General features: G+C 41.2%; 1 protein-coding gene across 1 annotated transcript; it reads right to left on the reverse strand.

Moving 5' to 3' along the window:
- Nucleotides 1–18,914: 18,914 nt before the first annotated feature.
- LOC140212486 (cadherin-6-like) lies at nt 18,915–213,781 on the reverse strand. The gene is made up of 12 exons (XM_072283350.1): nt 213,387–213,781; nt 194,737–195,128; nt 113,623–113,917; nt 94,615–94,734; nt 87,613–87,780; nt 86,632–86,819; nt 86,279–86,532; nt 47,930–48,066; nt 44,896–45,023; nt 37,875–37,992; nt 33,122–33,373; nt 18,915–23,817 (listed from the first exon to the last, which is right to left on the reverse strand). Exons 2-12 carry the CDS (start codon nt 194,968–194,970, stop codon nt 23,327–23,329), a joined length of 2,385 nt encoding a protein of 794 aa, XP_072139451.1. The 5' UTR covers nt 194,971–195,128; nt 213,387–213,781; the 3' UTR covers nt 18,915–23,326.
- Nucleotides 213,782–268,496: the final 54,715 nt, after the last annotated feature.

Genomic DNA, 268,496 nt, shown 5'->3' on the forward strand with positions numbered 1-268,496 from the left:
GAGAAACACCAGGTGATAGGTGAAACCTGGAGAGGGGAGGATGAAGTAAAGAATTGGGGAGTAGGTGAAAGAGACAGAAGGCCATGGGAAAAAGAAAAGGAGAGGGGGGAGGAGCACCAGAGGGGAGGTGATGGGAGGGGGCAAGGAGATAAGGTGAGAGAGGGTAAAGGGGGTGGGAAATGGTGAGGGGGAGACATTACCGGAAGTTTGAGAAAGTGAAGTTCATGCCGTCAGGTTGGAGACTACCCAAACGGAATATAAGGTGATGTTCCTCTAACCTAAGTGTAATCTCATCACGATGTGGAGGAAGCCATAGATGGACATATCGAAATGGGAAGTTAAATTAAAATAGGTGGCCACTTGGAGATCACGCTTGTTCCGGCGGACAGATCGTAGGTGATCGACGAAGCGGTTTCCCGATCTACTTCAGGTCTCACCAATGTACAAGAGGACTCACCGGGAGCACCCAACACAGTAAATGACCCCAACACACTCACAGATGAAGTGTCGCCTCACCTGGAAGAGCTGTTTAGGGCCCTGAATGGTGTGAGGGAGGAGGGGTAGCAGATGTAGCATTTGTTCCGCTTGCAAGGGTAAGTGCCAGGAGGGAGGTCAGTGGGGAGGGACAAATGGACAAGGAAGCAATCCCCGCGGAAAGCAGAAACTGGGTGGGAGGGAAAGATGTACTTGGTGGTGGGATCCCGTTGGAGTCGGCGGAAGTTTCAGAGAATTATGTGCTGGACACGGAGGTTGGGGTGGTAGGTGAGGAGGACAAGAGGAACCTTGGCGGAAAGATGGGGTAAGAGCAGATGTGCATGAAATGGAAGAGATATGGTTGAGGGCAGCGTTGATGGTGGAGGGAGAGTAACCCCTTTCTTTGAAAAAGGAGGACCTCTCCTTCCTTCTAGAATGAAAAAACTCATCCTGAGAGCGGATGTGGTGGAGCCGGAGGAATTGAGAGAAGGGTTTGACGTTTTTACAAGTAACAGCGTGGGATGAGGTGTAGTCCAGGTAGCTGTGAGAGTCCGTGGGTTTGTAATAGACATAGGTGGATAAGCTGCCTCAGGAGATCGAGAAGGGGAAGGGAGGTGTCGGAAATGGACCAGGTGAATTTTAGGGCAGGGTGAAAGTTGGAGGCAAAGTGGATAAAGTCACCGAGTTCTGCACAGGTGCAGGAAGCAGCACCAATGCACTCATCTTTGTAGCGTGGGAAAAGTGTAAGATGGTCGCCAGTTTAGGCTTGGAAGACTGTTATACGTAGCAGACAAACAGACAGGCATAGGTGGGACCCATGCGAGTGCCCATGGCTACACCTTTTGTTTGAAGGAAGTGGGAAAAGCAAAAGGAAATATTATTTTGAGTGAGGACAAGTTCAGCTGGACGGGTGAGAGTGGTGGTGGAGGGGATCTGGTGTACAGAAAAACAACGGAGAGCTTTGAGGCCTTCCAGGTGGCAGGGTGGGGGTGTATAGGGACTGGACATCCATAGTAAAAATAGATGATGTGGGCCAGGGAACTTGAAATCCTTGAAAAGATCAAGAGCATGTGAGGTGTCACAGATGTAGGTGGGAAGGGACTAAACTAGAGGGGAATAAAACAGAGTCGAGGTATGTCTATCTGAGTTCAGTGGGGCAGGAATAAGCTGAAACAGTGGGTCTACCTGGACAAGTGGGGTGTCGATTTTTATGCCTGGACCGCATCTCTTCCATTTCACGCACGTCTGCTCTTAGCCCATCTTCCCATCACCCTAGCAGGATTAGGGTTCCTCTTGTTCTCACCTACCATCCCACCATGCCCTCCGCGTCTAGCACATAATTCTCTGAAACTTCGCCAACTCCAATGGGATCCCAGGATCCCACCACAAAGCACATTTTTCCCTACCCCCCCCCCCCCACAGTTTCTGCTTTCTGGGGGGATCGCTCTCTACACGACTCCCTTGCCCATTCATCCATCACCAGTGATCTCTCTCTCCTGACGCACAGCACAAATGCTACATTTGACCTTCACCTCCTCCCTCACTATTATTCAGGGTCCTAAACAGTCCTTGCAAGTGAGGTGATACTTCACCTGTGAGTCTGCTGCGGTCATTTATTGTGTTCGCTGCTCCTGGTGTGGCCTCCTGTATATCGGTGAGACCCAATGTAGATTGGTAGACTGCTTCGACGATCACTTATGCTCTGTCCACCAGAGCAATCAGGATCTCCCAGTGGCCACCCATTTTAATTCCACTTTCCATTTCCATTCCAATATGTCCATCCATGGCCTCCTCCACCATTGTGATAAGGCCACACTTAGATTGGAGGAACAACACCTTATATTCCGTTTGGGTAGCCTCCAACCTGATGGCATGAACATTGATTTCTCAACCTTCTGGTAATACCCCCCTCCTGCACCATTTCCCATCCCCTTTTCTCTCTGTCACCTTATCTCCTTGGCCGCCCATTGCCTCCCTCTGGTACACCTCCCCCTTTTTTCTTTCTTCCATGGCCTTCTGTCTCTTTCACCAATCAACTTCCCAGCTCTTCACTTCATCCCTTCCCCTCCAGGTTTCACTTATCACCTGGTGTTTCTCTCACCCCTTCCCACCTGCCTTTTAAATCTACTCCACAGCTTTTTTCCTCCAGACCTGCTGAAGGGTTTCGGCCTGAAACATCGACTGTACCTTTTTCCACAGATGCTGCCTGGCTTTCTGAGTTCCTCCAGCATTTTGTGTGTGTTGGTCAGAAGTTAGTGTAGTTACTATTACTAAGGAAAAGTTGCTTGGGAAGCTGAAAGGTCTGAAGGTAATCAATGTCACCTGGACCAAATGGACTACATCCCAAGGTTCTGAAAGAGGTATCTGAAGAGATTGTGGAGGCATTAGTAAAATGATTTTTCAGGAATCACTTTAAAAAGAGAGTGTGGCAGAAAAAAAGGAAATTTTAGGCCAATTAGCCTGACTTCAGTGGATGGGAAATGGTGGAGTCAATTATTAAGGATGAAGTTGCGGAGTACTTGTAGGCAGATAAATTAGGCCAAAGTTAGCATGGTTTTCTTAAGAAGAAATTTTGCCTCACAAATCTTCTGGAATTCTTTGAGGAAATAACAGGTAGAATAGACAAAGGAGACTCGGTGCATGTTGTTTACTTGGATTTTCAGAAGGCCTTTGACAAGGTACCCCATAAGATAAAAGCCCACAGTATTATAGGAAGGATATTAGCATGGATTGCCAATTGGCTGATTGGCAGAAGGCAAAGAATCAGAATAAAGGGGGCCTATTCTAATTGGCTGCCGTTGACAAGTTGTGTTCTGCAGGAGTTATTATTGGGGCCTCTTCAAATTGTACAGTACTGAGCAAAAGTCGTACATATATGTAGCTAGGGTGCCTAACACTTTTGCACAGTACTGTATTTGTCAATATAGAGTGGAGAGTGTGTTTGTAAGACTTGCAGAAGCAAAAGATGTTGGAAATGGTGCAGGTGGAGCACTGTGGGACAGGTGGCTGAGAAGGAGTGCCGGGCATGCGTTGACACGGGTGCACAGACACCCTACCCTGAGACACCATGCAAGGTTATTAGATTCCAAACAATTAGTTTCTTGATCATTACAGAATGTCCCAATGGTTCTCCCCTTTCACTTCTCCGCTTCCCAACCATGATTCCACAGTCCTTGACCCCTTCTCACTCCCAGTCCACAATAGAGACCCATAGCAGAATCATATTTATCATCACTCACATATGTCACAAAATATATTTTTCTTGTGTGGTGGCAGTACAAGTGCAGTACATAAAATTACTACAGTATTGTGCAAAAGGTTTAGGCACCCAAGCTATGTATATGTGCCTAAGACTTGTGCACAGTACTGTATGTCAACCATTTGAATGACAGGATCGATGGCTTTGTGGCCACGTTTGCAAAAGATACAAAGAGAGGTGGAGGGGCTGGTATTGTTGAAGTATGGAGCCTATAGAAGGACTTGGACAGATTGGGAGAATGAGCAAAGAAATTGCAGATGGAATATAGTGCAGGCAAGTGTAAGGAAATGCGCTCTGGTAGAAGGAATAAAGGCATAGATTATTTTCTAAATGGGGAGAAAACTCAAAACTTAGAGGTGCAGAGTGACTTTGGAGTCCTTGTGCAGGATTCCCTAAAGATTAACCTGCAGGCTGAGTCAGTGGTAAGGAAGGCAAATGCAATGTTAGCATTTATTACAAGAGGATTAGAATGTAAGAGCAAGGGTGTGATACTGGGGCATTGGTCAGACCACCCTTGGAGTATTATGAGCAGTTTTGGGTCCCTTATCGAAGAAAGGATGTGCTGGCATTGGAGAGGGTTCAGAGGAGTCAGTGAGAATAATTCCAGGAATGGAAGGATTAATGTATGAGGAGTCATGAATGGTTCTGGGTCTGTACTTGCTGAAATTCAGAAAAAATTAGGGGTCCCCATTGAAACCTATCAGATATTGAAAGGCCTAGACAGAGAGGATATGGAAAGAATGTTTCCTATTGTGGGACCAGAGTGCACAGCCTCAGGATAGAGGGATGTCCATTTCGATCAAAGGTGAGAAGGAATTTCTTAAGCCAGAGAGTGGTGAATCTGTGGAATTCATTGCCACGGATGGCTGTAGAGACCAAGTCTATATTTGAAGCAGAGGTTGAAAAGTTCTTGGATAGTCAAGGTGTCAAAGGTTACGGGGAGAAGGTAGGAGAATGGGTTGAGAGGGATAATAAATCAGCCATGATGGAATGGCTCAGCAGACTCGATGGACTAAGTGGCATAATTTTACTCCTGCGCTATATCTTATGGTTATTCTGTCAACAAATCAGCTACCAAAACTCAGCCCAACCGTGATTATATTTTGCAGTGTTACACTGATAACCTTAGTCTGTTGAAACTTGCTAATATGAACCTCCATATCACTCCACGGCTGCTCAATTAAGTCTGATCAAAGCATTTTCACACTGGGTTGAATATATTCTGCGATGTGTATCTTTGTATGTCAGGCATTTTTTGTCACACCGCATTTGTATATCTTCGTTAGAGATATTCCACTGTGAAATATTTGTTAAAGACCAAATGTAATATACTTATGTAACATATTTGGAGTTTTTCATCATAGTGCCTTTCACTGATGGTGTGATTTCTACCATGTCAATGTTCCTTTTAGCATATCCTTGACCTCTGTGTTGCAAAATATTGAGAGAGAAACCATGTTTTGAATAGGTTATTATTGATAATATTACTAATTGAAGTATGGAAGGTAATTTCTTGTTTGGGAGGATTTAAGGCCTTTTGCTGTTTTTTTTCTATCTATTTGGAATATGTCAGTGCGGTACTGTGTCAGCTGATGATTTGCATTGTAACCAAGCCAAAGGTTATGGGTCTAGGTCTCAACCCAGAGACTGGAGCACAAAAACCACACCTGGGACACCAGTGCTGAAGGAAAGCTGCACTGTGGGTTAAGCCCTTATTTAGATCAAGGTGACATCTCCTCTCTTGGGTTATGTGGTAATGTAGCAATTAAATTACTGAGCATGTATCGAGAGAACCAGCGGTGGGTCGTGTAGTTTGAACTCCCATGCCAATATGTCAGCTGGGCAATTTATATTCAGGTAAGCAAGTAATCTGAAATAAAAATAAGCTACTGTTAGTAATGGCGTCCATTGCAATATTTTAGGAATCCATCTGATTCACTCCCTTCCCAAAGGGGCAAAAATAACCTGCAGAGCTGGAAGTTCAATGAGTTTCACTGTAGTTTTGGATGCCTTCTTCTTAAAAATGATCTGTAGAGCAAAACCTGATATTAATATTTTCCTTTCACATCACTAGAGAAATTTGACTGGGCACTTCCAGCATTAATTGTCTGACCTTGGAGTTGCACAATATTATCTTTGGGCAATACCAAAGTTAACAGTCTATTACGTTAAGCCCATGTTTACTTTCTCTTCTTTGATCTGTCTGAAGCTTCAAACCACCATGCACACTCAGCTTATCTTTCCCTATGGTAGCATAGTGCTTAGTGCGACACTATTACAGCTTCGGGCTTTCTGGAGTTCAGAGTTCAATTCCGGCGCCATCTTTTAGGTGTCTGTATGACCTCTCCGTGGAATGTGTGTGTTTTCCCCGGGTGCTCCAGTTTCCGCCCACAGACGTATCGGGTAAATTAATTGGTGATTGTGTATTGTCCAGTGATTAGATTAAGGTTAATCAGGTTTGTCAAGGATTGCTAGGATGGCGTGGCTAAAAGGGCTGGAAAGATCTGCTGCGTGCTGTATCACTAAATAAAATAAATAAACTTCTTGAACCCTAGGTACCAGACCTCTAGAGACCTGAAATTCATTGCCTGTCCTCTCTAGGGTCGATGATGATCACAAATCACTGTTCCTGGTCCAGTAGTGATATCTGGCCTGACCCTCTGGTTACGGATCTGACCCCGCCCTGACACCACTGCTCCTCTGACTCAGGCTGGCTTCACCAATCTGACTGGCTCTTCACTTACATCTGGCAACCTTTCCCTTTGCTCATTTCTGCTCTGTTGCCAATTATATCAGTTACTGCAAATCACTTTGGAATGTCCTGTGTCATGCCTTATTCTTTAGAAAAATCTTTGTTATTACTTTTTTTTGTGTGGTGGACCAGTACTGCAATCCAGCAGTAAAACCTTTTACAATATTTTTGCTGAGTTAAGGAGGCAAATCTGTAAGAGTGCATTGAGTCATGATCCCTTAGTTTTCCTCTCCAGACTTATACTTGGCCAGTTCCTTGAGGCCTTGGCTTTGTTCAGCATGATTGCCAATGGTTGAACCTAACGATTACAAACTACTTTTTATCCAACCCGATCAGCACACCGTTTCATCTTTTTCTCCCTAGTGTGCTTGGCTGGCTTTCCCTTGAAGCCATCTATGCTAGTTATTCATGTGCTAGCAAGTTCTGCATTCTGACACCTCTGGGAAAAGAGTTTTCTCCTGAATTCCCTACTGGATTTATTGGTGACTAAATTATCTTGACTCCTAAGATCTGGAGTTTTGAAATATTTGCATTTTTTTTCTTGATGGCCTTTCAAAATCGGTATCGTTACTAAATTGTTCTGAGGCACCCCGTTCACAGTTTCCTTTTGTACCAGCAACCAAGATCAATATCAGTTGTTTTAGCTTTAAAAGCATAACTCTGAAGTAATAATCAAGTAACCAATTATGTTGAATTTTTAGATTTTGTTTTAGTTCACTTGCACATTTTCCTTTTGCACAGTAGTATTCATTTTGATTTTTTATTATTGCCTGAGTACAATCTGTCTGATTACAGACTTAGGTCACATTGCACAAGGGAAAGAGCTCGTAGCTTAATGTATCGATGGATGTATCAAATTTCTCTTATAAAAACTTCTTAACTTCACTGAAAACTAAAGCTGTTATTTTTCAGAATTTTATGGAACTGATTTAAAAAGGCATTTAGACACAGGAGCAGAATTAGGTCACTTGGCCTATCAACCCTGCTCCACCATCCCATCATAGCTGATTTATTATCCCTCTCAACCCCATTTCCCTGCCTCTCCCTGTAATCTTTAATTCTCTGACTAACCAAGAACCTATCAACCACTGCTTTGAATTTATTCAATAGCTTGTCCTCCACAGCTATCTAGAGATTTATCACCCTCTGGCTGAAGAAATTCTCCTCATCTCTGCTCTAAATGGACATCCCTTGCTTCTGAGGCAGAGTCCTCTGGTCTTAGACTCACCCACTCTGGGAAACATGCTCTCCACATCCTCTCTCTCCAGACCTTTCAATATTTGATAAGATCAGTGAGATCCCCGTTATTCGTCTACATTCTAGTGAGTACAGGCCCCGAGCCTTCAAATGCTCCTCGTACATTCTCCCCTTTATTTCCGGAATCAGTCTTGTCAACCTCCATTGGAACCTCCCTAATACCAGCACATCCTTTCCAGATAAGGGGCCCAAAACTGCTTATGATACTCCAAGTGTGGTCTGACCAGTTCCTTATAAAGTCTTGGCATCACATACTTGCTCTTATATTCTAGTCTCTCTTGAAATGAGGATATTCCGGCCTTCCTTACTGTGAACTCAACCTACAAATTAACCTTTGGAAATCCCACAAAAGATCTACCCACTCCCTCGGCACCTCTGATTTTTTAAATTTTCTCCCCATTTAAAAAGTGGTCCACGCCTTTATTCCTTCCACCAAAGTGCATGACCATACACTTCCCTACACTATATTATATCTGCAACTTCTTTGCCCATTCTCCCAATCTGTCAACTTCTGAAGTCTCCCTGTTTCCTCCACCTATCTTTGTATCATCTGCAAACTTCACCATGAAGCTATCAATTCTGTCATCCGAATCATTGGCATATAACTTGAAAAGAAGTGTTCCTAATACCAACCCCTGCAGGGCACCACTTGTCACCAGCAGCCATCTAGAATAGGCCTTCTTTATTCCAACTCTTTGCCTCTTGCCAGTCTGTCTTCTATCTACACTGGTATCTTTCCTCTAATACTATGGGCTCTTACCTTGTTAAGCAGACTCATGTGGCAACTTGTCAAAGGCCTCTGAAAATTCAATTTAACACCATCCACTGAATCTCCCTTGTCTATGCTGCCTGTTCATTCCTCAAAGAAGTCCAACTGATCTGTTAGGCAAGATTTCCCCTTAAGGAAGCCATGTTGACTTTGGCCTCCTTTATCATGCACCTCCAAAGTCCCCGAAACCTCATCTTTAATAACGAACTCCAACACCTTCCCAACCACAGGGGTCAGGCTAACTGGCCTATAATTTCCTTTCTTCTGCCTCCCTCCCTTCTTAAAGAGAGTGTGTCAATTGCAATTTTCCAGTCCTCTAGAATCATTCCAAAAGCTAGTGATTCTTGAAAGATCATTATTAATGCCTCCACAATTTCTTCAGTGACCTTTTTCAGAACATAGGGTGTAGTCCATCTGATCCAGATGACTTACCTACCCTCAGGTTTTTCAGTTTCCAAAGCACCTTATCCTTAGTGATAGCAACACATTCATTTCCACCCGCTGATACTCTTGAATTTCTGACAAACTGGTAGTGTCTTCAACAATGAAGACTGATGCAAAATACTTAATAAGTTTGTCCACCATTTCTTTGTCTCTCATTACTACCATTTCAGTGTCATTTTACAGCAGTCAAATATCCACTCTCATTCTCTTACACATTAAATATCTGAGAAAACTTTTGGTATCCTCTTTGATATTATTGGCTAGCTTACCTTCATATTTCATCTTTACTCTCCTTGTGTTTTTTTTAGTTGCCTTATTTTAAAGCTTCCCAATCCTCTAATTTCCTATTAATTTTTGCTATATTATGTGCCTTCTCTTTTGCATTTATGTTGGCTTTGACTTCCCTTGTCAGCCAAAGTTGTGTTGTCCTGCCTTTAGAATACTTCTTTATCTTTGGGATGTATCTATCTTGTGCCTTCCAAATTGCCCCTGAAACTGTTCTGCTGTCATCTCTCCTAGAGTCCCCTTACAATCAACTTTAGCCAGCTCCTTTCTCATGCCTCTGCAATTCCCTTTAATCTGCTGTATTACTGTTACATCTGGCTTTATCTTCTCCCTCTCAAACTGCAGGGAGAATTCTATCTTATTATATTCACTGCCTCACAAGGGTTCCTTTACCTCAAGCTCCCTAATCTAATCTGGTTCATTAGACTACACCCATTGCAAAATAGCCTTTTCCCTAGTGGATTCAACCACAAGCTGCTCTGAAAAAACATCTCGTAGGCATTCTACAAATTCCCTCTCTTGGGATACAGCACCAGCCTGATTTTCCCCACATATCTACATACTGAAATCCTCAATGACTATTGTAACATTGCCCTTATTACATGCCTTTTCTACTTCCTGTTGAAATTTATATCCCACATCCTGTCTACCGTTCTGGGGGGGGGGGGGTCTGTATATTGCTCCCATCAGGGTATTTTCACCCTTGCAGTTTCTTAACTCTACGTACAAGGATTCTACATTTTCCAATCCTATGTTACCACTTTCCAATGATTTGATTTCATTTTTTACTAAAAGGGCCACCCCAAGGTGTATCCTTGGATGTTCAGTTCCCAACTGTGATCTTCTTTTAGCCACATCTCTTAAGCCCACAACGTCATACCTGCCAATCTCTGACTGCAATACAAAATCACTTACTTTATTCTGTATACTGCATGCATTCAAATATAACATCTTCAGTCCTGTATTCATCAATTCATCACCCTTTTCGACTTTGCCTCCATGTTGCACTTAGCTCATCCCATTGACTGCAATTTTGCCTCATCATCTGCCTCTCCATCCTCACAATCTCATTACCCACTGCATCATCTTGATTACAAACTGCTCCATCCTCAGCCCTATCACTCCAGTCCCTATCCCCTCCAACTTAGTTTAAACCCTCCCCAACAGCTCTAGCAAACCTACCCACAAGGATACTCGGCTTCCTCAGGTTTAGGTGTAACCCGTCCTTTTTGTATAGGTCGTAGTACCTATCCCAGAAGAGATCCCAATGATCCAGAAATCTGAAAACATGTCCCCTGTACTACTTCCTAAACCACTCATTCATCTATACCATCATCCAGTTCCTGCCCCGACTGGCACGTGACACGGGGAGTAATCCAGAGATTACTACCTTCGAGTTACTGTTCTATGACCATTTCCCTAAGTCTCTATACTCACTTTTCTCCCTGTCTACCTATGTAATTGGTGTCATTGCGCGCCACAATCTCTGGCTGCTCACCCTCCCTCTTGGGAATCTTCTGCAGACCCTCAGACACATACTGGTCCCTAGCACCTGAGAGGCAACACACTATCCTGTATTCTCTTTCGAGCCATAGAATCTCCTGTCTTTCCCCCTGACTATTGAGACTTCAATCACTGCCGCTCTGCCTGACTTTCCACTTCCCTGCTGAGCCTCAGCGCCGGCCACAGTGCCCTTGGCCTGGCTGCTGCTGCTGTGCCCTGATAGGTCATACACACCAGCAGTGTCTAAAAGGGTATACTTGCTGCCAAGGGGGATGGCCACAGGAGAATCCTGCTCTTATTGCTTACTCCCCTTAAATGTAGTGGTCACCCATCTCCCATCTGAAGCCTGCACTCTGGGTGTGATCACCTCAGTAACAGACTCAACTGTGAAGTTTAAAGCCTCTTACATGGTCCTGAGTGCATCCAGTTCCAGCTCGAGTTCCTTGACCTTCTCAATCAGGAGCTGAAGTCACTTCCTGTAGATTTAGTCATCAGGGAGACCATTAAGTACCCTGAAATCCCACATCTCACAGGAGGTGCATTTCACTGCCTGAACTACCATCCTGCCTACACATGTTATACCTCTAACATTTCAAGCTTTAGCACTAGTCTTTGCCCGTTCTTGCCCAAGCTTGTTGAGCCAAAGCCTGACCGCTTTATAACTGTCCACTCACACAGTGGCCGCTCTGCTCAGACCCCATTTTTAAAAATTGGCTTGTGCTAATTAACCCTAGTTACTACTAACCCAATCAACCTCCTGCCCACAGACAAGTCCTGACAGGCCCTGCTCACTTTTTAAACCTGGCGCTTAAAGTCCACAGGGAACTGTCCACAACTCACTCCGTGATGCTCCACTCCGCAGACTTTTGCTTCCTGTCAACAGTGCAGAAAATTCCAAGGAGGAGTAGTAAGTTCTTAAAGGAATTCATTCTAAAGGGAACAGCTGGTTTGAACACAAACTTCACTTAATATATGAGTGTAATGTATATGAAGTGAAAATAAGAATTAGCAGGAAGCATTTAGTATAGAATTCAAATATGTACCAATGGAAATTCACCGTGTTTTGTTTATTAGCATATGAGATGTGACATTGTAAATCCAAGCTGCTGGTGTTGAGAAAGTGGTGATGTGGAACCACCTTGACCTGCTGCAATTTTTCTGGTGAAGTTACTCTCAAAGTTCTCTAAGGTAGAAGGTGCCAGGATTTAGACCGAGTGACAATGAAGAAGTGAAGATACATTTCCAAATCTGGATGGTGAATAAGGGGAAATCTACAGGTAAAATGTTGCCATGAACCTGTTACATTTCTCCATTGAAGAGAAGGTATGGAATTGTTAGAATACATAAATCTAATTACACATTCTATTGTTATCTGCATTCCACAGAAAGAGCATTTATAACATGCCAGAATCATTATTATCATTCATAATTGCCTTGAACCCCATTTAGCATGCTATTTCCATTTCAGAAAGCATTTAAGGTTGCTCACATTAGAGGGTCCAAAATCATGCAAGGCCAAATGAGCTAATTTTGCCAAATTTCTTTCCCTGAAGGATGTCAGTGAACTGGATGATCTTTAATGACAACCTAGTAATTTCATGATCATCATTACTAATAACTAGCTCCTTTTTAAATTTCAGATTATTAACAAACTCAAATAACATGCTGAATTTGAGCTTTGAACTCTGAATCATTAGGTGAGGAGACAGAGACTGCATTTTTATTTAAAAAGCTCTAGCATAATCCAAAACTGGTAAATGGAATTACCTAAATAATTTTATAGCATGAACAGTGTGGACTGACTTGGCCTTCAGCTAGGCAGTAACTTTGATTCCAATAGCAGAAAATTGACCATTGAACTCGGGCTGAACCCGGAATAAGCAAAGATCACACCGAATGCAGAAAAGAATGTTAAGCAGCTTGTCCGAATGAAAGCCCCATTGAAGGGCTACAGACCCATCACAGGAACAAGCCTCCCCTCATTGAGGACATCTTCAAAAGGCAGTGCCTCAAGAAGGTGAGTTCCATCATTAAGGACCTTCACCATCCAGTACAAGCCCTCTTCTTATCACTACCATCAGGGAAAAGGAATAGGAGTCTTTCCGTCCACCATCAGATTTCATGAACCTATGAATACTACATTACTATTCCCCTCTTTGGGACTGTATATTTATTTTATTTTTATTGTTACTTATGGTAATGTTTTATGTCTTCCATTGTAATGTTGCAACAAAGCAACACATTAAGTGGCATGTATCAGTGAAAACAAACCTGATTCTAATTCTATGGGGAAGAAAAGCATGGACTAAACAACAAGCCTTTTTGAACTCATCCTTCCTGAAGGTATAGGGGACCCCATGTCCCTATCGAGGATATCTTCAAGAGGTTGTGCCTTAAGAGTGTGGCGTCCAGCACAAAGGACCTTAACTCATTTGGGACATGCTCTTTTCTTGTTATTACCATCACGGAGGACATACAGGAGACTAAAGGCACACACTCAACAGTTAAAGAACAGCTTCTTCTCTTCTGTCATCAGATTTCTGAATGGTCAATGAACCGATGAATAGTAACTCATTATTCCTTTTAGTTGCACTATTTGATACTTTATAATTTATAGTAATAATGTCTTTATATTGTACTGCTGCCGCCAAACAACAAATGTCATGACAATAAATCTGATAAAGCTAATTCTGAATCAGTATAGATTGTAAAACTGGGAAGATTTGCTACAGATAAAGCCTACAATGGCTTGTCAGATTTGTTGTCCCAAGTGATTCAAGGTTAATGGAATGGAGGCAATTGTGCAGAGTTCCAGTCACCTGAATGAAAAGCATCTGGAAGCATTGGTGAAGGTACAAGAATAATGCATGAAAGGTGATTTAACTTTAGAACAAGTTTGAACTGACTACAGGAAAGATGTCAGTAATATTGATGGAGTGTAGAGAAAATTTACAAGGATGTTGCCAAGATTTGAGGATCTGAGTTATAGCGAAAGGTTGAAGAGGTTAGGCCTTCATTCCCTACAATGTAGGTGAATGGAGGGTGATTTGATAGAGGTATACAAAATTACAAGGTGTACAGATAAGACAAGCAGGATTTTTCCACTGAGGTTGGGTGAGACTAGAACGAAAGGTTATGGGTTAATGGTGAAAGGTGAAATGTTTCAAGGGAGCATCAGCGGGAACTTCACTCAGAGGATGGTGTGAGCATGGAACAAACTACCAGTGGAAGTCTTGGATTCGGGTTCGATTTCAACATTTAAGAGAAATTTGGATGTGTATGGAGGGCTGTAGTTTGGAAGCAGGTCAGTGGAACTAAGCAGGATTATAGTTAGGCATAGACTAAGTGGGATGAATGGCCTTTTCCTATGCTGTTGTGTTCTATGACACTGAGTGAAAGGCAGAGAGGTAACCAGAGAGTAGGTTTTAGAGGTTCTGATCAGTTTACACAGAAAAAAATGTTTCTGATTGTGGAGGTGAAAATTGGAGCCTTTAAGTATTATATGTATAGTTGCTAATAAAACCAATAGGGAATTCAGGGGAAATTTCTATATCTGAAGGGTGATAAGAATTGGAATTCAAGGAGTGGTGAAGAAAAATAACATTGTTTTAAAAGCAATCAATATACCAGCCTGTTTGTGGGAAAGAATTGTGAAACTGTTGTTCCGCATTAGCGTGGGGTGAAATCTTTTGTTTATATTCCTCTTCTGCACATGAACAGATGAGCAATTAATCGTCTGATGGGTGACGAAAGAGGAGAGTTTTAAAGATATGTAAAGTAACTGTATTACTTTGCGAGTTGTAAACTCAGTCTGCTCCATCCTGGGCACTAACTTTTGTAGTACCCAGGACATCTTCAAGGAGCGATACCTCAAAAATGTGACATCTATCATTAAGGACCCCCATCACCCATGTCATGCCATATTCTTATTGCTACCATCAGGAAGGAGGTACAGACATCTGAAGACACACACTCAATGATTGACGAACAGCTTCTTCCCTTCTACCATCTGATTTCTGAATGGACATTGTACCCATGAACACTACCTCACTACTTTTTAAATTTCTATTTTTGCACTTCTTACTTAATTTAACTATTTTATATATATAAATTATAAAATATCATGCAGAGGGTGGGTTTCTGTTTCATGTCATTCCAGCAAGAGCTGGGATTTTCTTCAGTTCTGGAAGTGGCAATTGTGACTACTTAACTATGACTGGTATGCTTATGTTGAATATTTTGTGGGTAAGTAGTGTGATCTGAGGTGACAACTTGTGACCAGATCATCTCCCTCAAGGCCCTCCATGCCCATCTTTACTCTCTGCACTAATCCATTGCTGTGTTCTTGGACCTCCTGTCCAAATCCTCAAAAGTACATTCCGGTAATCTGTCCTGAGCACAAAGCAAGGTACTAGTATATTCACATTAAAGCTATTGGGACTAATATACTGGTTTTCAGTATGATGCATCTTTTTGAAAGAAATAACTCCAAAATCAATGGCTTTTAAACACCAGCATGTTTTTCCTTCAAACACATTCTTTGCTTTAGATGTGGACTTCAGAAATAGTGAAATTTGGAATTCCCTCTGACAACTGAGAGACCCTGATCAAAACTGTTGCTAAAAGAGAAGCAAGATCTTGCAGTCATCAAAAAGAGCCAACAGAGGGCCTAGAATAAGGGCCCAGCAGGTCAGCCAGGACCCAAATGTCCTCTAATCTCAAAACGTATTGCTGAGTCAACCTGTAACTCTTTCCCGACAAGACTGCCAAGTAGTGCTGACTGATATTGTTGCATCTCCTTTTGTCTGCAGGATGTTGGAAGGCCTTCATTTTATATAGATTTCTTATCTGCTTTTATGCCGAACAGTCACAGCCATATCGTCCTTGAGAGCTTGCTATATTATTATTCCCTTTAGTACACTGAGGTAAGTAAAGCTCTTGCTGATGGACTGATCTATTGAGTGCAATTGACCTTTAGCCTTTTGTCACATGTGGCCCAGACTTTTCATCCTGACTCTTCTATGCAATTCAAGATCCCTTTGGCTATTTGAGTCTTAAACTCTGACAGTATTTTGCCCTCAAAGACACAAAGATAGGTGCTTGCATATCCAAATAAATACTACTCACCAGGTCACAGTATTAAGACATGTACAGAGCAAATGCATTAGATCATAACTGCTAGATTATTATCTAAGTGAATATTAATCCGTGTAAGATTAAGGTATGTGTAGTTTTTGATTTAATCATGTTTTCTCTCTGGAAGGTTGGTTCATATGAGGTCTCATGTTGTGACAGAATGCATATTGAAGAAGTTTGAAGATGGCGAAAAAATCAGCTGTGTGATGGCAGTGGGGCAGAAAGCCTAAAATTGGAGGCAGATTCAGTTGGTCCGATCAGCTGGGCTGAAAGGTGGCATCTTGAAATTCGAGTGTAGGAACCATGTATCTATTTTCTATCTGCATTGTATTACGTGTTACATGTTTATTGTGTTTACTATGGGAGTTAGTCACATGTGTTGGGGCATGGTAGAATTTAAGAGTTTAGTTAAATGTTCATGCTTTTTCTTTTTGGAGCCATTCTAGAGCTAGGGAGTGAGTTGAGGCGATACCCTTTTTGTTAACGGATTTAAATATGCTTAAGTTCACTTAATTCCACTTAAGTACACTTAATTTTGCTTAATTGCATTTAGTATTGCTAGTTTTAGTTTCATTAGTTTTATCGGTCTAAATTTGTTTGCTTTGCTAGTGGCTTAATGAAGGATCAAATACATTTCTTCAACTTTGAATATTATTATTGGATTGGATCTGAAGGTGCCTCATACAGGATAACTCCCCATGCTTGGTCTCTAACAGCGGAGTTTGGTTTGTTTGAGTGGCCTCTACTTGTGAGCTAAAGCATTTGGAAAGCAAGGGAATAAATGAGAGGATATGGAGAACAAGGTGACCTTGGAGTGTATTCTTCAGGGTACGAGGACAGTCAATTAGTTACATAAAAAGACATCAGGATGATTGCCTGTATTGGCAGAGGTATAGATTTATAAGGTGTGGGAGAGTTAGATGGAGGTTATACATTATACAACATAAATTTGGCCACAGCTTCTGTATAGGATATATCTCTAGTGGCCATATTGCATGAAAGTTGCGATTGGATTGAAGATAGTGCAGAGTGGATTTATTATAGAATCATAGAAAACAACTCAGGAGGAGGTTATTTTACATTTTGAGTCCATGCTGATTGCAAAAGAGCAATTCAGCCCAAATCACACTTCCCAGCATTCAGTCCTAGTCTTTCAGTTCATATCTTTACAAGTACATATCTAAATTCTTTTGAAGTATAATGATGTTGAAAACCTTTTGAACAGTGAATTTCAGACATCACCAACCATGGGGTGAAAATATATTTCCTCAACTCCTCTCTAACCTATCCATAGATCTGTGCTCTCTGTATAATAAATTATTTAATAGATGTGGACTGGGAGCAGGTAATTTGTTGTTTTCATTGAAACAGAATAGGCTAAAAGAAGAGCTGATTGAAGAATATGACGTGCCAATGTTGAGAAAAAAGGAAGGATCGATTACCTTAGCAGATAATAAAAAAACAGAGAACTATGATCGATTTGACTGCACTATGATAAAATAATTGGTATGGTAAACAGTGTAGAAGGTTACAAAAAAATTACTGGGGCACCTTGATTCACTAGGTATGTGGCCTAAGGATTAGCAATTGTGAGATATTGCATTTTGGGAGATCTAACCAGTGAATGACATGTACAGTGATTGGTAGGGCCCTGGGGAGTGTGCATAGTTCAGAGGGATCTTGGGGTGCAAATGCATGGTTCACTGAAAGTGGCACCTCAAGTAGAAAGGGTGGTGAGGAAGGTGTTTAGTATGCTGGCCCTCACTGGCAAGCTGAAGGGAAATTTTACTGCCCATGACACAGCTGGCGTTCAGGGCAGCAATGCAGGTTCTTGATCTCTGTCTGTCCTTGGTCCATTGCACACAGATGTAGGAGGATTCTTCATTGCTTTTTCCATAACAGATTTGTTTGACTAGTCAGGATTGTTAGTCCTCAACCGAACCCCCAAATCTGGAGGACTGGTGGACTACTCTTAGTCTGACTTCTACCCTTTGACCTGTTCGGCATGGGTGACCCTACCAAGAGCCAAAGCGTATGGCCCCAACTCCAGCCAGCATGCTGTAGCTCTTTGTGTCATTGAGGCCTGCAAGCCTCCAAACCATGACAAGATTGTGGAGATTTAATTGAGAGTTGCAGAGTATTATGAAGAGCTTAGGCAGAGTTTAGTTTGAAGGATTCTTATTGGAAGAAATAGAAATAGAACAATTTATCTGAACTGAAAACTGTTTTTATGCAGATTAAAGTTCCATCTATTCTAGCTGGAGGAGAATTCGCATGGCATTACAGTCGAACAAAACTGAAATGTGTTTATGCTTTGAACATTCTATTATATGTAGTATATAGAGGGAATATCAACAGGTTATGTTTCCTTTGCAAAATATCTCTAAGGTAATTGTCAGAGAAAACAATGCTGAGTCCTGTTTAGAAGTATCAGGATGGAGTGTCGGAATTAGGAGTTACGATGAAGGGAACAAAGTTTAAAGTGTTTAGAAGTTTGTAGCTGAAGGGCTGAAGGACAAGGCAGCTGAAGTCAGTCATTGCCATCCCAGTTCGATTCAATGGGCAGCCCTGTATATGATCTCTGTGTGTATTTTTTAGCTCGTTATCTATTTATTTGAAAAAATGTGCTCAAAAAGCATTTTATTTATTTAACTGTCAAACAGCCGGAGGAAAGATCTCCCATGAGCTCTATCTTTGACGTAATCCCGGCGGTGAGCAATAGAAATGTACACGCATTGAAGAAGGATTGACTGTCACTTCCGCACACTTCTAAGCTACTGTTATTCCTTTCAATCTCTCTGTGCTACTAAAACCTCATCTGAAGACTGTAGATGTTTAGAATCCATCTGCTACACCTTTTAACCACCTTTCTAATTAGCCTCCATTTGTGAGATAACAAAAATGGCTAATTACAACAGTGTAGCGTGAAAGTTAAACCTCACCCTAGGTAATGTGCAGTCTTCTAGTATGGAGATAAGATTAAAACCACATTTACAGTAAATTAATCAAAGATTTGCCAAGGCTGAATCCATACATAAAAACATTTTATTGAATAGTATCATATAAATAATCCTGGTACAAAATGTTACTTAGCAAAAGAAAATGACTGAGATTTTCTTCCATTTGCTAAACATACAGATGCTGCTAACAGTGACTATTTTTGCAGATCTTGAAATCATAAAAAAAGCAGGTATCAATCAGAAACGTAAGCAAGGATCCTTCATTGGCATTAGCTATTTTCAGTTGTACAAACTGGCCCAGCCACATTGAAATATTTCACATTAACGTAAGTGTTAATAGCCACAACGTTATTTAAACTGGCAGGTCAATACTATCAAAAGACATCTGACTGGGTTAGTGATAAAAAAAACTTGACTTTAAGATTTAAAACAGATAGGAGTTAATCATGCAAAAATGAATATATAGAAGATGAAGATGTAGCATATGAGAAGTTACTGTCATTTCCCCCCCCCCATTTATCTCCCATCCTGGGACACTGGGGTAGAGACTGTTCATCCATCACTTGCTCTAAATGCACATGATGTTATGATCCATGTGGGTAACCTGGTTTTGAATGGAAATCAATGGAACCAAATCTTGGAGACAGAATAAGAAAGGGACCACCTCTATTTTGTGTGCTTGAGGCAAAAGGCCAAGGATTTTTTTTTCTGCCCATCTGACATACTTTGCTATACAGATGTCCTTTGGTATTTCACTTTAACCTTAAGTTGAGTAATAGAAACAGAAAATGAAAACAGAAAATGCTGCAAATATTCAGCAGCACGGGTAGCATCCTTAGAGGGAGGAGTAGAGTTAATGTTACAGTCTGATAACTTTTCAAAAGAACCTTCCTCATTTCTATTACTCACTGGCCCATTTAGCCTCAAACCAGTTGGTGATTTGGATCTTACACCTGTGTTGTTTCTTAAGCAAGTTAGGTTATATAGATAAGTCTTTACATAGGTTAAGACCTTGAGTTTTATGGCACCTAAAGTGAGTGAAATCATATCATTACTACTTATTTGTTAGAATAACAAATTGATTGGTCAGGCATGAAGGGATATGGGGGAAAGGCAGCAGACTGGGGCTGAGAGAAATAATGGATCAGCCATGATAAAATAGTGGAGCAGACTTGATTGGTCAAATAGCCTAGTTCTGCTCCTTCTCTTTTAAGTTCTTGTGGTCTAATAACTTCCACAGCTGGACATCAACTTCTCTTCGCATAATCTTTCCATAGCCATCCAAATGGATGCTAAAATGATGGAAGAAATTTGATTTTTTTCAAGTGCCAGAAGAGGATTTAAAATACTCTTATTATTGGAGTGTTTGTTCTCTCTTTGACTGAACAGACTTAAAATATTCAGTGCCCAAGTGAAACAAAGAAGTCTCTCAAAATTCCGTGAGCCAAAATGTTAATTAATTGGTAAGATTGTCTAAGCCAATCCAAACTGGACAATGAGTATAGTTATGGATTTTAAAGTAATACTCAACTTAAGAAATGTTTCTTTATGTATGATTGAAATAGAACAAATGGATCCAGAATGTACTTAATCTCAATTAGCTCAGTTAGTTGATCAAAATGTTCATAGAATGTAATTGGTCAATGAATCCAATTTGAATATTTATGAAATATTTTAGCATAAAATATGTACTGGAAAGTTGGTAGATTTTTTTTTCCTGTTTTTTATTCCATCCACTACAATCTCCCACCTTGTGTAAGCATGGTTTCTTAATGGCTAACCCCTAATTATATCTCTCGATCCCCTGGGTAATTTTCCTTTGATAGACATGAAACATTTTGCCTTGGGAACTTGCTGACAGAGATTCTGTTGAGTGCTTGTGAGTCATGTTTGAGTCTCCTTCTCCTGGTTGGAGGTTGAGGATCTGGGCTTCTTCAGTAGAGCTGATATAATTCTCATACTGGACACCAGAAGTATTGGGTGCCCATTGTTCAACTCTGATTTCAATTATGGGATTTCTTGAAGCTGCTTTTTTTGTGTATCATTTCTGTCAAAGTAGACTCTGGATTCTTGTCCATTGGGTTTATCTTGCACAAAAGCCCGAAATGTTCAACCTAAGACTGAGTCAAAGAAGCTGGCAGTGATATTGCAGAAGAGAAGCCTTATCTTTCAGATTTACATAGATGAAGTAAAATGATAATATTGTAGGAATCCTTTCACAAAAGTGCAGTACATTAACAAGGTGTGTACCTTTAAATTCTAGTTACTAGAAATCTGGAACATTAAATTGAAACAATGTGAAAAGAAACAATGGATCTTTGGGTCCACATTGAAATGATATTTGAAATATGCCTAACATTTCCACATCCCATTAATAATCCCATCAAGTTCAATTTCCACAGTTATATTTTGTCTCCATGGGAAAAAAACCATCATTTTTTTCCTGCAGTAATTCCCTGTAATTCTATTATGTTTTGAATGCAGAATAATAAATCACTTTTTTGAATGTTCACTTCCAGAAAATCGTCACTTACATTTCCAAGTGGTTCCGACAGAACCATCTTATCATTTGCGCTGGCAAGGAAAACCTCCAGAACATGTTCACAGAATGTGAGCACTTGTGCACCTTAATGAAAACCTGGTGACATTTCAGTTTTGTTAAGTGCAAATCAGCCAGGAGATGTTGGTTTGGTTCCTTGATCAACATTTCGCAATTTAGGCATCAGGCTAATTCAAAGTGAAAAAGAGATTTTATAAATTTATATTGCATCCCTAAACGTTTGGTTAGATTGGGAGTCAGCGCTCCTGTGGACCTGCCCTTAAAGGTAATTGCAGTTCTTCCCTCTTTATATCCCTCAACCAAATGTCAATCTTTCACGGTGCAAAGGCAGGGCCAATGCAAAGCTGCAAGTTTGGCAAAGGCTCGGCAAATTTCCGAACTGTGAGTGGTCCATTCTGAGACAGCAAGCGGTCTGAAATGTATTCCATGGTCTGTCCATCACTGCAATCTCTGATTGCAAAAATATCTAAAGTTCAGCAAAGGGTCCCTTGGGCTTCTGCTCTCCTTGTATCAAAGATGTGATTTACATGATTATCCACTTATCTAATGGATGTTGCGAACAGGATAAATGGTTTTAAAGAATTTAAATTATATTTATTGAATCCCCTTTTGACAGAACTCCATTTAGCGATGCTTTGTAAACACCAGAGCGCTGCTTAGGTTTTGCAATAACAAAGATGGAGTGAATTTATTGGATAATTTTATTGGCCTTTGAGAAGATGCCGCTGTGACAATTTATGGTGACAAGGCCAACTAAAGGGCTCGTTCAGACTAACATTACATTGGCCATTAGGAGTGCAGCATTCAATGAAAGACGTCTCCTCCAGTCTACAGGTAAGAGTGCTCAAGTCGAATCGTTGGTGCTTTCTTGGGAATCTGCAATTCTGACCCAATTCTTAGTTTTGCAACAGGAGGTGAACGTTTTAGGTAGTAAACTAAATGGGAACCTTATGTCATTAGGTTAACTTTGCAGCTTAAATCTGCTGCACTTCAAATGTCAACTACATCCAGCCAATTAACTTAGTTTTAAGATGCACCTGTAGTGATTTACATCCACACTACATAATACAGCTCTGCATACAATATGTATACATCAGTGTATATTGAATCTAAATTACAGTACAGTACATTGTGAAAGAAAACAGTTGACTTGACCACACATTCAGCTCAAACATCTAATTCACTAAATTCACCAAAGGGATGTGCTGGCCAGCAGGCTTGCAGGTCTAAGACTGTGAACCTTGGATAGATCCCAGCCCTTTTATTAGACCAAGTCTTGTTGTTCAGTGGTACACAAATAATCTTTCATTTCTTAGCAAAGTGCTTGTTGGTTTGTTGCACATTTTATTGGGTTTCCCAATGGAGTTGATATTTTTTGCTTGCCTGCCACTCCTGTAAATGGTTTCCATGTAATTTGGGACCAGAGATGAGAGGCAAAAGTCAGTTTTGAACCCAGAAAACAAGAATCAATGATCATGTCTAATGCCTGCCTCCAACCTGAATCCTCCAAACCATCCAAATCTACCTCTGGCTGTTTTTTAAGATCTTGTTCTGTGCACATCCCTATTTTATTACATTTTCTATTCTTCTGTGTAGACAATAATACCTGTGAAGTATTTCTATTTTAGAAACAAAATGATCAATATAACATGTGTGTCCACTAGTGCAACAGTGGGTCGTGTAGGCATATAGTTAAAGTATAAATTCTCATAGAGTTGCCTTCTTGGGGATGCTCATTAAATGAAGCAAAAGTTACACACTTTTCACACTGGAACCATTCTGAAGCCATGAATATATGGAATAAAAGTCCAACAGTACACAATAAACGTTTTAGTGAGATAGATTTTGGAGAAAGTACTGGCCCGCATGTTTACACAGCAATACTCTGTTCTGTCGAAAGCTGAACTGAAGGGAATGATTTTTGTTGCTAAGAGTCCCTGTCACTGTCATCTCCGCCATACATGTCTGACAGTTTTTTGAACCTAGGTCCCCAGTCACTCAAGTAATCATAATCTTGGTCTGTCTCTGTGGTAACTGATTCCAAGGAGCTGAGCGACTCTGCTATGGAACCATTTCCTTCATAGGCGTACGTTGCTAGAGAATCATAAGGAGGGGCACTGGGATCTGTATCATTCTCCTTTAGCCTCTGATTGATGAAATCTCTGACATCAGTGTTGTCTGGTATTGGCGGGTTTGGCCGAGGTAGAAGGAAGTTCTCGGGTTTGATATCCCTCCGTAACTGTGTATCTTCGATAACCTCAGGATTCCGCAGTGTGCTAATGTCGAAAGCTTGGGTGTCCTCCTCACCACCACCCTCGTCATTGTAGCTGACAATGTTGTCTCGGATATCCTCTTTGGAAATGATAAGAGGTTCTTTTTTCCTCTGTTTTCGCATGGCGGCAAAGAGCACCACAATAACTGAAAATCAGAAAATAGGATTAGTTCCGTTTATAAAACCTGCACGTTGAAAAAGGCTGTGGAATAGGGATAATATGAGGGAGAGGGGGAGGAGAGAGAGGGAAGGAGGAGGGGAGTGAGGAAGAGGGGAAGGAGGATGGTGAGAGGAGGAGGAGGAAGGGGAAGGAGGATGATGGGGAGGGGAGTGTGGGAGAGGGGAAGGAGGAGGAATATTAAAACCAATGACGTAGGTAGAAAGTGAAAAGGCGTCCTGTGCAGTGAGTATAAGGAGTTAGGAAAGAAACCAAAGAGCAGGACCTGAAAGGTAGACCTTTCTGGAGTACTTCTGGTGTCACATGCTAGTCGGCGCAGGGACAGAAAGACAGAACAGGTGAATGAGTGGCTGAGCAACTTGGTTGGGTGCAGAGTTTCAGGTTCTTGGATCACTGGAACTTCTTCTGGGGTAGGGATGACTTATATGGGAGTGACATCAATTTCTTGACCAGGAAGCTCACTAGTTCTACTAGAGGGTTTAAAGTAGTTTGAGAGGGGATGGCAACCAGTGCACCAGGTCAGAAGGTGGAGGGATTGAAGGAAAATAGAGGTTGTGACCAGTAAGAGCAAGTAGGAGTAAGATAATGGGATAGACAGGTTGAAGCATGTGTGTAATTTAAAGTTAGGAGTATTATGGAAAAGGTTATGAACCTAGAACATAGTACATGGTACTATGATGTTTTTTAGATATAGACGAATTAGGCCATTCGGCCCATCTAGTCTGCTCCGTCATTTGATCATGGTTCGAGTACAAGAAAGATGAGACTGCGCAGGCGCGTGACATAGGACAGTGCGGAGAGTTTAAAAAGGAAGGAGACTTCGGACGGGTGTTTTTTGGATCGGGACAAGAAGAGCGGTGGAAGAGCTAAATTCTGAAGGAAGGCAGTTTTTTAAAAAAACTTCTTCGAGTACAAGAAGGACGAAACTCTGCAGGCACGTGACATAGACAGGACAGCGCGGAGAGTTTAAAAAGGAGACCACCCAATACAGCGGGCAGCGGAGTGAGTGGTAGCAGAGTGTAGGGCTTTGGCTCAACAGGCTTAGGCAGTAATCGGAAGAGGCGAGAGCGAGGCACCAACTCTTTTTTTTACCCCTTGGCGAATCGGCCCAGACAGACAGAGGAACTGCCGTGCTCACACAGCTAACAGTATGAGCTAACGGTTTAAAAAGTTTGTGTGTTTGGCAAGGTAAGTGGGTGAGTGACTTATTTTTCCTTGTTTCATTCCTGTAGAATTAGGTAGCATGTCTGCAGGGTTAGTGCTTTGTTCAGGGTGTCAGATGTGGGAACCCTGGGAAACCTCCAGCCTCCCTGATGGCTACATCTGCGCCAGGTGCACCGAGATGCAGCTCCTCAGAGACTGTGTTAGGGATCTGGAGCTGCAGCTTGATAACCTACTGCTTATTAGGGAAAGTGAAGAGGTGATACACGGGAGCTGCAGGGAGGTAGTCATCCCTAGGCTACAGGGGTCAGAAAACTGGGTGACTGTCAGGAGAGGGAAGGAAAATGCCCAGATAGTGGAGAGCACCCCTGTGGCTGCCCCCCTCAGCAACAAATATCTTGTTCTGGGTGCTGTTGAGGGGGATGACCTGACAGGGGATGGCCACTGTGACCGGGTCTCTGGCACTGAGCCTGGCGCTGTTGTGCAGGAGGGAAGGAGGGAGAAGAGGAATGCGGTAGTCATAGGGGATTCCATAGTCAGGGGAACAGACAGGAGATTCTGTGAGCCTGATAGAGATACCCGCATGGTGTGTTGCCTCCCAGGTGCCAGGGTACGGGATATCTCGGATCGGGTCCAGAATATTCTGAAGGGAGAGGGCGAGCAGCCAGTTGTCTTGGTACATGTTGGTACCAATGACATAGATAGGAAAAGGGAGGAGGTCCTGAAGAGAGATTTCCAGGAGTTAGGAGGGAAGCTGAGAATCAGGACCTCCAGGGTAGTAATTTCGGGATTGCTACCTGTGCCACGTGCTAGTGAGGGCAAGAATAGTAGGATCAGGCAGATGAATGCGTGGCTGAGAGACTGGTGCAGGGGGCAGGGCTTCAGATTCTTGGATCATTGGGATCTCTTCTGGGGGAAGTAGGACCTGTTCAAAATGGACAGGTTACACCTGAACTGAAGGGGACCAATATCCTGGCGGGAAGGCTCAATAGAGCTGTTAGGGAGGGTTTAAACTAATTTTGCAGGGGGATGCAACCAGAATGATAGAGCAGAGGAGGGGGAAAACAGAAATAAATCTAAGATAGTGAGCAGTAAAGATGTCAGGAAGGACAGGCAGGTGATGGGGCAAATTTTCAGCCATTGGGATGAGTTGCAGTGCAATAAAGTTGCAGTGCAATCAAAGCAAAATGTACCAAATACTGGATTTAAGGTGTTATACTTAAATGCACAAAGCATAAGGAATAAGGTGGATGATCTTGTTGTACAGCTGCAGATTGGCAGGTATGATATTCTGGCCATCACTGAGACATCCAAGGATACACTGTGTATCGGAAGGATAGGAAGGTAGGCAGAGGGGGTGGTGTGGCTTTATTGGTAAGAAATTATATTAAATCATTAGGAAGAGGTGACATAGGATCGGAAGGTGCAGAATCTTTATGGGTTGAGCTAGGAAATTGCAGGGGTAAAAGGACCCTGATGGCAGTTATTTATAGGCCTCCTAACAGCTGCAGGGATGTGGACTACAAATTACAACAGGAAATAGAAAAGGCTTGTCAGAAGGGCAGTGTTATGATAATTGTGGGGGATTTTAACATGGGAAAATTAAAATCACTAGATCTCAAGAGGGAATTTGTAGAATGTCTGCGAGATGGCTTTTTAGAACAGCTTATTGTTGAGCCCACTAGGGGATCGGCTGTACTGGTTTGAGTATTGTGTAATGAACCAGAGGTGATTAAAGAGATTGAGGTGAAGGAACCCTTAGGAGACAGTGATCATAACATGATTGAGTTCACTGTGAAATTTGAGAAAGAGAAGCTGAAATCCGATGTGTCGGTATTTCAGTGGAGTAAAGGAAATTACAGTGGCATGAGAGAGGAACTGGCCAAAGTTGACTGGAAAGGGACACTAGCAGGAAGGACGGCAGAGCAGCAGTGGCTGGAGTTTATGCGAGGAGTGAGGAAGGTGCAAGACAGATATATTCCAAAAAAGAATAAATTTTCGAATGGAAAAAGGATGCAACAGTGGCTGACAAAAGAAGTCAAAGTTAAAGCAAAGGAGAGTGCATACAAGGAAACAAAAATTAGTGGGAAGACAGTGGATTGGGAAGCTTTTAAAAGCTTACAAAAGGAAACTAAGAAGGTCATTAAGAGGGAAAAGATGAACTATGAAAGGAAGCTAGCAAATAATATCAAAGAGGATACCAAAAGCTTTTTCAAGTATATAAAAAATAAAAGATAGGTGATAGTAGCTATAGGACTGATATTAAATGATGCTGGAGAAATTGTAATGGGAGATAAGGTGATGGCGGAGGAACTGAACAAGTATTTTGCATCAGTCTTCACTGAGGAAGACCTCAGTAGTGTACCGGACACTCAAGGGTGTCAGGGAAGAGAAGTGTGCGCAATCAGAATTACGACAGAGAAAGTACTCAGGAAGCTGAATAGTCTAAAGGTAGATAAATCTCCCGGACCAGATGGAATGCACCCTCGTGTTCTGAAGGAAGTAGCTGTAGAGATTGCGGAGGCATTAGCAATGATCTTTCAGAAGTCAATAGATTCTGGCGTGGTTCTGGAGGACTGGAAGATTGCAAATGTCACTCCGCTATTTAAGAAGGGGGCAAGGAAGCAAAAAGGAAATTATAGACCTGTTAGCTTGACATCGGTGGTTGGGAAGTTGTTGGAGTCGATTGTCAAGGATGAGGTTACGGAGTACTTGGAGGCATATGACAAGATAGGCAGAACTCAGCATGGTTTCCTTAAAGGAAAATCCTGCCTGACAAACCTATGGCAATTTTTTTGAGGAAATTACAAGTAGGCTATACAAGGGAGATGCAGTGGATGTTGTGTATTTGGATTTTCAGAAGGCCTTTGACAAGGTGCCGCACATGAGGCTACTTAACAAGATAAGAGCCCATGGAATTACGGGAAACTTACATACGTGGATAGAGCATTGGCTGATTGGCAGGAAACAGAGAGTGGGAATAAAGGGATCCTATTCTGGTTGGCTGCCGGTTACCAGTGGTGTTCCACAGGGATCAGTGTTGGGGCCACTTCTTTTTACATTGTACATCAACGATTTGGATTATGGAACAGATGGCTTTGTGGCTAAGTTTGCTGACGATACAAAGATAGGTGGAGGGGCCGGTAGTGCTGAGGAAACAGAGAGTCTGCAGAGAGACTTGGATAGATTGGGAGAATGGGCAGAGAAGTGGCAAATGAAATACAATGTTGGAAAGTGAATGGTTATGCACTTTGGTAGAAGAAATAAACGGGCAGACTATTATTTAAATGGAGAGAGAATTCAAAGTTCTGAGATGCAACCAGACTTGGGAGTCCTCGTGCAGGATACCCTTAAGGTTAACCTCCAGGTTGAGTTGGTGGTGAGGAAGGCGAATGCAATGTTGGCATTCATTTCTAGAGGAATAGAGTATAGGAGCAGGGATGTGATGTTGAGGCTCTATAAGGCACTGGTAAGACCTCACTTGGAGTACTGTGTGTACAAACTTTGTAGTTTTGGGTTCCTTATTTAAGAAAGGATTTGCTGATGTTGGAGAGGGTTCAGAGAAGATTCACTAGAATGATTCTGGGAATGAGAGGTTTAACATATGAGGAATGTTTGATCCCTCTTGGACTGTATTCCTTGGAGCTTAGAAGAATGAGGGGGGACCTCATAGAAACATTTCGAATGTTGAAAGGCATGGACAGAGTGGATGTGGCAAAGTTGTTTCCCATGATGGGGGAGTCTAGTACGAGAGGGCATGACTTAAGGATTGAAGGGCGCCCATTCAGAAGAGAGATGCGAAGAAATTTTTTTTAGCCAGAGGGCGGTGAATCTGTGGAATTTGTTGCCACAGGCAGCAGTGGAGGCCAAGTCATTGGGTGTATTTAAGGCAGAGATTGATAGGTATCTGAGTAGCCAGGGCATCAAAGGTTATGGTGAGAAGGTGGGGGAGTGGGACTAAATGGGAGAATGGATCAGCTCATGATAAAATGGCGGAGCAGACTCGATGGGCCAAATGGCCGACTTCTGCTCCTTTGTCTTATGGATCCATTTCCCTCTCAACCCCATTCTCCTACCTTCATTTCCAGACCTTAGCAACCTCCTCCTTAAATACAGCCAATGATCTGGCCTCCACAACCTGCTGTGGCAATGAATTCCACAGATATACCACCCTCTGGTGGAAGAAATCCCTCTTCATTTCCTTTTTAAATAGATGTCTCTCTACTCTGAGGTTATACCTGCTGGTCCCAGACTCCCCAACTATAGGAAACATTCTATCCATATCCACTCTATCTAAGCCTTTCAACATTTGATAGGTTTCAATGAGATCCCTCTCATTCTTCTAAAATTCAGTGAGTGCAGACTCAGAACCATCAAATGCTCTCATATGATAAGCTTTTCATTCCTGAAATCATTTTTGTGAACCTTCTTTGAATCCTCTCCATTGTCAGCACAGCCTTTCTTCGATAAGGGGCACAAAATTCCTCACCAGTACCTTATAAAGCACCAGTGTGACATTCTTGCTTTTATATTCTAATCCTCCTGAAATGAATGCTAACATCGCATTTGCCTTGCACACCACTGACTCAACCTGAAAGATGACTTTTAAGATATCCTGCAAATGGATTCCAAGTTCCTTTACATCTCAGATTTTTTGAATTTTCTCCCCATTTAGAAAATAATTTATACTTCTTTTCCTTCTACCAAAGTGCATGACCATACACCTTCCGACACTCTATTCCATCTGCTATGTCTTTGCCCATTCTCCTAATCTGTGTAAGTCCTGCTGCAGCCTCACTACTTCCTCAACACTACTTGACCCTTCACCTATCTTCGTATTGTCTGCAAACTTGGCCACAAAGCCATCAATCCGTCATCCAAATCATTGACATACAACGTAATAAGAATCGGTTCCAACACCACTAATCACCAGCAGCTAATCGAAAAAGGCTCCCTCTATTCCCACTCTTTGCCCCCTGCCAATTAGCCAAAGCTCTATCCACGTTAGTATCTTTCCTGTAATACCATGGACTCTAATCTTGTTAAGCAGTCACATGTGTGACACCTTGTTAAAGGCCTTCTGAAAATCCAACTACACAACACCCACCAACTCTCCTTTGTCTATCCTACTTGTTATTTCCTCAAAGAATTCCAGCAGATTTGTCAGATGAGATTTTCCCTTAAGAAACCATGCTGATTTTGCCCTGGTCTTCCAAGTACTCCAACACCTCATCCTTAACAATTGACTCCAACATCTTTATAACCACTGAGGTCAGTTTAACTGATCTATAACTACCTTTCTTCCGCCTCCCTCCATTCTTGAAGAGTGACATTCGCAGTTTTGCAGTCCTCCAGCACTATTCCAGAATCTAGTGATTCTTGAAAAGTCATTACTAACATCCCCACAATCTCTTCAACCACCTCTTTTAGAATGCTGTGGTGTAGTCCTTCGGGTCCAGGCGACTTATCTATCTTCAGACTTTTCAACTTCCCAAGCACCTTCCCCAACTGCACTCACTTCTGCCCCCTGATACCCTCAAACTTCCAGCATACTGCTAGTGAAGACTGATGCAAAATACTTATTCAGTTTGTCCCCCATTTCCATGTCTCCCATTACTACCTCTACAATTGCCGATCCTATGTCACCTCCTTCTAATGATTTGATTTCAGTTTTTACCAACAGAGCCTCACCTCCCCCTCTGACTTCCTGTCTGTCCTTTTGATACAATCCGCATCATTGAGTGTTAAGCTCCCAACTAGACCTCTCTTTCAGCCACAACTCAGTGATGCCCACAATGTCATACCTTTTTCAAGGCATCCATTAGTCTTGCGAGTACGTGGATCTGCGCCTAGAAAGTCTTCACTCTCCGGGGCGCAGGCCTGGGCAAGGTTGTGTGGAAGACCGGCAGTTGCCCAGGCTGCAAGTCTCCCCTCTCCACGACAGTGATGTTGTCCAAGGGAAGGGCAAGGGCCGATACAGCTTGACACCAGTGTCGTCGCAGAGCAATGTGTGGTTAAATGCCTTGCTCAAGGACACAACACGCTGCCTCGGCTGGGGCTCGAACTCACGACCTTCCAATGCCTTAACCACTTGGCCATGTGTCATACCTGCCAATCTCTAATTGTGCTACAAGATCACCCACCTTATTCTGTATACTTCGTGCATTCAAATATAACACCTTCAGTTCTGTATTCGTCAACCTTTTCGATTTTGTCCCCTGTTACACTGCAACTCATCCCACTGACAGCAATTTTCCCACATCACCTGCCTGTCTGTCCTGACAGTATAACTACATACATGTATACTAACTGGCCCTATCACTCAGTTTCTCATCACCCCGCCAGATTAGTTTAAACCACCCACCCCCCCCACAATAGTTCCAGCAAAACTGCGCACAAGAATATTGTTCCCTACATGTGGCCATAACAGACCTAGTTGATATAGAGGGACAGGAAAGGAAGCTTAATGTTCCAAGATTTCAATGATTTAGAAAAGACTGAGAAGGAGGTGAGAGTGGGGGAGGTGGAAGGACAATATCACAGCTGCACTCAGAGGGGATAAAGTGAAGGGCTCACACACTGTGTCTAATGGTAGAACTTAATAAAAAGGTGTAAGCATTCTGATGGGATTATACCACAGCCCCTCCCCCCACCACCCACCAACAGCTTCCAGGACATTGAGGAACAGATACCCAGGAAGATTAGGGAAAGATGAGGGCAAACTCTAGTGGAGCATGTTGTATGGTGTATATGCTGTTGACCAGAAAGAACTACAAGTCTATAAATCAGTGAATTTGAATGAATCAAGGACAGTGGAAGCAGACAGATCAATTGCCTTTGTCTTTGCCATAAGGCAGGAGGTAGGGACTGCCATTTTATGAAGAGACTGTGTTCTCCATTTTGTGAGTTAAAGTCACTTGGCTTGATCAGTGTTTTAAATTACACACAATGATGCCTCAGGTAATCTTCCAGATTAAAGATCATTTGCAAATAACTTATTTGTGAGGTGTTCTTTGGTTGGATATAACATGCAGGGTTTTGACTGCTGGGGTCTGTGTCTGTTCTGCGTGATTCAAGCTGGTTGCTGACTGAGAACTAAGAGCCATAAATTACTGATTGTCATTTGCTGGGAAGAGGGCAACAAGCGGATGCTGGCCTCGAGCAGAGCCAATAAAAAGGTTTTAAAGGTCAGGCACATGGCCTACAGCCAGTGACACTGAAATGCAATATTTGAATTAGTAAGTACTGAGTATAAAAGCACAGGTTTTCACATACAAGACAACAATGACTCGGTAGGACGTTCACCACCGTGGATGTAAGGCGGCCCACGAACATATGGAGGTTCAAAATGGGACCATGAGGAACACGCAGCCAGCAGCCAAAACTTCTTTTTAACTGGTATTATATTTTCTATTGTTTGACTGTTCATGGAATGTCAGGAAAACTTAGTAGATGTACACACAGGTATTTGGTATATAAGTTTATGTGTTCCTCCGTTGAGCCAAAGGTACTTATCGGTAATTACAGGTTCTCTCTGTGCCTCCCTGATCATTATTACAAAGGATGATTCTGGTAACAAGCCATTCAGTTGTGTGCTCCATGGTGAAATGTGATGTGGCATTGGGTAATAAGTATAATCTAATTTTTCCTCATGACAGGAAAATGTTAAATTAAAAACTCAAAGTACCTTCTTGTTGCTATGCAGCAGCAGCATTTGAGGGAGATTTCCTACATTTATTTTCACTTCATTTCCTGGTTAGAAGAAAGCTTGTAACTACATTTACAATACTGTTCGTAAAATTAATAGCCAACCATTGCCCTCCCATAAACTTCTTGCTTCCAGTTAGTTAGGTGATGTTGAATGGAAAAATGCCTAGACATGGTTTGTCACATGTCAGCCTTTCTTTAATCTTTTCCTGACATTTTTAGCAGCACTCTGTATACCTCAGGTGGCCAAATAAATTCTGCTAAGTCGACTGCCCTTTGTCAGTTCAGACATTCAGCACTGTTCTTCAGTATTCTCTTGCAAATGTACCCTACTAGTTCATGATGATGGGCAGCAGCAGACAATAAATTGAAATGAAATTGTGACTGATTAAAAAATAACTCACCGAGCAGAATAATGATGCACAGCAGAATGGCGATGAGGGCTCCAGTGCTGAGCCCAGGAGGAAGGATTATAGCTTCAGTATTGCAGGACTGCATGGTGCCATCGCTATCACAGGCACACACTCGAATCAGAAGGGTATTGGTGCTGCTCTGAATAGGATGTTCCTTGTCAGAAATGAAAACTGGCAGAAGGTAGGTGTTCATTTCTTGACGGCTAAATCCTCCTCTCCTGGTGAGAATCCCTGCTGTGTTATCTGAGAAATAATATTGAATAGGAAAGAATCAAGCAGTTATTGTTGTCTCTTTCTCCCAGCCCCTTTCACAAGAGGGCAAAACAAACACTGAAAAGACAAATGATTAACAAGCTATCCCCATGAAACTTATATTTATTGTTTGGTATGCCTTTGTGCCTCAGGGATCATAGGAATGCTGTCTTATCTGCCATCTTTCAACCTTCCATCCAGTTAATGCAAGATAAATGGTCTGAGGTAAGGATAACAGCTTTATAGTGTGCAGAACTCAATAAATTTGATCCTGTTCAAAAAATTACATTTCTGTTAGAATAGACATGACAATAAACTATTAGAATCACAATGATGTTCCCTAATATTCTGTTTGTAAAATGAAGAAAAAAAGACTACAAACATTGAATCTGAATGTATAAGGACACGTTACCTGGTGAACAGAAGCATTTTCTTTGTGCAGAGTCATAATGGTGATATACTTCTCAATACAGGCAATTTGGCCTGGCAAGTATATACTTTCACACAATGGAATGGTCAGGCTGCTCTCTCCTTCCAGGAAATTACATGGACAGTCTGGCATATGTCTCTCAAGAGGGCCAGTTAAGAATCATAAAATCACAGAGTCATAGAGGACAGAAAAAGTAGCTTTGTCTCATTGCATCAATGCTAGCCATCTTGCCTATCTATATGAATTCCACTTGTCCGCATTAGTTACTTGTGTTCAGCTCACTCAGGTACCTGTCCAGATGCCTCTTAAATATTGTGACTGGTCTTGCCTCCAGCATCTCCTCTGACGCTCACTCCATTTACTGACAACTGGATAAGTGTTAAAATCAAATTTATCACCTGAAATACAAAGTGTATCACCCATGTCTGTTCTGTAGATTTGGAGATTTAGTCCTTCAAATTCCAGAGTAGTTTTCCCAACCTCCCAATGAAAATCATTGGAATTATCAAAAAAACTACATATATACTGTTTCCCATGGAGTTCTGGAGAGTGGGAAAACTGCAAAATTGTTGTCTTCCATTCTTAATAGAATGACGTGGTTTGTAGAATTCCTCTGAATCTACGAACATAATTCATTAGATATTTCTTGTACAAATTAACCCTCCAACCATTTTTGGAGATTTCATGTCCAAAATTGCTGAAAGGTGAATTTGTACAAGAACTCTTCCAATAATGAACAAGGTGGGTAACCCAGGATTTTGTCAGAATGATTAACGTCGTCCTAATTTTATATATTATATCTGGACATACTGAAAAACAGGATGGATCTCCACCGTGGCTTCGCTCTCTGCAGAGAACTGCTGAAACGTGCTTGACGTTCTCAGTTGAATTCCCAAGTTCTCTATTGGCATGCTGTTTATGAACTGCACTTTGCATATGCCAACGGAGTCAGATTTATATTTTAAAAGGAGTCACAGTGGTGAGAGTTCACATCAGACCAGCTGTTGCTCTTTGTGTGAAAGCTGGCATAAGACTGGTCTGGGAATTAATAAAGGGCACAACTGGAAGTTTCTTAAAGGCTGAAATTAATTATTCTGATGCCAAGAATAAACTCTGCCTCATTTCCATATGAATTATATTTTATCATACATGTCCCGATAATAAATAGCCCAATATTTACCTAGAATGTTTAAACCTGTTATATTTCCTGATCAATGAGCCTGCTGTTATAGCAAAACACTGTAATTTAAAACTCACTGACATAGTGTATTTTATAATAGGAAAGCCAAGAATGTTCTACATACAAATAGGTAAACTGAGATTTATGTACATCTAATCCAACGAAGTGTACTGCATATTAACATTTAGCCCTGCAAGGGGAAGGAGTGCTACACCTGTCCATTCACCTCCTCCCTCTTCTCCATTCAGGGCCCCAAACAGTCCTTCCAGGTGAAGCAACACTTCACCTGCAAAACTGTTGGGGTTGTCTGCTGTATCTGGTGCTCCCGATGTGGCCTCCCCTACACAGGTGAGACCCGACATAGATTGAGGGACTGCTTTGTTGAATATCTTCACTGCGTTCTCACAAAACAGGATTTCCTGGCGGCCAGTCATTTTAATTCCAATCCCCATTCCAATTCCGACTTGTCGATCCATGGTCTCCTATGCTGCTACTATGAGGCCACTCTCAGGTTGGAGGAGGAACACCTCATAGTCCATCTGGGTAGCCTCCAACCTGATGATATGAACATGAATTTCTCCAAATCCAATTAATTTTCCCCATCCCCCTTCTGTCATCTTCAATTCCCCACTCTAGCTCCCTTCCTACCTCTTCTCTTTTCCTTACCTGTCTATCACCTCCCCTCCCCTCCCAGTGCCCTTCCTCATTCCCTTCTCCCACGGTCCACACTCCTCTCCTATCAGGTTCTTTCTTCTGCCCTTTACCTTTTCCACATCACCTCCCAGCTTCTTAATTTATCTCTCCCCCACCACCCACCTGGCTTCACCTATCATATTTTAGCTTGTACTACTTCCCCTACCCTCACCATCTTTTTCTGGCTTCTTCCCCCTTCCTTTCTAGACCTGAAGAAGGGTCTCGGCCTGAAACGTCAACTATTTATTCATTTCCATAGATGCTGCCTGACCTTCTGTGTCCGTCCCTTCAGCATTGTGTGTGTATTGCTCTGGATTTTCAGCATCTGCAGAATCCCTTGTGTTTAGTATATATTAATATGGGATGAGCTAAGAGTAGTTAACCGAATATTATGTTCTTAAAGCTTGGAAGTTTATGAAGTCAGTGAGTATCTTCACCCAGTTATCTTGCCATCTTAATTTCTTTATCTTTTGTCTATTTGTTTCACAACTAACTTGAGTATCATGGAATAGAATAATTTATCATTGAGAAACTAAAGGTGATATCTCACCTCTGGTGATGTGCTTCGATATTATTTAATGATTTATTACAGATACTGACAATTAAATGAAATTGATTCTTCACATTCCTTGTACTTTTGCAGGATTTTATATACTGTCTCTCACCCACAGGTCCAGATGAGATTTTAGCTTCAATTCTGACTCTTGAGATAGGAACACTTAATATTTATATGCATGAGTGAGGGAGGGCCACAACGACTTTCAAAATAGATGTCAAACTGAGGATGCATCTGCTTTCTGTTGGAAGTAAAAGATCCAAAGGAACTACCATGAAGAGGAGGAAGGGAGATAATTTTGGCATGGAATTGTTCAAATAAAAACAAATTTTCAGTAATTATTTTGTCATTTTGTGGAATCCTGCTGTGTGTATATTGGCTGCTGAGTTTTTTTTACATTACAACAGGTACTACTCTCCAAATATACAGCAATAGCTTGGTGTACTCAAAGATACGAAGCATCCCAAATTAGTAAGAATTTTCCTCTTAGGAAATACGAATCTTAATAAGGATAATTTATGGTGGGTTCTTAACACTTTGCTTCCATTAATTAAAAAATAATAGAAAGTAAAACATTATTCATCACAAAAGGAAAACAAACTTGTTCTTCTGCATGCAATTTGTACTAAGGTCTTAACGTTATCATGTCAGTGGTGGATAGCTTTGCAGATGAAGGGGTAGCAGTTCCTCAGACATATGTTTCTATAGGTTTGAGTAATTATTTTGGATGTGGCTTTCAACAGAGTTGGCCCCGTTTGGGGTTTCAGAAAACGAACAACATGAACCAGTTGCATCAGTAAAGAATTCCCTTCCTTTCCTATTTTCTACATTGGATGAATAGTGGATGAGAATCAACCAAAACCAGGTCAGTGGTCTTGTGACTTTAATCTTGGGAATTTAATGAAACTGGTCAAAAGCCTGCAGCAGGTTGTACTTGGGGTACTGACAGCCAAACGGCAGATTGATGGTTGCCTGTTGAATGCTTTGCAAAAATCTGCTACTTTGGATGGTGGCTAACTCTTATCTACATTTGCCCTTCTGCTTGGAGGCCCCAATTAGAGCAGTGGTGTGTGAAGCTTTGCCATTGGCAGAACAGTAAAATACATTGAAGTGCAGCAGCCTCAGCTGTGGTGTGTGTTTAAAAGTCTGGCTTAAACACTTGCGAGCATCTCTGCACCGCATCCTTTCTGATTATGCAGAAAGCTGACAGACCCAGGTGAAGAAGTTTGAATAACCTGGAGCTTACAATCCTTTAACAGGCCCACTCAAATGCACCAAGCTCCTAAGCAAAAAAATTTCTCTTATTCCAAGGTTTCACAATAGTCACAGGTGGGCTTACTTTAAAAAGAACTCATTTTGTAAATAGTAGTCACTACTGAAGTTAGCAAATATGAAAATGGCCATTGTGATTTGCAGTGATACAAAAAAAACAGGTTACGATCCACCATCTTACTCCAACATTTCATCATTCTTAATTCCAGTTGTGATACATTAAATTGAACATAATTAGTTGGAATTCCCACTAAGTGTTTTGTTTCTAAGCTTTAAACCTTTCTGGCTGTTTTCAGACAGTTTGCAAGAAATATCAATGATGGTCCCGCTCTGACAGGTTTCAACTGAGCTAAATCCATACCTTCATTATCCTGGACTGTGAAATTAGGGTTATTAGCAGCTTCTGGAGTCAAGCTGAAGAAGAATCTGGACCCACTTGGTGGGGAGTCTTGATCCACAGCACTGATAGTTTGGATCAGCTGTGTGTTAAATAAATATAAAACTCAATGTAACCAGCATTCAGGTGGTATATATGTACAATATTGATTATGTACAAACAAAACCAGAACAGTAATCAAGTCATGTAAATAAAGTAAATGCCAATATTTTGCGATCTGCCTATCAGAAATTCTAAGTGATGATTGCTGCGATCCCTGTCCACTTCCTGGGATCCCAATTCCAATGTCTCCCATTTGTTCATCAGAGCTCTGGTGCCTATTTATTGGTGCCCCCATTTCTACCTTCCCCATTCATTCAGCAGTTCCCGTTCTCCCGTACACTCACCAGGAAACTTGGTTCTGTTTGCCGTGCTTCTGGAGCCTTTCCTGCACTCATTCCTTCTAAACCAACCAGGTTTATCGGTAAATGAATTATTCTAGTGTGTGACATCTTTGGAAAAGTGAATTAAAAGTTTGTTGGCTTATTAGTTACGTCTGTCAGTCCAGTAGATCTTCTGTTCCAGCACCAATAACAAACTGAACATGCAGGATTAACAGTTTTACTATGTCCTGGTTGCTGCTTCGCAATGTTTACTCCGCTAAGCACTGAACTGAGACTAAGGCTGTGGCCTGCATCGACTGTTCTGGGTTTCGTGTCTGAGGACTCACTTTTGTTCTAAATGCTGTTTGCTTACTTTTATTGTTTGCACAATTTGTGTTTTTTTTTCTCTTTTTCTGCACAGTGGGTATTTGTCAATCTTTTTTATGGGTTCTTTTGGGTTTTATTTTGTCGCTGCCTGTAATGTGACTAATCACAAGGTTAAATAATGTATAGATATTTTGATAATAAGTGCACTTTGAACTTTGAACTTTTGTGCTCCAGGTTGTAACAATTTCTTCCATATATGTAGATCTATTCATATTCATAGCATCGTAAAATAGCCCAAAGGTCTTTGTGTGATTGATAAGAAAAGTTAACAAATAGGGATATATTAGAATGGAGACTTCATTAAATTGATAGGTTTTAAGACCAGGAGACCAAAAGACATAGGAATAGGGTTAGGCCATTCAGTCCATCGAGTCTGATTTATTCTCAACCCCTTTCTCCTGCCACTTCCCCATAACTTCTTGACACCCTTGCTAATCAGGAACCTATCCACCGCCACTATAAATAAACGCAAGGTTTTATTAAATGAGGAATGAGATGTAGAAAACCAACGAGGTATAAGGAGGAGCTTCAGTAATTTATGAGCCAGGAGGCTGGAGGCATGGCTGCCAGTTATAGAATCCCGAAATGTACAAGAGGGCAGAGTGTTGTAGGTTCTGACGAGAATACAGGGATAGAACAGGCATGACCAAGAAAGCATTTGGAACAAAGGTGAGGAGTTTACAATGAAGGATTTGCTGGACCAGGTGTCAGTCACCTAGTAAGCTGATATAATTATTAGCAATGACTATACCCAAAGATATTTTAAATAAGATAGAAGAATTTAGTGGATTACTGTGCTGTTTTTAAGCTAGAAAGTCTTGTTATTCTCTTCCATAAGAGTGTGGGTGCAGAGTCTGATACATTTTAGTGGCCTGGCTATAGTATCCTCATATCAGATTAGAATTAGAGTTGTGGGGGAAGAAGTTAGACTGCCTGGAGTGGACTGGAGTGATAGCAAGATAGACAGAAATAATAAAATCAGTGGAATAGAATGTTTTTATAAATAATTCACAAGGCTCGTATATTAGCATGGCATATTAAAAATATTCATTTTTGGGTTGTTCAAATCTTAAGAAGCTCAGTAATGATATATCTGATATAAATTCATCCTCTGTCAACTGCCTTCAGTGGAGCCACATTTCAGAAGTCGAGCTCAACTTGCTACTGCTATCTCATTACAAATATAGTACATCCACTCAGTGGCTACTTTATCAGGTCCTCCTGTTATTAGATATCTCATGAGTCAACCTATAGCTGGGGAAGTGGTGACCCCTCCCATTAGACAGTTATTAACCTCTGTTTACCAGAACTCTGTTTAGCTCTGTTTACCATACCCTGCCAGCGCGGACACCCTGTGCAATACGGAGCAACACTACCATCACTTCTTACCTGGATGGTGTGATTGTGTACCCATTACTGTATAATATTACAGTAATTCTTGCATTCCACCTTATCAGTGTGAACTTGGAAATCTAATCATCCTTGACTTGGAAATCTTGTGCATCTTATTTTTAAGGTGACTCTTTTTATTCTTTTTAATAATATTATTCTCTAATATTTGTATGTCTGTGCACTTGTAATGCTACGGTGACACAGTAATTTCCTTTGGGATCAATAAGGTGTCTATCTATCTATCTAATAAGGTACCTACTGAGTGTATGATCATGGACTTCTGCTGCTGTAGCCCATCCACTTTAAGGTTCAATGTGTTGTGCATTCAGAGATGTTCTTCTGCACACCACTGTTGTAACATCTGGTTATTTAAGTTACTGTCACCTTCCTGTCAGCTTGAACCAGTCAGACCATTCCCCTCTGAATTCTCTCATTAATAAGGCATTTTCACTGACCTTAAGGCATGCCACACACTGGATGTCTTTTTTTTTTGTTTTTCATACTATTCTCTATAAATTCTAGAGACCATTGTGCGTGAAAATCCCTGGAGATCAGCAGTTTCTGAGATACTCAAGCCACCCCATCTGGCACCAACAATTATTTCATGGTCAAAGTCACTTAGATCACATTTCTTCCCCATTCTGAAGTTTGGTCTGCACAACTGAACCTCTTGACCATTTCGGCATATTTTTTATGCATTGAATTGCTGCCACATTGATTGGCTTATTGGATATAAAAGTGGTCATTACCATACCCTGCCAGCGCCTGTGTATTTAAGGTATTGAATTGGATCTTGGCCCATTCTACTAAGTGTCCTGAGGTCAGTTCCAGCTTATGGTAATATAAGGAGTAGAGTTTCTGAATAGTGGTTTACACACAGCGTGGATGAAAATCACACAATAATGGATCCCTAAAACATCAATAACAATCCTATAATCCCCTATAATAAAAAAATGAGATTTGTTGAACTATCATAAACCCATAGTAATAGTATCTATTTTCATCTGAGGCTGAGTGTGTACCCAGAAATACTGGTGAATACTGGAGTTTGAACTCACGGTCTTGGGTATCACTTTAGGCAGCACTGTTGCATTGTCAGGAAACTTCCGTTCAGATTTTTCCCAGGAGCTAGTCTGTTTGGTACAGCGATGCAGGTAGGGAGGAAATATCCCTTGGTATTCTTCCAATAGCTGCTGAGTTTCCCAGTAACACGTCTAGCAATCATTTGCTGGTGGAGTAGGATCTTACACGGACGTATTTGTCAACAGCATGACAGATTTCATGGAATTTTAGGACAACTTTAGAGAGTGATAATGTGATGTACACATTTTGGGGTAGTCGCATAGAATAGCTGTAACTTGTCAGTCAACATTGGTGCCCCAGGGAGATATGTGAATCAAGCACACAGGTATGCCACCAACATTTCAAAGTCAAACTCTGTCTTGACATGAGATTGTCATTGTTTATCATCCTGGGATCAATACACCAGGAGTACTATCTAATTGTACAAAATTATGAGAGGTATAGACAGAGTGAATGCATACAGGCTTTTACCTATCAGGTTAGGTGAGACTAAAACTAGACATCATAAACGCTGCCTGTGCAGGGCAAAAAGCATTATCAACGATGCATCTCACCCTAACCATGGACTTTTTACTCTCCTCCCATCTGGTAGGTGCTACAGGAGCCTCCGCTCCCGCACCAGCAGGCACAGGAAGAGCTTCTTCCCTGAGGCTGTGACCCTGCAGAACCTCACATCACAGCGTTAAGCAGTATTGCATCCATATTGTACTGTCTCAGTACTTTCATATTTGTGTGCTGTAGCACTTAATTTTTATTCAGTTATTTTGTATAAATAACACTATTCTTTGCATTTCTGGTTAGATGCTAATTGCATTTCATTGGCTTTGTATCTGTATTCGGCACAATGACAGTAAAGTTGAATCTAATCTAATCATAAATTTAGGATGAAAGATGAAATATTTAAGGGGATCTGAGGGGGAAATACTTCACTCTGAGGGTGGTGTGAGTATGAAATGAGCCAGCAGAAAATGGTAGATGCAGATTTAATGCAGGGTCAGTTTAAGACGTTCAATACAGATTGGCCATATCAGTGGATTATATACAATAAATAGATTTTTAAAATTTTGCAATGTTGCTTGTAACTATCCCACAATGGAAAATTTGGGAAAATGTTGAATTTCTGCTAACTTAGCTGATTTTATGAAATTCAATTTGAGGGCATTACACGCTGGGTTATAGTAGACTTGGCACTAACATGTAGTTATATGCAGAATTTCAACCATTTTGTACAGGTGAAGGAAAATGTATCTATACAGCCAATCATTCTGACCATCTGCTTTTATATTACAGAGATAAAACTGTTATTATCTCAGTGTTCACACACAAATCTGGTTGGATTATAGTTCCACTTAAATCTACTTAAAAACAAATGAACTTCTTTTAATGATGTGGTAAGATTAGACTGAGATATCTAACTGGGACCCATCTTCAGCTTCAGGAAGGAGTTCCCTACACTACAGGGCAGATTTTAAAAAGGATGTGAAATATGGAGTGTAGACTGAATGGTATGATAGTACAGCTAGGAAAAAATCTGCAGACGTTGGAAATCCAAAGCAACACACACAAGATGATGGAGGAGTTCAGCAGGTCAGCTGACTTCTATGGAAAAGAGTAAACAGCTGGTGTTTCAGGTCGAGGTCCATCATCAAGACTGGAAAGAAAGAGGAGAAGTCAGAGTAAGAAGGTTGGGGGGGGGAGGGGAACAAGAAGTACAAGGTGGCAGAAGATAGGTGAAACTGGGAGAGGGGGTGGGGGTGAAGTAAAGTGCTGAGAAGTTGATTGGTGCAAAGGATAAAGAGCTAGCAAAGGGGGAACCTGATAGAAAAATATGGACCGTGGAAGAAAGGGAAGTATAAGGAGCACCAGGGGGTGATTTCTCAAACTTCTAGTAATTGCCCCCTCTTCACCATTCCCCATTCCTGTTTCCCTCTCTCACCTTGTCTCTTTACCTGTCCATCACCTCCTCCTTCCCTTTCTTCCATCGTCTTCTATCCTCTCCTATCAGATCCCCCCTTCTCCAGCCCTTTATCCCTTTCACCAACTTCTCAGCTCTTTACTTCATCTTTCCCCCCTCCCAGTTTCACCAATCACCTGCCACCATGGATTTCTTCCTCCCTTCACCCCACCTTCTTACTAACTTCTCATCTTTTATTTCCAGTCCTGAAGAAAGGTCTCAGCCTGAAACCTCAACTGTTTACTCTTTTCCATAGATGCTGCCTGGCCTGTTGAGTTCCTCCAGCATTGTGTGTGTGTTGACAGGACAGCTAGATTGAAGTGTAGTGAATACTTCTGAGAACAGGCAGCTTGATGGATTGGCAAGAAATCTAGGACACCCACTTCTTCACTTCTGCTTTAGCTTATCAGCTGCTGAAACAATTGTGTATGCTGGTGTAACCCCCGGGATTTGACACCACCAAAGCAGTCCTGGTCAATTGCAAGTTTTCAAGAGGTGTGGATTGAGATGTTCTCCCCTCAAACTAGAGAACTCAGATCTTGGAATAATGGACCAAGGTGAGTAGAAATTTGTGCTTGTAGATGGTTGGAACTCTTTGGCTGGTTAGTCAGTGGGTACATTCAAAGCTGAGGCTGATGGAATCTTGGTCATGAGAAATAACAGAGAATACAGGGATGTGGCACAGAATTAGCCATGATCACACTGGATAGCAGAGCAGGTCCAAACAGGTAATATTGGCACACTCCTGTGGACTTGATCACTCAAAAATTAGTGGCCAAAATCCTCAATCCAAAGTTACTTCCTTAAATCTCCCTTTCTTCTTCTAGTATGCTCTTTGAAATTCACCTCTCTGGCCATTCTTTTAGTTATCTATCCAAATACCTGTGGCTTGGGGGTGTCAAGATATCTGACTACTTTCTTGTGAAGGCCATTTTTACTATGTCCATTACACTTTGTAAATAGTGTAACTGGGTCTTGGTTACACTGGCTGCTGAGGTGTCTAAAATGGCTTCTTTGTATGTTATATAAAATGGCTTTTCTGTAATAATAACTGCGATGTAAGGAGTTCTCTCTCTCCCTGCTTGTTTGGGTTATATTATTGTTAAGGGAAGGAACAAACCAATGAGTGTCCATGTTATTCTTTTTGTGGTTGATATTCTGTCTCATATGGCTGGGAACCGAGTGGTTTGGTGGGCTTTTCGGGAGGAGAACCGAAGAGGAAGGATGTGCTGGACGCGTTCTGGTCGACCACCGTGGTTGGTCCCAGGTGTTGGGTTGAGGGGGTCGGAGGAGATCTCATGGTGGAAAGAAGACCCCGTTCATTGAGCTCCAACAGTTGTACACGAGGGGTTGAACTTTGATAAGTTTGGCGTCTTTTACTTTCCTTTTGAATTGTATCTTTATTAATTACATAGTTCCAGTAAGATCTATAAAGTGTAATCTGTAAGTCATACATTGTGTGCTGTCTGATATTTGAGGTGTGAGTTTGAACCTGGGTGCATTACACAGCAACTACGCAAAACGTGAGACACAGTCTGGTGGGCGGATGGAGTTTCCCCTGGACAAACATGAGCCGATAGCCCTGAGTGTTACAATAGTTATTCTCAAATCAAGGAACTGAGGACTCAGGGAAAGTCAACGCAATGAAGAAGTTAAGGATTGGGCAGATTCCCCATGAAGACTTGAAAGGTGCAGCAGACTTGGCAAGGCTAAGTGACCTTCTCCTGCTCTTATTATATTGTATTCCTGTTCACCAGTTGTCAAATTGTGCAAATAAAATAAAATGTAAGTAATTAAAACAGCTTACCTGGCCAGCCTTTGCATTTTCACATACAAACGTTTCATAAACCTTTGGAAATTCTGGTGCATTGTCATTGACGTCCAAAACCTTGATTTGAACAGGTACACGGCTACTTTGTTTAGATTCTTCTGTAACTGTAAGCAGGTAAAAAAAATACAATAAATAAATATGATTCACCTTGCAGTTCAGTTGAAATTGGCAGGGCAAGTTTAAATCCTTATTAGTGCTTGTATTGTGTAACCATTGAAGCAAAACTACATTGGAGGCAACTGTCTTGAGAAGCAACATTCGAGACTCATTGTTTCCACGTTGATTAAAGACGGTTTGACCAGACCAAAACCACCTCTCAGCTTGTGTTCCATACACCTGCAGATAACATCCATCCAGATCAGACTACTAGAGAGCAAAACAGCCCAAAGGTGCTCCATCATGAGACCAAAAAGTCCAACTTATATTCAAACTAAAGCAACGTCTTCAGCCCCACTCCATTGAATAATTTTCCCTGCCCCAGTTGCTCATACCAGCACTTACAAGGAGACTGTTGAGATCTATGAAGGACGCTTGGTTTATAATAACCCGAAGACTCAGGAACTATCTCAGAAACCGTGCTCCGAGTTTGGGGGGGTGGGGGTTGGGGGGGTGGCGAGCTGAAGAATAGCACAGATCCCAATATTTGCATTTAAAAGAACAATTCCCAGTAAAACCAACATCTAACCCAGGACATAAAAAAGCTTTGTGCCTTCTCTGGTTAATGAAATTCAGCACTGCTTGGAGAATAACAGTAAGTCATGTGTAAACGCCAAAGTTTTTAATTTTTAACAATACTACATGCAAGCAAATCACTTCCTACTCCACTTTTTCCGAGTGAAAAAAGAATCAAGTGGATGTTCAGAAAATGCTCACAGTGATGAAACGTTCTTTAGTTAAGCCATTTTTTACACTGAAAATGAGACCAAACGTTGGGGTGGCATGGAAGCGGGGCAGTTAGCGTAACACTATTTACAGAGGCAGCGACCAGGTTCAGTTCCGTCACTGTCTCCAAGGAGATTGTAGGTTTTCCTTTGTGACCCTGTGGGTTTCTTCCCACTCGCTAAAGGGTTACTAGGTTAATTAGTCACAAGAGTGTAATTGGATGCTGCGGTCTTGTAGGGCTGGAAGGGCCAGTTACTGTGCTGTATCCCTAAATAAATATATAAATGTTATCTGTTTAGGGACTATGGTTCAAATTAGGAATTCAGTTTAGCTCCGGGCAAAGGAGACTTGGTCCAGATGTACTGTATGTGCTCCCACTGTGATTTCCAGCCGTGTTTGCAAGCTGTATCCTCAAACTGTGTCTGCTGGTGATTTCAGTGGAGGCAAAAGCTTAAACCAACAGCATTTGCCTCCGTCATCTGAGACTGCTGTTAATGGAATGACATTCCCTGTTGAAGTGTACAATCAGAGGCAAAAATCCCCTTCCTTCTTGGGGAATGAAGCTTGGAGGACTGTAGGGATCCTCAGTGCACTGAGCATTAGGTTTCATGACATTCTTAATTCTTCCTATCAAATGATCATATTGATGGATGCAACAACTATCTTTTTCCAAGTATCTCTCTAGTCAAGTGGCAAGACAGATTCTTCAGTAGTAAGTCTGGATGAGAAAATGTCACTATATTGTATTTCAGTTTAAATTCACCTAAAATAGCAGCTGTAACAGATGGCCACCAGTTATTCTCCCCTCCACTTTCGTTCCAGGTGGCAGCCAATACATGTGCATGCATTCACTGCCAGTCACCAAAGCTGAACACCCAGCCCACAAGCCTTGTGGGTAAAATGGATCTTTTTTTGTTATTAAGTACCCTGCAGTGATGCCAACCGAGAGTCATTCAGTAACACAGAAGAGAAACAGGTCCTTTGGTCTAACTGATCTGTGCAGCCATAGCGTTCTCCATGCTAGTCCCAATTGCCCATGTTTGGTCCGTATCCCTCCAAGCCCCTCCCCTCCATATACTGCCCAAATGTCTCTTAAATGTTGCAATTACTTCTACCTCAAACATTTCCTCTGGCAGCTCATTCCAGGTACTCACTACTCTCTGTGTAACAAAGTTACTTCTCAGGTCTCTTTTAAATCTCTTCCCTTTAATCTTGTATCTGCACCCTCTCGTTTTGGGCTCCCAACCCTGGGGAGAAGACTATGATCATCCACCTTATCTATACACCTTGTGATTTCATAAATTTCTATGAGATCTCCCCTCATTCTCCTATGCTCCAAGAAATAAAGACTCAACATCCTCTGCCCATAACTTAGATCCTCTAGTCCAGGTAGCATCTTTGTTACTTTCTTCTGTACTCTCTCCAGCTTGGCAATGTCCTTTCTATAACAGGGTGACTAAACTGTACACAATATGCCAAATGCTGCCTCAAAGGAGAGACATTGACTTGTATAACAACATAATGTCCCTACTCCTTGAGGCCCTGGCTGAAGGACAGCATGCTAAGTGTCTTCTTCAGCACCTTGTCTACTTGTGTGGCCATTTCAGTAAACAGTGTACTTGTAGTCCCAGCTCCCTTTATTCCGGAATACTTGTTAGTACCCTGCCATTCACCAGTTATCCTGATTTGAATGTCCAAATGCATAACCTTGCCATTTGCCATTCCTCTGTCCATCTCCCTAATTGACCAAGGTCTTTTTGCAATTTAGTGTAATCTAGTTCACTGTCATCAAGACTTCCAAAATCGTCAGCAAACAACAATATTCAATCTAATTGTAACCACAAACATATCAATTCAAAATTTGTGATTTTTCACCTTGTAGTCCTCAAAATGACCTCACTTGCATAATATTATAGTTTCTTCTGCAAAGGGTATAAGCCAACTAATTAGCCAGGCCTCACAGTTGTACATTTAAGCATAGAAACATTAATTTTGGGAAACTTTATAATTTTCTGCATAAAACATGGAACTCCCACCCATAATAAAGAGGACACAGTTTGGACAAGAAAATAACTAAAATAACTGTGTAAAACTACCTTTGATAAGTGAGAGTAAGGCACACACTTACTTGTCTCAGTTGCTATTACTGTGATGTTATGCCATGATGTTTCTTCCCGGTCAAGTGGTTTTAATGTAACAATTGATCCGTTCATAGAGTATATGTTGAAGTACCTGTCCAAATCAGTGTGGCGATCGATCGAATAACTGAAAAAAATCAAAGGTGGTAAAAAATCCTTACAACTTCTTAAAACTTTTCAAATTTCAAAAATGGACATATTTGACTACTGTTGCAGATTGAATTGTTCCATCACCACTTCATGTGTTTTTCTTGTTTCCTACTCAGGATAACTCTCCAACTATTGCCAAAACTTTAAGTGCAGAGCTAAGGGAGTGCTCTGGGAAGTACCACATTTCAGATGAGACATCAGACTGAGGCCAGCCAAAGTGCCATTGCATTATTCTGAAGAACAGCAGTGGAGTTATGCCAGTGTCTTGGCCAATCTTTATCCCTCATACAGCAACACTAAAACAGATCATGTGATAATTATTACAATATTGCTTGTTAGAGCTTGCCCTATGAAAACTGGCTGCTCCATTTCCCATATTACACCAACAATTACACTTCATAATTACCTTACTGATGTAAAGTACTTTACGATGTAAAGCACTTGGGTATCCTGAATTTATTTTTCATGCCTTTTTAGCTGCCCCTGGCACTGAAACTTAAGCATGGTCTTTAAATGGCCCCTAAGGTGTTTCTGAGCATAGACCATCTCTGGGATGAACTTTCTTTCTGTTTTCATGATTCTGCTTCCCAATATGTTAGATGCTTCTGCAGTGATGTGGGTATTGGTCAGATGTCCTGGTAGTACATGTAGTATTGATGCATTTGTAGTATTGTAGCCCATATCTCAGAAAGGATGTGCTCGAATTGGAGAGGGTAGAGAGAAGGTTAATGAGAATGATCCTGAGAATGAAAAGGATTACGTAGGAGGAGTATTTGATGGCTCTGGGTCTCTACTCACTGGAGTTTAGAAGAGTGATGCGGGAAACTCATTGAAACCTTTGAATATTGAAATGCCTAGATAAAGTGAACGTGAAGAGGATGTTTCCAATAGTGGGAGAGTTCAGGACCAGAGGGCACATACACTGAATAGAAGGCTGTTCCCTTAGAACAGAGATGAGGAGGAAGTTATTTAGCCAGAGGAATTCATTGACACAGCATGAAATGGAGGCCAGGTTATTTGGTATATTTAAACTGGAGGTTGATAGGTTCTTGATTAATAAGGATGCCAAAGGTTAGAGGGAGAAGGCAACAGAATGGGTTTATTTCTTTATTTAGTGATACAGCATGGAGTAGGCCTTTCCTACCGGAGACGCCCCAGCAACCCCATTTTAACGCTAACCCGATCATGGGATAATTTACAATCAGTAATGATCCCACCTCTTTGGACTGTGGGAGGAAACCCCTCGCATTCCATGGGGAGGGAGTAGAGACTCCTGATCGATCACAACAGAATTGATCTCTGAACTCCGCCGCCTCAAGCTGTAATGGGGTCATGGTCACCATGGCACCCGGTAGAGGGAAAGTAAATTGGCCACGATCATGTGGCCTAATTCTGCTCCTATGTCTATGGATTTAAATCAAGACTGTGGACTTATCACGTAAATAATTATGGTCCTGCAACTGTCTCAACGCAGTGCCCTCGGTACATGCGTACATGTAATAAAATGGATTAAAAGTGCAGTACCCTGCTCTACTGAACAAGGTATTTCCCCTGAAATTCTTTGTAATGCAAAAATTTCGTCAGATTTTTGCATCACCAAGAATTTCCAATATACTAATCCATACTGAGTTCGCCTGTCTCAGCTGGGATGGAGGTTTGGGTACTCATCAGCATTCGCACCAATGCATTAGTTAATGTTACATCAAACAAGTTCTGCTCCCAGTCACTATTCAGATGCATATGTATGTGGAAATTGAGTCAAGAAAAGACCATGTGTGGATTTTCTGCCTGTGTTATAATAAACCTTGAAGGGATTTCAAGGCTCACTTAAATAAATGAGTACTTGAGTTAGGAAGCTCCCCAGGAACTGCAGCACAGCAAGGAATCATCACTTTAAGTGCAAGGCATGAAGGAAGGGGAGAAAATCAGTAACAGAAATGATATGTTTTTCATCATAAAATAATAGGTGTTGAAACATACATTTATGAACGGCTGCAGTCCAGCGTGTGGTGACAAAGAGGGGGATGCAGCAAGTACCGAGAGTGAGCTGTGCTCTAGATATCTATAAATAATGAAGTGTTAAGCGTGGGAAAGATTATTTTTAGAAGCAATGAGGGAAAAATTAAGGGATGGGTGTTCTGGTCACACCATTCCCATGCACTGTCTTAATAGTTTCTTTGGCAAAGACATTTTCAGAAGTCAAAGGCAAACTACTACAAATGCTCCAGCAATCCAAGTTCAATCCTGACCCCAAATCCAGCTCTGTGTGGAGCTAGCAAATTCTCTTTGTGGCCATGTGGTTTATTCTGGGTGCCATCCCAAATGCTAAAGCTATGTGTTAGAAGGTTAATTAGCTGCTGTAAGTTGTCCCCAGTGTGTAGGTGAATGGGAGAATCTGACTGAACATTATGGTTATGTGGGGTGTAAAACTAAGTGGGATTAGTGTAGGGTTGATGGCCAGTGAGGCGTGATGGGTTAACTTGCTTGCTTCCATGTTGTATACTTCTCTATTTCTAATTAGACAGCAGGTCACTCAGCATCTGTGCAGAGAGATACAGGCTTAAGCCTCATATCAATGGATTGCATCAGAAAATTTCTATCCACAAGTGCTGCTCAACTTGCCAAATATTTCAAGCATTTTCTGCCTTTATGACGAATAGTAGTTATCCGAACTTTTCCAAATATCTGATGGGTAGTTGATCTGGTAAAATAAATTACACTGAAATCCCACAATTTTTCATGTTATGTTCTCCCCATAAAAATATTGAAATAAAACAAAACTTCTTGAGAAATAAGTTTGCTTTGCAGCCGATTTCAGGAAAACCAGCACAGGCCAAACATGAGGAGGCTTCAGTTCCACCAGCTCATGCAGACTGGTGGTTATTAAATAAATGCCTTCATGGTAGGATAGGACATGTTGAGGAACAGAAGGAAGACATGAATAACAAGGAGAATGGTGGAAGATTGACCAAAAAGCTCAAGGAACAAGGGACTGAGCAAGCATTAGAAAGGATCGACAGGGATTACTGTAGCACAGTGAAAGGGAGTTCAATTTTACGTCAGAATCTCAAGGCAAACATTAGGAACATAGCTGGTCTGTGATCAGATTAACTTGGGAAATCTGATTTATATGCCACCAAATGATGTTGCATGTAACGTATCATTAAGACAATGGGTATTTCGAAATTAGAATCTCTACTTGAAAGCCAGCAGAGGATTGTACAATGAAATAAGTGACCAATTTGAATGTATTATGGACATTATTCTGCAAAGATAAATGCAGAAAGTAGATTGCATGAAAAGCCATTTGTCACTTAATCTCATCTGCCAGCTACCTATCCCTTTTGTTTTAACATTTCCTCTTTCTGGGCTTAAGACCTTACATTTTTAACCTTTGATGGTTCACCGTGCAGTGCACTTGTTCTCATTTGTGATCTGAGGATGAAACCTCAGTTCTATGCCAGAACGATGTTATATAGTCCAAGCCGCTATCTTTAAAACTAAGACCCCCGCATGCTCTCTTCGGTAGGCTGCTCCGTCATGGACACTATCCTCTCCACCATCAAGGACATCTTCAGAAGGCAACACCTCAGAAAGGTGACATCCATTGTTAAGAACCTTCATCATCCAGGACATGCCCTCTTCTCATTACTACCATCAGGGAGGAGGTACACACACACACACACACAACATTTCTGAAACAACTTCTTCCCCTCCGCCATCAGATTTCTGAAAGGACCACTAAACCTTGAACACTACCTATTGTTTTGCTCTCTTTTTGCACTAGCTTTTAAATATATTTCTTATTGTCACTTAGTGTTGTCACGTGGCCAAGTGGTTAAGGCGACGGTCTAGTGATCTGAAGGTCACTAGTTCGAGCCTCAGCTGAGGCAGCGTGTTGTGCCCTTGAGCAAGGCACTTAACCACACATTGCTCTGCGACGACACCGGTGCCAAGCTGTATCGGCCCTCATGCCCTTCCCTTGGACAACATCGTGGCATGGAGAGGGGAGACTTGCAGCATGGGCAACTGCCGGTCTTCCATACGACCTTGCCCAGGCTTGAGCCCTGGAAACCTTCCAAGCCGCAAATCTCATGAGACTAACGGATGCCTATATATTGTAACTTATAGTTTTTTTAATGTATTGCTCTGTACTGCTGCTGCAAAGCATCAAATCTTGCAACATAATGTCAAGTGATAATAAACCTGATTCTGATATAAACAGTAAATGCCATAATTTTGAAGCAGAGGAACCTTTTGTTATCTCTGGTGTCAATACTTGTTCCTTGCTATCAAAAGCAGGTTAGCAGCAATGATTAAATTCTTGTTTTTGGATGCAAGACCGGCGTTGCTTGCACTGTAAGAGCTTTCTGCTAACCTCTACACAACTGTGCCACCCTTGTCCTGATGTCAGCCACGTATTCAGCAAAAATAAACATACAAGCAGAGTGTGCTCCCAGTCTCACAGTGGTCAGGATTTGGAGCTTTGAGTTCCAGTTTATGCCAGTGTGGGCTGATACCTGTCTATGCCTCCCCATCGAATATTGAAAGGCCTAAATAGAGTGGATGTGGAGGGGATGTTTCCTATAGTGGGGGAGTCCAGAACCAGAGGGACATCCCTTTAGAACAGAAATGAGGAAGAGTTTCTTTAGCCATAGGGTGATGAATCTGTGGAATTAATTGCCACCAACAGCTGTGGAGGCCAAGCCTTTTGTACATTTAAAGTGGAGGTCGGTAGGTTCTTGAGTAGTCAGGGCATCAACGGTTTTGTGGAGAAGGCAGGAGAGTGGGGTTGAGAGGGAAAATAAATCAGCCGTGATGGAATGGCGGAGTAGGATCTTTGGTCTGAATCCCCTAATTCTGCTTTTATGGTCGCATGGTATATATGACTCTATATAGTATGACCTGTTTCTTTCTGAACAAGAGTAACTATATAGCTGAAGAAATTTTCTGGCTAGAAATTACTTTGAGATAACATGAAAGGTTGTCAGCTGTTGTCCCTTACACCTATCCTCTGAGATAAGCCTAAATCTCTCCAGACAGGGTAAAACTAGACAAGACTCACAAGAGGAGTAAACCCAGAGTTTATTATAACAGAGGAGATAAATTAAGTGAAATAATATAGATATGTATATAGATAATAATGTGATATAGATATAACAATAATATAGATGTGATTACTATAAATAATATTACACAAGGAGTTAAATGAAATTACTGAAGACTAAATACAGCAAGCTAGCGTACATGAATGCTTTGTAGCCTACATGGTCCTAACCCTCAGCCATACCTATAACATTCTCATGAATATTTTTCTGTAACTCTATCCAGGCATTCAATTTTGTGCATCCTTCCCTTGCAAATTACCACTTCAAATTTAAATTTTCTGTAGTAATTAACTCTGGATAAGTTTGGATTCAATTTGCACCATCCATCACTGAAGCTGAAATGTTCTACACACAGCTCTCTGCAAGCTCCTAAACCATTCTCTAATCATTGTTCATTGAACGATCCAAAAATTCCATACACAAATATTTGGGTTGGCTGATGCAAACCCCACCCACCACCCCTCTTCTCTCCTCCAACCCTCCCGTTTCCATCTTTCATTGTACTACCTTCATCCTGTTTGCCTGCTACAAGACCATGAAATGTCCCAGAAAGGGAAGTTTAGTGTCCTATCATTAACTCAACAAAAAAAATCTTTCGTGGGAAAAGGATCGTTTCTAATCATCCTGAAAATCTGGGTGATAGATTTTATCGTGATGTTTACCACTTTCAAAATTCTTTTGAGGACAGGACTCACCAATCTGGCACCACCTTCATTATTTATGAGCTAACTTATAAATCTTTGGTGACATTGCCACATGGCGAGAGTCCAGAGAAAAGCATGTTTTTATATAAACACTTCCTTCAGTATTTTCTTTCTGCTTTAAACTCTTTGTAAAGTTCCGCAGTCCTGATGTCGTGCTTTGACCTTAAATATTTTCTGTATTTGTTGCTGCATGTATCTGACCACTGTTATTACCTAATATTTATTTACTTATTGAGATGCAGCGTGGAATTGGCCCTTCGAGGCATGCTGGCCAGCAATCCCTCGATTTAATCCTAGCCTAATCACGGCACAATTTACAATGAACAATTAATCTACCAACTGATACATCCAACGACTGTGGACTGTGGGAGGAACTCGGAGCACCCAGTTTTGTGCTCTCCCACACGGTCACGGGGAGAACATACAAACTCCTTACGGGCAGCAGTGGGAATTGAACCTGGGTCGCTGGTTCTGTAAAGCATTGTGCTATCCACTATGCTGCCTGCAAGTCACTTTCTTTCCAACTCCGACTACAGATCATCGATTTGCCTTGTCTTCTCTCTCCCTATGCTCCCTGACTGAAATTTCTTGGTTTTCTTGCGAGTTCCCAGCACCTGCGGAATCTTGCCTGAGCATCCTCCAACTAATTGCTTCCAGTGATTGTACCAGCCGCAATGTGTGAATCATACTTGTCAACATGTATAATTCCCACAGAAAGAGTGACGTTTGCAATCGTGGCAAGTTACTGATATAAACTTCAGTGACCACAATCTGGCCAGCCTGTTGGGAGTTGCTGCCGCAGATTTCAGAACAGGGAGCAAGATTGTTAAAGTACAAGGTGGTATTTTAAAAGTCAGCTGAAAAGGTCCTCCCCTCTCATGCTTTCAGTAAGCACAAAATAGAAGTTGCATCTGGCCCTGATTGTAGCACTTCATGTTGCAAAGCAATTTTCTATTATTATTCCGATCTTGATTCCTGTTTTATCCTGACAAGATATGCTGTGGAAATTGCACAGTTATGACACGTAGCTCCTTGGAGCTTGTGTTATAATGTAGGTATTTTTTTGCTACCACACTACTGGTGTTGTATGACTAAATGTCCATCACGATTCAGCCAACTCCTGTTACCTTGCAGTTGCCTGCATTAATAGTGTCACCCTATAGTTGCTTTTCATTTCTGATTCACCCATACTGCCAGATTGATGGATCAGAATGGTTTTGAACAGATATTTCTTCAAGGTGGTTAGATGAATATGTAGAATTGGATTGCTAAGGTGTGGAAACCATACAAAGGGTGCAGAGGAGGTTTACAAGGATGTTGCTTGGATTGGGAAGCACGCCTCATGAGAATAGATTGAGTGAACTCGGCCTTTTCTCTTTGGAGTGACGGAGGATGAGAGGTGACCTGATAGAAGCATATAAGATGATTGATCGTGTGGATAGTCAGAGGCTTTTTCCTAGGGCTGAAACGGCTAACACAAGAGGTCACGGTTTTAAGGTGCTTGGAAGGAGGTACAGAGGAGATGTCAGGGGTGAGTTTTTTTTATGCAGAGAGTGGTGAATGCATGGAATGGGCTGCCAGTGACAGTGGTGGAGGTGGATACAATAGGTTCTTCTAAGAGACTCCTGGATAGGTACATGGAGCTTAGAAAAATAGAGGGCTATAGGTAACCCTAGGGAATTTCTAAGTGTGAGGGGATCCAGGAGTGCCCCTATTAACTGTCTGGAGAGAGACATTTATCATTGATGGTTTGTTTGGAAAGGAGAGAGAGACAGAGTTATTTACCACCGATATGTTGCTTTTGAAAAGAGAGAGAGAGAGAGGAAGATTAACAGTTGGACTGTCACTTTAAGGTATTGGAAGTAACTTTGGATTTTTACTGAGTTTGGAGTTGGAGACAGCACCGAGCAGCTCGAAGGTTGCTGTGGTGACCGAAGGCGGTGTTAATTAATGGACACTCAATGTTATGATTTTCAGCAGGTTGTTGATGTTACTTCCAAGGACAGGTTGCCTGCTTGTGCACTCCTTTACAGACAAAGGAGGGAGGGGCTCTTTGAATGACAGGTGATGCTCAGCCTGGTGAAGTAAATGGGAGGTCAGATGATACAGACCTCAGGACACATGATCTGGACACTGAATGAGCATAGTTGTGCCTGCAGAGAAAGTGGGTTTCGGAGGATCGATCAGGCGGATTGATCCAAATTGCTATTCCATCGGTGAAGAAGGGGTTGACTGGTGGAGAGTTGTCTACGTGTCCACCCTCACCTGGGTGATAGCTCCACCACAGAAGACCGGTCCCCCTGGTTAAAGTCACAGTCGGTGACTTGTAAAGGATTTCGGAGGACGACGAGAAGATCGACGGCATCAGCTCACCTGAAGACTCAACTCTCACTCTCTCTCTCTCTCTCTCCATCACTATTCAACTAAATACCATGAACTGAACTGAACTGAACTTTACTCAACATCGGAAGACTCTATCTTTTTACCCCTAGACTTAAAGAAGCTTGGTTTTTTCATACATATATATATTCCACACTTACTTTTATGTATAATCATTGCTAACCTGTTTGATTTATTTACATTTATATTACTATATTGCGTAGTTACTAATAAATATCAGTAGTTTATAGCAATACGAGACTCCAAAGTGTTTTCCATCTCTGCTGGTTTCTTAACCCCGGTCACGGGGTATGTGACACTAAGGTAAGGACATCTTCAGCACAGTTTTGTGGGCCGAAGGGTCTGTATTGTGCTGTAGGTTTTCTATGTTTCTATGTTCACCCACCAGAGCCAAGTGCCAGCAGAGTAGATAGACCTGTTTCACATTGTGCTTTAGGCTGAGCGAAGCAGGACAACGACAGCTTACCTTTATATAGCACTTCCATCAAATTCAAAATATAGGCAGATCAGTCAAAAGCTCTTTACAGGAGATTATCAAAAAAAATCTGTCATAGTCACATAAACAGATATTAGTACTGATAGTAAAGCTTTAGGCCAAAGAGGCAGGTTTTAAAGAACAAGTTTTGGGAGAGAACTCCAGAGCTCAGGATCTTAGCTGAAGTGGATCACTTCAGTCTGCTGATGATGAAGAAGATCAGTAATGTGGGACAGGGATCTCTTAAACATACAAGGCTGACGTAGTTACAGGGAGGGAAATAAACAAGGAGAAAAACAATGAAAGTGATGATACAGCAGGTTACTGATGTTAATTTGTTTTGGCAGCAGAAATTTGCTGGAGCAGTTCACATGTGACGGGAGCTGGGGGCAACAAATATAAGTCTAACTCTGTTCACCAACATTTGGGCTTGTCTGCCAGTGTTCCACCCTGAATTCTACTTTCAGGTAAACTACTCAGCTTCCATGCAATAAGCCTCTAAGAAAGGTTTGCCAAGACCAGGATACAACACTCGGCTCAGTTCAAGTAATGATTAAGCCGCATTAACACTGATTCTCAAAGTTCAATGTAAAATTATTTTCATAGGACATTTATGATATTATGTCCTTCCTTCAGATTCATTTTCTTCTGGTCATTTAAAAGAAAATTAAGATGTACAATAGAATTTGTGAATAACTATACATAGAAAGGCTAAGAAGAGGGAATGCACACCAATCCTCTGAGAGGGTTCAGAATTGGAAAGAGTGAGCAATTTCAAGTTACTGGGTGAAAATATCTCAGAGCAACTAACCGGGACCTGATATATTGATGCAGCTACAGAGAAGGCATGACAGTGGCTATATCCTATTAGGAGTTTGAGGAGATTTGGTATATCACCAAAGACACTCGTAAATTTCTACAGATGTGCTGTGAAGAGCATTCTAACTGGCTGCATCACCATCTGGTATGAGGAACGGCTATTGCACAAGATCGAAATAATCTGCAGAGAGTTGTAAATTTTGTCAGCTCCATCATGGGCACTAGCTTCCATAGTATCCAGGACATCTTCGAGGAGCGATGCCTCAAAATGGCAGTGTCCATCATTAAGGACCCCCATCACCCAAGTCATGCTTTCTTCTCATTGCTACCATTAGGAAGGAGGTACAGAAGTCAGAAGGCACACACTCAATAATTCACAAACAGCTTCTTCCCCTCTGTCATCCGATTTCTGAAAGGACATTGAATCATAAAGACCTCACAACTTTTTTATTTATATTTTTGCACCATTTATTTAATTTAACTATTTTACATATATATATTATATACTTACAGTAATCCACAGGTTTTTGATATCATTATGTATTGCATTTACTGCTGCCACAAAGACAACAAATGCCAGTGATATTAAACCTGATTCTAATAACAAAGACTGACAAACATCCAATGTGCAAAAGAGGGCTAATTGTGCAAATAATAAATTTAAAAAAATAAATAAATAGTACTGAGACCGAGCTGTAGCGTCCTTGAGAGTGAGTCTATAGGTACTGAGGTCAGTTCAGCATTGAGGTGAGTGAAGTTATCCATGGTGGTTCAGGAGCCTGGTGGTTGCAGGGTAACTGAACCTGGTGCTGAGGGACCTAAGCCCCTTTGCCTCCTGCCCAGTGGTAGTACAGTAATGAGACGAGAGCATGACTCACAACACGCTGGAGGAACTCAGCAGGTCGGACAGCATCCATGGAAACGATGAGTCGATGTTTCGGGCCGGAATCCTTCGTCAGGACACGAACGAAGTCCTGACGAAGGGTTCCGGCCCAAAATGTCGAGTCGTCATTTCCATGGATGCTGCCCGACCTGCTGAGTTCCTCCAGCATGTTGTGAGTGTTGTTTTGATCCCAGCATCTACAGATTATTTTGTGTTGAGAAGAGAGCATGGCCTGGATGATGGGTGTCATCCCTGATGTGATCAGGCTAGACTATCAGTCCTCAAATTATGTGACTAATACATCATAATTCACATGTCAGGATCATGCTCCTTAATTTATACTTGATTTATTAATAGCTATCATGTAATTATGGTCTCCACCATCAGGTGGAAATTTCTTCCTTAGATCTACCCTGTCTAACCCTTACATCATTGTAAAAAATATCAAACCAAACATCCTCCTGACTTCTCATTTGTAGAAGAAAGGGTCCCTGTTTGCTTGACCAATACCTTACCATTTCCAAAGCCATTCCTAAAAATTTGTTGTACATATCCAAAGTTTCAATGCCCTGTTGGCATTACAAAGACTACAACTGTAGCTATTTCTACTCTGTGTTACTGTGGGATTACCTTCACAAGAAAGAAAGCAGCTCATCTAACATAATATGGGATGGACAATAAATGCTGGTTTTGTATGTATCCCAACAAATAATGAATTTAGTCAAATAATTTGCCTATATTCTGTACTCTGCTTTTGAAATTTTGAAAACAGAATTTGACATGCACATTTCTGCCCCACTAAGTATTTGGACTTCTTATCCCTTTAAATTAAAAATTCAAGAAACAATATTGAGTTCTATTATTATTACAAGATTTCAAATTTAGCAAAGCTGTCCCCTGAGGAAAGAAACGTTCATTGACAAGTAAGGAGCTGGCAGCTTGATAAATTTCCACCAAAGTACTTTTTGAGTGCTTGACTCAATGTAAGACTAAAGCACAATGTATTCAGAAAATCTGTAGCATTGATTAACATGCCATTTAATGTGAAATAATGTTTTAGTGAATTGTAAATAACATTTTTAAATTACCCTGTGACAAGATACAAAAGTTGTGTTTTAATTTCAATACATTATTAGCACATTGGTTTAAGACCGTGGTGTGAATTCTCCATTGCAGAGAAACACCGCAGAAGGAATTTAATATAATGTGTGAAACATCGTGGTGAAATAACACACCAGGGGAGCTTTACCCAATAAAAATGATCCATACAAAATCTGTTGAAGAAAAATGTCTTCATGATGAAGAATTTTAGTAGAGCTGGTGTGGCTCCAGTCAATGTGAATTGGACTCAATTCAGTTATTACATTCATGTTTGAGGTAATGTGCTATAAGTACATGATGTAATTTAAAGACACTTTCAGCTAAGTGTCAGCCACAACATAATAAGACAAGACTCACCTCTGGAACAGAAGATTATGGGTTTCGTTCCCACTCCAGAGATCTGAGATTTAAAATCTAAGTTGGAGCACCCTGTGTAGAAGTGGGGGAGGTACCATCATTTCATCAAGTCATCTTTTCTAGAAGGTTATATAAGAGCCCGAGGTAATACTTCAATCAGAACCTATGGAGTATTTCCAAATGTTCTAGCCAACCATTATTGCTCAAACAATAAAAAATAATTACCAAGTCATTTACTTCATTGCCATTGTGGAAGCCTTTTGTGCACAAGCTGGCCTCTGTACTTCTATATCACAACAGTGACTAAGCCTTAAAATGTACTTAACTGGCTGTAAGTTGTTTTAGAATGTCATTAACAGTGAAATGGAAGTCTATCATTTCTAGTACACTGGGCTGGTTTGAATGGAGAGGATTTTCCATTTCTTCATCAAATTAAAATTTGGGTTTAGCTTTGTAAACATTTGTGTTGCATCTGCCAAAATATCTTCAATGACACATTTCAAAATGTTTGTCATAGGTAAGCAGCAGTGTTTTATGGAAGCTCAAATGGATTTGGTACTTCTGGGTGCTCTGGACAGGTTTGACCACTAGATGGCTCTCAAAGACCAAACTGATTTCTGCTGCCTTAGTAATTAACCACAGACTGGGTCAAGACAAAACCCTCACAGAGCTAATATAGACTTCCCATCTCACACCTATGGAAAGAAGCCATTCAAATAAAGACTGCAGCACGTTCCTCAGAGATTCCTCATTTAAACATCTTTGCAGTTTCTCTGCTCTTTAGTACAGACCAAATCCACACTCTAACTGACAGAACATAACAGATCAGAAGCCAGCAAGTATCCTGAGCCAATTATCTAATCTTACTGCCATCCCTCTGGTCTAACTGATTCAGAGGATGCTCACACAGCTTTGGCTATTAGTGTCTGGGATGAGCAGTGCCGTCTACAAGGTGACTGTGAACTTCCTGCCTCTGCCTGTCACTTTAATTCCCCACCTCACTTTGCACTCTTGGCCCAGCCAAAGCCACGGTAAGCTGGTGGAACAACAACTCATTTTCCATCTCAGTATGCTGTAGTTCACGCGACTCAGCAATGGATTTGAGGAACACAGATGACCAGGTTACTCTAACCAGTTCTGACATAACCTGGTTTTATTCTCTCCACGGATGCTAGCTGATCAGTTGAACCTTTCCAGCAGTCTCTTTTCCTTCAGATCTCCAGCAGTTGCTTTACTCTGTACCTCAATGTCCAACAGATTTTATTCTCTGCCTCATCCTCCCTCTCCTTCACGTTCTCCACACAGATTAGTTGCTATCAGTAAGCCTCCACCACCCTCTTCTGGTCATTAACATTCCATGTGTTTGGTCTTCATAAAGTCATCCTGCACCAAAATAGGCCCTTCAGCCCATCTGGTCTTTCCAAGATTGCAATTTTTGCTAGTCCCATTCACCTGTATTTGGCGCTAAACCTTTCCGATCCATGTTCCTATTGAAGTATCTGTTAAATATTGTTAATGTACTTGCCTCAACTATTCCATATACTGACTACCCTCTAGGTGAAAAATTTGCCCATCAGTTTCCTTATTAAACGTCTTCCCTCTCACCTTAAATATATACTCTCTAGTTCTTGATTCTCCAACCTCGGGTAGAAAGATTGAGTGCTTTCACACTATTTATGTCCCTCATAATTTTATACACCTCTATATGACCATACCTCATTCTCCTAAACTCCAATGAAAAAAGTCTCAACCTGCTTAGTCTCTTTTCAAACTTAATCCCTCAAGTCCTATCAACATTCTCATAAATCTCCTCTGCACTCTTTCCACCTTAACAACATCTTTCCTATAACAGGTTGACCAAAACTAAACACAATGTTCCAAACGCAAACACGAGGAAATCTGCAGATGCTGGAATTTCAAGCAACACAGATAAAAATTGCTGGTGAACGCAGCAGGCCAGGCAGCATCTATAGGAAGAGGTACAGTCGACGTTTCTCAGCCCGAAACATCAACTGTACCTCTTCCTATAGATGCTGCCTGGCCTGCTGCGTTCACCAGCAATTACAGTGTTCCAAATGCAGCCTCACTAACATCTTGTGCAACGACAACATAACATCCCAACTTCTGAATTCAGTTCTCTTGTCAGGTGAGAACCAAAATTCTTCTTCACTACCCTGTCGACCTGCAAAGCACTTTCAGGGAATCATGTATTCGTTCTCCTAAGTCCCTCTGCTGGACCACACTCTACCGTGGGGGTCCTACCCTCATTAGTTTTCTCAAAATACAACATTTAACACTGGTCTAAATTAAACTCCATTTGCCATTCTTCAGACCAGTAACCCCGCTGATCAATCCTGAGAGACTCTGTTCTATCACCATCCATTCCTTTTGTTCTCTACATTTACAGACACTCCAGTTTTTCTATAAATTGCCCATTCCTGTTTCTCAATCCAAAACATAAACTGTTTCTTTCTCCACAGATATGATCCAAACTGCTGAGTATTGCCAGATTTTTTTTTATTTTAGCAGCTGGGGATAATTTTACCTGGATTCTCCAGATCCCTTTGCAGATTGGATTCATGTGACACAGAGCTGGAACAGAATAAATCAATTTGTTCATTCTGAGTAACATTTTCAGCTACCGGTTTAGTAGGATTGATTTTGACTTATTGAGAACTTCCCTATTTATACTGCCTGCTATCAGCTTCAAATGCATTTAAGGTCAAGCAGTGAATAGATACATTTCCAATATTATACCAATGCAAGTTCACCTGATGCATTATAAGCTGCTTTTTTTCTGAGAAACATACTTCTTCACATTAGCAAACAAAAGAACAATACAGTAATGTTCTCTGTATTATACCCACTGAAGTTAGAGAAAGCAGAAATGCCTGGAGAGAAGAGGTGCTGTCAAATCTACTTTCAGGTGTAATAGAGGGGAATTTCATGGAGGGTAGGGAACAATGGTGACTCTGTCACTACTCACCTTGTAATAAAAGAAACAGGGAGCAACTTCCGAAGACTGAATATTTGCATTTAAAAGCACTACTTCCAATGATGCCACCACTGCTAACCTACTCCTTCAAAGGCTGTGTTGTTGCAATCTTTATAACCGGAAATAGCAATCAAGGAACAAATGGGGTTATCAATATTTTTATAAGAAATTGTTCTCACAGTGTGGGCACGTGGCCAAGTGGTTAAGGCATCGGACTAGCTACCTGAAGGTCGTGAGTTCGAGCCGCAGCCGAGGGAACGAGTTGTGTCCTTGAGGAAGGACACTTAACCACACATTGCTCTGTGACGACACTGGTGCCAAGCCGTATGGGTCCTAATGCCCTTCCCTTGGACAACATTGGTGTCGTGGAGAAGGGAGACTTGCAGCATGGGCAACTGCTGGTCTTCCATACAACCTTTCCCGGGCCTGTGCCCTGGAGCGTGAAGACTTTCCAGGCGCAGATCCATGGTCTCGCGAGACTAACGGATGCCTTTACTGTTCTTACAGTAATTGAAAATTTTCTTTTTATCTTTTCAAAGTTTACTATGAGTCATCTACTATTCTAACCCCACATTTATATTGCAACCTTTGTAAATAATTTGTAATTTAGTTAAAATTCATGTGTGGTTATCTGTGACTATTTCACATTATGGTTGGTTGCTCAGGCTGTTTAATTTTGCTGGACATCGCTGATCTCCAATTTTTGATAATAAAATGGAATTGATGTTTGTAAACTAAAAATTCCTGTGACTACAAGATAATGCTTTCCCTCTTCATAGACACTGTCTGACCTGCTGGGTATTTCTAGCATTTCCTGAGATTGCATAAATATTGACTCCAAATTCAAATCATGAAGGCCTGACCATTAAGGAGTTTGGATTTTTTTTTTTTAGCGACAACATGACAACAGGCCGCTCTGGCCCAATGTGCTCGTGCCACCCAATTACACACATGTAAGCAATTAACCTACTAACCCATACATCTTCGGAATGTGGGTGGAAACCCATATGGTCACAGAGAGAATTTACAAATCCCTTACAGACAGTGGTGGGAATTGAACCCAGGCCTAAAGCGATGTGCTAACCACTTCTCAACACATTCTCTTGTTGCCAAGTTAATGGTTCAAAACTGACCAATATTTGCTATTCCAAGTAAAGAGAAAAATCCCATAAATATTGGTGAAATAGTTCTGTGAAACATGGTGAGAGAACAGGTCAGAGGGAGTGAGAGACAGATCAGGGGCAGGGGGTGGAGGGGAACAGCCAGAGGGAAACAGAGACAGAAATCAGCAACACAAAACATGAGCAGAACAACAGAAAGATCATGGAAATAGAAGAGAGGGAGAGACAGAGAGAAAAATCATGGGCTCAAAGGAAAATCAGAGAGAGGGCATGGGAATATGGGAGATCAGGGTCATGGGAAGAGGAGAGATCAAAGAGATCAGAGAGAGATTAGGGTCATGGGCATAGAAGAGAATTAAAGGGAAATCAGGAACCTGACAGACCAGGAGAGACAGAAAGGGAGATATTGGGAACATGGAACAGGTAGAGAGCAGGAAAGATAAAATCAGCCGCTCGAAAGCAATTGGAGCTGTCCAGATATCAAAAATTTTTGTTTAGTATGTAGTAAATCAGGCATGTAGATGATGTAATGTCACCATTAACATAGGTATTAGTTTTTATTTATTAGTCAATAAAAGAGTGTACACTCAAGCTCTGGTGTCTCCTGGAGATTATTATAAATAGAACCTAACAGGTCTGCAGACCACCTCCAGGTTTACTCTAAAGAAAGAGAAAGCCAGCGAGGTATCAGTAACATGGTAGGATCAGAAAAATAACACTGAATGTGTATGACTGGACCATCTGTGGCTCTTTTCATTTACCTTATGTCTGAAACATTAGCTCTCAGGTCTGCACTTCATCCTTACAGGCTCTAAGTTGTGTTATCACTTAAATAGTTCAATGGTTTCACATTTGCAACGACTTCAAGCTTAAGTTAAAAGCAATTGCATGTCATGTGGCCTGACTTGTGCTTCAGAAAAGGGATCTGGATGCTGTCAATGTTCTGCACTGTCTTCAGCCACACGACTGAAAAGGACGCGCGTGCAATACTAAATGGTTTTATAGTAGAACACACTGAGGTCTATGGCAGCCGAAAGGAGCTGACAAGTGCTTTACCTGCAGAATTTATCAGGTGACATGCAGTTCTTGATCAGATTGCAGGAGACACAATATATTAAAAATATTTAAGAGTCTGTCGGATTTTGCCTGAGAGTGCAGTCGCACTTTGATTTCCTCTCCAAGCCGAGGGCAAGTGCAGTGCTTCTGTATCCTGAGTACTGATTCACGTCATGTCTCGAAATAAATTTGAGAATGATTGATACCTGTGCAAGGTAGGAAGAAAACTGAGCATGCTGCAGTGGCATTTTAAAGTAAAAGCGAAGCTGAAGTTGATTACAACCGGCAGTTGTCAATCATGGCTCAGTGGCAACACATTTGTCTCTGACTCAGTAAATTCTGGGTTCAAGTCCCACTTCAAAGGCTTGAGCTTAAAAATATTGCCCACTGCTCCATTGCCACAGTGAGGGAATGCTGCACTCTGTATGAGTGTTAAACCACAGTCATTAAAGTAGAAGAATTATCCCTAGTTCCCAGTCCAACATTAATTCCTCACCCACTGTCACTGACCACAGAAAAGTCACGTTAACTATTTGTGGTCATTTGTTATGTGCAAATCAGTTCCCATGCCAATTAGCAGTATGTATCATCAAAGACCCCTACCATCCGAGCCACGGCTACCATCAGGTAGGTTGGAGAGACACCTGAAGTCATGCACCAGGTTCAAGAACGGCTACTTTTCTTCGACCATTCACCTCTTGAACCAAACCACACAAACATAATCATGACCCGGATATAGTAACATTATCACTACATTGACACTTAGCACTACAATGGGTATATTTTTCTTCCAATTACATTCTACTTCGTATAATTTATTTCAATTTTTCTTTATTTATATTTTTCTCCAATGTTATGTGCCTGTGATGCTTTTGCAAGTACTTTTTCATTCCACCTGTACATACTTTACTTCTGCATTGGATATAAACATGACTTGATGTATTTCATAATTCAGATTCAGATTCATTTTTGTAACGCCCTGGTTTAAGACCATGCTTTATTTTATTAACACAGTTATGCTGTGGGTATTTTATTTTCTGCAGATTTTCTTAAAATGCAATAAGTGTTCCTTGAGTATATCATTTTTGCTATTTAAAATAAAAATTCAGTTGATTGTTCAGTTAGGTTTGTTGAATTAGCTAAGAGGATTTGCCTTGTTAATGTATTTTTTGGAGAAAGTGTGGGAAAAGAACGGGGAGCCATTTTTGAGAGAGAGCGCAGGATTGAAGAAGGGGAAAGAAGCAGAATGGAAACAGACAATGAACATAGCAGAGGAACATGGTGAAGTGCTCACAGAACCCACTTGGAAGGACAAGTACTGAGGTGGAAAGATCCTCATGCAGATAATGGTCTCACAGAGAATGTGCAGATAACTTATAGTCAGTTACTTAGCACATGACATTGAAGAAAGTTTGATGCCTCTTTCCTTGGACATTGTGTGAGTATTTGTTTCCTGGGACAGGTTCTTCAGCGCAAAACGGTTTCAGTACCGTGAATAAACAAAGTGAAGCAAACTGGATTCTATGAGCTCAATAGTTATGTGCATTTATATTAATTCATATATTTATATAATGAATTTCTCTTTATTTTGTATTATATATTATTGTGTTTGTTATAGTTTAAAATATTTTATCAATACAATTTCGATCTAAGTTTATACTGGTGCAAGTTAAATTATTGCTTCATGGCCAAAGGTAAATTTGTATGTGTGTGTCTGATTTCATACAAGCAATTCCCTTTGTCTTCCATGAGAAGCAACATTCAAACTTTTATGTTTGTGCTTACCCAAGTCAAATTTACCCTGGACGTGTTTATTTATTGGAAATGTCCTTTTCATCATTATTCCCCATGCATAGTAGAGTTACGTTGCTGTTAGCTTGTATTTGCAGTAATAGCTAACTCGTTACGAGCCCACGTTGAGAGGGTTACATTCCTCATCACACGTACATTGAATCATACAGTAAAATGTGTCATTTGCGATAACTTAATAATCTGGAGGGAGGAGAAGATGGCGGCGTGACGCAGTGCACGCGACCGTTCTGAATGAATATCGTATGTGTTAACTAGGGGGCCGTGCGCAATCCGGATTTGATGGAGGCAGCCGTGAGAAGCACGGAGGAACACCTAGAGTAACTTCTGAAATGCCCGCTTCGCTGCTGCTGCTACTGTGCGATCGAGAATCTTCGGAGGGGAAGGCCCCAAATCCTCAACTTTACCTATTGCCGGGGCCGGGGTCAAAGCGCTTGGCAGAGATGGTGCTCGGTGCTCGGTGTCGGAGAGCTGGTCGAAGGCTCGGAGTTTTTGGACGGACTCGGAGTCGGACTGTGGTCGGATGCTTCCGGTATGCTGCATCAGCAAGTTGGGACTTTCGAGAGACTTTGAGACTTTTACCGTGCCATGGTCTGTTCTTATCAAATTACGGTATTGCTTTGCACTGTTGTAACTATATGTTATAATCATGTGGTTTTTGTTAGTTTTTAAGTCGGTTTGTCATGCGTTTCTGTGATATCATTCTGGAAAAACATTGTATCATTTCTTAATGCATGCATTACAAAATAACAATAAAAGAGGACTGTGTGTCATAATCTAATCTGATGGAGGCAGCCTGCAACTGTCGTCACACACCCTAGTAACAGCATAGCATGCTGCAATGTTTTCAGCAACAGAATCAGAATCAGGTTTAATATCACTGGCATATGTCATGAAATAGGTTGTTTTGAGGTGCAGTACGATGCAATAAATAATAAAAACCTTTAAGTTACATTAAGATATATATATATATGTTTATATTTCTTCTTGTAATTTAAAGTTTTTTAATATTTATTGCAATGTACTATATATATTTTTTTAACTAAAGTAATACAAAAAGACAAAAAAGAGGGAAAAAACAAGTAATGTACATTGGTTCGTTGTTCATTCATGAATCTGATGGTGGTGGGGAGGAAACAGAACAGCACAGAACACAACAAAACAATGAAAAATATTTATTAAAAAGTAGATACACTCTTTAAGCTCTTTGGAAGTTTGTAAAGTGATAAAATAAATTAACAATTGAACTGTGTGGGCTAAATATTCTCTTTGTTAGGGAACACTAGTGGCTCGCTACATTATCACGCACCCACACCATTCCCAAATATGCAGTTTTGTTGATCTCCTTTGAACTGAAAATCTGACCAGGTGTACGGGAGACAAAGGGGAAGCTCATTTAGTGCTTATACCTTTTACATTTATGTTCATCACAACTATTCCAAAGGTACAGTTAAATAGCAATAGCTGACTTGCATTTAAAAGGCTGTTCTGATTTCACAGCAAATATTGAGGCACCATTTTCAAATATAGCACGAGTGTTTCACAGAAATCTTGCCAACACTACAGGACCCACCACAGGAGGAAGTCTAGTGCAGAAGCCACATGAAAGGCGTATGTTTCAATTTTGCAACGGGTTCGAAACGCCTTGTGTGGAATTGTTAATGCTGCTCATGCTCCGCTAGTGTTGAGTTCTCCACCAGTTCTCTGAAGATGAAAGTTCGCTTAGTTCAATATTTTACTGCGTAGCGATCAGAAGCAGTAATGATAAATGTCAGGCTGTTTGCTCAGCAGTTTATGAGCAGCTACTGTACTCTGCACACTGAACCTTCCAATATTCCAGTCAAATTACACTCACCATTCCCCTAACCATCCATTTTCATTTTCACTCAAATCATTCATCGACAACAAAAGCCTCTATGTCTTTCTAACGCACTGTCATCTCACTATTGTTCCCACTGATACTCAGCAACGACCCCTTCCCTAATCTTCTCCAGCACTGGGCTCACTTTGCACCAAAAAATTAGCATTGTAACTTCAAACACTGTAAACTGCAGCAAGGCACATTTACAGGCCAGAAGAATGTTTAGATTTCAAAAGAGATCAACTTTAATCTTAAAGGAGAAGAAGAAGAGAGAAAGGGAGGAGGGTTTAATGTGGAAAATTGTGGACCACTAGTGGTAGAGCACAAAGATCTTAGAAGGCAGCCAATTTTGGGGTGATCAAAAGGAAGAAATGTGGCCAGGGAGAAATTTGAATAGAAAGGATGAACCTTTTTGTAGTGGGCCTAAGCCAAACTGGAAATAACTGCAGGTTAGCAAGCAAAAGAAACAAAAGCATCGGGTTTGGTCTGAGTTAGGATAGAGTTACTGAAAGTTTTGATAAACACAGGGTTACAGAGGGTACAAGTTAGGAGAGCATTGAAGTAGTTGTCCAGCCGTGATAGTGCCATTGCTGCTAATTTCAGCTCCTGGGTTATCTCCATACCATAACATGGCACCTCTCCCTCAAGACTACAACCCTCTCAAATGATAATATCTATACAAGCAACACACATAAAAGTTGCTGGTGAACGCAGCAGGCCAGGCAGCATCTCTAGGAAGAGGTACATTCAACGTTTCGGGCCGAGACCCTTCGTCAGGCTCTTGGCCTGAAACGTCGACTATGCCTCTTCCCAGAGATGCTGCCTGGCCTGCTGCGTTCAGCAGCAACTTTTATGTGAGTTGCTTGAATTTCCAGCATCTGCAGATTTCCTCGTGTTCGTGATAATATCTATACATTGATTAGATCACTCCGATTACTGCATTCCCCTTGCACTTTGTCTTTGCTTCTTCAAAAAGAGTTTACTTTAAACTATAATGGTCTAATGCTTTGTGTGATCCAACACAAGTGCTGAACATTACCACGTGAGTTTATTGATGATTACTTTTCTTTCCTACAAATTTCTTGGGATGTGTTTATCTACTATGAATCCACAGGAACAAGGAAATGTAGGAGCAAGAGAGGTAACTTAGCCCATCTGTCTGCAGTTCAGTGAAATCATGGCTAATCGGTGACTGTGCATCCATCTTTTAATAATGCTCTTTGCACTTTTGTAAATAAGAAACTCACCCAGACTCAATTTTAACAAAATGACCCAGCATCAAGCACAACTTGTAGAAGAGAGTTCTAAATCCCGATTACTCTCTGAGTGGAGCATATTTTACCTGAAAGGCCTGACTTTAATTTCTAAATAGAAGATAGACATTTCAACCAGAAGAAATAGTTTCTCTTTATTTGTATATGAGCACTCCCTTAAAGTCTTGAACATTGCAAAAATATCAGCCTTCATTCTCCTGCGTTATAGGCAATAAAAACCTCACTTGTGAAGTCTCTCTTCCTATTTTATCCACAAAGCCTATGCATCAATCTGGCAAGACTACACTGTACTACATCCCTAGCCAATGTACTCATTTTTAATTATTCACAGAACACACAAAGTGGTTTAGCCAGAATGAGACTTCTACCCTTCCATATTCCAGACCTGTAGATATATACACAGTGGCCACTTTTTTTTTAGGTATACTGTACCTGTACGCCCGCTCAGTAATGCAATTATCTAATCAGTCAATTATGTGGCAGCAACTCAATGCATAAAAGCATGCAGACATGGTCAAGAGGTTCAGCTGTTCTTCAAACCAAACAGCAGAATGGGGAAGAAACGTGATCTAAGTGACTTTGACCTTGGGGTGGTTGTTGGTGTCAGATTGCTCAGTGCATCGAGTAGCTCAGAAATAGCTGATCTCTTGGATTTTCATGTACAACAGTCTCTAGAGTTTATAGAGCATGGTGTAAAAGAACAACAAAACATCCAATGAGTAGCAGTTCTGTTGGTGAAAATGTCCTGTTGATGGGAGAGGTCATAGGAGAAGTCTATACTGGTTTAAGCTTTCAGGAAGGTTGATAATAACTCAGATAACTATGTGGTACAACGGTTGTGTGTAGAAGAGTCTCCAAATCCACAACATGCCGAAACTCGAAGTAGATGGGCTACAGCAGCAGAAGACCACAAGTATACACTCAGTGGCAACTTCATTAGGTACAGGAGGTATCTAATAAAGTGGCTACTGAGTATAAAATGACTATTCTGTGGATTGAAAAGCTGTTGCTTGAGATATCCAGCATATCAACTAGAATAAACGAACAAACAAATTTAAAACTTTGGGTCAATAAACTTTCATCAGTAGTGTACTGCAGAGTTCAAATGTAATGTCAAACTTCAACTGAAAATTTCAGTTTATCGATTAGCTCACCATTTCAAAGGTGGCTTTGGTGACTGTGTGAGACTCTGGTAAGGAAGGTTTGACTGTACATGCCAAAGCTACTTCAAATGTCAAACTGTTCCTGAAGTGATTTTCAATTATGAGCCTGGCAGTCTTATACGAAGTTGATCTTTGATTTGCTTGAGAATTGTATGAAAGAGACATGCAAGGGTTTCATCTGCAGGAATCTGCAGCCAGTGTCTTCCTGCCACTGAACATTGGTGCATCAGTTTAATATCTCACTTTAAAATATTGCAGAATTATGACTGCTTATCTAAATCAATTGCTAAAGGTAACATAGAAATAACATTGTGCAAAGTTTGCTTCGTGAATCGCTTTGTTAGAATGAAATAGTTAAACTAATTAACCTTAAATTTAGCAACACTTTATGCTTCTAAATTATGATTAATTATTTGTAGCAAACATTCCTTTAAGCAGTGAAGACAAATGCTCATCCTGGCTCAAAGTGCTTGCTGAGTGTGCACTGAGGCAGAATTAACGTCAGTAGAGATATAATCACAAAGACAAGAAAGTTTTGGCTTCATCTTTACATCTGCCAATTCAGCTGTCTCACAAGATCAAGCTCAAAGCCTCTTCTTGGGCAGTGCTTTCCACTGATGTCATCAGCACTCAATGTTTAAACATTATTTACAAAGATCAGCAAGTAGAGAAGAACTGAAGAGATGCGAAGATGTACAGCTGTTTAATTAAAAACAAATAAGATACTCAGCTCCTCACTTTCTTTAGGTTATCTTTTGGTTTTCACTGAGTGAAGCTTCTCTGCCTGCTATTAAGGAGGTATTGACAGATTTAAAATAAGCGAATTTCCATGTCCACATTGATTGTGGAATTTTGCATTTGGAATCATAAAAACTGATTTGGCCCAGAACCAAACAGAAGATACCTATACTAATTTCTATTTCTGGGTTCAAAGTTCAAAATAAAATTTATTATCAGAGTATATACATGTCGCCACATAAACCTTGAAATTCTTTTTCCTGCAGGCATACTCAGCAAATCTATAGAATTGTAACTGTAAGCAGGATCAATGAAAGATCAACAGCATAGAAGACAACAAATTGCAAATGCAAATATAAATAAATAGTATTAAGTAACCAGGGCATGAAACAAAGAGATAAAAAGCCCTGAAAGTGAGATCATTTTTTGTGGGAACATCTTAATAGACGAGTGTAGTTATCCACTTCTGTTCAAGAGCCTGATGGTTGAGGGGTAGTAACTGTTCCTGAACCTGGTGGTGCAATTTCGGCGGCACCTGTACCTCCTACCTGATGGCAGAACGAGAAAAGAGCATGGCCTGGGTGGTGAAGACCTTTGATGATGGATGCTGCTTTCCCATGATAGCACCACATGCAGATGTGCTTAATGTTTGGGAGGGCCCTACCTGTATGTTTTGTAGTATTTTGGTGTTCCCATACCAGGCCATAATGCAGCCAGTCATTACACTTTCCACTACACATCTATAGAAGCTTTTCAACATTTTTAATGCCATGCCGATGTAGGTAAAGGCTTGTTTAATGCGTATTCAACCACTTGTTTATGTTCTCAAGGTTTATGCTTTCGATTCTCCCGTTTACTTGTCTCTTTTGCAACTAAAATTCTCAATTCCCACTAATTCTTTGACCAATTACTTTAAATCCATGTTGCTGGTGGTAAAAGTGAGAGAGCATAGAAACAATCCCCATGGTTATTAATGAAAGAAATGTAAATAGACCCTTCCTATTGTCTCTTTCTGGAGCCCTCATTATTTGTAAACACCATTAATGCCCATCAGCTTTCACTGTTTCAAATAAATCAGCTCCAGCCTATTTTATATTTTCCTCTTGCTATGCTCTTCAAATCTGGCAACATCCTTGTAACTCTTGGTTTTATCTCAAGTGTTGAGATAAAACATATCCGTCCTATGATGATAACTACCTTCCCACAGGTTTGTCTATTTTTATGCATTCTAGCATTATCTCCCTGCTCTCATATTTCATGCCCACTAAAAAAAAATAAAAGGAACCTTTTAGTTCTTAACTTCTCATCACCTACCTGGACTGTATCATTGAAGGCTAATATTCAGAAACACTTGATATTTTAAAATTGCATTTCTCAACACAATGGATTCTGGTTTATTGGGACACATTGGGCCTAGTATATTTGGCCCAATTAAGTGGATGGGCCAATTATCTAAAGTTTAATGGAAATTGTTAAAAATGTATAACAAGGAAAAACAACCATTTAACTGAGTAACAAATTGCATACTGAACAAAGTAGAACATTACTAATTCTACTACAGCACCATAAGGCTGTGTATGCTTCTAATAGTTATCGATAGAGAAATTCATCCCGTGTACACCACCATGTTGTTCTGATTGACTGTAAGTGAACAAATCCAGCCAGGTACCTAGTGCAGATATTGGACTGCCTTAATACAATGCTTTTGGTGATTGCAAATCTTCATTTTCATTGTAAGATTCAAGATCATTGTCAATAACTTCAAATTCTTTGTAGTTTCTAATATGTTGAAGTAGTGAAATCATTTCATTTTCACTCACAGCCACTTCTAGCATCTCCAAGCCTGAATGCTTGAAACCACTGCAAGCAAAACAGTTCTGAATGGCCTTACTGTTTAGTTTTCACCAACTATCAGTGACAAAATTCACAGCTTTTTGGACATAAACACATGCAACTGATACTTTTGATGAAGTGCTCGCTCTAAGCATAGTGTAGGGTCTAACAGTCACACAAGTGCAGGAAACCGACGTTATTTAGAAACTGTTCAGCAACGGTCTCCTGTCCCAATTAAGTGGCATAGAGTCCCAAGTAAATGAAGAAAATCCCAGCAATTTTCTACATTACTTTTTGTTCTTTAAGAGTTGTCCTTAATAATTATTCATAAAAGTTGTAAAGTATGTAACACAGAAAATTTAAATCAACATTTTCATGCTACATTTTATGATCTTATAAAATGGTTTTGAAAAGGATAATAAATCAGCCATGATGGAAAGATGAAGCAGACTCAATGGGCCAAATAGTCTAATTCTGTTCTATGGCTTGTGGTCTAATGTCATGTTTTTCCATTTGCTTGACATTAGCACATTATCAATTTTCATCCTTTTACAGCCTTAAAGCAATGGTTCATGGGGTTTTAATAGACATTGCAATTAATTTATGTGCAGAGGGAAAAGTGCTGGAACTGTGGTCTGTCTTTGTAAAGTCTTAGCAATAACTTCCTCCAAAGGCGGGAGGAGAAGATGGCGGCACGACGCAGTGCGCGCAGCTCTCCGGTGAAATGATATCGTATTTGTTAAATAAGGGGCCACGCACAATTCTGATTTGATGGAGACAGACGTGAGAAGCACAGAAGAACATCTGGAGAAATTTCTGTAATGCCCGGTTCGCTGCCGCTGCTACTGTGCCACCGAGAATCTCCAGAGGGAAGGCCCCAAAATCTCCGACTTTGCCTGCTGCTGGCGACCGAGGCTGGGGTCGGAGCATTCGGCAGAGATGGTGCTCGGTACTCGGTGTCAGAGGGCTGATCGGAGCTCGAAGTTTTCGGATGACTCAGAGTCGGACTGTGGTCGGGTATGGCAGGGAGAGTTTTCTTCCTTCTCCCGTCTGCGTGAGATGTGGGACTTTCGAGAGACTTTGAACTTTTTTACTGTGCCCATGGCCTGTTCTTCATCAAGTTATGGTATTGTTGCACTTGTAATTATATGTTATAATTAAGTGGTTTTTGTTAGTTTTTCAGTCTTGGTCTGTCCTATGTTTCTGTGATATCGCACCGGAGGAATACTGTATCATTTCTTAATGCATGCATTACTAAATGACAATAAAAGAGGACTGCGTGTCCTCATAATCTAGTCTAATCTAATCCACCTCCAACATGGCCCTCAGCAAACGGTCTTGCACCTTAGACCAAGCCAGTTTGAAGCACTTGATCAGAAACATTTTTTTCCAGTGGAGATTGCCATTTGTTTCACTGTGTACCTCTGACAACAATTCATACAGCAGAGAATTCTGTTTCATATGGTTGTTTGGAATGACCCTCATCTCCTACTTCCAGTCTCCTTTCCTTCACCCTAGTGGTAAAGGCACGGTTAATATGTAGCTGCCAAATGATTTTATTTCCACCACCTTCATGAGGGCTGCACTCTGCGTGGACATGATGCAGATCAGATATGAAACAGACGATGGTAAGGGGCTTTTACAACTCCAACTATGCAAAGTCTTGTTGGTAGTTTGAAAGTTTTGATGAAGAGATATTCTGCCAGCTGGCATTGACAATTGGTCATAGAGCACTACTGCATTGAAACAGGCTTTTTGGCCCATCTTGTCTATGGCAACCTGACCTTCTGCCTAAGTCCCATCTACCTTCACTGAAACCATATCCCTCCAAGCCCCTCCCTGGACTTATCCAAACTTCTCTTAAGTGTTACAATTAAACCATATCCAACACTTCTACTGGTAGCTCGTTCCACAATCGCATCAACCTCTGAGTGAAGGGTTCCCTCTCAGGTTTCCCTTAAATATTTCACCTTTCACCTGAAACCTAAGGAACTTTCCTCACAGATCTATCATCTCCTTTTCTTGCAGGGGTCTGAGAACACCTCAAACGGACCACTGCCTAATGGATTGTGATCAGGTGTACACACTTGGAACAAGAGTTCACACAGGAGAGGTGATGTGGAGTACACCAACAGAAAATAACACCCTGAGGCAAAATGGCCAGAGCTACCCTTCACAAAATCTTGACATGCTGTGATCCTTGGTGTTCACTTTATCTAAATCTATGCATACAGTAGCCTGATTCAGCTGCGCACAAAGGTGATAATCAGAAGGAGGACCTTCTCCCCACTTTTTCTCGAGGTACTGCAAAATTGCACCATGATTGAGGTATAGATGATCTTGGGTGGTTGCAGCTATGAGGTTTGAGTAATACTTGCACTGAGTTGCAGTCTCTGGAGACCTCGGGTTTTTTTTCCCTGTTAATAGGCTAAAAGGCTCAATCTGAAGGATTTGGTGACATGATCTATTTCAAGTGCTTATTCTCCACTTTTGCTGTTAGTACACTGGTCAAGTGCCCTTTACCATTATGATTTAATTCTGGCTAATTTAGTTCTCCCATTAACTTTACATTTTCAGGGAAAAAAAAGACTGGTTTGAAAATGAGCATTCATCCCTGTTGTTTTGTCGATGCTGGTCACCTAGTTTTGATTGCAACCGAGCAGACTGAATCTTGGGGTGTTGGATGGATGACAAGAAAACTATTCCCTATTCACTCCTCCCTAACATCTATCCTCACTCTAGTTACATGCAGTAGTGCCTTCTACTGTCTTGCTTACTTACAGTCTGTTACACCGCTGGCGTTTATGGTAGCAACAAAGATCCTCCACCTCTGGTGATGTTCAAGGCTTCCTTCATCATGTCAGCAGCTTCCTCTCTGTTTTCACTACTGTCAATCATGCAAGTTCTGAGTTGAGACTCAGGAATACCATCGCACTCAGATGTAGAAGGATTCTTCATTGCTGTTTCTGTAACAATTTTGTTTTACCAGTCAGGGTTGTTAGCCCTGAGCTGAACCTCTGAACCTTTAGGACCAGTGGACAACTCTTAGCTTGTCCTCTACTCTTTGACCTGTTTGGCATGGGTGACGCTACCCATGCATAAAGCATAAAACCCCGACTCCTGCCAAATTAGCTCTCTGGGTCATTGAGGCACGCAAGCCTTCAAAGCACGACAAGGTTGTGGTCCTCCTGGGAGGCTTCTACTGTCTGATTCCCATCAAAGAATGTGCAGGTTTGACAGGAAGCGCGTGAATGCTCCCACCATGTTTTCTACCGCCGATTTGTCAGATTTGCTGATGAGTCAGCATGAGTAGGCCATTCTTCTCTTTGGGATTATTCTGTATTGATTCTTGAATAGTTTGCTCTCCCTTTCCAAAATATTTCCTTATGACACAGTTTCATGACCATGTTGTATATGGAGATTCCAGACTTCATTTTCTGGTACCTCCTACTGATGAGAACAGCGGCTCAGTAACTCACCTATTGCCTCATGTTATCATGTTAAAGATAACAATTGAGTCAAGTCTCAATCATCGAAGCAGTTTATAAAGCTGTCAAAGGATAACCATTGAAACAACGTCCAGCAGCAAGTGAAGGACACCATTCTTCAAGGAACAGATTGGAATTTAAGACAAATGGAAAATAATGAGTAGAGATTGTCCCAGGTTTCAATTGCTAACCCAAAATACAACTGTGGTCAGGGCATTAAAAATTTGGAAGTGGATCACCATGTGGTTGCTGTTGCATTGCAGGTTAAGAATGAAAGTCCACCCCTGTTATTCAAAACTTAGTAATCAGAACAGTAAAAAGTTGTTCACAACACAGCTCAGGGAATGTTCTGATGAAAGTTCACCAATATGAAATGTTAACTCTGTTTTGCTCTCTGAAGACTCAGTTTGGTCTGTTGACTGCTTCTAGTATTGTCTGCTTTAATTTCATTATCTTCCAACAGCAATTTTACAAGAAGGGTATGACATTTGTTTTTACAGCAGCCCTATGCAGATCTTAATGGTTGAGTGCGAAGGGGATTAAATCAGAAATGCCAGAGAGATCAGTTGGCATCATAAATGAACTGTCTGCGCTTGCCATATGGTTAAAAACTGCATTTGCAGGTGACTGTGACCTGCAAAGCAATTAGCGAGGGTAACAGACTCTGTGGGCTAGTGGCAGCTTAGAGATTTCTGCCATCTGCTCTGAGGGAAACAAGTATTCACGACATATAACAGGTACATAAATCTGTTCTCATCCAGGGCATTGGCAGGTATATTCAAACTCATATTAAATCCTTACCATTCATCTACAATGTCTCCACAGCATCTGAATTTTAAAATTCTCATCTTTATTTTCAAAACTCTTCACGCCCTCAGTCCTCCTGATCTTTGCAGCTCCTCTGGATTTGACAACGCTCTGAGAATTTTGTATTCAGATTTATTTATCGCATGTGCATTCGGACATACAGTGAAATGTGACATTTGTGTTAACAACTAGCATCATCAACATGTGCTGGGAGCTGCCCACAAGTGTCACCTCACACTCTGGCACCAACATCGCATGCCCAAAATGCTCCACCAAACAGCACAAGCAGCACCAACAACAACACAAAGCGAGACCACAGCAGCAGGATGACCGATCATGGCTTTGACCTTCTAGCCTCGTCTTCTGGACCCGCATGGACCCAGGCCCTCGTGACGTCTTCGGTCCTCCAGACGTTGTGGGTTTGACCTTTGGCCTCTACTTCCAAATTTGCATTGTCCTTGACTTCCAGGCTCAGATGGACGACTCCTGAACCTGGTAGTGTTGGGGGAGCTCACCAGCCTTGTGACCTCCATCTGCATCCAGGACTCACCGCTCGTATGGACTTCAAACCTGGAACCAGTCTCCGACTTGTGCATAACTGGTCTCCTCAGCATCTGCAATACAACTTACTTTAATTCCTTGGTCATCTCAGAATCTAATCACTCCACCATTTGATACCAAGCTTTCAGTGCCTGGGTTGTAAACCCAAATCCACTCAATCTTTCTATGTTCCTTCTTCTTTATGGCACTCCTTAAAAACCTAGTTACCTGAGCAGCCTTCTGTCTCAATTGCTCTTTCTGTGGTTTAGTATCAAAAGTCTATTTCATGCATTGGTATTATAGAAGTGCAAATTATTGCAAATACATAGCAAATGTACAGACCCTCTGGTTCATTCCAACACTCATATTACACTAAGCTTCCTGCCGTCTTGTCTCTTTTCATCTTGAACTCATATCTCTTAACAACCGCCGCTTCCCCCAACAACACCTCCTTTCACCTGGAACCATTTTCTGTCCAGCGATCTGCAAACGAGTAAGAAACAGAATGCACTGCTGCGTCTGTTTTTACCGTTACTTTCCCCATAAAATATTAATACCGACGGGCCTTAGCTGTCAAATGTTTTCCATGGCAAGATGTGAAAAGTTTGGGAAAATAACGCATGCCATTTACATGGACCCCAGGACTTCAGTTGAAAGGAAAGTGGTTTTACAGCTGAAACCCAGTCCTGGTGCAGGGTTTTGGCCAGAAATGTCAACTGTTTATTCCACTCCACAGATGCTGCCTGACTTGCTGAGTTCTTCCTGCAATTTGTGTGCGTTGCTCAAGCCACTTGCATAGATGCTCTTCCTATAGCCAAGATTCAAAAGAATTGCATTGCAACATCAGGCAAAGACAGCACCAGACAGAAGATGATACAAAGGACATCCTGTTGCTAGGGTCACTGCAGCAACTTGAAATAGACCTCCCGAATACCTCACGTTGTTCCAGCCATCACACTTCCAACTCTCCATCATCTAGACTAATACCTTTCTCTCTTTCTCACTTCCAACATAGGACCTTCAACCTGAAATTTTATTTGCTTCTCTTCCTATTTACGCCTCTCGATCTCCTGACTGTCACCAGCATTTTCTGCTTTTACTGCAGATAACTTGAGGATTGTTCCATTTTTGTCTCTGAGATCCTCAATGTTCTGCAGCACTCACTACCTTACAGCATGTGGGCTACCCACTAAAGAGGAGAAGGATGTGATCCCATCCACAACCGCAGAATGGTATAGGCTGCGGTCGTGTGAATTTTTACTGCAGAAATATCCACACAGCCAAGAAGATGACAAACAAGAAATATTCAATAGCTACACAAGTGTCTGCAGATACTGGAATCTGGAGTTCCAGATTCCAAGAAATATCCAAAAAGGTGTTCAATGATCTATTCTAATTCCAAGGCATACAAATCAATGCCCTCTGCTGTACTTCAGGGTCCTTTGAACAATAATAATGACAAATTAAAACAGTGCAAACTCTCATCAAGTGAAGTATCTTTAGACTTCAAACAATATCTCTGGTTCTCCTTTCGTGGATGCTTCCTGACCAGCTGAGTATTTTCCAACATTTGTTTTTGTTATGATTTCAGCTCCAGCTTTTGATTTCCTTTGAATACTGGTAAGTATTATCCCTCGATGCTGTCAGAGGATGGTGCCAAAGTTCTGGGTCTGCAGGTTGTGGATTGGACTGTAGTTCACGTTATGATGTGTTTTTTCTGGTTCCTGTTTGCTCCCTTTTCTGTTGCTATTTTGGGCAACTTTGAATCGGGTCAGATAATGAGCACTGAGCTGAAGTGAGTATGGACTCTTTCGATTTTGTGTTTTTTGCTCGTTCTTTTTTGTTGCTGTTTGTGTGACTTGTTTTTATGCGGGTGGGGGGAGGGGTTGACATTTTTCTTTGAACGGGTTCCCTGGTTTTCTTTGCTTCATGACTGTCTGTGAGGAGGGTGAATCTCGGGGTTGCATATTGCATACATACTTTGAATCTTCGAATATTTGAAATATTCTAGATAGATACTTTATTGATCTCAAAGGAAATTATAGTGTCACAGTTGCATTACAAGTGCACAGATATAAAAATTAGAAGAGAAGTAGATAGAATAAAAAATAAGTTACATCAAACAGTCTAATGGGGAGGAAGGGGGTGTCGTCACTTCCCTGCCTATAGGTTGACTCATTATAGACCTTAATGGCCAAGGATAAGAACGACCTCATAAAGCGCACTTTGGAGCACCGTAAATCAACATCAACATATAAAACTTCACTGGTCAAAGATCAGGTAAATCAAAACTGACACATTTGCCCATTTTCTGTTCAAATCTCACTGACCTGAAATGTTAACTGTTCTCCTCCACATATGCTGCTCGACCTGCTGAGTATCCTCACAGCATTTTCACTTCTCATTGCCTATTTTCTGCTCTGCAATGAAGTTTTGCAGTTTTTGTTTTGTCCAAATAATTACTGAATTGTATAATTAGTATACATAACAATTTAATATTAAACAGTTTCCACCCTCTCCTGTGGCAGCTGGCGGGTCCTCTTTATTTCCTGCTGCTTCTACCATTGTTTTCCCCGGGAAGGAGTGGATGTGCCATTGAGAGGTGGAAAGGCTTTCAGTGTTCCACATTGGATCAGGACTGATGCTGGAATTTCCCACAGGGTGAATCATTTATGGATTTGTGTGGGACCTGATTTATAAACACCATTGAAGCCCTCTCTCAATGCTGATTCCTTAAGCCTACTTTCTGATTCCTTGGGACTATTATAGCTAAGGCAGAGCTTGCAACAGATGGTACATATGACGCATTGCTCTGTGGGCTTGTGCTAACATTCTGTGGCTCTTGGGTGTTGTCTATAAAAGTGGAAGAAGGAATATGTGCTTAAAATGTAAACTATAACTGTCAATACCTTACATAACATTTGAGGGGAGAGAGAACGGGAGAGAGAGGGAAAGAGGGAGGGAGAGAGAGAAAAGAAGGAGGGAGGAGAGAAAAGAAGGAGAGAGAACAAGATACAGTGTCTGTATGTGACTGAATCATGTTATTTTCATATTCTTCTTTAATATTGCTTTGTTCCATCTCTCCCAGCTCTGAAATTCTCCAGAGTCTTCATTTTTCTACCTGCGGCTTTGAGAAAGTTCTGAATAGAAAAACTCCACCACTGGTGGCCATGCTCTAGGCTGTCAAGTCTTGAGGCTGTGCAATTTTCCCCCATATCCTCTTCAGTCCTTGGGCTTTACTTCCACCTTTAATCTGATCCTTAAAATGCATCTCTTTAAGCAACATCAAACAAGAGAAAATCTGCTGGTGCTGCAAATCCAAGCAACACACACAAAATGCCAAAGAAACTCAACAGGCCAGACAGCATCTATAGAAAAGAGTAAACAGTTGATGTTTCGGCCTGAGACCCTTTATCAGGACTCCTTTAAGTAACAGGGCTCTTCAGGCTTGGTCATTATTGTTTGATAATGCTATTCTGTCCTTCTCAGTGGTAGAGGTCATGGGTTTAGATGATTCTACTGACATCTTGGCTGGGTCTTGAACCTGACCAATAGCCACTTCACTAAATCACACAATGAAGCCTCAGCCTGTAGGACCATCCCCTTGCTTTATTCTTCCTTTGGCACCTCTTCACAACTACTCATTTTCTCTATAATCTCAGTCTTCTCCCTCCTTTCCACCATACCTTTAAACTCAATCTCCGACCTAGTCCTCTGTTCTCCAAATTGATCATCTTCCTGCTTGCCTTAATAAAGCAAGCAACAAAGCAACGTTTGCAATAACTTCTCCAGTTCCTGTGGTACCATGGCATCATAAAGCAACTCCAGTCACTTTAAATCCTTTACCACTCTGGAAGAAAACAAATTCCTAGATGGCATTGGGCTACCCCATGTGAAGTAAAATACAACAGAAGGCTCAAATTTGCTCTTATGATATTGCTCCTTTGAAGATGTTGCTTTGTATAGACTGACCACATTTTCTGCACTGCAATATGAACTATGCGTTAAAATAGCCTCTTTTGTTGTGAAACACTTTAGGACATCCTGCAATTGTGAAAGGCACTATACAAAGGTAAGCTTTTAGTCACATGTGCTAAATTTGCAACTTAGTTGTTGGACTACAACATTTCAGCTTGGAGATCCACTGAACTGAATAGAAATCATCTCTGGAAAAAGGAGACAAAGCACAACTGCTAATGAATATTGTGTATCTAATTCTTGTGCCTAAGGGTGAATTTTTAGCTCCTTTTTTCCCTCTCATTCAAAACCACGCCAAGTAATTGACTCTATTTGAATATTCATAACCAAGTTTTTATATTATTTTACTCGATTTCATTATTGACCAATCAAAGGTTTAAAATTCATTACAGAACAGTTTGATACAAAAGAATATTACCCTAAAACACTAATCTCTCTGTTCTCCTAGCAATGTTTACTGGGTGGTCCCCAATAAGAATTCAACACACATCCTGGTTTCTGAATAATTAACACTCATCATTCAGGGCCTTTCACAGAGTTCAGTCAGGTTCATAAGGGGAATTCTGTTTTCCAACGCTCTATTGATTTTCTTCCAGCACAAGTACCATTTCACCTAATTGAGGAATTACTTCTTTTTCTGGGGTTCCTGTACTTTTCTCCTGTGAACTGGTGGGGATCAATAGGAGTAACCTGCATTTTTGAATTCCATTATTGAACTGGGACACCTTATGGTCTGACATTAACTGGAAGGCATGAGGCTGCATTTTGAAAAGATATTACATCTGGATATTCAATGCTGTGGGCATGTTGAAGATCAACAATTAGAATTATTTGTGGCCTGACTCTCATACTTGGCATGTTTATGAAGGGAAATGCATCGTTTGTGGGTTAGGTGCTTCTCTATAAAATGGATTTCATTTCAGTTTTGTCCCAAGCATTATTTAGGCATGTGACCAAGACATTTTCCAACCAAGAAACGATTTATAAAATTTTAAGGAAAGCTAGGATTAAAAACAGAAATGGAAATATATAGCATAATTCAGGAAACAAATTGGAAATATATAGGATAAAGAAGGAAAATATACAGGTCATAACTTTCAGTCAGCTTTAGCTATCTTTCTCATTCTCATTGTCTTTTACAGTGCCATCAATCTTAACAAGAGTTCCCTCTAACTAAAACCTTCCACACAGAGAGTCTGGAAGAAAAATTTCTAAAGACCATAAGACAAAGGAGCAGAAGTCGGCCATTCAGCCCATCGAGTCTGCTCCACTATTTTATCATGAGCTGATCCATTCTCCCATTTAGTCCCATTCCTCCACCTTCTCACCATAACCTTTAATGCCCTGGCTACTCAGATACCTATCAATCTCTGCCTTAAATACACCCAATGACATGACCTCCACTGCTGCCCGTGGCAACAAATTCCATAGAATCACCACCCTCTGGCTAAAAAAATTTTTTTGCATCTCTGTTCTGAATGGGCGCCCTTTAATCCTTAAGTCATGCCCTCTCGTACTAGACTCCCCCATCATGGGAAACAACTTTGCCACAGCCACTCTGTCCATGCCTTTTAACATTCGAAATGTTTCTATGAGGTCTCCCCTCATTCTTCTAAACTCCAAGGAATACAGTCCAAGAGCGGACAAACGTTCCTCATATGTTAACCCTCTCATTCCCGGAATCATTCTAGTGAATCTTCTCTGAACCCTCTTCAACGTCAGCTCATCCTTTCTTAAATAAGGAGAGGATATCTAAATGCAATGGGAAACCAGAATGGGAAAAACAACAAGGAAGTGGAAATGGAACCTGCATATGATTGTGTGTGTGTGTGTGTGTGTGTGTGTGTGTGTGTGTGTGCATTCATTCAATGAAACTAAAAGATTGAAGTCTTTTCTAATTCTTGCAAGTCTATTGCATATAAAACGACTTTCCAGCATTCACACAAAACTTGACCTGCCAGTTAAACTGATGATAATCACTGATTAACTTTACTAATTGCACCATCCATTGGGAATGCTGATCTTATGTTCTTATGTTCCTGGTTGCATCAGCACTTCTGCTCATAAAGTAGGTCTAGATTTGATGTGCCAGGCTACGCTGTGAAATGTTGATTTAAGCAGATTAGTGAACCACGGAATACAGACATCAAGTTATTCAGATTTCTGAGCAATTATAGCATAATGTTTTCAGAAGGATTTTAATAACGTGGGACTAAAACAAAAACTGATGATGTGGAAACTATCTTAAAATGCAGGATTTAATTTGGCAGTGTTCCTACTGATCCAACTCAGATTTCAGGTGATCCAGCTTTAGTTTGGCTTGGAAATCTAAATTTATGGAATTTCACAACCTAAAGACCTACAAATTCCAGTTACTCCAAGAGTCTTGTTACTTGTGTAGAAAATAATGTGCTAATATAATTTATTTTAATGCCTTTTACCTTATTTTTCCCTTTATTGGGTTAGGCATTTATATTTTTATGTTAGATGACATGCTCTGAAGATGTACAAAGCTCCATGAGTGACAGGTTTAACTGACATGGCCCAGTGGAAGTTGTGTAATTGCATGTACAATACACAGTACCAGCCAAACACTATCCTAGATCTACACTTCCACACCAGATTATAGCATCACAGCAGCATGGTTCCTAACACTGGTCTTTCCCGAACTCACATCGGTGCACCACAGAAAAACTGTCACGCCCATGTGTTCCATTTTTGTGATTGGTTTTCACGACACACAAACAGTGCCCCATCATTAGTGCTAAACACGCAGTATCATAGTGGCTGTGCATTTTAACCGAGTTCCCAAGTTTTGATTCATTGTGCCAGATCAAGCTGACAGACTGCCAACAGCTCTGTAGCAAATTGCAGGCTCTCAGCCATTCAAGGCTTGGCTTACTTTGATCTTTGGTGCTTGCTTGGCCAAAAGCAAAAGCCTAAGGTGAGCCAGAGGCTAAATACCTGTTGACCTCTCAGTGAGTGGACTCAACATTAATGGACAGGCGAGTGAGGCTGGACCATTCTAGCCCACCAACTTTCTGCAAAGACTAGTTGGTGTTTGGAAGGCAACTCTGTTCTAATTAATTAATTTAAAAAATAGTTTAGGTATTTTTGATGTTATCATATAAATCTATTTAAATGGTTTTTAAAATTACCCTGATAAAAACAGTTTAAAAAAATACCCTGTAAAGACAGTTGAAAAGACTTTGACAGTAGAGCGACAAGAACAACTCACAGCCTGCTTCACTTTGGAGAAGCCTCTTAGCTTGTTCACATTTTTACAGACAGCCAAAAGACAACAGGCAGCAAATGGGGTGGTAGGTTGGGTCCAGCACAAACCGCAACATTACGTTCAACAGAATGATCTATATGAAACAGTATAATATGCATGGAGCCATAATATATTAAAGCTATGAGCATCAGAGGATATGTTTTAGAATCTGTTTTGCACATGCATTTACTTGGTTTAACAGTTGGAATCAAGAGATATAACTGCTAATCACAATAAAGAGGCTATGACCATAAGTTATACTTGATAACTTTCTGGAGAAAGAATCAGAATAAGACAGGGATTTTAAGTAATCTCTGTGCTAACAAATTAGACACAAGTGTTGGCAGGTGTGATAATACGTTACCCCGAAGACTTATTACACTCTGCCAAGGCAGTAAAGCTCACCTGATGAGGTTACGAGACGCGTCAGGATCCTGGGCAGTTACTGTGCCAATGATAGTCCCCACTTCAACGTCTTCATACACTTCCAGCATGTAAAAGGGTCTGCTGAACACTGGTGGCTCATTCACATCCTCAACTGTAATTCTTACTGTGGCCGTGTCTTTGTATGCACCCAGGTAGAGAAATCGAGCATCAAGGTGACTGTTCTGTGCTTCCACTTTCAAGGTGTAGCTTTTCTTGCTCTCATAGTCCAACATCTGAATTCAGAGGAACAAAGCCTTGATTAACGTGATGGAAAATAAATAAAATAAATGGAGAAACACTGCATGAGGTTAAGCCACTGAACTCATATCCACCTTTCGCACAAGAATGACCCCCTCTTGTGAAGCCTCATCTGTGATGATGTCAAACATGTTCATCCCGTCACCATCAATGATGCGATAATTAACCTCTGCATTCTCCCCAATATCTGCATCAAATGCTTTGATTCTGCCAACAGCAGCACCTTCTTGGGAAGACTCTTGCACACTCATTTGGTATACACCTGCAGAGATAAGAAAAGTCCTCAGCTGGTGTTGGACTACTTGTGTGTAATAAGACTTTAGAGCTCCTTTTATCAGCAAGGGCTTGACATGAAATAACTAATTTAATAGAGAAAAAAAAATCTAATCAAATATAAAAGCAACTTGAGAATACAATGGAAGTTTGACAGTAGAAAACAACTGACCCTTTTAACTAAGAATCTAAAAACTCTTCAGATGGTCAACTTCTCTAAGAAATATTAACCAAATGTGAGAAAATATGTCTTAGAACAAAGATTTTCTTACTCCAGCAGATCTGAAGGAAAGGATGTGCAGACCAATTCTGGTTCATGCCTAGCACAAGCTGAACTTTATCTGAAGAGGCTAAGTTATCCTCTGGTTGACATCACTGTCACATTTATGCATCATTGCTCTTCCTAGAAAGGTTTTTGATTATTTTGTCTGACTCTGCTTACAGATCTCAGTAAAAAAAGTAGGTCTGAGCAGAAATGCAGTTATAAAATTATGTACTTCATTTTATGATGTCAATTAATTCCAGTTATTTGGTTCTTTTTCTGTCTTCCATTTATTTGTTATTTATAGAGTGAAACACAAATAATTGGAAGAGTCAATCACTTGTAGAAAGAAATAGCACTGAAAAGGGCAATTACCTTTGTTCAAGTTAGCATAACTGGCTACTAATCGAGAACATGATATCCACATATTATTTTATTTCATATTGTGAACTCTTGAAAATACCAAATCAGATCATAAATGTGATAGGTACATATATAGAAAGCATTAAATTTTGCTTACTTTGTGGAAATCTTGGAGGATTGTCATTTACATCAGTGAGTGTGATGTTCACAGATGTTGTCCCTGATAATCCCCCCATCTGGCCTCCCATATCCTTTGCCTGGATGATCACTTGATACTGTTCCTTTGCCTCTCTGTCCATGTTTGGTAAAGCTGTTCGAATAATACCTAGATAAATCCACAAAGACAAAAACAAATCAGTCTGAGCATCAGGGTATTAGTAGAGCAGCAAGCATGCACCATATTCACGGCCAATTCCCAGCTCGGTCGATCAATGAAGTCTGTCAGCATCTCACTTTGCCTTTAAAACTGCTAAGAATTCTTAATTACCCACAGCAGGAAAAGACATCGCTAGGAAGAAACTAAATGTCAGAAGTTTAGTTGGTGAATACACATGATAGTATAAGAGCATAAGAAAAGAGGGTCAGGCATAGGCCACTTGGTCCCCTGAGCCGTTTCCTTGAGTTTTCAAAAATAAATTTATTTATTTATCTATCTAACTATCAATTTATTTATTTGTTTGCATACAACGTGGAATAAGCACTTCTGGCCCTTCGAGTCCTGCTGCCCAGCAGTCCCCTGATTTAGCCTAAACACGGGACAATTTACAATGACCAATAAACTTACTAACCGGTACGTCTTCGGACAGTTCGAGAAAACTGGAGAACTTGGAGGAAACCCAAGCGGTCACAGAAAGAAAGTACAAACTCCTTACAGGCAGCGGCAGGAAATGAACCCGGGTTGCTGGTACTGTAAAGCATCCTGCTATCCACTACGCTCCCCTGCCCTCCAATCTCTTTAAATACTCCTGTGATCTAGCCATGAAATCAACCTGGTATAAAACTGGATGGAGGGACGTCAGGTTTGACAATAATATGCATACTAGTTGATCTTGCTCAGGATATAGTGATTGATTTTAGGTGGGGAAGAGGGAAACAAAACTAGCCAAAGAGACTGTTCTACATTTTTTAAGAATTTATAATTAATAGAATATAGCCATTACTGGTATTGTTATTAATGGTCACTCACTTCCTGGATTTTGAGGCTACATGGAAAAGCATCTTTCGCTGATTTTGTCTCCTTCGGCCTCACCAATTATAAATTGTTCTATCCCTCAACCTTTCAATTGCACTCTTGAAACCTTCTTGTCATACTTTCCCCTCTGCCTACAAAACATTTCTATTTTTCTACAGTTGTCCAGTTGTCCACCCCCTCTCATCTTTCTTAATTGTTCCCTCCTCACTGCTCCACTCCTTAGATGTGACTCGGTGTCAAAGGCTACCTGTTTACAAGGAAACTCTTGATCTATTTGATGATGCGCAGGAACCATGAGACCAAATGTAAGTTAGGCTTCTTCCTTCCATTTGACAAGACCTTAGGAAGTAGTTTTGATTTGGCTACCTCAACAAATAGATCTACCTCACAGGGAAGGCTACTTGGCTTGTAAAGATTACTTAGAATCTCCATGGAGATGACTGGAATATTCTAGGAATTGTGGCATCTTTCTGTGCAAAGAGGTCACAGGGTCTAATTTAAAACAACATCTTGCTTTGACTGTTTTCCACTGGCTCATGATCACCCTAAAGACATACACAAATAGAAAAATTATTCATTTCTAACAATGATGACTTCTGTTTTTCCCCCTTCGGAATACTTCTTTCAGCATAACAAGCATCATATAAAAACTCTGACAAGCCTTATAGATGGGTGTATTTTTATATGAAAAATTATCAGAGTTTAGAATATTTCTCATCATTTTTAATGAAGCGATGATTCGATTTCTCTATCCCTGCTTGCATTAATAAGGCAATTTGACTAAGAGCAACTGTCATTTTTAATATGTTCTCAGTTTTATGATTGCACGACTCCTTCAATGCTCACCTTTTCATGCATTTACATGATTGAAACATTGGGTTGCACCATAACAGTACAGGTCAAACATCAAGAAATAGCTTTGCTTTATGAACAAATGTGGATTAGACTAGTTTATATTGGGTAGACAATTATATAACCAACTTATGCAGATGGTTGGGCATCTTCTCGGGAAAAATGTTGCTTCTCGCTATGTCTGTACCTATTTCACGTACTCTAGTTGTATAAGGCCCTGGTGAGATACTAGAGCTCCTCCAATTCTGGGCTCTTGTCTACCATCAGTTCAAAGCAGTGCATTATCAGTACCTTCAATTCATTTGGCCAAGTTCTGAAACTCCCTCCCAACTTCCCTTTGTTTTTAAGTTTTCTCACCTTCCTTAAGATGCTTCTTAAAACTTTTTTGACAGATGAACCATGTGGTCACCTCTTTAATACAATTTTCATGGTTTGGTGTCAGTCTTCAATGATGCTAGTGTAAAGTGACAACATCTCCTCCTCTCTGATCATTAATACAGGTCTACACAAAAGATGTGTGCTTAGCTCACTGCTCTATTCTCTTGACACCCACTACTGTGCGGCTATAATACCATTATAAATTTGCAGATGACGCAACGCGTGTGACTGGCACATTGTAGATGATACTGGGTCCTGAAACGTCAACTGCTCATTCCTCTCCATTAATGCCACCTGACCTGCTGATTTCTTCCAGCACTTTGTGTGTATTGTTCAACATTTCCAGCATCTGCAGAATCTCCTGTGTTTATGACACTATAGTTGCTGGCTGAGTCATGGACGGTGATGAATCAGAACACAGGAGTTATATAGATTATCTGGTCGATTGGTGCCACAGTTACAACCTTGTACTTAATGTCAACAAATCCAAGGAGGTCATTGTTGAAGGGGAAGTCAGGAGAACATGTGCTCCTTTTCACTGGTGGATCAGAGATGGATACAGAAACAACTGCAAGTTCCTAGGTGTTAGCATCTCAGATGACCTGTGCTGGGCCCAGCAGATAAATGCAATCATGAAGCAGATGTACCGCGGCTTCTACTTTCTCTGAAACCCAAAGAGATTTGGCATGTCTTCAAACACGCTCACAGACTTCTACAGTATCCTGGTTGATTGCATCTTGGCCTGATACGGCAATTTCATTTTACAGGAACACGAGAGGCTGCAGAGAGTAGTGAACACAGCCCAGTCCATCACAGACAAACAGCAGCCCTCTCCACCACCAACAGAATCCACAGGGGGCACTGCCACAAGACAGCTGTATCTATCGTCAAAGATCTCCACTGTCTAGGTTATACCCACTTCTTGCTGCTACCTTCAGGCATGAGTTACTAAAGCCTGAAGTCCCATACCAACAGCTTCAGGAACAGCTTCTCCCCTGCACACATCTGATTCTTGTACAGATCTTCTTCTTCTTAAGCTCATCACTCCTACTGGGGCAGAGGCTGCTGACAGTAGCTCCTTAGCTGCGGGGCCATTCTTTCATGATGTTTCCAGGGGTGTGGCCCATCTTCTTGGTGTATCCTTCCTCTCCCACGGATGAGGCCTCTGGAGCTTCAGCTGGCGTTCCTGCAGCTCTGGGTTTTTATGAGATAGGGTTGCTAGTCCTATGCCCAAACCTCCTCCTCTTGCAGCTGGGTGTGGGACCATCCATGGTGGAGTTCTTCTACAGATTTGCAGAACTCTAAACCTACCTCAGCAAGGGAAAATTATAGATCATCTCATGCACTACTATGGACTGGGCTCTGATACCGTCCCTTTTTTCTTTCTCTCTTCGCTGTCTAATATAATTATTGTGTATGTTATTACTAATACTGAAAGTATGTATTTATATTTTGTGTGTTGTCTGTACCTATATGCCTTTAATACTGCTGCAAGTTAAGTTTTTCATTGTACCTGTACTTCATCTTCCTTGTACACACGACAATAAATTCAACTTGACTTGAAGCGGATTGCTTTGGTTTACTGCATTAAAGGTGCATTTTAAATGTAACTTGTGCTATTGCGACAGTGCATGACAAATGTTATGTGTCAATGCATTTTAAATTAACCTAAAAGTGTTGCAAAGTTGCAAAATGTTGTTACTAAAATCAACTTTATAGCTAATAATGCTTCATGAAATCAAATGAACATATGGATGCATGGTTTTCACTTCACATAGAATACATTTAAACAAAGCATGAAAATATTTTGATTTTATCAAGTTAGGAAATTACATTTTAATCTTGTCACACATGCATACTGGTGAATTTTAACACAAATCAAATTTGCTATCCAATATACCACAGCTATAAAATAATTGTGGGCTGAGAGGAGAGTGCAGCAGGGCTTGAGGTCAGTATAGATGGATTAAGAGGATGGGTAAGGTAATGGCAGGTAGAGTATATGGTGAAGAAAACGAGGTCACCTACTTTGAAAGAAACAAATAGAAAGATTATATGTTTTTCAAACTGTCAGAGACTTAAATGTATTGGTGTTCAGAGGATCTGGGTGCCTTTGTACAGGAATCATTAAGTTAATCTGCAAACAGCAACAATTTAGGAAAGTATATTGACCTTTATTGCAAGAGGAAATCAGTATAAGAGTAGAGATGTATTGATTTAACTGTATAGAGTCACAGAAATGTACAGCACAGAAACAAGCCTTTCGTCCCACTGTCTCTGTGCTAATCATCATGCCCAGCGATACCATCTGGGACATGATCTCTTTTCAATATGAAAGCACAAATTTCACGACATATGTCAGTGACAATAAACCTGACTCTGATTCCCATCCCATTTGCTTGCATTAATTCCACGTCCTCAGTGCCTTGTTTTTTTTATCAAGTACATGTCCAGCTGCCCCTTAACTGCTGTTACCACCTCCTCTGGCAGCTGTTTGCAAATCTCAGCTACTCTTTGTACGCACATTTTCTCTAGAGGACGCTGGTGATACCTTATTTGGAATACTATGCACAGCTCTGATTTCTCTACCTAGGAAAGGATCTACTTGAAAAAGAGAGGGTGAAGAGAAGGTTCACTGGATTGTTTCCTAGAATAGCAGACTTGTTGTATGAGGGGAGAGTAAACACACTGGGTCTACATTTGCAAGAAAGCTGATTTCTTTGAAGCATACATCTCTTTGAAGAGGCTTAGCAGGAATAGTATGGATTTGAAGTTGTCTCGTTCTGGTGAGTCTCAACCTGGGTTGATAGTCTCAAATTAAAAAGTAAGTCATTCTGGACAGAAATTAAGAGAAATTACTTCACTCAGATGGCTCCAACATTTTGAGATTCTCTATCTAGATGGTCTGTGGAGGCTTGGTTTCTGAGCACAACCAAAAGGGAGATAGATAACTTCTGGTTATTAATGGAATCAGGAGTGGTGGAAAGTGACATAGAGGTAAATCTCAAACACAAGAAAATCTGCAGATGCTGGAAATCCATGTGTATCACCCTGAGAAAGGTTTCATTGCTAATGTAATGGTCTTTCTGTAGAAGCAGTGTTTGGGTTATGGTGAGAGATGATAGATGCTTCAGTATGGGAGCCATCCAATCAAGGGGTGATTTTTTTTGTGTGTGTCTGACACCAGTGTGAACTGGGGTTTTTGTTCGGTGGGACATGAAGAGAGAAGATGCTGGAGAGAACCGGTCATAAAATTCGACCTGGTGGGGGACCGTGATCCGATGTAGCAAGGTGCAGAGGTCTACTGAGAAGTGGCGAATATGACTTTCGGAAGAGTTGAGCTCCAACTTGTGAAAATTTGACTGTTTAATTATAATGGGCTCATTTTGTTTTATTCTTTCTTTTCTTTACTAACCCTTTAGTTAAGTTAAAATTCACAAATATATCCCTTTAATCACATGCAGGGTGCTGTCTGGTATTTCCTGGCACTGAGTTATAACAAGGTAGCATAGCATCCACACAAACCACAGTTCAGGTTGGGAGAGCTGTCCCAATGTCATGGATTTGATGGGATCAAAGTGTGTATTCCCTAGACTTACGTAGCCCAGGGAAACCGGGGTTTTCACAAGCAGCACACACAAAACACACACAAAACCAGCACTCAAATCAGTCCTGATGAAGGGTCTCGGCTCTTCAGTCCCGATGAAGGGTCTCAGCCTGAAATATCAACTGTTTACTCTTTTCCATAGATGTTGCTTGGCCTGCTGAGTTCCCCCAGTGTTTTGTGTAAAGATAAATCTTACTGAATGTTAGAACAAGCACAAGGAGACAATCAGGCTACCTTGGTCTCAAATACTTGTAAACTAACGGTCAAATGCAGTTGATTGGATTGGGTACTTTAGTCTTAAGACCAGTTATCTATATAGTGTTAGTACTGAGTTATCATTTTAGGTTTCAATTTTTGGTATATAACAATTAATAAAGCCTTGCACTGTTATTAGTGCTCATGTGGAAAATGCAGTCTTCAGCACTGTGGAAAATACATCTCTTTGTGACTAACACTTGCTGAAGCGAATGGTGTCTGAAGCTGTAAAGCAGCTCATCTAAATACAACCCAAATCACCTCAAGCAATCACATTATAGCTCTATAAATGTACCATTTCTCTGCCCATTTTAGACTAATCCAATGTAATTTTTTTTTGCATAAAATCCCATTAGTATTGGAACAGTTCAAGCCACGGAATTAATGAAAGATTAGAACAGCGAAAAGAGGCATTCCAGCTTTGTATTACAGAGATTCACATATATTATATTCTCAGCCATGTAACACTCTTAATACTTGAAAGGTATTGCTAGTTACAAAGATCATGCACACCTTGTGAGCTCCAACTTTTCAAATATGTAGCGTAGGTGGTGTAAAGGGTGACATTAGAGGTGATATATCCACCAAGAAGGCAGGGCCATTTGTGCAGAAGCATTTGACATTCACAGGGCTTATATATCCAGCTGAAATTCCTAACAGCTTCTTTCATCATCAAAATAGCTTGTCCTTTTTTTTCAGAAGCTATCATTTCCATCGTAACTGCAAAATTTCCTCCTCTTAAGGGAATAAAAATCCTTTTCACATCAATGCAAACTCTCTCCTTAGCTGTATGGAAATGAAGTTTTTAGCCCTGCATATGTTGTGACCTCAGCTAAGTTATTAAGAAAATAACTGAAGAAGGAAAAGTCTCTGACCTGTGTCTGACTCAACGGAAAAATAGGGCTGGCCTTGTAAAATACTGTAGACCACCCTGGCACTGTATCCGTAAGTGGGGTCATCAGCATCTGTAGCTATGACTTGAATTACAGATGTACCTGTAAAAAAAACAAATCAAATCACAAAACATTTCAGCAAGTCTTATTCCAATAAATTCCATAAGTATTCAACTAAACTCTGTATTTACATTCAAATACCTGCTTTCTGAGTGTTGTTGATAATTATAAGCATTTGTATAATTTAATGGATAGTATGGACAATGTTGGAAACTGTAAACATTTTAAGTTAGCTTTCTTTATCAAGCATTATGGAAATGGAAAGATCTAGGGAAAGTGGACGAGGAGACTGCAGGAGATTCATCTCTGTTAAATGTTATTAAATATACATGAGAGGGCCAGCTGCTTGCTGAACTCACACTGCACTTCTTCAATGAAAACATGAGTGAAGGTGGGTGTAATGGGTGACTCTGACATACAAAACATAAAATATTACAGCACAGTACAGACACTTCGGCCCACGATGTTGTGCCAACCTTTTAACCTACTCCAAGATGAATCTAACCATCCATCTATTTTTCTATTATTAATGTGCCTATCCGAGAATTTCTTAAATGCTTCTAATGGATTTGCCTCTGGCACACCCCTGGCAGGGCATTCCATTCTACTCTCTGTGTAAAGAACCTCCCTCTAACATGCTCACTATACTTTCTTCCGGTCACCTTAAAATTATGTCTCCTTGTATATTTAGTACACTGAGTGTACTATAGTACATTAATTGTACTATACTGCATATATTTAGTACACTTGACTAAAGACAATATTTTTCCTTTCTTTAATCTGACCATTTCTGGTAATGTAACCTTTTTTTTTCCACTTTGGTACCTTTGATAAGTGATTTTTGTTATTTTACAGATTAAAAGAATAAAAGAATATAGTTAATTATGAACAAACTCTTCTTGGGCTTCCAGCCAGGTACAGGTATCAATTTTAACTGACGTTTTGATGACAAACTCTACCGACTTCATCAGGGATGATGCCTGGGCGTGTCTAGTCCGGTGGTATTTATGCCCCCGTAGCTCATCCCTCCTGATTATAGCCCTTATCTAATCAGATTTCCACTGTCCCTCCTTACTTACAATTGAATTCCAGTTCTTACTTAGAACGAGATCTTTGTCTTTGTTAAAATTCTTTTCCTCTAGTTTTCTTTCAATGGCTTCCTTCACTAGGTGGTCCCAAAATCCATTGGCGTGGCACAGTAATTTTGTTCCGTCGAATTCAATCCTATGGCCATTGCAAATGCAATGTTCTGCTACCGCCGATCTCTTCAGGTAATCCCAGACTAATACACCTCCTGTGCTCCCTGATGCAGGTTTCCGCCATGAGTCCCGTCTGGCCAATACACACTGTTCTGCATTCACAGGGAAAGCTGTGAACGCCAGCCATCCTGAGTCACATTGCTGACACACATGAGCTATGATTTGAACTCCCTTATGGGTTTGTGGATGGTATTAATCCAGTATTTCTTCAGGATCCTGGTGATCCTTCCAGAAACCGAGTAAGTCCATGTGAGTACCTGCCTCCTGTTCCCGGGAGTGCAGTGTTATGTGTTTCACCGGAACGGGGCTGCACTAGGACATACCCGATCAAAACTTTTCCATGGACGGCTTCCAGACCATTCGGGCTGACCGGAAGTGCACTGAGAGCGGTAAGCGTAAAGGAGTTGGGTGCTTACTGTTCTGGTTAACAACAGATGGTGCAATCCGGGTCATATTACAATCGAGGAACGTGTTTGTAGACCGGATATTGAGATTTTTGCTGTTGGACTTCGGCCATATTCCACTGAGATACAACACTGGGTGGCACGGGAGGTTGCTCCTGCCAGTGGCCATCGAACTTTGTAGCTCCTCCCGTGGAAGGTCAGACACCTGAGCCAATAGGCTGGTCCTGGACTTATTTTCCATCTGGCATAGTTTGCATTTTGTTGTTTGATTGTTTGTGGATATTGTATTGTTATATTTATGCTCTATTCTTGGTTGGTGCGGCTGTAATGAAACCCAATTTCCCTCGGGATCAATGAAGTATATCTATCTATCTATATTCTAATATGATAGAAACTAAACGGTAGCCTTGGACATAATGTCTATCAGAAACCCACTCACATGGACTTATATCTCAACAATAACAGCCACCATCATGCTTCTCAACATAAAGCAGTTCTCTCTACTTTGATTAACCAGGCAAAAACCATTTTGAACCCAGAGATTCTCCATGAGGAGATAAGACAATGACGCATGACTTTCCTACAAAATGGTTACAAGTTGAAGGAAATCAATCAATTAAAAGGGCTGACAGAAAGACCAGGAAAGTTAACAACAAGGAGGAACGTCACTACCACCCAATATTTTCAAGGTTTCTCGAAGGATCATCAGGATCCTGAAGAAATACCAGATGAATACCATTCACAAACCCGTAAGGAAGCTCAGTCACAGCTTATGCGGATGTCCTGAGACTCAGGACGGCTGGCATGTACAGGATTCCCTGTGAATGCAGAGCAATGTTTATCGGCCAGAGTGGAAACCTGCATCAAAGAGCACAGGAGGTGTATCCATTTGGGTTACCTGGAGAAATTGGTAGTAGCAGAACATTGCATCCACAATGGCCATAGGATTGACTCCAATAGCACATACGTCATATACACCCAGAAAGCACTAGGTCTTTTTCTCAATAGGTTCATTATTCATATTTCAGAACTGATTTACACTTGATATCTCAAACCAATAATACCTATATATGATGAAATATTTGCATAGTTCTCTCTGGAACATGCAGAAGAATTCAAGGATTGGAATGACTTTCAACATGCAGAACTCATTCGGGCAACTAAATGTACATCTGTCTGCAAACCCCAACAAATGCAATGTTTGAAGTTCTCCATGCTGTTTTTCTTGCATTCGAAGTTCTGATGAACTTTTATTGACCTAAAATGTTAACTCTGATACTTCCTCCTTAGATGCTGCCTGAGTTGTTGAACATTTCCAGCATCTGCAATAAGTCAACTCAAGTCAAGTTTATTGTCATTTAGCTACATACATGCACACAATCAAACGAGACGTTTCTCTGAACCAGGGTGCAAAGCACTGTTGTACACATAACACACGTAACACACATTAACTTATGAAAGCAAGGATGAAATCTACAGATGGGCTACACATAAATATACAAACTAAGGTGCATAAATTAAATACTGTAAGGTACAGAACAGATTAACCAGTGACAGCTTGAATGTGATGAGGCAGGGAGTTCAGAAACCTAATGGCCTGAGGGAAGAAACTGTTTCCCATCCTGACCGTTCTTGTTTTTATGCATCGGAGTCTCCCGTCTGATGGCTGAAATTTAAAAAGCTTCTTAAAAATTCTTATATAAATGATTTTTTAAAAGTCAAATCATAATAGTTATAATGGTTTGTAAACTGAATTATTAATTTTTAGTCTTTCATATTTTAAATTATTTTCATAATAATGAACTTCCTTTCTAAACTTTACTAAATGTATCTGACCATCAGAGGGCCCATGGAGAGTGCCTTGGCTCCTCATACCTGCAGCTCAGGCACCTTCACCAGCCTGCTAAGCTTTTGTAGAAACCTGTAACAGTGCCCTCCACACAATGTGAAGAGCAGCACCATGCAAATCTTTAAATCAGCCACCACAAGCAACCACAAGCAAGGGATCCGCATCAAGGTACACTGTTCCTGGAAATGCTTCATGTGGTTCACTAATCATGGCTTGTGAACAAGTTCTTCTTAGGACGTAGTTCATAAAACAGTACACAAACTTGAGAAAGTCTGCAGATGCTGGAAATCCAAATAAGACACACAAAATGCTGGAGGAACTCGGCAGGGCAGGCAGCATCGATGGAAAAGTGTAAACAGTAAACAACAGGTCCTGATGAAGGGTCGCGGCCTGAAATATTGACTCTTAACTCTTCCATGGATGCTGCCTGGCCTGCTGAGTTCCTCTAGTGTTTTGTGTGTGTTGATAAAACAATACAGCACAGTACTGGCCCTTCGGCCCATGGTGTTAAACTGACCTTTTAACCTACTCCAAGATTAATCTAATCTCCGCTCCTACAGAGCCATGCATGTTTCTTTCATCTATGTGCCCATCTAAGAGTCTCTTAAATGTCCCCTTATCCATGTCTCTTGTCATCTTATCCACCTGTTTCAAGTCACCTCTCATCCTTCTTTGCTCCAAACAGAAAAGTCCTCGTCCAATTACAATTTCCTCATAAGACACCCTCTCTCATCCAGGCAGCGTCCTGGTAAATCTCCTCCACACCCTCTATAAAGCTCCTACATCACTCTATCTTGACCAGACTCTGCTGGGTTTCAGCTGCAACTGCGGAAGCGGATTCTTGCAGATTGAGAACACAATCAACCATTACATGCTTTACCTTTCGGTTAATCTTGCTGTTGCTGTGGTGAGATGCAGACAATTTCAATGTGGATAGAATTGTCCATAAGGCATAGAAGCAGAATTAGGCCATTCGGCCCATTGAGTCTCCTCCACCATTCCATTATTATCAATCTCAACCCCATTATCTATTGAGATACAGTACAGAATAGGCCTTTCCAGCCCAAAGGGACACACCTCCCAGCAACCCACCTGTTTTACACCAGCTCATTCACAGGTCAACTCACACTGACTTATTAACTCACTAACCGGTACGTCTTTGAACTCCAAAATCTGATGCCGCGAGCTGTAACAGCTTTGCGCTAACCGCTACACTACATCTCCTATCTTCTCCTCATAACCTTCGAGAACCTCACTAATCAAGACTCTGCCAGCCTCTGTATTAAATACACCCAATGATTTGGCCCCCTAAGTCACTTGTTCCACAGATTTACCACCCCACTAACTAAAGAAATTCTTCCTCGCCTTTGTTCTAAAGTTACATTCTTCTATTCTGAGGCTGTGTCCTCAGGTCGTAGATATCCTCACGAAAGGAAACATCCTCTGCACATCCACTCTATCTAGGCCTTTCAATATTGAATAATTTTCAATGAGATTCCCCCTGCCCCCATTCATCTGAATTCCAGCAAGTACAGACCCAGAGCCAAACACTCCTCATACATTAACCCTTTCATCCCCAGGAACATTCCTGTGAACCCCTTCTGGACTCTCTCCAGTGCCAGCACAACCTTTCTTAGATAAGGGGCGCAAAACTGCTCACAATACTCCAAGTGCAGTCCGATCAATGCCTCATATAGGAATTGTACCAGCAGGAAATGATGTGGCTGTTGTCAGGATGGGTATACTATGATAGCCTTAGAATGTTTGCTTGTACAGGAAGTGACAGCTCTTTAGCAAAGATGCAAAGTGGGCAGCCGAGAATTGATAGCCAGCTTTATTTCCCACTGACTTCTTACTGAAAGCAAATCAGTCTGGTTATTGAATATACACTCAGTTTCAAAATGAGCTATCTAGATTCATGAGCAGAAATCAAACAAGGAGGACACATTGAACAGCACAAACTCATGTGCAATGACAGCTAATAACTTATCAATTCGTAATCTGCTCCACTAGTAGCCAGTATGGAGAGGCTCTTTAACAACAGTACAACATGGTTCAGTGATTGCTTTCAATTCAATTTGGCTCAGAACCACCCTCATTCCCACGCTTCTTGTGATGATTCACATCCCTCTCTGCGTCTAAGGTCAGAGCTTATGCATGTCCCATTTGCTTTTGATTTGCCTGGAATGCATATTAATAGTTCTATCTTTTCTCTTAATGATCCCTTTTTTGTCTGAATGATCTGCAGATGGACACTGTATAATTTCTTGATGAAGTTTATCCAGCTCAGTTAATGCATTGACACTGTTGGAAGCAGATAATAAAAGACACCCCAAAAATACCAGAATTGAGTGGTCACATTAGATCCACCTCAGCTTTAACAGGTAATTATCTCCAGAAGATTATGTTTCCTTCTCTATTGCTGCAAAAGCTTGTTTTGCTTTTAATGCATACAGTAGCAGAGGGGTTAGCATAATGTTTTATACATCAGCAACAAGGTTCAATTCCTGCCACTGTCTTTAAAGAGTTTGTCTGTTCTCCCCATCACCATCTGGGATTCTTCTGGGTGCTTCAGTTTCCTCTCACATTCCAACAATGTACAGGTCAGAGTTAGCAAGTTGTGGGCACGCTATGCTGATGATGGAAGAGCGGCGACCTGTGCGGCTGCCTCCAGCACATCTCGGACTGCGTAGGTCGTTGATACCAGCAACGCATTTCACTCTATGTTCCGATTTACATTTGACAAATAAAGCTAATCATTACCTTTGTGAATAATGGACAACTAACCAGGTGTATGAATCAAATGTGTCCCTCTGATGAAACTATTAATTATTTTATCTACAGTTCTACTTCGAAATAGAAATTCGATAAACTTCTAAGTAAATTCAAAAGTTTATCAAATACGGTACAAATTCTGTATTTGCTAACAATATGCATATTCTATTCCAGCACATCCATTCTTTAAATTGTAGGGACACCTTGAAACAAATAAGTCATTACTAACTCCAACAAAGTTATAACTGTGTGAAAAATAAATTCCAATCTATTTCTTCCAAAGGATTCGAAACCACACATAACCTAGACTTCTGAATATTTTTACGCAGAAAGATCTTCACTTCTCTGCAATGATGTATGTTCCGCTTAAATTTTATCTTAGAGCAATAAAAAGACAGAAAACCACAAACTGCTGCTTATAAATAAATGATCCTTTTTTAGCGAAAAACTTTTCTTCCTCTTCATTTTGGCTTTATTCTAGATAAATATCATCATCGTCCGTACAGCTGAAATTGATTCGGTGGCAGCAGAGAGTTCAACTGAATGAGGTCTTCAGACAGGAATACATCAACAAGCAGAAAAGGAGTGGTAGTGAATTGAAAACCTATTATGCACCCTGCACTGTTTTACTGCCCATCGACTTCAATGAACAGGAAAAGTGTCCCCAGGAGTGCACAGCTGGAGAAAGTAAGAAACGTTGATTCTTTTGTGGCTTTGCTGACATCAGATTACACCAACACTCCTTACAGAAAATGAAGAATTTTTCAGGTTCACCCCTGTTGTAAAGTAGGGATACACAATAGCAAACGTGTGCACATCTCCTTCCCTTCTCTCATGCTTGAGGAAGATGTTTAGTTCTTCTCTAATTCTCTGGGTTTCTTCTTCTGCACTTGTCCTCCAAGCATCTCTGTTGTAAAGACTGATTTATGCTGTGCCTTACGAATGCACTCTCTTCATTTAATTGCCAAAGATTCCCTCTTTCCTCTAAGCAATGCTCTAAGAGTCTTGAATCTCTCCTTTCTCTTAATAATCTTTTGATGTGACTGATGAGAGTACTGAGTGCTGTTTCAGGGGTAGGGGGTGGAGATCTGATGTCAAACACTTGGCTGACCTAACCGGTCCAGTGTACCTGTGCACAGCCAGCGCCTCAGTGATGGGGACGTTAGCCCAGGATAGGATGCCGATATTGGCTTATCTATCTTTCTTCCCTCCCAGTCTGTTTAGAGGGTGTTGCTGAAACAGTGTTGGTAGTGTGTCTACAGGGCTTTGAAATGCCCACGGCAGCCTCTCCATGGTTATGAAGGATACTGGCGGGCGGGAGCACTGGTGACTGTGATCTTGTTGCAGGGTTTGAGAACCATTTCCCTGACCGGTTGGTACCGGTGCACTGGTGGTGATGGTAAGCTTTTCTCATGAAGGTCCCACCTTTGCTGGGTAATGGTGCTCAAGTTATGGAAAGTGATCACCGATCAATTATTAGGGGACAATATTGTGGGACGTGGAGAGGGCTGAAGGCCTTTGTCTGCCGGATGCTGAGTGCACACCTCATCCTCCTATAAGTTTTAATCAAGCCCAAAGAACTGAAAAACTGGAAGTCAAGGCCTGGTGAGAAATGGGAAGTCCAATGTCTGTGAGTGCAATGGAGGAAGGAGGCCCGGAGGCAGCGAGTCCTGGTGTTGGAGGACTCCATGTGTGTCAGAGTGAGTGGGTGGGTGAATGGGAGGGAGGAAAAGGGCTTGTTTTACTGCTGTGGTTTTGTTGCATTGTTCTGCTGAACATTGTGGGCATGCTGTATCAGCACCAGAGTGTGTGGCAACACTTACAAGCTATCTCCAACACATCCTTAAGTTGCGTTGATTGTTAACACAAATGACACCATATGTTTCAATGTACATGTGGTAGATAAATGAATCAGAATGTCAACAGTGACCTAAAACACAGCTTCTGACTTCTTCAGCACAGACTTCACCTGCATACTATAAACTAGTGTCTGAGATTGAGGAATCTTGGTTCTTGAGTGGAAATGGATAAAGGCTGAACAATTCCCTTGCAGTCACTGATGAGAAGCTTCTGGTGTTGAGCCGCAACATGATGGCATAGAAGGCCAAGGGGATTGGTATGATGATAAAGTTTCATTTCACTCCAGTCTCTGGTTGGGTCAATGATGCACTTACCGGCTAGGATCACCATCTTCTTGCCATGTTGCTGCAGAAGTCGAACGACTATTAATTTCTAAAGAGAACTAAATTTAAGAAAGATTCTCCATAATTGCTTACAGGTGAAAAAGTTGAATTTTGTAGTGAAATCATAAATACCATATTAGTGCTAATATCTACATTGTTCTTGTGGCCATAAAGGAATCAAAACATGGAAAAAACTCTCAATACCCACATAAGGCAACTTCCGTCAAGGGCAAGTTCATCCCGGCGATGGTAAAAATGGGGGAACTGGGAATTCTGCTGCATATTACATCCATTTTGTGTTGTAATGTAGATCGGTTAAAGTGTGGGCTCTTTTCTGGTTTCCCTTTGGATCATCTCTGCCATAATATGAAGACTTTTGATTTGCATTAGTGAGACCATGTCAAGAGGACTGTCCTCTTTCATAAATTTTTCAAATATTTCCTTTCCCAAGAGTAAATGGCACAATCCATTGTAATTTCCATGATTGGTTGTAATCAATCTTGTAACTATGTCCTGCAAGAAACAGAGCCCATCTCTGCATTTGTGTTGCTGCTGTTAGTGGAACACCCTTCTGCAGTTTGAAAATAGACACTAGTGATTGATGATCAGTAACAAGGGTAAACTCTCTCCCACACAAGTACTGGTTGAAAAGTTTTACACCCCAAACCAGACTCTCTGTCAAGCTGCATGTACTTTTTCTCTACAGCCGTAAGGGAATGTGATGCAAAACCTGTGGGGTGTTCACTTCCATCACTCATAACCTGTGACTTGACTGCACCTACACCATAAGGTGAGGTGTTCCAGGCAAGCTTCACTAGATGGTGTGGATCATAATGTGTGAGCACAGTACTGGATGTCACCATTTCCTTTACCTTTGGGAGAGCCATCTCACACTGCTTTGTCCATTGCCATTTCTTCTGGATCTGCAGTAAAGAGTTCAAGGGGTGGAACACAGTAGCCACGTTTAGCAGGAACCTGTTAAAGTAATTAACAAATCCTAAAAAAGGACTCCAACAGTATCATGTCCTTTGCTGGAATATTCTCAGCACACTTCTGTAATTCTTGTGCGTCAGTAGTGTGACCATCATAAGTGATGTTTTGTTTAAAGAATTCACACTTGTTAGGTCATGCTCTGTGTCCATAATCTTCTAGTCTTTTTACACTGTCTTCATATTTTGGAGGTACTCCTTGTCAGTAACAATGAAGTCATCCAGGTTACTCTGAGTGCCTGGGTAAGCTTGCAGTGCCTGGTCCATAGCTTTTTGCCAGAGTGCATGTGTGGATACTACTCCAAAAATAAACCTACTAAAGAACAAACGCCTTACTTAAGTGTTGATGGTGAATTTTCCTCTATCTTCCATCTGTAGATAGGCCTCAGCTGAGTCCACTTTGCTGAAGTGTCTTCCTCCAGAAAGGTTTGCAAAGATATCCTCTATCCCGGGCAGAGGGTATTGATCTACTTTCAGTACTGGGTTGACGGTGATCTTAAAATCACTACAGAGCCTGACAGACCTATTCTTCTTGGTTACTGGGACCACTTGCATTGCCCATGGGCTCCACTCAACTTTGGAAAGAATTCATCAGCCTCCGTGCAATCTGGCTCACTGGCTACTTTGCCATGAATTGTATAAGTATCTGGACGGGCTTTGCATTTTCAATGAACACTATTTTACCTTTGATATGCTTGAGTTTTTCCAGAGCCATCCTTGAACACTGCTGAGGTATCATCCAGTACCTTTCTTAATTCGTTCTCAGTTGACTCTATTGCAGTGGATGTGGTATGCAAATGGTGGATCGATCTCCAATTAAGTTGTAGTTGTCTCAGCCAATCACGACCCCCACAATGCTGGCCCTCTTGTTTTTACCACATACAAAGTGGCTTGTTGGTTGTTGCATTTCACTTTTATGTGTGGGTTGTTGCACTCCCACAGGTGCTATCTTTTCTCCAGTATAAGTTCTTAGTTGGATATTTGCAGGCTTCAGTTCAATTTCTCTGAAATGTTGTACAAACTCTTTTTGTGGAATGAATGAAACAGCTGAGTCAATCTGCCATTCATTTCTGGTGTAAGCCGCATTGCTTGTCTATTGCTATTTTTCACATTGTAAATCTTAAGGCTACTCAATTCCTGTCTCACTGTCACCATTATCAGATTTTTCAACAACGTCTTTTTGAAACTACAGCTTGACATTTATTTTTATTCTCTTCCCTGTGCAGTCCAGTTATTTTTGTCTGCCCAACATGCTCTTTGTATGTGTCCTTTCTGTTGCATTTTCTGCAAGTTTTGCCCTTAATCTGCATTAGTCTGTGTATGTGAGGCCTTGCCACAATGGTAACACGATTTATTTTGGCAGGCTGGTTTCTGTTTACACATTGCAATTTTATTCACACTTATTTTCATTCCTGGCTACAACTCAACTGCATCACTGTCTGCTTTTTCCACTGATACATGGAACTGCACTTTTTCAATTGCAACTGTACTTTGAAATGTAAGGTGTGTTTCAGGTAGGAGGTGTGTTTGAATGCTTACTTGTGAGATTCCTCAAACAAAACAATGTCTCAGTGCATCATTAAGTTCATTAATGTATGGACAATGCTCAGACAACCTCTTCAATTCAGCCGTGCACAATGAAATGGTCTCCCCTTCCTTTTGATTCCACTTATGAAACCTAAAGCATTTTGCAATCAACAATGGTTTTGCTTCTAAATGTTCCTGCATTATGTTCATGATATCAGCAAAGCTCATTTTGGCTGGTTTTGCTGGAGCAGTCAAACTTCTAAGCAAACTGTATGCCTTTAAACCCAATGCATTCAGCAAAACTGGCACTCATTTCTCATTGGCTATTTCACTTGCTTTAATATAGTTCTTAAGTTACTCAGTATACAACATCTAGTTAACTTTTGACCAAATAAATGCATTTATTTTTTCAATATGGCCAGCCATTTCTATTTTTTTAAATTTATGATTATTATCAATCGGTACTCTCTGTTTATGAACCCATGAATTCATCTGTTTGCTTGCCTTTTTCTCTCTCTCTTCTGAAGAGACACGTGCTACACTGCTTTTTTAAAATCTTGAACATCTTGCTGTGCTTCAACAGGTAGGTAGTCTTCTTGGGTTCGTTTTAAAAATACCATGTCGCCATTGTTATGTTTTGTAACTCCAAAACAAAATAACTATCCAAAATAAAAACACAGTAATAATGCATCTAACTTTTTTTAATTTTTCTAATTTTTGCTTCAAGTGAGGCACATGCATATGATGTGGTAGCATGATGACGTATGCCCTTCACGTACTTTTATATATAACCCATAATGAATTATTTTAATGAACAAGAATGCTTAATCAACAATATAGTTACAATATTACTCAAATATTACTGAAATATTGAATGTAAAATGGTCCTAGTCTTTTCAGAGGATGTGCTTTCTACTCTTAGACCACCCCTGCTATAGAAAACATTCAATCTCTATCTAGGTGGATATTCAATAGGTTTCAATGTGATCCCCCCTCATTCTTCTGAACTCCAGAGAGTACAGGCAATCTTGGATCAGCTCTTCACACACTGGGAGGAGGAATGTGACGATAACTTTCCCTGTGGCAGACTGTAGGCAAACATCTCTGCACTCCCTCCAACTGGACTTGTCACCCTCTTTGAAGATGGTCAGGGATTTAATGCATCTGAGATCGCCTGGCATGCCTTTTATTCCAGAAGTATTTCTGCATCATATTTTAACATCTTTGGCAGCATTTTAATTGCTCCAGAGATGTCATTATTTTCAACTTCTTGCCAGACTGTAATGACACTAAATTCATAGCAGGTTATTTGTTGCAGATGAGTTCAGGGACAGTCTGACCAAAGATCTTGCTTTAATTGATCAGATCTTTTTCCAGCTAACCCTGACCATTTCTTTGTGCTTGATAATCTCTCTTCTGTTCCTGGCTATCAGTGGGATGGGTTCTTTGGAGATTGGTCCGAGGAACTGATGCATGTCAAAACCATTGGCTGATTTACAGATCTCTTGCATTCTTGGTCTTACCATCTGTTTTTATGTCACACATTTTTTTTTGTTGGCTTTCAGATGCCAGTAGATTCCTTTAGTTCTTGAGACATGATGATATTTTCACATCAAGATAGCCTTGAATTTCCAATGACCTAGTTTCTGGATCTGGTTGTTCTCACCAAACCAGTTTCTTGTGTTTTCTGGGTGATTATCCATTGGTCGCACAGCAAGTGTTAATTGTGATGACCATCTGGGCAGCAGACTCTCTTGGTTCCTATTGACTAGGAATTGTAATAGTACATGTGGTGCACTGAGTGAATAGAGCTTTCCTTGAAGAGCTCTTCAATATTAATTTGCTGTGTCTGTGCCCTCATCACCATTTACAGGCCAGGTTAATGGAGATAATAATCTGAATGATGTGGTGGTTAGTCCAGATTTGGCATAGTAAAGCATAACAAGTTTTCACAAACAATATTGTCAAAATGGCAACGTAATCAGTGTGAAAACAGCAGAGAATATGATGTTGCTCTGCTTATTCCTGGACATCATCTTTGTATCCCATGCATGGTATGGTACTTCATACACTTGACCATCGTAATCCTGTTAGCCACCGCCGCCCCCCCCCCCGCCAGGTCCCCACACTCAGACCTCCACAGGCTCATTGTTCATATCAATGTTGTTCCTTTCATACTCTCAAGCTAAATGGGACTGTTTGTAACCTGCTGCCATGCTCAACCCTAAAATGAATTTACAAACATTCTGGTACTGCAAAACGACTAAAATGCCACTCTGCAACTTCATTCAATAGTACAGCATGTCAATCCACCACTCTCCCAAAATATTTAATCAGCTCTAGAGTGAATTATTCCAAAGACCTCAAGACCTGTGTTCCGATACGTAACCTCATTATTAACCTGCTTTAACTTCCGTTTTAGGATAGCACTGGTGAAGCACAGCGATGACTTGCAGGAAGCAAACAAATCTACTAACTACTTTATTAATCACAAGTTTTCTCAAAAATGGTCACTATAATCAATAGCCTGTAACCTCCCTTTTGGAGTGGAGCTTTTGAACTGCCTGTACACAGCTTGGCATTTTTGCAGCGTGAACTGAAGTTTCGAAGGTGCAGGATGGGTGCGGTGTGGTGTGTATGGGCCAAAGTAAGATTCCAGGTCCCGGGCCAGAGAGTGGGGAATGAGCCAATATTTGGTCTTTGCTGGAGCAGGCTTGGGGCCAATTTGAAGCAGCAGATCTGAGGCAAGGCAGAGTCGTGGCAGAAGGGCTTGGATCCTGGAGTGGCCGATTTTAGCGCCGGGCCAGATAGATAAGGTTAGGGTGTCGGGGCCAGAGACGAGGGACAGGTCAGTATTCAGCTCACTGCTCCGCGGGGTTTACTCATCTCTGTGATGAACTGAGGTTTCTAATTGAAACTGCAACTAATTGGCTTCTAGACCAGCTACAATGATGACTGGCTTTGTGGCTGTGGACTCATTTTCGTGAACTTTGGTTCTGAATGTTGCCTGCTTACTTTTATTGTTGGCACAATTCTTTTTTCAGCTTTCTGCACATTGGGTGTTTGATGGTCTTTTATTAATGGGTTCTATGGGGTTTCTTTGTTTTGTGGCTGCACGTAAGAAGACAAATGTCAGCACTGTATATAGTATAATAAATGTACTTTGAACTTTTTGCAGCTTCTTGGATAACCTAACAGTTATATTAGTTCATTATCCCTCTCTTTGTTGAACTTCATTGGCTCTTATTTCCCTTATAATATAAAATTAGAATTCTTGCCCTGCATTTAAGTCTCCCTATTGATGTCCCTGTAGTTATCAATTGTGGCTCAGCAGGGAGATATATTATCAAGAGGGATGAGCTTGCTTTGTTACATAAACACTGAAATATTGAAATATACAGTGAAATGCACTGGGCATCATCGTTTGTGATGTATTGCACGCAGCCAGCAAACGTCGCCATTTTTCAGGTGCCAACATAGCAATCCCACAGTTTACCAATCCCAACCTGTACGTCTTTTTGGAATGTGGGAGGAAACCGAAGCACCCAGAGGAATCCCACGCTGTTATGGGAAGTATGTGTGATCGCCGGCGCTGTAAAGCCTTACGCTATCCACTACGCTACCATTCCGCCCCAGAGCAGTCCGTTCAGGTTATGGTTTTCATAAGGCCATAAGACAAAGGAGCAGAAGTCGGCCATTTGGCCCATCGAGTCTGCTTCGCCATTTTATCATGAGCTGATCCATTCTCCCATTTAGTCCCACTCCCCCGAAACACTTTCCTCGTGTTTCCATTCAGGGAATTGTGTTTCCTCGTGTTTCCATTCAGGGAATTGTGGGTTTAAGCTCCACACCAGCTGTTTGAGTATAAAATTCTGGGCTGACAGCCCCAGAGCAGTACTGAAAGTGCTCTGCTCTGCTGTACATGTCTATCAGATGAAACTTTAAACCAATCAGAGTGCAGATGTTACAGCAATTTTCGGAGTAGAGCTCCCAAATAACTTGGACTACTAAAAGTACATTTCTACGGTGCTATTTTGTTGTTATTACATTGTATTACTACAGTACACATACTTCTGATGAAATTTACTGTAGAGATCTTTTGGACTCCCTAAAGATGTGGAAAGGTGCCTTCCCATGTTCTGATAATTCTTTCTGTCCCATTTCCAGTCCTATGTCTCACCTCCAGTGTTAAGAGTCTGTGGTACCTTCCTACTGCTTTGTCCACCAAAGTTGATGAGTACACCACTATTTGGATGCAATGCCCTCCATCTTCAGTAACTTCACAGGCCATGCATGTGCAATAGCAGAGCCAGCCGAATCATTAAGTTCCTCAGGGTAATAATTGGTATTAATGCTATAATCTTCTAAATACTGAAAATATACCATTTATTACTGAAGCAGTGAAACTCAGAACCAGAGTTTTGCCAAATCCACTTTGTTAATTTAAGAAATGTGAGAAGATTTTATTACCTCAAAAGAAACACGAGCTACAGCACTGACATGTAATTTCTGCTGTAGTAATTTCTATTTCAGCCTGCATGATTTATCTGTCTAGACTGATGATAATAGATGGTGAATAGTAAACTTATAATGGACTGAGGCAAAACTTTGAACCACTGGAGGGTGGTCCCTTGTGAGAGTGGCAGAAGTTTCATCCTCTTCCAAAGCAACAATGGCAAATATTTTCTTCTGCCAACACCGAGCTCACTCAGAGCCAAAGCTGATGAAGAGACACATCAATTATAAATAAAGCCTGATTTTTAACACTAACATTCTCAGACACAAGGCTGCAAATCAACAAAGCAAAGTGTTCACAGGCATGAAATTTATCATGACAGGACTTCCCTTTATTTTGGCACATTGGTGTAGTGTGTTTGTGTCAACTAGTGGCAGTCTGTCTGTAAATGGTTAATGTTACTATTTGAATCTCTCCTGATCTCATAGTTGACTTAAGTCCATACACCAACGTTCTGTTGGTGAGTTATTCTTTTTTTCTTTTTCTTTTTCTTTTTAGTTAGCAATACAGCGCAGAGTAGCCACATCTGGCCCTTCAAGCCACACTGATCCAGCATCCCCATAACCCCCATTTAACCCCAACCTAATCACAGGACAATTTACAATGACCGATTAACCTACCCGGTAGGTCTTTGGACTGTGGGAGGAAACTGGAGCTCTTGGGGGAAACCCACAGATTCTATGGAGGGAACGTACAGAGACTTCTTACAGAATGGGACCGGAATTTAATTCCAATCTCCGAAATGCTCTGAACTGCAATAGCTCAGCATACATTGGTCATCTGACGTTTGAAATCAACAGCACCAAATATACAGGAGATGATTGAATCAGATGGCCGATGCTCCTACGAGCATTCAGCTCCAGTGAGCGTAGATGAATTCTCCCTCTGTTTTAGCTTTGCCCTCTGCCGGGGGGAAATATTTGGCTATGAAGGACTCACAATTCTTTATAAAAGTCAGAAAGCGCTACCTAACATGGATCAGTTGAGCTGAAGGGCCTTTTTCCATGTTGTATAATTCTATGATACCCTTCTCTAGAACACATTTCTTTTAACTGAGCATAATCCATAAGAGCTAGGTATAATGCAGAATTGTCTTAGGTTGATAGGTGGAGACTATCCAATATTCAGTAAACTTCTTCCATCTTTGCACAATTGTTTACAGTTCATCTCAAAATGATAGGGCATGTGGCCAAGTGGTTAAGGTGTTCATCTAGTGATCTGAAGGTCGCTAGTTCGAGCCTCAGCTGTGGCAGCGTGTTTGTGTCCTTGAGCAAGGCATTTAACCAGGCATTGCTCTAGTGTCTGTGCAAGGAGTGGTGCCCCACACGGACTTCCAGTCTGCGCCTCGTAAGTCATGAAAATGCCCGACGCAGGCCTTTCATGGTCTGAGTCAACGTTCCCCTCCCTCAAAATGATGTGAAGGAAGTCTCCTCATGATTCAAAGTTCTGGAGCTGAGATTTTATTTTCAATCATTATTTTTATTTAGCGATACCCTGTGGAGTAGCCTCCTCTGGCCTTTCAATCCAGGTGACTCCAGGAAACCTACAATCCCAATGAACCCTTACCTCGAAGACCCTTGGCTCTGAGTTAGAGCCCAAGAGCATGAGCCCAAAAATCGCAATACTTCTGGGGATTGCTGAGGAAAACCGGTAAACTGGTTTGCTACTGTCACATGTACCAAGGTACAGTGAAAAACTTTGTTCTGCATGCCATTCATCAAATCAGTACATTCTTATCATACTGGAGGTCTATCCAATACTCTTATAATAGTGGGATAGAAGGGACAGTTGGAATGCTGCACTGTGAGAGGAGCTGCATTTCAAGTGAGAGATTAACATCAGGTTCTGCTTTTTCTTTGGAGAAAGTATAAAACCCCATGCCAGTAATTTGAAGAGAAACTAGTAATAATGCCAAAGTCCTGACCAATAGTCATCAATCAGATCAACATTGCTATGCCAGAATGCCACATGACTGTCATCTTAAACACTGGAGCTTGCTTTGCACGGGACCTTGGTTAGGACACACTCGAAGGAGCATGTACAGTTTTGCGGTCTCCATTATTAAGGAGTGATTTCCTTGTATTGGAGCATGTGCAGGGGTTGGTTGATTTCTAGAATGGAGAGGCTTGCTTCGAGAGCAAGCCTTGGTGGAGGACAAAGAGTAGCAAATCACAGAAATTCTGTATCTTAGAAAGCTGTGGGGTGAACTAATTGAATATTCACAGCTGAACAATAGGGAAGTCAGGCATTGTAGGGACTGGGCAGGGAAATGAAATTGAGGCCAAGATTAAATCAACCACAATCAACACAAATGAGGTATTGTACTCCTGGTCCTACTGTATTCCTCAAGCCTATTCCAATGTGTGCTGCTGACTTGTAGTCACATCCTAATATTACAACAGTGACCACAACTCAGATGTACCGTACCTCATTGATTAATTATTTTGGGACAGGCTGAGATTGTGAAAGGCTCTACATATTTACAAGTCTATCCTCTTTTTCTTTGTTCTCAAGATGTACATAGAATGTTCTAATTTGCCTAATTGTGGGTGTAACTGAATAATGTTCATCGATTGCCATGTATTTAAAAACAAACTAGAGTGACGAAACAAATTTTACAGTCCTGTCTGGGAGTTGCGGTAAAGTAACTTCAGGGCAGGATATAAAAAAACTTTATGCATCTTTACTTGACTTGACCTGGAAATGGCCATTATTAATCATTGATGTCAGAACTTTCTCCATTTGTCAGTGCTAGTATTTCTCACAAAAGCATTTTTACCATTGGAAACTATCACTCTCTACGATGTCTCCCTTGAACAAGCATTGATTGAAAGTGGGAGAACTTACACTTCCTTAGAGATCTAGCCCTTCCTGAACCATTTAAGAATGGGCAAGGGAAGATGCGGCTACCAACAACAGAACAGAAATGAGAAAACATCCTTGTCTCTAAAGCCATCGAGGAATATAACTCCAACTGTTTCCAATAGTAGGACAGCCTAGGACCAGTGGGCACAGCCTCAGAAAAGGACATCCCTTTAGAAAAGAGATGAGGAAGGATTTCTTTAGCCAGAGGGTAGTGAACCTGTGGAGTTTATTGCCTCAGACGGTTGTGGACACCAGGTCAATGGGTGTATTTAAAGCAGAGGTTGATAGGTTCATGAGTAGTCAGAACATCAAAGGTTACAAGAAGAAGGTAGAAGAATGGGGTTCAGAGGAATAATAAATCAGCCATGATGGAATGGTGGAGTAGACTCGATGGGCTGAATGGCATGATTCCGCTCTCACATCTTATGTCTTATGGTCTAACTTGCTGTTCACAAGCCAAAAAGAAAAGGCAAGTAATAGCAAATAGAAAAGCTGATATATTCCATTCAATAAATTTCTGTGCTAATCAGGTTATCTCTGTACCAAGATCTCCAAAAACTTACCAACATCAGACATTTCTGGAATAGTAGCCATGTACGTTTCCTTTGAAAACTTTGGTTCATTATCATTGATATCATGGATTTTAATGATAAACTCAGATTCTGGTTCCACAGGTCTGCCAGTCCGTCGTTCAATGGCTTGGGCTCGTAATGTGTAAAAAGATTTTTCTTCCCGGTCCATTTTCTTTAAGGCGTGAATATCCCCAGTGTTCTCGTCAATACTGAAAACTGTACCAGCTCCATCTCCAGACAAAATATATTTCAGTGTGCCATCTCCCTTGTCTACGTCAGAGTGCAGCTGTGGAAGTAAAAGAGAAAACAGGATTTACAAATTCTGAAGGTTAAACAGAGATCGCTGTCTTGTAACAGATAGGCAAGAGCAACATTATATAGTGGAGGACTACAGCATAATAAAGCATATCTCCCATAATGGAAATGGTCATAATATATAGAGAACCATGTCAGCATTAATTTTTTAAATCAGCCTCTCTCCGTCTCACCTTGGCTTCACCTTTTATTTCTGATTAACGGTTTTGGCCTGAAGCATCGACTCTTTATTCCTCTCCAAAGATGCTACCTGAGCTGGTCTTTCCTCCAGCATTTTGTGTGTGTTACCTTCTATTTCTTTACCTCTTAGGTGCTTATCTAGCTTCCTCATATGTAGCTTTGCTCTCTGTTTTCCTAAATAAAATTGTATGTAATCAAATAAAAGAGGATTTCATTTTATTAAGTTGTGAGCAGAGGCTGTACAATTTTCCAGTCTTTCATAATACAATAAGATTAGAACTCTTTTATTGATTTGGTTACTCATGTTTCAGGACAAAAATAAATAAAGAATAAATATTGAAGATGCTGGAAATCTAAAATAAAAAAAAATTATAAGATGCTGGAGGCAATGTCTGTGCAAAGACAGTCAGGTCCAGGTCCCTTCATCAGAGCTACCTGATCTGATGAATGTTTTCACCTGAATCAGCTTCAGGTTTATTATCACTGATGTACATCTTGACATTTGTTGTTTTGTAGCAGACATAAAAATTACTGTAAGTTACAAAATAAATAAATAGTGCAAAAGTTGTATAATGATGTAGTGTTCTTGAGCTGTCCAGAAGTCTGAGATGGAATTAATGGCATTTATTTCAGATTTCCTAATGTTTCATTTGCTGTTGATTTCACAGCCACTTGCCTTCCAGGAATGCCAGCCTTCCAGCCTTGAAGAAGTTCTGCCCTGCTCCCTGGCAGAATTTCTATGTTTCCCTTTTGAGATCTTCCTTGTTTTCTCTTCTAGTTTTCAGCCAGGCGCTGATTGAAGCTAGCTTCTGCCATATCTCTTTCCTCAATGTGTCTAATCGCACGTCATCCCACTCAAATATTTCAGTAAGATTGGCTCACTGTATCTACATTAACATGGCCAGTTGGCTGTATAGTTGAGTGGGCCTATGGTCTGCACATCAAGAAAATAGCCAAAAATTTAATGTGCCAGCAGACACTAAGACCAAGGGCTCCCTGAAGTCCAAGTTTGAGAACATGGGAGAGAGACACACAGAATATTTGTCCTTTTCCCTCTCACGTGTCTTATTTTCCTCTGACCCGTGATGTTTATCTACAAGTCCACAATTTTCACAATGAAGCCAGAAGCAGGTTGCAATGCCTGAATGCTGCACCCACAGTCTCTGGAAATGATAGTAGTCAAAAGCTCTTGAGCTGGAAAAATATCCATTATAAAAAAAAGTACTTCAGCTATGCAAACAAACAAAGGAGTACTGTGGATGAACACTGCTCATTGTTTGAAGGACTTGCTTGTTTACCTGTGGCATTTTACATCAATATGCTGTCACTGGTTTCAACAAGAGAGATGTGGGTGGGGAAGTCTTAGAGATTCTGATTTGTTGTACTGTCATATACACAAGGGTGAAATGGAATTCCTTGCTGGCATGAAGCTCAAAGAGTAAACAGTATGCATGTTAATAATAAATACAAACAATACAGCAATAAACTCACAATGGTGCCGGGAATAGTCGTGCAAACTGAAATAGTACAAAAGAAACGTTGAAGTGACAATAATGGAAGAGGTAGAATTAAGAGGTCGAGAATGTGTCAGCACCACTGGGAGGGGATGCAAAAGATGAAATTGGTCTGGAATTCAGTGGGGAAAAAAGCTGTTCTCAAGTCCGGTTGTCTGAGCTCCTGTGTCTTTTAGAAGGTAGAAGAAAGAAAAGGGAGTGCCCAGGGTGGCAGGCATACTGTCAGGTTTCCCCGATGCAATGCACCTGGAAGATAGACTGTTTGTTAGGAAGTGGGTTATGTTTACCACACACTGAACTTTGTATTAACACCATATGTAACTTTATTGAAAGCATTTTTTACCACCCACTTGAAATAAATTCGCAGTTAGTGTGCAACCCCATTGTAATAAACTTCTGTTTATTAATGTTAAATGTATCAAAACTAGATTTTACAAATTAAGATACCATCTGGAGAGTGATTTGGTTCTGTTTGCTGGGTGTGGAGGAGGAAATTGTAAAGATTTAACAGTTACCTTTATTTGTCAGACGTACATGGATACATATAGTGAAATGGTTCATATGTGTTAGTGACCAACACAGTCCAATGATGTGCTGGGGACAGCACACAGGTGTCACTATGCTTCCAGCGCCAACATAGAATGCCCACAACTTACTAACCCATACGTCTTTGGATTGTGGGAGGAGACCAGATCACCTGCAGGAAACCCACATGGTCACAGAGTGAACATATTAATCCTTTACAGACAGTGGCAGGAACTGAACACTAAGCACTAGCACTGTAAACTCCGTGTTAAGTCAAAATAGTAGCAGAAATTATAGTTGTTAATGGCTTTAACTTAAAAGAAAGATGTCTCAACTATGAGAGCTCTGCATTGGAGGAAGAGCCTGCTGACTGACCTGGACAACAACCTATCTTTGTGCCTCAGTGGAGTGTCTCTGAATTGATTGCTGGGACAATGGGAAGTAGCTGAGCATAGTTTACTGTCAGCTGTCACATTAAGGTTACTGCAATCTCTCAACCACAAACATATCACCACAAAACTTGTATTTATAGTCTCTTGTCATTTGTTAAATCACAGCCAGTGGCTATCCAATTATTGGCCCAATGTAAACACAGGTAGGCAGGTGATGAGCCCAGAATGGTAATGGTATTAAATGCTCAAAATAGTAACATTTGGACTTCCAAAATTCAGTCCATTCACTGCAGACCATACTGTGATTTGCATTTAATGAATACAACCGAGGATAAATTCCGACCCCATTCAATCACATGTCACATGGCAGGACGTTCAGCACTCCGCACTTGTGATAGTTCTTTGCAAGGTCAGTTTAATTTCGTTACCGTTTTTCCATGCCCCTGCCAATAATTTCTTTTGGAATAGAAAAGGCAGACAGGGAAAAGAAAAAGTTATAGTCACGGTCTCTCGATATTGCAACAGAACAAAGAAATGTGGTAGGATAGCAATCAGAAGTAGAAGTCATGACTATGTGGTTGAAAGTGGATTAGTTTCGATACTAGAGGAAGACTACAAACCATGGAAAGGGGGCCAGAGAAATTAGTAAAAAGAGTAAAAATATCCTGGGGGATTTCAAATACATAAGATGCGGATAAAAAGAGAAAGGATTAGAGCTTCTGCAATTTGTGTGAGTGGACAGTGTTAGTGGTTCAGCTTTGGCTCAACAGGCTTGGACAAACACAGATGCAGGCTGAGTAAGTAAGTTTTTTTTGTGCTGAGAATGGGTCCAGATTTAGTGGTAGTTTCATTCTGTGAGTTTTAAGAACTTTGGGAGACTGCCAGTCTCCCTGACAAATATGTCTGCATGAAATGCACTGAGCTGCAGCTTCTTAGAAACTGTGTTAAGGAACTGGAGCTGCAGCTCGATGACCTTCGACTCGTACGGGAGAATGAGGAGGCAACAGACAGGAGCAACAGGGAGGTAGTCACCCTTAAGTTGTAGGAAGCAGGTACCTGGGTGACTGTCAGGATAGGGACAGGGAATAGGCATCTAATGCAGAGTACCCCGTGGCCGTTCCTCTCAATAATAAGTATAATGTTTTGGATACCGTTTAGGGAAAATGACCTACTACGGAGAAGCCACAGTCTGGATCTGTGGCTCAGAAGAGAAGAGACGAGCTGTAGCAGAAGAGAAAGGAGGTTTTGTGGACAAGAACAAGATTTCCGGGTGGCTTGTTGCCTTCCGGCTGCCAGAGTCAGGGACATCTTGGATCAAATCCGTAGCATTCTTAAATGGGAGGGTGAGCAGCCAGGGGTCATGGTCCATATTGGTACCAATGACATGGGTAGAATGGGTGACAAGATCCTGCAAAGTGAATTCAAGGAATTAGATGCTAAGTTAGAGGATGGGAATGCCAGGGTTGTGATCTCAGGATTTCTACATGTGCCACATGCTAGTGAGGCCAGAAATAGGAAGGCCATACAGTTTAACATGTGTTTAAGGAGTTGGTGCAGGTGGGAGGGCTTCAGATTTTTGGATCATTGGGCTCTCTTCCAGGACAGGTGGACATGTACAGAAGGGACAGTTTGCACCAACTGGAGAGGGACTAATATCCTAGTGAGAAGGTTTGTTAGAGTTGCACGGGCAGGGTGAGGGTTTAGATTATGACGACACGCAGTCCCCTTTTATTGTCATTTAGTAATGCATGCATTAAGAAATGATACAATATTTCCTCCAGTGTGATATCACAAAATACAGGACAGACCAAGACTGAAAAAACTAACAAAACCACATAATTATAACATATAGTTACAACAGTGCAACAATACCATAACTTGATGAAGAAGTCCATGAGCACAGTAAAAGTTCAAAGTCTCTCAAATGTCCTACATCTCACGCAGACGAGAGAAGGAAGAAAAACTCTCCCTGCCATACCCGACCACGGTCTGACTCTGAGTCATCCGAAAACTTCGAGCTCTGATCAGCTCTCCGACACCGAGTACTGAGCGCCATCTCTATCCGAACAATTCGACCTCCATCTCGGTCGCCAACAGCAGGCAAAGCCGGGGATTTTGAGGCCTTCCCTCCGAAAGATTCCCGACCGCGCAGTAACGACAGCAGCGAACGAGCATTTCAGAAATTTTTCCAGCTGTTCCTCTGTGCTTTTACGTCCATCTCCATCAAATCAGAATTGTCCATGGCCCCTATTTAACAGATATGATATCATTTTTCACCGGAGGGCTGCGCATGCGCGGTGCACTGCTCTCTCTCCTCCCGCTGTTTAAACTTGATTTTCAGGGGGATGGGAACCAGAGCACCAGAACAAATAGTGGAATGGTTGTTGAGAAAGATATGGTGAAACCTAATTGCAAGGTCAGGAATTAAAAGGTTAAGCTTGGTATGACTCATGTTCTGCACTGCATATATTTCAATACAAGGAGTATTATAGGAAGGGCAGATGAGCTTAGGGCATGGATCAACACGTGAAATTATGACATTGTAGCGATTAGTGAGTCTTGGATGCAGGAGGGGCAGGACTGGCAGCTCAGTGTTTCGGGATTCCATTGTTTTAGATTTGACAGAGTGGGAGGGATTGTGGGGCTGGCTTTACTGGTCAGGGAAACTGTCAATGCAGGGCTCAGTCAGGACAACAGACTGAAGAGCTCATCTAGTGTGGCTTTATGGGTAGAACTGAGGAAGAAGAAAGGTATGACCATGTTAATGGGATTACATATATTATAGACCGTCCAATAGTTCACAGAATTTAGAGGAGCAAATTTGTAGAGAGATTGCAGACTGTTGTAAGAAACATAAGGTTGTGATAGTAGGTGATTTTAGCTTTCCACGTATTAACTGGAACTCTCATACTGTAAAAGAGCTGGAAGAGAAAGAATTTGTCAAGTGTGTTCAGGAAAGTTTCCTTAATCAGTACATAGAAATCCCAATTAATGAGAGTGTGATACTATCTCTTCTATTAGAGAATGAGACAGGGCAGGCGACGGAAGTTTGTGTAGAGGGCCACTTAGCAGCTTATGTTCATAATGGTAATTATGATTACCATTTCAAGGTTTCAAGGTAATTATGGAAAAGGATGGGTCTGGCCCTCAGATTGAGACACTAAATTGGAGAAAGGCCAATTTTGATGGTATCAGAAAGGGACTGGCAAGTGTGGTTTGGGATAGGTTCTTTTCTGCAAAGGTGTACTTGGTAAATGGGAGGCCTTCAAAAGTGATATCTTCAGACTACAGAGTTTGCATGTTCTGGTCAGAATACGTGTTAAAAAAACAAATGAGTTTGCTCGAACAGACAAGGTGAAGGAGAATCTGAAGGGTTTCTGCAGATATATTAAAAGCAAAAGGATAGCAAGGGACGAAATTAGTCCTCTGGAAGAGCAGAGTGGTGTCGCTGTGTGAAGCCAATAGAGATGGGGGAGATCTAAATGGAATTTTTGCATCTGTGTTCGTTTGGGAGATGGACACAGAGTCTGTTGCTGGGAGGAAACGCATCAGCAGGACCATGGACCATATACAGATTACAGAAGAGGAGGTATTTGCTGTCTTGAAGCAAATTAGGGTGGATAAATCCCTAGGATCGGACAAGGTGTTCCCTCGGACCCAGTGAGAGGCCAGTGCAGAAATTGCAGGGTAGTGAATGCACAGAATGCGCTATCAGGGTGCTGGTAGAGGCATGTGCATTGCAGACATTTAAGAGACTCTTTCATAGGCACATGGATGAAAGTAAGGTGAAGAGCTATGTGGGAGGAAATCATTAGTTTGATCTTGGCATAGGTTAAAAGGTCAACACAACATTGTGGACCGAAGGGCCTGTTCTGTATCATACTGTTCTACTAAATTCTACGTTCTATTACTTCCATAGAATGTATTGACCTGTGAATTAATTTAGCTGAGTAACAAGTTTAAAACATGAAGAGTTCTTTGGCTGGGCTATAGTGGGAAAGTCAGTAATTTAGTTAAACACCGATCAAAGAATCAATAGTAAAACAGCAAACAAGCACATTTGAGTAATTCTAGGATTCCCTCAGAGGTAATCAATGTTGCAGGAACCTGGAGACAATTGACAGGTTGAAATATTTATATTCTTGCCAAGGGTGAAGTGCTCACAGTAGCGTCTTTACAGCAAAATGCCAGATCTTTAAGAAGATGACTGAACACCCTTGAAAATATTTTCCATCAAGCATCTGATAAAGTGAAAACTGCTACAGAATGGCGCTTGGATAAAGGTCAGGATAAATATAATGGTTGTCAACATTGTAGCTGATCATTAACTTGAAGGGAGTAAGTGTGGTTGGGTTTCAGATTGCAGTTGCTTTATTCATGTAGGATGGGTCTGAATGAATCCGATTGACCATAGTTCGATGGGAGGACTATTGGCTGAAGAGAACGAGTAACAGCTGCCATTTCAAAATTCAATAGGTGGAAATATTTGCTTCAGCTGTTCTCTGAATGGAGAGTTTTCACAGCCACTGACACAGTTAGGGAATAGAATTTGTGCGCTATTGAACCTTAGCGGCAGCATGTAACAATTCTCAGGAAAGAAATGATATGGCTAAAAAGATGACTAAGATTCCAGTTAACCTTTATCCTTACATACAGCACAAAGCAGAGACTTCTGCCGTATTGGTAGAAACTCAATGGGGAAAAATTAGCCCATGTTTATAAGTTATAAGCATACTACAAGGATGTGTAAAAGCAAGCTGCAGATTTTAATCACCTCCTGCATGCTTGGTTCCATTGAAGTTCATGAGAGGTGAATGGAATGAGCAGCCAATATTTTTGCATGCCATGATGGGAAACAAAGATGGACTGATAACTTCTGCATGATGTATTTCTGAGTAAAATCGACTACTTGGCCCAATTTGCATGACAGTGCATTTGATGTACACTGATTGGGAATTGTCCCCAAGTTAGCTCAATTTCACAGGGGAAATTCTAAGAAACTGAAAGCTGACTTTGAATCTATGCTGAACTGAAATCCAGGCAGTACTGGTGGAAGACTGCAGTTTCTTCGGATGGAGTTCAGTCACAGATCAGCAATGAATGTCTCTGCATAGAAGAACACTTTTGGGGAGCTGAATGACCTTCTCCCAGCCAAATCAATTTCTTTTACACATGTCATCTCTAAAGTCACTTCTTAGTGACAACACTAATCTTCAGGTCAATTCCTATTGAATATACATAGCAGAGTGTCCTGATCCCTACGGATCACAATGTGAAGCTGATGTTCACGTTTATTCCTAGCACAAATATGTTTAAAAGAAAAAAAAAGTAAGCAAAGCCAAAGTAAGATAAATTAATATCTATTTCTTCCTCCAGTGAACAGTAACTACACCTCTCCATCCTCCTCTATTCCCCACTCTGACCTTTTACTTCTCACCTACCTATTACTTCCCTCTGGGTCCCATCCTTCTTCCCTTTCTCCTATTGCTCACTCTCCTCTCTTATCAGTTTCTTTCTTCTCCAGCCCTTGACCTTTCCCACCCATCTGTCTTCACCTATCATCTTCCAGCTAGCCTTCTTCCCCTCCCCCCACCTTTTAATTCAGGCATCTCACCCCTTCCCTCTCAGACCTAATGAAGGGTCTTGGCCTGAAATGTCAACTGTTTATTCTTTACTATAGATGCTCCTCCAGTATTTTGTGTGTGATGCTTTGAAATAACTACAGCCCTTTCTTTTAGAATAACTTTAGGAGAAATGCAGGAAAGATTTGATATTGTAGTATCTGTACATTGTACTCTGCTTCCAAAATTTGTCTCTATTGACCACCAAAATAGTTTCTATTGTCTCTCATCAAATTCCACAAGCACAGTTCAAATATAAAAACATTATAATACTGTATGTGCATAGCACTTCTATTCCTAGGGCATAAGATGAAAATACTGGGGCCACTTAACAATATTCATATCATTCAGGAAACAATTCATTGTCAAATATCAGTCTCAGGCCAGCCATCCTATGATACATACAATCAAATCAGAAACAACTATGAAAAGAAATCCCTTTGGAGTCATATTTACCTCTCAATCAACATTATCAAAACAAAACACATTATCTGCTCATTATTGTGTTGTTTGTGGGAATTTGCTGTGCAAATTAAATGTTGTACTTCCACGTACAGCTGCCTTGCTACATTAACATATTTCACTGGCTGCAATGTGTTTTGAGATGTTCTGAAGTCATTAAAAGTGCTATGGAAATGCAAGCCTTTCTTTTATTTCAGCTCAGAGGTTTCAGCTGCTAGGTACAAATTAAAGAACAGTTACTTGCCCCCTATAGAATTGATTAATATTCAAATCTGATAGCTCTGAGAACACTACTTAAAAAGGAATACTGTGAATCACTCTGCCCATTTAACTATATTAAATCTAATAAAGAAGCATGCAGTTATCTGACAAATCTGCTTCTGCAAAATGTCAGATTTCATGATGGATCAAGCTTTTAAAACTCTACTGGAGATTTTTTCATCAAAAGAGCGAAATTACCATGAATTGTTTCTGTCTCCGCTTAAAATCCATCAGATGTCAGGACAGTAGTAGTTTCTAAATGAATATTAAGCTCTGTATTGAAAATTATATTTGTTTACCAATTTATAATCTTCGTTTCATGAAATACATGGAAAATTAATCTGTAGGAATTCCAGCTATCTTAATTCAAAACTAACAATACTTACACGAGCTGAAAGTTCTATCCAGGTATGTACTATAAACCAATTGTGCTGGTGCAATGAGCAAATCTGAGTATTATAGTGCATGAGGAATCAGAGGAGTAGAGCAGATTGGCCCTGAACATGGTAAAAGTTCATCTTTGAACTTGTACAAACCCGAGACCATCCACAAGAGCAAGTCTACTAAATGGTCACTCCAAAAAACGATGCTTTAAGTGTTTTACTTACCAGTGGATGACTGAAGAGTTAAAGGACAGCATAAATCAACTGTATTGGTGCTGCTCAGCTTTTCAGGTGGATGACTGTCTTGTTTATCCACTTGATATATAGAACTGACCTAAAGCCTGACCTGCTCTCAAGTCACCGGCTGCTCTAGAAATCTGTACCGGATCTCCAGGATTTTGTTAATTACATATTAATGATTTGGATGAGAATGAGGTGCCAACGATTCGTAAGTCTGCGCACGGCACCCAGTTGCTGGTGTGGCTGAACTTGGAAAGTGGACACACGGCAGTTGGAATTTAACTTAATTAAATTATGAAGTGATCTATTTTGGGAAGTTAATCCAGATGAACGTTCACAGTGAAGAATACATCCCTGAGGAATGTTGTAGAACAGAGACCTCAGAATCCATATATATAATTCCTTGAAATTGTGTGATGAAAAAGATTCATAGCATGCTTGCCTTCATTGGTTGGGGCACTGAGTACGAGTCTGAGGATGTTATGTTACAGCTGTACGAGACATTGGTGAAACTGCACTTGCAGCACTGTGTATAGTCTAGTTACACAGTCGCTATGCTATATGATTACATAAGAGAGTTGCAAAAAAGAAGATTCACAAGGGTGTTGCCATAAGTGAAGAGGTTGAGCTAGAAGGAGAGACTGAATAGGCTGCGACTGTTTTCCCTGGAATAAAGGAGGCTGAGTTGGTGACCCTAAAGAGCATTATGAAATTATGAGGGGTTAGATAAGATGGATAGTCATAGTCTGCTTCCCAGGGTAGGGAAGTTCAAAGGTAGACAACAGAGGTGAAAAGGGAAAAGATGAAAAGGGAAAGATTAAAAAGCATAACATTAAGTTGATTGAAGAAAAGTGTGGGGGGAGGCATGTCAGAGATAATTTTCTTTACACGGAGAATGGTGCATGTGTGGAATGCTCTGCCAGGGTGGTGGTGGTGGCAGATAAACAAGGGACATTTAAGAAGTGCTTAGATAGGCACATTGATGATAGTAAAATGGAAGGTTATGTAGGAGAGAAGAGTTAGATTGATCTTAGAGGAGGTTAAAAGGTTGGCACGCCATTGTGCACCAAAGGGTCTACACTGTACTGTAATGTTCGATATTCCATGTTCTATGTTCACCCAGAAGATGGTTTGTGTATGGAATGGGTTTCCAGAGGAAGTGACAGAGGCAGGTACAATTACAGCATCTAAAAGGCATTTGGAGAGGTACATGGGAAGGATAGGGTTAATGTGAGATGAGACTAACAGAGGCAACTGGGGACATCTCAGGTAGGTACCCTGGCCAGCATGGATGAGTTGGACAGGAGGGTCTGCTCCACACTGTATGGCCCTACTTACAACATTTCACCGCAAACACATCAGCAAAATACTGATACTCTGCAGTGGGAGAACGGATTTTCATCCGTGCAGATCAAATCATCAAACATCTCCTGGATGACAGCATTTGTGATCCTATCACTGCCACCTCCTTCAGTGCCCCTGCTATGCCCTGGCGGATAGTTTGTCCGGATTACTGCTGCTCACTGTGAGGCTGTGCAGCCTGAGGCCTAACCATCCAGGCTCACGGCAATTTGAATGTGACTGAAAATTAGCTTGTGATTGTTATCAGGCTGCTTTTTACGGCATCTTGCTGCTTGCAAAGTGATGACAAAAGATTAAAACTATTCAATGCATTCAAAGTACATTTATTATCAAGAATGTAGAAATTATAGAGCCTTGAGATTTGTTTGCTTACAGGCAGTCACAAAACAAAGAATGCAATTAAAAAAAATAAAGACCAACTCCCAATACGTAGAGAGAGAGAGAGAGAGAGAGAGAGAGAGAGAGAGAGAAAGAGAGAGAGAGAGATATATATGTATATATATATATAATTATATATATAGAGAGAGAGAGAGAGAGAGAGAATATCATGCAAACAATAGAAATGAGCAACAACAGCTTTCTGAACTAAACTGAGTCCTTACATCCAAATCCCTGGAGATTTGTAGATCCACATCCTACATTAGATTGGAGACTGGAGCATCCTGGGGCACCAGCATAGGTGCACCTTAAGGATGCGTGCTTAACCCATTGTTCTACTCTCTCTACACTCATGACTATGTGGCTAGGCACAGCTCAAACTCATCTATAGATTTGTTAATGACACAAATTGTTATTGGCAGAATCTCCGATGGTGATGAGGAGGTGTGCACAAGCATGATAGATCAGTTGGCTGCGTGGTGTTGCAACAATAATCTTGCAAGACCAAGGATTGATTGTGGACTTTAGGAAGGGGAAATCGGGAGAACGTACGCCAGGAGTCAGCAGTGAAAAGGGTGAGCAGCTTTGAGTTCCTGGGCACCAACATCTCTGAGGATCCATCTTGCGCACAGCCTATTGGTGCAATTATGAAGAAGGCACACTAGCGGCTACATTTCATCAGGAGGTTGAGGAGATTTGGTATGTTGCCAAAGATTCCGACAAATTTCTACAAACGTACCATGGAGAGCATTCTGACGGGATGCGTCGCCGTCTGGTACGGAGCGGCCAGTGCGCCGAATCAGAAAAAGCTGCAGAAGGTTGTTAACTCAGTCAGCTCCGTCATGGGCACTAGCCTCCCCACCATTGAGGACATCTTTGAAAGTCGATGCCTCAAAAAGGCAGCATCCAGCATTAAGGATCCTCACCATCTGGGACATGCCCTCTTTTCATTACTGCCACCAGGAGGTACAAGAACCTGAAGACACATATTCATCATTTTAGGAACAGCTTCTTCCCCTTTGTCATCACGAACCATGAACCCATGACACCACTTACTACCTTGCTCTCTTCTTGCACTAATATATTTATTTTTATGTTTCTTATCCTAACATAGTAAATTTTATGAATTGGGCGGCACTGCTTCTGCTGCAAAACATCAAACTGCACAACATATGTCAGTGATTATAAAATTGATTCCAACATAACAGCTCGTCAGAAACATCTTTGACATTGCAGCATTCTCTAAGGACAAGGCACACCTCTGCAGCTTTCTGATCAAAGATGAGTGTACTGCCTACAAGATGGCCACATGGAATGGATTTTTGATTGATTCTGGGTAGGTGTTTCTCAATGCCACAGTCAGTTGCAAATCTGATTAGATGTCTCTATAAAACCATAAATTATAAGTGTAACCCCTTCACCGGGCTCATATGCAAATTTGGCTCATTAGCCAGCTCTGCTAACAGCCACTGGATTCAGCAGTGAGAACACCTTTCATAAACAGTAGACATCTAGGGTGAGTATGATTTGGGGTTCAGCCAAACAGGAACGTCATGATGTACCAATTAAAGAAACATCTATTTGAGCTAATGCTGTGTAAATACTGCCCATACACAATTGTCAATCTAGATGAAATAACAGATTATACACTGCATAAAATCATGAAGAAAGTACACTTACAAATTTCAGCTTTATGGAACAGTTAGTAGCTAAAAGAAAAAAAAATAAAAGGGCCCATTTCAATTAACCCAAGCCAACTGTACACATAAAGTTGGAGCTCATCTTGAAGTTGTCCTTTTGACTCACACTCTGGACCTACGGTCTGCATGAAAGCACACAATACATTCTGAATTTCGCTCAATGGGCCCTCTCTCTGGAGTATTGGCCCTACCTCCTTGGAGCCAATAATCTGCACAAAGCACCTTGTGCAATGGAGACACTCCTTACCATGGCACTTTCATCCATTTTCACACCTGTCCTCGCCACAACTCCTGCCAAAAAGACCACGAACTCCACCAGTGTCTGTTCCAAGTCTCTTTCTGCACAGCTCTCTCTAGAACCTTCTCCCAATTTCACCATCCTGATTGGCTGACACAACATTGCTAAGTTGAACATCATAGCCTCTTATCTTTAGCCAAAACCAAAGCATTCCATCAGCAAGACACCCTGGTTTTACAGAAAGCAACTAAATGAACTACTGCTAATTTTTATTAGCATTAAAAATATTAACCAGAGCAGCACATAAGAGCAGAATTAGACCATTTGGCCCATGAAATCTACTCTGCCATTTGACCATGGTTAATTTATTATCCTCCTCAACCCAATTCTCCTGGTTTCTCCCCATAGCCTTTGATGTCCTTACTAATTAATAACTTATCAACCCCCGCTTTAAATATAGCCAGTGACAGCCTCCACAGCCATCTGTGACAATAAATTCCACAGACTCATTACCCTTTGACTAGAGAAATTCCTCCTTAGTTCTGTTCTTTGAGGCTGTACCCACTGGCCCTAGACTCTCCCACTATAGGAAACATCCTCTCCATGTCCACTCTATCTAGGTCTTTCAATCTTCAGTAGGCTTCAGTGATATTACCACCCCCCCACCCCACACAACACCTCATTCTTCTAAACTCCAGTGAGTATAGTCCCAAAGACATCAAATGCTCCTCATATGCTAACCCTTTCATTGCTAGTATTATTCTCATAAACTTGCTTGGGACTGTCTATTGCAAGTGTACGGGGTTTCTTCTTTGTATGTTAAATTTAAAATGGCTTCTATGTTATGTTAAATGCTCAGAAAGTCTCCAGCTAGAAATTTGCTTTGGTTAATACAGACAGCAGAGGTACTGTTAGCCCTTGGGTGTCCATGTTATTCTTTCTTGGGGTGATATGCTGTCTCATATGGCTGGGAACCAGGGGCTTTTGGTGGGGAGTTGGAGGAGAGACCGTGAGGATGACAGACGTGCGGGGAAAGCTCAGGCTGATCACTCTGGGTGGTCCTGAGCCGTGAGTCGACGGGGTCTGGGTGGTCCCGAAGAGGGTCCTGAGCTCCAACGTGTGCATGAAGAAATTGAACTTTGATAAGTCTGGCACCTTTTCCATTCCTTTTTTCTGTATTGGACTTATATTAATTTAAATATAATATAAATATATTATATTTAATATATTTAATAAATATATTATATGTAATATCTATAAAGTGTACTTGGTAAAACGTATTGTGTGCGCTGGCTGTTGATTGACGTTTGAAACTGATTTCAGTGGCAGTGGTACAGCAACCGACACAACCGGGAGCATCCAGGCGGGCAGCGGACGGGATTTCCCCTAGATATATACGAGCCAATATAGCTGAGCGTTACACAAGTATATCCTTCCTTAGATAATGGAGCCCAAAACTGCTCAAAATACTCCAAATATCATTTGACAAATGCCTTATAAAGCCTCAGCTTATACTTACATATATATTCTTGTCTTCTCAAAATGAACGTTAACATTGCATTTGCCTTTCATACTGCCGACTCAGCCTGCAAGTTAACCTTTAGGAAACCTGCGCTCGGCCTCCCAAGTCCCACTACACCTCTGAATCCTGAGTTCACTCCATGTTTGGAAAATAGCCTACACCATAATTCCTTCTACTGAAGCGTACTTCCCTACACTGTGTTCCATCAGCTCCTTTTTGTGCATTCTCCAAATCTGTCTAAGCTCTTCTGCAAACTCACTGCCTCCTCAACACTATCTGCCCCTCCACTTTTCTTTGTATCATCTGCAAACTTGCCACAAGCCATTACAGTAATTCCATCACTTTGATCATTAACATATAATTTTAAAAGTAGTGGTCACAACACTGATTCCTACGAAACACTGGCACCCAAACCAGAAATGGTTCGCTTTATTCCCACTTTTCCACTCCTGTCGATCAGCCAATTTTCTGTCCATGCTCGTATCTTTCCCGTAATACCATGAGCTCTAATCTTGTTTAGCAACCTTATCTGCATCCTCGCGTCAAAGGCCTTCTGAAAATCCAAGTAAACAACATCTACTGACTCTCCTTTCTCTATACTGCCTGTTGCTTCTTAAAGATTTCCAACAGGTTTGTCAGGTAAGATTTCCATTCAGGAAATCATGCTGTCTTCAGTCTATTTTATTCTGTGCCTCCAAGTATCCCTAAACTTCGTCCTTAATAATGGACTCTAACATCTTGCCAACCAGTGAAGTCAGGCTAACTGCCCTAGAATTTCCTATCTTTTACCTCCTTCCCTTCCTGAAGACTGGAGTGGCATTTGCAATGTTCCAGTCTTCTAGACCCAATCCAGAATCTAGAGATTCTTGAAAGATCACTATCAATGCCTCCACAATCTCCTCAGCTATCTCTTTCAGAACACTTGGTGCAGTCCATCTGATCCAGGTGACTTACCTACCTTCAGACCTTTTAGCTTCCCAAGCACTTTCTCCTTAGTAATAGCGACTATACTCATTTTTGTCCCCGATGCTCCCATATTTCTAGCATCCTGCTGATGACTTTCACAGTGAAAAATGGCATAAAATACTTATTCAGTTAGTCCACCATTTCTTTGTTCCCATTGCTACATCTCTGCTTTTCTGACTTGTTTCTTACTCTGTTCTCCCTCTCCAGTAAGAATATTTTTATTAAGTGAACAATGGTTATTATGTCACGATCATCACAGGACATGACTAAGAGAAGATATTACGAGCGCAGGGGAGCTAAATTCACAACTAGAGATTAAAATTACATTCTATTTTTATACAAGTGGTTTGGTGCATTTGAATCTATTTCTTTCGCATATTTTTTTAACAATATCTTGCATTTATAAAGCACTAACTACTTGCATAAGATATTATGATGTCCCGTCTAACAAAGAATAGAAACCGAGGAGACTTAGTGAAGATGAGACAGAAAACTGTATCCACGCTTCACAAGAAGAACTTTAAAACTCTATTTGAAAAGTAGCTGACATGGGGCATAGGTTCTGGATAGAGGTTTTAAGGAAATTTAGTCATAGTCATAGTCATGCTTTGTTAATCCTGGGGAAATTGGTTTTCGTTACAGTTGCTCCATAAATAATAAATAGTAATAGAACCATAAATAGTTAAATAGTAATATGTAAATTATGCCAGTAAATTATGAAATATGTCCAGGACCAGCCTATTGGCTCAGGATGTCTGACCCTCCAAGGGAGGAGTTGTAAAGTTTGATGGCCACAGGCAGGAATGACTTCCTATGACGCTCAGTGTTGCATCTCGGTGTAATGAGTTTCTGGCTGAATGTACTCCTGTGCCCAACCAGTACATTATGTAGTAGACATTGACCAAGATGGCATGCAACTTGCACAGCATCCTCTTTTCAGACACCACCGTGAGAGAGTCCAGTTCCATCCCCACAACATCACTGGCCTTACGAATGAGTTTGTTGATTCTGTTGGTGTCTGCCACCCTCAGCCTGCTGCCCCAGCACACAACAGCAAACATGATCGCACTGGCCACCACAGACTCGTAGAACATCCTCAGCATCGTCCGGCAGATGTTAGAGAACCTCAGTCCCCTCAGGAAATAGAGACGGCTCTGACCCTTCTTGTAGACAGCCTCAGTGTTCTTTGACCAGTCCAGTTTATTGTCAATTCGTATCCCCAGGTATTTGTAATCCTCCACCATGTCCACACTGACCCCCTGGATGGAAACAGGGGTCACCGGTACCTTAGCTCTCCTCAGGTCTACCACCAGCTCCTTAGTCTTTATCACATTAAGCTGCAGATAATTCTGCTCACACCATGTGACAAAGTTTCCTACCGTAGCCCTGTACTCAGCCTCATCTCCCTTGCTGATGCATCCAACTATGGCAGAGTCATCCGAAAACTTCTGAAGATGACAAGACTCTGTGCAATAGTTGAAGTCCGAGGTGTAAATGGTGAAGAGAAAGGGAGACAAGACAGTCCCCTGCAGAGCCCCAGTGCTGCTGATCACTGTGTTGGACACACAGTGTTGCAAGCACACGTACTGTAACTATTGACACCAAAAAGGCAGATCTTCAAGAAGGTGACCTGAAAGAGGGGAGTTCATTGAGGAACAGTAGAGTTATGGCATGGAAAGATATGAAGTTGAGTTTGAAGTGGAATCACACATAAAACTTTTCAGCTTCCAAGGTCAAGCTCAAGCAGTAGGGAAATAATTATATCAAGACAGAGACACAGGAGTTGAAATGGCATTGTTTCCCTTGTTAACATTCAACTGGCAATTTTACTGGCTCATTTAAAGTTAATGAGTGTTGAAACAAAAACACTCAGGGATGTCATGGGTAACTTTGGTACACATCACAGGGCATGCATGAGGGATTTAAATACTTTTTCCTATTATAGATTTCAAACTACTGATATGAATAGATCTTGCTGTTCTGATGCAATGTTTATCTGCTAATAAGGCAAAGGAGCAAAGGACAGCTCTTTTCAAACCTCCTGACCTGAATAAAGATTCTGCTAATGTCCAGGGGGCAAGTGATACATCTTTCATGTTATCAGCAAAGCTGTCAAGTTGAAGTGAAGTATAGAAGGAAAAAGGAAAGCACACTGAAATAGTACAGACCATTCAGCACATACAGTGGCATACAAAAGTTTGGGCACCACTGGTCAAAATTTCTGTTACTGTGAATAGTTAAGTGAGTAGAAGATGAACTGATCTCCAAAAGTCATAAAGTTAAAGATGAAACATTCTTTTCAACATTTTAAGCAAGATTAGTGTATTATTTTTGTTTTGTACAATTTTAGAGTAATAAAAAGGAAAGGAGCACCCTGCAAAAGTTTGGGCACCCCAAGAGATTTGAGCTCTCAGATAACTTTTACCAAGGTCTCAGACTTTAATTAGCTTGTTAGGGCTATGGTTTGTTCACAATCATCGTTAGGAAAGGCCAGGTGATGCAAATTTCAAAGCTTTATAAATACCGACTCCTCAAACCTTGTCCCAACAATCAGCAGCTATGGAGTCCTCTAAGCAGCTGCCTAGCACTCTGAAAATTAAAATAAATGATGCCCACAAAGCAGGAGAAGGATATAAGAAGATAGCAATGCATTTTCAGGTAGCTGTTTCCTTAGTTTGTAATGTAATTAATAAGTGGCCATTAACAGGAATGGTGGAGGTCAAGTTGAGGTCTGGAACACCAAGAAAACTTTCTGAGAAACCATCCTGATGAAGGGCCTCAGCCTGAAACATTGACTGTTTGTTTCCACGGATGCTGCCGACCCGCTGAGTTCCTCCAGCGTGTTGTGCATGTTGCTTTGACACCACCATCTGTGGAGTATTTTGTGTTTCCGAGAGAACTGCTTGTAGGATTGCTGGAAAGGCAAATCAGAACCTTTGTTTGATTGCAAAAGACCTTCAGGAAGATTTAGCAGACTCTGCAGTGGTGGTGCACTGTTCTACTGTGCAGCGACACCTGCACAAATATGATCTTCATGGAAGAGTCATCAGAAGGAAACCTTTCTTGCGTCTTCACCACAAAATTCAGCATCGGAAGTTTGGAAAGGAACATCTAAACAAGCCTGATGCATTATGGAGGCAAGTCCTGTGGACAAATGAAGTTATAATAGAACTTTTTGGCTGCAAAGAGCAAAGGTATGTTTGGAGAAAAAAGAGTGCAGAATTTCATGAAAAGAACACCTCTCCAACTGTTAAGCATAGGGGTGGATCAATCATGCTTTGGGCTTGTGTTGCAGCCAGTGGCACAGGGAACATTTCACTGGTAGAGGAAAGAATGAATTCAATTAAATACCAGCAAATTCTGGAAGCAAACATCACACCATCTGTGAAAAAGCCGAAGATAAACAGAGGATGGCATCTACAACAGGATAATGATCCTAAACACACCGCAAAATCCACAATGGACTACCTCAAGAGGCGCAAGCTGACGGTTTTGTCATGGCCCTCACAGTCCCCCGACCTAAACATCATTGAGAATCTGTGGATAAACCTCAAAAGAGCAGTGCATGCAAGATGGCTGAAGAATCTCACAGAACTAGAAGCTTTTGCAAGGAAGAATGGGGAAAAATCCCCCTAACAAGAATTGAAAGACTCTTAGCTGACTGCAGAAAGCGTTTACAAGCTGTGATACTTGCCAAAGGGGGTGTTACTAAGTACTAACCATGCAGCGTCCCAAACTTTTGCTTCAGGCCCTTTTCCTTTTTTATTTTTAAACTGTAAAAGATGGAAATAAAAAAATAATCTTAAAATATTAAAGAAATGTGTCATCTTTAACTTTATGCCTTTTAGAAATCAGGTCATCTTTTACTTGCTTAGCTATTCACAGTAACAGAAATTTTGACTGAGGTGCCCAAATATTTGCATGCCACTATATCAAAAGGTATTTGCATGCTTGACAAATCATGCAAAATTCTGAAGAACTAATATTTACTGAATAGGAGGGAGATACAGTAATTGTGGAACATAAAGACTTCAGGAAAGATTTTGAGACAGCATAATATGGGGAATAACTAGAGAATCTTAAGAGGATGAGAACTGAAGGATAATGTTTTGGATTAAGAATTAGTGAGAACATAGAACAAAATGCTAAAAGAACTCAGCAGGTCAGGCAGCATCTATGGTGAGGAACAAAGGTCTGACATTTTGGACCGAGCCACTTCATCACACAGGTGATGAATCTTTGGTCTGGAATGTTAGCTCTGTATTTCTCTCCATCAATGCTGCCTAACCTTTGTTCCTTCTGCATTTTTTTTTGTGAGTTACTCTTGATTTCTAGCATCTGCACAATCTCTTGTGTTTCTGAACTAATTAAGCTCAAAATCAGAATAAGAATCAGAATTAGGTTTATTATGACTGGCACGTGTCATGAAATTTGTTAACTTAGCAGCAGCAGTTCAATGCAATGCATCATAGAAGAAGAAAAAATAATAAGTAAATTAATTACAGTATGTGTATATTGAATAGATTAAAAATAGTGCAAAAAGCAGAAATAATATATATTAAAAAAGTGAGGTAGTGTTCATGGGTTCAATGTCCATTTAGGAATCAGATGGCAGAGGGAAAGAAGTTGTTCCTGAATCGCTGAGTGTGTCCCTTCAGCTTCTATATCTCCTACCTGATGGTAACAATGAGAAAAGGGCATGTGCTGGGTGTCCTAAATAATGGACGCTGCCTTTCTGAGACATCACTCCTTGAAGATGTCCTGGGTACTTTGTAGGCTAGTACCCAAGATGGAGCTGACTAATTTACAACCCTCTGCAGCTTTTTTTTTTAAGTCCTGTGCAGTAGTCCCCCCACCCCCATACCAGACAGAGATGCAGCCTGTCAGAATGCTCTCCACAGTTCATCTATAGAAGTTTTTGAGTGTATTTGTTGACCTACCAAATCTCTTCAAACTCCTAATGAAGTACAAACGTTATCCTTCCTTCTTTATTACTGCATCAATATGTTGGGACCAGATTAGGTCCTCAGAGATTTTGACACCCAGGAACTTGAAGCTGCTCATTCTCTCCACTTCTGATCCCTCTCTGAAGATTGGTATGTGTTCCTTTGTCTTACCCTTCCCAAAGTCCACAATCCCCTCTTTTGTCTACTGTTCATGTGCCTGTCTAAGAGGCTCTTAAACAGCTGTATCATATCTCCCTCTATCACCAACCCTGCCAGTGTATTTCAGGGACCCAACACTCTGTGTAAAAATCTTAAGGCCCTTTTGAACTTTCTGTGTCTCAACTTAAGTGCATGCTTTCTGATATTAGACATGAGGTATAAGGGAGAGTTTAGTGCATTCAAGTTAATGTGCTTTCTCAGAGCAATTAGGAATGAGTAAATGTTTCAAAAGGTTTCATCCTGAGCCCAATACTCTTCGTTATGCAGGCTTATAATTTGGCTGTAGCCACAGAAGTGGTTCCCAAATATATTGACAATATCAAATTAGAAAATTTAGTTCATTCCTTGTGAGACAAATGAAGGTGCAGTGGGTTATTGATTGAGTGTGAATGAATGAGAAGAAAAAGAAATGCAGAGCTAATAGACATGGTGTGATGCCTTGTAAATTAAAATAGAAACCTCATTCTGCTCTGAATCTAAGTTGTTGTCAATTGATAGTAGAGAGAAGTTTTGTTTTAAGTTCATATGATACGAATGATTGCATCTCAGTTGGAATATACAGTGGATTCCAATTAATTGGGCCATTGGTTAATCGGGGAACACTTGGGCAACACTTCAAGAACAAAAACTAACTGAGAAAGTAGCTGGGATTTCCTTCATTTAATTGGGACATGATACGGCTTAACTGGAGCAGGAAGCCATTGTCTAACAGTTTCTAACTAGTATCAGCCGTGTGCACTTGTGTGGCCAGTAGACACGACACCATACTTGGAGCAAACAGATTTTAAATAGCATCAGCTGTGTGTGCTTGTGGTCAGAAAACGGTTATTTTTGTCACTGATAGTTGGTGAGAAATAAGCAACGAAACAATTTGGAACTGTTTTGCCTGCCACAGTTTCAAGCATTCAGGCTTGGAGAAACCAGAAATGCTCAGGATTGAAAATGAAATTATTTCACTACTTCAACAAGTGAGAAGCTATGAAGAATTTTAAGGTATCAACAGTCATTTTGAATGTTACAATGAAAATGAAAATTTGGAGGATGCAATTGCCGAAGTCATTGTATGAAGCCATCTATTATCTGCACGAGGTGTCTGCACTGATTTTGTTCACTGACAGTCAATCAAAGGAATGCAGCAGTGTGCACTGAATGAATTCATCTGTTGATAACTATTAGGAACTAATAGATAGTTTTATAGTACTGTTAGCTGTATTCTTCTGAGTTTCAATCAAATACATAATTTGTTACTCAGTTAAATGGTAGTTTGCCTTTCTTATACTTCTTAACTATTTGCATGAAACTTCGGCTAATTATGCTAATCGCTTAATTGTGCCAAGATGTACTGTCCCGATATGTCCCAATTGATTGGAATGCACAGCGTTATAAAAATACTATCAGTATTCCAGATCACATGTCAGGCAGAAATGTTGGCTATAAAAGTTAAGAGTTATAAAATCTTTATTCACGCAACACACACAAAATGCTGGAGAAATCAGCAGGCCAGGCAGCATCCATGGAAAGAGTACAGTTAACGTTTCAGGCCAAGATCCTTCCGTAGTACTGGAGGGGAAAAGCTGAGGGGTAGATTTAAAAGGTGAGGGAAGGGCAGAGAAAGAACACAAGGTAATAGATGAAACTTAAAGGAGGAGGGATTAAGTTAAGAACTGGGAAGTTGATTAGTGAAAGGGATACAGGGCTGGAGAATGGGGAGTCCGATAGAAGAGGACAGAAGGCCATGGAAGAAAGAAAAGGGGGGAGGAGCACCAGAGGGAGGTGATGGGCAGGCAAGGAGATAAGGTGAGAGAGGGAAAAGGGAATGGGGAATTGTGAAGGGGGTGCTGGCAATACCAGAAGTTCAAGAAATCAATGTTCATGCCATCTGGTTGGAGGCTACCCAGACAGAATATAAGGTTTTGTTTCTCCAACCTGAGCATGGCCTTATCATGACAGTGGAGGAGGCCATGGATAGACATATTGGAATGGGAATTGGAATTAAAATGGGTTGCCACTAGGAGATGTATAGTTACAGTTGCCTGAGCTAAAGGGAGAGGCAGGCCAGGCCAGGTCATTGTGATTTGGAATGTAGGAGAATGTTGGGTGACATTATGAATCCCTTCATTGGTCGAGGGTCAACCATGGATGTTGCTGCCTGCTGTCTACATGATACCCAAACCAGAGTAGTATGATATGGAGAGCAAGCTGTTCCTCCTGTACCAGGCTCCTCCCGTCCACACAGCTGTTGAGTCCAAAGGAGCAGCTGAGGCCAATACTAGCAGCATCACAGGATTTGCCAGTCAGTGTTGAATTCAACCTAAGACTGCCTTAGGGGCTCCAGCTCTGGAATTTTCCTTGGGATTTACTCCCTCGGCTATAACAACCTTAAGGACGCAAACACGAGGAAATCTGCAGATGCTGGAATTTCAAGCAACACATATAAATGTTGCTAGTGAACACAGCAGGCCAGGCAGCATCTCTAGGAAGAGGTACAGTCGACGTTTCGGGCCGAGACCCTTCGTCAGGACTAACTGAAAGAAGAGCTAGTAAGAGATTTGAAAGTGGGAGTGGGAGGGGGAGGGGGAGGGGGAGATCCAAAATGATAGGAGAAGACAGGAGGGGGAGGGATGGAGCCAAGAACTGGACAGTTGATTGGCAAAAGGGATATGAGAGGATCATGGGACAGGAGGCCTAGGGAGAAAGAAAGGGGAAGGGGGAAGCCCTGAGGATGGGCAATAACGGATTGGGTACGAGGGGGAGGTGGGGCAATAATGGAACCTTAAGGAATCGTGATGTTACAGAGGTGCTTAAAATTATGAGAGTCAGATAAGATGGACAGTAACATTCTTCCCCACCCCCAAACCCTCAGAGTAGGGGAATACAAAACTAGGGGGAAGAGGTTTAGGATGAAAGGAGAAATATTTGGAAGGGAGCCAAGGGGCAACTTTTTCATGCAGACAATGGTGAGTATATGGAAAGAACTGTCAGAGGACGGGTTTGAGGCAGGTACAATAGTGTTATTTAAGAAGTATTTGGATCATACAGTGATGTTGTGGTCTGGAGGGTTGGGGCCAAAAGGATATTGGGACTAGCATGGACAACATAGTGGCATAGAGTGGTTGGACTGAAAGGTATTTATAATGTTCTTTATTTCTATGACTCTATGACTCTAAGAGTATTGCATTGGGCAGCATCTCCTAGGAAGAATAGTGAAGCAGGGACAATATAGATTCAATAATACACTGCCCTGATTGGGAAATACAGATCTGCAACATTTTTCATTTTTATTTTTAGAATAAGACAGATTAAGTACCAACACAATAGAAAAATAGGAGAGTAAATTAAGCATGGAATGGTATGAAAGAGTCTCTTTTGAGGGCTGAAGGGATAAAAGGTTCAGAGCAAATGACAGTTAGAAATGTCATCATGGAAGTGGGTTGTGAAGTGGTAAAATTCATTTCCATGATTAATGGCTTAAATAGAAAGTTTATCAAAGTTAAAAATAAGAATACTTAAGTGGTTGAAAGAAGCAGATTCAAAGTGATATTGGAACAGTGTTGGTAACTGAATTCAAGACCGTTTTACTCAATTTGAATCTAAAATGCTGATTTCTGCTCCATGGGTTCAAGGACCTTTTATCACATTGTTGTTTTTTAACGTGCCTTGTGGCACATTGGCTGGAAAGCTTGGTGTTTCTTTAATATTTTTGTCTGTTTTTATGAGGCCGAGTTGCCAGCTCAATGCCCAATCCAACACGTATGGAAAGCAGGGAAGGAGCTGGCAGGATTTGAACCCCGGACCACTCGCCTTGAAGTCTGGTTCAGATGCTACTACACCACCAGCCAGCTTTATTATGTTGTAATGATCTTTTATTATGTATTGATATGAAACCTACACTCAAGCTGACTCTGAACTCCAGTCCAGAGTAACTACTAATCTTCCCGGAAGTGTAATGTGGAGTTAATTAAAATAGTGCACCTGGTCCTTGCAAGACATGTGAGGTCATCCAAAACTGCTGCCTGAATCCTAAGCGCATGTCCCATTCCCCCTGGGTTCACTTCCATTCACTTTCATTTAACATTCACTCCCTTGATTTCAATTCCCTCTGTGGTCTTGGCCCCTTCCTGTCTGTGATTCCATTTGGTTCCATTACCCTTCAAGATCATGTCACTCCTTCAATTCAGGCCTTGATCTGACTTTAATGTTGCACTGTGCCTTTCGTTGCCAAGATCACAAGTCCATGAATCCCTCCTTCTTGCTTCTAATCTTTAAAAGGGTCTGCAACACCTAGCTCTGGTAATTTGCCTAATATCTCCTTATCTGACATCTATTTTTGTTTATGTTCTTTTGAAACACTTTGGAATGCAAATGCTACATTCGAGATGCTACATAAATAGAAGTGGCTGCAGACATTTAGACATCAGACATTTAGGGGAACATAAGATTTCAAGTGAATATAGTAATCAATCTCAAACATTAATGAGCAACCAATCCTCTGCTCTTCATGCACAGGTCTAAGATTAGGTCAATAAAGGTCAAGGACTCTTTTATTTCTACACCTGCCATACCACCATAGATTTGAATGAAATGTCTGTCATGGTCCTAAGCGGTTTTTTCCCTGGTTCCCTTTAAATTTCGTTTGTGTCACGATCGGGACCGTTGACTCCTTGCTTTCCTTTAGTTCATTGTTTCCCTGAGTTTCTTGGGCTCTGTAATTAAAGGCACTTGATTCTCAGCTCAGCAAGCAGTATCTAGTGTCCGGCTTACAGCTACTCAGCGCTAGACCGTCCCCTGACGTCACCGAAGCAAGAGCGGGCAAGTCACCTTGCCGAAGCGAGCCAAGTCTTCTCCCCGAAACGAGTGCCAGTAAATCGCCTCTCCTCACTGGAGCGAGCCCGTCAAGTTACCGCGCCTGAGCGAGCCTGCTATACTACCTCGCCGGAGTGGGTCCGTCAAGTTAACCTGCCGGAGTGAGGTCAAGAGCTGCTGTCCGTAGTTCTGGGGCCGATTCGAGAGCTCGATGCTACTTGGAGCCACTTCGTGCCAAGATAAAAGAACTGTCTATGGTTGTGTGGTTTTGTTTCTTTGTGTCCTCATTTCCACTGGGTAGATCCGGCCGTTTTCCGCTACCCTGAGTGGGGAATTGTCTCTTCGTGTTCTGTGTTCTGTGTCCTGTGTCCGAGAAGAGTCCTGGTTCTGTGTTCTGCATCCAAGGAAGAGTCCCGGCTCTGTGACCTGTATCCAAGAAAGAGTCCCGGCTCTGTGACTTGTATCCAAGAAAGAGTCCCGGCTCTGTGACTTGTATCCAAGAAAGAGTCCCGGCTCTGTGACCTGTATCCAAGAAAGAGTCCCGGCTCTGTGACTTGTATCCAAGAGAGAGTCCCGGCTCAGTGTCCTGTGTCTAAGAAGAGTTCCAGCTCCGTGTTCCAATGTTCCGAGTTCCAAGTCCAGGCTCTGATGTTCCGAGATTCAAGTTCCAATACAAGTCCAAGTCTGGGTCCCTAGTTTCCCAGGCCAAGCCCAAGACCAAATCCAGGTCCTGAGTTCCGAGTTCCCAGGCCAACTTTATTTTTGTTAACGCTACAAAATGTGTTTGTGTCCTGCATTTGGATCCACCCGTGCTCTGCACCTGTAACAATGTCAGTCCTACAGATGTGATTAAAATTAAACAGTATGGGATCCAATCTACCATTTGTATGTTTTTAAGATTTGGCAACTGGATGGGGGTACACAGGTATGGTTTGGCACTTCTTGATCCTTCTCACCCTCCTTCCAGAAGATGTCCTCTTCTGGCTATTTCAGTTCCTTCATATTCTGTCAGGTCAATCTTTGCCTCTGAACTCACTTCACCAATTGGAGACAAAAGAGAGAATGAAGCTGCTAGAAATCTGCAGCAACACGTGCAAAATGTTGGAGAAACTCAGCAGGTCAGCTAGCGTCTATGGAGGGAAATGAACAGACAATGTTTTGGGCTGAGGCATCAGGACTGGACAAGAAGAGGGCAGAAGCTTGAAACTAGGAAGGTGTAAGGAGAGCAGCACAATCTGGCAGATGATAAGTGAATCCAGGTGAGGGATACAACTGATGGTCCTGGTGTGGCCTCCTCAATGTCATTGAGGCTTGATGCAGATTGGGGGATTACTTCATTGAGTACCTTTGCTTCATCTGGTGCAGCAGCTCGGATCTCCTGGTAGTCAGCCATTTTAATTCCACGTCTCATTCCCACACTGACATGTCTGTCTACAACCTTCTCTACTGACACATTGATGCCAGATACAGATTGGAAGAGCAACACCTCATATTCTATCTTGGTAATCTCAAACCTGACAGTATCAACATTGCTTTCTTTAACCACTAGTATCTACTCCTCTCTGTTCCTTGCCTTCTGATTTCTCTTATTTCTGTAGCTCCTTTACTCCTTCTCTTTTACCTCCCCCACCCACACAATCTACCTGTCACCATACCTTCTTCCTTTTGGTTCACCATCTCGTTCCCTTTGTTCTGAGATCTACTACACTCTCCAATCAGATTCCTTCATCATCAGTCTCGTGCTTCTTCCACCTATCACTTCTTAGCTTCTGGCATCATTCCAATTTCCCTCCTCTCACCACTTCCTACCTTTCCTCTCACCTGGATTCACCTATCACCTAACAACTTATGCTCCTCACCCTTTTATTCTGCCTTCTATCCTCTTCTTTTCCAGTCCTGATGGAGAGTGTTAGCCCAAAGTGTTGAACTTTCATTTCCCTCCATAGATGCTGCCTGACCCATTGAGTTCCTCCAGCATTTTGTACATGTTGTACCTCATTTCTCCAATTGACTCATTGGTCGTCGTTGTGGCTATCCCTTGAGGTAGAGGATGATGGTCTTCATTCTGTTAATCTACTTATGGGCTCTCAAATGGCTTATGAATCCAATCTTGGCTTTGATAGTTCTTCCGCATTCAGGACAGGTAGTTCCAGATGGCAGATCGGGCTTTGGTTGTTGCTGCCTCTCTTTCCATTTTCTTCTCTTTTCTTCTAATTCTGCACATCTGTTGGCTTTGAAAGTTGCTGTTCCTTCTTGGATAATGGCTTGCCAGAGTTTCCTGTCCTTGGGATTGGTTTCCTAATTGTTGATGTCGATGTTACATTTCTTCATGTTGGCTTTTAAGACATCTTTGAATCTCTTCTGTTGTCTGCCTCTTTTACGTTTGCCTTCTTTAAGCTGGGAGTAGAAGATTTGTTTCGGCAGACGTTCGTCTTTCATCCGAACAACATGACCGCGCCATCCTAGTTGGTTCTTGATGACGTAGGCTTCAATGTTTGTTGTTTTTGCTTCATTTAACACACTGACATTGGTTCTTCTATCTTCCCAGCTGATATTTAAGATGTTTCGAAGACAGCGTTGATGGAACTTTTCAAGTGCCTTCAGATGTCGTCGGTATGTTGTCCAGGTTTCTGATGCATACGGGAGCGTTGGGATTACCACTGCTTTGTACACTGACATTTTGGTGTCTGTTCGGACATCACGATCATGAAAGACTCTTGTTCGGAGACGTCCAAAAGCTGTTCCAGCGCATTTAAGACGATGTTGCACACATTGGTAACACTCACTTAAAAATTGTAAGACTGAATGCGATTCTACACAATATGAGATTCTTATGACTAATCTCTTAATTTGTATAAAGACAGAGCTGAAGGTGATGCAGATATTTAATAATAAAAGCTCCCATTTGACAGAATGACTTTGCTCTGGAGATTTGGACAGTTGGATCATTTGAGTTGAAGAATTCTGGCACCACACAGTCACAAACTTGAAAGACTTCCAGATGTGAAAGGAGTTTCCCTGCTGATTTATTATCTCCTTCTTCTGTCACATCAAAAGCAGAAACGTGTGCTTTCACATCTCATGGTTGAATACTTTCTCCAAGCATGATTCAGCAGGTATGTCACTGCTTATGCAAATTATGACTCTTCTTTAAAGCAGCAGTTTGTATTTTAAAAATGCTGATTAATGTTTGTTTGGGAACTGAATGCAAGTAATCAAGCAGTAAGAGCAGAAGTGGACCATTCCATCCTGGGTATGAATCTGATTCTTGGAGAGTACAGAACTTCAAAGATTCACCACCCTCCAATAAATTCCTTCTCACCTCCACATTAAGTGGTGACCTCTGGTTTCAAAATTATACTTCCAAGTTTGTTTTGCAGAGGCAAACTGAAAGTTCACACAGAGTTGGTGTTGGAAATAACGGGTGATTTAATAAAACCCGGTGCGCACCAGGAGACCAGTCATAGCTGATCTTCCTGAGCATGAATTTAGCAGAACTATTAGATTCTCAATTGACACGATTACCCGCAAATTCCGATAACATAATGGTAGCGATAGAAAAACCGAATTGTTCCTGATTACAGAATAAAATGATTATCCACAGATCAAAGAGTAAATTCAATTTTCTATTACAACAACGGCTGCATGCAACTCAGGTTCACCGCCCACTACTGCCTGTAAGGAGTTTGTACATTTTCCTCGTGATCGTGTGGTTTCCTCTGGGTGCTCTGGTTTCCTCCCACAGTCCAAAGACATACCAGTTGGTAGGTTAATTGGTGATTGTTAATTGTCCCTTGATTAGGCTAGGGTTAAATTGGAGGGATTGCTGGGTGGCGTGGCTTGAAAGGCCAGTAGGCCAATTCCATGCTGTGTTTCAATTTTTAAAAAAATAGGTAAATTGAAACATTGCTGTTGTTGTTGCTGCATTTCATGTCTTTACTTTTGTCTGCTATTTCCACATATGCACAATCCACATCACTACTTACCAGTTATTAGCTCTCACTATTTTATCCTCTGCAACAGTTCCAGTCAGGAACATCAGCTCCATTAAGTCCCATCAGAAGCTGAATAAATTTGAAGGGGATTGCACTCCTATAAGCATAGGTAAATTGCTCAGACTTTCCCGGTAAGACAATCCCTTCCAGCCAAAAAAATCAAGTAATCCTCCTCTAAGCTGCCTACAATATAAGTACATCCATAGATACGGAGATCAAAACTGCAGGTATTCCAGTTGTGATCCCATCAATCCTGTGTACATATATAGGAAGAGTTTCTTGCTTTAAAACTCCAGTGGCCTTCCAATCGCGGTCCCAATTCAATTAGCCTTCCCAACTGCTTTACTTGCACACCGACCTTTTTTGTTTCATGTTTGAAGACAGCCAAATCCCTCTGCACCACTGCATTGTACAGATATTAACTTACTCTTCCTACCAAAAGCAATAACATATCTCCACATTATCCTTTATCTATCCAATTTTTGTTCACTTAATCTATGTTCCTTTACCTTTCATCTAATTTGCTTTTGTAACTCGTCTGTATTATTAGCAAATTTGTCTGCAATATATCCCAATTCTTTATTAATACAGATTTTGACCATAGCATTGTTCTTTGGCTATCATGAAATTAAGAATGGTATCAAATTGAAAGAAAAGTCATACCATTGTATAATATTCTCCAACATTGAGATAAGTATTTTATGCAATACGGATAGAACCTTTTATGTTGTCTCTTCACTAATTTTTCTCACTTTGACCCTAGTTACAACTGTGTGAGTATGTTCATCCATTTTTATCCCTTCCTGCCATCGGCAGGTCAGAAGACAGAACACTTTGGAAACCAGCAAATGATGACTGGGAAACAAAGGGGGACAAATCAGGTAAACAAGCGAGGACTATATGAAAAGAGCAGACAGTAAGAGCTAATGCAAGAAAGGAGAAGCCACCTAAGTAAATGCCAAGATGAAATAGCCCATTTATCTCTATGGGTTATTGATTGACAGCCAGATCTCTATTTATGCTAATATATTATCTCCGGCATTCTGCAGCAATCTTTTATATGACAACTTATTGAATGCCTTCTGGAAATCAAATACACATTTCCTTTTATCCAACCTGTTCATTGCATCCTCAATGAATTGCAATAAATCCAGCAAGCATGCTACTGCTTTCATTAAACCATGTTGACTGTTTGATTGTATTATTATTTTTTTAAATGTCCTGTTTCTATTTCCTTGATAATAGTTTCTGACATTTTAACAAAACCAGATAGTCAACTAATTAATGTAAGCATCCTACTTCTGATTGCCTCCCCCCCCCACCCAAATAAAGCTGTTTCATTTTTGGTTTTATAATTTCCTAGGTCTTTTTCCAGAATTTAGATATTTTGGAAAATAATACCCAATATAGCAAATATTAGTGAGAAACGAGAAGATTGGGAAGCTTTTAAAAAATCAACAGAAGGCAACCAAAGAAGGAGTGAAAAGGTGAAATATGAAGCCAAAGGTGGCGCTGTAGTGTAGTGGTCAGCACAATGTTTTACTGTAGTAGTTACCCAGGTTCAATTCCCAGCACTGCCTATAAAGAGTTCATATGTTCTTCCTTTGACCACATAGGTTTCCTCTGGTTGTTCCAGTTTCCACCCACAGCCCAAAGACGTACGGGTTGGTAGGATAATTGGTCACCGTAAATTGTTCTGTTATTAGGGTAGGATTAAATCAGGGGATTACTGGGCAGTACTGCTCCAAGGGCCAGGAGGGTCTATTCTATGCTGCATCTTAATAAATTAAAAAAATAATAATTATATGTAAGAGAGTACCAGAAGTTTTTTTTTGGATATATAAAGAGTAATAGAGGGATAAGAGTGGACATCGGACCCCAGGAAAATAACACTGGAGAGGTAGTTATGAGGAACGAAGAAATAGTAGATGAGCCAATTAAATATCTTGTATCAGTCTTCACTGCAGAAGACAGTAGCAGCTTGCCAGAAATTAGAGTGTCGGCGGGGGGGGGGGCAGAAGTGAGTGTAGTTGCTATTACTAAAGAGAAGGTGCTTGGGAAGCTGAAAGGGCTGAAAGTAGATACGTAAGTCACTGGGATGGAGATGGATTATACACCAGGTTTCTAAAAGGGGAAGCTGAAGAGATTGTGGAGGCATCTTTCAAGAATCACTGGATTCTGAAATGAGAACTGGAAAATTGCAAATGTCACTCAACGCTTTAAGAAAGGAGAGAAGCAAAATGTAGGAGATTATAGCCAGTTAGCCTGATTTCAGTGGTTGGCAAGATATTAGAATTTATTATTAATGATGAGGTTTTGGGCCTTTTGGAGGAACATGAGATCTTTGAGGAAGTAACAGGCAGGATAGACAAAGAAAGTCAGTGGATGTTGTTTACTTGGAATTGCAGAAGGCCTTTGACAGTGTGCCACACATGAGGCTGCTAAAGATAAGAATGATGCTAGCATAGACAGAAGTTTGACTGGCTGAAGGCAATGAGAGGGAATAAAGGCGGCCTTTGCTAATGACTCTTAGTGCTCCTCAAGGGAAGGTGCTGGGTCCACTACTTTTTGGGTTATATGTTAATGATCTGGATGATGAAACTGATGGCTTTGTGGCCAAGTTTGTGGATGATACTAAAATAGGTGGAGGAGCAGGTCGTGTTGAGGAAGCAGTGAGTTGCAGAAGGACTTGGACAGATTAGAAGAATCTGCAAAGAAGTGGCAGATGGAATACAATGTATGGAAGTGTATAGTCATACATTGCTCTACTGTCTGTATACACATGGCTGTGTGGCTAGGCATAGCTCAAATATCATCTTTAAATTTGCTGACGATACAATCGTTGTTGGTAGAATCTCAGGTGGTGACGAGAGGCATGGACTAGAAAGGCTGAGATGGCCTGTTTCTGTGCTGTAATTTTTATACGGTTATATGGAGAGGGCATACAGGAGTGAGATACGCCAACTAGTGGAGTGGTGCTGCAGCAACAACCTGGCACTCAACATCAGTAAAATGAAAGAGTTGATTGTGGACTTTAGGAAAAGTAAGATGAAGGAGTACATATCAATAGTCATAGAGGGATCAGAAGTGGAGAGAGTGAGCAGCTTCAAGTTCCTGGGTGTCAAGATCTCTGAGGATCTAACCTGGTCCCAACATATAGATGTAGTCATAGAGAAGGCAAGACAGCAGCTATACTTTATTAGGGATTTAAAGAGGTTTGGCATGTCAACAAATATAATCAAAAACTTCTATAGTTGTACCGTGGAGAGCATCCTGACAGGCTGCACCACTGTCTGGTATGGAGGGGCTATTACACAGGACCAAAAAAAGCTGCAGAAGGTTGTAAATCTGGTCAGCTCCATCTTGGGCACTAGTCTACAAAGTACCCAGGACATCTTTAGGGAACGGTGTCTGAGAAAGGCAGCATCCATTATAAAGGACCTCCAGCATCCAGGGAATGCTCTTTTCTCACTGTTACCATCAGGTAGGAGGTAGAGCAGCCTGAAGGCACACACTCAGTGGTTCAGGAACAGCTTCTTCCCCTCTGCCATCCGATTCCTAAATGGACAATGAAGCTTTGGACACTACCTCACTTTTTTTTAATATACAGCATTTCTGTTTTTGCACATTTAAAAAAAATTATTCAATATATGTAATTGATTTACTTGTTTATTTATTATTATTTTTATTATTATTTTTCTTTCTCTCTCGCTCTCTCTCTGCTATATTATGTATCATATTGAACTGCTGCTGCTGTTAAGTTAACAAATTTCATGTCACATGCCGGTGCTGATAAACCCGATTCTGATTCTGATTTGGTAGAAGGAAAAACAGGCACAAACTATTCTATAAATGGAACAAATTTCGATACTGGAGGCACAAAGTGACTTGGGAGGCCTTGTGTAGGATTCCCTAATGGTTACCTTGCAAGCTGAGTCAGTGGCGATAATACAAATGCAATATTAGCATCCCCTTGGAGGACTAGAATATAAAAGCAAGGAGGTAAAGATGAGGCATTTTAAGACATTATTTAGACACATTATGGACTTTATAGCTAAGAAAGTATGTGTTGGCATTGGGGAGGTTGACAGAGTAAGTTTACAAGAATGATTCTGGGATTGAAAGAGTTAATGCATTAGGACCATTTGATGGCTTTGGGCCTGTGCTTGCTGATATTTAGAAGAATGAGTGGGGATCTCATTGAAACACACTGAATATTGAGAGGCCTAGAAAGAGTGCACGTGGAGAGGATGTTTCCATTATTGGGAAAGTCTAGGACCAGAAGGCAGAGCCTTAGAACAGAAGTACGTCCCTTTAGAATCAGAATCAGGTTTATTGTCACCGGCATGCGTTGTGAAATTTGTTAACAGAAATGAAGAGGAATTACTTTAGCCAGAGGGTGGCGAAACTGTGGAATTTATTGTCACGGATGGCTGTGGAGACCAAGTCATAGGGTATACTCGAAACAGAAGTTGATAGGTTCTTGAGTAGTTTAAGGGGTCATAGGCAGAAGAATGGAGTTGAGACTCAAAATAAATTGGCCATGATTGACTATTGGAGAAGACTAGATGGACTGAATGACCTAATTCTGCTCCTATGTCTTATGGCCAATACATCAGCTATTTTCACAGCCAATTTTTTAAACAGTCAAAGTTTTAAGCCACTAACTCATTAGGCACATAGATTGATCTGGCGATTTCTCTTATTGAGAATCATTGTTTTAAATTCGTCCCCAACATTTACCAGTTAAGAAGGAATTTCTGGTACATTTCTATCTCTGCCACATCTTCCCATTATTAATTATACTCCATGGAATTGACATTTGCTTAAGTAGTTTCTCCCTTCTGGGACACTTGTATAAATTTTTACTGAATGCTTTTTTTGCCTCAAAATTCTTACTTGTTTACTTGATTTTCTCTCCTTGTTTCCTAATCACCATTTGCTGTTTTCTGAAGTGTTCTCAGTCTTCTAGTCTACCATTGATTAGAGTATGGCAGGAGTGATAGAATGGACAAATGTATGAATGCAGCTGTACCTAGGATCAAAGTGTGGAAGAATAATGAAAAGACTACATGAAAGGCTTTATCTGAATGCAAAGAATATCCAACATAAGAAAGGAAAATTGTAACATTATACACCCAGTGACCACTTTATTAGGTACACCTGCACATCTGCTGGTTAGTACAAATATCCAATCACCCAATCATGTGGCAGCAACTCAATCCATTCAAATATGCAGACATGCTCAAGTGGTTCAGTTGTTGTTCAGAACAAATGTCAGAGTAAGGATGAAATGTGATCTAAGTGAGTTTGTTGCTGTAGCCGGGCAGGGTGATTTGAGTTGCTGATCTCCTGGGATTTTCACGCACAACAGTCTCTGGAGTTCACAGAGAATGGTGCAAGAAACAGTGAGCAGTAGTTCTGTGGGTGAAAGTGCCTTGCTAATGAGATAGTTCAGAGGAGAATGGCAAGACTGGATTAAGCTGACAGGAAGGCAACAGTAACTCAAATAACCAGACGTCACAACAATTGTTTGATAAAAGCATCTCTGAAGGTACAACACACCAAACCTTGAAGTGGATGGGCTACAGCAGCAGAAGACCATGAGCATACACTTAGTGGCCATTCTATTAGATACAGAAGGTGTCTAATAAAGTGGGCCCTGAGTGTACATCTTTTCTTTCAATTTGATATCATTTGTGATTTCATATTAGCATTGGATGTATTTCAGACTGGACTTCATCTTTAGAAGCATAGAAAACCTGCAGCACAATACAGGCCCTTCAGCCCACAAAGCTATGCTGAACATGTCCCTACCTTAGAACTACCTAGGCTTTACCCATAGCCCTTTATTTTTCTAAGCTCCATGTAGCCATCCAGGAGTCTCTTAGAAGACCCTATCATTTCCACCTCCACCACCGCCACTGGCAGCCCATTCCATGCACTCACCACTCTCTGTGTAAAGAACTTACCCCTGACATCTCCTCTGTACCTACTTCCAAGCACCTTAAAACTATGCCCTCTTGAGCTAGCCATTTCAGCCCTGGGGAAAAGCCTCTGACTATCCACACGATCGATGTCTGTCATCATCTTGTACACCTCTATCAGGTCACCTCTCACCCTCCGCTGCTTCAAGGAGAAAAGGCTGAGTTCGCTCAACCTACTCTCATAAGGCATGTTCCCCAATCCAGGCAACATCCTTGTAAATCTCCTCTGCACTCTTTCTATGGTTTCCACGTCCTTCCTGTAGTGAGACGACCAGAATTGAGCACAATTACCCCAAGTGGGGTCTGACCAGGGTCCTATATAGCTTCAACATTACCTCTCGGCTCTTAAACTCAGTCCCACGATTGATGAAGGCCAATGCACCATATGCCTTCTTAACCACAGAATCAACCTGCATGGCAGCTTTGAGTGTTCTATGGACTCGGACCCCAAGATCCCTCTGATCCTCCACACGGCCAAGCGTCTTACCATTAATACTATATTCTGCCATCATATTTGACCTACCAAAATGAACCACCTCACACTTATCTGGGTTGAACTCCATCTGCCACTTCTCAGCCCAGTTTTGCATCCTATCAATGTCCCGTTGTAACCTCTGACAGCCCTCCACACTATCCACAACACCCCCAACCTTTGTGTCACCAACAAATTTACTAAGTCATCCCTTCACTTCCTTATCCAGGTCAATTATGAAAATCACAAAGAGTAGAATTATGAAATATTCTTGAGAATTATGAAACATTTCATAACTTAAGACAATAGGTATTAAAAGTTTTAATCTATTTTCTCAAACACGAGGAAATCTGCAGGTGCTGGAAATTCAAGCCACACACATCAAAGTTGCTGGTGAACGCAGCAGGCCAGGCAGCATCTCTAGGAAGAGGTACAGTTGATGTTACAGTCAGGACGAAGGATCTCGGCCCGAAACGTTGACTGAACCTCTTCCTAGAGATGCTGCCTGGCCTGCTGCGTTCACCAGCAACTTTGATGTGTGTGGAATCTATTTTCTCAGGCCAGTTTAGCTATCTCTGCTTTTATTTCAATTTCCTACATTTCAGACTTGCTAACTGAATGCACATTTTTTCATGCTATGTTTACTCTTCCCCAGAGGTTCCTTTATGATGAGATCATTAATTAATCTAGCTTTTTTATACTTGGTTAGAACAAAAGAGTCTGTTCACTGCTTAGTTCCACAACTTACACATAAGGTAGTGACCCGAAGATACTCCATTGAGTTATCCTCTGGACAACTTGTGCATATTTGATTTGACTATTTCATATAAAGATTAAGTCAATATATTTGCTGTACCTTTGAAAAAATTCCATTATTTCTTAGTTTACAGCCTGCCCTACAATGTAGCTACAATTAGGAGGTTCTGGGGAGTTCCGCAGTGCTCTTGTTCCATCGAAAACCAATTCCACATCTTGATCCATTGAGTCAAGATTATTCTGCTCAACTATTCCAATATCACTCTTTTATAAGTAAAGCTTCCCCAATTTCATTTCTTTTCTGCCTGTTGTTCTCCCTTTAAGCTATCAAACATGACAGAATATGCAGATCCCAGCCCCGATCTCTGTAACGTCCATGAGATCATAATCACTAATATGTGGTTTTTATCAGTTTTTTTTAGTCTTGGTTTGTCTTGTGTTTCTGTGATGTCATTCTGGAGGAACATTGTATCATTTCTTAATGTATGCATTACTAAATGATAATAAAAGAGGACTGCCTGTCCTCATAATCTATAAAAAAAAATAAATTTGCTTATGTTCACTCATTCCACCTGGTAACAAAGGGTGGGTGGATTCAGACAACAATATTTAACCAATTATTCATAAACTGATTTACAAATTTAACTTTGGGTTTATTTCACCATCTACCCCTCTCTCACCATTCGTAGGTGCACCCTTTCTTCTATGTTCTCCCCCTTTTTATTATACTCCGGATATTGTTTCTTTCACCTATATTCTGCGCTATCACCTTGAACCTTCTCATGAGCTTTCTAACTTTCATCTCATCTGAGCACCCCACCCCAGTCCCCTTACAAGTTAGTTTGAAGTGGGAAGTGGATTGCTAATCTGCCATCTACTGGGGCTGCCACTTTGTCTTTCTTGCTCGTATGGGCCACAGAAAATCCGTTGCACTGATGGAAATTATATCAACAATACAATAAGTTAAAATATGCAAATAGCCAGTTATTGGTTCCACAAAAGTTTGGAAACTTCTGAAAGCCTCAAGAAAACAATATTTACTGTTTCCATAATCATTAATTCCAAAATTGAATTCAGGTGTCAACATGGTCTCTAAACCTGGATACCAGCTAATCATTGTGGCCATCCATTGCATTCTGCCCTCTCTCTGGAAATCCCTTTATGTGTCAGAACAAGAACATGCCCTATGGAAGAAATATTTTACTGGCATTTTAAACTGTATCCATAACTAAAGTTGATGCCATGGACCTAAACTGGCCCGCAAATTGGTTAACACACACAAAATGCTGAAGGAACTCAGCAGATCAAGCAGCATCTATGGAGAAGAATGAACAATCAACGTTTCAAGCTGAGGCCTTTCAGGAGTTCTGATGAAGGATCTCAGCCTGAAACACTAACTCTTCACTCCTTCCTACAGATGCTCCCTGACCTGTCGAGTTCCCTCAACTTTCTGTGAGTATTGCAATGGATTTCCAGCATCTGCAGAATCTCTGGTGTTCATGATTTTCTAATCGGTTGGAGTTTAATGTTTTTCCAACATTCACTAATGTATAAACAGAGTCAAAAAATTATTTGCATCAGGGAAGAATTTCAAACATTCTCTATTGTCAAACTTCAAAGTTCAAAGTTCGAAGTACATTTATTATCAAAGTATGTATACATTATACAGCCTTGAAATTTGTCTCCTTGCAGGCAGACTGCATAAGGAGTCCAATGTCTGAGTGCAGTCGTGATACTGCCAGTGCCTATCAAGAAGAAAGTTAGGGACCTACACTTTCACCTATATGTGTACACAAATTTTAAGCTTGCATACAGATAAGGAGGGAAATAACATGATAAACCTGGTATTTCTCTGGAAAATGAATGGTGTTATTTTCTAATAATTTTACTGAGGATTCATGGCAATACAGGATCATGTGACACAATAAATCTTTACAGATATTTGCAGCCTGGTATAGTTTGATTTATATGACTGTTATCATTAGGTGGTACACCTTTCAGTTTCACTGTTGAGGAGCCTTACTACAGCTCGGGTGAGGAAGCAAGCTGCAGTGTTTAATGAATTGATTGCCAGTCAATTTATTATGGGCTGTCTGCTGTAGTCCCTGGGCTACAGCAATGAAGTGGAAAAAAAAAACACTACAAATTGCCTAGAAAAGGCAAACTGGCATGGGATTCCTCTGCACTAACATCAAAACCTACTTAGTGTTCAGCACAAGAACATTAGACAGACAAATTGAAGTGTTTACAGCAAAACACAAGCTTCCTTCAGCATCCTGTCACGCAGCTCAGACTTTTCAATGAAATCAAATTTTTCCTTTCACTACCTCACTGCAAAAATGCCTTTCCAGGTTAACACAGTCATTAGCTGCCTCAGAGAGGGCAAAGGTTTGTTTTTATGTGATCAATTTGGAATGAGATGAGGCAAAATTTCTCTTCAGTCATTTGCACTAAATATGTGCTTGTAGAAGCAGACGTGCTTCTGAAAATCTGCCCCACAGATGACAATAGATCCTATTATCACAGTATCTCAGCAGAAGTGGCCAAGAATGAATTTCTCCTCCAACACGTGAAGCAACAGACAACATTGGACTTTGATGTTTGGAGAGCTTGAGAAACACGGAATCAAAAGTCCATATACTCCTATGAGTTTATTGATGGAGATTGGTGGGTCGGATTAGTCAGCAACTCTATTATTGTAAGAACATATAATTACCAGCATGAGAAAGGGTGAAGAAAATTGATTTTGGTCTTTTTCTGCCAATCTTTATGTTGCAGTTGTAATGCACAGTGCATCAGACCCCTGGGCTACATGTTTCATTCTTGCTTCAAAGACCAAAATACCATGCAGCAAAATTTCATGTAACTGTTAAATGCAGCACAATCAAATGAAATTAAATTCTTTGCTGAAAGTCCATGGACAGTTCACAATTGCCAGACATGACCTCAGATAAAGATCTCAGTTACTGTTCTTTTTGACCAAAATAGATTTCAAATTAAACTGTACTCTGATTTAATTTCACACATTTTTTCTTCCATTTACACCTTCAGTATGAGAAAATGTTACAAGTTATTTCTTCAAATGTGTTTCATCATTGGGCTGAGTCTTTCTGTGTGAATTATTCAACCCAAGTCATTAGGACATCAGATCTCCAGGTAATTCTGATCAACGCAAGTCATGAGGCCTTGGGTCTCCTGGTAAAACAGTCCTTTCAGAAATCAAGCTGGCTACAAGTTATGACAAAATTCCAGAAGTGTACTGCAATTGCTAATAGCTGATAAAGAAAGAAAGATTAGCTTCATTTGTCACATACATTGAAACACAGAGAAATGTGTCACTGGCATCGAATTTAATTAAATCAGCGAGGATTGTACTGGACAGCCTGCAAGTGTCACCATGCTTTGGGCCCACAACTTACTAACCTTAATGGTGCATCTTTACAATGTGGGAGGAAGGCGGAGCACCTGGAGGAAACCCATGCAGTCACTTGGAGACTGTCCAAACTCCTTGCAGACAGCGGCAGAAATTGAATCCGAATTTTGCAGCTGGTGCTGGAAGGCACTGCACTAACTGCTTTGCTAACATGTCGTCAGACTAAGCTGCATGTTTTTTGACGAGTTTTGACAGAAGCTGAGGGCCTCAGGAACTCTGAGCTGTTATGAAATCCAGGGTCTTTGCCTTGGTATTCACCACGTAATATTAAGTGAGATGAGGCATAGAGTCAACGTGTGTGGTGCTTTCTTGCAACTGTCAACAGCAGCTGCTCTAAATATGGTGCATTTATGAAAGTGATCCTTTGTTACATTAAAATAAACCCCCACAAAAGTGGCAGCTTCAGAACAAGTTGGTTATAAGTAGCTGTTTAGATTCTTGATCAGTCTTGCAATAGCTTATATTTTCTATGATAGATTAACTTTACAGTGGATTGCGTGTTTTCAAGTCATTCCATGATTTCTCCTTTTCCTGGATCATTAATCTTCTCTGACCATATTTCATCCAAGATGTTGTGCTCCTCTAATTCTGCTTTATTAATCATGATGAGTTTAACTAGTAAAAACAGGGTGAATCATACACACAGGAGATCCTGCAGATTCTGGAAATCCAAAGCAACACACACAAAATGCTGAAGGAACTCAGCAGGTCAGGCAGCACCTATGGAAATGAATATACAGTTGGCATTTTGGGCCAAGACCTTTCATCTGGACTGGAAAGGAAGGGGGAAGATGGCAGAATAAGAAGGGGGAGGGAATGGAGAACAAGCTAGAAGGTGAAGCCAGGTGAGTGGGAGAAGCAGGGGATGAAGTAAGAAGTTGGGCGGTAATAAGTGAAAAGGCAAAGGACTGGAGGTGAAGGAATCTGATAGGAGAGGAGAGTGATCATGGGAGAAAGGGAAGGAGAAGGGTCACCATGGGGAGGTGATAGGTGATGAGGAGAAGAGGTAAGAGGCCAGAGTGGTGAAATGAAGCAGAGGGAAGGGGGAGGGGAACATAATTACCGGAAGTGGAGTCATCGAAGTTCATACCATCAAGTTGGAGTTTACCTAGATGAAATATGAGGTGTTGCTCCTCCAACCTCTGAGTGGCCTCAGTGGCAGAAGCAGAGGAAATGGACTGACCTGTTGGAATGAGAATGGGGACAGGAATTGAAGTGGTTGGCCACCGTGTAATTCTGTTTTTTGTGGATGGAGCTGAGGCGCTTGACAAGGCAGTCCTACAATCTACATCGGGTATCACTAATGCAAAGGAGGCCACATCTGGAGCAGTACATACATAGCTGACCCTAACAGATTTGCAGCTGAAGTGTTGCCTCACCTAGAAGGACTGTTTGAGGCTCTGAATGGATGAGAGGAAGGAGGTGAATGGGCAGGCATAGGACTTCTGCTGCTTGCAGGGATAAGTGTCGGGAGGGAGATTAGTGGGGTTGGATGAATGGACAAGAGAATCACGGATGGAGCAATTCCTGCAGAAAGTGGAGAGTGGGTGGGAGGTAAAGATGTGTTTGGTGGTAGGATCGCACTGAAGATGGCAGAAGCTGCAGAGAATGGTGTGTTGGATGCAAATGCTCATGGAGTGGTAGGTGAACTCAATCCCTGTTGAGGTGTTTGGAAGATAGGGTGAGTGCGGATGTCCGGGAAAAGGAGAGATATAACGGTGGAGGATGGGAAACCCCATTTTTTGAAGGAGGAAGTCATCACTTATGTCCTGGATGGGAAAGCCACATACTGGGAATGATGTGGCAGTGATGAAGGAACTGAGAAAGAGGACTGGCCTTTTTACTGGAGACTCGGTGGGAAGAGGTACAGTCAAGATAGCTGTGGGTTTATGAAAGATACAGGTAGACAGTTTGTCTCCAGTGATGGAGATAGAGAGATTGAGAATGGGGACAAAGCTGAATCTAATCTGGAAACTTGGACAAAAGTCACGGAGAGGTGTGAAAGCTGCAGAGACCAGAATTCTGCAGACACCACTCAGTATTGTAGTAGCTGCCTGCAGAATTCAGACCCATAACACTATATTTGATACTTAATGGCCTTTGTAATGACCTGGCAACCAATTCAGATCAATGGCAATTAGTGATAGGTAACAGGTGCTGGTTTTACTAGAAATGCCCACATACGATAAATTAATAAAATCAATATCCATGCCATGTTTTTTACTATACTGGAACTCAGAATTATGTTTTGGAAAATGCATATTCATGGATGTAAATTATGATTACTCACTAATAAATAAAGTGTTCATGTGAATATACAATCAGATACAGAATTATCTTCAAAAGATCGAAGCATCCTAGTGTCCATCTTGTCCAGTCAGACTACAGGGGGCCAGTAGTTGCCATGATAACTTACTGAAGTACATAGCAACAACAGAACATGAAAATTCACCCCTCTGTGTCTGTACTGACACTGGGTTAGATTATGATTGAGCTGGAGCACAACTCCATTTATCTGCTTCTGGACCGTGCAGGTTAAGAAGAAGGTCAGCTGAGCCTCTTTGTTTCTGATTGTTATCCATAGTCCCCTGAGAGCAAGTACAAAAGTATGGAGGCTCAGTGAAACACATGATGAGGATAGGTTCTGACACTCTGACTGAACGTCTTGCCATTGCATATTATCTAAGCTCAAGCATGAACTCTGACCACTTGCACTAAGTACTGGAAAGTGATTGTATGCCTGAGGAATGCTACCCTCAGAAGAATCCAAACATGATAAAGCAAGGAAATAGGAACAAAAAAAAAAACACAAAACTATTCTAATCAGGCAGTCATTTGGAAATATCTGCACCATATATTGACTAACACTAGCACAAACGTCTGGGAGCTGTCTAAATATGAAGTGTAAGCTTTCCCCTAGCCACTTGGGATCCACATTCATCCTTTGTTGCATATATTTAATGCACAATGTGCTTTGATTACAACTTCCAAAATTTGGTTCTGTTGACTCCAATAAAACCGAATTTCAAAAGCAGAACATAACACACAGACACCACTAAATCATGCATTTACCTCAGGCTACTGACATGGTGAACACTAACATTATACAATGCTATTTTCCAGCAAACCTATAAACTTGTTTCATTAAATTGCATTTACATTTACAACAGCAATTGCAAATTTATGGAAATCTCACAGCTATATTTTAGGTGCCATATATTTACATCATTGCAAGGAATAATTTCATCCACGAGTTAATTTATCAAGAGTTGAGCATTTCCACAAACTACGTTTCCAATAAGAATCTTGCAATGTTACATTACTAAAGCTTACTAATCATTTGCAATAATGTTAGTCATTCTCCAAGCAGGCAAATGTTTGCCTCTTGGTCATAATGACCTTATTGTAGGAGTGCTTTCAGCCATAGCTCAGCTGCAAGCATTCATACCCACTAAGAATCAGAAGCAGGTACCTCTTCATTGACTTCAGGACAAGTATGAAATCTAGCACACCTGTATGACTTTGAAGGAATACTTCACTGTTGTGCTGTCGCCTTCTGGATAAGTAAAAAAAAAAAAAGTGGATGCAAGAGATCTCATGGAATTTACTTTGAAGACCAGTCAGAGGGTTACCCTAGCCGAAATGTCATTGTCACATGGAGCTTCCAGGGCACAAATTGGCTTCAGACTATCCATTATCGCATTGGTTGCTATACTTCAAAAGTAAATTATTTAGTGCAATGGCTTCTGGGAAAACTGGGTGTGTGAAAGGTGTTAGCCAATTGCAAGCCACTCTTAAGGTATGTCACTGCTCATATACCCATGTCAATTATGAGGGTGTTACATTCTCATTGTCTTCTAATATTTCAATACTGACTTGAACTTTGTATTCTTGAATAAACAAAGAACAAAGTAGCAGTGCACTAAGAAACCACTTAGCCCCCATTGTTCACTGCCTTGCTTGCTTTGCAATAGACTAGTATAAACCAAGAGCCATAATTCTCCTAGGAAACTTAAGCACTAGGATTTAGCAAGTGAGTTTAGAGCAACTATTCCAAAAAATTGACTTCAGTAATGGAAAAAAAAAGATATTTCCATAACATAGCCAATTTAAGTATAAAAATAAGTGGCAAGCAATCTTTCCAGACAATGATTGTTACCTGAATCTCATTTCCATTTTCATATTGTCAACCCTATCTTTGTGTGATAACAGAGATTGATAGTACTCTAAAGAATTGGGAGAAATTAATTAGATGAGCTGAGGAATGGCAAATGGAATCTAATGTGGATCAATGCAAGCTAATGCATATTGATACAGGAATGATAAAATATGTGCACACAAGGACTGTGTGTCAATTAGCAAAGGTGAAAAGGAAGATGGATATGGATGCATCTATTGATCATCCATTAAGCAAAAGCCAGTTGAACCAAGATTTAGGATGCACATTTTTTCAAAGTTTGAATGTATTACTTTAACCCTCTGAAACTTGCTAATCCAGAATGTGAATGGCTCTTTTGGTCATATTACCTGCAAAGGACATGAAAGAGGGTTCAAAGAAAAACTGCCAAGATTACTCTGAATTATAACATTCAGCGTGCAAGAAGAGGATATTAAAGCAGGAAGCTTCTATTAATTAGAAAAATGATCAAAAAGGCATGAAACAGGTTAGAAAACTGGAGTAGAAATTGGTCCATAGTCCTCCAGATCCACTCCGCCATTTAAAATCTTGCTCAATCTGAAAATATTTCCATCCAATTTCTTTCCTTGGTCTCTTCAGCTCCTGATGGCTTTGGTTACCAAAAATCTTTGTGTTTTCCTTTGAATTACTTTTTCAAGTCAAAATATAACAGAGGGAATGAAGGAACTTGATGAAAATTACCCATACACAGCCAAATAATGCTAAGTCTAACTGTAACATTACATTTTGTGTAGTGCAATACAAATCATCAGCAAAAATAGATGCCGTGCCATGACATAGTTTTTACTTAAGAATTTTGGGGACCATTAAAGAAAAATGGGATAATGGCTGACAAGTTACAAACTAATTCTTGGTATTAAGAATGGTCATGAGGTAATGCTGCAGCTCCATGAAACCCTGGTTAGACTGCACTTGGAATATGGCTTTCAGTTCTGAGTGCTTCATGATAAAAAGAATATGGGAGCTTTAGAGAGGAATCAGAGGAACTTTACCAGGATGCTGCCCAGATTAGAGAGCACATTTTATGAAGCTAGGTTGACAAAGCTAGGGCTTTTCATTTTGTAATGAAGGAGGATGAGAGGAGCCATGATACAGATATACAAGACAATAAGAGACATAGATTGAGTGGACAGACAGATACTTTTTTTTCCCCCCAGGATGGAAATGGCTAATAGGAGGGGCACAATTTTAAAGTGTTTGGAGAAAATATAGGGAGTATGTCAGAGAGAAGAATTTTTTTTACACATAGAGTGGTGGGTGCATGGAATGTGCTGCCAGGAGTGGTAGAGGCAGGTAGGTTAAGGACATTTAAGAAACTCTCAGAAATGCACATAGATGATAGAAAAATGGAGAGCTACAGCAGATGGAAGGTTAGATTGATCTTAGAGTGAGTTCAAAGGTTGGAACAACATTCTGGGCCATAGGGTCTGTACGGTGCTCTAATGTTCTATTGCTCTTGATCGTTCCAAGCTAGCTGTTCTCCTCCAATTCTGTTATTTTGATCATACTTGAAGCTAATGGCTCTACCACCAGCAGTCCCAGGTTCTGGAATTTAACGTCTCTAACCTTCTCCCATTTTTCATGCCTTAAGACCCATGTCTAGCTAGCCTAATACCTCCTGTTGCCCTGAAGTTTCAAATTCCTATAAGGTGGTTTGAAATTTTTTGCCAGGTTAAAGGTGCAGCATAAATGAATAGTTGTTGATAGGTGCCAATATCAATGGTTAATTAATCTAGCAAATGTTCTTGGGTGGCAGAGAGATTTGGGAGGGATGCTCAACTGATTTCAAGTGTCCTGGAATCTGGCAAAAGAGGGGTGGGGGGAGGTTGTGGAAGCACTCAGTGTATTTGTTACATCAGCAAACTCTGTGATAGCTGTGTGTCAGTCAGAGGGCAGGATCAGCTCTTCAGCTTTATTAAAGAGCCTCTTAATATTATTAGCAAGGCTCAAACATGTCACTCTGGTAAAGCACCTAGTATTTATAGAAATTTAGCACACAAAGGCCAAAGTCCTTTAGGAATTGAAGACAGAAAAAGAACCAGCAGAGAAACCATGGAAAGCTGAAAGAAAAAGTTACCTGATTTCATCCAAATTTAATTTGGTTTTCATTTTTGAACTGACTTGATTTTGAATTGAAAGGAGCAGACTGTAATTTCAAACATCTGCATGTTCCTTGACACAGAGTCTAAGAAACTTTTAGGAGTCATAGAGGTCTTCAGCATAGAAGCAGCCTTATCTAGTCCATGCTGAATCCTTCATCTTTATGCAAAAGAAAGCATAAATCATTAAGAATTAAGCACTTAGGTTGGCTAATTAATCAAGCAATTGTTCTTGGGTGTTGGGCACATGGCCAAGTGGTTAAGGCATTCGTCTAGTGATCTGAAGGTCGCTAGTTCGAGCCTCAGTTGTGGCAGCGCGCTTATGTCCTTGAGCAACGCACTTAATCACACATTGCTCTAGTGTCTGTGCGAGGAGTGGCACCCCACACAGACTTCCAATCTGCGCCTTGTATGGCATGAAAATGCCTGACGCAGGCCTCTCATGGTCTGAATCGATGTTCCCTCCCTCCCTGTTCTTGGGTGACAGGGGGATTTGGGAGGGATGCACAACTGACTTCAAGTGTCCCACGATGTGACAAAGTGGGGTGGAAACACTCAATGTATTTGCTAAATTACAGATCAATAGCCTTTGTGATAGCTATGTGTCGGTCGGAGGGCAGAATCAGCTCTTCTACTTCATTAAAAAGACAATATTATTAGCAAGATTCAAACACGAGTGGAGACAACCTTTTTTGATAGCAAAACGTGGTAAGGTGATAAACTAAGTTTTGTGCTGCAGATGTGCAGCTTCGGAGGCTCAAAGCTGAGGGAGGAGAAAATTCCATTGAATCTTTCAATGGAAGAAAAACATTCAACTTGTATTTACGCTGACTGTTTTAAAGCACTGGCCAATTAGTTCCATACTTTAACGCTGTAAAGTTTTTTCCCCCTATAATGCTGTGATATTTTCCTTCTCTGCTTTCTAGACCATTTTGCCTGATATGGATTCACTGCTTCTTCTTGTCATGGAATAAATGTGACCATGTTTCAGGATTCAAAGATTCAAAGTACATTTATTATCAAAGTGTGTCGGGAGAACACAATTCTGAGATTCGTCTTTGCGCAGGCAGCCACAAAGCAAAGAAACACCATGGAACCTGTTCAAAGAAAACATCAGACACCCAAAGTGCAAAAAAAAGTAAGAACAAATTGTTCAAACAGCAAAAAATGAACAAGTAACACAGAGAATATTAAATATCAAACCACAGAATCCTTGAAATGGTCTGGGAATTTTCAGCTAAATTCAACTTAGTGCTGTAACATTTGTTGACTGTAGGCCGCAGAGCCTGTGTAAGTCAAAATGCCCCAAGCAAAATCACACAGAGTAGCAATTAAATAGCAGTAGCAGTTGCTAAAGAACAATGTGTTATATAATTATGTCATAATTCTGTATTCTTCCTTTGAACTTCATCCTACGGAAGTTAAAGTCATTCATTTTGCCTGAGAACAAGATTCTGGACACCTAAGCATGCTGATTGTTTGGACATAAACTAAAGCATTTAACAGAATCTATGCATCTCTGCTTTCCTTATGCACACTTAAAATAAAAACATCTTCATAAATGTAATCATCAATCACTTGTGATGGCTCAACTCATTGCTGACAATGTCAAAAATACTTAAAATCTATTAATGTCTCTATTAATATTCAGTATCTGAAAAGGTCACACTACTTGTAGTCAAACCTTACTTGCAAGGCATCCAGACAAAAAAAAATGCACAATTCACAACTGGCATGTAACTAGATTACACCACTTCTGAAGCATGCTAATTGCGTAAAGGACAGAACTAGAACTGTAAAAATATATGTGGATCAGGACATTACGAGCAATTTATTCACTTCAAGACATTAAACCTATGGACTTAATGAAAACAAAATTAAATTATAATTCACTCAGGAAATGATACAAACCAAATTAAACCTTTCCAGTTCCAAGCAACACTTTATCAACAAAAATAAATCGAAAGGTTGTTCTTTTAAAAGCAATCTTCTGTCTATCTTGCCCTGCGTGAACACTTTTATCACCAAAGCACATTAGGCCTGACTGCTGAAGCAGCACCATAGTTAAAATGACTAAATATGACAGCTGATAGAGTAGGCCTGACATGATTTGACAATAAATTTGGTTAAGAGAAGCAAAGTGCAGTAATGTAAGCAGTTGATGCCCTTGGTTTCTGTAAAAAGGTTTAAGCACTCTCTGTCTTCAGCTCCTCCTACTTTAATCCTGTTGTTTGAAATTTCCCTACCAGCTTAATGTGATATTATTTAACAAATCGAATAAACTGGTAAATTTCTGGCCTGCACTGCTCAGTGAATGAGGAACAACAGTGTACACTTGTAAAGCACAATGATCAGGGATTTCCTCTGGCTGACCTATACTGGCTCCCAATTAACCTATTGCTGAACATTTAAATCCCTCCATGACCTTGCCCACCCCTTTCTGGCATGTCCTGACCTATAAGTACCTGCTCTCCTCTGATGTCGCCAACTGAATCACCCCCAAACTTAATTGCTAAACAGTGGTTGCCAAATCCCTAAACTCCAAATCCCTCCCCAAATCACTCTACCTCACTCTCCTATTATTATTGTCCAAACTTGTCTTCTCTAATACTTGCTGTGTCCATTTTTATTCCATACACTCCAGTGAAATGTCTTGAGATATTATTTGTTAAAAACGTTAAAAAATGCTTTTAATACATTGTTCAGGATCACAAAAAATATGTCAATTGATGATATATATGATTCATGCCTTCCATCTCCAATGTGCTTAATAGATTCAGTTGCACTATTTAAAAAATGAGCTCTTTAGATATTTCTGATGCCTCGCAGAGATAATTGTTGTGTATTTAATATTTCAGTAATACTTGAGTAATATTGTAACTATATTGTTTGATTTAGCATTCTTTGTTGTTTACATAATTCATTTTGAGTTACACCCTATCCTCGTTATATGCGAGGGATACGTTCCTCAAAGTTGACGCATAATGTGAAATCGCATAATGTGAATAACTATTTAAATGGAGAAAATAGGGATGTGTTCAAGCGGGCTTCCTAAATATCTTTTATCTTTAATTTATTCACATTTTCATACCAATACGACACAAAAGCAGTACTACAAGACAACATTTGTATTATATTTCATCAATTTAAGGTAATATTCAATGTAATAAATCACAGAAAGTTAACATCCGCGGGTGTACAGTACTCACCAACAGTGGCAGGTGTGTTCGCTCCAGGAGATGAGTGGTTGTTGTGGTGTCGGGCAGCTTTACATGGATAAGGTGGTTGGTTGTGGTCATCAGGATCATATCAAGCACAGCAAGGGGTGAAGGAAGACTTACAGAACTCTTAGAACTGCCGGCAGAAGGTGTTACCGATTTGAATAAAGTGGTGAGGGTTGTTTGCTTGGCAGCATTTTGTTTTAAATTTGCTTGTAGGGAAGAAGGGTTGACGGCAGGGAACGACTGAAATGCTGACTCCGTTCTAAACATGGGTCCATGTCCATCGCCATTTGTGCCAAGTGTTCCGACTTCCACCATTCCCTCACCATTGGTAAACTCCCAGGATTTTCAAAATTGTCTGTTGCTTGCAGCATCTGAGAGATAGTTTGCGGTAAAAAAAATACGTATGCCTTGAATGTGGATTACACCTTGGTTGAGTGGTTGAATCAGCGATGTTATGTTAAGCGGCAGGAAACGCATTGTTATGTTAGGATGAATGCTGTCCAAATGTTTAGGATGGGCTGGCGCATTGTCAAACAACAAAAGAACCTTAAAGGCAAGATTCTGTTCCCGGTAGTAGCGTCCCAGATCTGTGTTACCTTCAGCTGATGCCGCGCTGTTTATAATTTCCAACTTTTTTTTCAAGTGTTAAAGCGGTTCTCTGCCGCTCGACTGACGGCCCAAGACATGACAACGAACGCTTAGGAGACATAGTTAATATTTCAAGGGCAAAATCACTGCACCGTAGGCAAAACCAACAGAAGTTTAAGATCGCGCATCCACACCTTGCCAAAACCAATGCGAGAGTGGCGGGAGTGATATTGTGAGGCACGCACCTGACTTGTATTGGCGGGAAAGTGGTGCTTCTTGTCCCAACAGTGAGACCGTGAGGCGGGCGCACGTGACTTGTATTGGTGGGAAGTTTGTGCTCCTCGCATAACTGTGAGTTTTGGACGCATATAACAAGATGTTGGTAGAAATAGGTTCCTCACATAACCGTGAATCCGCATTGTCTGAAGACGCATATAACGAGGATAGGGTGTATATGTAAAAGTATGTGAATGGTATACATCATTGCACCACCATGTCATATGCCCGTACCTCACTAAACTGAAAACAAAGTAGATGAGTATCACCAGGCTCCATGCCTTTCTTTCAATTAGTTTTATGTCTTGGAGTTACAAACCATGACAGTAATCTTGTCTTTGCCACTTAACTGTTAGGAAAGCTTGCTTTGCACCATATATCCTACATTTAATGATGATTACACTTCAAAAGAATTTTTTTGTGGAACACTTTGGGATGGTATGAAAGGCGCAATTTAAATCCAAGTCAATTAGCATGTCTGAACCCTCAAGAAAATGGGGTTGTTAATTAAAAACCATAGGGAGTGATTCAGTTACTGGGATTTCCAATCATCAATCTAAATTCCTTCTCTCTTGCTCTCCACCTCTGTTGTCACTAATGGAATGGGTTGTCATTTCACAAACACCCATTTCACACAAAGTCAAAAGTACACCCATCGGAGTTTTAAAATTTAAATAAATAGCTTTTAAGGAACAGCTTCTTTTCCTTGGAGAAATTACATTCCTGTTCAAGATTTTCAGGTGAAAGGTTTTAGAATCAGACCAGTGGAACTTTTTTGAAAATATACAACCGGGTATTTCAGCAAGCCTAGACTTAATAAGAGTCGACACTGCAGTGCCAGTGGTTATTTGAATCCTATTAATGCAATGTGATGCTTCTGCATTTAAAAGGGGCAATAGTCCATTGAGGAATAAGGGTTAAAAATCACACTTGATGACTGTTGTGGTTTCTTCTAGATGTATCTCAGCAAAAATTGCAATCGTATTGCCTAGTTGATTTATTCAGTATTGACAGCCACATTGGATGTTGCCATAAGATTACCCAAGTAGGCACAAGGAAAGCCACACCCTGTTTCAGCATACTTATTGACTGGCTCTAGCACTATCTTAGACTTCATGTGTCATGATCCATAAGGACTTAAGTGAGCATAGATCAAATCGTAAGGTACCAAAACACCATGTTATTGGGATACTGTACACCCCTACATTACAGAGCAGCTGCCTTCCTAGAAACTGCCCAGATTGAGATTTTCTGTAAAAAAACCATGATAAAAATTCACAAGATGTGTCATTTCATTTCAAATTTTGTGTTCATTTTTTTTGCTCGCATGAAGTTTGTGAGAGTTAAACTTAATTCCATACCTCAAACTCTTTGCAAATTCCATAAGGGCAAATTCTGTGGTAATATGCAGATACACTGTATGTGTAAGTACTTCCATTAAGTAAAGCTGGTATTCATAAGTCAAACTCTAGTGCTGAATAGAGATCTTCCATTTCAGTTAATTGGTTTTAAAACATGAAAGGTAGTCAATTTTTGAATGATTGTGGTGCTCTCCAACAATGGAATGCTCCATCATGACAGCCAGTTCTATCACAGGTACAGTTCTTACCACCATCAAGGACATCTATAAAGAGACAATGTCTCAGGTAGGACATCCACCATTAAGGATCAAACTATCTGAGCCATTCCCTCCTCTCATTACTGGCATCAGATAGGATATACAGGAACCCGAAGACCCACATTTCAAGGTTCACCAGCAGCTTCTTCCCTACTGCCATCAGCTTCCTAAACTGACCTGAAAAACACTAATTCTATATCGGACTACATTCCCTTAACTTGTACTAACGTAGTTACGTTTATTTTTGCTTATTTGATTGTGCAAGTTATGCACAACTTAGGTTAATTTCAGCCTGCATAGTTTAAGTTCTTCATGTCTGTAATATTTGGTGCTACTGCTGCAAAAAGCTAATTTTCATGGCATTTATACTCTGCGTATGTTTGCCTATGACAATAAACTTGAACATGGTGATGTTTATGCTTGATGTAAAAATGCAAACCTACTTAATAATTAATAATAGTAATAGGCATCTGTTAGTCTATGAGACCGTGGATTTGTGCCTTCGAAGGTTTCCAGGGCGCAGGCCTGGGCAAGGTTGTATGGAAGACCGGCAGTTGCCCATGCTGCAAGTCTCCTGTTGTCCAAGGGAAGGGCACTAGGGCCGATACAACTTGGCACCGGTGTCGTTGCAGAGCAATATGTGGTTAAGTGCCTTGCTCAAGGACACAACACGCTGCCTCAGCTGAGGCTCGAACTAGCGACCTTCAGATCACCAGACCGATGCCTTAACCACTTGGCGACGCGCCAACTTAGTAATTACCCCAGTTATATTTAAGGTTAGGTTTGGCATGGGATTCTCATCAAATCAAGAACTCTGGACCTGCAAAGCATTTAGGTTGGAAAGGAAGACAGAGAAGTCATATGGCTGTGAGCATCGTCCTAACTATCACAGTTAATGCAAAGTGTGTACAATGACTGCAGATGATGGAATCTGGAGCAATATTTGCAATCGATTGCAACATTTAAGAGAAGTTTGGATAAGTACATGGACGTGAGGAGGATGGAGGATTGTGACTCAAATGCAGGCTGATGGAACAAGGCAGAATGATTGTTCAACATGGTCTAGATGGGCCGAAGGGCATGTTTCTGTGCTGTATGACTCTATAGAGAGCACTAGTGGAACTCAGAAGGTCATCTATGGAAGGAAAAGGACAATCAAAGTTTCCGATCGAGACCTTTTATCAGGGCTGAAAGAAGGAGAGCAGATAGCAAGTATAAAGAATGGGGGGAGTTGGGCAAGTGCTGGCAGAGGATAGGTGGACCCAGATGGAGGAGGTGAATGGCAGGTGAGGGACGGAGGAGAATGGCAATGGTAGCAGAAGCTGGGAGGTGACAGGTGAAAGTGGAAAAGGGCTGAAGATGGTGGAATCTGATAGGAGAGGAAGGTCGAGCAAGAAATAAGTGAAGGGAGGAGGGGACGATAACAAGTAGGCAATGGGCAGATCGAAAGGGTGGGGGGGGAAGAGATAGGGTTTTGGGGGTCAGAAGGATGAAGATGCCATGGTTGCATAGCTGTTAGATGCAATTACAGCTCGGGGCATCGGAATTCGGTGTTCGGTTCCGACGTCGTCTGTAAGATGTTTGTACGTCTTTCCCATCAGCGCCTGGGTTTCCTCCGGGTCCTTTTGTTTCCTCTCATTGTCCGACGGCGTACCAGTTAGTAGGTTTAGTTGGTCATTATAAATTGCCCCGTGATCAGGCTTGGGTTAAATAAATGGGTTTCTGGGTGGTGTGGCTTGTTGGTCTGGAAGGGCACATTCTACACTCTATCTCCCAGTAAAATAAAGAGGAGAGAAAAAATGATAGAGGGAGAACGATTACCATAGTTTATGAGCTCAATATTCCTGCTATCAGGTTAGGAACTAAGGCAGTGCACGAGGTGCTATTCCTTTAATTTATGTTTTGACTTTGACTTGGCAGTAGAGAACATGGACAGACATGTTGGCGTGGGAATGAGAAGAGGAATTAAAATGGCTGGCCACCGGGAGATCCTGGATGGAGCGAAGGAGCTTAGTGAAACAGTCACCAAATTTGCATCCTGTCTCACTAATACAGAGGAAGCCTTACAGGAGCACTGGATGCAATAAATAGCATGTGAAAGACTACTGTACCTGGAAGGACTGTTTAGGACGCTGGATGGTCTTGAGGGAAGAAGTACAGGGACAGGTGTAATGCTGCGTGTGGTTACAAGGGCAAATGCCTGTGAGGGAGGAGTCTAAGCGGGTAGGAATGAGTGAATAAGAAGAGTGATTCCTGAAGAAAGTGGAGAGGGGTGAGGAGGGCAAGAGGTGCCTGTGGAGCCTGTGATCAAAGCTGACATGCACAGACAGTCCCAGTACAGCTTCTGTCCAGTGAGTAGCACTCTCAATTTCAATCCAAAAGTTATAGATTGAGTTCTCTCCTAAAGGAGAAGCATCAAAATCAGGTCTCTCACTGACTGTGCAGTGGAAAAAAATGTCTTCCTCTTGAAAGGGTTACATTTTTAGATTATGAGGACACTCAGTCCTCGTTTATTGCCATTTAGAAATGCATGCATTAAAAATGATACAATGTTCCTCCAGAATGATATCACAGAAACACGGGACAAACCAAGACTAAAACTGACGAAAACCGCATAATTATAACATATAGTTACAACAGTGCAAAGCAATACCGTAATTTGTTAAAGAGCAGACCATGGGCACGGTAAAAAAAAAGTCTCAAGTCCCAATAGCCCATCATCTCACGCAGACAGTAGAAGGGAGAAACTCTCCCTGCTATGAACCTCCAAGCGCCGCAAATTTGCCAATGCAGCACCATTGGAAGCACCCGACCGCAGTGGACTCAGAGTCCATCAGAAAACTTCGAGCCTCTGACCAGGCCTCCGACACCGAGCACCATCCTCTGCCGAGCACTTTGACCCCGCCCCGGCCGCCGAGCGACAAGCAAAGCCGAGGACTCGGGGCCTTCCCTTCCAGAGATTCTGGATCACACAGTAGCAGCGGCAGCGAAGCAGGCATTTCAGAAGTTTCTCCAGATGTTCCTCCATGCTCTTACGTCTGTCTCCATCAAATCAGGATTGTGCATGGCATCCTACTTCACAGATAACAGGCATCACCACCAGAGTGGCTGCTGCGAGCTGCGTCGCGCCACCATCTTCTCCTCCCGCCTTTCTAGAAGTATTGCATTTTGCAGAAATATGAGATTGATATCCTTCTGCCCCCAAGTTCAAAATACATTTATTATCAATGTATGTATAAATAATACACACTTGAGATTTGTCTGCTTACAGGCAGCCACAAAACAAGAAACCAAAAAAAAACTCAATTAAGAAAAGGACCAACTCTCAATGTGCAGAGAGACAAAAAAACAACAAATCATGCAAACAACAAAAACAAGCAACAGCATTCAGAAAGAAAGTGTGTCCATAGACCTGAAACTCAGAGCACCCAGCTCATAGCCTCAGCCTCAACGGGAAAAATTGTTGCAAAACCCGCAGACACGAAGTCTGGAACAGGTGGAGCAAGGCACAAACTCAGGCTCGGCGCCGAGGAGATTGGAGTAAACATTGCAGAGTAGTGAGCAGAACCAGCTCAGTCCTTGCCTCTGGTCCTGACACCCTGCCTTTCCAGTCCATCTGACCTGGTGTTTAAATTGTCCAGACACCGGGTCATCCCCCATACTAGGGCCCCAGCCCTGACGCATCAATGTGTAGCATTGTAGGTATTATTATGAAGAAGAGAGCTGCAGTTATTTCCTATGTCTGGCTGAAGTACACCCCTCAGACAATATAATCAGAAACAAGTTGTTTGGTCATAGCCACAGTGCTGTTTACAACAGCTTGCACTGGTGTAATTGGCCTTTAACGTAGCCACCATGAATACACATCAAAAGTGTAACTTCTAAAAGCAAGAACTTTTTTTTTTGATCACTTATATTCATGAAGAACAGTATAAAAATGCACGCAACACACAAAATGCTGGAGGAATTCAGCAGGCCAGGCAGCAAGTTATGGAAAAGAGTACAGTCGACATTTCGGGCCGAGACCTTTCAGCAGGAATGGAGGAGAGAAAGATGAGCAGAGTTAAAAGGTGAGGGGAGGGGAGGGAGAAACACAAGGTGATAGGTGAAAATGGGAGGGGGAGGGGTGAAGTAACGAGCTTGGAAGTTGATTGGTGAAAGAGATACAGGGCTGGAGAAGGGGGAATCTAGCAGGAGAGGACAGAAGCCATGGAAGAAAGAAAAGGGGGGGAGGGGCATCAGAGATGGACAGGCAAGGAGATAAGGTGAGAGAGGGAAAACAAGATGGTGGATGGTGAGGGGGGGCATTACCGGAAATTCGAGAAATCGAAGTTCATGCTATCAGATTGGCTAACCAGATGGAATATAAGGTATTGTTCATCCAACCTGATTGCAGCCTCATCGCAACAATAGAGGAGGCCATGGATGGGCATATTGGAAGGGGAATGGGAAGTGGAATTAAAATGGGAGGCCACTGGAAGATCCCACTTTGCCTGGCAGATGTAGCGTAGCTGCTCAACAAAGCAGTCTCCCAGTCTATGTCAGATATACAGGAGACCACACTGGGATTACTGGGCAGAATACATGACACCACAGACTCACAGATGAAGTGTCGCCTCATCTGGAATGATTGTTTGAGGCCCTCAATAGTAGTGAGGGATGTGGTCTCGGGGCAGGTGTAGTACTTGTTCCGCTAGTAAGGGTAAGTGCCAGGAGGGAGATCAGTGGAGAAGGACGAATAGACAAGGGAGTCACGCAGGGAGCGATCCCTGTGGAAAGCAGAAAGTTGAGGTGGGGAGGGAAAGATGTGCTTTGTGGTGGGTTCCCATTGGAGAAGGCAGAAGTTGCAGAGAATCATGCGCTGGATGTGGAGGCTGGTGGGATGGTAGGTGAGGACAAGAGGAACCCTATCCTTGGTAGGGTGGCGGGAGGATGGGGGTGAGAGCAGATGTGTGTGAAATGGAAAAGATGCAGTTGAGGGCAGCGTTAATGGTGAAAGGAGGAAAGCTCATTTAAAAATGCACATTTATTTTCTTCCAAACTGGTAAACTTACATTTAGAAGAGAGAATGTGGGTTGAATGTTTTGTATCTGTACGGACACTAAGGGTAAAGCTCATTACCATTTTGTAGACCTTTGTAAAGTTTTGAGACTAGGAGAAATTATACCTGAGAGCAAAAGGTGATCAGATTCATTACTGTGCGCGTATGAAGGCCATAGGAATAAAATGTCAGGGTACCACTGCTTCTGGCATTTCTTCTACATACATAATATAATGGCATGTCAAGACCATACTTTAGAGCAAGGAAGATGATCTGAGCCAGGGTTAACCAGAGTGATTTTTAAAAAAAATATGCTTTCAGATTTCAGTATAACTGAATATAAAAAATAGCAGAATTATCATCTCAAGTGAATATTTAGAGATTTTGTCCTTGTCTAGAAATTGGACGTTGGGGATTTTTTTTTGTACCCTAACTAGGTGCTGCATGTACTGCTACTTCTCATGAGTATTCTCATAGGAACAAAAATAAACACACACAATTGGCAGAAAGCCTTTTTCAGAAAGAACACTGATGTGGTCCCCCCCACTTCCCCAGAGCAGTGTGAGTTTGTGAAGCACACAGCCCAGATGCAGTATCCCTCAAAGTCTCCCTGCATTAAGCATTGATTGCAGCAAATTACATAATGGCAGCAGGACAGAGGCTGCAGGGCTGAAGGACAGAGCCTGAGGCTCATCCAGGGCGACTTTAGAGCCACAGAGCAACTTGCAAGTAAAGGATGTCCTTAAGCTACAGGAACCCTGGAGATCCAGCATGATTGCCATTTGAAATAAGGCAGATGAGGCTGGGATAGTACATGGCTGTGGTGACTAACTCTACAGCAGTAATCTTTTCTCCCCCACTTCCCTCTTCTTCCTTCTTACCTCTTAATTCTTCTCCTCAGCTGCCTGTCACATCCCTCCAGTGCCTCTCTTTCTTCCCTTTCTCCTATGGTCCATTCTCCTCTATCAGATTCCTTCTATTCCAGCCGTTTACCTTTCCCACCCACCTGGCTTCCCTATCACCCACTAGCTATTCTCCTTTCCTTCCCACACCTTTTTTCTTCTGGGATCCTTCCCCTTCCTTTCCAGTCCTGAAGAAGGGTCTTGGCCTGAAATCTCAATTGTTCAGTTATTTTCATAGATGCTGCCTAACCTGCTGAATTCTCCCATCATTTTTGTGCATTGCTCTGGATTTTCAATTTTTGCAAAATTTTTTGTGGTTATCAATCTTAGTTATTTTTTTCTATTTAGAGCTTCAGTGTGGTATCAGTCCTTCCAACACAATGAGCTGTATCACCCAGCAACCCGTCTATTTAACCCTAGCCTAATCACGGGACAATTTACAACAATCAATTAACCCACTAACCGGCAAGGCTTTGGACTGTGGGAGAAAACCCACGCACTTATGGGAAGGACGTACAAACGTCTTGCAGAAGACACCAGAATTGAACTCTGAACTCTGACATTCAGAGCTGGAATAGCATCGTGCTAACTGCCATGCTACTGTGGCGCCCCTTCACCTCAACTTTATCCAGTAATCTGTTCTCATCACCCTCTATGGCAGAGAATACCTTTTGAGGAAAAAAAAACTACGTTCCTCAATTGTAAATCACTAGCTCCTAATTTGGCAAATATGTTTCATTATACGTGACTCTCCCATTTGTGAAAGCATCTAATCAAATACACGGTCAAGCCACCTTAGGATCTTATATGTTTGAATAAGATCACTCCTTATTCTTCCTTTAGCTTCTATTATCTTTGATGTGTCTTCACGTTGGAGATCTGAGGCGGAAAACGAGGTATGAGTGAAATAGGGAGGCATGAGCAAGAAGTATATTTGGGTGAGAGGAAGAGGCTGGCACAATACTGAGGGAAGAGAGCAAATGAAAGGGACACTGGATAGAGTGAAGCAGACAGGACCCTGAAGGGTGCAGGCAGGGTGAGGGTGACTTGTAGGGGAGTGATGGAGACTGAGAAGCACTTTTAGATGGGGGAGAGTGAAAGGAAAGTAAAGGGCAGTGAGGAGCATGAGAAGACAAGACTGGAAAGCAAGGGGAAAGATGAAAAGAACAAGGAAGATTTGCATATTGCATTTTTGCATGTGAAATACTGTGACATTACCTCAGAGCACCTCCATATCTAACATTTGATGGACTTAGAGGCAACAGCGTACAGTCAGGCAGGAGAGAGAGAATCAGGTGTGGAGCTTAAGAGGTGTGCCAAGCACAGGAATCAGCTCAGAGCCACAGATGTGTTGTCTTCCTGATGAAAACGCCCAAGCATTGGTGACTGCGCTGACTGACCTATCTGATCTGTTGTAAGAGATGACAAGGAGAAGGGGAACCACCTCTTTTCTCCTGCCCAGTTAGGTGGTATGATATGAGGAAGCCATAATATGCCTGTCGAGCATTTGCCGACGCAATGCTTAATGGAATAGGTGTCAGCTGCAGCAGATGGACAAAGTCTGAATACATTCGTGCAGTCCTGACCTGATCCAGTTGGCCAAGTGATCGCTGCCCCATGAGTTCATCTTCATGCTCTAACCGAACAGCGACAAGTCAACAAGGAGCAGAGGGATGTGACTCACCAACAGATGGCCATCCACATACACAAATGAGATGCCAATGAAGAATGGACTGTGGCTTTCATGTGTCAGAGGGGTGCTAGCCATGTGCAACCCTCCATTTTCCAGGTGCAGCAGGGCGCTGCACACAAGTAGTTCGGGGTTCTGCTCAAACAGAAAGACCCTAGGGTTCAGCAGGTTGCTCTGCTGCCTGAAGAGAAGGAACCCACATGTGTGCAGATCTCTCTTTACAGAACAGATATAACATGTGCTGGATCCTCTTCAGACACCAGTATTTACATTCCTACATCTCTGTTCTGAACAGAGTCTCACTGCAGAGAGTATTGTCTCTGGAAAGAGGGGAATAAACAGAGGTGAGGGTAAAAGCAAGAGAACGCTGCAATAATATAACCGGAAAAAAAGGCAATAGGTATGCTTTCTAGTGATGGGCAGGGGTAAAGAGAACAGTGGGAATGCCCACAAAAAGGAGAAGACTGCAGTTATGGGTCTAAAGTAACAGTTACTTTAAAAGCTGGCAAACAGCAACGGAAGAAAGAAAACAAAACATGTTAAAAGATACACAGCTGTATCTGGTTGGCAGGGAGGGGAGAGCAGTATCATTAAATTAAATTATTAAATTGAATATTAACATCTGATGGCTGAAAAATTTCCAAACTGAAGATGATGTGTAGATGTTCAAGCATATCCCTTCACCACTGCTTATTTGCTTATCTAGACGAAGAATCTTTGACCAGAAGCATTGATTCTGTTTTTCTTCCTAGCAATTCAAGATTATTTAGTATGCGAGTGTAAAGAAGAACAAAATTATTTTGACTCTGGATCTGATGCAGCATAGAAAAAACCCCAAAAAGCATAAGGAAAACAAAAACAAAAAAAACCATAATAATATGATCAAGGAGTCATGCAATTATGAAGAGTTGTTCAGATGCTTGTTTTGTAGAGAGCTGATGATACTTTAAAGCTCTCCCTTTGTGTTCGTGCTCTGGGGGGGTATTGTAGACTGTGGTGATGTAAAACTCCCTGAGTAGATAATGTGACTGGCATTTAATTGTAAGATGCTCAATTGTCACAGAGCAGAACAATGACTGCCCACTACAAAAGAGTCTATGCACCAAAGTCCACCTCCCCTTGATTTCCCCAACAGGGAGCTCCCATCTGTGCAGTATAGAGTCATCCCGCCCAATCTTGCTCAGATGTCGAGTACTTCTGGCCTCCCTGTCTGCATTTCAGATTTTCCGCATTTGCTGCCATCTGCTCTAATTGGTGCTTGGGTGCATCATCGAGTACATTCGGAGGGTGACATTATAGTGGAGCAACATTTGATCCCTTTGAATTGCAGGCTGACAGGAAGTAGACAACTGCAGAAGCTGAGGGTACTGTACTTATCAATCTAATAGAATCTGATTGATATTCAAAAGTTATAGAGGTCCTGAGAGTGGTTAACATACCAGCCACACCACCTTTCCACTGTTCCACCAACTAGCTGTGCTTTTTATCACATCTGTGTGTGTATATGTATTCTGCATATGATGATAAACGCGACTTTGATTGATCTGAAGACGGCCCCTAAAATTGCCTTAGAGGCCATCTCTTCACACTCCTGGTTAACAGGAGTAGCCTTCAAAGGGGTAGCTTGCAGCCTAACAGACACTGTGACAGATTCTAAGGAAATGTAAACCCGGTGTATGGAAGCAGAACAAGGGCAATGGGGTGTTCATCTTAAAACAATATTTATTTTCCTGTTTAAATTCATTGTATTTGGTATAAATTTCCATAAAGCACAACCATGTACAAAGAGTGCATAATGAACACAAGAGATTCTGCAGATGCTGGGAATCTTCAGCAATACACACAGAATGCTGGACCCCTATAGATGCTGCCTGAATTGTTGAGCCCCCCAGCACTTTGTGCGTGTTATTTTTTTGTTTGTGCTCCCATTACCAGCTGGGTGTAACAGATGCTGTTAGGGTTCATGTTGGTAGAGTCACGGTAGCTGGTGTGCCTCAAGCTAGGAAGTTTGTGAACTGGGTGTGATGGCACCAGACTATTCCTCATTTGTGTGATGTCTTCCCACTGAGGATTACAGCCTCTGTCCCTCTGACTATACCCCTTGCCCATCCTCTGGAATTTTTCCCCCCTCCCCCTTTTCCTTCTCCCTGGGCCTCCTGTCCCATGATCCTCTCATATCCCCTTTTGCCAATTACCTGTCCAGCTCTTGGCTCCATCCCTCCCCCTCCTGTCTTCTCCTATCATTTTGGATCTCCCTCTCCCCCTCCCCCTCCCACTTTCAAATCTCTTACTAGCTCTTCCTTCAGTTAGTCCTGACGAAGGGTCTTGGCCCGAAACATCGACTGTACCTCTTCCTAGAGATGCTGCCTGGCCTGCTGCGTTCATCAGCAACTTTGATGTGTGTTGCTTGAATTTTCAGCATCCACAGAATTCCTCATGTTTACAGCCGAATGGTAGCAGCTCTCTTCACTGTGAGAGTTGTCTACAAGTGTCGTTGGTTATTGAATCTGGTCTGCTATTGATTGCACCTGACCCCAATGACATGTTATGGCCCTCTTCATGATGTTCCTGCACAGCTGGTTCTGCACTCACTTTGAATTTTGGGGTCATTTCTGAGATAGAAATCTGTACGGAAGTGATAGAGTGCAAGAACCCCCTCCCCCCTCCCCGCAGAGATTGAATTTCTTCTGCAAACCCCTTCTGTTGCGGACCCCGGTCTTGACGTGATGTGGGCGGGAGGGTATTAAATCATCATACCAAATTGAAAGAAATGCAATGAGAACTGACTGATTGTGTATCCGATTCATCAGGTAATTGTACCATGCGAACAAAGAGCTTCCTTTAATTAAAATCAGATGTTGCACACTTGTGCCCCCTTTTCATTCCCACCCCCACCATGAAAAGATTAACTTCTCCAATGGATTTAGGTGATCCTCAATCGGGGACTCATAAGATTGCACTGATACCTGATGTTTTAACCACTCTCATTATCTCATGACATACAACTGAAAGGCAGCCAAGCTACACTGCTGTCACGTACAGATCCAGCTTCTGCGCTTATTCTACCAGCTATGTATACTGATTAGCAATTCAAACGGATCAAATGCTGAAGCTGTGCTTACACCTGCAAGGAGAAAGGGATTTTGCTTTCAGAATACAGCTCTGTTTAGGAGGCAGCAGTCTGTAGGTAATACAAAACCGGCAGTCAGCTAACGCAGTAGGTGTATGATACATTACTACTTCGAAGCAAACTGAAAACATGCAAAGGTGGAAGGGAGAGATGAATGTTCATACTCCATTATTTTCCAGACAAGTAATGGAGAAGTACCTACCTCCTGTACCTAATAAAGTGGCCACCAAGTGTGTGTTCATAGTCTTCTCCTGCTGTAGCCCGTCCGCTTCAAGGATTAACATGTTGTGCTTTCAGAGATGCTCTCCTGCACAGTCCTGTAGTAATGTGTGGTTATTTGGGCTACTGTCACCTTTCTGTCAGCTTGAAGCAATCTAGCCATTCCCCTCTGACCTTTTAATTAACAAGGCTCTTTCGCCCACAGAACTGCTGCTCACTGGATGTTTTCTATTTTGCACACAATTCTCTGCAAACGCTAGAGATCGTTGTGTGTGAAGATCAGCAGTTTCTAGGATACTCAACCCTCTCCACTTGGCATCAACAATCATCCCGCAGAGAAATTCACTTAGGTCACATTTCTTTCCTAATCTGGAAAAACACCTGAACCTCTTGACCTTATCTGCATGCTTTAATGCACTGAGTTGCTGCCACGTCATTGGCTGATTAGATATTTGCATTAACTGGTGGATGTACAGGCATATCTAATAAAGTGGCCACGGAGTGTCATTGCTTTGAGTGAAGCTTTGATGATCTGGACATCTGACCATGCAGACTGGCTATGAGAAGTGTTTATTTATGAAGGATTGCCCTTATCCTTCCTACTGCTGGTAAATGTTGGTGTGGGTGACGGTTTAACAGTATCACAAGTGGTAAGTCACATCCAAGTGATTTAGAATTTTAAATCAGAAAAGAAAGTCATGCAGTGAGTCATGCCATGAGCTGGATATATTATGGCTGAAATCATTTTCTGCACAAAGCTATATAATAAATGAAATGCTGGGTCCAATTTCATTATGAATGTTATTTCTATTAAATTTGATGCTTTCCTTGAATTCCTACATTAGTGTTATTTATGTATCATCTGTATTAAAAGAAGAAATGGACTAATTTCTAAGCTATTTCATTACATGCCTTTTTTTGTAAATTGTGTTACTTTATAAATCGCATGACATGAGACTCTTTCGTCAAATAATTTAAAATGTTCCAATGGAATTGTGAGTTTTCTCTTGTTGCAATAGCTCCCTCGCTAAATGCAAAATGAATTTCCAAGCAGATTTGCAAAAGTCTGAATTTGATTTCAAAAATTAGATGCAAAAATTCTAAATAATGATCACAGTGAAAGATGTACAGTGTCATAATTAACTATAATATCATTGTAGATGAAACCCAGTTGACAGTGAAGAATGTGGAGTGTTACAATTAACAATAATAAACTTGTGGCAACAATCCAATTTATACGGTGACGTACAGATTGCTATAATTATCCAAAATAATATTGCAAATGTAATCCAGACCAACAAGCGGCATTCTTTAACCGTGCTTAAAGTGGCAGTTATGGTGTGCCTGATCGTATCTTCAGGATCCGTTGTAACTCTGGTTTACTGCAAAGCAGCAGGTGCCATTAAGAGACCGAAATTGAACTTTTGTCCTGATTTTGAATTCTGCTCTCAGACAACCGAGTCCATCCTTCACCCGAGACAATTTCTCAAGTGAATAGGAGCGTTCACATCTTTGATAACTCTTCAGTCTTTCCTGTGCTTAAGAACCCATCTCCTCTCCATCTGGAAACTTCGCAACAGCAGCCAGCTCTTCTCCTTCCTCAGATTTTTTATCATTGCTAAATTTGCATGTGACCTTGTCACCTGCAGGTTCGAACACTCCTCTTACTGGGCTTCCATCTTCTGCTGCCATCCAGTTTTGCACAACCACAGTCATCAGCACTCTGCATGTCCACACACTGCATGGCTAATCTATTTAATTTTCTATTTAGTTAATTACTGAAGTGTATCGAACAAAAACCCCATTTCCATCTGCAATTTACAGATTTAGTTTATTTAGAGATATAACAGGCCTTTCCAATTCAACGAGCCCGTGACACCCCATTAAACCCATGTGACCAATTAATCTGTAAACCCGTAAGACTATAGAATGTGGGAGGAAACCAGAACACCCACAGGAAATCCACGTTGTCATGGGGAGGTCGAATAGGAAAAGTGCCTACGGATGGCGGCAAAATTGAATGCGAGTCGCTGGTGCTTACACTAACTACTACGCCACTGTGCTGTCCCAAATATAATTTCCTTGTAACATTTACTACCAGAAGAGAAGGCAGCATTGTCACCAGTGGAGTGTTTTGTCCTCTCAGTTTGACCCTCTGTGCTGTGACACTACCGAGGCTTTTTGTTTGTCCATTTGAAGACTTGAGCACATTCAAAGTTTAGTGGCGTTGCTATAAATTCCATGGTCTAAATCAACACTATCACGTTTCACTGTGTAAGATAAAGCACTCGAAAATAATCCGTTTCAACTTGTGGTACAGAAATTATTACAAAGTCATGTCATTCTGCTCAAGTCTGTGATGTAATTTCAAGCTGCTGTGTCCGTAATCATGAAATATGAATGTTGTAGTCCCTGGCATTGATTTCAGTGGCATCCTGAACAGCATCTGCATTTATAAAGAAAATGCAGAAACCGTGTTTAAATCGATATCCCTGAATCACAGCTAAATGCAGAGCTATCCTAATTATCCCACCGAGTTTGGCATTGAAGTCATCCTCAGCGTTGCACCCATACTCTGCAGCAGAAATGTAAGCACCTATTTCTGCACTGCAGCCAGACCATTAAGCATCCTTGGCATTTAGAATATTCAAATAAAATCTGTAAATTAGTTAAGGTCTGTTCATCCATCTCCTCATTAAGTCAGTGGCCTAGATCCGATATTGAGTAAGTATGATACCTCCCTAAATAAACAATCAAACTTCACTTATGACTTAATCTGTGAATACTATTATGAAGCTCTCAACTGCAGAAGACTGGAGTCTATGAAATGAATACATAATGTGCCTTTGACAGTCCTGGACCATCCCAAATTGCTCTATTGCCTGCAAGGTTTCTGTGGAGTCCAGTCACTGCTTTGGTGCTACATCAGCTCCCATTCAATTGGTGGGTCTTCAGCCACCCTGACTCAGCGGATTGTGGATTCGAGTCACACTGGAGAGCTTTGAGATTTCAGACATTAATCCAGCTTGACGAAGGACATCTGGAATCCAGGCCTCCATTTCACGCATGGAAGTGAGCGATATGAACACTTGATGAAGAATACCCTGTGGATTTTGAGCTGTCCAAGGTCAGTGGGTCCTGTGCGAGCAGGAAACATGAAGGCCAGTAAATCAGCAGGTCTGGAGTTTGGGGTGCCATCATCTGCTAGTCTAGGGGTCGACGCTGAAGATTGATTGCTGAAGGTCAATCAGAAGTCTGGAAGTCAAAACCCAATGGCCGAAGCCTAGAGACCTGGAGGCCTGGGGCTGAAGGACTGTCCAGTGTGTGGGAGAGTGGGAGGGAGGAAAAAGCCTTGTTTTGCAGTATTTCTATTGCTTGTTGCTCTGCTGAGCATTGTGGGAAAGCTGTATTGACCCCAGAATGTGTGGCAGCACTCGTGCATTTCGCTGTGATAAATAAATGAATCTGAATTTGAATCAGATGCTCCCATGCAGTGCTGAAGCAATGGTGCAGATGTTGAGCTTGTAATAGATGTTTACATTAATACGTCACTGGACAATAATTGTCAAATTAATGCTGTTAACCCTTTAGAGGATTGCACCATTTAATTACCTTTTCTCTGTGTTGCTATAGTGATTACAGCAGAAAATTCCAGATCCTTCCTGCTTATAAGAAAGCCAGGGTAAGCATGCCAGCTGGCAATGTAAGCTGTGCTTTCAAAGTACCATTTCTCTATTTTAAAATACAGATTTTTTTTTTATATACAGTTTTTAAGGGAGTGAATAAGGGAGACCTGGTGTCAGAGAGGCTGGTTGATAAAATTATGAAACTTGGATGACACATCTGAATTGGAATTTGAAGACTGGGTGTGATCCCCCCTACTGAGATAGTTCATGGATATGCATTGATAGCAAGCTGTTTGGTTCAGTTGTGACTCTAAATGAAATAAAGTCACCTGGGTCACTGGAATTCCAAGTAAATATTTGAACTAATGTAGAGAAGCATAAATCCCCTGTGATGGCAAAGCAGAACACACAAATCCTATACCTTACTGGTCACAAAGAGGGAAACTGTACCACACCAACATGCATAAAATGCCAGGGGAACTTAGCAGGTCAGGCAGCATTGAATAAACAGTCAGCATTTCGGGCTGAGGATCTTTTCCAGGACTGAGAAGGAAGCGGGAAGATGCCAGAATAAAAAGGTGGTGGGAAGGTAGCTGGAAGATGACAAATGAGGCCAGGTGGATGGGAAAGGTCAAGAGCAGGAGAAGAAGGAATCTGATAGGAGAGGAAAGTGGGCCATAAAACAAAGGGAAGGAGAGGATCCAGGGAAAAGTGATAGGCAGGTCAGACGAGGTTAAAGGTCAGAGTGGGGAATGAGGAAGTGGAGGACTTTTTTTACCGGAAGGATAAATTGATATTCATGCCATCAGGGTGGAGGCTACTCAGACAGAATATAAGGTATTGCTCCTCCACCTTGACGGTGGCCTCATCTTGGCACCAAGAGGAGGCCATGGGCCACACCATAAAATATTGGCTGTATTCTTACAGAATGTGTTCTATATAATACACACACACATAATGACTCATCTAGAAATGAAGCAGTTGACTGCTTTTGCTTCTTTGTACACACCAGGTATGTGGAGAATCCATTGCTATTTTCTTAAAGGAGCTAACAGTTTTAGGAGCACTGATGTGAAAGCCTTGCTCATTGGAGATTGGATTGCTTGTAGAATCTGGGCAGATGACTTCCTGAGGCACTGCTGGTTTTACAAAAGTGTACACAAAATGTGCAGAACTATTCGTTCCAAGGAAAGGAATACTGAAAGGCCAATGGAAGGAAATGCATGCAGTGAAACACAAGATAAAGGAGCTATGGCAACATCGCTTAAGTGGTTTAAGTGCTATGGGTAGTAAGTGAATAACCAAGATGCTGGTTATGGGTGGTAAGATGGAGAAGGGTGTGAAAGGGTGAACAGTGCTGATAGCATAAGAGTGAATAGCACAGGTTAGAAGAACTGCTGTATGCAGGGATAGCCAGTGGAGTACAATATATCTGAAGCCAGATTGTGAGAGAAACACTCAGAAGACATATCTGCATCAAAACTGGTCCAACGGCTACAAATTTTATCATCAACGTAGATATATGCCACCATACACTACATTGAGATACAATTTCTTGCAGGCATTTACAGTAGATAAAGAAACACAAAAAAAAACATGAGTTGTCAAGTCCTTGAAAGTGGTCCATAGGTTGTGGAATCAGTTCAGTGTTGAGAAGAGTGAGTTTATTCACGTTGATTCAGAAGTCTAATGGTTGAAGGGTAATAACTGTTCCTCAACATGGTTCTATGGGATCTAAGGCTCCTGTACCTCTTAACTGATAGCAGCAGTAAAAGGAGAATAGCCGGGGGAGGGTGGGGGTTCTTGGTGATGAATGCTGCTTTCTTGTTGCAGTGCCTCTTGTAGATATGCTCAATGGTGGGGAGGGCTTTTCCTTGATGGAATATGCTGTACCTGTCACTTTCTGCATGTTTTTTTTCCAGTTTTGGGTGTTGGTGTCTCCATACCAGGCCATGATGCAACCAGTCAGGATAGTCTCCATTGTACATCTGCAGAAGTTTGTCAAGGTTTTAGATGACATACCAAATCCCAGTGTCCTCCCAAAGCAATCCACCAGTCTTGAAGAACTGCAGACAAAACCAATGAATCAATGTGCAATGGTACACTGAAGCTTGGTGGGAGATGATCTCTGGAGGTGGTGAACCCAAACAATCAAGATGGCAATGAGATGGATTTCATTATGACAAATCAGAAGGACATTACACCTATTCTTGGAAGTATAGCAAACGAGATGGTAAAAGGTAGATAGATCTTGATAGGAGTAGGAATATTGATACAATGCAAGCATTCATTCCAACTGTGTAACGCGGGTGAATATGGAGACATTTTTCATGGAACAAGGAAATAGAAGACCTAACATGAGCCCTGGACAAAAGGAAATAGCTGCTAATACACAGATCCCAAAATACCTTCCAGTGATTTTCAAGAAGAAAAATAAAGTAATAGAGGAAAAACTAATAATGCAAAGATTGCAGCCCTGGTGGGCATGCCAGCTTCTGCGTATCCAAGTTGGTGCGTATAGAAAAATGAAATGCCTAGCTGAGAATTTGCCTAGAACCAAGAGGCATTAACAGAAAGAGATGTGTAGAGGAGTCAATACTCTATGAAAAAGATAGATGATGTTCTGTTGGAACAGAATCTTGTTGCACATCCAGCAGCAAACAGTCAAATGAATCAAGGAGGCAGTCACAGTTGAGCCAGTGTTGTGATGCTTTGATGATAAGAAGGAGCTAATACTTCAGGGATATGCCTAAGGAAAGAATCTTGGAGCATGGTGTTGGTGCTGGGGGTTCAGAACTACACACAAGGAGTTTTAGTGGATGCTGACATGGGTGAAGCACAAATTGAGAATGAGTAACTTGTGATCATTGGACAGGAAAAGTTTCACCATTACACATAGTGCAGAATTATACACGTGCATGGTGTTCGAAAACCATTGAGATAATTCCTGCAAAGCCCCTCATAGGGCACCAAAGAGATTGTAAAGAATATATATGAAGGTAAAGGTATATAATGCAAAGATTTGCAAAGCATGAGCAAAGTCAGGGATGTGGCTGATATATTCAGCTGAGCCAATCTCAAGGACACAAGAGATGCCAAGGATTTGAGACTGAGACAGTCAACGTGATGACACATATTCCAATATCTCAGTGGTTAATGAAAGAGACTGAGGATTCTGCCAGATAAGATGATATGATCAGCAAATAATTTGGACAGGATGGAAAGAGGCTCAGCATAATGCTGGACCTATTTTAATGTGAGAGACGATCTGATTGTCAGAGGCCAAAGGCACTTGTTCCCAAGCTACATTGGAACATGATAAAATTAGATCAGTCCCTGAGACCAAATAGTTGCCTCTACAGAGGAGAAGAGGGTATCTTCCAACCAGTAATGACTGGATAGATTATGAAAATGCAAGACTGCCAGTACCCACAAAGGGAAATTTTAATTGTCATCAAATCTCAAGCAGAAATTGGGCAAAAGTTGCCGCAGATGAATGATATACATTTCAGACATCCTACCCTGCAAAAACTCATTTCAGAGAGGTAGCACCATCAATTTGTGGGAAACTCCCGGAACTTCCGGGAGAGGTGGGATGTCTGCAATAGAGTAGCTCCTTAGCAGCTAGCCAGCTAGTTTAAATAATGTTAGCTATGCTAATGAACGAATGACACCTGTTAAACTCACCTCAATATGTCTTTTGCAGTCTTAACCCACCATGGGCAATAGAAATTTCACTGTTGCTAACAGTGCAGCGAGCAACACTGTCATTATTTTTGACCCCTATTAGGCAGGGGTACACTTTAGTGTAGGCTGAGATGAAGTACGTTTTATATTTTCTTTTTTTGGAACACTCTGCCACTCTGACTTTTTTTGGAACTCTCTCACTCTTGCTCTCTCTCGCTCGTGGTCGCTCTCTCTCATGCTTGCTTTCTCACTCTTGCTCTTGCTCTCTCTCTCTCTCGCACTTGCTTTCTCGCTCTCACCCTCTCTCTCTCACTTGCGCTTGCTCTCGCGCTTGCTTTCTTGCTCTTGCGCTCTCTCTCTCGCGCATTCTCTCTCAAAAAAATTGATTTCCGTGATATTGTATATAATTTGTGGGCATCAGGGAGCCACTATTAATATGCGGGAGACCCCCAGAACTTCCGGGAGAGGTGGGATGTCTGACATTTATAATTCAACTTCTGGAAGGTACTCCTTCCAAAAGACATTCACTCATTGATCAACATACACAAAATACTGGAGGAATTCAACAAGTCAGGCAGCATGTATGGAAGGAAATGAACAGTTGGCATTTCCGCCCCTTTATTTTGGCTTCCGACCTCTTTTCTTTCAGTTCTAATGAAGGGACTTGGCCCAAGACGTTGACTGTTCATTGCGTTCCATAGATGCTGCCTAATTTGCTGTGTTCCTCCAGCATTTTGTGTGTGCTGCTCCAGATCTAAAGTATCTGCAGTCACGCTTCTGAACTCACTCATTGATCATCATTCACAAGCTCAAATGATCTTTTAGCCAGACTTGGCACAACTAAGGTACTAGTCACAGATATTGAGCTACAGTTCATAAAACCTTAAGAGATCGGAGAAGAATTAGGCCATTTGATCCATTGAGACTGCTCCACCATTAAATTATTGCTGAGTTATTATCCCTCTCAATCCCAATCTTCTGGCTTCGTCCCATAACCTTTGACACCCTTACTAATCAGGAACCTATCAACCTCTGCTTTAAATATACCGAATGAGCTGGCCTCCACAGACATCCTTGGTAATGAGTTCTACAGATTCACCACTATCCGACCAAAGATATTCCTTTTCATCCCTGTTCTGAAGGGATGTCAATGTTTTCTGAGGCTGTGCCATCTGGTCCTAGACTCCCCCACTATAGGAAACACACCCTCAACACCCACACTATCCAGGCCTTTCAATATTCAACAGGTTTCAGTGAGATCACCCCACCTCACATTCTTCCAAACTCCAGTGAGTATAGGCCCAGAGCCATCAAACCACCCCCCCGCAAGATCTTCTGACATGTTAACCCTTTCCTTCCCAAAATCGTTCTCATGATCATCCTCTGGAACATCTCCAATGCCAGCACATCCTTTTTTTAGATAAGGGGCCCAAAACTGCTTACAATACTTTGTGTGGTCTGGCCAATGCTTTGCAAAGCCTCAGAGCAGGCAGTTTTGAGATTCTCTAAGGATTGGCATTTTGATCAGCAGACAACATCACCTCCCCTTCTGCAAAGTAATAGAAAGGGAGAAAACACAGCAAAGCTGGCCAAAGAGCTAATGAAGGAAGATATATCATCACAGTCAGACCCTATCTTGAGAATACGAGTCTTCCATAATACCCCATAGGCTGGAACACCTACTCCCATCAACAGGTTGGCTGCTTGAGCCAGATATATAAAAAAAGTATAAGTGAATAGTGCAGTCTGTCAAAATATGATGGGTTTAATTCTGATACAGAAGTGTCAACTATCTGTCCTTAAGACCCAGTAAAAGTTTGAAGATAAAGCCCGAACTGTAATGACTTGACATACACCACATCTCACATATACTGCTAATGATAAAGAAGCTTGTCTCATTCTGCACGTATAAGCACAAGATCTGAAACTTGATTAACTGAAGCAGATATATTGGAGAATACACATCCAGTCCTTTGAAATAAGGACAATACAACTCATTAACAGTCACCTGGTGAACTGCAAGCAATTTAACGCTGATCTACGTATCTTGAAGACTTTGTGCCAGAGTAAAAGATGTTAGTTAAGCACAGTGATTTAGATATTTTGATTGTTTTTCTTATTTTAAAGGAGGGATATAACAAGTGCAATTATTTATACTGTTGGTTCACTGGTGTTTCATTACTGTCGCGCCTTTAAGGATTGCATGATGTGACAAAGTGCTCTCTAGTGCTGCTACAGTATGACGTTGAGCAGGCTTCAAAGGCAGTCTGTTTGGAAAAAAAAGCCAGCGTAACTGTGCTGGCTGGCAGCGTGAGCTGCTTCATTAATAAAGTATCTTAGTTCATATTTTAAATTATAGGTTACTGTCAGTTTCTGAGGGAGTGTGTATGTGTTAGAGAAACTCCAAACTACTAAGATTTCTAGCACCATGAAATCATTCAGCTCGGTGAAAGGTTTTTGAAGATCTGGATCTGAAAATCAGAACCATCAGTTAGTCAGATGCAAACTCTGGCTTTTAACTGGCCACTAAAATCTTCCTTGGGCATATTCCAGATACCAGTGTGTCAAAATGAATGGTAATATAGTCTTTTGTTACAAGTAAAGCAGAAAACACTGAATCAAATATCCTTTAAACAACATTTTGGTTTGATCTCCAGTGGAGAATGAATCATGGAGGAATTCAAGAGTAATCATAACCGATTAAAAATTCTCAACAAAAGTCAAAAAGATGCGTCCACAATAAAGGTTAGACAGCTGGTTGTGGGATCAATAGCAAACAGATTTTTAATCATAACTTCAAACGTATGCTCACACTTGTACAAATCAAGGCAAAGCAGTAGCTGACTGACCATTGGCGACACAGTATTGAATAGTTTGTTTGGCTGGTAGCAAAGAAAGGTTTGCCCGACCAGGAGGTGGGTCCTGAAAACTTGTATCAGATTGGGATCGGATGTCACCTGTGTATCTCAGGCCAAATAGACTTGACTTTCCATGTTCGATCTGGAAGAATATCCCTATGATTTGTTATTCAACAAAACAATGTTGACTTGGACTTTGGCTGGATGAAGGGCATCATCTTTGTCTTCACCTACCACAAGAGCCGAAGTTCATAACCTGTCTATGTATGGTTAATGAAATGGAGCTTTATCTCTAGTAGGCACCTCAGCCAGCACGGAAGTGATAGTTCAAGTTGAAAGCAAATTTATTATCAAATTACAACATTTATTATTAATTTATGAATTTATTATCAAGTTAAATTTATAGTTAAAATAATGACCAGAAGATTTTTTCTTTCAAAGGCCACCCATCTGATTGCTCTCCCAGGAAATGTGGGTTATTATTTCCCCTGAAACTCAGACATAGCAATGTAAGGCGCTAACCTATACATTCTGTTTATTTATTCCAATTACCAAGCTTTGTCCCCTCCTTTCCTATAAAGAATGACCACTTCTGCTGCACACACACAAAATGCTGGAGGAACTCGGCAGGGCAGGCAGCATCTATGGAAAAAAGTACTGTCGACGTTTCGGGCCAAGACGTCGACTGTACTTTTTTTCCATAGATGCTGCCAGGCCTGCTGAGTTCCTCCAGCATTTTGTGTGTGTTGCTTAGATTTCCAGCATCTGCAGATTTTCTCTTGTCTGAATTTTGCTGTACTTTGTTTTAATGGCCTTTAATCCTGTGTGGATTCCAAGTTGACGAGGTTGACTTGCACAGGTTTTTGAAAGTGTGCTGATTTTCCTTGGAGTGCATGTGATTATCACCGGTTTGGAAAGATTTTTTTTATCTCATGGGATATTTATTTTACTATGAAACTAATGCCAATGGAAGTAATAATTGGCCCAGTGTAAATTTTCTAAAAATAATTCAGTGTCCTTTTAAATTAAGCTACTCACAGGCTAGGTATCTGTTGAAAAACTCTTGAATTCTTATGCTAAACACATTTTCAGCATCATTACGAGAGAAGAGCTTCCTTACAGAGAGAGATTGGAACATTTATATTGAGAACTTATGAAATGGCACAGATTTTGAGTCTGTCTTCAGGAAAGAAGAAAAAAAAGCTTACATAAAGCTTGATGTCTGGCAAGAATCAGGAACTAAAGGAGATACATAATAACTAAAAAAGTGAAAAAGTGGTTTGTGAGCTTGAAAGCCAGTAAATACTTGGGACCCGGCAATCACAGAGATTGATCTTGAGGTAAAGGATGCAAAAGTTATCATTTTGTAAAATGTTGAAGTTCAAAGTAAAATTTATTATCAGTGTACATAAATGTACTGCTCCTTTGTCTTACGGTCTTATGTCCCCACGTACAACCCTGAGATTCTTTTTCCTGTGGAGGTACTCAGCAAATCTATAGAATGGTAACTGTAAACCGGATCAATGAACAATTAACTGTTGACATGCAAATATAAATAAATAGCAAAAAATAAGGAAAACATGAAAAAAAACAAGATGAAGAGTCCTTAAAGTAAGATAATTGGTTGTGGGAACACCAGAAATAGAATAAATGTAGTTACCCTCTTTTGTTCATGGGCGTGATGGTTGAGGGGTAGTAACTGTTCTTGAATCTGGTGGTGCGAGTCCTGAGGCACTTGTACCTTCTAGCTGATGGTACCGGCGAGCACAGAGCATAGCCTGGGGGGTGAGGATTTTTGATGATGGGTGCTGCTCTTCTATGACAATGTTTCATGTAGATTCTAGAATGGTTCCAGATGATTGGTGGCAGGAAACATGACCCTACCATTTAAGAAAGGCGGTGATGTGTGGGTGGGGTTGTTAGATAAGACAGAGAACTACTAATCTGTTCCGATGAATGTCAACTGTTGCACTTTCATAGATGCTGTCCAACCTGTTGAATTTTCCTAGTATTTACTGTTTTAATACAAATGTCAGGGAAATACTGGCACTAGTAATAAAGAACATAATGACAGAAGGAGCTAGTAGAATTGAGCAGAATCAGAATGGATTTATCAGAAGGAGATTATGTTTGACTAACCCAAGGAATTCCCTGTGGATGCAACTGATGCAATAGATTAGGGGAGGGAATAGTGCATGTGGTGTATCTAAACTTTCAGAATGCACTTGATTAGTTTGGATTTGAAGGTTATAGGAGCTGGAATTATGGGCAATATACCGACAAGGATTGAGAATTGGTCGATTGACAGAAAACAAAGAGCAGGAATAAAAACATTTTCATAATGTTGGCAGACTATGACCTGTGCAGTATTGCAGGCATCATTAATTGGGCCCCTCCTATTCTCAAAATGCAACAATGACTTGAATGAGGGAACAAAATGTCAATATGAAGCCAAGCGGGACCATGGGTGAAGGGGAGGATGTGAAGAGGCCTTGAGGGGAGACAGACAAACTGAATGATTGAGCAAGCACATTGTAGAATAGAATATCATGTACAAGATTGTTGGTGTACAAAAAGAAAAGCAGAGTATGTTTTTTTTTAATGGTAAGGGATTGGTTGAACATCAGAATAAGTTCTGATATTAATACTCTTCTATAAAAGTCACTACAAGCTGACACATGGCTACACCAAGCAGTTAGGAAAGTAAATGACATGTTCAACTTTATTAAGAGAAAGGAAGTCTTACATAAGGCCTTGGTGAAACTCCACATCAAGTTTTATGTATAGTTTTTCTATCCCGTTGGGCTGTAGAAGTCAGCCATTGCATTAATTGAAAACAGAGATCAATAAATTCTGGATATGAAGGGGACCCATTGATACAAGGATACTGTTGGAAAACGATGCTGAGGTAGAAGGTAACCCATAAACTTTTCGAATGGTGAAGCTAGCTTAAAGGGATAGTTGGTCTACTCCTCTTTCTAATTGTTATGTTAATAACACTGGATTGCCCCTCAAGAATGAATCAAGAAGTAAGTTTGACACCAAAGAGACTAAAGGCTGAATTATACTTGTGTGTCAAATGGACGCCGTAACCTACGCAAGTGGCCTACGCACGTTGTGAGCATTTATACTTGTGTGTTGGTGTGTTTGCGTCACTCTGCAATTCGGGCACGTCATGCATGCGCACACACCTGCCCATGAAAGGCTTCGTGGTTATGGTAGTCTTTGTCAGAGTAAACAAGTTTAAAGCGAGCGTCCTTTCTTGTGAAAGTGAAATGTGTCCTTCATAATTTCGGAGGTTTGTAAAGCTTTATGGAAAGCATTGCAGCCAGAGTTTCTTCCCTGCCCTTCAGTCGCCCAGTGAGAAGCTAATTTAGCATAGGAGGAAATGCGATGCTACCAAGTGGACCAATCACAGTTGTTGTGGTCTGCGTTGCCGTGACGCGTAGTTACATTTTGGGAGAGGTGCGCATCAGGCTACGGCGTAGGGGTCCACGTAGGCTCTGCGTACAGTTCACGGTGACGCCGTAGGTACGGCATCGAGTTGACACAGAAGTATAAATCAGCCTTAAAGTAAACAACTCATACTCTTGCACTCATTAAGTCCAGCCCCCTATTCCAATCTTACTGTGACCCTCCTCAGCTTCTGATATCATTCCCATGGAACTCTATGATAGATAATGCTGAGACATATAAAGATATATCTGACTGGATCACCTAAAAGTTTGGTCAGTGAGGTAGGATTAAAGAAATGAGAAAGGGAGATGCAGAAATGTTGAGGGAATAAAACTACAGGGTTTTGGTGTTTGTCTGATGAAAGCAAAACCACTAGCTTTGAAAGGATTATATTTTGGGAATATCAAGAGAATAGAATGGAGGAATGTAGGTATCTGAGAGGGTTAGAGGGAAAAAAATTATTATAGAGCAATTGACAAAATGCTAGAGTCTGACCTTTAGCATTTTGTGTGTTGCTGTGGATTTCCAGCATCTGCAGAGTCTCTTGTATTTATGAGTTGATTATAGAAATAGGGCTGAAGGTTAAGACCATGAAAATATTGACTACAGGACTGAGAATTTTACAACTGAGCATGACCTGGAGTGAGTGAATACTAGCAGCGGCAGTAAACTGAGTAACTTGGCTTTGAATGATTAGGATACAGAAAACCGATTTTTGTTGATCACAAGTTTACATAAGCTGGAATAAGGGTAATACTGTCCGGGAGATCTATTTGACACACTATCCATTTCCCCCCTCCCTTTTTGATAAAGTGTATATTTCCAAGTACTTTCCTACGAGCCCTGTCAACTTTACTGCCCTCACATTACAACTAGGACATGGAAGAAGTACCTGTTCTCAATGCCACAAAATGGGTTCAAAGTTCAAAAGATAAAAGTACATTTATTATCAAAGTATGTATACATTATACATTGAGATTCATCTCCTTACAGGCAGCCACAAAACAAAGAAACCCTAAAAGAACCTATTAAAAAAACGATTATCAACACCAAGGTGAAGAGAGAGAAAAAAAAATTGTGCAAGCAATATAAGTAAGCAAATAGCTTCAGAATTGGCGATTTATGAAGGACACAAAGACAGACAACGCAGCCGGAGCAGGCAACAGCTACAGTTCATTGCAAAGCCGAGTAAACGCTGCAAGGCGCAGACGTGAACCCGGGCATCACTTCAGCCGGCACTGCAGTTCAGCGTAGAGCTGAGTAAACTTTGCGGATCAGCAAGCAAAACCGGCCGTCGCCTCGCCTCCAGTCGCGACATCCTGACCTTTTCTCCTAGATGACCTCTTTAAACAAAGGGTATCATCCGCAAGAAGGGCTAAATGAAATAAACCAGAAATTTCACAAAGATATCCCTCAGTAACAGTCATAGATGATTGCACTACGTTTGTAACAAATCCATGTAAGTGCAGCAAGGAAGTCGCTCAATGTTATATCTCACATTTCCATTTTTGCAGAGGCGTGAAAAAGGGTAATATTATACCGACTGATTTATGTCCAGCCTTCTCATCATAACCAGTGGACAGATAATCAGAGAACACATGATGAAGTATAATGAACAACCTAATCTATATTCACAAGAGATTCTGCAGATGCTGGAAACCGTGAGCAACGCACACAAGGTGCTGGATGAACTCAGAAGGTCATACAGCATCCATGGAGGGGAATAAACAGTCGATATTTCAGGCCAAGATTCTTCAGGAGTAGGACAGAAGGGGCCGAGCCAGAATAAGAAGGTTTTGGGGGTGGGGGGGAGGCACGGAGCATTAGGGAACTGAACAAGCTGGAAGGTGATGGGTGAGACCAGGTGCGGAGGAAAGTTGGGGGGGGGAGGGGATGTTTTATAGGAAACAGGGTTTTTTTGGGGGCTTTCTTTGCTATTGCTTGGTTGGTGGGTGTTGGGTGCTGATGCTTCTTGCTAGAACAAGTGTGGGGAGGGGGAAGGTTGATGTTTTGCTGCATGGGAGGCTTTGGGGGTTCTAACATTTTTTTGTCATGCATTCTTTAGGGCTTTCATCTGTTTCGTGAAGGTTTGTGAAGAGTAAGAATTTCAGTTGTATACTGTATACATTCACTGTTATTAAATTGAACCATTGAACAAGGAAATAACGGGCGGAACAAGTAAAGTGCTGAATAAGGAGGAATCTAGTAAGAGAGGGCAGTGTACCATGAAATAAAAGACAGAAGGAGGGGAACCACAGGGAACTGATGGGCAGGTCATGAAGATGGGAAGAGAAGAGAAGGGGTGAGATGGTAAACAGAATGGGGGAAAGGAAAAGAAGGGAGCCAGAAGTGGTAAAAAAGGGAGGGGGGTGTACCCTGACACATACTGTTGTTCAAACTCCATTGCCAAAACTGATAATTGCGCCTGACATATCCATTTTGAAAATACTTTCCGGACTAAAGATATCAAAGCATAGGAGCAAAAGGCAAGCATGTAGATTTAAATCTTAAGTCACAGGTGGGAGCTATAGGCTAGAGGAGCTAAATGGTGTCAGGAAGGTGTGGATCATGGCAATTTCATTCTCCCCACCTCCTATCCAATAATCATGCATCATGTGTGGGATGTGCCTGCTTACATTCTTGTATAACATGCACTTAATGAGTCCTTTGAGAAGCAGTCACATTTAATTTTAACGCATTCCCTTGTGTATTTTATTACATAACTTCTTAGAATGGCTGCAGATTAAATCTTTTTTATCACAATAACTGCTGACAAGTATGTCAGTGGAAAATCAAAAGAATTAATAGTATGTAGGATTACCAAACAAACCAAAGCAAATCTTCCTTGTTGGATGAAATTTCAAAATATTTCTTAAATCTATGTCTTGGGGAATGTTGTTTGTGTTCTAACCATTCTTTCTATGAAATGATACACGCAACTGAAAAGCTCGAAATCTGGGAGAGTGCTCAGTGAAGTGGAAATCATAGCAAAGCGACTAGATAGCAGAAAGATGGAGACAACTATCACATCGTTGGTAATCCTGATTAGATAAATAGATTTACAGTTAAATATAAGGTTTGCATTTGCAAATTGCTGCAGGGTCTGGAGATTACCAAAGGAGGTGATTGCTGATTAAGTACGAATTGGAATTTTGATGATGTTTAACAGAATTAGAGAGGCTTGAAAGTAACCCCTCTTATATTAATTTTCCTGTCACCAGATACTTATTTCACTTCCACTACATATCCGGGTATAAAAGGTGGTTTGGTTCTGACTAACTTTAGGTTATAAGAGGTCATGTTCAAATAACTCTGATCTAGACATAAGACCATAAGTCATAGGAGCTGAATTATGCCATTCGACCCATCGAGTCTACTCCGCCACTAAATTATGGCTGAGTTATTATCCCTCTCAACCCCGTTCTCCTGCTTTCTCTCCATAACCTTTGACACCCTTACGAATGAAGAACCTACCAAACTCTGCTTTAAATATACCCACAACTTGGCCTTCACATTCATTTGTGGTAATGAATTCCACAGATTCACTCCCCTTTGGCTAAAGAGATAGATAGTTAGTCATTTTTTCAACAACTACTGGAATTAAAAATTCTGATTTTAAATGCTTTAGCCTTGAAACTACTTATGCCAACATTGGCAAGTAACCACTTAATCCATTCATGTAATATCTGTCAGTGATTATGAAGACCCAATTAACTCAATCAAGGGGACTTATCCTGTTTTGAAACAGAAAAGAGCAAACCATCATGGCAAAGCAAAGTACAGATACATAGACAACTTTCTAAGTCGACTTTGTGTTGCTTACCTTGCCGACGTATTGTGGCTCTGACCCAGTATATTCCTCCAGTAAAAAGAACTGATTCCACATCCAGCCTCGTTTAGAGCGGTGCAGCACGGCGAACTTGCTACCCGAAGATTCCTCTGGTATGCCATCCTGCATCACTTCAGTAGTCCTTTCTGATAGAGGACTCAGCTGGCTGGGTTCGAGAAGGCAGATCCAGAGCGACATTAGCAGCCAGCAGCAGCTCGATGTCGCCATTCTTCTTCCTGCGTTGAAGACTGCAGAATCTAACTGGGTGGGTTGGCTGGGCTCCAGGTATCTGTCACCAGGCGGTGTTCCTCCAACTAACCTTTTTGCTCCATTGCTAAACAGCAAGATCCTCAATCAATTTTCAAACGCTTAGTTTCAGACAATTTCTAAAGGGAAAGAAAAGAAATAGAATTAACTTTCAAACAAGTTCTTGGATTTTTTAAAATTACAAATATAAAATGCAGCATAAATCACTGTTACTTTATTAAAATTGTTCATCTCTTCTCACTGATAATTGTATTTTAGTATAGCTATGATTCTCCATCGCTGAATCAGAAAGTTGTAACTTTAAATCCACAGAGCAACAGATAATCAAAAGCTAGGCCGAAGAGGAGGGCTTCCACTGACTGATGTCCGACATTTCAGTACTAATCCAAGTCCTTAACTGGTCCCTCCCTGGCACTGTTAAAACAGATGATTTCGGTTTGTGGAAATTGGACACCTACACATGGGTAGCTGCATTTCCAACATCTCAATAGTGACCACATTTTAAAAGTGCTTCATATGCTGTAATTGTAAATCCTGAAAGGGATGAGAAAGGTGAGATAGAAGCATAATCTTTTTCCCATGTTTGAAAACCCCAAGCCTCACTATTTGCCCACCAAGCCACTGTCCTCAGATAACGACAAAAAGTATGCACCACTTCAAATCACCTTCATTGTGAATTTTGAATTTGCGGTCATTTTTCAGTGCTTTGTGCACCAGTGATGGCAAAGCTACTGTCCAAGGGTCAAGAACCAACTTTGTTCACCATATACGGTACATTTACATGTATTAGGAATTTGCTGTTGTGCGTTAGCTTGACATGTAATAAAAACAGGAACATATAAGAATAAAGAATTGTATAAAAGTAAAGTTAAGAGGTTAAAGGTACAGATATGGATTAAAAGTGTTTAAAAATACATGAATACCAGCGTTATTTACAATGTAAACAGCATTATATCAAGTGCCCATAGGGGGTTGTCTCTGAGAAGTGAATTTTGCTGCTGGAGCCAGCAGCCAATATCTTCTGGCCATTGCTCTTTGCTCTAAATTGGAGGTGAGGCACATCTTGAACTACTCCAGCCCTGGTTTTGAAAGTACTCTCAGAATATGGTTAGTCGAAAAGTTCCAAGATTAGATGCAGTGACCAATAAGAAAGGTCAATATATTTCCCATTCACAATGACTAATTCCTTTGCACCTGCTGTCGTCATCTGATAGATATTGCTCTTCTGGGAAGTGCTGCTAAACAGATATGATTTAGCTTCTCCAAATGCTGGTCAGCCGACATAAACAAAAACACTGACAGCTCTGTGCAGGTTGGGTAACGTTTCGCTGAACCACTTCAAACCTGACTGTGAAAAGTTCTTATAGTACACTAAATGTCAAGTGAAATAATTGTAATTTTTTCACACTTATCACATTTTATGAGGTTTTCCCAGAATGGGACACATAGGCAACAACTCACACTGCTGTCATATTGGGATACTGGGTTCGTGTAATGAAAGCTGCTTTGCTGTTTGGGAAGTAGCAAGATCGCAACACTAAACTGTGTTTGCTCCTTACTTTCATTTGCAAAATGAGTAAATGCCATTTTCAGGTACTATCCCTTTATGTCCCTTTCTCTCCTTCAGTAAAAAAAAAACAAGTAACCCATCTCTGAAACGTTATTAACACTCACACAGCAGCAGTTATTCTATATGTTTGGCACCTATTTTGTCCAAAGAAATTCGATGCAACACTAGGCCACAGATTTTTCTGTGTAAAGTAGCTAGATGCAAACAGATGAAAAGGAAAAGGACAAAAGAGAATTTAGAACTAGAGATCACTGTTTAAAATCAATGAGCTTACATTTGAGAAAAAGACCAGGCAGTTTTTTTCTGTCTCAGAGGGTTGTGAGTCTTTAGAACTCTCTTCATCTAGGGACAGTGGGGTGGTTGAGCTAGGTGGTAGAGGTAGATGAATCAGTGTCATAAACAGGACATTTGGTCCATCAGGTTCTGCCCCAATCATCAAGCACCTGGTTTAACACTAATCCCAATTTAACTCATTTTATTCATGCAACATTCCCATCAATTCCAACCCCCCCCCCCCACCACCACCACTACTGGATCTCTCCATTCATCTACACTTATAGGGACAGTTTACAGATCTAAATCAATTTACCTCCATCACACATGTCTTTGGAATAGGAAGGAAACCAGAGCACCAGAACAAGCCCAAACAAAGACCGTGCAGACACCACAAATACTCTAGGGTAACTGGAGCTGTGTGGCATCAACTCTATTGGCTCTGCCACTAAGATACCCCAGTCCTTGAATATCTTGAAGACAGAGGTAGATTGATACTTGGTAAGTGAAAGAATAAGTGGTTACCAAGGATAAACCAGAACGTGGTTACAATCATATCGGACAAGACCTTGTTAAGTGCTGAGGAAGCTGGAGCAAACAAATAACCTGCTCCTCCTACAATGAGAATTAGGCTTATTTGTCATAAAATTTGATTTGCAACAGTAGTACAGTGCAATACATGAATATACTATAAATTGCAATAAGAAATATGTATAAAATTAAATGAAATAAGTAGTGCTTAATATGTACATATGATTAAATATGTTCACATGTAAAACATGTTAAGTACTTCAAAGCCTTTTCTTTATCCCTGAAAAATCGAGAAAGGATGCAGAATTCTAACTAATATGAATATATGGGACTAATTTGTTTCTACTTGATAATGAAGTTTAATTTTAATTTCCATGCGAAACAATTTTAAGTCTGCAATAGAAGTAAAGGGCATGTTACATTATTTGCTGTCATGTACTTATCTGAAGAGATCAACTACTATAAAAGAAAGTTCATTAAATGGTCTTTGTGGTCAGCCTCTGGAAAATGCAGAGCAATGCATTATATTAAAACTTTAATGTGCAATCATTAATGCTTTCTCAACAGCTTTAACTCTCAAGAGGAAGGGGTGAAGTGAAAGAGATGAGCATGTACAAATTCTCGGTGAACAGACATTAAAAGGCAAACAGAAGAAGCAATGAACGATTTGACTCAATATACATAAAGATTTGAATAGTTTCTGTAGTTGGCCCAAATCAGTTTTACCCTTGAGCTTTCAGACTGAATAACCTACACCAATTATTTTGAAGTCAAACAGGACACAATCAACTGAAGCTTTGTAAATATGTATAATTTTCCATTTCCATTTCTTTTCCTGAAAAGTCAAAGCTTCTAATCCTGAGTCAAGAGATGTGCTTGCCATTATTTTTTTTTAAATCACCAAGTACACTGTTGGAAAACTGAGTGCATTTGAACTAAGGTGACAGGTACAAAATAATCTGCAAATTTCTCCCTGAGAATTACTGTATTGTGACTTCGAAATATCTCACCATCTCTTTGTTATTGCTGGCAATAAATTCTTGTACCTCTTCCCAACTGTACTATTACGTCAACAGTTCAAGAAGATTGATTATCACCACCTTCTTTTATACATTGTATAATATTTTTTAAAAAGTTATTTTACATATATTTTGTCACTTAAGTTGCTCTGTCAGGACATAGAAATGTTACTCTACATGGCTGATATCTGATCCAACTAAATAGCATGAAACTGTCAGTATATTCCATGCATTTTGTATGTCATCTATCCCTGACAGATTATTTACTTTGATTCCACTTATCCTAGATTTATTTCATTCCTGAGAATTTAAAAAAATTGTCTTCCAAAACTAATATCCAAAAATATGTGTTCTTAGGCTGTGTAAGATTAAAATGTTCAGCAGGTCAGATGCAAGAAAAAAAAGTTTACAATTCTAGTCATGTCAGAGTTTTCATTGGAATGATTCTTCTGAATATTAAAGTTCTTCACTCCATAGATGCATCCAAATGCATGACATATCTCCAGTCTTTTATGTTTTTTTTAATACTCCCTTTGCTCTTTAATTCTTGGTATCTGCTTGCATGAAGTGAAAAGTACCAGGAAAAAAAAACAGAATTACGGTGCACTGTTCAGGATCTTAGGTTATCCCTAAACGCTTTGCAGCCAATAAATATCTTTTCAGGTTACCACCGAAATGTGGAACATAAGAAACAGGAAAAGTTGGCCTTTCAGCCCTTGTGTTTCTGTGGCATTCCATAAGCCCTCAGCAGTTCACCTCACACAACATTCTTACATTCGTCCTATATCCTTTGATTTTTTTTAGTACTCAACAATTCTATCAGTCTCTGCTGAATGCACTCAACAACGAAGTCACCACAGCCTTGTTGGTTAGATGACTTCAAAGATTCACCAACCTGTGAATAAAAACATTTCTTCTTCATTCTAAATGACTAACCCATTCTTTTTTAAGGCTATGGAATCTGGTTCTACACCAAGGGAAGCATCAACTCACCATCCATCCTGTCAAGCCTCAAAAGTATTGAACACTTTAGTGATTTTACCTCTGATTCTTCCAATATGTAGGACTCTCCTGATGTCACATCTGAGATAGATTGAGGGGTCATTCTATACAAAAAGTAACACTTAAAATTTCATCTAGAAAGATGATGCTTCCGAAACTGGGACACCTCTTTTTCCCTTGTTAGAGAGGGAGAGAGAGAGAGCCCGTGGGATGTCGAATTACTGGGTGAACGAGTAGTCTTTGTAGTACTGCAAGTCTGCGTCTTTATTGATGCTTTGCTGCATGCTTGAGTGCTCGGTGGAAAGTGCAGATGCTTTTTTTGCAGGTGAGGGAGGGGGTGATTGTTGCTTTGCTGCTGCTTACACGTGGGGGGGGAGCTGGGGCAGGCTTTGGGGTTCTAACGTTTAACTGCCAATCATTCTTCTGTTTTCATGCATCGTTGCAAAGAAAAAGAATTTTAGGATGTATATTGTATACATTTCTCTGACATTAAAAGTACCTTTGAAACCTTTGAAAAACATCAAATTTAATAAGATCTTCAGAACATCAACCTCTATGCAACTTCTACCCCAATGTCATAGTGCTTGATTTTCTCAGTATCCAAAAATGTATCAAACTCTGTCTTGAAACTGAGTCAGTTGCTTAAGACTTTGAAAGATTCAATATCACCAAATGAAGAAATTTCTCTCAGTTCTGTTCTGAATGGCTAATCCTTAATTTTAAGATAACAATTCGTAGTTCTAAATGCCACAATTGCTGGAAATATTCCTTTTTACCTGCCCTGTAAAAGTTTGCATGTTTGAATAGATTCAAACATCTATTCAAACTCTTTCTTCTAAATCAATAATGCATAGCTCCGTGTACTTAAACTCTTCTTGGAGAAGAATCCCCACATCCAAGGAAAATGTCTAGAAAATCCTTCATGTATTCCTCTGTCACAAATGTTCAAAGTACATATGTGTCACCAAATACAACCCTGAGATTCATTTTCTTGCAGGCATACTCAATAAATCCATAATAGAATAATAACCATAATAGAATCAATGAAAAACCACAACTTCAGTGTTCTACCAGCGTACAAAAAACGACAGACTGTGCAAATACAAAGTGAAATAATAAATAAATAAATAAATAAATAAATAAGCAAGCAAGCAAGCAAGCAAAAATTATCAAGAACAGACATAAAGAGTCCTTGAAAGTGAGTCCATACGTTGTGGGAACATTTCACTGATGGGGAAAATAAAATTAAGCGACATTACCCCATTTCTTCAAGGGCCTGATGGTTGAGGGGTATATTTTCTTTAGCAGTAGATCAGACCTATACATAGCATTCCTAATGTAGTCTCACCAGGGTCCTGCAAAATTGCTGGAAGGTGACCTTACTCTTGTTCTTATTTCCACTTGCAATAAAGGCCCGCACACTGCTTCTCATTATAACTGCTCAATACTGCATACCTACACATTAACTTTCAGTCATTCATGAAGGAGGACACATGGGTCTCTTTGAAAATCAACAACTTTCAATCTCTCAGCATGATAAAATGCTCCACTTTTCTGCCAAAGTGGATGGCCTTACATTTTTTCCACAAGACAGTCCAAGTTTACCCTGGAGATTTATGAAGTACTTGCATGCAAGCAAAACAGAACAGTGTAGTAAGAGTTTACAGAATGTGTGTGTCTACGCTTTCCTAGCCATTGTTTTGTCATTTCTTTTTCTTTTATCTTTCATACCAAATGGTAATAGGGAAAAACTACACTTGTGTCACAAAGCAAATTAATATTGCCACAGAAACCATCAGGTATGTCCAAGATTTGATCTTTGCCAGCTCTCTGACTACACAGAGTCACACAGCATAGAAACTCATCAAGTCTACACAACACAGCAAGCATTCATCTACATCACTCTTGCTTTATCCTCAACACATTTTGATCAATGTTCCCCTAGTTTCTACTCACCTCCACACCAGGGGCAATTTACAGTGGTTAATTAACCGACCAATGTGCACATCTTTGGGATGGGGGAGAAATCTGAGCAACAGAAGAAAGCTCACAGGAAGAATGTGAAGACCCTGAGCAGACAGCACTCAAGGTCAGAACTGAACCCAGGTCAATAGAACTGTGATATTGCAAATCTACCAGCTGTACCACCCCATTTCAATTTAATAAGTCCAGGTGCCAAATCACATGTTTAAAATTCATTTAAAGTTATCCTTATGAAGACATCCAATGCTAGGTTTTAACCATGCTAGTATTCCTCTGTGAGCAATACTTTTAATACATGGTAGGGCAATATTTAAAAGCAGTTGAAATACAACTCCAATTAAAATCAGTGCTTCCTGCCCATACTTCCTACTTAGAGAACTGCTTTATCACAGGCACTGTACCAGCAAGATCATATGATCAGAAGTTGATTATTCAATACAATTATCTTGATATTTCTCAGAAATATACCTCACACCGTCCCATATCCCTTTATCTCACCAGTACGCAAAATTTTATTGATATGAGTCAGGAGCATATTCAATGACTGACCTTCCACAACACCATGGGATAGAGAATTTCAAAAGGATTCAGAACCATTAAGGTAAAAATAATTCTCCATCTTTTAGTCCTATAAATAGTTGTGTTGCTATTCTGACAATATAACCTTCATTTAACCTTCATTCCAGACTCCACAGGAGAAACATCCTCAAAATTTTACCTTCTAAGGTCCATTTAGAATTTCATTTGTACTCTCCTGGCATTTGTCTAAATTCCCTGAAAGGAAAGCCTTCTCTGCTCAATCCATCAGTGTAGTGGCCTTATTTATTATGTGATTAGTATGCTCCTATGTTCATCCATCAGATGGAGGTACCTTATGCTAGTCTGGGCAAATCCATCAGCTGTTGAGTGATTCTAATAGAAAGATAGCCCTTTGAAGCATTTTCCTTGATTTTTATATGATATGCATGAAATAAATCTTTTGCAAGAAAGGCTTAGCTTTACTTTCAAGTTCATATCTTCATTTTCCATGCATCCAAAAGCAGGCAGCGTGCTGTTTACATCATTTCTTTTGGTAACAGGAGTGACATAGCGTCCTCAAAACAAATGCAGCAAAGGTTTCACAAATCCTGTCCTCAAACTACAAGAGCTGAGATATCAGTGTGAGACGAAGCTTCAGACTGTTTGTATCTCTCTGCCTTGACCAGGACCGCTTGCTTCACAAATATGCTGCTGTCTCTTTTTGTCTGCTTTAACAAAATCTTCCATAACATTGAAAACTTCCATTCAAAAGGAAAAAAAGGCAGCACCAATTTAACCTTCCTAAAGAATAATACATTAGTTATCATTTATTTATCAGTACTGAGCAATCAGAGCACTTGGTAAAGCAGTGAAATGGCCAGGTTGCTTTATTCCCTGCTGTGGAACTTCCAAAAAGAGGTCAGTATACTCTAACACATGTCCCTTTCACATTAAATTGCTCTAATGAGACCATTAATGAAGGACTATACCTGTAGAAAGCTAGGTTCAGTTTGACTTGATATCGTTAGGATTTCAGAATAACTGATGGATAGTGGGCAGCTAGCTCAGCAACACCATCGTAGCAGCATTGATTCTCATATATGGAGATGCATCAGTGGGCATTTCTGATCTCAGTTATTTTATTATTACGTGGTTTTATTTATGAACATTCTCAGCTTTCAACAGACAATTAAGGTATGTTTCTTCTTAAACTTCACTTGAATTGAAGGCAATGTTAAAATTTAGGAATAGCATTCAACTTCTACTACTGTTTTAGTTAATTTGCCATGTCTGTAATTAGGCAGTCATCACTAGAAATGGCAAATCTATCTGATCTGCTGCATTCACATCACATGGCACTTAAATAATGTATAAAATATGGGATTATGTATCGTGCAGCAGTCCATTTAAGGCTTGCAATTTACCTTCTGAGTTACCCATTCTTGCAGCTCATAGAATGGACAGAATTGATAATCACTCAGAAATCCTTAAACGGAGAAGTGTAGAGAAATCCTTAGGCAAATCAGCTCTTAATTTAAACAGTGCTTTAGCATCTATCCAACCTTATCCAACTTTGTTTTGTAACTATAACCCACTTTCATTTGTCACCGAATGTTTACTGGAGATATTACTTTGTGAGCAATTATCACATCAGGAATGTACTACCTGAAACTGAATTACCCAAAGAAACCAGCGATGCTAAGACTCAAAACAGAATGTTGATAAAGTTTCACAATTTGCTCTTCTTATAGCTCACCTCTTCAGAATGACAAACCTCTTAAAGTTAACATTAATTAACAGTTTAAAAAAACTGTGAAACCAAAAAATAATAGATTGCAAGATTAATAAAACACTTACAGTGCACCATTAAACAAACTTTATTACAAGCATCTTGAAATCAGCAAGTTGAAACAAACCCAAAAACAATGCCTAGGCAACTCCAATAACAGAGAGTCAAGTGTCACTATTAATAAGCCTATCCTGGGAATTAATAACTAAGTGGTCTGCAATTTTCTAACTTCTCACACATTGCAAAAGCTGGCTGATTGATAACCCTGCAACCTGAATGATGTCTGTATACACGGAACAAGCTGAATCTGAAGACAAATCTTATCTTCATCAATACGAACCTTGCCACAATCACAAAAGATGGGGCTGGTATTCAAAGCAGGATCTATTGATTGAGGCAGGATCCTACATGTACTTCATGAAATATTTAGCAAAATTGAGACCTTATTAAATGTTGGCATGACATTGTGGGGACAGAATTTCTGCCAGCCCAGCCAAGTCCTCCATCCAAATCACATTTTTCAGCATGTCAAGTGATAAATTTCTGGTGAAACAAATACAAGTCGAGAATACCCAGTGGTATTTGAAAGGATAATAAACTAGCATCCAGCTCAGGGGCATAAATATAGTGAACTATGAAGACATTATCAATAACCAAAGCTATGTAATGACTCCAAGCACATTATTTTCCTTTCCACAGTTGGTGCCTGATCAGTTGAATAATTTTTACATTATCTTTTGCCTCAGATTTCTAACAACTTGTTTCCATATTTTTCAGTTCCAACACAAATGTTTATTTCTCTCCCCTTCTCTCCAAATGCTCTCATTCATCTAGTAACCGGATGGCTACAAAAACATCACCAGGACAACCTTGACATTCACCTTATCACAAAAGTGTTCCTTGGTTCTTTCCAACACCTCCCCTGCTCCTGCAACTGCAATACACACTTGTTTTTCCTTTTTCCTTTGCACCAAGCATTCACTGGCATTGACCATTAATTCTGTTTCTCCCTCCACAGACGCTGACTGACGCCCTGCAAATTTTGCTTTCATTTCTTTTTGTTTACAGTAATTGTTTAATTTATCTAAATCTTTTAGCCATTTCTTTTTTATTTAACCATTTTTTTTATTAGAGATCTTATTTATTTTATTAAAGAATTTAGGCATCTCCTTTAAAATCTGCAGTCAATAGAATCTCCTCACTTCCTGTGCCGTATGTATGTACAATACCACAGAATAATCAGAATCAACATCACTGGATTGCATTTGTATAGTGCTTCAGCTGAATGCTCCGGTGAAATGTTCAGTCAGAAAACTAATGTTAGCAAAAGCTGAAGGAACGGAGTTCTTCCTCGCAAGCTCCATTGGTAAAGCTGCTCCACTGCCTTGCATTGTGGGCACTATGCACTTGACAGTAGAACACCATGTGTCCAGTCACATGGGCAAGGCTTTCTGGTCTCAGTACTCAATGTATTGTGCACATCCCAGAAAGTTATTCTATCTCATGAAAGGGATTGGTGGATGGGAAAATGATGAGTGTTTGGGATTGGCCCTCAACTGTTTCAGCTCCACAAACACGGCGAAATTTAGCTTCTGACCTCACTGTGCATTTTGATCAAGTAGGTTGCCTTTGTGCTATTTATCTCTTGTCTCAAGATGGACTCTTGTCCTCATGGTCTACTTTATTATGATCTGGAAACTTATCATAAACTACAGTGCACTTTCTCTTCAGCTGTTACTCCATAACCGTTAGTTTGATTTTGTACTACCACAATGCACTGTATGGACAGTATAGAGACCAGCCATGTCACTGTACCTTGGTACATGTACCAATAATTAACCAATTCCAAATCTTCCCAATCTATAATTCAATGTACCTTCTGGAGAAAAAAAAACAAGTTACTCTTTGATGTAGTCCTCTTTGTACCGCTTCTGCGTCACTGAGAACGTATTAGTGATTGAAAAAAAATTTCAAAAATTACCTTAAAGCAATAAATTTGACTATTAATTTTGCATTGAAAGAACGAGCTGATTCAACCACAGGGGGGAGCCAGACTCCGTTTAAAGACACCCTTTATCAATGCAATGTAGCATCAACATCGTTTCGCCTTTAGGAGAACATGAACACTTTTTGCTTCAAATGATTAAACTAAAAATGGAAATGAAACAGAAATCGTGATGTCTCTCAGGTGTAAGTTTGTGCAAAATGCTAAATACTTTATGCCAAAATGCTAATAACTCTGATCTTTCCCACTGTTTATATTATTTGACCTTGGGGTGGGGGACGTGATGGAGCATAGGGTCAGGTGTAACTCACACGTCTGCATTGGCTTTTAAATCCAATCAGGTTTGCTAGAGTACAACCTAGATCAAAATTTGGGGTTTCTCTTACAAGTGCTTTTTTTTTGTTACAAACTTCCGAAGATTTATTTTGGTAGAGTTGCTTTCTCACTTCACACTTTAAATTAAATTTTAATTCACGCTGCACGGCTCAGATTGCCGGAGAACATCCCGAATTATTCCTGAAAATATGTTCCCGTCACTGAACTGAATGCTGAGCCGTGGCAACAGATGTTCCCGAAACATCAGGGCACGCACTGGCATTGTGAACCTCAGGCAAAACCTCTCTCTGGATACCAATAAATTGTTTCCTTCTCTTTTATTCGCTCCTCTTATACTCGTTCCTAGAGATTGCTGATGAAGGATCTCGACCCGAGCATCCCTCTGCAGATGCTGCCTGACCCGTTGACTTCCTCGAAGTTTTTTTTTGCTCCATTAAAACGGGCCTTTGCTGTCACACGCATCTCCTTCCCGCCAAAGCCAAGGATTCTTGTCACGTTACACCACTGAATAAAGACTACCCAAAACTATGAATCTCAATATGTTCATGAATCATGGCGTTTTACTGACCAATCTGCTGTCACTGCACTAAGATATAAACAACCCAAAGGGTTTCTGTTAACTGACTGGCAAACACTGCAATATATATTTCTTTGAAGGCAATGGATGAGAGCTATACTTGATAAAGTGAAGAACTTTTGTTCTGATAAGGTTTATGAACGTCTGAACAAGACTTTGCATTGTTTTGTTTATGACAAATTAGAAGCGGTTGGATCTCCGGACCTCCCGCGTTGGCTAAGAATGAGAGAGGGTTGAATACCGGCGCACCGGAGCAGAGTCAGGCGAGCCACAGTTTACAGTTGCCTTGCCCTCCACGATATAAAGATACTGCTAAATCTCTATATTTTCTCAGCACCACCGTGACGTGTGTGCGGAGAGGGGGCAGTGTTTTTTTTTGTTTGCACTCCGTTGTAGTTGTCATTTGCTTTCATAATCCGGCTGTGTGGGTGAAGGGTGTTCCAAGAGGCAAGCTGCCGCTTCGCTCTTTCCAGACAGAAGTTTAGCTGGCTGATTAGCATCCTGTCAATTTCAATCCCGAACCAAAGCCTCCAAGGTGATGTCAGTGAGCAATTGAAACAAGTCGCATTTGGAAACGGATGGAGAAAATGTTTATAGTCACGCACATATTAATAGGAACAAAAGCACGGCAGCCGTCGAGAAAGGAGGAGGGATGGGGCAAGAGTGTCTAGGTTAAGATTAAAATAAAAGATGCGTGTTTTTAAGACTCGCTCCCAACGACCATGGTTTTGATCAGGAAAGACTAGTACTGTGCACTTTGAAGTCAATGCAAAACTAAATTGGGAGCCTGAGTTGATTTTGCAACTAAAATTAGCTGGATATTATCGGGTTGGCAACAGTTGGGTTTTATCCAGCTCTCGGTCTCTTCCAGGGCGGAGTACTTCCTCACCCCACCGCCCCCGCCCCCACCCCCACACCCCGCACACCAAACTTCCAATTCTCACCGGGACAAGGCTGACGTCCTAACGATTTCACACGGCGGACGCAGGACATTCGTGTCAATGCCATCTCTTTGTTTGTCTCACTTCCCTGCTTTTACAGCACAGAACTTCGCAGGAGTTGAGGGTTTAACTGGGCAAACTTCCATGCGGAGAGACTAACTGTCCACATGCATTCCCCTGGAAATCGAGGCAACCCATATTGCGAAGACATACTGGGCTGGCGAGTTAATTCATAATAGACCTGTCTCTCCCCGAGCCGCTCGGCGGAGAGTGGGAAGTGTAGCAAGGACCAATGGGATAACCTGCCTCAGAAGAGTCCATACTTTTCATCTATATTCCACTCCCTGCTGTTCATTGCGCGCTGCCGCACTAGCTGGGAGGGCTGTGCCCTGGTATTGGCAGGGAGGCTAGAGGAAGGGAATGGGCGAAAGCTTAATAGAGAAGGCAAGGGGTTAATGAGGGTACGGACCGAAAAGACACTATCCATGCCGAATGCTTGGAACAGATAGGATCAGGAGTTCAATAACAATCTCCCCTACCTAAGTTGGCTAGGCTAGATCCAAACGGACGAAAACTGCACTGCCAACTCGCCTGCTTTCCTTTGCCTTTCATTGAAACTCTGGGCAATTGTATTATGGCACTGCGGCGCTGTCATGCTAATATTGTGTCGCTCCGCATTGATCGAACCTTGAAAGAAGTCCCCAGCCGTTTATACCATTCGTCTAGTTTCACAGAGAACGCTTACCCATTTTCAAGGGATGTTTATTGGTAGATGAAATGGAGCAAGATGAATGCCATCTGGTCATTTTCCTTGTGATTAATTTCCTTTAAGGTTGAGTTGGGGTGAGGCTGGACACTAGTGGCTAAATAAATCCCTCTGACGATTCCTCAATTGTTGAAGAATGGGAATGGGAATGTTCAATGACCAAGCATTTGGGAATATTAGGATTGATGGGGAAAAGCTAACGGGATAGCTGGGAATTGAGGATTGGTATGGCTCTCAATAGAAATGGGGGTCCTAATGTCTTGGAATACTTAATACACTAATGCTGCAGCCACCAGGCAATACACCAACGAACTCCACAACAAAAGCTAACAATCACTTACCGTTTAAGGGGATAAGGAATCAAGAAGGGACAATTGACCTGCAGCCAATCCTATTTTTAATGCAACCAGCAAGGTAATGTAGACCCTAACAACTACCACCACCGAAACTGTTGGGAACCGTTTGTATTTTCCTATATATGCTAGCTGACCTGTGGAGTTAATTCAACGTCTGATGTTACCTTGCCGCACATAAAAAAATACTGCGAACGTGATTATCACACAGAGCCCCATTCACATGTTCATACATTTCAAATAAAACTTTTCATTTGATTCCAGTTTGCTATGTTAAACTTCAATAACCTCGATAAATTACACCGAAGATATTAGGCAGCTTCTTAGTACTGTAAACGCCCTTTTCGATTTGAACACTGAAGTAGGTAGCAAGTACTTCATTTCAGTTTGTGTTTAGATAATACTAATTAGAAACACGTCAGGTCAGTCAGCTTTAATTACAATACGAAAATGTCTTTCTCAAAAAGAAAGTATACAGTTAAATACTACAGATGCTAGCAATCTGAAACAAAAACAGAAAAAAAAAACTTTCAGTACTAAATGGAGGAGGAAGTTCTGAAGGGAGAGGACAATTAGCCTGAACTACTCACCAGCTTCAAATGGATCTTGGCTCAATTTTGTTTTTCTCCCTTTCCCAGCAAATCACTTTTTCTCTTCATCCTCCCTGGTTAGTAGAAAAGTTTCCTTTCCAACTTCAACTAAGTGCCTTGCATGGTAGCCACTATAAGATTCTGAACTGAACTTAAAACTGCCTAAAATTGTAATTTCTCCAGTCGATTGCTGCAAGCAAAGGCAAATGCCCAACTGATCCACAATTTTCAATAAATAGCAGCTCAATAATCATTAATATCAACCTTCGTAAGATCAGTATGATTTTGTCAGGACTCTTTCAATTACTGTACCTATAGCAAGGCTTGCAGATTAGAATTGCTGCTTCCATTAGAGCTGTCAGAATAGTAGGCAGTCCAAAATTCTGTTCGTTGAGGCAAGTTTAAGTTATGATACTTTCATGTCTCCATTAGTGCCGGGATCAGAATGTTTCCTTCGAAAATCCAGAGACTTAGGCAAATATTAAATCTTTCCAACCAATAAGAGTAAAAGGAAGACAATGTTAGTCCCCAAAAAGGTACAGCACCTTCACACCTAATGTGATTTTATACAGACATACCTATGTAAAGTCCATATGCATTTTGTCAAAAATCCTTTACACACTGTGTTAAAATAAAAACGCAGTAACATAAGGATAAATGTGATCGGTATGGTCACCATGATGTATTTCTAATGCTAAAGGTGTCTATATGACGTTTAAAGTTGCTTTGAATATATTATATAAACTCTTCTCAATTCATGGTTCTGAGTGTAAAATTGACTCTTGTATCTTATGAGTCTAGCAGTGCATAGAATCGTTTTCCCCCTTTTCCCATGACATATGAGGGAGCTTTTTCAATGTCATGTCAACAGTGAGCTGTAAATCACCCCGTTTGCCCAGAATGGAAACCAATGAGTTTACAGGGGCAGTAGTAATGAAGTTGCTGCTTTCTCTCTATATATCTAAAATCCATTGCAATATAACACAGAAATTACATTCAAAAGTGCTCACATATACAATACAATAAAATCAAATGCATCCAATATAATAACAGACAAATCTTAATCAAAACACTTTAAAAACACGATGCCATATAATGTGTAGGGGTAAAGCATCTCAGGCATATCAATACTTGCACCAAATGAAATTTAGTTTTGCTGATCATTTAATATAAATTAAATTATTGCACCATTAGTTCAACAAGGAGTGAATCATACGGAAGAAAATAAATATACATCGCCAGCCAATTCCTTCCAGTGTTTCATACACTGCTGCCCAGATTGAGACTTCATGAAGACTCAAGGCAACAAGTCAAAATCTCTGCCAGACTTCCCGAGCAGTATCAGCACCAGACGCATATTGGAGGCCTAATTTGTCAGGAAGATTCCCAAGTGTACCATAATTTTAAAACAAACCCTCTCTAGATAATTATAAATTTAAACACGCTTACATGAAATATTTGACAATGCGTTTCTAGATTTACTGTCGAACAAAGATCTCGCAGGCGAATTATTGCATTACTGGAAGCATCACTTGGCCTTCGCAATCCCATGGCTGTAGTATCAACCCGGATCTAAGCACCTGCCGTTTAGCGTCTGTGACTTGTGCGCCTAACCTTCTTCAATCACTCCCAGTCTCAGCGGGGAAGGAGGAAGAGCGACTTGTTTAGATAATGGGAATTGCATTATTGTCGTACACATCAATCTTGATTTATTTAATCTATCAAGTCTCGTCTGAGCTATAATTAAGCTTCTGTTTTTCAGAGTCCATACAACGCAGACACAAAAGAGTCAGAAGGATTCATTTAAACAACCAAGAGCCTTAAAAAAAAAGTTCGAAATTACTTTATCGATAATCAGTGCTCTCAAAGTCGATGGACGGAATGGGGCTAAATAGGTCAACAGAACCATGGTTAAAAAAATAAAATATGGATTCAATCTATCTCAACCATCAAAGCTCGAACCTCAGATATTAAAAAGTTAATTTTGGGCGAGGAACCCTGATAGTTAAGCGTCTGTGAAGGGATGCAAAGAAGCAAAGAAGCGTGTGTGTGTGTGTGTGTGTGTGTGTGTCTATGTCTGTGTCTGTGTGTGTGTGTGTGTGTGTGTGTGTTGGGCGGTGCGATTTTTGCCACACTTTTGGAATCGAGTTGAAAAGACAGCAGAGCGCAGCACGGGAGGTTTGTGAGAATGTTTCTGTAGTTGGGGTACCGGAGCTCATCACGCAGCGGCAGAATGGGTTAAAACACTTGCAGTGTGTTTACACTGTGGGCTCATTTTATATTATTCAAATTGCGCCTTAGAACTAAACATCGTTCTACTCCCAACCAACGACTGAAATTAGCGCGGCTGATTTAGAAAGCCCTAGACGCTTGAAATATCCTAATCTTTTCCTCATGGAGACTGTAGATATTTGTCACTTTTTTCCCCCAAATAAGGTTGCATTTATTACACCGAGGAACGTAGAGCGCTCAGCCCCTTAACAAACACACATCATGTCAGGTTCACCAACAACCGATGCACGAGAGTAGCACTGAATACACACACTTATCCCTTGTACAAATCTTAAAGCCCCCTACTTAATGCGCCCCGTTTATTCCCGAATCATAATCCTGTTGAGGAATTTATCTTTTTCCATTGGATGAATAAATGCAGTACAATGGACTTCTCTTTTAGAGAGCTGGTAAGGGTAAAATGGGCCGAATGGCCTTATCCTGAGCAACCGTTCTGCAAATATCTCGGGGGAATTTGGCCACTCTGCGGTCGCAGGGCGAACCAAGGGCATTCGGTCTCCAGAGGGTCAACTCGCTGGCAAGTTAAATCAAGCCTGTTAGTGACTCTCTCCCCTGGGGCTTGACATTCACTGGGATTTCCGACCAGTACTTGGGTTACTTACAGTACCTGACAGCCCAGCCAAATCGCAAGACGACACCCGCCTGTGGTTTCTAGCGCGACAGAAGCAGGCGAGCTCAAAGTTCGGCGAAAATATAAAGGGTTTTAGCGTTCAGAAAAAAAAAACAATTACAGAAAGTAAACCGGTTTTGTCGGGAGCGCGGGGTGGCGTGCCTGCATAATACACGAGAACCAGTCTTTCTATAAACCGTTAATGAGGAAGTGGACAGACACGCACCCTCACAAAATATTGGATATCCTGTATAATATAACACTGCATATATTATACACTGCGTACACACAGCACACACACGGGCACCTGTACACTCAATGATGTGTTGCACGCGAGTGCACCTGTACACCGAATGGGTTAAAACTGCTCAGTGGTAAATATTGAGAGGCGGTGTGGGAAGTGATGAAGCCAGCAGTTGGCTCCGACAAAGCCGGTCCATGCTAAACTCTGCTCATTTCGGGGTCGGGTGTATAGCGGGGGTAACTCAGGTTACGTTTTATCTTCCATCTTCATTGTATGTTGTTCTCCAATTGCAGGGTTGACCTTGGGCAGAGACATAGACACCGAAGTGGCAGCCACCCCTCCCACAACATCACCCCCCCCACCCAGTCTCCTGTCTCTAGTCCACCGCGCCAATCGCCCTGCTTTGCCTCAGTACCAGCATCCCGCCGATTCCTTTTATTTTGGTATGTCTAGTCTGTGTGTATAGTGGGGAGGGAGGGGGGGTGCAATTTAGCAGACTCGAACACCTACTCCCCTCAATAACACAGAGCTTACTGAGGGACGTTACAACGCTATCGGCCCACGCCCCTCGCCACAAGGTGCAGAGAATTAACACAAACTACTGTATTAAAGTTGAGCCGGAACACGCAGAAACCACACGCATTTCTCGCTTCCACTTGGCGCCGCGCAATCGAGCCACTTTGGAGCAAGACAAAATTGCTCAGCTAACTCTAGCCCCGCTCCCCTGAATCCTGTCCCCGCCGACAAGTGTTCCCATGCGAGCCTCCCCTGCATTTGAAAGCTGCCCGAGGCAGCTGGAGTGAAGGCATATTCAAGATACATAGCGCAACAGCCGCGGCAAGCACGGGCGCTGTTTTCACACGGCGACAAACGATGGAGAGGGGGCAAAAACAAAATGCCCTCCGGGTGATCTTTGTTAACCAGCAGACAACATTCAACAGAAAGCGCTGCCTCGATGCCAGAGTGAAAGCACTTACCTCTAACGCGCATTGCCCATCAGGTAGGTTGATGTGGCTGGCGAGAGTACCGCTAAAGTAAGGCGCCGCTGTTCAGCGCTGCGGTTGCTTTCAGGATGTTGAGAGAGCAAGGCTGACTTCTTGTTCTGTCTAGTTCAGGCATCTGGTCGTAGCATCACTCCTTTATTTGGCACTTGGAAGCAGCGACCCGCAGCCGAGAGAGATAGAGAGAGAGAGGGAGGGAGAGGTGGTGGAGTGGGGGGGGGGGGTAGATTCTCTCTGCCCGTCAGCTTGCTGATTGGTGACCATTCGGTTCTCTGATTATTATTAATAATAACATCCGCCTGAAGGACTGACAAGGCTGTATGCTTGCTGTGCAGTCTGCGCTCTGCACGGACGAGGGGGCAGTGGGAATCCTGTGTCTTTCAGGGCTGAGGAATTTGCAAGTGAATTCAGTGGGAGTGTTATAGTGAAGAGCTCTCTGTTCTAAGAGCCTCCCTCTGCGTCCTCCCCCACCCCTCCAAGACACACACACACATACACACACACATGCATACACAGTGATGGATTGAACTCCCCCCTTTTGAAGTGTGAAGCAATTGCATTCTTTCTTGGCCCCATCCCCCACTACTTTCTAATCAGCGTTCTTTCATGAATTGCCGATAATAAACGGCGAAGCTGCCCACGAATTGTAAATCATTTTCAGATCAGGCATCTTCGCCCCACTCAGATGAAGTGATCTTTGCTTCTCCCACTTACTCCGAATCCGACCAGAACCCGGCAGACTGTTGATCAAAGCACGGACCCAACAACAGCTGGAATTTGTAGCACGCACTTGCAGCATGTGTATTCTTTTTATTCATGTGGGGCAAATCTAATATGCAAAAACGCACAGAATAAGGGAATAACATTTAAATGGGAAAACATTCAATTATTTTGGGAATATGTTATTTCTTTATTCATAGAAATCTGTGGCTAAAGAACTAATATATTCATAGAATCTTACCAAGAAAATAGTTTTGCACTAAATGACTTATTTCAATTGCCTGGCATATAAATATTTAGCTGTAAAGTAATCCTGCGCAACATGCTTCTAGTGGTTAACCCTCTGTGGAACCAAATGCCCTTTTTCTCTCTGTATCTGAATGAATCCCCTGCGTTTTCTGAATTTCCACTTTTAATTCCCAGGACACTTCATGTCAGGAGACTCTAAATCTAACTGATGCTCCAAGGGCATGCTTTCTTGGAACAACTGCCTTGCTTTTCAAAGGCTGCTGGATATTTTCATGATTTTTCTGTAAGCCTCAATATTTGTTTTGTGCTATTGAATGCTCGAGATTAGAGAATGAGGGGAGATTTGACAGAGGTACACAGAATTATTAGAGGTGTAGATAAGGTAAATGCAAGCAGTCTTTTTCAATTGAGGTTGGGTAAGACTAGAACTAGAGGTCATAGGTTAAGGGTGAAGGGTAAAGTGTTTAAGGGGAACATGAGGGGAAACATTTTCACTCAGGGGTGGGGAGTATGTGGAATAGGCTGCCAGTGGAAGTGATGGATTCAAGTGCAATTTCAACGCTTAAGAGTAATTTGGGTAAGTCCATGGATGGGAGGGGTATGGAGGACTGTGGTCCAGGTGCATGTCGATTGGACTAGGCAGATTAAGAGTTTGTCATAGGCTAGATGGGCCGAAGGGCGAGCATCTGTGCTGCAGTGCTGTACGGTTCTATGACATTTTACTTTTCTGGCTAGAATTCACAGAAAGGAATAGACAAGAGCGAACATCAGTGAAAGAGAGGGGAAAAACAGAACAACACGCACAAAATGCTTGCTGGAGGAATTCAGCAGGTCAGGCAGCATCCATGAAAATGAATAAACGCTCGACATTTCAGGCTGAGGCCCTTCATCAGGACTGGAAAGCAAGGGGGAAGATGCCGGAATAAAAAGGTGGGGGAAGGGAATTCGGACGATTTAGAAGGCGATAGGTGAAGCCAGGTGTTGTGGGAAAGTAAAGGGCTGGAGAAGAAGGAATCTGATGGGAGAGGAGAGCGGGCCATGGGAGAAAAGGAAGAAAGAGGGACAAGAGAGGTAAGTGATAGACAGGTGTAGAGAAGAGATAGGAGGCCAGAGGGAAGGGGGAAGGGAAAAGAAAGAAATTACCAGAAAGAGAAATCGATGTTCATGCTATCAGGTTTGAAGCTATCCTAATGGTATATGAGGTCTTGCTCCTCCAGTTTGTTCTAAACATGTTTTTTTTGGGAAAAATCAGACTGTTGGTTGATACAGAAGTTGTTACGATGCTTTCACAAATGCTCTCAGTGGAAGAGCTAACTTTAGCATGAAAAAATGGAACTAATTGAAAGGTCACTCTGCTTAATAGCACATGCAGCATTATACTGGTGCTAGATGATTGGCACAGTTCACAGCACTTAAGAGAATATTCCTATTAGCTGAATGGCTGATGATAATCCAAAACCATTCTGCAGTATTTAATTGGAGTCACTCCTGTTATTAAACTCTTACATTTTAAGCTGCAGTTTCATTGGACGGACCCCCTCCCTGAGATATTCTTCCATTAGGAAAGGCCCGCCTACTTCTATCCACTGCAAGGCAATTCCACTTCGCAGCATCTGCCTGGATTTTCAAAATGTGTAATAGGCAAGTAACTTTAGAATGGAGCCTGTACTTTACTGATATCTCCTGAAGAGAGACTGGACCAAAATAAAAATGAATAATGCAGTGGGTGGGCTGGGGAATGAGGGATCCATTTACTCATATACCAACACACACCATGGCTAACTTCAACCTCAAGCCATCCACACTCAGTGGCCACGTTATTAGTTACCTCCTGCACTAAGTAAAGTAGCCACTGAGTGTAAGATCGTGGTCGTCTGCTGCTGTAGACCATCCACTTCAAGGTTCAATGTGTTGTGTGTTCATAGTTGCTCTTTTGCGCACCACTGTCATGATGCGTGGTTATTTGAGTTAGTGTCACCTTCCTGGCAGCTTGAATCAGTCTGGTCATTCTCCACCGACCTCTCTCATTAGCAAGGCATTTTCATCCACAGAACTGCCACTCATTTTTATTTTTGTTTTTTGGACCGTTCTCTGTAAGCTCTAGAGACTGCTATGTATGAAAATCCCAGGAGATCAGCAGTTTCTGAGATACTCAAACCACCCATATGGTAGCAACAGTCATTCCATAGTCAAAGTCACTTAGAGCACATTTCTTCCGCATTCTGATGTTTGGTCTGAACAACAACTGAACCTCTGGACCATGTCTGCATGCTTTTATGAATTGCTGCCACATGATTGGCTATTTAGATATTTGCATTAATGAACAGGTATACAGGTGGATCTAATAAAGTGCACATGTTGATGGTACCAATGGAGATGAGATTACTGCTTTGGTGGTATGTGGCATCTCCACACTGTTAGCCAACATTCACTATTTCAATGAATGTATAGTAGGCAAGTGCCTTTATTAGTTGCTCTTGTTAAATACGATCTGCTGAAGCAGGCTTAAGGATGCATTTTTAGGTTTTTTCCCTTACTATTCCTGTTTAATTTCTCTCACTCCTGTATCTTTCGGTGGCATTTCAATCTGCAAGAACAGGTAAGAGGCGAGAAGTGCATTAGCAATAAGGTAGAAGAGCTTTTAATTATGATCATCTGGCTTGACCATTATACTGTGAGAAGATGTGACAGGCCAGCTGGTATTTTTCTGTCCATCCATTTCATTGATTTTTATTGACTTCTGATCGTGCAGCTCCTATCAGCAATAAACATTAAAAGCACAAGCATTGCTCTTTATTCAATGTTACTGCACTGGTTATACGTTCAACAGATGTTTAGTATAATTTCTTCATACATGCTCCTATTACTTAGAAGAATGCACTGGAGCATAACAATATGAAACAGTTTACATTTTGGAACACCTCTGACTAAATTTAAATGACCCGACAGTATATTAGAACTAAAGTTACATTCTATTCTGCATGCTACATAATAAAGTTGTTAAAAAACTTTAACACTTTAACACATCACTCTGTGATGTGGAATCCTAAATGACTGGATATTTGGGATAATGGGCTGCTTACATGACAAAATTATCTATACTCGGGGAGAAAATTTGAATGGCTAAGAACTGTGCTACAATCAACTGCGAGTTCAATGCATTTAAAGTGAATGAGCAATGTTTAAGCTTCATTTTTAACTTGTATATCGTGGTCTTAACAGAGTTGATGAGCCTTGTAAAGTGATTCAGAATAATCTCAAACTAAAACTCTTTTAAAAAAAAAAACATTTTTGCTCTCTGATTATGATTCAAATTTCCATGTCCACTAACCTTTAGCTTTATATCCCTCTGACTTATTGTGTTCCATGTCACCAATTTTAGTCCTTCCACCTAAGGCAAGGTGTCTTGGTTGCCTCTTCCTTCATGCCTGGAATTCCTTTCTCGGCTTCAGCTTCTCTCTCTCTTTGACCTGCTTTTGGTCAGCAAGCCTGCTGCGACTTGATGGTGAAAGTTGTTTAATGATGCTCTTCTGAAATACTTATGGGACTTTTGACTAAAAGAACATTTTTTGTAATAAAAATCTGATTGATTTCCTTCCGGTTGGCTATTTCATTGCTTTGCTTGGTGTGTGATATGAATTAGAAGGATAGTACTCAATATGTTTGGAATGGGAAGCTAACACTCAACAGGGTTCATATTCTTTGGCCCCATGCGTTTACCCTTTTTGGGAATGATTCCTTTGGGAAAATGCATCCCTAGAGATGACAGAGCAGGCCAGGCAGCATCTCTAGGAAGAGGTACAGTCGACGTTTTGGGCCTAGACCCTTCGTCAGGACTCAAATGGGTCTCTGCCTGAAACGTCGACTGTACCTCTTCCTAGAGATGCTGTCTGGCCTGCTGCATTCACCAGCAACTTTGATATGTGCTGCTTGTATTTCCAGCATCTGCAGAATTCCTCGTGTTTACGTCCATAGAGATGAAACGGCTTCCGAGACTTCCATTTATTTTATTGAGCGATACAGCACAGAACAGGCCCTTTTGGCCTAACAAGCAGACCTGCCCAGCAATCCACCTATTTAACACTAGCCTAATCACAGGGCAATTTACAATGACCAATTAACCTACTAACCGACTGCGAAAGGAAATCAGAGTACCCAAATGAAACTGACACAGTTCAAGGGGAGAACATACAAACTCCTTTCAGATGGCGCCGGAATTGAACTCTGAACTCTGGAATGCTCCACTCTGTAATAGCCTCATGCTAACCACTATGCTACCATGGTGGCCAGATTCAGTCAGGTAGTTATTCACAACAGTATAATCATAAACACAAAATATTCTGAAGATGCTGGAAATTCTGAGTAACAGGCAAGACAAAATTTGCAACTGTTGTCACACTACTCAACCACAAAAGGCATCCAAGTTCGAACTTGTACCCAACCATATCTATATGCACGCACTTATCAACTTGAGATAGGTGGACGGCAATTAGGAGTGGGAACTCCGACAAACTCCCACTACAGCTCCATTCATGACTGTCAAGTGGAGGTCAGCTACATCAGAGAGCGGGAAGCAATCCAAACGTCTTCCATGCATTACAGCTGGGCACTGTCTCTTAAAAAATAAATTGAAACGTTTGGCACTGAAGTAACTACACGAGTGAATAACTAGTTTATCAAGTGCAGGCACCAATCCCAAAATAGAAGGTCAGACACACAAGAATTATTTCACCATACCAGAAAAGCAGAATGAATGGGATTTTAGAAAATAAATATGTGCTAATTCACGTGTTTAATCAGAACAGGCAAAATACTTCAGTCATTCCTGATGACATGTGTTAAGGATTCCATCTCAGTTTTCAAATGGACCTCAAATTGGTTAATGTTCAAGGAGTGCGGAGAGAATTTTTTTTAATATACACTGCTGAAGGCTAGAGGTTTTGATCACGGAGCTTCTTCTATTTCCTGATTGGTGCAGCATGCCAAAGTTGGATCCTTATGCTTTTGTGATCCAAAGTTTCTCTGGAAGTTAAGAATGAGGCATAAACTTGTTGCTTACAATCGGTTCACTAAGTGTTTCAAGTACAAAGGAAACAAGGGGAGAAGCATGGTGAGAGATGAAGAAGGATAAAGAAAAGTGCAGAGAGAGAGAGCAGAGAAGAGAGAAAAAGAGAATGAACAAAGGTACTGGTCTTCTTATACTGGACCACTGATAGCACATTGAAATTCTATTGCTTAAAGTAATCAACAAGATAGCCCCATTCAGGTAATATGGCACTCCTCAACTGAAACCAAAACGTGTCCAAAAATATACCAAGGCAGCTGTAACCACCGAAAAGCTCACTGAACAATCACTTGTACATAGATGATTATATAAACATACAAACAAGTACAAGAAAGTTGAACTACAAGGAAAATAAAGATTATGCTGCCCAATTGACCAGGTCTGAAACCCCCGGTTAGAAAATTGTTTCTATAGGTGCAATGCTTTCATTCATTCAATGATCTATTAAACTTGAAAACATCCTTTCCAGGCTATTAGACCATAAGACACAGGAGCAGAATCAGCCCATTTGGCTTATCGAGTCTGATCCACCATTCAATTATGGGTGATCTTTTTCTCCCCTCCTCAGCCCCACTCCCCGGCCTTCTCTCCGTAACCTTTGATGCCGTGTCCAATCAAGAACCTATCAAGCTCTGTCTTAAATACACCTAATGACCTGGCCTCCACAGCCATCTACAGCAACAAATTCCACAAATTCACCACCCGCTGGCTAAAGAAATTTCTCCGCATCCCTGTTTTAAATGGATGCCCCTCTATCCTGAGGTTGTGCCCTCTTGTCCTAGTCTCTCCCACCATGGGAAACATCCTGTCCAAATCTACTCTGCCTAGGCCTTTCAACATTCGAAAGATTTCAATGAGGTACTATCCTTATTCTTCTAAATTCCAGTGTGTACAGACCCAGAGCCATCAAATATTCCTCATAAGATGACCTTTTCATTCCCGGAATCATCCTTGTGAACCTCCTCTGTATTCTCTCCAATGCCAGCACATCTTTTCTTAGATGAGGAGCCCAAAACTGTTCATAATACTCAAGGTGAGGCCTCACCAGTGTCTTATAAAGCCTCAGCATGACATCCCTGCTCTCGTATTCCAGACCTCTTGAAATGAATGATAGCATTGCATTTGCCTTCCTCACCACTGACTCAACTTGCAAGTTAACTTTTAAGTTGTTCTGCACAAGGACTCTCAAGTCCTTTTACATCTCAGATTTTTGGATTTTCTCCCCGTTTAGAAAATAATCTGCACATTCATTTCTTCTACCAAAGAGCATGAATTTTCCAACATTGTATTTCATTTGCCACTTTCTTGCCCATTCTCCTAATCTGTTTTAAGTCCTTCTGCAGCCTTCCTGTTTCCTCAACACTACTTGTCCCTCCATCAATCTTTGTATCATCTCCAAACCTGGCAACAGGGCCATCTATTCCATTACTCAAATCATTGATATACAGTACAACATAAAAAGAAGCGGTAATAACACCGGCCGTTGTGAAACACCACCTGTCACTGGCAGCCAACCAGAACAGGATCCTCTTATTCCCAGTCACTGCCTCCTACCAATCAGCCAATGCTCTAATCATGCTAGTAACTTTCCTGTAATACCACGGGCTCTTAACATGGTAAGAAACCTCATGTGTGGCACCTTGTCAAAGGCCTTCTGAAAGTCTAAATATGCAATATCCATTGCAACCCCTCTATCTATCCCACTTGTAATCTCTTCAAAGATTTCCAACATTCTGCTAGTGTCTTCCACAGTGAAAACTGATACAAGATACTCATTTTCAAGTGGTCCTATATCCATTTCATCTCTGTTTTATTTTTTACATACTTGAAAATGCTTTTGCTATCCACTTTGATATTGTTTGCTAGCTTGCTTTCATATTTCATCTTTTCCCTCCTAATGATTCTTTTAGTTGCACTCTGCAACTTTTTAAAACCTTCCCAATCCTTTGTTTTCCCAGTAATTTTTGCTTTGTTGTATACCCTCTCTTTTGCTTTTACATTAGTTTTGACTTCCCTTGTCAGCCATGGTTGTACCATTTTGCATTTGAATATTTCTTTATTTTTGGAATATATCTATCATGCACCTTCCTCATTTTTCCTAGAAACCTATGGCATTGCTGCTCTGCTGTCATCCCTGCCATCATCTCCTTCCAATTTACTTTAGCCAACTCATCTCTCATACCACTGTAATTTCCTTCACTCGACTGAAATACTACTACATCAGACTTTACTTTCTCCCCATCAAATTTCAAGTTGAACTCAATCATATTGTGATCCCTGCCTCCTAAAGGCTGATCTATACTTGTGCGTACCAGCTACGCCGTTGTGAGCATTTACATGTGTGCATTGGTGTGTCTGCGTCCCTCTGCAATTCGCGCACGTCACGCATGTGCACACACCTGCCCGTGCAAGGCTTTATGGTCATGGTAGTCTTTTGAGGGGTAAACAAGTTTAAAGCAAGCGTCTTTTTTTGTAAAAGTGAAATGTGTCCTCCATAATTACGGAGGTCTGTAAAGCTTTATGGAAAGCATTGCAGTCAGAATTCCATCCCTGCCCTTCAGTCGCCCAATGGGAAGCTTTTGCAGCGTTGGAGGAAATGCGATGCTACCAAGCGGACCAATCACAGTTGTTGCGGTCTGCGTTGCCGCAACACGTAGTTACATTTTGGGAGAGGTGCACATCAGGCTATGGCGTAGGGATCCGCGTAGGCACTGCATAGGGTTCGCGGCTACGCCGTACCTACAGCGTCGATTTGACGCACAAGTATAAATCAGCCTTAAGGGTTCTTTTACCTTAAGCTCCCTAATCACCTCCAGTTCATTACAAACACCCAAACCAGTATAGTCGAGTAGGCTCAATGACAAACTTCTCTAGCAACCCATCTCGGAGACGTTCAATAAACCCACTCTCTTGAGATCCATTACCAACCTGATTTTTCCAATCGAACTGCATGTTAAAATTTCCCATGGCTATCATAACATTCCCCTTTTGACACACCTTTTCTATTACCATTGTAATCTGTGGTCGACATCCAAACTACTGTTAGGAGGCCTGTATATAACTGCCATCAGGGTCCTCTTACCCTTGTAGTTTCTTAGCTCAACCCACAAGGATTCAATTTCTTCCAGTCCTATGTCACATCTCTCTAATGATTTGATGACATTCTTTACCAGCAGAGCCATGTCACCCCCTCTACGTATGTTCCTATCCCTCCAATAGAACATGTAACCTTGGATATTCAGCTCCCAACTACAACTATCCTTACGCAAACATGAGGAAATCTTCAGATGCTGGAATTTCAAGCAACACACATAAAAATTGCTGGTGAACGCAGCAGGCCAGGCAGCATCTATAGGAAGAGGTACAGTCGATGTTTCGGGCCAAGACCCTTCGTCAGGACTAACTGAAAGAAGAGCTAGTAAGAGATTTGAAAGTTGGAGGGGGAGGCGGAGATCCGAAATGATAGGAGAAGACAGGAGGGAGAGGGATGGAGCCAAGAACTGGAAAGTTGATTGAGAAAAGGGATATGAGAGGATCATGGGACAGGAGGCCTAGGGAGAAAGAAAGGAGGAGGCGGGCAGCCCAGAGGTTGGACAAGGAGTATAATGAAAGGGACAGAGGGAGAAAAAAAGAGAGAGAGAGAGGGAGAGAGAAATAATTAAATAATGGATGGGGTATGAAGGGAGGGGGGCCATTAACCGAAGTTAGCGAAGTCAATGTTCATGCCATCAGGTTGGAGGCTACCCAGACAGAATATAAGGTAACACACATAAAAGTTGCTGGTGAACGCAGCAGGCCAGGCAGCACCTCTTCCTAGAGATGCTGCCTGGCCTGATGTGTTCACTAGCAACTTTTATGTATGTTGCTTGAATTTCCAGCATCTGCAGAATTCCTGTTGTTTGCAGAATATAAGGTGTTGTTCCTCCAACCTGAGTGTGGCTTCATCTTTACAGTAGAGGAGGCCGTGGATAGACATATCAGAATAGGAATGGGACGTGGAATTAAAATGTGTGGCCACTGGGAGATCCTGCTTTCTCTGGTGGACAGAGCTATCCTTAATCATGATTCAGTGACATCATACCTGACAATCTGTAATAGTGCAACAAGATCATCCACCTTATTTCTTATACTCTCCGTACTAAGATATAACACATTACATACTGCATTCGCTACCCTTTTTGATTCTGCATCCCTAATGTGCTGGTACTCACCCTGCTGGCTGCAATTTTGTCCTATCATCTGCCTGCCTTTCCTGACAGTCTGACTGCACACTATCTTTCCTTTTTTACCGTTCGTCCTATCCTGAGTCCCTTCACTCCGATTCCCACCCCGCTGCCAAATTAGATTAAACCCTTCCCAACTGCTCTAACAAACCTACCCGCGAGAATGTTAGTCTACCTGGGTTCAGGGTCACTTTTGCACAGGTCATACCTCCCCCAGAAGAGATCCCAATGATCCAACAACGTGAAGTCCCGCCTCCTGCACCAACTTCTCAGCCATGTATACATCTGATAAACCATCCTGTTTCTACCTTCAATGGCATGTGGCACAGGAGGCAATCCAGAAATTAGGTCCCATTTCTTAGCTTTCTGCCTAGCTCTGACTTCTTTACTTTTCCTTCCTGTGTCATTGGTACCAATATGTACCTAGTCATCTGGCAGCTCTCCCTGCCCCTCCAAGTGCTGTGGACGTGATCTGAGACGTCCTTGACCCTGGCACCTGGGAGATAACATACCATCCGGGTGTCCCGTTCTCATCCACAGAATCTCCTCTCTGTTCCCCTGACTACTGAGTTCCCCTGTCACTACTGCTCCCCTCCTCTCCCTCTTTTCCTTCTGCACCACAGACCCATGTTCAGTGCCAGTAACCAGGTCTACGTGGCATTCACCTGGGAAGTCATCCCCCACAACAGTGTCCAAAACTGTATATTTATTATTAAGGGGAATGGACACAGGGGTGCTCTGCACTAACTGCAAATTCACATTTCCATTTCTCCTGACAGTCACCCAGTTGCTCACCCCCCCGCAACTTAGGGGTGACTGCTTCCTTGTGACTCAGATCAATGATCTCCTCACTGTCCCGTACAAGCTGAAGGTCATCTGCTGCTGCTCCAGATGCTTAAGGATATTCTTCAAGGAGCTGTAGCTGGACGCACTTCATGCTGATGTAGTTCCCTGGGAGACCCAGGGTCTCCCAGGACTCCAATGTCCGACATGAAGAGCACACAATGGCTATTGATGGCACTAAATATTGTCAGAGAAAAAAAGAAAACCTTAACAGAATCTTAGCTAGAGCCAATGCCTCTTTTGAGCTGAAGTCTCCTTTGAGCCAAAGCCTTATTGTTACAAGGATTTCAGTTAGATCCCCTTCAGCCATGTAAACCCAAAGAAGTGCAGATCAACTTCTTTCCATCTGCTTTCATATTTTAGGCCTCCAAGCCTGTTAAGATGATGTTGAATCTCTACATCTTCCTATGACTAGGATATGAGATCAGACTGAAGCTGGTCAGACCCATAATTGGTCTCAGTATTCATTCACATATGCTCATCCATATGTTTATAGAAAAAGTATTTCCCAATAGCACTGCTGAGTAGGTTGAACATCCCCCTTTGTTCTCATCCTTCCTGCAAGAGGAAATAGGTGAGATCAGGGGTTCCCAACCTGTGGTCCACGGCCCCTTGCCTAATGGTATTGGTCCATGGCATAAAAATGGCTGGAAGCCCCTGGGCTAGATGGAAAGCATTATTTTCTTTAATTTAAACCTAATCATCCTGTATAGTTAGGGAAAATCTAGCCTCACCCATGGGACATGACATCGTAATGGCACCCTTTTCACCTTCCCAGAGCAATTCTTGCCTAGACTTCCATCTCTAGCTAAACAGAAAGAACAATGTGCTGCCTCTACCATGTGTGATATTTGTAGGAGGTGAATTTCCCAGCTTCTCTTGTTTCTAAAGCGTATTACCCAGAACTGAACATAATGTCCCAGGGAAGATTGGACTAAAGCTTTAAACAACTCAACCATCAGGCCCTCCCCTCTAGATTCCAGTAAAATTGAGATAAAGGTCAATGTTCTATTTTCTGTTTAGATTACTTCTTGTCCCTGGGCATTAGACTTCAGTGATGTGTGTACGGGGATACCCAAATCCCTTGCATAATGCTTCACTGAGAGATAACCTTTTCTTTTGAAGATTGCAAGAAAGACTGGCAATAGTTACAGTTCAATGCTGCCATATCTGGTATATAGAATGTAATAAGCAGGGTGTTAGAATGTGTACTGGAAAGGTGTCTATGTTAAAATATATATCATACATAGTACTACACAGAATGGCATTCATCATTTCCCACACAGCTCTGCAGCTCCAGCTAAACCTTCTTTTCTGCATAATTAACCTAAGATAGCTGTATGATGGAAGATTTGAAACTTTAATCCCTTTTGTTGAATGATATATAAATTTAAGCTTAACCATTGTGAAGCACTTTCTAGTTGTCTCTTGAGACAATTATGCCACTTTCCAATGTATGTCATCTTTAAATATTTACATTTTCTCAAGTACCTTCAAAGATGCTTTGCAGTGAAAGCAGAGAATATAAGAACATGTAACGATATTCAATAATACACTGACTATGTTATTTTGTTATTTTATGAAATATAATGAATATGAGAAATACAACAGAAGAACACAACAAAAACAAAATAGGAGCTGGAATAAGTCACCTGGTCCTACAAACTTGCCCTGCCATTCAGCATGATCAGGGCTGATCTGCATCGGGTCACAACTCTACTTTTTTGTTTCTCGATCTTTCGCCTTGACCCCTTCTTTAAGTGCCTTCAGCTATCTAGCTTCTACATCCCACCAAGATGGAGAATAGTGGAGATGCACCATTCTCTGTGATAAGAATAACATCACAGGTCCTTAGTTCACATTCTTGCCTCATCATTCCATCTTTCATTGCTTTCTACAAAGTATATTTTGGTTTCAGCCTTAAGTTCACCGAACAACTGAATTTCTGGACCTCTCTAGGTTATGAAATTCTAACGATGAAAAACTATCTGAGTAAAGTATTTTCTCCGTATTTTAGATATAAATCAGTTACCTGATCCCCTCGATTTAAATATTCCAGCCAACAAAAAGAATTTCTCAGCATCTATTCCCAGTTATCAAAATTTAATATTTTATATGAAAGCATTTCCCCATATACAGTAAATGCTACACTATCCCATACTCTTCATAGTACAATCCTCAAATCCCAGTAATCCATCCTACGAGCCTTTCTTCCATTGCTAGAATTCCCTTTTCTAGATTTTGCCCAAAGTATATTGTAATAAATCTGTAGCATACAGACTCATTATCTTTGGCACCCTGTATTTACTGCACAATGTAAACCCCATTGAATAAGTAGTTATTTGCAATAAACTTGCAAATATACAATGAGAAGTGAAAGAAATTGGTGCACGCAGTATGTTCTTCAGATACTGCGAAAATGCAAGTGCAGAGTATTATCTGGAAGGGGGAACTAGCTGTGACTATATCCCATTTACTAACAAATTCTTTGATAACCTGCTGAAAGGCGATTGACCAAGAATATTAGCTTGGTTTTCCCCCTACACAGGTTACTTCCAACAACTTGAGTTTCAGTTTTTGAATATCCACGGTTTCTTATTTTGTACAACATCTTTGAAATTGCAGGAAGAATTTGGAATAATCATATTGGACCATGTCCTCTTCTCTAAAATCCAAGGCTGCCTGAATCACGAGCATATGATTTTACAGATTTGAATCATATCATCTGCCAGCTGATCTCAAGCCAATTTGTTAGCAAACAATGAGGGATATGAGTGGCAGCTTCCTTTCTCATCTGGAATGAAGACAGTTGAACATTTATAGGTTAGCTTGTCTGAGGCTGATTTGTTTTTTATTCAGATGTAGATGTCACCTGCAAGGTCAGAATTTCATATTCATCCCTGTCTATCTTTGAGTAGATGGTGATGAACCATTTTTGTAGAATGTGGTTAATCTAAAGTGGCTTCAGATCTCATATTTGGATAAATATGGGCATCTCAGTCAATATGAATTTGCACAGGAGAGAGGAGAGTGGGGTGGGTGTCCTGTCTCAGAAATTTGCATGGTTTTATTCCAGGAAATGAAGATGATTGATGATCATAAGCCATAGGAGCAGAATTAGGCTATTTGGCCCATTGAGTCTACTCTGCTATTCCATCATGTTAGATTTATTATTTCCCTCAATCCCATTCTCTTGCCTTTTCCCCATTACTTTTGACACCCTTACTATTTAAGAACCTATCACCTACGTTTTAAATGTACCCGATGACTTGGGCTCCACGGCCATCGGTAGCAATGAATTCCACAGATTCACCAACCTCTGGCTAAGAAATTCCTCCTCATCACTGTTTATAAGGGAAGTCTTTTGTTTCTGAGATTGTGCCCTCTAGTCCTAGACTCCCCCAAAAAGCTGAATGAGGATAAATGGCTACCCACTATGCATCTCTTTATTTTCCTTTCTCTTTAAAGGCAAGGGTAGATAAGAGTGTAGATAGTATGTTATCTAAGTGGACTTTAGAAATCAACAATGGACAAGGTCCCTTGCTGGTCCATAAGATTTAGTCACGTGGGATCCATGGTACATTTTAGATTGGATACAAAATGGCTTGGTTTTAGAAGACAGAGCGTAGTGGTGGAATGGTGTTCCTCTGACTGGGGGTCAGTGATCAGCATTTTTCCACGAGGATCAGTGCTGGGACCTCGATTGTTTTATACAAATAATCTTTATGAAAATATAGGCGGTCTGATTAGTAAGTTTACAGAGGACAAGAGAGTTGGTGAAGATGTGCATAGTGTGGGAGGTTGTGAAAGGATAGAATGGAATTTAAATTAGTTGGAAATGTGGGTGGAGAAATCCTTCCAGGTTTCACCTATCACCTGGGTGGTTCTCTCTCCCTTCCCCCTGCCTTTTAAATCTACTCCCCAGCCTCTTTTTCTCCATTCCTGCCAAATGGTCTTGGCCTGAAATGCCGACTGTACTTTTTTTCCATGGATGTTGCCTGGCCTAATGAGTTCCTCCAGCGTTTTGTGTGTCTTGCTTGGATTTCCAGCACCTGCAGATTTTCTCTTGTTTGCGGAGAAATGGCAGATGGAGTTTCATCAGGCAAGTGGCAAGTGTTGCAGTTTGGGAGGTCAAGTCCAAGAGAATACGCCAGGACCCCCAGCAGTGTGGGTGCACCGGTGGATCTTGACATGCAAGTCCATAGTTTCCTGAAAGTAGCAACATATGTGGATAGTGTGCTAAAGAAGGCCTGTGGTGAACTTGACTCCGTCAGTTGGGACAGATGATAAAATTTGGGAAGATCTGTGGCAGCTACATAAAACTTTATTGAGGCCAATTTGGGAGTATTGCATGCAGCTTTGGTCACCACATTACAGTAGGACGAGGAGAGCGTGCCGAGGAGATTCACCAGGATGCTGCCTGGATTGGAGAGTATTGTCTGTAAGGCTGGACAAATTTGGATTGTTTTCAATAGAGCATGAAAGGCTAAGGGACAAACTGATACAAGTATATACAATTAAGTGGGATATGGATTAGGAGGACACACTCCTTTCCCAGGGTGGATTTGTCCACCCTAGCACATTTTTAGGGGTCCCCTCGTTCTATGGTTCATTCTCCTCTCCTGCTCTTCAAGTTCACCTATCACCTTCCAACTAGCCTCTTTCCACTCACCCCATCTTTTTATTCTGGCATCTTAGTCCTGAAGAAAGGTCTCGACCTGAAACATCAAGTGCTTATTCTTTTCCATAGATGCTGCCTGGTGCTGGGTTCCTCTAGCTTTTATGTGTTTGACAGTTTAAGGGAGGCGTGTGAGGCAAATTTTTTTGACACAGGGAGTGACGGGTAATGGGAATGTGCTGCCACTGGAGTAGTAGAGATAGATATAATGGCAATGTTTAAGAGGCATTTAGACAGACGTATGAACAGGCAGTGAAGAGGGATATAGAACATTTGAGGGCAGATGGGATTAATTATATTAGTATCATAGTTGCTACAGACGTGGTGGGATAAAGAGTATGTTCTTGTGCTGTACTGTTCTATGATCTTGAATCTTAATTGAGCACAATGTTGCGGGATTGGATAATATGCAAGATGAACCAGGGACAACAGAATTCCCTCAATAAAGGGACATAACAGTGCAGGTAACATTCTATGAGAATCAAGTGTTTTTCATTGCTCATACTAGCTTTGTATCTCAGATTATTTAATAAATTTTAATTCCCCAGCTGCCATAATGGGATTTAAACTTATGTCTCCTCTAGCCCTGACCTTCTGATTACTAGTCCACTGACATAATCATTAAGCTAGTTTTCACTGACTGTTCCCTTGGATACAATGAATAAAATTATTTTTGAGTTATGTTTATGATTGCTCTCAACCGTTACCTTTGAAAACTTTGGACCATGGATAATTCAGTCATGCGTGACTGTAGTCATTAGGAAACTTGTAATTGACCAGTAAGAACAGACCCAAAAGGTGCCTGTTTGGCAAGCTCTTGCACACACTGGTGTTAATTAAGAACTCTGATCTATCTTACATAACAAGAATATAGTACTATAGTTCTACTTCTGAGCAGTGATATATTTCTGAATATGCATTTCTGAATTTCTTTATCGATCAGAATGACTAAGTAGATAAACAACATCCTGGGATAGTGAAGAACATTTAAGTAACCAGTGTGAAAGAATAAAAAATGATCAACGTAAGAGTGAAAGAGGGCAAAACATTTCTGTGAAATGTTTTGCTTCTGATAATAGGCTGCAGATGTGCAACATTTTTATTGGTATAAACATACATTCAAAATTCAAAGTTCAAAGCAAATTTATTATCAAAGTACATATATGTCACTATATACAACCCTGAAATTAATTTTCTTGTGTGCATACTCAATAATCCATAATAGAATAATAACCATAATAGAACCAGACAAAGACCACACCAACTAGATGTTCAAACAGCATGCAAAAGACAACAAACTGTGCAAATACAAAAAGAAAGAAATAATAATAATAAATAAATAAACAATAAATATCGAGACCATGAGATAGAATCCTTGAAAATGATTCCATAGGTTGTGGGAACATTTCAATGATGGGGCAAGTGAAGTTGAATGAAACTATATCCTTAACGACATGAAGGAAATCTGGAAGTCGAACCTGACCAGACGGCTTAAAAAGAGGATTTTCATAGCAATCATGGAGTCCATTCTCATGTACGGATGCGAGACGTAGACACTCACCAAGACGATGCGGAAGTCTCTAGCTGATTGCTATACACGAATGCTCCGGATGGCTCTTGACGTGAGTTGGCAATAGCACATGACGAACGTTGAGCTCTATAACAACCTACCGATGCTCTCCACTAAAATCGAGGCGAGAAGACTGCAACTAGCGGGGCACTGTCTACCTCGAGCTACCTGCCAGCCTAGTCATCATATGGGAGCCCAAGCACGGGAGGATGAACCCTGGGCACCCTCCCAAGACAATGGTCAACACGCTCCTAGAAGACAGCAGCGCGGCTAATGTAGATGAACTGAACACACTGATGAGGGAGAGGGAGAACTGGAGAGTCCGTCATCATGCCCGACGCCAGCCCCCTAGGCCTGAGTCGACGTAGTAGTAGTAGTAGTATATCCTTTGGTTCAAGAGCCTGATGGTTGAGGGGTAATAACTGCTCCTGAACCTGGTGGTGTGAGTCCCGAGGCTTCCGCACCTTCTTTGTGATGGCAGCTGTAAGAAGGGAGCATGAAGTGGATAGTGGGGGTCCCTGATAATGGATGTTGCTTTCCTGCGACAATGCTTTGTGTAGATGTGCTCAATAGTGAGTAAGGCTTTATTCGTGATGCACTGGGTCGTATCCAGCACTTCTTGAAGGATTTTCTATTCAAGGGCATTGGTTTTTCCATACCAGGTTCTGATGCAGGCAGTCAATATACTCTTCATTACACATCTATAGAAGTTTGTCAAAGTTTTAGAAGTCACGCTGAATCTTTGCAAACTCCAAAGGAAGTAGAGGTGCTGCCTTGCTTTCTTCATAATTGCATGTAATTGCTGGGCCCAGGACAGATTCTCTGAAAAGATAAAACTGAGGAATTTAAAGTTGCTGAACCTCTCCATCTCTGATCCTCCAACGTGGACTGGCTCATGGACTGGTTTCTTCCTCCTGACGTCAATAATCTGCTCCTTGGTCTTGCTGACATTGAGCAAGAGATTGTTGTTGTGGCACCACTCAGCCAGGTTTTCAATCTCCCTCCTATTTGCTGATTCATCACCACCTTTGATTCAGCCGACGACAGTTGTGTCATCAGCAAGCTTGAAAAATGGCATTGGAGCAATGCTTAGCCACACAGTAGTAAGTGTAAAGCGAGTCGAGCAGGGGGCTAAGCACCCAGCCTGTGATGTACCTGTGCTGATGGAAATTGTGGAGGAGAAGGCCAAGGTGGGCTGAGGTTAATTTAGGTTTGTTATCTTACCTTTGCATAAAAGATCTTCAGTATCAGTGCTATGTAGAATTTCATGAAAACTAATGAGTAATATTAACTTTCATTGAAGTCAACAGTAAAATCTAATCTATAGCTTAAGTTTTGCTATTGACTTCAGTAGGGTTTAAAGTAGGTACTTTGGTGACTGAGAAACAAATGATTACACTAATAACAGAAAATGCTGAACATACCAACAGGGTGGCAGCATCTCTGGTGAGATATACCAGGAATGCTTCAAAGTAATGACCTTTTTTCAGAAATGGAAGCTTTAGAAATCAAACAGGTCTTAAGTTTCAGGAGAGTGGAAGAGTTGGGTGATCAAAAAGGCTGTGGTAGGGTGGAGACCGAGAGAAACTGAACAACTAAAGGGACAGTGATGTTGGCAGATAAAGAGTAGGAAAGGGTTGTTACATGCAGCTGATCTGTATGGAGCAGGAGTAAATTTAGACCAAGAATACAGGAGAGAAAAAACGAACAAAGTTAAAACTGGGAGGTACAGAATGCAGCAATAATTGAAATATGAAGGAAAAGATTTGGTTGATATACCCAGTAGTTAAGTCAATGTAGGTGTATAAATTAAAATGGAGTGTTAAACTTTCAGAATGGTGATCCTCAGTCAGAATTGGCCAGTTTTAGCATAAACTGGGAAGATTTGTTATCTGAAATTGTAGAATTCAATGAGTTCCGCGGACTGGAACATGCTGGTCAGATGGGATACTGGGCCTTGAGCTGGACTTCTTTAAAATAGATTAGGAAGCCCAATGTAAGAAACAGCATTCCATCTTCCTCCTGGGTTCTTATAGTATTCCGGACTTGACTCAAACTCACCTTAAGACCTCCTTGCCTTCTGCCTTTTCTTTGATCTGAAAAGTTAACTTCATAGAAACATAGAAACATAGAAAATAGATGCAGGAGTAGGCCATTCGGCCCTTTGAGCCTGCACCGCCATTCAGTATGATCATGGCTGATCATCCAACTCAGAACCCTCTACCAGCCTTCCCTCCATACCCCCTGATCCCTTTAGCCACAAGGGCCACATCTAACTCCCTCTTAAATATAGTCAATGAACTGGCCTCAACTGTTTCCTGTGGCAAAGAATTCCACAGATTCACCACTCTCTGTGTGAAGAAGTTTTTCCTAATCTCGGTCCTAAAAGGCTTCCCCTTTATCCTCAAACTGTGACCCCTCATTCTGGACTTCCCCAACATCAGGAACAATCTTCCTGCATCTAGCCTGTCCAATCCCTTTAGGATTTTATACGTTTCAATAAGATCCCCCCTCAATCTTCTAAATTCCAGAGAGTATAAGCTTAGTTGATCCAGTCTTTCATCATATGAAAGTCCTGCCATCCCAGGAATCAATCTGGTGAACCTTCTTTGTACTCCTTCTATGGCAAGAATGTCTTTCCTTAGATTAGGGGACCAAAACTGCACACAATACTCCAGGTGTGGTCTCACCAAGGCCTTGTACAACTGCAGTAGTACCTCCCTGCTCCTGTACTCGAATCCTCTTGCTATGAATGCCAGCATACCATTCGCCTTTTTCACCGCCTGCTGTACCTGCATGCCCACTTTCAATGACTGGTGTATAATGACACCCAGGTCTCATTGCACCTCCACTTTTCCTAATCGGCCACCATTCAGATAATAATCTGTTTTCCTATTTTTGCCACCAAAGTGGATAACCTCACATTTATCCACATTAAATTGCATCTGCCATAAATTTGCCCACTCACCTACCCTATCCAAGTCATCCTGCGTCCTCTTAGCATCCTGCTCACAGCTAACACTGCCACCCAGCTTCGTGTCATCTGCAAACTTGGAGATGCCGCATTTAATTCCCTCATCCAAGTCATTAATATATATTGTAAACAACTGGGGTCCCAGCACTGAGCCTTGCGGTACCCCACTAGTTACTGCCTGCCATTCTGAAAAGGTCCCGTTTATTCCCACTCTTTGCTTCCTGTTTGCCAACCAATTCTCTATCCACCTCAATACCTTACCCCCAATACTGTGTGCTTTAAGTTTGCACACTAATCTCCTGTGTAGGACCTTGTCAAAAGCCTTTTGAAAATCCAAATATACCACATCCACTGGTTCTCCCCTATCCACTCTACTAGTTACATCCTCAAAAAATTCTATGAGATTCAACAGACAAGATTTTCCTTTCATAAATCCATGTTGACTTTGTCCGATGATTTCACCGCTTTCCAAATGTGCTGTTATCACATCTTTGATAACTGACTTTGGCATTTTCCCCACCACCGACATTAGGCTAACCGGTCTATAAGTCCCCATTTTCTCTCTCCCTCCTTTTTTAAAAAGCAGGGTTACATTATCCACCCTCCAATCCTCAGGAACTAGTCCAGAATCTAAAGAGTTTTGAAAAATTATCACTAATGCATCCACTATTTCTTGGGCTACTTCCTGAAGCACTCTGGGATGCAGACCATCTGACCTGAGGGATTTATCTGCCTTTAATCCCTTCAATTTACCTAACACCACTTCCCTACTAACATGTATTTCCCTCAGTTCCTCCTTCTCACTAGACCCTCAGTTCCCTACTATTTCTGGAAGATTATTTACATCCTCCTTAGTGAAGACAGAACCAAAGTAGTTATTCAATTGGTCTGCCATGTCCTTGTTCCCCATAATCATTTCACCTGTTTCTGTCTGTAGGGGACCTACATTTGTCTTAACCAATCTTTTTCTTTTCACATATCTATAAAAGTTTTTACAGTCAGTTTTTATGTTCCCTGCCAGTTTTCTCTCATAATCTTTTTTCCCTTTCCTAATTAAGCCCTTTGCCCTCCTCTGCTGGACTCTGAATTTCTCCCAGTCCTCAGGTGAGCCGCTTTTTCTGGCTAATTTGTATGCTTCTTCTTTGGAATTGATACTATCCCTAATTTCCCTTGTCAGCCATGGGTGCACTACCTTCCCTGATTTATTCTTTTGCCAAACTGAGATGAACAATTGTTATAGTTCATCCATGCGATCTTTAAATGCTTGCCATTGCATATCCACCGTCAACCTTTTAAGTATCATTTGCCAGTCTATCTTAGCTAATTCATGTCTCATACCTTCAAAGTTACCCTTCTTTAAGTTTAGAACCTTTGTTTCTGAATTAACTATGTCACTCTCCATCTTAATGAAGAATTCCACTATATTATGGTCACTCTTACCCAAGGGGCCTCTCACGACAAGATTGCTAATTAACCCTTCCTCATTGCTCAATACCCAGTCTAGAACGGCCTGCTCCCTAGTTGGTTCCTCGACATGTTGGTTCAAAAAACCATCCCGCATACATTCCAAGACATCCTCTTCCTCAGCACCCTTACCAATTTGGTTCACTCAATCTATATGTAGATTGAAGTCACCCATTATAACTGCTGTTCCTTTATTGTACGCATTTCTATTTTCCTGTTTAATGGCATCCCCAACCTCACTACTACGGTTAGGTGGCCTGTACACAACTCCCACCAGCATCTCCTGCCCCTTAGTGTTATGCAGCTCTACCCATATCGATTCCACATCCTCCCAGCTAATGTCCTTCCTTTCTATTGCGTTAATCTCCTCTCTAACCAGCAATGCTACCCCACCTCCTTTTCTTTCATGTCTATCCCTCCTGAATATTGAACATCTCTGAATGTTGAGCTCCCATCCTTGGTCACCTGAAGCCATGTCTCTGTGATCCCAACTACATCAAATTCATTAATAACAATCTGCACTTTTAATTCATCCACCTTGTTACGAATGCTCCTTGCAGTGACATACAAAGCTTTTACAACACTCTTAGCCCTTGTACAATTATGTTGAAAAGTGGCCCTTTTTGATTTTTGCCCTGGATTTGCCGGCCTGCCACTTTTACTTTTCACCTTACTACTTTTTGCTTCTACCCTCATTTTACACCCCTCTGTCTCTCTGCATTTGTTCCCATCCCCCTGTTGTGAACTAACCTCCTCTCTCCTAGTCTCTTTAATTTGATTCCCACCCCCCAACCATCCTAGTTTAAAGTCACCTCAGTAGCCCTCGCAAATGTCCCCGCCAGGATATTGGTCCCCCTTGGATTCAAGTGTAACCCGTCCTTTTTGTACAGGTCACACCTGTGCCAAAAGAGGTCCCAATGATCCAAAAACCTGAATCCCTGCCCCCTGCTCCAATCCCTCAGCCATGCATTTATCCTCCACCTCATTGCATTCCTACTCTTACTGTCACGTGGCACAGGCAGTAATCCCGAGATTATTACCTTTGCAGTCCTCTTTCTCAACTCCCTTCCTAACTCCCTATATTCTCCTTTCAGGACCTCTTCCCTTTTCCTACCTATGTCATTGGTACCTATATGTACCACGACCTCTGGCTCCTCACCCTCCCACTGCAGGATATCTTGGACGCGATCAGAAATATCCTGGACCCTGGCACCAGGGAGGCAAATTACCATCCGGGCCTCCGGACTGCGACCACAGAATCGCCTATCTGACCCCCTTACTATTGAGTCCCCTATTACTACTGCCCTCCTCTTCCTTTCCCTACCCTTCTGAGCTACAGGGCCGGACTCTGTGCCGGAGGCACGGCCACTGTCGCTTCCCCCAGGTAAGCTGTCGCCCCCAACAGTACTCAAACAGGAGTACCTATTGTCAAGGGGCACAGCCACTGGGGTACTCTCTAGTACCTGACCCTTCCTCTTCCCCTTCCTAACCATGGCCCCGGTGTGACCACCTGCCTGTAACTCCTCTCTATCAGCTCCTCACTCTCCCTGACCAGACAAAGGTCACCGAGTTGCAGCTCCAGTTCCCTAACGCGGTCTCTTAGGAGCTGCACCTCGGCGCACCTGGCACAGATGTGGACGTCCGGGATGCTTGGAGACTCCACGACCTCCCACATCCGACACAGAGAACAACAAGCTGCCCTCGCCCCTCTCCTCAAATAACAACAAAAAATGAATACCAAACCCTCTACGCCTCACCCATTTCCGCCTAAGCCCGTTGAGCCGAAGCCCTTAAGCCTTCACTCTGCTCCCGGCTCACTCTGCAGCCCACACACTACGCTGCCCACCGTGTAAGGCTCTGTCCCTTTTAAATCTTCCGCGCTTCACTGTCCGACATCACACGCCTGTGCAGTCCCGCCTCTCTGAACGCCAATGGGGAAAAAAAATTAAAAATTCAAAAATGGCTTCCTCCGCACTCCCACTCCGATTCTCAGACTTCCTTCTCCGAATTAAACCTGAAGCCGGATTTCTGTCCTTTTAAAGCTTCCGTGCTCCACTGCCCGAAGTCACACGCCAAACTTTGTTTCCCTCTGCACAGATACTGCCCAACTGATTGGGTATTTCCAGTACTTTCTGCATTTTTTTTTGTAGTTTTTCCTCTGCTTTTCAATGAAATTATCCAACACTTTTCAAAACATAGAACTTCTTGTCTTCTTTTTTTTACAGCACCCTAGATGGCAAGAAGGACTTCTTGATCTTTTTATGACATCACATGGCAACTGATGATACACCTCCGAAATTTTTGCAGGGACAAAGGCAGGCCAAGCGTGAGCAGCAAGATCTCATGAGCATCAATAAGATTCAACTTTAGCAATGTTGGATCAGGGTTAAAAATAACCAGGATAATCAAAGAGAACTGCTTTGTTTGCCATTAAGAAGTTGCCCTGGGATCTTTTATACTCCAAATGAGTTTAACATTTCCTCCATAAGCAATGCATCTAAAAATGTACTGCTCCCTCAATAATACGCTGGGACGGCCCAGATTACCAGCTCTAATCTTGGACAGCTTCCTTCCAAGCAATAAGAATCTTGTTCAAGAAACAAAGGCTTTCAGATGACCAGAAAACAAATATCACAAACTCCTTTTAAGATGGAATTTGGAGCACTGGTTTCTTCTGAAATCATTCTGATGTCTTTTTCATAGCTGTTTAAGTTCAATCCATGGCAGTGAAATGATTAAACACCAGCACTGAGCAATCAGTTAATAAAGCCTGGATTTTGAATTGGCAGTAGGTAGTTATAAGGATATCTCTAGTATTCACTCTTTCTGGTCATTTCAGTATACAACAGGGTTCAGTGTCATGCATCATGCATTTTACTCTGAAATAATGCAGTCAGCTCAGTAATGCTGCAGACCACATTGTAGGATTGAAAAATGCTTTGTTGTCTTATATAATTCAGAACAAATTAATTAATTCTGTACAAAAGACCACTGGCCAAGGGGTCTTCACAGATCAACACTCACCATAATGGAACCTTAATATAAAAGAGTCTTAATGAAGATTTGGGGCAATAAGGGCACGAGATCTGTTTAATGTGTAGGCAAAGGAAGGCAAGTGTTATGTATCAGCTGCACAGTTCATCTAGTGGTGCTGCTTATTCTGCTAAAATGCAAAATGTACTAACCTGTGGCTGTTTGCTGAACCTTGTCACCACGTTATGAAATGTGACTGCCTTGACATAGGAAGCAGATATTAGGCCCTGGACAGCAATAGAGCAGGCCATGGCGAGACAGCAAAATGATTACTTACATGATCAATGGTAAGCAAGTTAGCCAGCTGGAGTTTTGTGCCGAACACAGATTGCTACCTCTGACAAACTGACATTGTGAAATAATTTAGTTATTTTAATCCCACGTTCTTAAAAAATTGTTTTAAATGCTCAATTTGTTTGAAATGTCCAATTTTGTTTAGATGTGCCAGTGCTGAATTAATTTGTGAATTGTTTTGGGTATTGTTTCCAAGGGTAAAATTTCTTCCTAGCTACAAATCACGCACAAAATCACAGATTTTGCAGACACTGTGCAGGAACTGACACATAGAGTAATTTTATAAAGTTTTCACAGGCTTTCGAGCAAGGTTTGCTGCTATTGGTCATCTAATCGATTTTGGTGCCACATATGAGAAGAGCAAGAAACAGCATTGCTCTTCAACCAATTACACTGAAGAATCATCAGAGCCTTGCGAGGTCCAATGTGAAATATAAATTAGATTTTAATCACATGTAGAAAGCAAAATAAAGTGAGAGAAAAAGGGAATGGGAATCGGGGGAAATAAATGAATAAATGAAGATAAACATTTTTATATATGTATAAAATCATTTCTGACATTGATCTTACTCTGGGAAAACGAGTTTCTGTACACCTAAAGTGAAATTTCACTGTTAGGTTGGGTGCATGATATTCATTGGGACTTCAAAATACTTAAAAAGAAACACTATTCTCATTATTAATTTTCCAGTCCTAATTATGTGTCAGTGGCCAGCCAGTGGCATAGTGGCATCTGCACTGGACTTTGATATGAATACTCCAGGGTTCACATCCAGGTGGCTCCTTGCATGCTTTCCAATTGTGCTGGGTTAACCGTAGAGCTAGTAATTTGGCCTCACACAAAAAAAAACAGACAAAAAAGTGCTGGACAATCAGCAAGGATGCTGCCAGATGCACCACAAGGTGTGGAAGGCAACAGTTATGTGTCTGTGGTGAATTAGCACTGTGGTGTTACTCATACCCATAGAATTCAAGGCTTTTCTCTGATGGGATATTGGTATCTTGTAAGTTTATAAAGGAACAAGTTAACCTGGTCTGCAGCATCAGGGTTTCCCCAATTAATTGGACAGATGGTGGCAGTTATCTGATTCCATCATCTAGAACACCACTACTCCAAATGCAAAATGCAAGCCAATGCTTACCCATGGAAAGCTGCAAGATCTTGGATGCATGCATTTCCAGGCTCAGCAGATTTTAAAAAATGGCAAAACATACACAAAGCTTTCGCATTATTTACTATTCCATTTTATGTCTTTCAAAGACTACTTTTAGCTTTGTGTATAATTAAGGCATAAGGGCATTCTGGAAGGTTGAGAAAATGGGGGACCGCTTTGTTGAGCACCTCTGCACCATTTGCCAAAAGTGAAATTTCCTGGTGGCCAACCACTTTAATTCCAATTCTGATATGTTGGTCCATGGCTTCCTCTTTTGGCATGATGAGGGGACGCTGAGGGTGCAGGAGCAACACCTCATATTCCACTTCGGTTGTCTCCAACTTGATGGCATGAACATTGATTTCTCCTTTTGGGAAAAAATAATCTTTCCCTCCCCTTTTTCTCTTCTTATATTCCCCAGCCTGGCCTTTTACCTCTTCTCCTCACCTGCCTATCATATACCTTGATGTCCCCCATTACTTTCCTTTCTCTCATGATCCCGTCTGCTTCCCTTTCAGATTCTTTCTTCTCCGACCCTTTACCTTCCCCACCTACCTGGTGTAATACCCTGTTTCTGCAAAAAGCAGCATGTCCTGCTGGTAGAATGCTTTGGTTTCGGTTCGAGGTAAGAAGCCCTGCTGCTGAACTTAGGGATGTTGTGTCATCCAATAGAGGTGGTGGAATGGGGAGAAAGTTCAAGCGGGCGGGGCGGAGAGAGATTTACGATCGACAGTAGTCTAGTTCAGGGTCTTTTCGACGGGAGCTGTGGAGCAGACAGGAGGGAAAGTGGCCGAGAATGCCATGGGAAGGAGCATCCCTGTTGCACGAAGTGCTTTGTGAAGATGAATGGCTTCAAGGAGGAAGGGCCAATACTCCTGAGAAAGAACTTCTTGTTCGAGATGGACTTCGAGCGAAGTTTGGAATGTGGTGTGTGCTTTCACACAGACCACGGGACCAGCACATGAGTACAAAGACAGGATGAACTTCAATGTTATGTGCACATTTGTTCTGGTTTAATTCTAATGGGTCCTTTTACTTTTTCTTTCCTCTTTCCTACTAACTGTTCGATTAAGCTGAAACTTAAAATTTTTATGCAGCGTACAGTCCATTATTTCTTGCCGACTGACAATTGTGTATGGGCAGTATTCGCTCAGATCGAGTTTCCTTTATTCAGAACATCATGACGTTCCTGTTTGGTTCCTCAAGTCATACCGACCCTGGGAACAGACAGAAGATTCTGTATATGTGAGTGGGACACCCGGATGGTACATTTCCTCCCAGGTGTCAGCATCAGGGATGCCTTGGATTGCATCCACAGCATTTTGGAGAGGGAGGGGGAGCAGCTGGACATCTTGGTACATAGTGGCTCCAATGACAGAAGAAGGAAAAGCAAAGAGGTCCTGAAAAGAGAATTTAGAGAGCTAGGTAGAAAGCTGAGAAGCAGGACTTCTTGGGAAGTAATTTCTGGGTTGCTGCCTGTGTCACTTGTAGCCAGTGAGGGTAGAAACAGGATGATTTGGCAAATTAATGCATGGCTAAGAAGCTGGTGCAAGGGGCAGGGCTTCAAGTTCTTGGATCTCTTTTGAGGAAGGTATGACCTGTTCAAAAGTGATGAGTTGCACCTGAACCCGAGGGGGACCAATATTCTCACGGGCAGGTTTGTTGGAGCTGTTGGGGAGGGTTTAAACTAATTTGGCAGGGGAGTGGAAACCGGAGTGAAGGGACTCAGGATAGGACGGATGGTGAAAAAGCAAAGATAGCGTGCAGTCAGACTGCAGGAAGGGCAGGCAGATGATAGGACATAATTGCAGCCAGCAGGGTGAGTATCAGTACGTTAGGGATGCAGAATCAAAGAGGGCAGCAAATGCAGCACTCAAAATGTTATATCTCAATGTACAGAAGATAAGAAATAACGTTGATGATCTTGTTGAGTAAGATGTTGTGGCCATCACTGAATCGTGGCGGAAGGAGGGTTGTAGTTGGGAACTGAATGCCCAAGGTTACACGTTGTATCGGAGGGATAGAAAGATCAGCAGAAGAGGCTCTGCTGATAAAGAATGGCATCAAATCAGCAGGAAGATGTGAGATAGGATTGGAAGATATTGAAATCCTTATGGGTTGAGTAAAGAAACTGTGAGAGTAAAAGGACCCTGATGGCAGTTATATACAGGCCTCCGAACGGTAACTGGAATGCGGACCACAGATTTCAACAGGAAATAGAAAAGGTATGTCAAAAGGACAATGTTATGATAGTCACAGGACACTTCAGCATACAGGTCGATTGGGAAAATCAGGTTGGAAATGAATCCCAAGAGAGTGAGTTTGTTCAATGCCTATGAGATAGCTTTTTAAAACAGTCTGTCATTGAGCCTACTTGGGGATCAGCTATACTCGATTGGGTGTTATGTAATGAACCAGAAGTAATTAGGGAGCTTAAGGTAAAAGAACTCTTAGGAGACAGTGATCAGAATATGATTGAATAGGGAGAAAATAAACTCTGATGTAGCAGTATTTCAATGGAGTAAAGGAAATTACAGTGGTATGAGAAATGAGTTGACCAAAGTAAATTGGAAGGAGATGCTGGCAGGGATGACAGTAGAGTAGAAACGGCCTGTGTTTCTGGGAAAAATGAGGAAGGCGCAGGGTAGATGTATTCCAAAAACAAAGAAATACTCAAATGGCAAAATAGTGATAATGGATGGCAAAGCTACTGTAAAAGCAAAAGGGAGGGCATACAACAAAGCAAAAATTAGGTGGAAGACAGAGGATTGGGAGGTGTTTGAAACCCTACACAAAGCAACTAAAAGAATCATTATGAGGTGTAAGATGAAATATGAAAGCAAGCTTGGAAACAATATCAAAATGAACAGTAAAAGCATTTTCAAATATGTAAAAAATAAAAGAGAGATGAGAATTGATATAAGGCCGTCAGAAAATGAGGCCGGAGAAACAATAATGGGGGACGAGGAGATGGTAGATGAACTAAATGTGTATTTTACATCTGTATTCACTGTGGAAGATACAAGCAGTGTGCCAGATGTTGAAGGGTGTGAGGGAAGAGAAGTGAGTGCAGTTACTGTTACAAGGGAGAAGATGCTCAACAATCTGAAAGTCCTAAGGGTTCACAAGTCACCCAGACCAGATGAACTGTACTGTAGGGTTCTGAAGGAGGTAACGGTACATATTGTGGAGCCATTAGTAATGATCTTTCAAAAATCATTGGACTCTGGCATAGTGCCAGAGGACTGGAAAATTACAAATGTCACTCCACTCTTTAAGAAAGGAGGGAGACAGCAGGAAGGAAATTATAGATCAGTTAGCCTGACATCAGTGGTTGGGAAAATGTTGGAGTCTATTGTTAAGAATGAGGTTATGGAGTACTTGGTGACACAGGACAAGATATGACAAAGTCATTATGGTTTCCTGAAGGGAAAATCTTGCCTGACAAACTTGTTGGGATTCTTTGAAGAGATTACACGTAGGATAGATAAAGAGGATGTAGTAGATGTATATTTGTAATTTCAGAAGGCCTTTGATAAGGTGCCACACATGAGACTTCTTACCAAGTTAAGAGCCTGTGCTATTACAGGAAAGTTACTAGCATGGTTAGAGCATTGGCTGATTGGTAGGAGGCAGCGATTAGGAATAAAAGGATTCTTTTCTGATTGGCTGCCAGTGACCAATGGTGCTCTGCAGGTGTTGGTGTTGGGACTGCTTTTTGTGCTGTATATCACTGATTTAGATGATGGAATAGATGGCTTTGTTGCCAAGTTTGCAGAGCAATGAAGACTGGTGGAGGGACAGGTAGCGTTGAGGAAACAGGTAAGATGCTGAAGGACTTAGACAGATTAGGCGAATGGGCAAGAAAGTGGCAAAAGAAATATGATGCTGGAAAATGCATGGTCATGCATTTTGGCAGCAGAAATAAGTGTGGAAGAATAGTTTCTAAATGGGGAGAAAATCCAAAAATCTGAGATACAAAGGGACTTGTGAGTCCTTGTGCAGAACACCCTAAAGGTTAATGCAGGTGGCAAGGAAGGCAAATGTAATGTTAGCATTCATTTCAAGAGGTCTAGAATACAAGAGCAGGAATGTGATGCTGTTGCTTTATAAGGCACTGGTGAGGCCTCACCTTGAGAAATATGAACAGTTTTGGGCTCCTCATCCAAGAAAAAAATGTGCTGGCGTTGGAGAGAATACAGAAGGTTTATCATACAAGGAATGTTTAATAGCTTTGGGTCTGTCCTTGCTGGAATTTAGAAGGATGAGAGGGGATGTCATCGCGTCCTTTAGAATGTTGAAAGGCCTAGACAGAGTAGATGTGGAAAGGATATTTGCCATGGTGGGAGAGTCGAGGACAAGAGGGCACAGCCTCAGGATAGAGGGGCATCCATTTAAAACAGAGATGTAGAGAAATTTCTTTAGCCAGATGGTGGTGAATTTGTGGAATTTATTACCACAGGCAGCTGTGGAGGCCAGGTCTTTGGGGAAATTTAAGGCAGAGCTTGATAGGTTCTTGATTGGGCTTGGCACCAAAGGTTCTGGGGAGAAGGCTGGGAAGTGGGGCTGTGGAGGAGAGAAAAGGATCAGCCATTATTAAATTACTGTACATTCCCAAATCAAAAACCGTGGATGAACCAGGAGATATGTTGTCTGCTGAAGGCTAGATCTGTGGCATTCAGGTCTGGCGACCCAGGTCTGTAGCAGAAAAGCAGATATGATTTGTGGAGAGCTATTTCAAGGGTGAAGAGACAATTTCAAATGAGGTTGGAGGCGACGTCGGATGCATGGCAACTCTGTCAGGGTCTGCAAGACATTACTTCCTACAAAGTGAAACCCAATAGCATGAATGCTTCATTACCAAATGAACTCAACGCCTTCTATGTGTGCTTTGAAAAGGAGAAAACAACTACAACTGTGAAGATCTCTGTTACACCTGATGACCCTGTGATCTATGTCTCAGAGGCCGATGTTAGACTGTCTTTAAAGAGAGTGAACCCTCGCAAGGCGGAAGGTCCTGATGGAGTACTTGGTAAGGTTCTGAAAACCTGTGCCAACCAACTAGCGGGAATATTCAAGGACTTTTTCAATTTCTCACTGCTATAGGCAGAAGTTCCCTCTTGCTTCAAATAGGCAACAATTATACCAGTGCCTAAGAAAAACAATGTGGGCTGCCTTAACGATTATTGCCCAGTAGCACTCACATCTACAGTGATGAAATGCTTTGAGAGGCTGGTCATGACTAGACTGAACTGCTGCCTCAGCAAGAACCTGGACCCATTGCATTTTGCCTATCGCCACAATAGGTCAACAGCAGACGCAATTTCAATGGCTCTCCACACGGCTTTAGACCACCTGGACAACACAAACACCGATGTCAGGATGCTGTTCATCATCTATAGCTCAGCATTTAATACCATCATTCCCACAATCCTGATTGAGAAGTTGCAGAATCTGGGCCTCTGTACCTCCCTCTGCAATTGGATACTCAACTTCCTAACCAGAAGACCACTATCTGTGCGGATTGGTGATAACATATCCTCCTTGCTGACGATCAACACTGGCGCACCTCAGGGGTGTGTGCTTAGCCCACTGCTCTACTCCCTATATACACATGACTGTATGGCTAGGGATAGCTCTAATACCGTCTATAATTTTGATGATGATACAACCATTGTTGGTAGAATCTCAGGTGGTGATGAGAGGGCGTACAGGAGTGAGATATGCCAACTAGTGGAGTGGTGCCACAGCAACAACCAGGCACTCAATGTCAGTAAGATGAAAGAGCTGATTGTGGACTTCAGGAAGGGTAAGATGAAGGAACACATACCGATCCTCATAGAGGGATCAGATGTGGAGACAGTGAACAGTTTTAAGTTACTGGGTGTCAAGATCTCCAAGGGTCTAACCTGGTCCCAACATATTGATGTAGTTATAAAGAATGCAAGGCGGTGGCTATACCTTATTAGGAGCTTGAAGGGATTTGGCATGTCAACAAATACACTCAAAAACTTCCACATTTGTACTGCGGAGAGCAATCTGACAGGCTGCATCACTGTCTGATATTGGGGAGGGGGGATGGGGGCCTACTGCACAGGACTGAAAGAAGCTGCAGAGAGTTGTAAATCTAGTCAGCTCCATCTAGCCTACAAAGTACCCAGGACATCTTCAAGGAGCGGTGTCTCAGAAAGGCAGCATCCATTATAAAGGACCTCCAGCATCCAGGGAATGCCCTTTTCTCACTGTTACCATCAGGTAGGAGGTACAGAAGCCTGAAGGCACACACTCAGCGATTCAGGAACAGCTCCTTCCCCTCTGCCATCCAATTCCTAAATGGACATTGAATCCTTGGACACTTCCTCACTTTTTTTAATATACAGTATTTCTGTTTTGCACATTAAAAAAAATCTATTCAACATACATATACTGTAATTGATTTACTTGTTTATATTATTATTATCACTTTTATTTTATTTTTTTTCTCTTCTAGATTATGTATTGCGTTGAACTACTGCTGCTGAGTTAACAAATTTCACGTCATGTGCTGGTGATAATAAATCTGATTCTGATTCTGATTAAATGGTGGAACAGATTTAATGAGCCAAAAGTCCTAATTTTGCTCTTATGTCTTATGGTCTTGTGGTCTTATAGACACCTACTGTTTATGAAAGGTAGCTTTTTCACCGATGAGTCATGTGGCTGTTAGCAGAGTCGGTTAATGAGCCAAGTTTGCATACAAGCCCAGTGAGAGGGCTACACTAGTTTTACCTATCATCTTCTAGCTCCTTCCTTCACCCCACCTTTTTATTCTGGCATCTTCCCCCTTCCTTTCTAGTCCTGAAGAAGGTTCTCAGCCCAAAATGTTTACTATTTATTCATTTCCATAGATGCTGCCTGAGCTGCTGAGTTCCTCCAGCATTTTCTGTGTGTTATCCTGGAATATGTGTAGTTCAAATGGCAATTCCATTCTCTGTCATCTGAAATGTGCCAGTTTATGAAAAACTGCTTTCTTCTCTGTAGTCATCTACTTCTTCATGCAACAAGTGGAACAGATGTTCTGTGATAAGCAAAGTATCTGTTCCTCATTCGCCATCAGCTTCAATGAGCCTAGTGTGTTTGTAAAAAAAAACACAGATGCATTTTTAATTACTATTTTGTCTCCCCCAGTATTTGAATATTCATACTTGCCAACCCAGAGAATTAGCAAAAAGCTGGTCAACAGCTTGACAAGAGCTGACAAAGCCTTCAGAAAACTGGCAACTCAAACATAGCACTGAATACAAACCATGCAAAGAGCAATGACTTTACGAGTTTACATAGAACCTTCACTTTCACACAAAAAAAACTACCCAGAAGTTTCATTCATTTAGAAATTAAATGAGGAGAAGATGAGGAGGAGAAGATGGTGGCGTGATGCAGTGCACATGGCTGCTCCGAATTGATATCGTATTTGTTAAATAGGGGCCGTGCACAATCCTGATTTGATGGAGACGGATGTGAGGAGCACAGAGGAACATCTGGAGAAACTTCTGAAATGCCTGCTTCGTTGCTGCTGCTGCTACTGTGTGATCGAGAATCTCCAGAGGGGAAGGCCCCAAATCCTCGGCTTTGCCTATTGCCTGTTGCCGGGGCCAGGGTCGAAGTGTTCAGCAGAGATGATGCTCGGTGCTCGGTGTCGGAGAGCTGGTTGGAGGCTTGAAGTTTTCGGACAGACTCAGAGTCGGACTGTGGTCAGGTGCTTCCAGGATGCTGCATCGGCAAGATTGCGGCACTGGAAGCTCATGGCAGGGAGAGTTTCTCCCTTCAACCGTCTGCGTGACATGATGGGACTTTCAAGAGACTTTGAGACTTTTTTTTACCGTGGCCATGGTCTGTTCTTCATCAAATTACGGTATCGCTTTGCACTGTTGTAACTAAATGTTATAATTATGAGGTTTTTGTCAGTTTTTTAAAGTCTTGGTTTGTTTTGTGTTTCTGTGATATCATTCTGGAGGAACATATTGCATTATTTTTAATGCATGCATTACTAAATGACAATAAAAGAGGACTGCGTGTCCTCATAATCTAATCTAAATAGCAAGTGCGATACGATCTTATCTTGACTTGAAATATCTTTTCTGCAGAAAAGATGATGGAGAATGTTCTGAATCTAACACCGTGAGCAGGAATGTTCCTTTTGATTTGAAAATGAATCACTTATTTCCCCAACTCTATCTTCTCTCTTGAAGATAATCACCATACTTCTGGATTTGCAAACTCCCTCACTGACTTGACTTTCATTCTTGAAACTCCATGGCCTCTCCTGTAATTCTCACTCCACACTGTAAATTCCTGCTGTCCAGTGGACTCTAACTTCCTCATTTCTGGACTTAGTCTCCTGAAGCACCTGATTTTTTTGGCTAGCAACCTAGTATTCTTCTGCTCTTCTCTCTCGTCTTTGCTGCAAATTTTTCTCTTTGGAGTGAAGGAGGATGAGAAGTGACTTGACAGAGATGTACAAGATAAAAAAGGGAGCCATAGATAGAGCGGATAGCCAGAGTTTGTTTTCCCAGGGTGGAAGTGGCTAATACAAGGGGGTATAATTTTAACGTGATTGAAGGAAAGTTAAGGGAGATATCAGAGGTAAGTTCTTATTACAAAGCATGATACATCTGCTCTCACTCCATCCTCTCGCCGCCCCACTAGGAATAGGGTTCCCTGGTCCTCATCTACCACCCCACCAGCCTCCGGGTCCAACATATTATTCTCCGTAACTTCCGCCACCTCCAACGGGATCCCACCACTAAGCACATCTTTCCCTCCCACCCCTCTCTGCATTCCGCAGGGATCGCTCCCTACGCAACTCCCTTGTCCATTCGTACCCCCCATCCCTCCCCACTGATCTCCCTCCTGGCACTTATCCGTGTAAGCGGAACAAGTGCTACACATGCCCTTACACTTCCTCCCTTACCACCATTCAGGGCCCCAAACAGTCCTTCCAGGTGAGGCAACACTTCACCTGTGAGTCGACTGGGGTGATATACTGCGTCCGGTGCTCCTGATTTGGCCTTTTATATATTGGCAAGACCCGACGCAGACTGGGAGACCGCTTTGCTGAACATCTACGCTCTGTCCGCCAGAGAAAGCAGGATCTCCCGGTGGCCACACATTTTAATTCCACATCCCATTCCCATTCTGACATGTCCATCCACGGCCTCCTCTACTGTAAAGATGAAGCCACACTCAGGTTGGAGGAACAACACCTTATATTCCATCTGGGTAGCCTCCAACCTGATGGTATGAACATCGACTTCTCTAACTTCCGCTAAGGCCCCACCTCCCCCTCGTATCCCGTCTGTTACTCATTTTTATGCACACATTCTTTCTCTCACTCTCCTTTTTCTCCCTCTGTCCCTCTGAATATACCTCTTGCCCATCCTCTGGGTCCCCCCCCCCTTGTCTTTCTTCCCGGACCTCCTGTCCCATGATCCTCTCGTATCCCCTTTTACCAATCACCTGTCCAGCTCTTGGCTCCATCCCTCCCCCTCCTGTCTTCTCCTATCATTTTGGATCTCCCCCTCCCCCTCCAACTTTCAAATCCCTTACTCACTCTTCCTTCAGTTAGTCCTGACGAAGGGTCTCGGCCTGAAACGTCGACTGTACCTCTTCCTACAGATGCTGCCTGGCCTGCTGCGTTCACCAGCAACTTTGATGTGTGTTGCTTGAATTTCCAGCATCTGCAGAATTCCTGTTGTTTGCATTTATATTATTACTTACATCTGTTTCTGATCTTACAAGTAACAGATGGAGTGCTTAGAAAGCCGAGATCAGCAAACAACCAAGGGGCCCACTGGTCAAGGAGCGAATACCCATTACTCAAGGAATAGGACTTCACCAAAATGATGCTCAGCTGTGGTCTCCATTGAGGTCATGGTTCAGAATAAGTTCATACCAATTGTTTTGGGGTTGGAGAGGGGAGTAAGAGATTAGGTAGGGGTTTAGAGACAAGGGTGTGGGCACATGGCCAAGTGGTTAAGGCATTGGACTAGCTACCTGGAGGTCGTGAGTTCGAGCCCCAGCCGAGGGAACGTTTTGTGTCCTTGAGCAAGGTACTTAATCACACATTGCTCTGCGACGACACTGGTGTCAAGCTGTATGGGTCGTAATGCCCTTTCTCTTGGACAACACTGGTGTCGTGGAGAGGGGGAGACTTGCAGCATGGGCAACTGCTGGTCATTCATACAACCTTGCCCAGGCCTGCGCCCTGGAAAGTGAAGACTTTCCAGGCGCAGATCCATGGTCTCACAAGACTAACGGATGCCTTTATAGAGACAGGGATGAAGGAGAGTTTGAGATTATAGATTTTAGGTACAGGGAAGTGGAGGAGTTAGAGGTCCATAAGTTGAAGCCCAGTGTCCAAAGCTCTAGATCTATGAGACTGAGAATCCACTGGGGAAGTCCTAGTATGGCCCATTGACTGCGAGTTGATAAGTTCACTGGAGTCTGGAAGCCTGGAAGCCAACCCTGGAGTAGGAAGACTGCTTGGGTGGGAGGGAGGAAAGGAGCTTGTTTTGCTGTTGTTGTTTTGTTGCTTGTCGTGTTCTGTGTGTTCTGCTGAGCATTGTGGGTGTGCTAAGTTGGCAGCGAAATGTGAGGCGTTACTTGTAGACTGTTTCTATCACATCCTTAGGTTAGAAACATGGAAAACCTACAGCATAATACAGGCCCTTCGGCCACAATGCTGTGCCAACATGTACTGACTTTAGAAATTACATAGGGGTACCCATAGCCCTCTATTTTCCTAACCTCCATGTACCTATCTAGGATTCTCTTAAAAGATCCTATCATATCCGCCTCCATCACCGACGCCGGCAGCCCATTCCACACACTCACCACGCTCTGCGTAAAAAAACTTTGCCCTGGCATCTCCTCTGTACCTACTTCCAAGCACCTTAAAACTGTGCCCTCTCGTATTAGACATTTCAGCCTTGGGGAAAAAGCCTGTAACTATCCACACAATCAATGCTTCTCATCATCTTATACACCTCTAACAGGTTACCACACATCCTCACCTCTCATCCAAAGGTTGTGTTGGATTTTAATTCAAATGATGCATTTCACTGTATGTTTCAATGCACATGTGACAAATAAATGAATCTGGATCTGAATCCGGCAAATTATGGAGATTGATGTGATTCTGAAATTAGTGTTTCATTCATTGTGATTTGAGTCTCATTATTTAGTGTCAGCAATGAGAACGTTGCTATTATATCTTCAAAAATGGAATATAAATCTTCCATTTAATTCATTTGCAGAATGACTGGATTTAAATGATGTAAGACAAAGCATAACCAGTCCAAGTCCAGCCAAAACATATGATTATTCTGCCAGCTGTCAGCTATCACACTGGTCATCAAACTTTCTGTTAGTAGTATCTTTCAACAATGATGTATGTTTTTAAAAAGTTTTCTGCAACTCATTTAACTTTAGAGACAGCTAGCACATTAACATCTGGTGAATGTTATAAATGAGCTGAAACACTTAATGATAATTGGAATCTTTAACAGAAACAGCTTCACCAATCATTTTTTTCTCTGACCCTTTTCAGAATTTGCTCTTTAACATTTAATTCCTAATAAGGCAATTTCCACTTGTAATTATGAGATTTTCTCAGTGATAATGAAACATAATAAGAATCTTGAAAGGATCTTTTTAATGATTTTTCTAAACCAAAAGTAAGTTCCATTCATGAAAGATGCAATGAGATTGGCCTGCTGTTGATCATTGTTTGTAAGCATTGATTTTCGTGTTCTTAAAAACATCTTTTTTTGCACTTCAGCAGGTATGTTAACCTCTTTGTTCTAAATTATTTTATTAAAGTGGCAGTTTTGTTATATGTTAACTGCTACAGTGAAAGTAGATTGCAATGCAGCATAAGTAATTTTTCTGACTGAGATTTTAAAATGGGGGAGCTTGGGCTCAAAATAACAACCTCGTAAGTTCAGAAGAGTGGAAGATCTATTAAAATTTTAGTGCCTTCAGTAAGAATGAGATATGTCAAAGGGAGTTCCAATGGGGACTAATTTTCTTCATGTGAAAGATTTGTTTTGAAGCTTGAAAACTGGTCCAATTATTGTTTTTCCTGCCAACTTTTCACCTTTTTGAAGGATTTTACTACTTAAACTAATTAGTTAATTCATAGATAAATATACAGTACAACATCGAAGTTTGAGGGTGAAGGCAGCAGGAGAGTGCATGATCCTCTTGTAACCTTGAACCACTTTGACTTAGAAATATATCACTGCTGTTTCAGCATCACTCAGTCAAAATCTTGGATTTTTCCACCAGGCAGGACTGTGGGGGTTCCTTTCTCACACAGACTGCAATGGTTCAGAAGGTAGCTTCCCTTTACTTTCTTGAGAAAGGGCAACAATTGCTGATCATGCACACATCCCAACAAAGAATCCTTTTAAAAACATATGCAAGTGAATATAACACCGTGAGCCTGATAATATAACAGGTAAATTTAAGGGCAGCACCGTATAGAATAAATATTTGCTTTTAACTCTGTAATATTTTCGGTTGCTCTGAATGTATCATGTCATTGATGTGATAGTCTGGCAACTAGACATCTGGATTCTTTTTATTATGAATGAAGCAAAATGATGGCCAAAGTATCTGTGTCATGGATAATAGGATCAATTAGCCAAGGGGTCCCGACTACTATCTATTTCTTCAGGCATCTGCCAGATGCTCCTTTCATCAACTACTGTTAGGTAGTGTCACGTTTCTTTTCATATTTTACTGTTTGCTCCCATTCCCTTAGGGTCAATCCGAATCTGAAACCTGAATTAATCCAAGTGCACAGCACTAAAGTGAGTGGATTACATTCAAAATGCTCTTTCTGGAAAAGGGCACAAACTAGGGATCAGGGGGTGGTTTGACGTACTGTAGTTTTTTTTTCCCCCCACTATTTTCTGAGTTTCTGAAATCCTGAGGTGCAGGCCTATTAGAGGTCCCACACAGAGTTTGTTTTGTGAGACACATAGATCTATTTCTTGTAATTTTGATGATATGATTGCATTTGTACATTACATTAGAGTCAAATGGTTCAAGGATGGGGGAAATGAACACATTAGGCCCAGTGACATTTTCCCAACAGAGCTGAGAGTGAATTTCTCATGGGACTTAACAGGGCCAATCTTATGGGAAGTGGCATATTTGCAAATTACTAGTATCGATGGGGTGAATTCTATATTACAACTAATCTGTAAGTCCCCACAGAGATGCATGTTTGTCCCCAGTGTTAGATCTCAGGCTCAAGGCATCAGAGTCTGCTAAAAGTTGAAGTTCCTCAGAGAGCTGGCTAAAAAGTGTGAACCAGCCATGAGTCTTGATCTCTGAATTCTTCACTCATTTGAGAGAGAGATTAAGAGATTAGCTTTATTTGCGACATGCACATTGAAACATACAGTGAAATACGTCATTTGCATCAATGATTAACACAGTCCAAGGATGTGCTGCAGGCAGCCCACAAGTGTTGGCCTGCTTCCAGAGTCAGCACAGCAGGCCCTCAATTTACTGACCCTTACCCGTACACCTTCTTTTGAAATGTGGGAGGAAACCAAAGTGCCCAGAGAACATGGTGAAGGTACAAACTCCTTGCAGACAGCTACAGGAATGGAACCCAATCGCTGGGACTGTAAAGTGTTAAAGCTAAACGCTAGGCCCCTGTGCCACCAAATCTATTCATTGATGTGAACAGAAATGTAAACCAGGAGAGAAGTTCAACTAGCAAGTTGGGTCAGTACCATTTGTCAATTACAAGCATCCCAACAACTGCAAATTGTGTTAACTTAATGGTGAACTTCCTATTGTCTGTCTTTTTAATTCTCAAAATTGGATACAATGTCCAGTTCAACTTTGGGCATCATCAGTGATTCCAGTGCTAAATGTGCCAATTTTCCCTCAAACTCATTTACACACAAATACCAAGTATGACCTAACCCTACACACTCTGAGATCGTTTTACAAAACAGAAGGTTAGCTATAAAAGATTTACTTCCAAATTAACTGGTGCAGTTTAATTACAATAGCTGGAAAACTGCTTTCACTAAGAAAATAATAATTTTAGTCATCAAATTGCCAACTGTAAGCAGATCAGTTTTCAATTGCTGAGATTCACTTTTATAGATATACAAAATAGTTTTCCAGTTGAAGGATACATTGGTTAATTTGTCTGTAAATTATAAAGCAAACTGATAAATTTATAAAATCATTTGTTAAGGTCCTTCCTCCAAGATGAATGCATTTACTTTTTTAAGCCTCTCTGAAGAGATGTTTTTTTCCAAAGGAAGGGGAGCCAGAAGCTAAAGGGCACAAATTTAAGGTGAGGGAGAAAAGGTGAAAAGGGACCCAAGGGATGCCATCTTGTCACATATGGAATGGGTGGCCAGGGAAAGTGGTTAAGGCATGTGAAATAATGATAATTGAAAGGCATTTGGATAAATATATGGATTGGACAGGTTTAGTCAGATGCTAGTCAAATGCAGGCACATTGGACGAGCTTAGACGGATACATTGGTTGGACTAAAGGGCCTATTTCCATTCTGTATTAGTTTTTGAGCAAACGTTTACAATGGTGATTAATTTACCCCCGGGGGTGGAGCCAGTTGTAGAACTGGGACTTGCAGCAGGCCCACAGTTCAGCAAGGTTCCATAATCCTTTGCAACACACACAAAATGGTGGAGGAACTCTGCCAGTCAAGCAGTATCTACAGAAATGAATAAACAAGCGACCTTATGTCTCCAAAGAAGTGTTTAGACCGCTTATGTTAATAGGATATCTGAGGAAGTGTCATGTTCATGAAGTCACCCAAGTGGGGGAAAAAGGGCATAAATGTAGAGAACAATTGAGGCTTATTAGGGATGGGGTAAAGGACCATCAAGAAGAAACACGGAGTGAACTAGAATCCATTCCTCCAGCTTCAGTTTCTGTGATGGACAATTTTGTTCTTCTGCATCATGGTATGTCTTGACAGGAATTGTACTTATGTTTTAAAAATCCCCATTTTAAGAAATGCCTTATGCTTAGGAAAAGCTTTGTGTTTTAGGGATAGTTTGTAATTTGGAAATGTTTAAGATAGAAATCCTCTGTGAGTTTTAAATATGTTTCAAGAGTTTTGTGTGGATTTAATTGTGTATTTCTGAAAGCAAATGTGCTGTGTTTTAAACTACTTTGTTAGCTGCTAGTATATTCTCCTTGGTAAGGAGAGAGGACACACCACTTGAATAGTGGGTATTGGCAGCTAAGGTCACCATGGAGAATAAACAAGGAAATAAACAAGTCTTTGAAGACTGGGTAGTTACAATATAATTTGCCTTTTGTGAGAGTACTGGTGTCTATTTATATTCAATAGGACTTAAAGTCTTTGTTTGAGTTTAGAAATTTCTGGTCAGCAAACCCAATGCCATTACACTTGCTTGCAATAAGGAATGCAACTGTAAGGCTGCAGCTGCTGCATAAATTTGAGTTACTAAGAGGGAGAAAGTTGGTAGAATGAGTGGGTTGGTGCTGGTTTAGGAAACACGTAAATTTTGTAAATTTTAACGTTGTTTTCTAAAAAAAAGCAGCAACCAATAAAATGAATACAAAGAATAGAAACACTCAGTAGTGGAGCTGCCTAACCTTGAAATCCCCACCTGATGGCTGGAGAAATGTGGATAAATGGGCTGGGGAAAATAATTATTTTGGTACTTCAGTGCACCCTCATCTTGAAGCCTAGTATTTGGGCTCCCGTCATCGGCGAGGCCAGGGTTCGGTGATTGTCATGTCCTGGGATCAAAATCAAGTATCATGGCCTGAAGAGGTGAGTCGGCGGAAATCTGCTTGGAAGCTGAGACCAGTTGGGCAGAGCTGAGTCTGTGAATTTCTGCAAGAATACTGGGAGGACAAGGCACATTTTCTGCAGACCTAAGGCTGCTCGAGGCTGAGTTAAAGGAATTAATATGTGTGGGTGGGGGGATGAATGGGGTTTGCTTTTGCTGTTGGTGTTTCGTTGCTGGTTGTTTTCTGTGTTGTTCTGTTGAGCATTGTGGTCATGATACCATTTGGTATCAAAATGTTTGGCAACACTTGCGGGCTGCCCCACCACACCCTCGGGTTTTTTGGGGTGCTAACACAAATGTTGCATCTCACTGTATGTTTCAATGTGCATGTGACAAATAAACTTGAATCTTAGTCATAGTCATAGACATACTTTATTGATCCTGAGGGAAATTGATTTTCGTTACTGTTGCCCCAACCAAGAATAGAGTATAAATATATCGATATAAAACCATAAATAATTAAATAGTAATATGTAAATTATGCCAGGAAGTAAGTCCAGGACCAGCCTATTGGCTCAGGGTGTCTGACCCTGCAAGGGAGGAGTTGTAAAGTCTGATGGCCACAGGCAGGAATGACTTCCTATGACGCTTAGTGTTGATTCTCATCTGGGGACAACAATGTCACCACAGGTGCCAAGGTGTGCTGGTTTGCTGAGTTAATCTGACAGCTGCAAAGAGTCTGCCAAAAGTGATACAACCCGCTGGTCCATTAACAAGTAAATGCTTCAAATATACATCACAAAGCATTGAATATTGGACACAAAAAATGCAAAACCTTGAAATTACTTCCCTTTGATTGCTGACCATGCATAATCCTTCAGGACACTTATCAAACTTTCAGCTAAGACGTAAAAGTCTTGGCTCCATCATCTTATTAAAACACTAGGTCAGTCACCATGCACATGAAGAGATCTTGGAACCTGCTACCCCTATGGATAAATGTAACAGTTGCACTATTTTAGGAAATTTTAGTGCTGTGATCTGATTAGTTTTCTATGCGCATTCATTGTTTTAGTTAGTCATGTGGAAAGAAAATAAAATTACTGATCTCACCAATCAATATGCAAGTCTCCAGTTTGATCAGAAAATGAGTCAATGGTGCATTTGATCCTTATGTTAATCTGGAAAGGCACAATTTATGCAAGTTAAAGGTAATGGCAATTATTGTTTGCAATTAGTACTGCTCTGCCTATTTCATTGACTTTGGGTGCCCTTTTCTCATGAGAGCAATAGCATGCTGTTCCCGGGCAAATTCCCTGCTTATGTCACTGGTGACAGAGCTACAGGAGTCTGGCTTAGGTGCCTGCACATCCCTTGAGACATCCTGCATCATTTTACGCTACTTTAGCCACAGAACCATGCACCAAGTACTTTTAGAATTAATCTTTGTCTTTATTAATAAACCCTTGCCATCAATTAGAAAATCTACTGCCAATTGGCAGAACACTCTGTATTTGGATGAGAGCAATCATTGTTTAAGAGCTATTTGTTGTGACTGTTCCTTTTTTTCTTTCCCTTTCTTCCCTTGACCACAAGACACAGGAATGGAATTTGGCCATTTGGCCCATCAAGACACTCCTTGAATATTTGTCAATGCTTTGTTTATCTCCTATTTCCCAATTGGCTAATTTTATCCTTACTTATGTATTCAAACAATCAAACTGTAAATAATGGGTAGAAATAATTGATTCTCATTAACATTGCTTTCAGTTTACACTGGATAAATAGCAGAGAATGTCATAACTGAATGAGCTACCAATAATAGTGAAGTGACTAGAAAAAATAGGAGTGTTTCTAACCCTTTAAAGTCTTTTTGTGTATGGCATTCATTTCAAAACCCACTTTATTGTACAAACCCTGCGCAAGTTCTGGAGTAAATGGTGTGTGTTTAGACTGACACTGATTGCTATGTCTTGACTTGCTGGGGAGGTTGGGCTCCTGCCAAGACAAGGCCCAGAGAAATGAGATGAAGGCATGCTGATGTCACCTCTGTCTCATGAGCATTGTATTTAAATGTTTCTATCTGTTCCAGTGCAAACATTCCTGGGGGGCTTCTTGAATGTGCAAGTGAAGCATTAAGGTGGCAAGCACCTCCGTTAATGGGTCTGTCCATCTGTTTTCCTTGGATTTGCACCCATATAATATGCATAACCACTATACAAAGGGAAAACAAAACTGTTTCTCATCTTGCATTCTGCTGCACTCTTTCCTGACCTGTTAATCTTCACCGCCATAACAGTACCCGCCTGCGCATCTCCGCATCCATTACTGTAATTCACCCACGTTTTTATTCCTCTGAGACTTGACCATTTCCTGGCCAGATTGCATGCTCTGCTCTTCATAGTTCAAAGTTCAAAGTAAACTTATTATTAAAGTACATATATGTCACCATACACAATCCTGAGATTTGTTTTATAGTGGGCATACTCAGTAAATCCAAGAACCATAATGGAATCAGTGAGAGACCACACCCTACAGGATGGACAAACTGCCAATGTGCAGAAGACAACAAACTGTGCAAGTACAAAAATAAAAAAGAAATAATAATAAGAAATTAATATTGAGAACATGAGGTCAAGAGTCCTTGAAAGTGAGCTCATAAGTTATAGAAATAGCTCAGTGATGGAGCAAGTGAAGTTGAGTGAAGTTACCTCCACTGGTTCAAGAGCCTGATGGTTAAGGAGTAATAACTGTTCCTGAACTTGGTGGTGTGAGTATTGAGGCTCCTGTACCTTCTTCCTGATGGCAGCAGCGAAAAGAGAGAATGACCTGGGTGGTGGGTGCCCCTGATGACAAATACTTGTTTCCTGCTACAGTGCTCTGTGTAAATGTGCTCAAGGAGGCTGCTGCTTTTTGTAGGATTTTCCATTCAAGGGTATTGGTGTTTCCATATCAATCTGTGATGCAACTAGTCAATATACTCTCCACCACACATCTAAATAAATTTGTCAAAGTTTTAGATGTAATGTCAAATCACATACATACAAGAAACATCCCCTCCCTTTTTCTCTTTTTCCATTCCCCTGTCTGGCTTCTCTCTTACTCCTTTTTGTCTCCTCATAAACCTATCACCTCACTCTGGTGCCCCCCTCCTCCTTCCCTTTCTTCCACAGTCCATTCTGTCTCTCCTATCTTCAGCCCTTTACCTTTATCTCCTATCACCTCCCAGCTTCTCACTTCATCCCCCACTTCCCCCAACGACCCACCTTCCCCCTCACCTGGCTTCACATAACACCTGCCAGCTTGTACTTTTCCTCCTTCTCCACCTTCTTATTCTGGATTCTTACCCTTTCCTTTCCATTGCTGATGAAGTGTCTCAGCCTGAAACATGGACCGTTTATTTATTTCCATAAATACTGACTGAACTGCTGAGTTCCTCCATTATTTTTTGTGTATTGCTATAAAATCATCCACTGGCATCCTGATTCCTGCTGTGCCTGCTGACCCATTTTTGGCTTCTATTCCAACAATACCTCAATTTCTATTCAATTCTTAACCCATTTATCAATCTCTCCATGGTCTCTGCTTTCTCCATCTCCTATAACCTACCAAGGCATCTCTGTTCACAAACAAGAGAAAATCTGCAGATGGTGGAAATCCAAGTAACACACACAAAATGCTGGAGGAACTCAGTAGGCTATGCAGCATCTAAGGAAAAGAGTACAGTCAACAATTCAGGCTGAGACCTTCACAGGACTGGAGAAAAAAAGATGAGGAGTCAGAGTTAGAAGCTGAGGTGAGGAGAGGAAGAAACATAAGGTGATAGGTGAAACCGGGAGGAGAAGAGGGGTGATGTACATGGCTGGGATGTTGATTGGTGGAAGAGATACAGGGCTGGAGAAGGAGAAATCCGATAGGAGAGGACAGAAGACCATGGAAGAAAGAAAAGGGGGAGGAGCACCAGAGGGAGATGATGGGCAGGTAAGGAGATAAGGTGAGAGAGGGAAAACAGAATAGGGAATCATGAAGGGGGTGGGGGGGCATTACTGGAAGTTTGAGAAGTTGATGTTCATACCATCGATAAACTGACGTTCATGCCATCAGCTACCCAGACGGAATATAAGGTATCGCTCCTCCAATCTGAGTGTGGTCTCATTGCAACAGCAGAGGTTTGACATGTCAGAATGGGAAGTGGAATTAAAATGGGTGGTCGCTGGGAGATCCCACCTTTTCTGGTGGATGCACCGTAGGTGCTCGGTGAAGCAGTGTCCCAATTTATGTTGGGTCTATATCTCTGTTCATCTGTCTGGCCTTGGTCGGTCCAAAAATGAAGTATCCTACCGTAGACAGCTGTGACTACAGTTACCCAGGCTCGAAGTTCTGAAGTTCCTTCACTGAACTGCATTGACATTCTTCCCTCTTTTCAGCTGTTCTTTAAAAAGTAGTTCTTTAAGTATGTTTGTAGCTATCTGCACTAGTACATCCGCATTTGGCTCAGCGTTACTTTACGGAGTGCCATGGGATGCTTTGCAACACTAAAGGTGTTCCACGAATTTTAGCTCTTATTGTTGTCATCTCCTGGCTTTCTCAGGAAGTATAAAATAATCTCAGTGTGCCAGTTACCAGGGAGAGCAGCTGGGGCTCAAAGCTTAGTGGCATTCTGCTCAAACCTCAGAAGCAGAGTTTATTCAAAAAATCAGCTCTTCAAAGGAATCTACTTCCACCAAGGAATTAGCAAGAGTTTTACCTGTGCGAACTGAAAGCACAGTTGTTTATGATGTCGTTGGAAAGAAAAAACAGTACCCACTGGTCGTTGGGAAAAGCAACATCTGCCAGATGTCTGAAGAAATAGTGGGCATCCCCAGCTTTATTTATCTTGTTTTCCATGACACCGCTACGATGAGCCTGTGCTGCTTTTCCCAAATAAAATACCTTCAGATGTCCAAGCATTGGATCGCCACAGCAACTGCTCCAATCTCTCAAATTTAGAGCGCAAAGTTAAATAATGCAGAATAAAAAGAAAAAAAAACTCTTGTTTCAGAGAGCCTAGAAATTGAATATTATTTTGATATTATTAAGCTCAAAGAGTTTGATTGGTGTTACATCCAGTCCTGGATGGCTGACTCCACCATCATCTTTTTCAAGTGTCAAAAGTTTTGAAGATTCAAAAACTGGAGAGGTCCTGGTAAATCTCAGGAACAATGCTGCTCTGTGCTCTAAGATCAACATCACTCCATTTCCACTTTAGAATGCAACTATTGTGCTTGGCTCTGTTCACAAGTCAGCAGCAGACCTGGTCTTCTGTGAGCTGTTGAAAGCCAATGCTTCAGGGTTAGAGTTCAATTCAAAGAAAATAAACAATGCAAAATAAATGGCAGTTTTTTAGTATGTAAAACCAGTGTGTTCTTGAGCTCTAGCAAATTCAAGTGCAGAATGTAAAAACTTGTACAGTATACATAAGACAGAAGAAGCTCAAAATGTGTGCTTCTTAAAGGTCTCTTCACAACTCTTCACAACAGTAGAACAGAAACAGACCATTCAGCTCAACAGTAGAATAGAGAAACAAACCACTTGGTTCACACAGTAGCATAGAGAAACAGCCATTAAGCAGAGACAGGATAGTAGAGAAATGGATCACTTAGCTCACACAGTAGAATAGAGAAACGGACCGCTCGGCTCAGACGGTAGAGTAGAGAAAGGGACCACTCGGCTCAGACAGTAGAATAGAGAAACAGACCACTCGGCTCAGACAGTAGAATAGAGAAATGGACCGCTCGGCTCAGACAGTAGAATGGAGAGACGGACCGCTCGGCTCAGACAGTAGAGTAGAGAAAGGGACCACCCAGCTCAGACGGTAGAGTAGAGAAACGGACCGCTCGGCTCAGACGGTAGAATAGAGGAACGGACCACTGGGATCAGACAGTAGAATAGAGAAACGGACCGCTCAGATCAGACGGTAGAACGGAGAGACGGACCGCTCGGGTCAGACAGTAGAGTCGAGAAATGGACCGCTCAGCTCAGACGGTAGAGTGGAGAAACGGACCGCTCGGCTCAGACGGTAGAGTGGAGAAACGGACCGCTCGGCTCAGACGGTAGAGTAGAGGAACGGACCACTCGGCTCAGACAGTAGAACGGAGAGACGGACCGCTCGGGTCAGACAGTAGAACGGAGAGAAGGACCGCTCGGCTCAGATGGTAGAACGGACAGACGGACCGCTCGGCTCAGACAGTAGAGGAACGGACCACTCGGCTAGGACAATGGAAAAACAAACCACTCTGTCCACAGTGTTTATGCAAACATAATGCCACATCTAGTTAAGTCTCTTCTTCCTGCTTATGATCCATATCCCCCCATTATTCTTGTGCCAGTCTAAAAGCCTCTTAAATATCACCATCATATTTGCTTCTGCCATCACCTTTGGCATCCTGTTCTAAGCAGCTACAATTCACTGTGCAAATCAACTTGCCTGCACATCTCCTTTAACTTTTCCCCATCTCACCTTAAGTGCATGCTCCCTGAATCATTCCGCAAATTATTGTCATGATCTGGAGATCTGTTAGTCAATTGACGGTCTTTACAGTGGTGACAATCTTAGAGTAATCTATTTCACTGATGTCAAAAGAAGTTATGCTGAAAGAAATAACAACGATCAGGGGATCAGCATCATAGTGCTTTGGATTTCAATAGAACACAGATTTGGGAAATAATGCTGTAAAGTAGGCTTCTCTAACCAGATGTACTTTGAAGATTTTGGCTAAGTTGCTTCAGAGAAAAGTATACACAGGCATTAGTTTTGGTTCTTTGCTCAAAATATTTTTATCCTGGCATAAATAATATATGAAAGGTTATTTGTGTCTGTATAGCAGAACCATATAGCAAAGTAGCCTCACAGGTTTTTTTCCAAGAATTCTTTACCTGTTTTAAGACTGGTTATGCGCTCCCATTTTGTATGCAACTTTCTCTACCAAACTTAGAAAATGGAAGTCACCTTTCCCAGACTGCTGTGTCTAACTCACGGGGAGATGTTCATGAATGGTTTGCTCTCTTCCATGCACTGGCTTTTCCTTTTTATTATACCCTTACCCATTCCAAGGCAAAACTCGAACAGAAACTGAATCAAGTCACTAAGCTAGGATCGAGGTTGGTCGTCTTAACTTTGGGCAATGCTGCAAAGTCTTTGATGTCGATGGGATTCAGCATGGGCAGCCCATTTGATCACTGCCATTTTGTATCCTTACTCATTGAGGTGCCTGCATCTACCACCACTGCCCAGGTCACTAGTGCACCACGGTCATTTCAAACACTTCTTCAAGAGCTGTCATTTTAATTGTTTGGGAAATGCTACCTTCACCAGTAATGTGAAACTGCGAGTTAAAAAAAGACCTCAAGGTCAGCACGTGCATCATTTTTAAATTATTACTGAGTGGACAAGAAAATGCAGGACATGTTTTTTTGAAATACACACACACACACACACACACACACACACGATGCTGCAAAGTGTTCCACACTCAATGAAGTGTTGAAGTGTTTTATGAAGAGAAGTCATCAGTAAACTGCAGAAAATACAATAGCCAATTTGCACACAGCATGTCCAACAAAGGGCAAAGTGATAATGACCCTACAACCTGTTGCTTCTGTTTCTTGAATGACTTTTTATGGGACGTTAGTGCTGTAGGCAAAGTGAGAATTTATTGCCCATATCCAATTGCCCTTAAGATATTACGAACAGTCTTTGAGGAGAACAATGCATGCACATTGCTGTTGCATAGGGAGATCCAGTATTCTGACTTAGTTACAATGAAGGAATACCAATACGTTTCTAAATCAGGATAATGCTTGACCTGATTGTATGCAGCAGATACATTAAGGATATTTAAGAAACTCTTAGATAGAAAATGTATGATAGAAAAATCAAGGGCTATGTTGGAGGGAAGGGTTAAACTGATCTTAGAGTAGATTCAAATCTCAGAGTTGGATACTGCATACATACTTGATAATAAATGTACCTTGAACCTTGAACCTTAAACCTTGAGGAGTTTGGCATAACATCATGGGCCGAAGGGCCTGTATTTTGCCATATTGTTCCGTGTTCTGTGGTGAGAAATTTTTGGGTACCTCTTATACTTTTTTTTAAGTGACAGAGTTCACACGCTTTGGAGGTGCTGAACATCAAAATTTATGAATGCTGGAAACCTGAAATAAAATTTAATAATTGCTGGAAATACTCAGAGTCTGTGGAAAGGCAAACAGTGTTCCAGTTCTGACAATAAGTCCTTGACCTAAAGGGTTAAATCTGCTTCTCTTTCATAGATGTTACCAGACCTGATGAGTACTTTCAGCATTTTGTGATTTTACTCCATCTTCCATTATCTTTCTATCTCCCAAAGTCTTTCCATTATAGCCTGAATACAATTAACAACACAGCTTCCATTAGGAGAAGAACTTCTTTGATTTCAGTATTGTAGAAATGTCCCCACTCTCCACCAGAAGAATCTTCCTCTTTGCAGAATCAGAATTGGGTCTTTCACGGTCTTATGTTGTGAGATTTGAAAAGTGCAGTACGTAAAAATTAAGCCCTGAGGATTTATCCACTTTTACGCCTGCTAAGACACTGAATACTTCCTCCATCACTACCCATGCTATATTCTCAAATTACAATGTCCCTCTCGTTCGCAAATGCAGATGTGAATCACCTATTTAAGTCATTGCCAAAAATTGCTACTTTGATCTCTAATATGCCTTTTTCCATTTTTTTTGCTTTGAAATTTTCCTTCATCTTGCCCACCACTGCCATCTTGTATCTTTTCCCTCCCAGTTAGTTGTATTTTTGAACCGATTGTATATTTTCTATAACTCTGTGATGAATGCACAGCTGTGAAAGGAGGAAGGTTGGGCTTGGGGCTAGAAACCCCATCATGTAAAAACCCTGAGCTACTGAAGCACCAACAGAAGCTGCAAAGACCTCATCCCTGGGAGAGGAAAGATCCTCACCTGGAAGACAGAAAATGCCCTGCACCTGGGGACTACTAGATAGTCTGGCCCAGGACAGGGGATGCTGATGAACAGCTGTCAGTGGCCCATGCCCCATTAGGAGGGAAGGGCTTAAGAAGAAGAAGAATATTTTCTATACCAATGAACTTCCTCATTTGCAGTCCATATATTTTTCTTTCTGTATTTATCATTTGGTCGCTTGAGATCTTGGCCTTTTTTGACCTTACCCTTCACCATTACAGAAATATGTTGACCTGAAAGTTACAGTAGTTAATTTTTGACTACTCCGTATTGGATGCCTATAAACTTTCTATCTGTAGTTACCTTCTCCTGGGTAACTTTTGCCAGGCTATATCTTATATTGAAGTTAGCCTTCCCCAATTCAAGATCTTAATTCCCAGTCAATTTTCATCCTTCTTCCTATTAACACTTGAATCTCAGAGAGCTGGTTATAGAATCTTAGGTTCATTCAATCCAGGGATAACTGCAGTTAGGCTTCCAAAAACCTAAGGCCAAACATGAGTAGAGATGGCCTGATTCAGATTTACTATCACATGTACACTTAGTGGCCACTTTATTAGGTGCACTTGCACACCTGCTCATTAATGCAAATATCTAATCAGCCAATCACGTGGCAGTGACTCAATGCATAAAAGCATACAAACATGGTCAAGAGGTTCAGTTATTGTTCAGACTAAACATCAGAATGGTGAAGAAATATGATATAAGTGACTTTGACAATGGAATGATTGTTGGTGCAAGATTGGGCTGTTTGAGTATTTTAGATATAGCTGACCTTTTCTGAATTTCATGCACAACAGTCTCTAGAAATTACAGAGAATGGTGAAAAAAAACAAACAAAAGGAACATCAGTTCTGTGGACAAAAATTCCTTATTAATGAAGAGCTCAAAGGAGAATGGTCAAGCTGACAGGAAGGTGACAGCAGTTCAAATATCTACGTGTTATAACAGTGGTGAGCAGAAGAGCATCTCTGAATGCATAATACGTCGAACCTTGAGACGGATAGGCTATAGCAAGATGGTGGTTTACAGAAGACTAAGAGTTACAGTGAAATGCATAATTTGTAATAATAACCAACACACCCAAGGATATGCTGGGGCAGCCCACAAGATGGTGTCTTTCACTGTCTTTCATTCCATTTTCATACCAAGTACAGATATTCCAATGCCATTATGAAATCACTAGAAATAATATTGAAATGAAAAAAGAGCAAAAAGAACCCATGTGTCCTCATCCATTTTGTCTTCAAAAAGTCAGCCAGAGCAAGCAAAGGAAAATTTATATTCTTATTTTAGATGAAATCTTACTCTCACGGTGTACCTCATTATGTTCTTTCACCTTATTGTTTACCTGCCCTGAACTTTCTCTGGGGCTGTTCCTCTTTATTCTACATTCTGTTATTGTTCTGCTTTGTTCTACCTCGATGCACTGTGTAATGATTTCATCTGTATGAACAGTATGCAAGACAAGCTTTTCATTGTATTTCGGTAAATGTGATAATAAACCAATTCCAATTCCAGTTTCTGCAGATGTCTTGAATATTTATGCCTTTACTGAACCACACAATACTCAATCATGATTGCAGGAAAAATAACAGTTATCTTTGGAAATAAAAGTCAAATATTTTTTATCAACAATAGGTTCTTCTTCACTACAGGCATTCATTTCTCTGCATCTCCCTGTCTCTCATATGAGGAATTGTCTAAGACCAGCTGCTTCTTCCTTGAACTAGTCCCACTCCATCAACACACTCATTCCACTAACTGAACTTTTTCTCAGCTTCTCCTTTATTTCCACTCACTTCCTGTAGATTGAATGTCGAGCAATGGGGATTTACCAATGTTTTTGTGGAATGCATGAAATAGACCCTGCTTTAGTCCAACTCAGGATCCTCCCCCAACTCTTATTTTGACATATCTCTGCCTATATTGGTGCTTCTTATTTCATTCATACAGAACTCAAAATCTTCATCACTTTTATTATTGATTTTTTTTTAGATTATGAGAACACTCAGTCCACTTTCATTGTCATTTAGAAATGCGTACATGCATTAAGAAATGATACAATGTTTCTCTGGAATGATATCACAGAAAACAGGACAGACCAAAGACTAACGCTGACAGAACCACATAAACATAACATATAGTTACAGCAGTTTTGACATTTTGACATTTCCCTTAGCTTTCTGGATTTCTCTGGCTCTATCTCAGGAGATGTTACCTGTAACAAACCTACAGAATCCCCCAGCTTGTTCAGCTATACGTACACTCTGTTTCCTATAAGGACTCCATTCCATTTTTTCAGTTCCTCTATCTGCTCTGATTGAGATTTTCCACGTAGATGCATCAGGATTGTCATCCTTTTTCCTTAACTATGGCTTCCTCACTACTATAGCTGACTGAGACTTTGTCCTTGTCACTTTTATTTCTACAGCTCTGTTCCTTTTACACTCAGATACAAATTAAAGATAGGGCTCCCCTTTTCCTCATCTTCCACATTCAACTTTCCATCTTCCTTCACAATTTTGACAAACTTCAAATGCAGACACATTTTCCCCTTTCTGCATTATATTCCTTTTGCGACCCTTTCAGCTCTTACTCCCCTTCTCAGGGCTGTCTTTCATGAAACTTCAGGAGATGTAACATCCCACTAACCTATCAACTGGATGATTCTGTAAGGATTGATAACCTATCAGCAGTCAACACCACAAGCCTCCTCTCTATGGATTCTGTCTATACTTCTTGCTGCCCCAGAAAAACAGGTATTCTTTACCTGCACTACACCTTTACACTTCATGCTGAATTGTTATTGTTTTACCTTATTCTATTGCACTGTGTAATGATCTGATCTGCATGAACAGTATGCAAGACAAGCTTTTCACTGTATCTTGGTACACGTGGCAATAATAAACCAAAACCAATTTGAGATTTTCACTTTGTTCCACCCATCCCGTCCAATCCTGTCTGCAACTTAACACTAATTCTTTTTCTCACTTTCCCTGCTACGATGAAAATTCTTCACCTGATATATCAACTCTTTCTTCAGATGCTGCCTGACCCGCTGAATATTTTCACCATTTTGTGTTTTTATTACCTGCTCCAGAAATATAGTCCTGCATATATAATACATTCAATTAAAAGGGAAATCTTTCAGAGTATATCATGGTAGCCAACTCAATCATGTCCAATATATTCTTAAGTAAAAAGGATGAAATATTTGAAAGTAATAGGCCTAGAAGCAAATATATCGTACACTTCTAGGTTTAATAGAAAAGCCCTGTAAATCTAAATACACTTGATGCCCTACAGAAGCATGATTGAATATATTGTTGCATTGAGAGCTGAAAATTCTGGATTACCTCATTGCAGCAAATGGGTGGGATGGAGTTTGATAGCCTGCCAGCTGTTGACAAGAAGTGCTTTGGAAGATTTGAAAGTCTTGAGGATAGGAAAACAGTGTTTAAAGCTGTTTAGGGATCTATTACTCCAGTGGACAAGGCATCAAAAAAGATAGGGATTTGAGAAACTGTTAATTTCACAAGCTACAGAAGATAAGAAACCTGTTGAAATGACATAAGATGTCACATCTCCTGTCAAATCCAATTTCATGGGGGCTTTGTGCTAATGTACAGGAAGCAACCCCTTGTACCTTGGATCCTGGGTGGAATACATCAAAGCAGGCGTAAAGTTGAACAGCTTATGTAATTGCATGAGAGGCAAAAGTAGTTCTTCACCCAGGGTTTTACCAAGCTGTTTAAGAGCCATTGTCTTGTATGATTCATATTTCAACTGATGGTGGATGGAAGCACAAGGAGTGGACAGTGAGGACTGAAGGTTAGGCAGGTGTGTGTGTGTGTGTGTGTGTGTGTGTGTGTGTGTGTGTGTGTCAATGCCCCCATGTCGGCTACCTCGCAGAGTGTTATACGGCCAGCTACATCATAGTGGACGCTCAGCTGGAGGGCCGAAGAAGCGCTATAAGGATCAGATGAAGAATGCT

Source organism: Mobula birostris, chromosome 19 (assembly GCF_030028105.1).
Source record: "Mobula birostris isolate sMobBir1 chromosome 19, sMobBir1.hap1, whole genome shotgun sequence".
In the NCBI taxonomy this organism is placed as follows: Eukaryota; Metazoa; Chordata; class Chondrichthyes; order Myliobatiformes; family Myliobatidae; genus Mobula; species Mobula birostris.

Excerpts from the sequence above, each read along its gene's own strand:
- LOC140212486 (XM_072283350.1), bottom strand. The coding sequence starts at position 194,970 with ATGGCGACATCGAGCTGCTGCTGGCTGCTAATGTCGCTCTGGATCTGC. Across the intron at positions 113,918-194,736 it reads AGCCACAATACGTCGGCAAG|CTGCACTCTGACGTAGACAA; the intron begins GTAAGCAACACA and ends TTACTTCCACAG. Across the intron at positions 33,374-37,874 it reads CACAGTCCAGGATAATGAAG|ATAACACAGCAGGGATTCTC; the intron begins GTATGGATTTAG and ends ATTATTTCTCAG.